This window comes from Halichoeres trimaculatus, unplaced genomic scaffold (assembly GCF_033239565.1).
Source record: "Halichoeres trimaculatus isolate MK-OKI-2021-1 unplaced genomic scaffold, fHalTri1.1 fHalTri1_scaffold_9, whole genome shotgun sequence".
Classification (NCBI taxonomy): Eukaryota; Metazoa; Chordata; class Actinopteri; order Labriformes; family Labridae; genus Halichoeres; species Halichoeres trimaculatus.
The window spans coordinates 2,643,610-2,905,602 of NW_027437188.1; the positions used below are offsets into that span (position 1 = coordinate 2,643,610).

Consider the following 261,993-nt stretch of genomic DNA (forward strand, 5'->3'; position numbering starts at 1 on the left):
TTACCCGAGATAACTCTCTTCTTCATTGGGGTAATGGAGTCCATAATACTTGAAATTTTACAACTGAAGTTGTCTACGAGTAAGAAATGGAAAAAGAGAATGTCGAAATGCTGAACGTGGCGAAAAAAACCCTTCAAATTCATTATGAGATTTACAGTGAAAAAACTCAAATTTATAATTCACTACCAACGGATGCCAGACAATCTTTTTTCTTTGACATTATCGCCAAAAATCATAACAACACACGTGCCTTGTTTACTACCGTTGAGAGGCTAACCAAGCACCCCGTGTCAGTAAGCCTTGAATTTCATTCCAGTAAGGCCTGTAATGATTTTGCCTCATTCTTTACAGAAAATTTCAAAAAAATTAGAAAAACAGTCAAATCCTCAATATCCGGTCTAGGGTTTGAGTTGTGCCTACCTGGAGCCAATCTAAACACCAACACACAATTCTTTCCCTGTTTCATTTTCTGAACCACTTATCCTGTGCAGGGTGGCTGGAGCCTACCCCAGCTGACCATGACACAATTCTATCTCATAAACCATAGAAACCTGGGGGGCATTATACATCACTTGAATTCTTCCTCCTGTTGTCTAGATATCCTGCCAACAGTTTTTTTTTCTTTTTTTTTTTTCAAAAAAGTCTCACAAATCATAGCATCAGATCTGGTACAGATTGTCAACATGCCCCTTCTCTCAGGCGTCTCTTTCCACAAGCCCTGAAAACTGCTGTGATCAAGTCTCTGTTAAAAAATAACAATTTGGACAAGACAGTGAAAAACAATTACAGGCCCATATCCAATTAACCATTTTCAAGGAAAATTATGGAGAGAGCAGTTTTTCAGCAATTACATTACTCTATGACACTGACCGACTGTTTGATGTCTTCCAGTCAGGTTTCCAGCCTCATCACAGCACTAAGACTGCTCTGGTTAAGGTGTTTATTGACATCCACCTAAACACAGACAGTGGCAGAAATTCAAGGCTTAAGGTTCAAGGTTATCTTTATTATCCTTACGAGAGGGCAAACTGTCAGCAGCAAAGAAAACACACATAGTGTACATCAGGGGTGGGCAATTAATTTTTACCAGGGGCCACATGAGAAACCTCAATTGTGTTAGAGGGCTACCAACTTTCTTCCATTGTAAAATGCTCTAAATTAGATTTTTGAATAGCTGGTACTGATAACAGGGCTCTACACTAACTTTATCACTGGTAGCACTGGTGCGACCAACTTTCTCGGTTGGTCGCACCAGCACAAATAAATAAAAAGTGCAAACACCATTTATTTATTTGTGTGTAGTAACTCATGGTATGATTTTGCTAAATATTTTACTGTAAATAAGAAGTTTGTCTGCAACAAGTTCTGGCTGACAAAACAGGTTATTTCTTTTATGTAACTTTAAAAGAAGACAATAAAAATGCTTCTTAAATAAAAGCAAATACAAACAACAGACATGCATGTGTGTACATATCAAGGTTATTATAGTTAACAAAAACATTTGCATTGAAAAAATAAAATAAAAAATAAAAACGAGGCTTTAGATAAAACAACGACTAAAATTCTTAAATTAGTTTACAAAACTTACTTAAATAACCTAAGATGACAGAGAAAAGTTTAGTTTTCGTCTTTGTCGATTTGTGTCGTATATGAACTCACTTTAGCTGCGTTTCCACCAAGCAGTACGGGTCGGTTCAGTACGGTTTGGGACGGTTTGGGACGGTTTGGGACAGTTAAGTCTCATCCAGTTTGTGTTTCCACAGCAAACTGTGCCCTCTCGTGGTGGGCGGCGTGTAAGCCGGATGCCGGAAGCCGCAGCTGGTAAACAATAGTGCGACGCCGTAGCAGCTTACCCCGCTATTAAATACAACAAAGAAGAAAACGCGACACAGTAAACAAAGAGCACAGATGGAAGACATGCAGCATTTCGTCCTCTCTGTGATTTTCATGTAACTCTCTGTTACAAAATGCAGTCAAGCTTCGTTTCAAAGAAGTCTGTGTGCCGCCAGGAGAAATGCAGCCGCTGTCGGGGTAAGTGACGATTCTTTTGACCAATCAACCGTCTGCAGTGTGTTGCTCCACCTCCCGAGAGCGGATCGGTCCAGTCTGGCACCCATACGAAAGGGTCCCAAAAAAGTAGGACGGCTCGTCTCGGTTTTTAGGGATCCGTCCCGGGATGAGTCAGTGGAAACGCCGCTAAAAGCGCACCGTACCGAGACGATCCGACCTGGACTGCTTGATGGAAACGCGGCTTTTTACTGATCGGGAGTGCTGGCAGGCTGCCAACACTCCTGAATATGGAGGGAGTTTCCCATTTTTTAAACCCTTTCTCCCGCTGTTCTCCTGGCTTGTGATTTCTCCCGATTGTGCCCCTACTTAATATATGCTTCTGTGAGCTCTAATATTTTTCAAAGTAAATCAAGTCCCGTTCTTGGGCATTATATCGAAAACTCAAAAACCATCCACCCTTCGCTGTCTTAGTTGGTTTGATCCAAAGACGCTACAGGACACCTCCGTGCAGAGACAATGGGTGCATCCGAATTGTCTTTTTTTGATAAGGAACCTTCCTAACTCAAGAAATGACCCGGAAGCATTTAAGTGTCGGCCATGATAAGTGCTGTTAGAATGCTCCAAAAGTTAAGGAAAGGAGGGTCGTTGCTTCCTTTAATATCTCCTTTAGCTTAGGAAACACTGGACCATCCTTTTGGAAGGAAAGGAGAAGAAAACGCCCTGTACTGCCTTGCGGCACTTGACATGTATGCCGAAAGTTTCTGGAAACTTACGATGGAAAAGAGACGGAAATTATGTGAGTACTGTTGCATTTCTAACATTTACCATCATGTGTCTGCCTGAATGTGTTTCTTGTGTTCATGATGTATGACTGTCAGAAAGATTTATAACCCGAAACGTTTGGTTGCAATTGAAACAATGAATCACTAGGAATAACGTATATTAACATCAATAAAAGAAGGACAAATGAGAACTTTTACAACGCTCCAAGTATAATAAATTCAAACAATGTTTATAATGATATATGTGAATGAAACAGGGGGTATAGTGTTTCTGACAGTCTGCTGTATTATCCAAGACAGTTCTCTTGTGTTATCAGGCTTCAGATTGTTAACATTTATAGATGCTCTCACAAACCTCACAGCTGTGAGCAGGAAACACACACTGTATGACCAAAGACAAAACACCATCACAGGTAAATCCTCTGATCATGGATTGTTAATGTTAACCGGTGAAGACACGAAACGACCCTGTGAGATAAGGCAGAGGACAAATGCGCTTCTTATAGTTCATTTTCGGAACATTGCAGTTCGTCGTGGCTTACCTACGTCACAAGTAATTGTCGCCACATAAATATGACACCAAAGTAAAAGTGCAGTCAATTTCCTCTTTGGTCGCAGTTCTTCTTTCCTCTCATCTTTTCCCCTCCTTCTTTGACCCTGTGACGTTTTTTTTTTATCAGGGTTAAGGTAAAGTGGATAGGAAAGGACTTAGGATCCACCCAGAGACAGATAACAGTGCTGCACTAGTTGATGAAGAGTTTGTCATAGCCTTAGCTGTTTTCTTTCTTTCTTTTTTGGCGTTGACATGTCGGAAGTTAAACTAACGCTCTGCTCTAACATAACACCCTGTCCAATAAGGAGAGTTTAGAGCAGCATGAATTTTATAGTGAGAAGGCTGACTCTAAAATAGTGAAACGCGTGTCGTTGTGAATATCTGTCTGTCTTCGGTGTGTGCTGCGCATACGCGCTGCGCGTGTACGCGACGGCACTCATTTCAGAACAGGAGAGAGTTCAGGTGGAGGAGATTGACAGAGCCAGTGAAAGAGAGGGAGAATTCAAACCGCAGTGTCTTGTACAGTGCCTGTAATAGATGAAGTATTAAAACATATGCACTCGCATGAGTTTTATGTTTATGATTGGCCTCACGTGGGCCGGACAGGGACGTACAAAGGGCTGGATGTTTTTGCCCAGGTCTGCGGCACATACATACAGACTGCTCTCGACGGACAGACAGACAGACGGAGAGAATATAATACAATTTGGTTAGTTGTTAAGGAAATTAAAAGCAGCAGGAACAAATTAGTTCCTTTAATCTCTTTGTCCCGCATGCTGGCAGGCTGAATCTGCCGGACGGTAGCAGTTCAAAGGCCCTGGACAAGGGATGACTCTGGTCTGCCCAGATAGACCGAGCCTTTTTGAGGCACTTGGCTCTGTATATGTATGAAAGGTCAGAGAGCGGGGATCCTAAAATCCTGGCACACAGTTTAATGAAACTATGCAATTTGTTGCGGTATTTTATGCTGAGTGACCCATACCAGGTCACCACGCAAAAGATCAAAACCGACTCAATAAAACAGGAATAAAATATTTTCATACAAGTGCAGTCAACATTAAAATTACAGAGCTTTCTTAAAAAGTGCACAAGCTGGTAGGCTTTCTTGCAGACAGCTTCTGCTTGGAGCTCGAAGGTAAGTTGATCATCAAGGATGGTTCTCAGGTTTTTGTAGTGATGCACCCTCTCAACCGCCTGGTTATTAATAAAAACAGGAGAAGTGGTGGACGGATTTTTCCTAAAAACTTGATCTCAGTGCTGCTTTTGATACAGTCGACAATGACATACCGTAAAACCGACTAGAGAAGTGGGTGGGACTTTCTGGCACAGTACTAACTTGGTTTAATCTTACCTGAAGGACAGAGAATGTTTTGTGTCTGTAGGTTACTGTAGCTACATCTAAGCGGACAAAAATATCATGTGGAGTCCCCCTAGGATCCATCCTGGGGCCTCTCCTGTTTAACATCTATATGCTCACACTGGCTCAGATTATAGAAAACAACAAAGTCAGTTACCATAACTTTGCTGACGACACAGTTATACATTTCAGTGTCACCGGGTGATCATGGCTGCAAACAGGCTCTGGGTGAATGTACTGAACAACTCAATGATTGGATGAGCCGAAACTTCCTCCAGCTAAACAAAGATAAAACTGAGTTCGTTGTTTTTGGAGCCAGACCAGAGAGATTTACAGTAAGTGAGCAACTCCAGATGTTAAAGTGAAAAACCACTGACCATGCCAGAAACCTGGGTTTGATCATGGACTCAGACCTGAATTTTAACAAACACATTAAGACAGTTACAAAGTCGGCCAACTATCACTTAAAGTATGTTTGAGGACTAAAGGACTAATGAGTCAGCAGGATTTGGAAAAACTGGTTCATGATGTAACAGCGTCTTGACAGGTCTTCCCAAAATATCAGTCAGACAGCTGCATCTGGTTCAGAACACTACTGCTCTAGTCCTCACTAAGACCATGAAAGTGGATTAGTCCAGATCTGGGGTCTTTACACTGGCTTCCTGTTTGTCCGGGGATAGACTTTAAAACACTCCTGTTGGTTTACAAAGCTCTGAGTGGATTAGAGCCATAATAAATATATGATCTTTTGATCCCATATGAATCATCAAGACCACTTAGGTCATCTGGATCAGGTCTACTTTCAGTCCCCAGAGTCAGAACTAAACATGGAGAGGCAGCAATCAAGCTTCTATGCTCCAAATATCTGGAACAAACTGCCAGAAAACATCAGGTCTGCTGAAACGCTCTGCTCCTTTAAATCCAGGTTGAAGACTCACCTTTTTACATCTGCCTTTTATAAGGGTAGTTTAACAATTCATTTTAATTACTTAAAAAAAAAAAAACAATTTTGCAACTTGTGCGACTTTTGTATTAAATCAGTTTTAACTTTTTTTCTTTTAACCTTATTTTGTTTTATTGTATCTTATTATTTTAAATCTGTCTTTTCAATTGAATTTTAATTGTTTTCTTTTAATATTTTCTGTCTGTAAAGCACTTTGAATTGTCTTGCTGAAATGTGCTATATAAATAACCTTGCCTTATCTTGCCTTGACTTGCCTAATGAAACTGTCAGTAAAACAGAGACAGGCAAATGTTAACTTAATTTATTATTGAACAATACTTTTTGCTCTCAGTGCCCAAACCCTGTGTGTAAGCAGTTGCTTATGTTGACAAATTATTAGTAGCTCTTTTTTTGTTGATGTGATTATAATCGCTGCATGTTGGTTGTTCGACATGTTGGACATTAACACAAAAAAACTTAACCCATGTTGTAGCCTCCAGACTGTGGTCTTTCACTCTCCTATCAAGTTTTGTTCTGCCCCAGCCTGAGCATCTGCCATTGCTTGAAAATAAGTCCTAGTAACTGTTTTTATCAGAGAAAGGGACAAATCATTCCTCACTCCCAAGGTGTAGTGTTGTCACAGGGACTTTTGCTTTACCTGCCAAAAATTAATTGGTTCGGTCATTCAGAGATGCTGAGAAAAAACATTTAGAAATATCCATATCTGGTGGAGATAATCTCATTTTAAAATATAGATTCTGAAGATACAGTTTCAGTGAGACTATTAGATTAATTCCTCTCAGGGCCTTTGAGTAAGTAATGTCTACCTGATTATTGTAGAAATGCTAAGCAGCAGCAGTTATTCTTCTATACCACATCATTTGTTCTTTTCTTGAAAAAGTCTCTTATCCCTTCAGTTAGCAAGGCTCTTCTGCACAAGTAGTGGTTTAAATAGTCACTTGTGTTGTTTTTTAATAGCTTCATGCTTTGTGCCAATCAAATAGTTTAAAAAAATAATTTGATGTGACTATGTGTTAAACTTTATCTTGTAATCTGGGCTGGCCAATATCAGAATCAGAAATATTTAATTGATCCTCAAGAAGAAATTACATTTCAGTGTCATTCCTTCCATGAAACATAAAAGGCTACAACATATAACAGGGAAGGACTGGTGCAGGAGAACTGTTGGGGCTGTCAGCGTGCGCAGCGCCCTGTTTCATTAGATGTGCAAAAGAGTGCAAGAGGGAGGAAAGGGGAAAAAAAGCAGATACCAGACTAGGCTCCTGATAGATGACAGAGGAATATGAACACATGCTTTATATTGATTATATGGAGTAGTTTGTGCTTTTTCATTAATTTTGTCAAAACAAAAACCCTCCACACATTTCATTCATTTTCTGTGTTTTTTCATTCATTTTTGTCAAAAAAAACAAAAAACAAAAACAAAAAACCCTCCACACATTTCCTGCATTTGGTTAAACTTTCATGCATTTCAGTGATTTTTTGCATAATTATCAAAATGAGAAAAAAGACATATAACAAGACTTAAAGAGTTCTCTGAAATAAAGACAAATAACAAATGGATGACACAAAATACAACATTTTATTTTAGAATAATTCCCAGTGGCACAGCACATAATCAAATATACATATACCTTTATAACATCTGTAAAGTATATATTTCTTTGATTCAGATTATTATTAATATTACTCACTTTACAAATGCATTTTTTTGCACGATATCAATGAAAAAGAACCAAAAAATATGTTTAATAAAAGTAAACAAAGTCTAATACAAGAGTGAAAGCTACAGGACATTTAGGCAACGCCTGCAACGAAACCTTAGTATCATATCAACATCCTGTCTTAGTATGATATATGTCAGTACTTTCCTTGCATGAGATAAGCATTCATGTTTGGTAAATCACAAATTTTTAATTCTAGCTGAAGAATGTTGGTTGCAAGAACCTAAACAGTTTCCTGGAGAATTCATGGCTACCTGGATTACATGGCACAGTTTGACTATTAGGATGGACTGAAGAACTTGTCTGTTCATAGTCATCCTCTTTGCAACAGGAATGGTTCTCATGACTGCAAAAGTACATATATATTCACACTAAGATCTATAGATTTGTGTGTGGGACAGGCAATCACTTGTGGTTCTTGCAGTTTTTTCTTGAGTAGCTCTGTCTTACTTTGACAATCCTGGTTAGTTTCTTTTCCTCTGCTTAGTCAAATGCTTAAATTCAGCGGGCCATCTCGTCTGAGCTGAGGTCATGGTCGAAAAACGGAAAAGGAGGAGTCGAGTACAAGCGCTGACTATTTGTCATGTGGTGCTTTTCAGAAACTAGTTTTGCAATATCCTTTCACAGACTTCTTTGATTAAACTACAAAAAGGCATAAAAAATACATTCAACTTTTCTTTTTATGTAATGGTAGGGTCTGCAGGAAGTTTTGTTACTTGCCAGTTGACACAACTTTCAAACTGGGCTCCTCCTCCTTGGCTCAGTGGCAGCAGCAGCGCACACCCACTGCCTCAGACTAAAGCGCTCAGGAATTTCCGTTACTAACAGGTAACGGAAATGTTGGGCTCCTCTCCCTCAGATCAGTGCCAGTGTCAGCACACATTCACTGGCTCCACTGACCGTGACTCTGTGAACACACTCACTAGCCCAGCAAACACCTGTAGCATCGTGTTTCTACATGGGAGAGACTTGGGAGTCATGCACCTGACTTGGCATGTTAGCACAAATCAGTCATGGGTATCTGACACATACCTGGTTAGCAGAAAGCTTTCTCACATCCCTCTTCGTCCCGTACTGCCCTCTAAGTGCAGGAAAGTGAGTGAAAGTCAAGCCAAGCTTCACCTTTGCTTGGGAAAAATCTTTATCTGTTTGCTGTTTCTTTCACTTTGGCTGTTTTTCTTGCTCCATGCTACGTCCACTATCGTAGCTGTTCAGAATAGCTTCCACTCACTGATTAGCATGCAAAGTCACTTGTGCACTGGGTGCTCTATGATTGGCTGAGGTAACCGCGCTTACTCTCCACCCAAAAACATCCCGACACAACCAAAACATCAACATACAGGCAGAGGAGGGGGTTGAGGCACACATAGACACTGACACACATTTATAGAGACCCAGAAGAGACGCTTGAGCAGGATTATTCCAGTAAAAGTTGACATTTTATTTTATTTAGGAAAATCCTTCAGATTCTAGCTTTAAGATGTTTTCAGAGGTTTTCTTTTTTTTAACCTGAATTAGTGTTAACTTGACTCCATGTTCAGCTCCCACTGCTGAGAAACTTTAAACCTAAGTTCCTGTTTAAAATTTTCTCTTGACATGAAAGCAGAGTTGGCTAGCTTCAGCAGAAGGCATCAGATGATAAAATGTTTGTGTTTTAATTAGACTATGTGGCTGCTGATAGGCTTAAAACATTTTGTGCTACAGCCAGATACAGAAGATGCTTACCTCATATCATGAGATCAACAAAAAGCCAGTGAGTCTTTGAAAAGGGCTAGGAAAGATTGTAAGGCCCAGCTTTCACTAAAATAATCTCATGGCAAATTGTTTTGGCAGTGTTTCCTATAAATTAATTCTCTCTATCCAAGCAGAGGGATTCATAAACTTTAAGTTTCCCTCAAAAAAAAAAAAAAAAATATGCCAAAGGTATCAAGTGATCAGGTACGACTGCATATTAGGGCCACTAAAGAAATTAAATAAATAAATATTAGAGAAAAAAAAATCAATTTTTTTGAGTTAGTCTTAAGTCCCAAATTTACGACTTCAGAAACTCAAAAATTTGCAAGTTCATTAAGTGGAAAATTTACGATTTTATAAACTAGTAAATTTGCAAGTTAATGAAGTCACAAATTTATGACCTTGTAAAGTCCTAAATGTACCATATGAAGTCACAAGTCCCAGATGTTAGTTGATGCACAGGGGATGCCACACTTGAGAGATGCAGATGTCATAAGCTGAAAAAAGCTAAGCTGAAAAAAAAAAATAGAATAAAAAATACAATTGTAAAATTGAAGGTTGTTTTGTGACAGATATTGGATATTTCAGATGTTTTTATGTGTCTTTCTCCGATCTATTTGTTCATTTGTTTATCTGTGATCTAGTTAGAAGTCTGAGTGGACTGTAAACTAATATTGATTGCTCTGGTCTCTGCTGCACAAGCACAATATCGCCTGTTTACTTGTCTTTTTATTCCTTCTCTTAAATGCTACTGATGAGGAAAGTTCAAAGACTCGCTCTTTTGTTTGTGTCCTGTTGAACCACACACCCCATCTGTACAGCTTGGAGATGTAACCATCTATGTCCCTGTATCTGCCCGCTGCGTCGAACTTCTTGTCATATAAACGCAAACACCTCATCAAGTTCTGTGTCCTGCTTTCTTTTGAACAGCCCCATGGCACGACAACGTCTTTTCAGAGTCTGACTAATTACAAGAAGGTGATGACTCTGGGCTAAAACCAGTAGTATATCCTTATGGCTGAGATCAACTTGAATGTACAACCTGATGAGCCTGTCAATTCGGTCCATCTTGCAGTAAAGTACATAAGAACCTACACCTTTGAAGCCATTCGAAATTGGAATTCATTGGTCTATAAAGTTGTAAAATTGCAACTTTATATACCAGTGAGTTTTTGAGTTAAACAAGTCGTAAACTTGTGACTTTACAAACTTGAAACTTCCTAGTTTTTATCTCGAAAATGTGGAGTTGAATTTTTCTTTTTTTTTTTTTCTTTAAGTGGCCCTAATACACAGTCGTAATCAGGTGAATTGCAGCAATGTTGTGTTTAAAGTGCAGCAGCAGCTAGCAAAATTACAAAAACATCTCCAAAACAAAATAAGTTCCTTAGAAAAGCTTCTTCATGCAAAAAACGAGCTCAGATCCAGTGATTACTGAGGCCTCTGTTTGCCACATTTCTGCTCATTTAAAAGCCTTTTTTCTTTTTGAAAAAGGGACCAGCGCCAGACAAAACATTCAAGGAAACAGGGATTATCCTGTCATTCGACAATTCCTCAGAATGTCCTTTGCAGTGAGTGTTCAGCACTTCGATAAAGACTAACAGTTCATAGTCTCACGAAAGCAGTCTGTGAGGCAGAGGCTGCATCGGCCCACTCTCACAGTATCACAACCATAGTGGCACTTCAATGAGTAAAAGTTGAAGCAGCTACTAGTACCGATGGGCAAATTTATGAAAGCCAAAGGTTTGTTAAAAACAATGCCAACATTTCTGCTTCTTCCTGTCACAATACAACCACTTCAGTTTTGTCGGTTAGTTTCTGGTGTGTAGGGGTAATCATGTCAGATTTACTTGATGTGGTCCACAGTCTTAGTGGAGTTAACAGTTTTTTCAGCTCCATCCATGTTAGTGCTGTCCTTCTCTTGTTAAAGCGCCTGAAATTACTCGGACTGAAAGAGATGGAAAAAAAAAAACATGAAGGACCAGTTACAACATGCATCTTTCAGTGTGGGCCAATAGCCGAAAACCAAACTCAATTCCAAATACATTACAGTGATCCAGGCATGATGTATGAGTGGCATGTAGCAAATGGATCTTAGACAAACTAAGGAGCTCCTCCTTTTTTTGAACCTGCTGTGTTAATTCTGTGAAACCGCCTCTGTTAGGTTTTTTCATCAAAGACCTTCACACGTGTGAAGAAGTCTTGATTTGTTTGAACGGTAAAAGATGGAACACAAAGTAAAAGTTAAAATACTGAAAACATTAAAAAAAGGATAAATAAACTTTATATTTATGTTTTTTTTTATGTAGAACTAATTAGTGTGGTGTAGTACAAATTTAGGTGGAGGTGGCCTTCAGGGTTTCCCGAATATTATGTCATAGCATAACATGCTAATATAATGGGCTGTACAGTACTTACAGCTGTGGATGAGTGGCTCATTTTCTCAAATCTGAACTTGAGGTTTGACCTTGGTGAAGTCTTGTTTCTACCATCTGCTGGATAAAGAGGACAATCATAAAGAAAATACATTTTACATGTTTATATATATTTAACACACCTACTCTCTTTCTCTTTCTCTCTCTTTTTCACACGCACACACACACACACACACACACAGACACACACACACACACACACACACACACACACACACACACACACACACACACACACACTTATATATAGGTAGTGTTGTGAATAATAATAAAAAACATAAAATAATAAAAATGTATAAAAACAATATATCTTTGAAATATGACTGAGGTGATGATGCTAAGATGAGGCTAATAAAAAGGTACCTGAGCCCTGGCTTTCCACGCTGAGAGCAGGACTTAAGGCAGAAGATGCTATAGACTGATGACTGGCCTGAGGGACAGAGGGAAGACAAGGAAATTTAAACACTACTGAACAGAACTGGGCATGATCTTTTCTGATTCAATCATCTATGAAAAAAGAAAAGATCAGGACACAGACATCACTGTCTCTCTTTCTCTGTATTCATCCTCTTTTAATCTTTCTCTCACAACACTCCACTTTCATCTACCTTCATCCGCCCTGCCCCCATCTGGGCACACCTGCTCCCTGATTCTTCCTTCCCACCTGTTTCCCATCACCCTCATTACCTCTTGTATTTAACCTCATGTCTCTGTCTTGTTGCCAGTTCATTGCATCTCACAGTCCACGTTCCAGCCTCCTTCACAGTAAGTACTATTCACCTAGGATCAGTTTTACGTGGGGACCTCTGATAATTTCAACTTATTCACTGATGTCACGGGGAACATATTGAGTCTCCCTTCCCTTCATCTTATGTCTATCCAAAGTGCTGTTAATACCTTTGTTTAGAATTACCAACGCTGCCTAAATCATATTTGAGCAGAAGATGATCAGAAAAAGCTGCAAAGACCTGAAATTACAGAGATGCCGATTCAAACTGGATCAGTATTATCAAAGGGCCAGTGTGTCTGAAATATGGTCAGTGATTTGCCCTGGGATTTTTACTTCACAAATTACAGACATGGTCGATACCACAGGACTTAGGCCATGCCCACATGTAGCCAGGTACCTGGGAAACCGAATGTATTTGTATAGGTTTGGGTATGTCATCCACAGGAAAATGCAGTTATACGTCACTAAAAAACAATATTTTGTGAATACTCTGGCCAAAGTGAAGATTTTGGAAAACTCCGGTTTCATGGCTTTATGTAGATGTTGGGAAACAGAGTTTTTGGTTCTCAAACGTCACAGCTGAATGACAGGGGCTTATGCTGATTGGCTGGCACTGGTTTCATGTGTGAAAAATACTGACAAATGTGGGTTTGAAATGCTTCAAACTACACTTTATTCACAGATATTTCCAGTGCACGTGGACTTAAGTATTTTTAAAAATAGATGAAGGGGGATATTCATTTTTGACCATAACCAGCTACGTGTGTACAAGGTCGAGATGATGCAGATGTCGTCTGTAATTATCAGAGGCCCTCAGGTGAAACTTATCCTGTAAGAAAACAGATCTTTAGTTTGAATCTTGGGTCCTTTCCTCAACCTTGCCTTGTGCCTCATGTCTGCCTGAATTTGATGGCCTTCCCTTGTACTTAACTCTGCCTGGATTCTGATACAACCCTTTGAACCCTGGTTTGGTGTCCTGTACTTTTGTTTGTGCTTCTGTGCTAAAGTTCATGACAAGAACCGTGCGATTTTGATATGATTTTATTAACATGTGGTAACCTTTGTATATAAAATGTGCTGAAAGAAGTATTATACTCCATGAGGTGGATATACATTCAGGAAGGTTACCACCATACCCCTGGCTTCCCTTCCACAATCATATAGAGGGATTATCAGTGTACGTCATCCTAAAGATGTGCACGCATCTTGACCGCAGAAGAAGCGTTTAACTTGATTCATTCAGACGAGTTAGCGGTTTTTAAACACTAAATTCAGCCTGTTATCAGCATAAAAATGTACGGTTGTTTTGTGTTCAGCTTTGAGAAATGATACTATACAACAGAGGCAACATCTATCAAGTTTGGACCGTCACAGAGCTACCAGTGCTTTGGAGTTAATAGCAACCATGCTAACTGGTGACTCTCAGCTAAAAGTATCAGTGATTAACTGCAGAGAGTCACCAGTTAACAGGGTCACACTTTACACTGAAACACCAGCGACGTCTGCGGGTGAATAATTAAATGTGCCATCTTTATCTGATTTGGTGCAGTTCTCTGGACGCAGTTTTCTGGTTCTTTTATAATGAACTGGGACTCAGACTTGGCAGTCTGTGTGCTCTTTTGGTTTGGGAGAGTTTCTGATTTTCCGACACGTTTACGTCCTGGTATGTCACAGTCTGGTAAGTGTCCACAGATAATGCAGTCATGAGCAGATGAGTGCTTAAATTGCTCTCTGGGTACACAATTTCTCTGGGATTTGTCCGCTAAAAACGTCTGTCCACGTAATATCTGTCCACTTGCTGATCTCTTCTGTCCACTCACTGCTATTTCACAAACCTGATAGCCGTTAACTATCCGTAAAAGTATTGATATTTAATTTAAAAATGTGTTTTTTTGGTGGTTAACTCCCCCACGTCTGTTGACAAACCATTATACTCAGCAGTGTTTCTGCACCCAAGTTGCTTGCGCATCCAGCGTTGTTGTTAAACAATAATCCCTCTATACCTTCCTTAATTTCTAACTGGTCCTCTCACATATTATCCACCCCCACAGTCGGTTTAACAATCATACTAACAGTGTAGTTATAGCCAATCAATCCTATGGATGTTTTATTTGGGAGCTGTAAAGTTAGGCTGTTGTCCTCATGGGCACTTAACTTCTGCTGAATATAAACTCTGGATGTAATTTTCCTTAACACTGATTTACTGGCTCTCCAACCTGCAAGTTGTACTTTAACATGAGAGTCCAGGCACCTCAGCTGTTCTTTTTGGCTCTGCACACTCATCCTGTCCTCAGCTGACAGCATTTCTGACATAATAAATGCCAGAAAACTGAGTCAATCCATGAACTGATAATCAGAGAAGATGTAAATAGACTTCTTTCATTCAACTAAGCTGTCACAACTTTATGCCCCTTATGCTCCCTAAGACTATCTTTACCTTTATGTTTGACTTATTCTATGCAATGTGGGAAAAAAAGATGACTTTTACTCACTGTCTCTAGCTCTTCCAGAGCTTCCACTTCTCCTGTGGTGCTACTGAAGCTGCTGGTGCTGGATGAAGAAAGGGAGATGTCTGGTTTCCCACTGCTATACTCTTTCAGCTTGAGAAATGGCCTGTTGGAAAAGTAGAGGAGACTGAAGGGGATTACAATGCTTCATAACAACTCTGAAAGAAAACAAACAGGATGAAAAGTGTCATCTCTCCATGCACATTCCCTGTCTTTTACAAACACATTGGTCACGCTTTGGCAGACTGTGGAGTATTACCCCTCTTTGATCTCAGGGGAGCTGGGATTAGAAGATGTCTCTGACCTCACTTCTTGGGTTAGTAGGTAGATATCTGATGCCTTTTGGTCACTGCAACAAAAGACTTCCATCAATGACAGCAGCAACATGATTACCACCTCAACCTAAGCAGTCTAAATGAAACTAAATCTAACATTTGAATTGTTGGTTTCTATGATGCAACATCTGTTGAAAACTGACTCGGACAGTGGTTCTCAAAAGGTGGCACATGTACTCCTGAGGGTATGTAACGTTCAAAAATGTATATTCAAAAAATATCAACCAAGTAAATTCCTTTAACAGTATTTATTCAATTATTTTTTTGAAGAAATGTCAGTTTCAATTCATAAAGTAAATATCATATCCTGTGGGTTATTCTTTTCGGTACACCCCCCCCAAAACTCAGTCTCCCTCAAACCAGGTTAACAACAAAAATAACAGCATCAGGGTTGAAGCATAGCAGCAATGCTGCTGAAAACATGGAGGAACATGCACAATAGAAGCAAAACCAGAGCCAGAAAAATTCTGTCAGTATTTGGAAAAAATGAGATGCTTTGATGGGATTCACGTCCACAAGTTGTAACCCACCCAAGAGAGTGTCATTTTTCTGAGGGGAGAAATTAACCAACAGTCGCATGAAGCCAGCACATCTGCAAAATGAAGTTTGTCCTTTTCTGTTAAGAAATGTTTATTTATCCATTGTTAAGTTTATAATTTTGTTATGAGAACAGCTCTTTATTTTGAGGGCACTGTACACCAACAATTATGTTGAAGTGTATATCCGGTCTCGGTTTTTAAGTTTACAACAACTTTATTGTTAATAAAGAATGTTTCATAAATCAGACACTTGTAGTCCAGTGCTGTGTTTTATGTCTTTATGTCTAACTAAAACTTCTTTGTGTCTGTCAGGGGGAACTTTGCACAAAAAAGATGTATTTCACTGGGGGTACATCGCTGAAAAAAGTTTGAGGACCACTGCACTAGGAGATATAGGAATATAAAAAAAGTGTGGAGCTTAGCACCCACCCGTGTGTGTGTTTGTCTGATGGGGTGTCTGTGCTGGAGTGAAGACGAGGGAAGAGGCCAGAGCGTCGTTTCACTGGACTCTTTAGAGGAGACTTTGCTAACACGACAGGAGGCTGGAAAATACAGGTTAGAGATATGAGTTCATTTTTTATCCTTTTCTTTTGCGTTGCTTGTCTTGAATCATTTTTTTAACCCTCATTAACACGCACAACTCTGGCACTACACTACTGCATTAAGGAAGGAGTCCAAGACAAGGACAGCTCAAAGCCCCTTTACACTGTGACCAACAACAGCTCCCAGCCCGGTCTATTAACAGGTAATAACTTTCTACTCACAATGAAAGTGCTCTTTGTGCAGTCACTGGTGCTCTGTGGCAGTCCTCCTCCACTCACACTAGCCGGTACCCCACCCCCCACCCCAAAGCTCCGATGGCGGTGGGACCCAACCATGGTCTCCATAGAGTGGCTCCTAACACGCATTGCTCTCTGGAGTAGAGGGAAAGAAGAGAATGAGTGGATGAGGAAGAGGCGATGAGACGGGGTTTAAAAGACAGGAAAGAAGAGGAGAGGGGTGGAAATGATAGTGACAGTAAGCAGCTTTGTTTTTCAGTTTAAATGCTGAATAACTTTGTGAGAGTTTATTATTATTTTTTTTAGATACTTTTGAAACAAAAAAACAAAGAAACGAACAAAAAAAAACAACCATGTAGAGGACACACATCTCCAAAAGAAGCCAGGTGAGCTGAAGTGGGTGAATGAACAAACTGCATATGGAAATACTCCTTATTAATGTATTTCTCTTGATGTGATATTAAAAAGGAGATCCATAATGCTTCTACCAATGAACTTTTTCAGTAACTTGAAACGTAACTGCTCAATATGATTTTTAAATGTTTGTTTCTCTCAATCTTTTAATTTTGTGCATATGCAACATAAAGAAATAAACTCTGTTAAAAATAGGAACACAAACAACAATACATGAAGAAACATTTCTTTTTTAATTCAGGAGAGTGATTGTCTGTAATCACATGCATCTCAAGCAATACACAGCGACTGATAAAACAGCAATGACAACAGTGCCACCCAGGGTCAACTGCAGAAAGTGCAAGGTCCATAAAACCTGTGGAAAGCAAGAAAGCAAATTTGTCACAACTTACACAGACAGCTAACACGAAGACACACACACACACACACACACACACACACACACACACACACACAGAAATGGTAAAAAAAATCTTAATGTAATATCACAACAGGAGTCATCTTGCAAACTGATGACCTGTGTCTGACCTGCGTGGCCTGTAATTAGTAAAACACTCTTTGAACCATTACCTCTTTATGCTGCTGCTTTAACAGTCATCTAAGAGCACAGAGGAGATGTTGTCAATTTTGTCCTGGCTAATGTTCACCTTGAAGGACTCCAGAAGACCCCCATGTCCTCCATTCTCCAGCTTGTCCTCTTCTCCTGCAGGGGCTAGACCCAGTGCCGCCTGGCTCTGCTTGTGAAGCTCATCATGAAGGTTGTCCAACAGAGCAGCTCGTGTTCGCCCCTTCAGCCATTTCACAAACACACAGTTCATGTAAGTAAACGTCTGCTATATGTTTCCTGTGGTGATGATGATGATGATGATGATGATGATGATGATGGAAAAACTAACAGTGAGTTAAGGTATACTCCGGGCCAGGCCACTGGTCCTGTTCAACTGGAAGCTGGCTCACATGCTTTTTGGGTTAAAGAAGCCCAGCCCCTTTACTTCTGCCCTACTTTTAGTTTAATTAATCAATTTATTTATGTATGTGAGTTCTGGTATCCTTTTATTAATGATTGCTCATTCCTTGACCCATGTCTTTTTTTTCAACCATTTCTATTCTTTTTTTTATTTTCATTTTGAGGATTGTCTGTCTCTAGTTGTACTTTTGTGTGTGTGCTTGTGTGTGTTGTCTGAATGTCTGCATGTTCATGTCATATGTCCCTGGTTGGTTTTGATTTGAGCCTGGGTTAGGTGGGAGGTAGGAGGGTGGTGGAAGGAAAGAGGGTCATGGTTATGCTGAGAAAACACTTCAGAGCTAAAGGGCTCTAATTTCATAGACCAGGCACAAGCGCAGGCGCACCTGCCCTCTGCGCTGGCCTTCGCCGCGCGGACAGGGTGTGACCCGTGTACTTTGCAAATTTCCTGAAGTGCCAAGAGAGGCACAGTCAAGGCGCAGAGAGGCGCAGAGGAGCGCGTCCCTGCAGCAAGAGAATGGACAGCGGGGCACATCGGAGGACACGAAGCGCGTCACTTTGTTGGCCAGCTCCCGGGACAGATGTAATCTGTTCCTTTGTCATTAGTAGGAGTACAAAATGAAGAGGCAGTTACACAGCTGGCTTATCCATTCAGAATACTTTTGATCTACCTGCTATCCTGGTTTGTCATCGCCAAATAGCAGAACCTTTGGTGATATACTGTATACTCTCCCAGTGTCTCCATCTCATCCTCCTTACAATAATGTACTCCATCTTTTTAGATCACGTTAAAAATAAAGGCTAAAACAGAGAAATATGGGAAATCACGGGTAAATCCTGAGTGACATACATTTATTTTGTCTTTTTTTTCTTCATCTTTTCTCTCCCTCTTTTCTTTTAATTAAAAGAAATGAGAGAAGCCAGATATATACTCAGTATCAGATGTTAGGGCTGTTTATTGTTTAATTGTAAGATGTGCATCAAACTTCCAGCTGCCGTCAGGTTAACTTTCCATTATGACAAACGGCTTTAATCTGACATCAGATGTAACGGGACAGTTAAAATAGATATAAATGTATATGCTGGTTCAGACGGTTATATTAAATAGTGATTGCTGTGATTGTTAATTGCATTAAAATGTGCCTGACACTCTGGAAACCTGCCTCTGAGGCTTTGTTGACATGTGCGCACATGTGCACCTGTCACCAAATTACAGCTGCGGAGGGTGCGCTCTGCTTTGCGCCAAGAATAGACCAGGTTGGAGCTGGCGGGCTTTTAGCGCACTTTCTGCACTGTTTTTGGCACGAAATTGTCACTGCGCCAACATGAATATGCCGACACCTCCCCCTGGTACGCCGTCACACCCATCTCTGCGCAGACGTATACCAAATTGTCAAATTGGCAGCGCACGGCGGTGCGCTGCACGAAATTAACACTGCGCAGGGTGTGCCAGGCTTGTGCCCCCTCGTGCGCCAGGAAATTAGAGCCCAAAGTGTTGCTATTTCCAAATGTTTGTCACTTACTAAAAAATGTGAATTAAAAAGCGCACACACACTGAGTATATCTGTACAAACCTCAAGTTTGGCAAATTTATCAGATTTGTAGCAGGCGTTTTCAGCATTGATGAGCTTTGTCAGGAGAAAGTCTCGAAACTCAGGCCCCTAACGAGGGAGACGAAAGGAGTCCATGTGTTAATTCAGAAAAGCAGGAAAGAGAACAAAAAGAACAATTACATGTATTATAAAAAATGCACTATTAAAGCAAACTACGTCTTATAAACATTTTCAGGTTGGTTTATTTTAACACTTATCTAATACAAGTTTTCCTTTTTTAACATTCAAAGAAACAGCTTTATTTATTTGTCTTCATATTGTTTGAAAAGTTAAAATTGTTGGTATGAACTCTACTTTAATATTTTGGTATGTGGAAGCTCTTAAATCAGATGCTAACCATGCTGCAGCAAAGACACGGAGCATTAATTATCAATCATACTTAAAGATGCTATGAGGAGGATCTATTTTGATTGGACTCCTTTGCCACCTTCTTTTTAGTGACCTGATCTGAAACAATTGTTGTATCATTAAAAACAGTATTTTCCATTTAAAACAATTGTTAATATATTTCCAGAGGCAACCTTTTCCACAGACAACCTTACACAGCCTGTTTGGCACTTTGATTCAAAGAACTTGCATTGTCAGGTCTCTCACCTTCCTAAAGACAGTTGGATTTGGGAGGGGGGGTCCAAAAGGAGGCACATCCTCTCTTGCTGCAACAGACACCTGTTGGAATAAACCAAATCACAGTCACTAAACTTTTTTTAGTGTGTCTATTCGGGGGTTTTGGGAATGGAACAATGACAAAGAAAAGCTGTATCACGATTTTTTTAAGTTCCTCTGATGCTTGTACTGATGCATTTATGTGCACAATCTAAATTCTTGCCAGTACCAACCAACAGGTAGTTTAAGCGGTGTTCAAGGCTCTTTATTGACATCATTGATCTGCGGCAGAGCATCCTGAGGTGGGCCCTCTTTGTACCTTGTAAGTTGTGTGCTCTGTGCAGGGGTTCTCGACCAGTATCAGCACATAAGCATGAAGGAAGTTAGAGGCAATCATGTCTGGAACAAAAGGCGTAGATTCTTCCTGGAAGACTGCGGCCACGATGTCATTTCCTATGTGCCTTTTGCGCTGGAGCTTAAAACGCACAGGAGAGATTCATGGGTTGGTTAATACAGATGGCTGTTTTAAACAAGGGCAGAGGTTACAGCTGACACAAAAACCATTGTGCAAAGCATGTTTTCATTAATTATAATTGTTAATTAACTTTTTGCCACAGTTAACATCTCAAATCAGCTGATAGACCTGTAAACACAGTGATGATGACCATGTTAGACCAGTTAAATCCTGAAGCTAACTAATGCTTACTATGCTTTTCAATCCATTATGCCCACAGTGTGGAAACAATCAAGACAGTGCTATACCTGCTGGACATCCCCCTCACTGAAGGGAAGCTTCGTTGACACGTGAAACATAATCTCCCTCTGTCTGAACACAGTGTAGACAGATTCAGACCCTGTCTGCCCATGGGACACATCCAGCCCTCCACGAAACCTGTCACATGATCAAATAGCACATGTTGTTTGAGCGCCCTCACATCAGATTACAGAAAGGGGTACATAGCATCCTGTTGTTTTTGTTTTGCACTCTGGCATCCTTTGTTTCCATTTACTAAGTTCCCTTGTTATGATGAACCTGTTTGATGTGATATTTGTATCTTTTTACTGCAATGAACTCCATCTTCCTCTGTTACTCAAACCCATCAAATAATCTGGAAAAGGACACCAAAAGGGAAAAAAGTATATCCTTAAAAATATCACTAAATCTAGTATGCTAAGGAAATATCGGGATAAGGGTTGAAATAAAAAAAATTGTGGAAATTAGGGAAGTCTTCAAACAGATCTTTTATGGATCTTTGTTTTTTATTTGTTGTTTTCTGTTTAATTTGGGAAAATAACAAATGAAGTGTAATATGGCATGTTGGCCTGCAGCTCTCTTTAATTTTTTTCAGTAAGTGATTTGTAAATAAAATTTTTTAAGGGAAGGGGAAGACTAAACAATAATTTTTCTTCTCCCTGCTTCCTTTCCATTCATATGTATAATTTTTATTTTTTCGTACAAAATGTTTTACTTTTTCTGAGAGAAAAATAATAAACAAAGTAGAATCAAATCAAAATTAAGTCAAATTTTGTTGAAGCTCTTACCCCTTAAAGTCTTGCAGTTTGATGTTGTCACCCAACAAACTGAGAAATTCCTTGAAAGCTGGGGTCTCGTCATTGTTCCCAAATAGCTCTTCCTCTGATGTCTGAAAGGAAGAAACCAATATTTGGTAAAGGATGAAATACAAATGAAATATACAATTGGGTGTATTTTGTTCTTTTTGTGAATTATTGTGAACTGGAAGTTTAGAAAAATACTTAAAATTATTATTATTATTATTGTTATCATTATTATTGTTATTATTACTATTGTGCATACCTGTCCAAACTTCTGGTAGATGACTCCAAATTTAAAGGTGTTGTTCACCTCATGTTCATCATAAGCGACTATCAGCTGGGATCCCTGCATATGAACAGAAACATAAACTTACTGATGAATCTCTCTCACACATTTAATGAACTGTTGTCTCTTGCTATGTTAGTTAGAAAACATGCTCATCAGTCATATGTTATATGATGTGAAAAATTCAAAAAGGCCCTCTGTGGGGCAGTGATCTTGTAGGTGGAGGCACAGATGGTTTTTCTTTTCTTTCCTAAGGCCCAGGTTTGAAGCATGCTATGTAAGACTGCTACACAGGACTCAGAAGCTAACCCCTTGTAGCCATTTTAGAAAGCTGCTTGTATGTTATGTAATCAACGTTTTTTTTTTTTCTAATTATTGGACTAAATGAAAAGGGCAGATTTAAGAGAGGTAGCAGGTTCAGGCACCATATAGTTTCAATTGTGTATGAATGCATAATATGTGTGTGTTTTGAGTACACTCACTCTTGGGTAAAGCACTGGGTTGAACTTCAGGCCTGTGACATCATCACACAGAAGCTGAAATAAACAGAACCAGATCTGAATTACATGCTTAGTTTGAGAAAAAAGTAGTTGCCCACAAATATTGACACTAAGTGCCTGGTCTACTGAGATCCCAAATAACCAGCGCTAAATTGCAAGATTTTGTGCTACTTCACTAATGGTAACAGCACTAAAAACTTGGTCTGCAAAGGAAAATCGTTACATCTGAGGAACACAAGAGGGCAGCAATGGATCAACAACATTATCAACATCAATTATCACTCCATATTTTCACACACACACACACACACACACACACACACACACACACACACACACACACACACACACACACACACACACACACACACACACACACACACAGGTACGTTTTGGCAGAGCAGTAATGGAGGTGTGTCTTCAAAATGCCACCGTTGGTTTTCTTATGTCTTGGAAGGGATGTAATTGGAAATTTCCCCCTCGAGGATCAATAAAGTCTTCTGATTCTGATTCTCTGTCTTAAGGAGCCTGAAGTGAATGCTACATGAACCTGTGTGCAGTTTGGTAAAGCTGCTGAGTTGACAAATGTGTTCATTTCTGACCGTAGGATAACATCTTTGGCCTCCTTGCGTCCATTGATGTGTGTACAAAGAAAATAACAGGAGGAAAAATTTAAATATTTGGGAAAATTTATTTGAAAATACAAAAAAATTTGCCAAACCAACCAAAACTGTCAAAGCCCCCTGTTGAAGACCTCTGAGATCGATGACATCTCTCTATTTTTATTTCGGACTGTCCAAATATTTGGCATGCCCACTGAAGGTTCTCTCTCTTCCCCATCTGTTATTACGTCTCTGCCTCCCTTTTGCCACAATAACCTGTGCTGTTTGTGCATAACACTGTCAGTTTGCACCTGACTTTCTGATGTACACACACACAGTAAGAGTGACCGCTAACAGTTGAAATACACCAGATGCGTCTGCAGTCCATTAATCCATCCACGGCAATCCGTCAACTCAAACTGTATCAGTTCTGTTGCAGTTCGTCTGCATAGCTGCTCCATCATGTCACAGGTAATACGCAGCCATCCTATTTTTGCCAGACACGGAGCTGTGACGCATAAATTAAATCTAGGAAGGATAGAGTGGGACAGAAGGTATGACCGGGAACTACCTAAAAACATTTATAGACTTTCAAAATACAACAAACCGTGTCAAAATCAGTTCGTATTTATCTTGATTACAACGAAAAATGGACACAATGAGCAGAGCCAGATCAGGAGTCCACAGGTTTGAGGTTTTATAGCCCAACATGAATGAAGAGAGACTTATCAATGTAGAGGGAAGCGCAGAACTTCCTTGGTCTGTGACTCCAGATGTCTGTCCGTCATACAGCTCGATGGATTGAACACGCAACCGGTGTGAGTTGACAAATTCAGTCAAGACGCAATGGAGCAGAGTCCAACTGCAGACATATCTGGTGTATTTCAGGCAAACATTTACCGGTTTGATAAATTTCTCTGCAGACGCTAAATGCATCTCCTCCTCCAAGAGTTTTGTGCGTTCTGGTGATCTGAGCATATTCTGCATATTCATTAAGACAAACACTAAATGAATTGAATGTGCTGTTTTGCTCATTTGACAGGTGTAATTCTTGGTGCTAGAAAATTAGTTTTGCACATGCTATCAAGTTTGCTCTTGTTTTTATACACACAGACCTTTTGCAGATCAGGCCCTAAGATACAGAACAACATCACAACATTTATGCTATGGTGAAAATGTGACAAATAAGGGTGATATGAATTGTGACTGTATTTGAAACTATGATAATGCGATGGGAGCACCTTGGAGATCTATCACACTTGGTTACATCTCTGTTTGGGTTGACTACTGTGAGGAAAAGTATAACAGTAAGGTGGTTATCACAATGTAACTTGCAAGTTCTTTTTTCAAGTAATTAATCAATATTAGCGTATTTAAGAATCCAATCATCAAAAATAACCCAACTGAAGCATCTCAAAAACTCTTCAGTCTGCATTAATTAATCAGGAGACAACCACTTTTGATGACATAATTTCTCCAATTGCTTAAAGTGAAGAAAAACATTGCTTGTTCATATCACAGATTTTATTTTTTTCTGATCTCAGATTAAATCTAGCCTCCATGTATCAAATCCTGCCCGCTTTATGTTGTTGTCTTGGGAATGTAGTATTACCTTGGCAATCTGTGGAACACTGGGCAGCTGGCTGATGCCTGCCATAGAGATCCTTTCATGAACTGTTTTGGTCCTTGACCTGCATTTGAACAAAAATACAGTTGTGTTGATTTGATAGTTGAAGTGAATCTTGACCTTTCATTTTCAGGGACCATGTTGTTTATATGTATTAAGGTGAAGTACAGACCATCTCAAAACAGACAAAAAAAATAAACAGCATAGAAACAATCAATGTGCTGAGTGAAATATGTGTTGTTGTTTTTTTGTGTCAATTATTATCAAAGTTATAATTAGCCATCCCCTGACAACTTTCCCTACTGCAGCACCTATGATGGCATATTGAAAACAGCATTGCTTTATTGTCTTCCTTGTCTGCTGGTAAGAATGTCACCAACTGTGATAACTGCAAAAGAGCTGTCACTTTGTTCAGAGTTAGAAATAACACATGAAACAGCTTCATATTATGAACACTCACGAGTTTAAGTATGTGGTTAATTTTTATCTGATAAAACGGAAATGAAACCTTCCCGCAGCCTTGTCATTACAAGCATGTACACACTATGTTAGCATTCGTTTCTATGACAGACCTACTCAAAGGCCCAAAAACATTTCCTCTGACGTCGTTTGCTGCTATCAGGAGAAAACATCAAAAAATGGACAAGTTAAAAAGGGAGTATGCCAGAATACCGTGGTTGAGGGCAGACTTTTATAGTTTGGACAAAAACAAAACAAATCACAACACAGAGGATTAAGACCTGCTGTGAGGAGGATCTGTTTTGACTAGACTGAATGGAGACCAGATCAGAACAAATAGTCTTTTAAGACAACTTTTTACCAGATACAACGCCAGATACAAGATATTTATCAACAGTTATATAGCGCTACGGTTTGAAACGTGACATCAAGCAGTCAGTTTGTACCGTAGTTTAGTAGCTGGCCACATGTAGCACAGCTGGCAGTCCGAGACTGATATGTGTCTGTAACATTTAATGTTTGTGAATCCTGGCTATGTCCTGCCAGTCATCTACAAAAAAACAGAGCTAATGTAACCTCATTCTTCATTTTATTGATAGACTCTCAGGTTTGAACAAACCACTTCAGAATAACTGCTGACTGTGGGTTGGAATGAACATTAGTACAAACAGTTTAGCATGTAGCTTGTGTTTTAGCCTTTATCTTCTGCTCAATCTCTCTCCTGTTTATCTTTCTTCTGCTCTTCTGTCCTTTTTCTGTCTGACAGGTAGGCTTCAGTGTCCACCATCACTACAAAATTAATCGCAGAAATCATTTTTAGCAGAGAAAAACACAGATCTCTCTTCTCTCTACTAAACTTCATCAGCTGTCGTGGTGTTGTCACAGAGACTTTGACGTGCTGTAAATCAATCCAGCCCTGCTCGACCCGATCAGGAAGCTAAGAAGAAGCATTTAGGAATAACACATATAGTGACGCTGATAATCTCATTTTAGAGTGTGGATTTGGATCAGGTAAATATCTAGAAGGGAGACTTTTTCAAAATCACTTGGACCCCTTTTCCACCAGTGCTTGTTCGGTGCTCGTGCTAGTGCTAGTGCTAAGTTGGTTCAAATCGCGTTCTTTCTAAGAACCGGTTTGGATTTCCATAGGCAAAGAGTCAAGTCGGTGCCACGTCATTGCATCAGCATAAAACGTCAGTACGTCACTCTACGTAACTCAGGGACGGGGCGACTGTTTTTCACACTGATCATTGGTCACTATAGCCCCGCCCCAGGCTCACCCTTGTAGTTGATGTTTAGTAGGTGCTCAGCTCTGGCCTGGCAAAGAGTTGGTGCTTGCCAAGCACCAGTTTTGAGCACCTGAAGCCAGTTCTTTGTTGGTGGAAACACAAAGAACCAATGCTTAGCCAGGCACTGCCCTGGAATTAGCACCAGCACCAGTGAGGTGGAAAAGGGGTATAAGAAAATCCTCACAGGGACTTTAAGAAGGATTTTTGAAAATGTTATGTTTGTTTTTTCAGAAATGTTACTGATCATTTTAAACATATTTTTCATTTTTGCAAAGGATTACAATGAAATAAGAGAAAATTTGTCCTCCACCTGAGCATGATGCGTAGGTACTCCTGTCCCCTAGCCTCCTCATGTTTCAGTGACATTATAAGGATGCCTATGCTGCTGCCAGTGCAGAAGAAGTTCATGTGCTCCTAGAGGGAAGACAAAGTGGTGTGTGAGGCAGAGAACCGAAGTAAAACACAATCTGAGGCTAAACCCATAGCTTAGCTGACATTAATGTATGCCCACAAACCTTGCCAAGAAAATGTTTGCGATAGGCTTGAGCTGTGCTGTTACACTCCAGGCGGTAGCTGTGCTCCCCACCAGGGGTCATGCCCTCTCCTTCATCTTCCTCTTCAGAGAAACTGGATTCTGAGGAGGACGGGGTTCCTGCTGGTGCCTCTACATCCTCAATCCAGTAACCCCCAAACTGAGGAAGGATTACCTGGGGGTATGGACCACCTTTCTCCAGAACCTTGAACATGAGGGCCCAAACAAGGAAGGATCAGAGATAAAAAAGAAAAATACTAATACAGCACAACTCTGGGAACACACATTTTTCATGTCTTCTGAAGCAAACTGGCTAAGCATGTAGTGAGCAGAAGTAAAAAATATATCATATTGATAATGTGTTATACATTGTTTTTAGAAGTAAACAGTCTCAGCAAGTGGTTACACTTTAGAAGGTTGTAGATACGAGTTAAGAAAAATGACTCACATCCTCTATTCGTGGGTAGGGGATGTAGTCATCCTGTAAAGTAAGAAATGTCAACAAAGTTAAAAAGACTAATCTCAATGAACATTTAACTCAGTGAATTCCTTTCACAATTGTAGGTGTAAGCACTGTCACAAAACAGATAGAGAAAGGTGACACAACTTATACAACATTTGGAGAGTAAGGCAATGATGCAACAGCAGAGTCATCAACAAACATTGACCATCACCTCACTCTAGAAGTTGTCATTACTGTTTGTCTCAGCAGCGGTTCCTGGGGTTCAGACATGTTAAGATTCTTTCATTTTAAAGTTTGCAACTGCAGCACAGTTCAAGTGTTCTCTAAATACTGCAGAGGCCTGTCTGCAGTGCCAAGAGCCCACTGCTATAGAAAAGACAGTCATTCATATTCTCTAACAGCAGGGGTCAGGGTTTTGGCAGCCCAGACTGGATCAATGCACAGATGTACTTCATTCTGCTTATAATCAGTCAGCTGAGCAGGCTATTGATTTGAACTTCTAAAACCCTGAAAATCAGAGAAGCATGTGTTCAGAACAGCTAGCAGCTGAGACAGTCTCAACCACAGAGTGAATCAGGATACACTTTATGGTATTGCTGAAGGAAGTCATACAGAGTAATAGACTTGACAACAGAGACTGATAAGATGTGTGTTGGCATGTCCAGTGTTTTGTCACACCTTCCATTTTTTGGTCTCCTCAGCTTTGGGAACCTTGTAAGTGTCCATATGCAGCATGGGGATGGAAAGGCACAAGGTCAAAAATGAAAACTCCACTTTCTTCATGACACGACATTCTTATTTTTCACTATAGACCACATTATCTCCCTTCAATAGCCTCCTTCATTTTTGTAAAGCCTTTTCTCTGACATGTCAGCCTGACAAAGACTGTGGTTTCCTATATGCTTAAGTAAAAATCAACCTAGATGACATAGAGAAAATGCTAACTATAGCTCAGGGCCAGTGAAGAAGTTTGTTGATATGACGGTGTGTATAATGAAGAAATAATGTGGGACTCATCTATTGGTGTCTCAGGCCCTGTTTCCACCAAGTGGTTCAGTTTGGTTCGTCTCAGTACGGCACACATTTTGTGGCGTTTACTTTGACTAAAACAGGGACATGCTCCCAAATTACCGACCCTTATTGCCCAGTTTTTGGTAGCCTTCTGTTGGGGTGCCAGGCACACACTGATGTGCTGTCTCAGAGTACATGGTTATATCAATGATAAGATTTAACTAAATTAAAATCTCGGATGGTTAATTTTACGTTTTGTTCAGTTTTGAAAAAATCTGTTATTTATTGACTTTGATATTGGCAATGCTGAAGACCGACACAATGGCCCTCATTCATCGAACGTGCGTACGCCTGAAAAATGGGTGTATGCTCCTTTCCACGCACAGATCGAAATTTTTCAATCTGAACGCGGGCATTGGGTACAGTCAAATCCCACGCCAGGTCTGAGTTCGTGTACGCTAGGGAAATCTGTCTATGGAGGAGAATTATTAGAATATAAGAGCAAAACATTTTCAGAAATAAAAACTTATGTTCTTGTTGTAATATATACCCTTGAAATAGGTATGTTAATGTTTCTAACATTTCACTCTTCTTCAGCCAAATTATACTTTGCTATGAAAGAGCAGCAGCGCGAGCTGTCAGCTGATTTCTCTGTTTAAAAATGTGTTTCCTCTCTCAGTTTACAATAAAAAAAAAAGAAAATAGAGAGGCTGTTATCAGTTTTTAATACACTCCCATGTTCATGATAAACGTAAACTGTTTGCAGAAAAGTGACTATTTCATAACAAAAGACATTCATTTACACGAGATTACAACCTATGTGTTCGTCTCATGGTACGACTAATCATAAACTCATGTGTACCGGTGCGTAATTGTGCACGATCGACACACTTCAGCTCCCCTCCCTCCTCAGTCTGTGACAGGTTCAGGCTGGAGTCTGCAGCTTCTTTCAGAGCTCAAACACATTTTTAAAAGCCAACTTTCCCCGTTTCTTGTCCTAAATGGGAACAATTAATAATATTGTGGCTTCTATCAGTCAGACATCACGGGTTAATTAATCAAGGCATAAACGAAGACTGTGTAAATTAAACGTTAAAACTCTGCTGTATTTTAGTTTGTCACATCCAGGCTGCTGAATCACTGCAGTGATTTCCTTGCTGGTGAGTTTTTTCTGATTCGTTCCCTTTTTCCCGTAATGTGTCCCTCCACGTTGTAAATTCTGTGGGTTCGGCCTGCTGAACCCTGAATATTTAGGGTCGTGTTGTGTAAATTACGATTGTTTTCAGCAGCTACATTTATCAACACCTGACCAGGCGTACGCCATGATTGGCTCTGATACGCACATTTCATAAATCACACATGAACGTTGCCGTAACCTGATGTTTACACCCAAATTTGCACCAATTCCTACGCAAGATTGATAAATGAGGGCCAATGAAACTGTCAGGAATTTAGTTTTGTTAGTTTTTCTTGAAAACAATAAACCCCCCAAAATGTATCATCTGTATTTGTTTACGTCTGTCAAATGCAGACACACCTTTTTAACATTTTTTTAAAGAATATTTCATGACAATATTTGAGGTTGGGTAAAGTTTAAGTGTCCCAAAAACTTTTTTTTATCCACTGTTCCTCAGTGTGTGGTAATACCAAGCGAAAAATATTGATTAAATGTAAACTGAGTAATTTTTGTAAAAGAACAACTCAAAACTAGAGGCTTTACATGAAGAGTGGAAGAAAAGGAAAGGGAATATTAATCAGGATGGGAAACTAGGTAAAAAGTAGAGAATGAATAAAAAGATTCACAGAGCTGATGATGTAAATTCATACCTGCATCCTTTCCAGCATGTCAAAGAACTCTGCAGACTGAAAGAGAGGGAGAAGGATAATCAGAAAACATGTTTTAAAAGTACAAAACACCATTTCTTGTGCTCCAAAACAACCAAAGGCATTATGTACAACAGTCATCACCCCCGAGCCGGTTTCAGTCATTACAGAGCCTAAGGCCTAAACAGAGCCAGACAGGTGCATTCTTCCTGACCAAACCCTGATCAAAGCAGAAATTTTACAACAACCCTAAAGCCCTTATTCACTTTCTCATCCTTCAGTGTATTTGTACATCCTGGCTCCCAGGGCTTCAGCCTGACAAAACAAAAGGGCTATTAGAGCATTTATGAGCTCCATGCTCTGCGGTTCTTGTGCCTCTCTGTACACACACAGACATAAGCGTACTTATTTGGAGTCAAATTGGCTTTGACTGGATTGTACTCAAAGCATTTATAAATAAGTAATAAATAAATATGTATCATTTGCCTGGTTCAAAATTCCTATTTCTGAACCCTTTTTATCACTCAGTACATTTACATGTAGCTTCAGAAATCAGACTATCAGCTAAGTCAGCAGAAGATCAGAATATTGAAAAGCATGTCAACAGCTTGGTCAGACCGAAGTGGGACAAAGCATAGCTCGATTGTCACAGACAGTGGTTGAATTCATCAGGACTTGGTATGCATTGGCGTTCAGCCAGAAGAAGAAGTAGATGATCATGATAAATAGGGTTGCTGTGCTCCTACTGTCTATGGCTCCAACACAACAAACACACACCATGGCTCATACACATATAAAAACACAAGAGCCACAGCTGCATCCATCTCCACCGTTGTTGTTAGAACGTTGTTTCCTCTTCAGGTGAACAGAAACTAGCTCTATACACACACAACTTCAGTTATCAAACAAACAACAAAAGGGACACAGCGCTGCCTATCAAAGTGGAGTGAGACAGTTTCAGCTAGCAGTCCAGATTTCTTTTCTGCATGTAGACTACTACTACTCTCTACTACTAGGAATATTTACAGAGTACTTTAGTACCTTTTTTTGTGCAAATGAAAATGGGAATTTGTGTAAAAGGACTGTTCAGAGATAAATGTAAGCACATCCTTAAAGAGTCAACAGGATTTTCCTAAAAACTAAAACGTCAACTTTTACAGGAATAATCTTGCTCAATCATCTCCTCTGAGCCTCTATACACGTGTGTCAGCATCTGTGTCTGTCTCAACCCCCTCCTCTTCCTGTATGGTGATGCTTTGGTTGCAACAGGACGTTTCTGGGCATAGAGTAGGTGTGGTTACATCAGCCAATCACAGCGCGCCCAGTGCACAAGTGACTTTGTGTGTTCATTAGCGAGTGGAAAAAGCTACCCTGAGCAGCTATGATAGTGGTTGTAACACTGAGAAAGGAAAACATAACCAAAGTGAAACAAAATTCCAAACAGATGAAGCGTTTTCCTAAACGAGGGTGAAGCTTGGGCCGATTGTCACTCGCTTTCCAGGGATATGGAGAGCAGCACGGAATAAAGAGCACCTCGAGTTAGCTTTCTGCTAACCAGGTATGTGTCAAATACCTGTGATTAGCTTGTGCTTACTAGCCAATTCTGGTGCACGGCTCGAGAGTTTGTCCAAAGTAGAAACCCGATGCTACAGGTGGTTGCTTGGCTAGTGAGTGTGTTCACGTAGTCACAGTTGGGGGCTGTGGGTGTGTGCTGCTGCTGGCACTGAGCCAAGGGAAAGGAACCCAGTTTGAATGTTGTGTTGACTAACAAGTAAAGAAAAATCCTGCCGACACTATCTTTAAACTTTCTGAGCGCATTAAAGTCCAGAAGAAAAACTACATTAAAATAAAAACAAACACAACTCTGATGTTGCTTTGAAATTAGCATGCTGACAAACAGTAAGGTCCCCCCCCCAAAGACCAAGATAGGTTTGGTCACATTTAATCAAGTTCATAGCAAAAATCACTTAGGACTTAAAGGTAGGGTAGGTCAGATTGAGCGAGCTGCAGCACTCAGGTAGATTTTCAAACAATACAACCAAAGCAACCCCACCACGCCTCCTGGACCGCATGAACGCACAGAGGCAGACGACAGCTGGAGGATAAGTACAGGTAGCAGTGGAGAGATAACTTGCTACATCTTTTGCGGTATTTTTTCATCAAAGAAAAGGAAGTATGTCTCATTGTCATGGAAGTCAATTCACTTTACCACATTAGGGGTAGATGGAAATGAGGACTTTTAGTGCACAAGCGATTATGCTAGCACGTACGTTTGTGTTTATCTGATTGGAAGTTGAGAAATGACAGATTAATTATTGCCTGGCTAACAATTCCTGCTAGCCAGAGAGCTGGAAACAACAGTCAGAAGTAAAAAGTAACGATTGATTTGAGTGTTTCTGTACGTTTAGCATTGTATCTCATTATGTGGAACTACTAAATGACTACGGAGCATACATATGTGTTTTGGTACAACGTTGTTTACAGTCGGATTTTTGCTTTGGGTTTATTACGTTTTTATTTATTTATTTTTTCCTGTTAGAGCTCTATTGATCAGAGTGCAGTTGGTTCTGGGGTTGACTGTAATCCAGCACTGCACACCTCATTGGGTCAGAGAAGGCCGCGGTCGAGGACATGGCAGAGGTAGACGTCATAGGGGGAGAGCAGTGGCCACAGACGGGGGCAGAGACAGAGGCAGGGGATGTACCGCTGTCAGAGGAGCAGAGCAAGACCTCCAGCCAGTCCAGAATCTGCAAGCCCAAAGGATTTCTGATGAACGGGTATAGCCTCAAATTATTTCTGGTATATTTCGTCTGTTATATCTTCAACAAATTTACCTCCACAAACCAGTGTATCTTAGTGTTTTAATTTTTCATTCATTCATTCATTCATTTTCTATACCGCCTATCCTGTTCAGGGTCGTGGGTGGCTGGAGCCTATCCCAGCTGTCATTGGGCGAGAGGCGGGGTACACCCTGGACTGGTTGCCAGTCAGTCACGGGGCTGTGTTTTAATTTTTGATCAAGCAAAAATAAAAACACTGTAAAGATGATGGTTGGTGATTTCTCTATAAATGCTGATATTGCATGTACCATACATACAACAATAAAGATTTTTCATTTGTATGTATTTTGTTGTTTTAGCTGACTGTTATTTACATTCTTTCAATAAATATCTAAAACTTACAATGGTCTTTCTTTTTATTTCAAAATGATCTAATCAGTTTGAAGTAGTAAATTACATTGAACATAAATAAATACATTATTAAATTATATTAAGACATGTTTTTATTAGAAAACAAACTTTGTTACAAAACAAAATATTCATGAAGTTCCACAATAAATTATATTCTTATGAAAGGGAGATAGGCGGGTCTGTTAGAGGTGTCTTGTTCATTGATTAACAATTTGAGGATGGCTGACATGATTGGAGAGCAGCGGTAAGTTCCCAGTATCCTCTAGTCCTTGGGCAGGGATTGTCCTGTAATAAAAAACACAATAACAATTTTAACTAAATGCCACATTTTGTAAACATCAAATTGGATCCAAGAGTGCCAACTGTGTTTAATTTCAGAGCAAAGCATTATTTTTGCTTTACCTGGACAGTGTACAACCTCTGCCTTAGATACTTATTGGCATTTACTCAATTTATCACAAGTCTTTATTTCACTTAATTTTTCTTTTGTCATTTACATTTTCTAGATTAAAAAAGTATGACAAAATCATCACTAGTTTGGAGTGTCAAAAATTGCTCCACCAGACAAATGCAAGCCAATAAAAAAGGACCATTGAAGCTGCATATTTTTCTGTCAATGTAACCATAACTCATTCAGTAGTGTCATGTGCTGACTCACCTAGCCCTCTGCTGAGTTGTGTTTGTAGAAGTGTTAGTGAGTACAACTGACAAGAAAGGTTATTTTTATAGACAAAAACAGAAAGTTATTAAAAAATGTATGATCTCCGCAGTTCACACAAAAACTCACACTGAAATACGGATATCATTGCAGTCATGTGCATTGATGTCCTCTTCATCCAGCCCCAGTAAGGACATACTGCAAAGAAAAACAAACAAAAGATGTATGATATGACACAAATGAAGAGCAAGAATAAAGAGTGTTTATATTTTCAACATGAGAAACATTTAAACACAGTGGGCTCTAATTTCATGGCACAGCGCAGGGGGCGCAAGCCTGGCGCAGCCCGCACAGTGCTAATTTCGTGTGGCGCACTGCCAATTTCATGTGGCGCACTACCGTGCGCTGCCAATTTGACAATTTGGTAGACTATCTGCGCAGAGATGGGTGTGACGGCGCGCCAGTAGGAGTTGACGGCAGATTCATGTTGGCGCAGCGACAATTTCGTGCCAAAAAAGTGCGCTGAAAGCTCGCCAGCTCCAACCTGGTCTATCCTCTGCGCAAAGCGGAGCGCACCCTGCGCAGTTGTAATTTGATGACAGGCGCACATGTGCGCACGTCATCAAAGCCTCAGAGGCAGGTTTCCAGAGTGTCAGGCACATTTTAATGCAATAAACAATAATAGCAACCACTATTTAATGTAACTGTCTGAACCAGCATATACATTTGTATCTATATCAACTGTCCCGTCACATCTGATGTCAGATTAAAGCCGTTTGTCATAATGGAAAGTTAACCTGACAGCAGCTGGAAGTTTGATGCACATCTTACAATTAAATAATAAACAGTCTTAACATCTGATACTGAGTATATATCTGGTTCTCTCATTTCATTTAATTCAAAGAAAAGAGGGAGAGAAAAGACAAAGAAAAAAGAGACAAAATAAATGTATGTCACTCAGGATTTACCCGTGATTTCCCATATTTCTCTGTTTTAGTCTTTATTTTTAACGTGATCTAAAAAGATGGAGTCATTATTGTGAGGAGGATGAGACGGAGACACTGGGAGAGTATACAGTATATCACCAAAGTTTCTGCTCTTTGGTGATGACAAACCAGGAGTGCAGGTGGATCAAAAGTATTCTGAATGGATAAGCCAGCTGTGTAACTGTCTCCTTTGTACTCCTATTAATGACAAAGGAACAGATTAAATCTGTCCCGGGAGCTGGCCCACTCTGTGATGTGCTTCGTGTCCTCCGATGCGCCCCGCTGTCTAATCTCCTGCTGCAGGGACAGCGGCTCTGACCGTCTCCACTACCAGCACCGTTTCCACGGTGTTGGGGTTCACTCAGACCAATCAGACGCTGTGCCTCAGCCGCAGCACATTTAAAGGCGAGGAGAGGCGCTCATCTGATTGGTGAAAACAGCACTCGGCTGTGTTAAACCCACTCATGGCTTTTCTCCTCCCTCTCTGCCATTTGTGCAGAAGGAGGCGTGGACGGCAGCTCTGCGCTCCTCTGCGCCTTGACTGTGGCTCTCTTGGCACTGCAGAAAACTTGCAAAGTGGTCACGCCCTGTCCGCACTGCGAAGGCGGGCGCGCCTGCGCTTCAGCTGGTCTACGAAATTAGAGCCCAGTAATCAATAAACTTTAAAAACCTTTCATCCAGCTGTTGAACAGCTGCCTCTGGAGCACTGCTGCTCTCCAACTCCACTATTCCAGCTGGAGAAAAAAATCATCATCTCTGTAAAAGAGACAAGAAGTATAAGACAAACTTTTTACATTTCTTTCATGACCACTCTGCAAACAACAGTTTTTTTGCAATACTTTATGCTGCTATCCCACACTTAAGTGTGGTTAATACCTACAGTAATGTGTACTGTACCCATATTGTGGGTTCATTATTATTAACTTTATCATTATTATTACATCTTCAGTACTATCTCATATTTTATTAGTTAAATGTGTAGTTGATGTCCTTTACTTGTACTTCTTATTTGTTCCCCACTGTGATTTGATGATATCTGCAATATTTACTGCAGTGGCAAACTGTGAGTACTACAGCTGGGCCTTCACCTCAGCCCTCACAGCCCAGAAAAGAAATCATCGCGGAAAAAAAAAGTATGATGATTTGAAAGCCTTTAACTTACTAAAATAACCTAAAATGATCTTATCTTAAAATATCTTTAGTTCTTGTCTTTGTCAATCTGTGTCATACATAAATTTGTTACTTTTACCAATTGAGAGTGCTGGCAGGCTACCAACACTCCGGAATGGAGGGAGTTTCCCATTTTTTAAACCCTTTCTCTGGCTCTTCTGCTGGCTTGTGATTTCTCCTGATTGTGCCCCAACTTTAAGTATGTTCCCGTGAGCGCTAATATTTTTCAAAGTCAATCAAGTCCCGTACTTGAGCGTTATCTCGAAAACTCAAAAGCCATCCACCCCCTCCCTCTTCGTTGGTTTGATCCAAAGACGCTGTAGGACACCTCGGTCAAATAGTCATTTTTGCTTAGGAAGGTTCCTAACGGAGTGAAATGTCCCGGAAGTATCTAAGTGACAGCCATGATAAGAGCTGTTTGAATTCACTAGACGCAAAGGAAAGGAGATTCAATACTTCCTCTCAAATCTCCTTTAGCATAGGGTACATCTGACCATCCTTTCCGAAAGGAAAAGAGACGTTGCCGTCCCACAATTCCTTGCAGCAACTATATTCACGCAACTAACCCTTAACACAAACACAAACACAAACGGATAAACCCGAAGAAGAAGATACCTAGAGGAAAACATGATGGAAAAGGACAGAGATCACCATGTAAATAACTGTTGATTATAAAGCATTGTCAATTAGAGACTGACATTTTTTGCTTTTCTACTTTTCATTTTTGCTTCCTTCCAAGATCACGGATATATATATATATATATATATATATATATATGTATATGTCCAGATTTTTTAAGGCCTTCTATGGAACATTTCTGGTTGAAACCAAACGAGATGAATACTAGGTGTTACTCTGTAGGTTAGGATATACAGAGGAAGAAAAAGATCTCTGTGTGAATGTGCTGTATCTCCCTTTTTTGAAGTTTGCCCACAGATTACCAACAATCTGATACAGTGTGTATGACTCAGTTTATACAGCATTACATTACCATACCTCTAGGCAAACAATGGTCAAGTGGTCAAGGTAATGTTCTTGTTCACTGGGTTCTTTCCGAGGCTCAAACTCACTGGTTTAAGGAGGAGACTAGGAACAATCGTTTGAAACAGCTGGGGGTAGTGGCCTTGTTTTTTACATGTGGCGGCCGATGTATCTTTCTCATAGCTATGAAAGACAACGTTGACAGACAACGTAAAGGCTTTGTAAGGAATCCCATTCTTGTTGATGAACAACAACTGATAAGTTATCTGCTAAGAGACGATGCAGAAGGTCTATGTAAACACGGTTACAGGCTATCAGATAGCCGCTAGCATTAGCCGTTTGTATCGCTGGCTACCTGATGTATGAATAAAACAAGACATTAAAGTCAGATCATATGATTACCTGTTCAGCAGAAACTCGGCAACACTGGCGTCGCTCTTGAATCCCTTCAAGTCCTTCAGCTCTTGCCATCGTGAAAATACAGTTCCAATGTTTACACTATTTTTGCTCTCTCGGCATCCAAACGCCTTTTATTTTTTGCCTTCTCAACAACTATCTTCCTCCTCTTGCTCTGCATAGCACAACTTGAAGGAAGAAGTGGCTCTGAAATCTAAATGCTTTTTCTCTTCCATCATTTACGAATACAGACTGAAAAACGTCCAGCTGTTGCGTTCAACTCTCCCAGAGAAGACTCACGGTCACGCGCAGGGCGCAGCGTCACACTTCATCCGGGTTCTCGTCCAATCATTCATTTCGGAACGAATAGGGCTTAGTCATTGCTGCCCAGATGCTGATACAGACCACGGACATTTCTCATTACAGTGTCAGTGCACTATGTGTATGATTTGCTACCAGTGTATAGATGACTTTTTTGACAGTTATTCAAAAAAATACTTAAAAAAATATGACCTACTATACCTTTAATAATCATCACTAAAGTGAACCAGGTCACTAACCTGCTGTTGCTCCGTGGGCTAAAATTCTGACTTACCTTTACATAGATGCTTCAACACCTGAGTCCTCTGAGCCCTCAGCCTCTGCCTCGCTCCTATTCTGAACTCTACCTGTAGCATTTAGCCTCCTATTAGCTAGCGCTCAAACAGGAAAGTCAAGTCAGGCTGCAAACTGATTCGTATGTAAAGACAAAACTTGTCATTCCAGTGTCACACACGCACACACGCACGCACACACACACACACACACACACACACACACACACACACACACACACACACACACACGCACACACACACACACACGGTTGTTATGTGTAAAGCAGGAAGGGAAAGTGGAAAGATAGAGTTACAAACAGGATTTAGATTGCTTTATTGGTTCAGTGTTTTACACACAGACAGACAAACAGACAGACGCACACACACGCGCGCGCACACACACACACACACACACACACACACACACACACACACACACACACACACACACACACACACACACACACACCTTGGCATGGCCATTGTTTTTGCCAGTAAGCTCTTTTTGTCTTCTTACACTGAGCCCACTTCATCTGTTTTTGTTTTTTTTTGCCCTCCAAGCAGCAAAAAAGAAAGAAAGTAGAGCTGTTGGAAAAGTGAACTTAAGTGTGACGAAGAAAAATATAGTATATTTCTCCTCAGCAGGCAATTATGTTTTCAGTTCTGGTGTAAACATGCGGTACACGGCTGAAATACAAAGGCACAAACTGGATCCTGTGGACATACACTTGATATCCTGAGGCACTGGCACTTGACAGCTCACTGCAGTTCCCAAAACAACTCTCTATAGACTGAGCTACTGCCATCCAAACAGCTTTACTGTTCATTATACACATATGGACACTTGAATGTTGTAGAGTCACACAAATTATATACCTCATTGCAAAATGTTCCTCCATATGTGAATTATTAGTAATTAATTGAGGTATATATATATAAAAAAAGCTGGTGCTGGACTTTATCTCCATATTGAGTTTAATGGCGCTCTGATGTTTTGTGATGCCAAAGTGTTTGTGCAACAACTGTGACTTAAGTTTTATGTTGTGGAAGTTTCTTCCAGGACAGTGTTAGACTTATATGCCCTTTCTATTTTTTCCTACAATAACTAGACATGACCACCATCTAATAATCCAGATACAGTTTTCCTCCATTATTGACAACAAGCTATGAGGCACTGCAGTTTTATAACAGCGACAAGTTCATCAATAACTTTCTCAAAAAGCACAATCTAGGCCTGGATTATTTTCTCTTTCCATGAAGTATGTTTAAGTGTGATATGTTTCAGTGACTCACCTTCATGCTGGGTGGTGCAGTACGCGGTGGTGAGGGGGGGCAGGGGCAGTCTCCCATAGGAACATTTGATATGGTGAGCAGCTCCTGCTTCCTGAAGAGGAAAAGACAAATGAATTATCAATCGCTGTAGTTAATTGATTTTGATGCCCATTAGCAAACATTAAGTTTTAAAAAAACTGTTCTCATCATTAAAAATTCACCTGAACAGAAATTAAATTGGGCTGATTTTGGTGATCTGTGTTCTGTTGCTGTGAAGTTTCCCTGGTCTCCCCTGCACCAACCACCTCTTCACCTGCACACCTGTGGCTGATCACGCTCCCTAGGAGGCAGCATTTAAGCTCTGTTGAGATAGTCTGAGGCCCGAGTGTTCCCACTGCTACCCATGGTACATCAGCTGGCTCTCCAGCACTTACATATTTGTAGGTTTCAAGTTTTTGTGTGATCTATCCCTGAGCTTATTACCTGTGTCTACCCTTCTTCTCCAGTGCCTCCCCAAGCTATCTCTGCCCAGCCTCAGTTACATTGCCTGCTCACTCACCAAATCTCACTTCCCCTCTGGTAAGGACCTTTACTTTCCTCCATAACTTGTGTTAGTAAAAACCCTTTAACTGCTTCCCTCTGACTGCTCTGGGGTCCCAGCTTAATAACTGGTTGTCATTTCTAAACACTATAGGTCCTACTCTGCCAGTTTCTTCTCAGTAATGAACATAAAATTCCAGCATGATTCTTCTGTCCCTTTTCCAAAACACATTTAATTTCTTCTTCTATACCTTTTGATAAAGGGAAGGGAACGCACAATTAAGTCGCGTGAAACGACAATAAACTAGTTTAAACATCAAAAACAGAACAAAGAAAAATGACTTAAGCTGAATCATAGATCTTGCCAAAGTAAGATCATCACAATGGTTCAATCATGTCCACAAAATGCTGCTAAAATTCTGGGAATTTTTGATTACAGTGATGTAACATTTTTCATGAAAACAGACTGTTGTAGAGCACGGTCACATTGGCAAATTATATCGTGCTTAAGTACACTTCAACCCTAAGAGAGGTGGGCTTCAGCACAATTCATTTCAAGCACGAGCACAAGCACGCAGACAAGGCGTATGATCCATGACGATGATACCCGCGAGCGCTCTTCTCCACAATCATTTCAAACAATAGGGTGGTTTGAGAGGGCTGTGTCAGACAAAAAAGACTTAACATAAGACAAAAAGTCTCTTAAGTTGTTGCAGGGCTCTCTGTGGCTATGTTTACATGCAGTCTGTCAGGCCCAGCTCCTAATCTGGGGATCAAAAGTCAGAAGGATCGTGAGGCTCCGCTTTCACGGTCTGTATTCATACTGAAAATCAAAATCAAGCAAGCTTTTGCCCTTCAGCTCCACAGGAGGTTTCCATCCTCCATGAGCTTGCCTTAGGACACCTTCATTATCCTTTGACAGGTGTACCCCTCCAGTCATACCAGACTGGGATAACCGTGAATCAAGACATGTCAGATACTAGACAGTCTACCCCTGATGCTGGAAAGTCAGTGGCTGAGTGGTTAGGGTGCAGGACACAGACTTGCAGTGATCCATGATTTACTTTTGGTGTGGGTTCGATGCCACCAGTGGTAATTATTTGAAAATATCTGATTTACTTTCTTCTGTCACCCTCAAAGTACAGTCAACATATAACAGAATAAAGTCACAAATTGTCTTGTGATATAAAAGGTGACAACAGCCACAATTTTCCATAGAAATACCTTCCTTTTACCAGCGGACCATTCTGATCATGATGATAATGTAAAGGTAATTCCAAATGGTGAGATTACTTTGTGTCTTCCCCCTTATTTTTATCTTTTATTTCACAACATCATTTTTCATCAAAATGACTTGGTCTGTCAATCAAAGCTAGAGGGTGGGACCCCTGTTTGATTCTTTAAGATCCATTTGCTTGAGAGGGGTCTAGCTGCAGACCTGCACTCTCAGCTGCTTGAAGAGCAACTCTGAAAATGACTTCTCTCCTGCAGCCATTCTGTCTGGACACATGTGTCTTTTCTCAGCTTTTTAGTCTTCTCAGTCTTAGTGCTAAGTTCCCACATTTGAATCAATACGGCAAGTGCAGCTGCCATGTCGGTGTAATGGATCAGCCAATCATTTAACTGGCTCCGCCTTATGTGCTTTGATTGACAGACCGAGTCATTATGCTGAAAAACAACATTTTGGAATAAAAAGGGCAGTGTGGAAACGATCATTGTGAAATAAAAATTGATTTCTGATATATATATATATATATATATATATATATATATATATATATATATATATATATATATATATATATATACATACATACATACATACATACATACACATATATATATGTGTCATATAAATATATATATATATATATATATATATATATATATATATATATATATATATATATATATATATATATTATAAAAGCTTAAAAAATAAATTTAAAAGTCATTATATTAAAAAGTATGACAATGTTAAATGATCATTGTAAAATATTTAATTATAATTATTTGATATTAAAGAATAATAAAACATATTTCACAATAACATATTTCATAATAACATTGCCTTATTTTTCACAATTTAAAGCCCATATTATATGTTTCTTAGTTAAAATGTTTTTTTTTTATTTCAAAATATTGTTTTTTTTCTTTAATTTGGAATCTTTTGGGTTCCATACTTACATTGACTTGTCAACGTAAGGTCCGGCTATGTTAGCTTATTCGATGAAAATAGTTTACCAAGAAAACTCTAATTCAGGATTTTCTGCTTAAATTTTTACTGAAAAGCTGATCACAAAGAAATGAACATTACTCTCTTATACATGAGGTTCCAATACAATACATTTAACACGGAATAAATCTCCTCCTGGACCAAAAACAATACAGAAAATAAAGCACTAGTTTGACGCTGTCATTAATGGAAAACTGCATTGATGTGCTAGCAGTTTGAATACATTGGTGCTACTTAAGTTTTACAACAGAGTTTCAAGTTTCATCAGAGAAACATATCACAACTACACTGCTAAAAAAAAATTAAGGGAACTCTTAAACAACACAGTGTCACTCCAAGTCAATCACACTTCTATCAAATCAAACTGCCCACTTAGGAAGCAACATTGACAATCAATTTCACATGTTGTGCAAATGGAATAGACTATAGGTGGAAATTAGAGGCAATTAGCAAGACACCCCCACTAAAGGAGTGGTTCTGCAGGTGGTGGTGGTGACCACTTCTCAGTTCCTGAGCTTTCTGGTTGATGTTTTGGTCACTTTTGAATGCTGGCGATGCTTTTACTCTAGTGGTAGCATAAGACGGAGTCTACAACCCACACAAGTGGCTCAGGTAGTGCAGCTCATCCAGGATGGCACATCAATGTGAGCTGTGGCAAGAAGGTTTGCTGTGTCTGTCAACGTAGTGCCCAGAGCAGGAGACAGGCCAGTACATCAGGAGACGTAGAGGGGCTGTAGGAGGGCAACAACCCAGCAGCGGGACCACAACCTCTTCCTTTGTGCAAGGAAGAACCGGGGGAGCACTACCAGGACCCTGCAAAATGAGCTCCAGCAAACCACAAATGTGAATGTGTCTGCTCAAGCGGTCAGAAACAGACTCCATGAGGGTGGTATGAGGGCCTGACGTCCACAGGTGGGGGATGTGGTTACAGTCCAGCACCATGCAGGACGTTTGGCATTTGCCAGAGAACACTAAGATTGGCAAATTCGCCACTGGTGTCCTGAGCTCTTCACAGATGAAAGCAGGTTCACACTGAGCACATGTGACAGATGTGACAGAGTCTGGAGACGCCTAGGAGAACGTTCTGCTGCCTGCAAAGTCCTCCAGCACGGGCAGGTTGGCAGTGGGTCAGTAATGCTGGGGGGTAGCATTTCTTTGGGGGCCTCACAGTCCTCCATATGCTCGCCAGTGGTAGCCCGACTGCTATTAGGTACCGAGATGAGATTGTAAGACCATATGCTGGTGCGGTTGGCCCTGGGTTCCTCCTAATGTAAGACAATGCTAGAGTTCATATAGCTGGAGTGTGTCAGCAGTTCCTGCAAGATGAAGGCTTTGATGCTATGGACTGGTCCGCCCGTTCCCTAGATCTGAATCCGACTGAGCAAATCTGGGACATCATGTCTTGCTCCGTCAACTATCTCCATGTTGCACCACAAGCTGTCCAGGAGTTGGTGGATGCTTTAGTCCAGGGCCCTGTTCTACGAAGCAGGATTACTGCCTAGCAAGGTAGCTTTGAGGATAGGTTTCGGATTCCCTGTTCTACGACACGGGATCACTCCTCAGCGAGGCGAGTCTCCATGGCAACATACACTGCACGGCTAACCTGCTCCGGGCAGGTTAGGTTCCAGATTGAACTCATGGACTACAAAAACCCCGCCCACTGACCAATGAGCCCTCATGAACAAATGGCTTGTCCGTTCTTAGAGGATCCCGTGGACATCGGAGCTCGCATTGCCCGAGGAGCACTCTGGCGCGCAAGAGTTTTCAGGGACCGCACCGACCCACTCTCTTTTTCTGAAGACCACCTTTATGAAAGTTACCGTTTTTTTCAGGGAGGGGTTGGTAGTACATGACACTTTCTACAGATAGTTAAAGGGAATGAAGAACTCTCATTGCCGTAATAAGATCGTCAATGCCAACACTTCTGTTCCATGACAATATTTTATTGCCCGTATTAAAATTGTGACAGGAATTCATGTAGGGCTCATGTGGGCTACATATCACACAAAAAATGTAAACACGATAGAAATGAACAAATGAATAAATTCATCTAAGATATAAATTAGGTATGTTGCATGTTACAGTAAAAGTGCATGTTGAACAGTGCTATTTCTGGATGATAATGGCACAAAAGATTTTTTTTGCACTACACTTGTGCATTTAGACTGTCAGCAATTTTCTGCCAGCACTCCTTCCGTGCTTTAGCAGCGGCGATGGTGTTGCTTTTAATGTTAATTACATGTTTCAGCTCGTCATACTTCCTCATGATCACCTCCTGCTCCTCCTGTGTGAAGTATGTGGTCCTTCTCTCTCCGGCCTGCTCTGACGCTCCAGACTGCTCCATGTTCGCGATTGGTCAGATGCAGCGGGCTCCGCCTTATATGCGTGCACGCGCTCATTGCCTAGCTGGATCCACTTATGAGATTGATAACCAGCGTCGTCAAACCATGTAGCGAGACCGCCGGCTATCGCACTCAGTTCAGCAAGGTAGCTCCAAGGCTATCTCGCTAGGCTGAACTTGCTTCGTAGAACAGGGCCCTGGTCTGAGAGGAGATCCCTCAGTAGACCATCTGCCACCTTATCAGGGGCATGCCCAGGCCTTGTAGGCAGGTCATACAGGCACGTGGAGGCCAGACACACTACTGAGCTTTATTTTGACTTGCTTTAAGGACATTACATCAGAGTTGGATCAGCCTATAGTGTGTTTTTCCACTTTAATTTTGAGTGTGACTCCAAATCCAGACCTCCATGGGTTAAAAAATTTGATTTCTGCAGATAATTTTTGTTTGATTTTGTTGTCAGCACATTCAGCTGAAAGCATTGCTGACAGTCTAAATGCGTAAGTGTAGTGGTGTAGTGCAAAAAAAATTTTTTGTGCCATATAAAGAACAAAGTATTTCATAAGAATATTTCATTCATTAAGATGTAGGATGTGTTATGTTAGTGTTTAGTGTAAGTGTTAATGTTAATATTTTGAACAGTGTACTTTTTGTAAACAATACCGAAAACTCTTGATGTCCAAATACTAACAGATAAGATAGAAAAAAAAAGGTACGTGCAGGCTCGTGGATGGTTTCAGGCAAGCTCTATGTTCCAAACAACTCAAAGCATTGCTATAACTACTCCCAGACACTAGATGGCTTACTTTAGTTAATAACATCACAAAACAGTACATCATAGAGACCATCGTAATGCAATGCGTGTCATTTCTGCTTCGTCTTTCTGTATCCAAAGCAACAGCAGCAACAACAACAGCAGAAGCAGCACAGTGGAAAATGAACAGCCTGGAGCAGGTAGCAGTGCCCTATACTTGCGATTTGGTGCTGGTACTGACCCACCACCAGAACATAACACTATTATTTTCCAATTTCCTCAAAACTCGAAGCACAGTCGGGAATGGTGGGAAGAGGTAGTAATAGTGGAGTTCATCGACGGCTAGGATAGAATATGTGCAGAACACAGATTTATGTTCCTTTGGATGGGGCTGCCCTGATAGGCATAAACATGACAAAATATTCAGGTTAGAAAAGTAATGTCCCAGGGGGGATTTTCAGGTTGTTAAAAAACAGAATATGAGCGTATTCTAGCTTTTAAAAAGGGTTATTGGCGTTAACATGGCCATGTGCAACCGGGTTATTGCTAATATTCTGAATATGAAATAGTTAATGATTGTATGTAAATGTAGCCTGAAACTGATGGGAGAATCTGAGTAGGGCTGGGGGACAAAAAATTATAATTATTATTATTTTTAAGAGTCTAACCTCTTCTTGGCTCTCCCTTCCAAGGTATTTGACCAATCCCACAAAACTACACAAGAATGTCAGCTGTCAGTCAACGATAAATGTGATGTGAATCCCCATTTTCAACCTCTTATAACTAATGAAAAAGAAACTTTTCACACAAAAAAAGAGGACTGGAACACAATACAGCCCAATAAATTCTTCATATCCCCACAGCATTGAGATGTGAGAAACATCTCTACCAGGTGTATTTTTTTTTTTTTTTTTAAGTTTGACCGCAGCCTATCTGGATTTGGCTGGGGAGACAGTTTTTTTTTTTTTAACCCATACTGCAGTCAGCCACAAGGGGGAGCAGTTTTTGTGGAGACCTCACTTCAAGCGGAGAAAGATGATGTCCATGTTATTTGAACAGTCCATTGTCAAAATGAGTAATACCTACGTTGGTCTAAAAAACATATAAGTTTCACAATAAGGGCTCTTAATACATGGACCTAATATCTGTAGACAACACCAAGATGTTGTGAAGTGGAGGATCAGTGTAATTTAGAATGATTTCTACCTTCTTCTGTGTCCAACTCTCCCTCACAGCCCCCAGTGGGTCCAACCCGGTGCCAATCACAGTGCCAGTTTTTTTCACCAGTTTGTCACCAATCATCTGGCAGCCTTGTGTTTTGTACTGCTACCCAGCAGGCTGCAGCATAGAATAACACACTTGCCACCAGACTGGCAATGAAGGTAAAAAAAAAAAAATGTATATACATTCATAAAAGGGGAGCTGCACGGTGGTGCAACGGTTAGCGCTGCAGTCTCACAGCAAGAAGGACACCAGTTCAAATCCCCACCTCGCCCAATGGGCCTTTCTGTGTGGAGTTTGCATGTTCTCCCTGTGCATGTGTAGGTTCTCTCTGGGTACTCCGGTTTCCTCCCACAGTCCAAAAACATGCTCACCAGGTGAGCATGATGGTCACTCGAAATTGTCCGTAGGTGTGAGTGAGTGTGTGTGTGAATGGTTGTCTGTCTTTATGTGTCAGCCCTGCGATTGACTGGCGACCAGTCCAGGGTGTACTCCGCCTCTCACCCAATGAAAGCTGGGATAGGCTCCAGCCACCTGCAACCCTGAACAGGACAAGCGGTATAGAAAATGGATGGATGCATGGACATTCATAAAAAAATAGATAAATTCATTTGGAAAAACAAATTCAGGGAGAGATTTCATGGCGCTGTTTTAAATGTTTTGAAAAAGGTAACTATTGGTTTGTATGGGCTTTAATGAGTTTGTAAACCTGAGTGCTGCTTGCATAGACACAGTGGCTGTTGTCCAACTACATGTGAATGTAGTATGTAGTAGGGTTGTCACGATACTAAAATTTTCAGCTCGATACCGATACTCAGGAAAATATTCGATACTCGATACTATTTTCAATACCACAAGGATGAAAAAGAAAGAACCTAATATTTAAAAGAAACATTTTTATTAACAAAAAATGCAAATATAACCTCTGTTGCAACATGTAACAATTAACAGTACCACACACACACAACAGTTGTGTAAAAAGAAAGTTTCAGGCCTGAGCACACACTGAAGACATTTTACCAAATTTTTGCCTGATTTATGCACTGTCCTCTAAAAACAGCCCTGAGACCCACTTATGGGCCTCCAGCCACAGGTTGAGAACCACTGCACTAGTGGATTGTATTTGAAGCTTGATCCTTCAAAGATTGCTCACATCATGAACAATATGTGACCCAGGGAACCTCAGGATGAATTTATCATTTAGAAAACAGTGAGTGAATGCAAACAGCAGCTCAGATGGACTGATGATCAATGCTGCATTTTGATTCATCAAAAGGTTGACTCGTCTTTTTTAAGTCTCTGTGTTCATTTAAAATGTGCTCATGAGCTATCAAGACACAGTTTGAAATGTAAAATCACACATAGTGACTGACGATCTCTCACTGTCTGCTGGGATGCGTGTCTATCTGCGCCTTTACGCACGCCTGCACAAAGAGGAGCGCGCATACACGGAAAGTGAAAGTATAAGTTACACAACCATCCTATAATTATGTTTCATCGTGGTTATATGGTATTTCTTGGGGGTTTCTAGTGGGTATAGGGTGCATACCTGCGTATATTGTATATTACACAACACAACTTCTGTGTCCTCTGTGCTCCTGTGCCTCTGACTTGAGCGTGAGAAATCGGAGATGTGGCATGAGTGCGGGTGAAACCATCCAAATGTGTGAGTCTCACGGCGAATGCGTGACAGTTGGCAGCCCTGTTCATCATCATTAACGTTACGTCAGCCTTTAATCGCTCGTTGCGGCTAATGGCTAACAATTATTTGTGTCCTTCGGTTTTCCTAGCTCGTTAGCCTCGAAGGCAAAATACCTCCAAACAAAACTTTTACCTTTTTCATTTTTGACCAAAACTGCTTGAAATGGCCCGCCTGCAACAGCACTAGCCATGCTGTTTTGTTATTGAGTGCATCATGGGGAGGGGGAGGGTGCCTGCTCTCATGTGTGTGTGAGGAGGCAGAGAGAGAGGGACGCAGCGTCAGCGGCTCGGCATCGGGGGTGGGGGGGTAGTATCGATACTTTTGAAAGTGAGTATTGTATCCGGATACAACATTTTAGTCTCGATACTTTTTTAAGTATCGATACTTTTGACAACCCTAGTATGTAGTAGGCACTGCATTCTGCCTACTGCTGTTGTGTGTCGTATGTAGTCTGACTGTTCTGTTGGGTCTGTTTTATTATATGCTACTTTTTAGTTTCAGAAAGCGAAGCTACAGCTAATGGAAAGTACTTCCAGTAACGCAAAGGAGATAGGACGGAGGAGGCATGAAATTATTGCTTTGAGGCACACCCCATGTACTACTACCACTTTGCTCATGCACACTCCGCCCCTCCTCCCAGCTGAGTGTTACCGGTGCAGCGTGAGCTTGAGTGTGAGAGCTCCATCGGATAAATGTCCTCTCTTTTAAAAAGTTAGGGAAGTTTTGACACTAGTTTTGTGACTCAGATCCTGAAAAACTGTTGAAAACAGAGAGCAAAGAAGACTCTCTACGTCACGTTATCAGTTGCTAAACACTGGGAGCTGTCAGGCTGTCCAAGCCAGAGATGCAGAGCCTCCGTAAGCGTGCAGTTCTGTCAGAGCCCAGAGATATTTTCCCATCAGTATCCCTTGTGTATGAATTTAGTGATCTTTTCCCACAAAAGTATCTGTTAACGTGGTGCCTTATGCAGTGAACGGAAGTTACAGGTGAGCATTACCCCCAGGTATCTCATATCCCGATATGACAACACCAAAAAAAAAATTAATAAAACGACGCGTTGCCTTTTAAAATTTGAGTCAATGAATTTTTTATTGTTGACGATTCAATTATGTTGACTAATTGTTGCAGCCCTACAAAGAAAAGTCGAGGAGGAGATGAACTGCTGAACTCAGACACTGAGCCTGTCTCCAAGGGGCTAACTACTCGAGCCTGTTTCCAGTTGTACTTCATGTTTATTATGAAACTAGATTAGGAACCTGATCCTCATGCCAATTAGCCAATTACACAACTGATGGTTTCTCTAATGGAGTTAATAGAAAAGTAATTGGAGATGGAGAAAGGAAGAAAGACGAGCCTTGTAAAGAGACTGAGAGCATTAGGGGCTGAGCACAGACGACAGCAGGATGAGAGCCAGTGGCCCTGATGTTACTAGAGTAGACAGAGATGGAAGAATTACAAACTCCAACAAAAACATTCATAATATAAGAATGGACATGACATTTGCAGCTCGGACATGTATTTTGGGCTGACATCCTTGCAGTTAAGTAGCACAGATGGAAACTAGCCTTTTGGCTAACTCTGGCATATTTACAGAAATATTAATTAAAGGTAGAGTAGGTCAGATTGACCAAGCCGCAGCACTTAGGTGGATTTTCAACTGAAGCAACCCCACCCTCTCCCTCCAGGCTACCTCCAAAACCCCGGCCCCTGAACCACATGAACCATGAACGACAGCTGAAGAATAAGTAGAGGTAGCAGTGGAGAGAAAACTTGCTACATTGTTTGCGGTAATTTTTTATCAAAAGGAAAGAAAGAGTGTCTCATTCTCATGTAAGTAAATTCACTTTATCACATTAGGAGTCCATGAAAACGAGGATTTTTAGTGCATGGGTGGTCAGCTAGCACATACGTTTGTGTTTATCTCATCAGTAGATAATAAATGACATATTTATTATTGCCTGGCCAACAATTCCAGCTAGCCAGAGAGTTTGAAACAACAGTCAGAAGTAAAAAGTAACAACTGATTTGAGTGTTTCTGTAAGTTTAGCATTGTATCTCATTATGTGAAGCTACCAAATGACTACAGAGCCTACATACGTACCTCAGTACACTGTTGTTTAGGGTCAAATTTTCGCATTGGGTTCATAATGTTTTTATTTTTCTTTTTTCTTTTTTTTTAATCTTTTTTGATGAGAGTGCAGTTGGTTCTGGGGATGAATATAATCCAGCACCAAGCACCTCATCAGGTCACAGAAGACAAGGCCGCGGTCGAGGACATGGCAGAGGTAGGCGTGTGGGAGGGAGAGCAGTGACCACAGGTGGAGGCAGGGACAGAGGCCTGGGACGTACCGCTGTTGGCAGAGCAGAGCAAGACCTCCAGCCAGTCCAGAATCTACAAGCCCAAAGGATTTCTGATGAACAGGTATAGCCTCAAATTACTTCTGATATACTTTGTCTGTTATATCTTCAACAAATTTACCTCCATTGGTAATATTCATAGTAAGTAATGTGTGTTTAGTGTTTTTATTTTTTACCAAGCAAATCAAAAACACTGTGAAGATGATAATTGTTGATTTCTCTATAAATGCTGATAGTGCATACACAGCCTTTTTTGTAGAAGGCTGTCAATGTCCTTATAGTCTGTGTCAACCTCCTTAGTCTCATCTTCCTCCAAAGAGGACAGATAGCGTTTACATGCCAGGTTGCCATGTTTCATAGTGCTGGACGAGTCTAGAGACAAATATTCACACTGAGTGAGTACAACTGGCTAGAAAGGTTAATTTTACAGACAAAAACAGAAAGTCATAAAAATTGTTATCTTCGCAGTTCACACATAAACTCACACTGGATTACTGATATCTTTGAAGCCATCTGCAGTGATGTCCTCTTCATCCAGCCTCAGTGAGGACATACTGCAAAGAAAAACAAAAGATGTATGACATGACACAAATGAAGAGCAAGAATAAAGAGTGTTTATATTTTTAACACGAGAAACATTGGAACACAGTATGTCAATTAACTTTAAAAACCTTCTACCCAGCTGTTGAACAGTAGTTCTGGAGCACTGCTGCAGTCCAACTCCACTATTCTGGCTGGAGAAAAATGATCATCTTTGTAAAATTGACAAGAAGTACAAGTTATTCCCTTATGACCACTCCGCAAACAACAGTTTACCAACAATACTGTATGCTGCTATCACACACTAAGGTGTGGTTAATACCTTCAGCTATGTATACTGTACCTAGGTCTATTATTATTGTTATTATTATTATCATTATTATTATTATTTTTATTATTATTATTATTATTATTACTAATATATCTTCATTACTATCCCATATTTTCTTAGTGAATATGTTGTTGTCCTTTACTTGTAGTTCTGCAATGTTTACTGTCATCTCCTCAAACGTTGATTTGACCAACATGAATAATATCACGGGGACAGGAAGCATGTCCAGTTGAAAAAAAAGAGAGACCTAGGGGGTATTCCACGAAGCTGGCTATAAAAGGCCAGGCTATCAGCAGTAAGCGTGACTTGAATAAGCTGCCACTTCAATCTTAGCTGCAACTCGTTCCACTAACAAGGCTCAGCTGATTTCAGAGACGCTTAGTCAAGCCAGGCTGATCCAAGCTGCGGCTAAGCGTGCATCCGGGTTAGATAAAAAGCCCAAACGTGTTGATTGTCGAAATGACGAAATCATGTCAAAAACCAAGAGTGGAGAGGTTTCCCTCAGTGGAGAAAAAGCTCCTCATGGAGTCATATGAATTAATTAAAGCTGTTCAACTATATCTATATCTATATATATATATCTATATATATCTATATATATATATCTATATATATATATATATATATATATATATATATATATATATATATATATATATATATATATATATATATATATATATATATATATACTTAATGTGGCAATGTTTCATCAAACACTGACGAAAACAGTAGAAAAACAACATGTGTAGATGAGATACCATTTTTTTTATAGAGATGATAGTGATACAGTGCTCTATATTTAAACAAGGGGGAAGACATGTTATCTCACCATTTTGAATCACTTTTACATTATCAAGATCAGAATGGTCCGCTGGTAAAAGGAAGGTATTTATATGGAAAATTGTGGCTGTTGTCACCTTTTATATCACAAGACGATTTGTGCCTTTGTTCTGTTATATGTTGACTGTACTTTGAGGGTGACAGAAGAAAGTAAATCAGATATTTTTAAATAGTCACCACTGGTTGGATCGAACCCATGCCAAAAGTAAAACACAGATAACTGTGAGTTAGCGTCTGGCACTCTAACCACTCAGCCACTGACTTCCCTGCCTATGGGAAAGACAGTTTAGTATCTCACATGTCTTGGTTTACGGTAATTCCAGTCTAGTGGGGGACTGGGGCTGTACACCTGTCAAAGGATAACGCAGGTGTCCTAAGGCGAGCTTAGGGGGGTCAGAAACCTCCCGTGGAGCTGAGGGGCAAAAGCTCGCTTGATCTTGATTTTCAGTATGAATACAGATCGCGAAAGTTGGGCCTTACAATCCCTCTGCCTTTTATGGTTTTAAGAAGGAGGTGTCAGAAAAGTTACCAAAAAGTCTCAATTTATATTTCCGAACTAAAACATCAATCATTACAGTTCTAGATTAATTTAATATGACACATGCGGTCCTCAAGGTGTCTTTCAGAAGCCTGTCGGACCTTCTCTGAGACGCAGCCAAGGTAATCCTGACTGTAAGCCTGCCTAAGGCTTGTTGTGCTGGCTAATTTATCATGGTTACCAAGCCACGTTAGCCCTAAGCCTCGTTTGCGAAACTGAACTCTCACTAAAGTTAGCCAAGCTAACCGAAATAAGCCAGGCTTTGAGCTAAGCCAGCTTCAGGGAATACCCCCCTGATTTCTTAGGTTCTACAGAGGAAGAAAAACATCTCTGTGTGAATGTGCTCTATCTCCCTTTTGTAAATTTTACCCAGAAATTACCAGCAACCTGATACTGTGTTTATGACTTAGTTTATACAGCATTACATTACTGTACCTCACTGCAAACAACGGTCAAGTGGTCAAGGTAATGTTCTTGTTCACTAAGCTCTGGCCGAGGCTAAAACTCACCGGTCAGGAGGAGACTCCGAACAAATGTTTGAAACAGCTGGGGGTGGCGGCCTCGCTTTTCCATGTTTCAGCAGTGTGGAGGTCGATGTATCTTTCTCATAGCTATGAAAACACGCAGACAACAACGTAAAGGCTTTGTAAAGAAGCCCATCCTTGTTGATGAACTACAAATGATGAGCTACCTGCCTACAGACGATGCAGAAGGTCTATGTAAACACAGTTACAGGCTATCAGATAGCCGCTAGCATTAGCCGTTTGTATCGCTGGCTACCTGATGTATGAATAAAACAAGACAATAAAGCCAGATCATATGATTACCTGCAGGGCGCAGTGTCACACCTCCTCCGGGTTCTCATCCAATCATTCATTACAGAACGAAATGTATGATTGATGTTACTTCTCGCTGCTCAGGTGCGGATACAGACCACGGACATTTCTCATTACAGTGTCAGTGCACTATGTGTATGACTTGTTACCAGTGTATAGATGACTTTTTGACAGTTATTTACAAAAATGCTTAAAAAATATGACCTACCCTACCTGTGACATGCACTGTTATTAAATAAATAATAATCATTATTTTCTTTCAAAATTGGCCAAATTTTTAAATGTAACTGTACCAGCATTCTTCACTGAAGAAACAAGTGGTCCTCAAAGCTGATGCTTTAGTTTAATCAAGATGAACCTCAGTGACCTTAAATTTTCATGTAGCACTATAAGAAACTTTTATTTAATCTAATATTTTTTGAATATCTTTATCAATCAAAATAATACCACAACATTTATAGGGGCTGTGAGGAGTTTCTAAGTGATCTTGAAAAGTCTCTCTGGATATATGACTGATCCGAATCCACAATCTAAAATGAGATAATCAGCACCAATATTGGTTATTTCTACATGCTACTCCATAGCTTCTTGAACGGGAATCAGATTGATTTGTGGCATGTTGAAGTCTCTATGACAACACCATGCTGCCTGACAAAGTTTAGTAGTCAGAAAAGACATCTGTGTTTTTCTCTGCTGAAAACAATTTCTGTAATTAATTTTGTAGTGATGGTGGACACTGGAGCCAAACTGTCAGACAGAAAAAGGACAGAAGAGCAGAAGAAAGATAAACTGGAGAAAGATAGAGCACAAGCTAAAGGCTACACAGCCTGGAGTTCGGGCTGTATCACTCTATAACACAGGGGCTAAACTGTAAGTGATAATGTTCATTCCAACCCACAGTCAGCAGTTATTCTGCAGTGCTCTGTTCAAACTTGAGAGTCTATCAATAAAATGAAGAGTGAGGTTACATTAGCTCTGCTTGGTAGATGACTGGCAGGACATAACCAGGATTTACTAAGATTACACATTATGGACATATCAGGTGTATGTCTACACAATGGCTTGGGTAAATTTGACATGGCTTCTTTCTTGGTGCAATTTTAACCAAAACAACAACAACAACAACAATAATAATAGTAATTATAATGAAAAAAAGAAAAAGAAGAATCTCTTACACACTTTTGGTGTCACATTATCTCATTCTGTTATTCTGCTGCAGTACAGGCTTAGGGTTGGTGGTTATGGTAAGGGACTATGAAACAAGAAAAGGTTTGCATCTGCGAGCACACACTGGTAATGTATCATCTGTAAATAAACAGCATACAAAATATCCATTTGAGCCAACTAAGATCAAAACAGCAACCAGCAGGAGTCATTGGGTTGTTGAGGTCATTGAGCTGTCAGTTTGATGAATAAAGTTATTAGCAGGAGAGGCCATAAGTCTGACCTTTCAAGATAAGGAAGCAGAATACGGTTTGTGGTAAAATATGTTTGATATATGTGTGATTCCAAGATATGTATGGTTTCATATCTGCTTTGAATACACAGACTGATGTGCAGTAAGTTTTTCCCTCATGTCTTGGGTGCTCTCTCTGAATTGATTAAACTGCATCTGTCTATTATTTATTTGCTACGGAGCAAATAAATACATTATCCCTGCTCTTTAAAACATTTAGTAAAAATGTAATTTTCTATTTACTGATAGAATATTTGTTTGATCTTAAAAACGTTTGTCATTATTAAGACACTCTTTACAAGGCTGATACAAGAACATGCTCAGAACTGCTGTGAAGAACTTGAAAGGAATTACTATAGAGCAGGTTGTTTGGATCCCACAGTGGCAGTACTTCTCTCCTTCTTTGATCAGTATTCAGTAAATGATTCAAGCTTCAGTGACCTTTGACCCCCAAATACCCAGATTTCCACCAGCAGTCTACTAGGATTTTCTCTTTCTTTATAAATGAAAAGTCTGCTTGGTGCTTTATGATGTTAGAGATGAGCACAGGTATTCAGGTGTGGAGAGGGCAAGAGTGCAATTGACAGTAGGCAACTCTGGTCACTGATGAGACACTGAGCCACAGTCTCAAGTAGAGTTCCTGTCAGCTTTGCCCCTTCTGTCTTTCTTTTCTCATCGACTGCCCTCTCCTCACACTGGAGGAATTGCACCATTCCCTCTGCCTCTGGAAGGCGGGAAAAATAACCCAGGACCCCTCTCACCCTGGACACCACATGTGTAATCTGTTACCGTCAGGCAGGTGGTACAGGTCTATCATTACAAGGTCAAACCGGTTCAGAGACAGTTTCTACCCAACAGCAGTAAGGGCCCTGAACAAAGGCTGAAATCACTACCTCATTTGTCGTCATATAGTTACAATATAACAATTACCTCATGTCATTAATTCACCTGAATGTGGCAGCTTTTTTACACTTTAAACTGTTTTGCACAGACTGAAGGGCTCTTGCAATTCCATTGCACGTGTTGCAATGACAAAGTTCTATTCTATTCTATTCCATTCTATTCTATTCCATTCTATTCTATTCTATTCTATTCTGAAATGACCCAGCTGACACTTCACTTTCAGTAAGAAGAACAGGTTGACAGTGAGGTGCTGAAGGATGATAAAGAGAAAAACAGGTTGTCTCTAAATGAGACTTCACTAAGTTGAAAACGGCCCTAAATTAACTTCCTTGATCACCAGCCTTTGTCCACATTTGGTGTTAGATTGCAATGAATCAGCCTATTTTCAAGATTTATTATTCTAAATAAGTCTAAATTGATGTTTCCTAATGTCAGCACTGCTGTTTTACTCAACTTCCTTGGCCAACACTAAATTTATCTCCCCACTGCATATCTCTCTGTGCACCAAACCAAACCTCAAGGCCCTGTGAAACTCCTGATGTCTGCTGATGATACCACCCTTATCAGTCTCATCTGAGATGGTAATGAGGCCTCAAACATAACAGGAGAAGACCCCCACCATTCTAAACAGCACCATGTCCACTGTGGTCACCTGCAGGTTCCTGGGATCCACCATCTTCTGGGACTCCAGAGGTTGTTCTTTCTCAGACAGCTCAGGAAGTTCAACCTGCCCCAGGACCTGCTCATCATCTACACCTCCATCATCCAGTGTGTCCTGTGCACCTCTATCTATGTTTGGTTTCCCTTTACTTCCAAACACAACAGGCACAGGCTACAGAGAACTGTCAGGGCTGCAGAAAAAATTACAAGAGCTAACCTGCCTCCATCCAGGACTCACACTGGTCCAGGACCTGGATGCGGGATTGTAAGATCTCTGCAGACCCTCACACCATGGACACAATCTTTTTAAACTGCCCCGTGTTACAGAGCTCTGTGCATCAGGACACCCATAGACAGGAACAGTGTCCGTCCCCAGGCCGTCACACTGAGGAACAGTTAACCCTGCCACAAACTATGATGCATTACCCCTGCTACAACTACCGGATGTCTGTTCCTTCTTTGCACATTCATTTTACATCACAAGTTGCACATTTTTTTCTTGATTTCCTTATTCAGCGCACTATTTAACCTAAATATGTTATATATATTTTATTCTCTTTTGTACAAAAGGTTTTATTATTGTTTACTAAAAAAGTACCCTACTTAAAGGTAGGGTCTGCATGAATTATAAATACTTGTTAGTAAACACAACTTTCAAACTGGGCTACTCCTCCTTGGCTCAGGGCCAGCAGCAGCACACACCCACAGCCTCCAACTATGACAATGTGAAAAGACTCTCTAGCTCGGGACCCACTTGTAGCATCACATCTCTTTGTAGGAGAGACTCGAGAGCTGTGCACCTGACTTGGCATGTTAGCACATACTAATCACTGGTATTTGACACATATCTGGATAGCAGAAAACTAACTTGGGGCACTCTTCATCCCTTGCAGCTCTCCAAGTTCCTGAAAGTAAGTGTCAGTCAAGCCAAGCTTCACCCTAATTTAAGGAAAAAGTTATATCTGTCTGGAGTTTCATTTTCACTTTGGTTGTTTTTCTTCCTCCGTGCCACGCCCACTATCATAGCTGCTCTGATTAGCTTCCACTTGCAAATCAATTCACACGCTTACTCTCCATCCAGAAATGTCCTGAAACAACCAAAACATCAACATAGAGAAGGTTTGAGGCAGACACTGACACTGACACATACATACAGAGGCCCAGATTAAGCAGGATTATTCCTGTAAAAGTTGACATTTAATTTTTTAGGAAAATCCTGCAGACTCTACTTTTAATCTTTGTTTTCTATTTGTAGGATTTAATGTTTATTCCTACATAATTATACAGAGAGAGTGCAGTGCAAAACTGAGTTAAATTCCTTGTATTCTTTTGAAGATACTTGGTGAATAAATGCAGTTCTGACTCTGCTGTTTGTAATGGATTAAAAGACCTCATCAAATGCAAGGAAAAAGGTCTCCCAGGGCATAAATTACCCTGCCATAAGCAGCACTCTCCTGCTGAGTGGTGGTAAATGTCTGAATAGATAAGCATTTCATCTACACTAAAGACTGTCAGCAATCGTGCCAGGATCATTACCTGACAGAGCAAAAGAGATGATAGCTATTAAATTTTGTTGTAGCTGGGTTTCAGGATGTGTCAGATATCCGGATGTGAATGGCTTGATGTCATTTTCCCAAGGCCCATAACATGCCAAATTCGATTAAAAAGAAAGTGAAAAAACATTTGAGGGCGTGTTGTACTTGACATCAGTGTGACACTACAGCAGGAGGCTGTTCACAGACAGTCAAAGCCTTCAAGCATTGCGACTGTCTATTTGTGCTCTTCCAAAAGCAATGGTAGTGAGATAACTCAATGCACAGGGAGCTAACGGTAAGGTCATGTTTTCTTCCTTATTTTGGCTGTTTTAGGAACATGCATAAATTCTGATTTACATAATCACACAGAGAAATGACTGTTATGCAATACACCTGCATTCTGCAAAGGCCATGTGTTTGCAGGTGCAAGATTTTAAGGGGTTATTTCACTCATTCTGAAACTAAATTATATTTCCAAATACATTCCAGATGCACACACACACACACACACACACACACACACACACACACACACACACACACACACACACACACACACACACACACACACACACACACACACACACACACACACACACACACACAAGCATGTCTGCTGTTTCACAGCCTGGCTTGGTCAGGGAAAGTTTTCGTGTTTCCAGCCCAACGCTTTGGCTCTTGTTTGCTGTATTATTTACAGTTCTTTATGATTGCATGAACACTAAAAACAAAAAGATTACAAAATCATTAGCACCTTACACTCAAGGAGCAAAACATTGAACCAGATTCTCACCACTATAAAGACAAAGTCAGCCTCAGACTTATTGCAGAACATTACACACAGTGATAAACTAGTTCTCATAAAGAATTTTAGTGGACTTGTTATTCAAACTGTTTTCTGCACTTACAATTTCAGGTTAAGTCAAAACAAGTTCTAATCCTTCCTTTCTTACTGTTTTTAAGGCAACCACTTTGCTTGATTCTTTCAAGTAGAGATAACTTATCCTGGCCTACAGGGTGCATAAAGTGCAAGTGCATCAGTATTACTAACATCAACAGGTGTTAACTGATGCTTATAGCAAAGCATTGAATGTCAAAATCTTCACACACAAAAAATGAAGAGTAACATTTTTTCCACCTTTTAAGCCACATCTCTCTTAGCACTGAAATTGTTCTCTCATATCACAGCTCTGACTTTGTCTCCTCAGTGCCAATCCACTGGCTCCAACAACTCAAGCATTTCCATCAGTTCAGTCCTTCTCTATCCACCTCTGCTTGTCATTCACAAGTGCACAATGACAAGCATATTTAGCAAAGGGGCCTTTTATTTGACTGGAGATGCAGACACAGTGAACCATCATATATCTCATCCATGTGAAGTTCCAACATTGGACTCTAATAAAAGGGATTTCCTCTTATTCCCAGCTCAACACTTTACTGTTGATTCCTCTTCTGCTCAAACAATCATCATTAGTGATTTAAAAAACTTCACTAACCCTTCACTCTCCTCCCTCTCCCTCTCCTTCTCTTTCTCCTTGGCTTTTCGAGACTTGTGCAGGAGTCCGATCAGGATCACAGCAGCCCGGATGCCAGCTTTTTTGTTGTGGAATCGCCTCCTGGTCTGAGACATGCTGGGTACTTCTTCTGGTGCCAGGAGGGGTTCAGTTGACAACTGGTCCAAGGTCAAGCCAATTCCAGGATCCTTTGGCTGAAGGACCTGCTTGATTGTGGGCCCGCGAGGTTCCAGTATGAGTGATTATAGACACAATCCTGCTTCTGGATGCTGTCTGGTTCGGAGACAGCTAGCTAGTTTCTGCCAAAGTACCTGTTTGATATTAGCTCCTTGATTGGCTGTTTGGAGTCTCTGACAGAGGCTGTGATAGAAATCTAACAGTAATTGAAAAGTTAAAACATTAATGAGACACTTATAGTTGTACAGGCTGTCAGATCCCAAAAAATTTCTGCTTGTCGATGAGATCAATAAGCATTTCTTGTAATCCTCAAGGTCCAGAGTTGCACAGCTGTAGTCCAGCTCAAGGTGAACTTCTATCAGCATTGTCTGCCTATGCAGGGAACCTGTGCACTGCAGCTCCACAACACATCCAGCTTCATGGCGACAGGAGAAAGTGCTGCGCTGCTGGCTGATTTGCAGAAACAAACACAGTGGTACTGCATCTCTATTCCTCTATGTACTTTCCCACCTCTCCCTGTTTCACTGTCATGCTCTGTTTTTCTCCCTCAGCGTCTGTTGCTGCTCTGCTGCCTCTATTCTCACTGCTGAGCCCCTCCCTGCTCTTTCTCACAGGCTGGAGTCTTTTCAAGGACCGCCTCTTCCTCCACCTCCTTCTCTGCTGAGCGCCCCCTTTATCTCTCCCTGCTCTTGTTTTTACCTTGTTAACAATATTAGATTAATCTCTATGACCCCGTTCTATCTGAGCTTATATTCATAATTTCACAGCCACACCTACCTGTTCTGTCTGACAAACACTGTGTCCCAGCGTGGGAAATCTCGGTTCAGACAGACTCACCAGCCTCTCGCCTGTGTACATTTCCAAAGACACCAGAACTGAAACGTCACCCTGAGAAATGAAAACTGATTATGAGAGACTGTATAAAAAAAAAGTAAAAAAAAAACCTTGCTGTGTGCACCAAGGAAAATAAATTACACATTTTTCCTCTCTGCATTTTTCTCACCACCTAAAATCTGCCGTCTGACTTTAGTTTACCTTGATCTGTTTTTCTTTTATTAGTAATCTGTCTGCAAGCTTCCTGTTATTTTCAAAGGTCCATATACAGTCTATCACATCTGAGCCAGAGCCAGTTTCTATTGAGTTACAGCTCAATGAATGGAGATAAGTCTTTTTGCCAGAACATTTTGGTTTAATATTTTGCTTCCATCTTGCTTCTCCCTCCTTTTCCCCTCTGCTTGTCGTTTAATCGACAGACTGAGAGAGTGGATGAAAAGAGTGGATCATTGAGAAGTTCTGATGAATAGCAACCTGAAGCATTATAACTTCAGCCAATAATTCCTTTAACATGCTTATTCAGTCCGTCTTCTGCAACATTTTTTTTTTCATGAATTGAATAAGAAAAGTAATGTTATCCTATTGTCTGTCCTGTTGCAGTGTGGTTATTGTCTGCTATAAAGTCTGAAATATGGAAGGTTTTTATTATCATTATTATTATTAAAAGCAGCTACTTCTGCTAGCCTTTATTTAAGTAAGTTCTTGAATGAATTAGAGTTTCTTGGTTAAAAGCATTTCTTTTATACTCAAAGACATTTTTCCCAGAATTTTTTTTGTGAGCTGCCATCAACCTGGCTTCATAACAGCCAGAAATGGCTTTATACTGTTGATCATAATGTCATGAAAGAAAAAATGGTTTCACACCCTAAGTTGGGACAAAAAAGCACAAGAAATATATATATCCAGGAAAAGGACAAGCTGCTGGAGGGCTTTATATCCATAGCCTCGGCTCAGGTGAAACACATTTCACTCATGCAGGCCTCCAGGATCTCAAAAAGGTGTTTAATTCGGTTGGACCCCGCATTTTATCTATTATTAATAGTTCTTTGTTAGAGGGAGTATTTCCCTCTGCTTTTAAACATTCTGTGGTCCAGCCCCTTTTAAAGAAACCAAACCTTGACCCCACTGATTTTAACAATTTTAGGCCAATCTCAAAACTTCCATTTTTATCCAAACTTTTAGAGAAGGTGGTTTCTACACAGCTTTTACATTTTATGTCTGAAGACAACCTCTTTGAGAAATTTCAGTCTGGTTTTAGAGCAGGTCACAGCACTGAGACAGCCCTCCTAAGAGTTACCAATGACCTTCTTTTAGCAGCAGACAGAGGGGAGGGCTCAATTTTAATCCTTTAAGATCTCAGTGCAGCTTTTGACATAGTTGACCACGCTATTTTAATTTAACGATGAAAAAACTGGGTGAGTATCAGGGACACTGCACTTAGCTGGTTTCAGTCATATCTTTAAGAGCGAACCTCTGTGGTCACCATAGGCAATCACAGCTCCTCTACTTCTGCCGTTGCCTGTGGTGTACCGCAAGGTTCAGTTTTAGGTCCAATTTATATGCTGCCCCTTGGCTATTTAATTCAGCGCCACCAGGTCTCCTTTCACTGCTACACAGACGACACACAGATATACCTTCCTCTGAGACCTGAGGACACACAGGGCCTAGCTGCTGTCATGAACTGTCTCAGTGATATCAACTGTTGGATGGCAGAAAATTTCCTTCAACTAAACAACTCAAAATCCGAAATAATTTTTTGTAACTTACTAAATTCCCCCCTGATACAGTCCTCTCTATGTCCACTCTCATTAAACATCAAACCATCAGCCAGAAATCTAGGAGTCATCTTTGACTCTAAACTCACCTTCTCCACCCACATCAATAAAATCACCCAGCCCTGTTTTTTCCATCTGCACTCCATTTCAAAAATTAAACAAATACTCACCCCTCCAGATCTTGAAAAAATAATTCATGCATTCCCTGGTTTAAATAAAAAAATCTCTCTCTCGCCTCCAACCAGTACAGAATGCAGCAGCCAAGGTTTTAACTGGTTTTAATAGACGGCATCACATCACCCCAGTTTTAGCCACCCTCCACTGGCTTCCTGTCAGTTTTAGAATTACCCAAAGTCACTTGATTTTACACTTGATTGAAACAAATTTTCATTTTAAAAATTACTGCTTTTCAACTAAACAAAAGTGTGTTTTATCTGATTAATTGATGGAATTTTCAGTAGAATAATCAAATACTAAAATATTTGATAGCTGCAGCCCTAGTTTGGATAAATAACCTCTTTAAACTTTCGTTGATGCTGTACTTCTGTTGTGTTGTGGCATTTGCATTTGTGTTGTCGCTTTTGCTTTCATAATAATAATAATAAATAATAATAATAATAATAATAATAATAATAATAATAATAATAATAGTAACTTAATTATTCTTCAACACACTTTATTTATTCCAACACTCCTGATTCAAATGATCAGCTCATCATCAAGCTCTGCTGGAGCCTGATAACGAGCTGATCATTTGAATCAGGTGTGCTGGAGTGAGGTAACATCTAAAACATGCAAGGCAGGGGTCCCCAGGACCAGGGTTGGGTAACACTGGCCTAAAGGGTATAAGTGAAAAGATTAAAAGTGAAACAAGGGTGAATCATAAATTAGGTAAAATTAGGATTAGAAGAAGGTAAAAACAATAATAAAATAAGATAAATAAATAAATTAGTACATATAAATAAAGAGGGTGGACTTAAAAAGTAACAAAAAAAAGAAAGACATAAAAGCCAGCCTGTAAAAGTGGGTTTTTTAAAGTGGTTTAAAAGAAGCAACAGACTCTGCATGCCTTATCTCCTCTGGTAGCTTGTTCCAAAGTCGAGGAGCTGTGGCAGAGAAAGCTCTGTCACCTTTAGTTTTGAGCCTCGACTTTGGAACAACCAGAAGACCTTCACCAGAGGATCTGAGCCTGTGAGCTGGCTCATATTTAATTAAAAGCTCAGAAATGTAGGTAGGGGCAAGCCCCGTGAGAGCTTTAAAAGTGATCAATAAAATCTTAAAATTGATAAATTTTAAGTTCCGTGCGATCTGAATAGGTATAAGACATTTTCAAGGAACTAGGAACAAGACATTCTTGAAAGCTTTTGAATCTTTGCAGTGTTCAGACTAAAATGATGATCCCTGCTGTATTGGAGCACATATGGCTCCATTACTACTTGATATTTTATCTTTCATTGACCTGTGATCTAAACTTGACAACTGCCCAGTTAGCTCTACTATGTTTTTTGTTTTCAGCTTCTTCACTCTTCAGTGCTGTGTTTTACAGAATATCTACAGCACTCAATGAGTAATCAACTAATTTTCATAACAAGTCCTTTGTATGTAAACTGTAAAAACTCTAAATATGGCGTTGGCTCTATTTGAAATACCACTCTTTGATCTTTTTTAAAATCAAACAATTCTTCGAGGCGGAAAAAATTGCTCAATCATTTTTTGTAATCGAGTACCTCAAATTATTGGAGGAATCATTTCAGCTCCAATCCAAACGGACACAGTAAAGTTGTAAAGCTAAGCTAAATAAAGCTTTGTCGGGGTGTCACCTTGTGATATCCTCCATGGTACTTCTATTTCTATTCACGTTGGCATTAGAGCTATATTTATCATAGCTTAAGTTATAAAAGAAAACAATCTTTAACTTTCTTTCACAATATCTGTCAGTTCGAAAAACTGTCCTCTTGACTTCCATTGAGGCTGTGCTTCTGTTGTGTTGTGGCTTTTGCATTTGCATATTTGCCTTTGCATTCTTGTTGTTGCTTTTTCACATTGGCCAAGACCGTATGTTAGAGATTATATCCTCCTTAATCTCACCAATTCATGATTTTAAATGTCTAAAAGAATGAGATAATAACCAAGATTACATTCATTAAATAAGCAACAACACAATTTCACCATTCTACCGTTTCATTTTGCAGACACTTTTGTCCAAAGCTATGTACAACAAAGGCAAGAATTTAAAATTATAAAATCAAACTATCTACAATAGCATCAGCTTGATGCTTTATAAAACCTGTAATTTATTTGTTTACACATCTACAAAAGGTAAACGGCAATAGATAAAACAGTGAAGGTCTCAGCAACAGCTGAAATAAGTGTCTCATCCTATATCTGAAGAAAAAAAACGTCTCAGTAGAGAAGATATTAGTGGATTGACTTTAACTAGAGAGGGGTTTAGGAAAGATAGGATATGCAAGGACACACCACAGCAATTAACTGAAAGGTCTTGTTTCTCTCCTCATGCATCCTGTGAGTGATCAGCACTATGGCAACTAGACAGCTGCTAGAGGATCTGCCTAGAGGACCCCAAGGCTGTATTCCCTTGACGTCCGCCTGAGAAAGGCTCAGTAGGTTTCTGTTTCCTGCCTTTGGTAGGTCTCTAACAAAAACCTGCTGTAATCTATGACTTTGGATCCGACAACATGAGGCATTATTCCCTCGCTCAACCTCCTGAGGATTTTTACAACACCTGGGTTGAAGCAAATAAGCTGAACTATGACATGCCCCCTGGAGATGGACTTTAAAAACAACTACAGACAGACAGACAGACAGACACACACACACAGACACACACACACACACACACACACACACACACACACACACACACACACACACACACACACACACACACACACACACACACACACAGAGTGCCATTTCACTAGGGTTCTGTCGTGCGTCATTGAGGGGAGGTGAGATGTAACACCTGTATATGTTCACTGTCAGACACACAAACTCTACTCATTGACTTTTCCACCCTCACCTCTCTCTCTAACTACCTTTAACACACCGCCACAGGTGTGAAATTTCCTTATGTGACAAATTAAGTTCAAAGTGACTGTGAGGAGTTTCTAAGTGATCTTTAAAGAATATCCCTTCTAGATATATGTCTGATCCTAATCCACACTTTAAAATTAGATTATCAGCACCAATATAGGTTACAGGTTATTTCAAAGCCCTAATTTTTGGCTTTCCGATGAGGTCGAGCAAGATCGGATTGATATAGGTCTAGGTCTCTGTTGCAACACCACACTGGCTGACAAAGTTTAGTAGAGGAAAGAGATCTGTGTTTTTCTCTGCTGAAAACGATTTCTGTGATTAATTTTTTAGTGATGGTGGACACTGGAGCCAAACTGTCAGACAAAAAAAGGAAGGAAGAGCAGAAGGAAGAAAAACAGGAAAGTGATACAGCCTGAGCCAAAGGTTAAAAAAGGGGGCTTAAAGCTAAAACACAGGCTAAAGGCCAAAACATGGGTTAAAGGTTAAATGAAGTGTGAGGTTATGTTAGCTCTGCCTGGCAGATGAATGGCAGGACATAACCAGGATTCACTAACATTACATGCTATAGACAAGTCTCACAGTGTTGGGTTGTCAGTGGCCCTAAATATGGACGTTCTCGCACCAACTGAACAAAATGACAGTTTGCTTGTTGCCACATTGGCCTACACGCCTTGGCACAAGGCTGCCTGTCGCACTATAGCTGACCTCTGAGTTGCATCTTCACAACAGTGTGTGTGAGACTCCAAGCCAGAGGGTGGCACTTAGTTTTAGTGTACCATTGGCATCAAATGAGATTTTACATCAAACACTTTTTAATTTACAGTTGATTTAAGAAAGGCTAACACTTATCCTCGAGAACCAATTTTTCTCTTACTCAACAGTTAGTAAAGCCTAATGTCATCAAGCAGTCTTTTGAAGTCACAGATTCACAGTTGCTCGTGAGAACATGCAGCTCATCCCTGTGACTCAGTAACTTTGTTGCTCTCAGTGATGTGCCTGAAAGATGAAACATTTATTACACTTTAAAATTATAGTGGTCTAGATAAAAGGCCTAGCCGTGACACAAAAGTACACACACACACACACACACACACACACACTGATGTTTACACTTAATGCTTGATCAAACAGTGGGCCCACTGGAGAAAATGACCTTCGCAACTGCAGCTGTTTAAGTACTCTGTCCCCGTCACATGCACGTTCACACTCCCCCTCCCTTTTCCCCCTCTTTTCTCTCAGTCTCTTTTTCAAACCCTCCATGTGCAATACTGGCATAAAAATAGAAAAACAGCTCATCATGACACTTGTGTGTGAAATCCCTTTTCAGCTATCCAGATCTCCTGCATGGATTTCAGTGACTGCCTGTGTCTTATCAAATATGTCAACCTGCAGCAGGGCCAGGCAAACTAACACACCTTACTTAAAAAAAAAAAAAAAAAAAAAAAAAAAAATTAAAATCCATGATGTTAAAATAAATCGAAGAAACTAAAGGAAATAAAAGGTAATCTGATCTCCCTCGATCACAGTAAACACTGTATATCCTGGTGTTTCAAGTGAAAGTAAGATTAATAGGATCCTAAACTCAGATGATATTATGGTCTTGATGGACAGAAACAAATACCTTTCTCATTCAACACTGAGACATACCTAACCTGCACTGTTGTATTTCATGATAAACTGAGTATTTGTGGTATCACCATCTTATGGACTCAGAATGAGCTGACAGGTTGTAGCCTCTTCTCCCCTTTTCAATAACAAACAAAGTGACTGAGAACTTTCCCAGACCTACCTGACAGCTGTTAGGTTTAACAGCTCCACAAATAACTGTTGTAGCTTCTCATCAGAGATGACGAGGTGGTACAACAGAGATGAATTATTGGTTTGAGAATTTTAGTGCGGCACCATGACATGGATTATTGACAGAAGAGTTTTACTGCCACATTCCTCCTTCTGTTCCTCTTACGCCAAGGTAACAAAAGTGAATTATTATGCTGTAGTAGGGCAGGAAAATTGCTGACAATCAAGTTATTGTCCACACATAGCATGTAACCCCAGTGTAAGACAGAGTATCATATTTATTGTGAGAACTACTGAGTAATGTGTCACTGGCATCACTGCAAAGACTAACAGGAGTGTCAATCAGGTTCTCTCTTTTCCTCCCACTTTCCAAAATCCATTTTAGGCTTATTAGTCTATTTAAATTAAACTGTAAGTGTGAGTTTGCATGCTGCCCTGTGATAAGCTGATGAGCTGTCCAGGGTTTATCCTGTCACTTGCCCAAAGACAGCTGGGCCCTGCTGTGACCCCTGACGGGAGGTGTTGATAAAGAAAGGGACAGAAACAACAATGCCTCAGTGGCTGGCCGCTCAGTCTTTATAGTTCAAATAATCAATCAATCAATCAATCAATCAATCAATCAATCAATCAATCAATCAATCAATCACTGAATTTAAAGATTCACATCTATACCACATGATAAAATCCAGTGCTGTCCAATGTATGCTAATCTAATCTAATCTAATCTAATCTAATCTAATCTAATCTAATCTAATCTAATCTAATCTAATCTAATCTAATACAATCTAATACAATCTAATACAATACAATACAATCCAAACCGATCAAATCTGATCGGAACCAATGCAATGAAACCCTTCGCAATCCAATCTTACCCAACACAACATTTGGTAGCACTTTAGATTACAGCCCGCGTCTTACAGTGTAGTTTCCCGTCTCTTACAGTGTAGTTTCCTCAACTGTAGGGGTAACTCTCACACATGTACCTTGACATTTTGCGGTACCTATCGGGTAGTTACGCTCTCGTCTTACAGTGTAAGTCCTGGAGTCTTACAGTGTAGTTTCATCAACTGTAGGGGTAACTCTCACACATGTACCATGACATTTTGCGGTACCTATCGGGTAGTTACGCTCTCGTCTTACAGTGTAGTTTCCCGTGTTTTACCATGAACTTGTCAAAACAGTGTAATTTTCCTGGGCATATGCTTTTGCTGTTAATGTGCCACTTCCTCTTAACAATTAGTATGGTGAATAAAGTAGACCAGTGATGAACCTAAACACTGTAATGTATTGATGAGTATGTGTTTCACACAATAATGATAAGACTTGCAGATGTAAAAAAAAACAAACTTTATTTTTCTAAACACACAGAGACCCCACATAGTAATTCACCTTTTAAGTAACCCGGCCATTAAGTTAACACTTGCCTCTGCTTACTGTCTAACTGTCCAGTACTTCCACTGCGACATCCCACTACTTTACCTGTAACTACTGGTCAACAACTGGAACGGGCTGGATTATAAAGTGCACACTTGTTGGCTTTACTTACTGTGTAACTACCCACTACTTTACCTGTAACTACAGGTCAACAACTGGAACCGGGCTGGATTATAAAGTGCACACTTGTTGGCTTTACTTACTGTGTAACTACCCACTACTTTACTGTAACTACTGGTCAACAACTGGAACCGGGCTGGATTTTAAAGTGCACACTTGTTCGCTGTACTTAATGTTTAACTACCCTCTACTAGTGTGCATTTTATAATCTAGTCCAGTTCCAGGTGTTGACCAGTAGTTACAGGTAAAGTGCTGGGTTGTTGCAGTGGAACTGTTGAAGCTACTGACATCTGTGTTTCTATGATGAATAATGCTTGGACACTTTATCCACACAGATACTCCGGTCTGAGAGTAAAGGCAGATACACAGTTCACAGTTCAGTCTTTTATGCATCCTTTTAGAAACAGCATTACAGCAACGGCCGGATGCATGGAGATTGAATGAACGAAGAGGATGAATAATGTGTGTGACATCAACGTCCAACAGCCACTTATCAGTAGTGCATCTCAACAGGGCTGGCAGTGTATGGTATCTGAAACAATAAATAACAGAAGGTGAATCAAAGACTTGGGCTGTTTTCGAATTCGCCTACTACATACTGCTTATTAAAGTAGTATGTAGTAGGCACTGCCTACTACATACTACTTTCATAAGCAGTATGTAGTATGACTGTTCAGTTGGGTTAATTTTTGTAGTATGCTATGCTGGTTTTCAGTTCGAAGAAAACGGAAGTTGGCTACGGCTGACTTTTTTTCCCAAAAAAAACTTTATTGAAAATGTAGAAAATAAACGAACCACGAGTAACTTATCTGCAAATATATTGCCAGAGAGAGCATTCTATATTAACTTTCAGTGGTGGAGATGATGAGGATTTAAAGATAAAAAAAGAAATGGCTCTCATATTTATATTCCTCTGCTACTCCGGTTGTTGTTGCTCCGCCCTCAGCCATTTTCACTTCTGATATGGGACCAGGCGCGTTGCATTGTGGGTAACAGTATGCGAAGCAGACTGGTCCGATGCATACTGTGGATTTTTCCCGATTCAGTACGTCATCAGGGTGTTTTTCTCATACTGCAACTCTGACATTTGTTCGCATACTGCATACTGCATACTGCATTTTGGTCGAAACAGTAGGCACTGCTAGTATAGTATGCGAATTCGAAAACAGCCCCAGTGTCTACCAGACGTTAATGATGCGCCCACTAGCTATTTAGCATTAGCAGTGCAACGTAAGGGAAATAAGAGCCAAAATTCCTGCCACATAAACAAACATAAACTAAATGTTTATTCCCCTCTCAACACTCCTTAAAGATAACGTGTAAGCTATTAAAGTACTTACTTCCTCAAGAATGCATCACTGATAACTTATAAGACGTTTTGAAGATGCTTTTAAACAATCGCGGAATCTCCGTTCGGGCTATACAACTTTTAGGACCCCAGGCTGCCCGCATAAAGGCATGAACGCAAATACGCAAAATCCTAAGGACCCCGGTCTGCCCTCTAAGTTGCCTGAATAAAATTATATACAAAATGCTTACAACACATCAACGAAGAACAGAGGCAATTTATAACAGAAAATACTGGATAGTTAGCCAGTAAGCAAAGACAAGTGTGATCTTAATGGATCAGTAACTTAAAAGGAGAATTACAATGTGGGGTCTCTGTGTGTATAAAAAAATAAAGATATTTTATACGTCTGAATATCATTATTATGTGAAACCCATACTCATCAATACATTACAGCTTTTAACTTTATCATTGGTCTACATAATCTTTATCCATGCTGATTCTTAAGAGGAAGTGATACATCAAGGTTTGCATAGTTAGAGCATATGTCGAGGAAAATTACACTGTCACTGTTTTGATAAGTTCATGGTAAGACACGGGAAACTACACTGTAAGACTCCAGGACTTACACTGTAAGACGCGAGCATAACTACCCGATAGGTACCGCAAAATGTCAAAGTACATGTGTGAGAGTTACCCCTACAGTTGAGGAAACTACACTGTAAGACGCGAGCATAACTACCCGATAGGTACCGCAAAATGTCAAGGTACATGAGTGAGAGTTACCCCTACAGTTGAGGAAACTACACTGTAAGAGACGGGAAACTACACTGTAAGACGCGGGCTGTAATCTAAAGTGCTACCCAATATTTTTAATCGAATGTAATGTAATTTAATATAATAGGACAGAATAGAAAAGAAAAGAATAGAATAATGTAGAATAGAATGTATCGATATTTATCCAGCCTTATCAGCCCAATCAGCTTTCTTTGTATTACACTCTGCCATTATTGGCCATTGTTTAGATGGATATTTGGGTCACCATAGAACACCATATGTCAAGTGAATGAACCATGTACTTTTTTTTTTCCATACGATCATTGGAAAAGTCATTTCACCTTTGATCCTCTGCTTTACCCTTTATAACCAGGGTCTGATTATGTCTGTTTCCCACTTTTTCTCTCTGAGCTGTTGTAAAACCTCCATGCCTTCTCAAGTAAAGACTCAAATTACACTGCAATGCATATTATATGAATATGCATGTGACCCACAGAGCCTGGGGCCTTGCTGAGTCAGCAAAACAGGACACCATGTGTTAGTGAAGAGGCGACAGATGGAGGAGAGATAGATAGACAGACAGAACAGAGGTTGAACAACAGTTATACACCTTCAGGCACACATTGGCCCAACCGTAAAAGGCAAGGAAAAGAATATTCAAGCTTATTACAGCTAGCCTGTTATATAGATGCTTTGGTTTTAGGCAGGAAGATGCTACAACAGCAGAGACTTATGTTTATAAGTCTGTAAGAGCCAGTGCTTTACGTAAGAGGCCAGTCAAGCTTCAAACTTCAAGCCAAAACAGGAAAGTGGGACGCAAACTCAACCAACATTTTTCTAAGGTGTCTTCCCTGGTTGCATAATGTAAAACTCTACAATATTCACATCAATGATAAATTATCAAACCACTATAAATATCATCAATTGTCTTAAAGTTATTATATTTTTGGCCTCAGTGTGCATCAGGTGATTGTTTAGTGTGTAGCAGAGAGACCTGAGCTCAAACTATAACAGTTCAGAATGGAAACATAATGTGTGTTTCATAATAGGTTAGACGAATCTAAAGTTATTAACAACTACAGCCTCCAAGTCAGTGATGTTTGGAACAACTTGGCAGAAACAAACAAAAAAAATCAAAGTAATAAAGGTAATCACAGTGCTGAAGTGTAATAAGCATGGACTGTATAAAACATGGACGCCTCCACAATGTCACCCATCTGTTCCTTAAACTGTGAAATGAAGCCAATCTGCAGATGCATCCACGTTTGCTTGGCTGGCTGTGAGTTAACCTTCGAACAGCTAGGGCGCCCGCCAGTTACTGAGCTGTGCCTGTGATTGGAAAATCAAACAATACTAATAACTTCTGAGCTGCCGAGTTAGAAAAAAAGTCTACTCACTGTACAGTGTGTGCCGATAGCAAAATCGGCGTTCTATTTCATCCCTACTGACCGCCAGAGGCGGTGCTTTAGCACTGGATATTCAGTCTTGTGCATGCACAGGTCAAGCCTTAATGCCAACAAAGTCACCCATGACCCCCTGATGACCTTGGTGAGGTTATATCAACCAGTGACGTCAGGCGCTCACTCCTTTTTCATCTTCTCGCATGCAGGTTTGCTATTAGCACTTGTGTGAGCATTTGGAGCTGTTGTGTGAATGTGTATGTGTCGCTTGTAGCCTTGTGACTCTGGCGGGAGCTGCAGGACTGTCTCGCCCTCCAGGGGCTGCAACTAAAGTACTCGCTGTTGATCCAGCTTTAAGGTAAGCTGATGGAGCTCAGTGAGTGTTTTTTGTTTCTTTTGAGAAACTTCTTCTTGCCCAGGTAGCTATTGGGAAGTGTCACGGTAGTTAGTGGGCCCTATTTACTTTAAAACGTTAGATTATTAGTTGGCGACGGTGTCGTTTTGCCCCTCTCCCAGCATATGTTTGTGTGCTAAAGTACAGTGGACGTAACGGAGATATTGCCTTATTTACATTTATTAGCTTGTGCTAATACTTGTTGGTTATTAGCGGTTTAGGTTGTTGTATCTTTTTCAGTAGTAGCGTTTCTGCTCAATCTGATTGTTTTGTTTTAGGAGGCATTTTGTTTTTCCTGCTGTTGCATCAGGAATGATAGTGATTTAATTTTAAACTGTGCTCTCAGCCCGATCGCTTCAAAATATAAATTAGCAGTGAAATTCCCTCCTGCTACCATTGTAACCGGTGCATCCTGCTATTCAGCAGTAGCAGCATTTTCTGCTCATCCTGTTGTTTAGGAGTGGTCTCTGGGATTATGTTGGCCTCACTAGCCTGTGGGTCCTGCAGGGTTTCCCTCTATCCCGATGATGGTCATGATTTGTGCCTCTCCTGTCTTGGCATTGACCATCTCAGGGAGGGTCTATCTGACCACCCCTGCATGAATTGTAGCATTTTGCCACAGGCGACCTGCGTTGCTCGCTTCTCTAGGGTGGTGGCGAGAGTGGAGGCGGCAGAGGGCCCCCAGTCAGACCGGCTGACACCAGGCCAGCCTGCTAGCAGCATACGGGGCCTGGTGGAGACTGTTTCAGTGGCTCCAGAGGCTGGCTCTCAAGTCTCTGGAGGCTCACTGGGAGGCTAAGATGAGTCTGTGTTGTTGGCAATTCGCACACCTCTGGCCCATCTACAGCTGGATGTGCCGCAGTCTCTGCCAGCCTCCACTAGCGCTTTCTTCAGGCGTAATTCCACTTCCTCAACATATGCTTTTCAATGCCCTAAAGTCTGTTTTTATGGCTGGGTGTATACGTGACTTCTGGTCTTTCTGCAGCCAGCCTCAAGCAGATTCTTGATGAATATCAACTATTAGCACTTCCACATAGGCTTTAGTCTTACTAACCTGATGTTACCCCTTTGCAATTAGGCAATTCCTATGCAGAAAAGTTAACCTCCAAATTCACACCTCTGTTTACTTTTCATAAATTTTGCTTCAATTGGACAGGCATTAAGAGACAGTCAGTGCAATATACCGGTGGTCTGCTCTACCATAAACAGCATGCGGCAGATTGAGGACATTTTAGCAATTTATAAGAAAATAATTTTAAAATTATTTTGAAAGAAATTCAAAAATGAATAAATCACAGTGTAGCACTTACTCCAAGTCATCTTTTATACTTCAGGTAATCAGAAGTTGGGCTAAAATCAGGGACTAGGAGTTTGCTCGTGGAGAGTTTAAGACCAGTATAATAAACACAAAATGAGTTTCAAACTGTATGCAGGGAAAATATATTGTACACACGAAATGATGATTATATACAAGACTAGACAGCAAAACCACCAAAAATCAGTAGAACCAAATCAATAAATAATCCCTCCCCAAAGTTAATGAGATTCAGAGTTGAGTTGCTATCGCGTTGTAGACGGGCAGGCACTCTTTCATCCTGGTTTATCCCCCCCTGACCTCCGGGGCTGTAATAAAAACGATGTCTTTAATTTTTCTCTTGTAGTCTAATGCTGTGTTTATATCGACTTATCTAAAATTTGAAATCAGATACAATAGCTTAAAAAATTAGTGGTAGGTGCTCATTGTAAACCATTCAGCTGTAAGGGATTGCCTTGTAAAAACGCCAAATCTGAACTGTTATACCAGTTGAGTGTGAGAAAAAGAGAGATGCAGGTGTGAATGCAACACTGGTCTTCTTGTCTTTTTCCTGACGCCCTGCAGGAATATTCCTGCTACTTCAAAATACAGTCCCATTCATTCTTAATGGTCCTGAGGAGCATTCATGGATCTCCTGTAAGCTTATTTTAGACAATACTTTGATCATTTTTAATTGGAACATCTGAGTAAGCCTGGTAAGACGCCTGGCGTCCATTGAGGAGGAGATACCGAGGTGATTGCTGCCTGTTGGAGTCTTTTTTCCTGTTTGGAGTTTCTCTTTTTCTTCAAAGAGATTGGGCAGTTTACTTCTGCACTGGCTCACTGCTGCACTGGCTCCTTCTCTACCTGCTCACCTGTTTCTTATCCAGGCAATCAGCACCTGCATTTAAGCTCTGCTCACAGACTGTCCAGTGCCAGAGTATTCCAGCTTGTGTTGCATGGTGGTATATGGTCGACTCTCTTCAGAGTTTTTTGAGCTTCTGTAGAATTGTTTCTACTTGGATTTGCCTGCTTTGCTAACTCTCCCTGTCTTCATTTTTTCCTCAGTGCCTCCATGAGCCCCTGCATAACTGCCCAATCTCTGCCACACTCTCTCTGGATTCACACCTGCACCCCTCCATGGATCTTCCCCTTTTCGACATTGGATTTCACCCCTTCTTCCCCTCCTCACAATAATTCTCTTTAACTGATTATCAGCTTCTGGAATCTGCTTTTGGGTCCAATTGAATCCAGTGGATTCAATTGGACCCAAATATATATATATATATATATATATATATATATATATAAATTTTATGTATACAACAGTCTTTTTGCTATCGTTCCTTTTTTTCTTGCACTCACACAGACCTGTAAATGTGTTTTTGCTGTAAGGCTGGGTCCTGTATCGTAGCTGCTCGGGATACCTTTATCCACTCGCTAATCAACATGCAAAGTCACTAACACACTGGACATGCTGCGAATGGCTGAAGGTAACCACTTGTCTCCACCCAGAAATGTCTGGATACAACCAAAACATCAACATCCAGACAGAGGAGGGGGTTGAGGTAGACACAGACATATATAGAGGCCCATAGGAGATGATTGAGCAGGATCATTCCTGTAAAAAATGGCACTCTTTTTTTTTTTTTTTTTCTTTTTTCTTAGGAACACCGTACAGTCTCTTCTTTTAGGTAAAGGATTCACGACACAAGAAAATAAAAGTGACAGGTACACAATGTCCAGTTAAACCAGAATCAGATGCTATGAAATAAAGCCCTGTTGTTGTGACCCTTTATTCCTCATCATCCACTTTTTTTATGCACTGACACTTCTTGAATGTAACTATCTTTACTATTAGGACTGACATTAGTGGTATTTTCATTCCTTGGACTATGAATATTTTCATCACAACTTTTGCACTCACTGCTTTGTCAAAATTGTCAGATGACTAACAGAACTGATGCATGTAAAACAGCAGGAATAGGATTGCAAGGAAAAAAAAAACCTTTCTGTATATATTTTTCCTTTAAGAAAGTAACTGAGGGCCAAAGAGATGTGACATTTGCAGAACAAGAACAGGTACATCCTCTTTGCCTTCAATCTGTCCCTCCTCCTACATCCATGGTACTTATGCATGCATGTGGGTGGGAGAATATGAAACTGGGTGAATGTATGTGTGATGTTTACCTACTCTTCAAAGCGTGCTGCTCATGGGCCCCTGCTTGTGAGGGTCTGTTTTATAAGCTCTTAACAGCCAGCAGTCAGTCCAGATGGTGCACTTATCAGCTAGTCCTCTGTGTGAGTGTGTGTAGCATCAGGCCGTCTGTAACAAGTAAATATTTGTTGAAAAGGTGGTAGTTGGTTGTCTGGGGGACTTCAGGCGAGCAAGAAACATGATTCACAAGCAGGGCACAGAGGGACGCTCATGGCTACAGAGATTTCAGAAATAACGGAAAAGAACAAAAAAAGCTGACTTTGTTTCAAGCAAAAAATACAGTATTTGACCTGCACTGTATTAGAGCAGCAAGGAATGTAAGGTGTTTGCTACCACTAACTTGAATCAGCAGTATATAGATGATTACCAAAACAGTTTTTATTTTTCTGTTGTGTTAATCCACCAGGACGTGCACGATCTTTAATCAAAAATATTTATGTAATGCGAAAATATAATTATTGTTATCAGTGAATTCTCAAATGTACTGTTTTACAAAAGCAGGAAAAAATGAAAGCACATTATCATCTTTTGACTGACAAAAGACAGATATTTACCGACGTTTCAGAACAGGAAAATGTTTTTTAATGGTTGTTTCTCTTTTTGTTAAATTTATAATTTCTCAGAGGATACCTGTCCTTGGCTTGTATGTAGGAATAAAAACATCAAATCACTCTGAAACTCCTCCCTCCTAATCAAAAAAGTGAAGCATTGAAAATCTCTTTAGAAAAGAGTCAGAGTTAAAGCCCATCACTTTGCTGCGTGGTTCTACTCATCACTTCTATTCAAATGGTGGAGAAACATATACACACCTATAAGAAATGTTATCTCCAATCAAAATAACTCCAGAATAAAAAAAATCAACATATTTAAAATCAATTAAAAGATTATGCTGAAGTTGACTTAAGTGATACGCGCACTTTAGTTACTCTGAAATTTCTTTTGCAGCCCACTTTTAGTTTTCACACCCACAGTACAATATCCCCGGGGGACTTCACTTTTTCCAGATACATCAAGCAGTTAACAGACAGTTACTATTCAACACCAAAAAACTGCCCAGTCCCAGTTAGTTACTATACAAGCTAACAGGCGGGCCAGATGTGTTTCGTCGGACTAGGACTCTGCTGTTTTTAAACTGAAACAGTTTTCTTGGTTGGCATCAGTTGATGAGCTACACTGAAAAAAATGTTTTGTTGAATTAACCAAATTTTATTAATTTTAGCAGTTGCACGCAATATCTTTATCCAGATCTAGATAATTTATTTAATCCTAATGTACATGTTATATTGAAGTTATTTCAAATTAAAAATGTTTGTTGTTGTAACTCAAATACACATAGTAGATTTTACTCAAATTTTCTAAGAGTTCACAACTAAACCCATGTTCATCGAACTAAATTGTATTGTGTTGCCTTGACTGCTATAAACCTTTTGCAATAAACCGTGAGTGAGGAGGGAGTGCAGTGGATATAAGACCCCGCTGTACATTAAGATGTTAACCTGCCAAGGGCACAAGCACGTTTAATATTTTATTTTATGTTAATAAATGAGATGTGTTGATGGGCTAAAATTATGATCAGAAATGACAAACTGGGTTTTGTCTTCAGTTATATTCAAATTACCATTACTGAGAGTATTTTAATTGGAGTCCTCACTGTAGTGGAGCACAGACGGCCAGGCAGCCAGGACAAGCAGCCTATGCCGTGGAGCAGAGCCAAGTAGCCAATGCCATGGGGCACAGCCAAGCAGCCTATGCTGTGTAGCACAGACAGCCAGCCAGCTATCACACTGTCCCACAGACAGGCAGCTGGTCCATGCCATGGGGCACAGACACACTGTCCCTGCGTGGTATCTTAATGTGCATCAGGGTCTCATATCCACAGTGTTCCCTCCTCACCCACGGTTTTTCCTTTTAGGTTTTGCAGATTATTGAGTTGAAACAACTTAAAATTTTGAGTTGGATCGATGCAAAATATTGATTTGAGAATAATTTAATTATTTAATTTATTTGACCTTTTAAGTTGGGTTGATAAAACTTGTTAATTTCAATTCAAAGAGCTTCATTTATTTAGGTGTGACCATTTGAAGCAATTTATTTAAGTTGGCCCAACTACTTCTTTTATTAGTTGTATCAACGCAGAATTTCAAATTGATATGATCCACAAAAATACATTGGAAACCTTAACTTAAATATTGAGATGGATTGATTAAAACAATTATATCACTTCAACTGATTGACAGATTTTTACAGAGCAGGTTATCCTCTGGCTCTGCTCTCTGATGAATAGGGCCTATTGCACATTACTGCCACCTCCTGCTCTGGAGAGGTGTTGCAGATGGGATTCCTACCTAAACCAATTAGGTTGAGTTAACATAAAGTGATCTTGTTGTTTTAATAATTTTGCACATCATGCTGAAACAACATGATTTAATCATGTTTAACCACTGAACATGAAATAATCTAGTGGAAGCTACATGTTTTATTTATGCTGATTGAACAAACACCAAAAGTTCCTTTTTTGAGTGTACTTCCCTGTGGTCAAAAGAGGAAAAACAAGCTGTTGGTTCTGATATTTAATGCTGTAATTCTATGTTTTGGGTTTTACTGAATCTGAAATAATTACTACTAGTACTGCTACTACTACAACTTCTTCTTCTTCTTCTTCTTCTTCTTCTTCTTCTTCTTCTTCTTCTTCTACTATTACTACTACTACAACTAATAACAATGATAATAATCATAATAATAATTATTATTATTATGATTATTACATTGCATTGAATTGAATTAAATTGAACTGAATTGATTTGAACTGCTGATAAACATCATTAGAGATCTTCAACATGGGTTCTGTGGATTTTTGGTTGATTAGGCAAATTTTTATATTTTTAAGTAATTATTCACAAATACTTCAGTTTGTCCTCATGTAGTTGTATCTGAGCACATACTGAGGACAAAGATGTTATCTTTCTGTCAGAAATGAACACATTCAGCAACACAGCAGCTCTTCACTCAGCATTCACTTCTCGCCCCTCAAGCGTAGACCAGGCGCAAGCGCAGGCGCACCTGCCCTGCGCCGGCCTTCGCCATGTGGACAGGGTGTGACCGGCGCACTTTGCAAGTTTCCTGCAGTGCCAAGAGAGGCGCAGTCAAGGCGCAGAGAGGTGCAGATGAGCGCAAAGGTGCGCGTCCACGCCTCCCTCCGCGCAAATGGCAGAGAGGGAGGAGAAAAGCCGTGAGTAGGTTTAACACAGCCGAGCGCTGTCTTAACCAATCAAATGAGCGCCTCTCCTCACCTTTAAATGTGCTGCGGCTGAGGCGCAGCGTCTGATTGGTCTGACTGATCCCCAGCACCGCGGAAACAGTGCTGGTAGCGGAGACGGTCAGAGCTGCTGTCCCTGCAGCAGGAGAATGGACAGCGGGGCGTATCGGAGGACACGAAGCGCGTCACCGTGTGGGCCAGCTCCCGAGAGAGATGTAATCTGTTCCTTTGTCATTAATAGGAGTACAAAATGAAGAGACAGTTACACAGCTGGCTTATCCATTCAGAATACTTTTGATCCACCTGCACTCCTGGTTTGTCATCGCCAAATAGCAGAGCCTTTGGTGGTATACTGTATACTCCCCCGGTGTCTCCGCCTCATCCTCCTTACAATAATGTACTCCATCTTTTTAGATCACGTTAAAAATAAAGACTAAAACAGAGAAATATGGGAAATCACGGGTAAATCCGGAGTGACATACATTTATTTTGTCTGTTTTTTCTTCGTCTTTTCTCTCCCTCTTTTCTTTGAATTAAATGAAATGACAGAAGCCAGATATTTACTCAGTATCAGATGTTAAGACTGTTTATTATTTAATTGTAAGATTTGCATCAAACTTCCAGCTGCCGTCAGGTTAACTTTCCATTATGACAAACAGCTTTAATCTGACATCAGATGTGACAGGACAGGAAACTTGCAAAGTGCGCCGGTCACACCCTGTCCACAAATGTATATGCTGGTTCATACGGTTACATTAACCGAGCAATTGCTGTGATTGTTTATTGCATTAAAATGTGCCTAACACTCTGGAAACCTGCCTCTGAGGCTTTGTTGACATGTGCGCACATGTGCGCCTGTCACCAAATTACAGCTGCTGAGGGTGCGCTCCTCTTTGCGCCGAGAATAGACCAGGTTGGAGCTGGCGAGCTTTCAGGGCACTTTCTGCGCTGTTTTTGGCACGAAATTGTCACTGCACCAACATGAATCTGGCGACACCTCCCCCTGGTGCGCTGTCAACTCCCCCTGGCACGCAGTCACACCTATCTCTGGGTAGACGGTCTATCAAATTGTCAAATTGGCAGCGCATAGGTGTGCACCGCACAGAATCAACACTGCGCGGGGTGCGCCAGGAAATTAGAGCCCATTATGTTTAATGGTATTAGACCCAGATGTATGTGTATAGGAGGGTCCCTGCTCCACCTCTCCTTCAGTTGGGGGGTCTGAAAACCATGGATGACCCTTGACCCCCACAAAAGTAATGGCATTAAAAAAGTCTAAATTTGCTTTGGGTTATACAATGTATAATGTGCCGTTTAAGTTTCAGCTTGTACACCCAGAGACACTTCATATGTCAGTGATAAACACAGTGGAAGCTATGATCCCAAGTACATCTGCTAACAACAAAACCAACAGAACCACAATCTTTTAGGTTCCTCCTAAAGTCTGCTGCTCACTGAAGTCTCCAACCCTCAGAAAGTGATTTCAGCTTTAACCTTTTTCTAGACAGGAGCACCTGTTCCTGTGCATCTTGACACGACAGCCATCTAATCGTTTTTGGTAAATCAATGCCTGCTATAGTGTGAGTAAATTTCACTTACATATTTAAAGCATTTGTGGAAATACTTGTAAGAATCTTGTTTCATCTAAATAAATTAAATAAAATGAATGAATTAAAAAAACAAAACCAAAAAAAACTTGCCTTCTTGACAGATGTTGTTGTGACTTTGGTTGTTACATAGACACATTGTAGATATCATGCTGCTATCCTTATCATCCTGACCCCTATGCATCTCCCACCTTTCCTTTTGTACACACACACACACACACACACACACACACACACACACACACACACACACACACACACACACACACACACACACACACACACACACACACACACACACAGGTTAAAGATCAGCTGGGGAAACACACTGAGGTTGCTGCAGGCAAGTCTGTTTTTTCCTCCAGTGGTTCTGTTAGATGCACTGACAATGAAGTCTGTCTGAGAGGCGAGACAACTGGGGCCTATCACCATGGTAATAAACTAAAGTGGACCATCCTAGTTTCTGTTGCCATGGCAACATCCTTGGCCCCCTATAGGATGCTACCTACAATGTGACGGGAAAAACACATCCCACTTTATGGTAACCTTTCCACGTCAACGAACCTGGCTTCAGGTAAACCACACAGTCATATCTGGACAGACCTTTAAATGATAATTCATAATTAATGACCAGAATAATGTTTAACATTTTTCTAAGTAATAATAATAATAATAATAATAATAATAAACATTTCATTACTTAAGACTGAAATGAAATTTTAACAATGTTTTTCATCATTTTGTTGTATTTATTATTTATTCATTTTATAGCACATTGTCAAGATTCACCAAACACCAGTTTCAGCAGACATGTTAAGAGGTGGCTCCTGGCTTGACAAAGATTCAGCATGCATCAAAAAGAAGAACTGTTCCCTCAAGTGACTGGTTTTCTGCTGCTCAGTTATTTTCTCTCCACTGATTTCTCTCTCTGTGTGCTGTGTGACACATGGTGCTGACTCCCTCTAATGGACAAATCAAAGAAAGAGGGACAATGTGTGCAGAGAGAAGACAGCATGGAGTGACTGACCAGGAACAGTTAGAAAACTATTAAAATTAACTAAACTTGGATGAGGTGATGATGAGATTTTTTGACCAAATGCAAATTTGTTTGCAAAGATAAAATCGACCCAATTTGCAAAATTTCCCATAAATCCAGCTACAGGTAAAAATACTCGTCTTACTCATCTTTAAATACTCATCTTTAAACATGAGCTTTTACTCTCACATAGAGGATGTTGCACTTCCCCTCTTGATGCCCTTGAGGATGGTGGAGTTTCTCACATCCTCAAGTCACACTGTTACTAACCTCTTGTCATCTTGATTTCTCTGCCGCTAATGTTTGACTATGTGAAGATATAAAAGGCAGGGCAGTCAACTTTTTAAAAAAATCCTTGAAGCGAAATTTGGACCAACCCAAATTTTGGTTTAAAAAAGGTAAAAGTACAGGGGTCCGTTTCACAAAGCAGGTTTGATGAAAACTCAGAGTCTGTTAACTCTGAAATAGGGGAAACTCTGGGTTTTTAGTTTAAGAAAGGGAGGTTAATCAAACCTGAGGAAGAGCGTTAACTCAAGCCTGTTTCACTAAGAGGTGTAACTAAAACTCTGTGTCTGTTACTCTGGCAACTGAGTCTCTGGATCTAACCTGGTCGGGAGCAGGTTTTTCTCACTGAACTTTGAGTTTTTCTCTGTCTTCGCCCTCTTCCAGAGCCACACGCTATTTCATTTCCTAATTCAATCAGTCAGCAGCGAGTGTTGGCATAGCCTTGTTTACCCATCTGTCATTATGGATATCATTAAAAAATCAGAGTTAGTAGTTCATCAGGCACAGTAGGTTTAAGTTAGCCAACTGTATGCAGAGCGGACAGTAAAGTGTGCCCCGCCCTGAAACGACTTTAACCAGTCTTTGTGGTTTACCCTTTCTTTCTGTTGGCTGAATAGATGTCTGTGCTAGTTTAACTGGGCATAGTTATTTAACAAAACATGATACTGATGAGAAAGACATTTATGTGTGTGAAAACAGCATTATTTTTGGAATAAAACCACTGCACAGTCAAACAGTCACTAAATTTTTACTCAACAATGTAAAGCATGTTAAAAATAGCAACTGAAGCTAACTGAGGGCTAAAGCAACCCAAACTAAAGGGGCAAAAAGAACCAACTCTTAATGGGGCTAAACTGATGGGGGTAAAAAGCAACAGGGGGAAAACAGCAGCAGATCTTGATCACCGTGAAGTCAGAAACAGGAGCAACAAAACCAGGGATCCTAACAGGGGACAGCACCAAACAGCAGAGCCAGCAGCAGCAAGAGGCCTACCAAAGGCCCAGCTGCCTGGGCAGCTAGATGAAGAGGCTGATTGGAGATGGGAGGGGTCAGAGAGGGAGAGAGAGCTGCATTCAGGGACAGCAGGGAATACTGCCTGCTACATTAGCATATCAAATACACAGGTAGAATAGCAGTCTAATAATTATGTAGGCTACATTAGAAATGGGCCACCTCCCTAAAACATGACTGAGCAGTTTGACAGTTCAGAAATGGTCAAAAGAGAGATACTCTGACAGATATTTCAAACTGTATTTTTCATTTGTTTTATTTATTTATCTATCTATCTATCTTAGATTTCTAAACTTTGGTTTACTTTTACTACTTATGGTCCATTTAGGGTCTACAACAATTTACAGTGAGATATGAACATAACCTTAACCATGAGATTGATTAGGTTTTTTTCTTTTTTTCTTTGGTTTTAAATAAACCAGAAATATTCACAAAAAAAAAAAAAAAAAAAAATTGAAGCGCCTTCACAGCGCAGTTTTTGTGCAGTCTGGATGGCTGGCTGGACACCTCCTGCTGTGTCACTGCAGCTGAGGGGCCAATAACAGTTAAGGGTGAAACGCAAATGTTTTGTTGCATATTGGCCTCATGTTTACACGGAAACAGCGTTTCAGCAGACCTAAAAAGCAAACTTCTGAAAATGGACTCCAGAGTTGGATTTTTTCTGAAACGCTGCCGCCGTTTTCAGTGAAGATGCTGATGTCACACTCCGCATGAGTGCATACAACAGTCCAACAGCACAGTTGTTACAATCGTCGCGGACTTCTGTGTTGTGCATGTACTGCTGAATCTGCTGATTGTCTTTATACAAAATGTGCATCTGTTGCTCCACTTCTGCACTTAGTTTTTACCAAAACACCAGATGATCAGCTCAACTCTACTTTGGTGGAGATCTCCCAAAAGGGGCGTCTGGACATGACAGTTATTGCACCACCTTTGTAGAAAAACACCAATACAACTCACCTCTGATTACTCCTCTTAGAGTGAGGTTGAACGCTGCTTTACCATTGACTCCCTTCCAGTTGATCTGTCTGGCAACTGCATTGGTCAGGAGGTAACCCATCACCCTCCATACCGTGTCCTTCACTGCTGTGCCATCTCTCAGCACCAAGGTAGCAATCTTTTAGACAATAGAAATCAAAGCAAGCACTAAGAAAGTGTAATGTGGAATCGTGGATCCAATTTTTTACCTTGGGTAAGAGAAATCTAGAATACAACAATATTACTGTTTAAGCTGTAGAAATAACACAATTAACAGTTTAGAGATCCAAACAGCATTTAACTTTTTTGTGTGATTTGGTAAATTAAAAAGCACTGGTGATAAAGTCACAAATCTTTCCAAAAATATTTGTAAAGAGATGGATTTGCAACAGAAATATCATCAAAAATGAGCCTAACGCCACAGGATGAGATAATTTATTCTTACAAAACATGATACAGTACAAGAGTTTTCTTGAATTCTTCTTCATGGAGCTGTCCCTCCAAAACCTGCCGATCATCCAGGGTATCAATTGTAAGAGCTTCTGTGGGCAGAGGGGAGCTCTCGTCTGCAGTCCCTTTCAATTCATGGACTAGCTTCACCAATATTCCCATCTGTTCTTTGATTTCTTCCTGATTGGTCAGGATCGTTTGTATCACAGCTAAGACAAAGAAAATCAGAAGATACAGTCTCCATTAAAATTTATATATGTGTTAAAAAGTAAAGATAAAATGTATCTCTATTTGCCTTATTGAAGTATTACACAGTCAACCGGCCTGGTTATTTCATTTTGCTTATCATAGTGTGGCAATGATCAGGGGGCATAACCTTGGTTTGTGGTGCTAAATGGTACAGATCCTATGACTTGCAATTTATAGGACTCAGATTTTCTTATACCTCAATCAGGACCTCGACTGCTTGCATTGACATTTGTTCCAACCTCCTTTATGATACTGTGTTATAAAGTGATGGCGGTAATGCGCTACTAAGTAACGCGTTACTCTGATTTCACCATCTTTTTCAGTAACGAGTAATCGAACGTATTACAATTACCAAACCAGTAATCAGATTAAAGTTACTTATTCAACTCACTGTGCGTTACTTTTCTTTTCATTTTTCATGTAAAAAAATCTAAATGCTTTTTTCTTGTGTCTCAGGGATTGACCGGAGTCGCGTGTTCATCACGTTTTCAGCATGAGGACAACTCACAAGTAATAGCAGCCGGCAACACAAAGGTAAACAGAGGGGGAGAGGAGAGACGTTTGTTTTCTAGCTGGAAACACAGTCACTGTTTTGAGTTTGTGTCAGCTAAAGATGATAATATTATGTTTTTTTGTTCACTCTGCACTGGCAGTTTGCTTAAGATACTCAAACATTTAGGAATCAATCAAAAAGAGATTCGTGCACTGCGGCCATAAATGCTTGCGAAGTTGTTTGATTTTTACCTGGGGAAAGGTGAGTCCCGTCTATGTATTAGGTATCTGTCTGAGTTTCCCTGTGTTTGGTTTGTGTCCCCCTCCTTGTTGATTGCTCCTCATGAGTTTTCACCTGTGTCACTGTTAATCACTCCCCTGTGAATATAGTCTCTGTGTTTCCTTTGTTCTGTGTTGGATCACTGTTGCTGTCACTCCGGCTTTCTCGTGTCACGTCTCTTGTGCTTCCTGTGCTTCTTGTTTCTTTTCTAAGTTTTTTCAGTACGTTTGATTTTGGTTCTTTTGTTTGAATTTTGAGTTTAGTTAAAATAAGGTTTTTTTGTTTCATCTGCTTTTGAGTCTTCCTCCTTTGTTTACCTGGGATTTATGACACTTGTCATTTGTGGACGAGATGGACAAGCAACTTATGCTTCTTAAATGATACTGACTGACAGTACACTAAATAACAGGTATCATGTCAAAAAAGCCAAAGCTTTCAGGAGACCAGAGGTGAAAGAAAAGGAGAGAGGAGGAGAAACACAAAAAATGACAGAGGTATGTGCGTAATGCTATTTAGAAGTTTTATTCACAGTTATGCCAGCTTCTTAACGGTTAGAGTCACGTTTGACTGTGTAAGTCCTAACTCCTAATAAAGTTAACATCAGTGATATTCACCACTTTAAAATCAGGTAAACAAACATTTTTTTATATGTGTGGATAATAAAAAAACAAGGTATGGAATTACAGTTTTTTTATTAGGGAAGGAATCGTTAGAGTCCTGCTTCTTATTAACATCATTGTGCACTTAGTAAGCTAACATTCGGCTGATTTGAAATACAAATATTGTAATAAAAAGTTTGAGGCACACTTGACCTGCTGCTCTGATGAAGAGAAAACATACCAAGGAACCTCTGGAATTAAGCTTTTTAAACATTTGCCTAGTTATCAATAAATATTCACTACTATTATCATGAAATACCACATTTTGAAGGTTCCATGTTATGCTCATTTTCTGCAATTTAATATGGATCATTGATGTCTTCATGAAATGGTAGAAACAAGTTTTGGTCCAAAAAGCCAATAAATCAAGCACAGAAGCATTGTTCCCTCTGTTTTGATTTAGTGCAGTGTTTCTGAGCCTGATAACGAGCCATTCATTTGAATCAGGTGTGCTGGAGTAGGGTAACATCTAAAACATGCAGGGCAGGGGGGCCCCAGGACAGGAATTGAGAAACACTGATTTAGTTTGACGCTCTTCCATGTCACTGAGAGAGGCACCACGAGCTCCAAGTGCACAATGTTTAGAAAACAGCGAAGGCTAACACAACAGGCTAACTGCAGCTAAAGTTAGCATCCTGAAGCTAACACAGAGACAGGGGGGACACTGAGGAAAAGCTCTTCCATCTGCTCCACAGCACACAACATTTAAAATACTCACATTTCCAGAGTCCAAGGTGTGTTGGTGGATGGTCAGTAATGCGCCTGGATTCAGGACCAGTCTATTCGCCAGCCCTCTGATGTACTGTCCAAAGTTGGAAAAGCCGTCGGCCGTGAAGTGACTAGCACACACATGCACAGTTTTACTGAGTGTAGCTAGCACATTTCCTTGATAAATGAACTCTAGCCACTTAGTCTTGTTTTCTTCCGATGGAAAGCTGTGCATGGAACTATGTGGCTGTTTACAGCCAAAATCAAAGCAGTGATGGCTCTTTAACTTTGGCATGCTCCCCCTTGCTACTGGACAGAAGTCACTCCAGCAGCGGGGAGATAAGTGGGCGGGGAGGGGGTTCGGGGGTATCTGCTCCGGTGGACCAACCAGGTCAGTCTTGCTCCTGGTTGGTCAAAAAAGGGAATCGCTGATGTCAGCAAATCCCCAAAATCCAAACATCTCGTTTAAGGTCAGGATCTTACATTCACAAGCACTACTAAATACAGGTTTTGTCATTAGATATCACATTTTTTGGGCTGGGAGAAAAAGCCAAAGACCCACAAATTTCACTACAAGACTTAATTAAGTGATTTATGCACAAAATGGGACCTTTAAGGTATTAACTTAAATTAATCAAGTTCAGTAATAAGTGCAGTCATAAAGAGGGTTGGTTTGTTGACTCTTAGCCAATTTATTGTTTTATGTTTGTTCATACAGCTTGCAGGGGTTTGTAATTGCATTAATTTTTTTCCCTTTTACTGAGAAATCATACTGGTCCAGACTTTTGTACAAAATATCAACAGTTTTACTTACAAATAATAAAAACCCTGTCATTGCATCAGTATCTAGAAAGACAAATACATTTTTTTTGTAGACAGAGGCTGTAATGAAGCGCAAATGCAATAATTAAGTGGGTTTCCAAGTAGGTATGTGTTGTTCACTATGACTTTATTGTCCAATATCAAAGTTTCAAAACTGTTCATCTTCGTTTGACAGATGCACTTCACAGGTTAATTTCCATACCCCCCCCCCTCCCCCCCCCCCCCCCCCCCCCCCCCCACACACACACACACACACACACATACACACACACACACACCCCTGCAAATCCTGAGCCATCTGTGGACAATTCTGCTTCCCTGCTCAATCTGTAGACAAGTGATGCACTATCAGGATCTTCTGCCTTCACATTTCACAGCTATCAGCCTCTGCTCTTTAGGTCTGCTCTGACTGAAGACAGGCGCCAGTGTATTCCTGCTCTCCAAGCGGTACGATGGTCTTACTGAGCTTGCTTTGAGTATCTTTTTCAAGCAGTGGACCAGGCAGAAGCGCGGTTGTCCCACAAGGAGCTTGTGGGATCTGTGGCGACTGGTAGAGCAGGTCTGGGATCTATACCAACAACTCACCCCAGCAGGCTAAAGGGCAAAGACAGGCGAGATCAGGTCCTACTCGAAGTGCGGGCTGGCGTTGAAGAGCAGCGTGCAAGCCAGTGGGTCGGGCTGAGGCAGCAAGGCGCATGGACCAGATGGGAGGAAGCCATGGACAGGAAGATCTCGTGGCCGGAGTTGTGGAGGGCTGAACCACTCCGCATAAAGTTCCTCATCCAGTCAGTCTACGACGTCCTGCCCAGCCCGTCAAACCTCTTCCGCTGGGGCAAGGGTGAAACGCCATCTTGCACCCTGTGCCAGGGAAGGGCAACTCTGGAGCATATCCTCAGCAGCTGCACGAAGGCACTTGGAGATGGTCGCTATCATTGGCGCCACGACCAGGTGCTGAAAGCAGTTGCTGATTCCATTCACTTCGCCATTGACCACAGCAAGCGCTTCCAACCGCGGAGGCAGGGAGTCACATTTATCAGAGCCGGGGAGAAACCTCCTTCTCAACCAAAGACCCAAACAGGACTTCTGGGGACTGCAAAGGACTGGCAGCTGAGGGTGGATCTCGGCAAACAGCTGAGGTTTCCTGACAACATCATGGAAACTCGCCTGAGACCAGACATTGTCCTGCACTCCGAGTCCTCCAGACAGGTTATCATGTTGGAGCTGACTGTCCCGTGGGAGGAGAGAATGGAGGAAGCCAGCGGAAGAAAGAAGGAGAAGTACGCTGAGCTGGTGGAAGAGTGCCGCAATAGGGGGTGGCGCGCAAAATGCCTGCCCATTGAAGTCGGGGGAAGGGGCTTTGCAGGGAGGTCTCTCTGCAGGGCCTACAGTCTCCTGGGCATTACAGGGGCATGCAAAAGGAGAGCTATCTGCTCAGCGTCAGAGGCCGCTGAGGAGGCATCAAGGTGGCTCTGGATTCAGAGGGACAAAGCGTGGATGAGCGCTTCTTGGACACAGGCCGGGAGCTGATCACTCCCGGCCGGGTCGCCTGGGTGAGGGGGTCTGAAGTTGAAAGACCCGAAACCCCCTGTGACCCCAGGTACTATCACTGATGATGTGTCCAAGAAACTGCATCACTAGATGTATTTTAAAACAGTTGAATTTCTTGTTGTGATTAGATTTACTGTGGACTTACCCTTGTCTCTTTTTCCTTCCATTCCAGTGCCTCCTCGATCCTCCTGCCAGCAGCCCAAACCTCCATTCACTGCCGCTCCCTGCACCTGGACTTACCTTTTCATGTTCAAACTACCTCTCAACTGCTTCCCTGCTTCCCTCTGCTTTTGGGTCCTATTCAGTGTTGCAACCTCACATGAGTTTGGCCATCAATTTTGGTCACTCAAGGAAAAGCTCATAAATTTTTAACATTTGAGAAACTTGGGAATACTCAGGCAATTTTAGCTTACTTTTCTTTTCTTCAAACCCCCCACCTGATGTCCATCTTTCTGTGATTGATCCTACTCAGCCAATATGCCTGCAGGGTGTGTCTGTGTGGTAGGAAATCAGGAAAATGCAGGGTTGAGTTCTTTTGATATTTGTATTTTCCAAATGATAAATTGTAACAGATTTTTGTGTGAAGTGGCTTTTTGTAGGAAACCAGTAAATCATAGAGTGGATTTCTGTTCATATGGGTATTTTTCACAACAAGAATGGAAAGGATTTGATAGTGAAGCAGTGGAAAGAACACTGGAGAAAATATGCACTCATACTTTTGGCGGCAAATGTGGGGGTCGAAACCGCTAATTTTTTAAGGGGAGGGGGACCTGACCCCTCCCCCCCGATTGCATTGTGGCGACGCCGATGGGTAGAAAACAGACAACAGAATGGATTCTTATTTTTTCTGAGACGAGACGGACACTTAGCATGTGAAGCTAATTAATTGCATGTGTCCCACGGCCAATGCATTAGAGTTGACAGCGGTAAGAAGGGTCAATGGATCCCATTAGTTTAGCAGTGGTTTTACCCCACGTGTTATTCAACACTCTGTAGGCAGTGGCTGCTGAGCCAAGTGTTGAGCTGCCCTCTAATACTAAACTCAACATCCCTGTAATTGTTTGCACAATCTGTGGGAGCACTTGAGGGCTCAGTGTCTTGCGTAAGGAAGCTAGGGATCAAATCAGCAACCCTTTAAGAGACAATCCACTCAGCCACTGAGTCATGGCCATGCAGCGTGGACAGTCAGTCCACCCAGAGAGCTTTGTGTGACTATGGTGGTGTTTGTAGAAACACTGGGCATGCTCTAAGTCAGGGATGGCCAACACAGTGCACATGGGCCCCTGGTTGCCCGCAGAGACCATGTGAGGTGCCTGTGAGGCATGTTCTAAAAATAGCATTATCACCATGGAGTTCCTTCAAAAACTTTTAGCTGCTGCTCTTTATGGGTCATTAAAACCTGCTTTAATGTCGGATTTTAAATGATGACAACTGATGTGATTTTTGTTAAAACAAAAACATTTTATCTGTAGATGAACTCTCACCTATTTTGTCAAGTCAAACCACCATGTCACTAAATGCTGAAGCACAGGAGTGGTTTGAACAAACACAATATGATTTAAGAGATAAATATACCCCCAAAACACATGTTAGAAGTGATCATTCTGTACAAAGTTTGACAGGTGGGATTTAAAATAATGCTGCAAATGTTCTTCTTCATACTAAACTGTCAGAAAGACATTTACAATAATCTTAGAGATGTGATAACTCTGCCTTTCAAATGTTGGAACAGGCTGGCAGAAATATATGATGTACACAAACACATTTATAAGACCACCTGTCATACAAATGAGAAAACAACTTCATGACCATTGTGAACAGGAGTTAGGAGTTTCAAGCTGATTTGATGTTTTATTTTTTCTTTTGAAAAATGAGCCAGAAAACCAGAATTCTCTGAGAAGTCCGACATGATCAAAATAAACTTATTCTCCTGTTCAGAACATCAGCAACTGTAATTGGAACTACTCAGTCCAAAAATAAAAATGTGCTTTACTAGTTTCCCCTTAGTTTTGTAAAACAGAACATTTGAAAATTAATGGACAACAACAATATTTATATTTTATAATTATATTGCTCATGGCATGGAACCTGTCAACTTTGCAGCTTCACTGCAGAATCCTCTTCTGTTGGATCATTTCTTCATTACTTTTGAATTCTTGCTGTCAGATTTTACACCTGCGAATGTAATCATCTTGACTTAGAACTTGTCTGACAGAGCCGTAGACATTTTCAAAGGGGCTATTCCTGCTGCCTTGAATTCTTGCTCTACCTTTGCAGAGAGCTCTCATGCTCCCTCTCAGCTTGATCAACTAGTTGCTGAAACCACGGGTTCTCTTCAAGCCGTCCTTGATTTGATTGCTCTGCTTAGACAGAGGACTCCTAGGGCTCTAATTTCGTAGACCAGGCGCAGGCGCAGGCTCACCTGCCCTGCTCCGGCCTTCGCTGTGCGCACAGGGCGGGACCGGCGCACTTTGCAAGTTTCCTGCAGTGCCAAGAGAGGCGCAGTAAAGGCGCAGATGAGCGCAGAGCTGCGCGTCCACGCCTCCCTCCTCGCAAATGGCAGAGAGGGAGGAGAAAAGCCGTGAGTGGGTTTAACACAGCCGAGCGCTGTTTTCACCAATCAAATGAGCGCCTCTCCTCGCCTTTAAATGCCCTGCGGCCGAGGCGTAGCGTCTGATTGGTCAGAGTGATCTCCAGCACCGTGGACAGCGTGCTGGTAGCGGAGACGGTCAGAGCCACTGTGCCTGCAGCAGGTCAATGGACAGCGGGGCGCATCGGAGGACACGACGTCACCGTGTGGGCCAGCTCCGGGGACAGATTCAATCTGTTCCTTTGTCATTAATAGGAGTAAAAAATTAAGAGACAGTAACACAGCTGGCTTATCCATTCAGAATACTTTTGTTCCACCTGCACTCCTGGTTTGTCATCGCCAAGCAGAGCCTTTGGTCATCCTCCTTACAATAATAATAATGTACTCCATCTTTTTAGATCATGTTAAAAATAAAGACTAAAACAGAGAAATATGGGATATCACGGGTAAATCCTGAGTGACATACATTTATTTTGTCTCTTTTTTCTTCATCTTTTCTCTCCCTCTTTTCTCTGAATTAAATGAAATGAGAGAACCAGATATATACTCAGTATCAGATGGAAGGCTGGAAACCTGCCTCTGAGGCTTTGTTGACATGTACGCACATGTGCGCCTGTCACCAAATTACAGCTGTGTGGGGTTTGTCCGGCTTGCGCCGAGGATAGACCAGGTTGGAGCTTGCAAGCTTTCAGTGCACTTTTTTGGCACGAAATTGTCACTGTGCCTACATGAATCTGCTGACACCTCCCCCTGGTGCGCCGTCAACTCCCCCTGGCGCGCCGTCACACCCATCTCTGCGCAGACAGTCTACCAAATTGTCAAATTGGCAGCGCACGGCGGTGCGCCGCACAAAATTAGCACTGCGCAGGCTGCGCCACAAAATTAGAGCCCCTAGACTTTGACTCCATGGTACAATGCTCAAACACGGGCGCAAACTAAAAATCAAGGAAATTTGAAAGAATATGGCACTCAACCAAAACAAACGAGTCCTGCTCGCATTGGAAAAAAAGTTTAGACAAATATAGGAAGGCTTTGCAGCTTGCACGTGCAACTTATTACTCAGCTCTGATAGAAGAGAACAGAAACAATCCTAGATTCCTTTTCAGCACTGTAGCCAGGCTGACAAACAGTCATAGCTTTACTGAGCCATGCATTCCTCTATCAAACACAACCCAACCCCAAAGGAAACAGTAACTTCTTTAAGATGATGCACAATCTGCACTTAGCTATCTGTCAGGGCTGTAAAGCCCACAGAGCGCTTTCAAGCGCAAAAGTGAGTGAAGGTGCTGCGTGGCCAGCCTGGGCCTCCGTAGAGACACAGGAGCAGCAGCGTCAAAGCTGCAGACAGTTCATACTTGCACAGTGAAGATAAAAGTCACAAACCAGAGGATTCGGATCTCAGCATCCCGTATCTAATCCCAAACCTCTCATTCGCCCCGCAGTCAGAACAACAGCATTGGTGCGATCCAAGGCTGAAGAAAGAGCCAGGCGAAGGCTCGCCGCTCCGTTTAACCAAGCAACTGGACATCAAACCCCACGAGAGCCACCAACACAGCAACCTGTCCACCTAGCAGCCACAGCCAGCCGCAACCGCTCTGGACGGGGGATAAGACGCGGAGACCAAGATCCTTAAAGCACTAGGATCCACAGGTACCCAAACACACGCTACCACATGCCACACCACCTCAAGGAGTGGAAGCAAGAGGGAGGAGGCCAAGTAAATACCCACAGCTGTATATATAGACCCGTGTGTGGCGTGGCCACACACTACACTGGCTAACCGGGCGCACCGTGCCAATAGCAGCCGGGAGGAAAAACAACCTCTAGCCACACGTGTGTGTGTGTGTGTGTGTGTTTCCCTCTCCCTCTGTCAGCCCCCTTCCCCTTTCTCTCTACTGTTCTCTTTCCCACTCTCTCTCCTCTGTCTGTCTCTCTCTTACCCCAACACAGTCAAGGCAGATGTCTGTCTAACATGAGTCTGGTTCTGTCCGAGGTTTCTGCCTGTTAAAGGGAAGTTTTTCCTTGCCATTGTAACTTGCTAAATGCTGCAAAGTCCTGTACTCATGGTGGGTTAAAATGAGAAAAAACTCCTTATCTTGTCTTGATGTTGGGTTTCTGTTAATAAAATTGTATTAACATTAACGGGTCTAGACCAGTTAATGTTTTTGTAAAGTGTCTTGAGATAATGTTTGTTATAATTTGGCGCTATACAAATAAATAAAGACTGATTGACAAAGCTAATCAGAGCAGCTACGATCACTTAGCACGGAGGAAGAAAAACACAACTTAAGTGGAAAAAAAAAAAGCCAAACAGATAAAGATTTTTTCAAAACAAGGGTGAAGCTTGGCTCACGAGTTAGCTTTCTGTCAACCAGGTATGTGCCAAATACCTGTGATTAGCTTGTGCTAACATGCCAGGTCAGGTGCACAAGTCTTGAACGCAATACTACAGGTAGCTGCTGGGCTAGTGAGTGTGTTCACGTAATCACGGTCGGAGGCTGTGCCTCCTGGCACTGAGCCAAGGAGGAGGCGCCAAGTTCAAGCAACTAGTTCCTCAATCCCTCCCTCTCTCTTTTATACACACACACACACACACACACACACACACACACACACACACACACACACACACACACACACACATCAAAATACACAAATGTTAATGACTGAGTGTACTGAAGGACGTCTGCCAGTCAACTGTTTGGTGACCAGTTATTTGTTTTTCATATTACTCTTTGGAAATGCACTGAGTTATAATCATGGGATACAAAGAGTTGTAACCAGGAGCTCTGCTAATATCACTCTGCACATGGTCTGAACTGTCTTTAACAAAACAAAGCTCATCTGTATCAGAGGCTGAAGGAACAATATTGACTGAAAAACGTAATGAATACAGCCACCAAATTTCCTGAGGCAGCTCATACAACAGCCTGCAAGAATAATTAAGCTCTTCCCTTATCCAGCCTGTTCAGCATTTATGACTTTACTCTTCAAATGTGTTTACAATCCTTCAATTTAACAGACCACTCAGCAGGAAGTATAACTTCTTTTCTTTCATGAATAAATGTAGCTTTCAATTATGCTACCACCACTTTATACAACCGTGTCATGACTAGTGTTGTCGTATCAGCAGTTAAGAAACTGTTAAACTCAGAATCACCACACATGAAGAGCTCTCCTCTTTCAGCTTTTCCAGTTTGAACAGGATACATCCTCCAGTTTAACAAAGGACAGGGAGGTATCCAAAAAGAAAAGGACCCGTTTTCCCAAACTGTGATAATGTCAAAGTGGTTATCTTGTCCTGCTGATTAATTTCAGAGAACAGGTATAGTGGGTTTCAGTGAACAGGTATAGTTGGCTTTGAAAAGACAAGTAAATGACAACTTGTGATCCAAGCATCCATGATGTGCACCTCATTTTGTAAAACACACGGATAGACTAAAGGTTAGGTAAATCATTAGAAGCTGATAAAAGACAAAGAAGACTAACTGTAAAATACATTAAAACCCAGTTGGAGACAGATTACTCACCACAGTTTGCGAGGCATTGTCAGGCCCTATGAAGAAGAGTGTGAGGCTCAACCACTAACTTCCAGTCCCCTTCTCCTTTCGTTTCATCCTTTCTCTCCTTTATTATGCCTGATTGTCCACTTTTAATATTCATTCAGCCTCAACACCACTTCAAGACAAACCCAATAAAACAGATGCATGTGTTTGCCTTTCTCTCTCTCTCTCTCTCTCTCTCTCTCTCTCTCTCTCTCACACACACACACACACACACACACACACACACACACACACACACACACACACACACACACACACACACACACACACACACACACTGCGAGCTTAAAGGACACACAAGGTTTGATTATGTAAGTGACATAAGAGTGGAGTAATAATGAGGAGATGTGTGTTCTGTGTTTTGGTGAAGGTGGCTCTTTGTGGTAACCATGGGAGAAGGAGAGACGACTGAACGCTGAGAATTAATGATGGTGAAGAGACAGATAGGCAGGGAAGGAACAAAGTGGGAGGAATTAAAATAAGACGGTGTGCTAAAGCTAGCCAGACCAAATGAAGCCCTTACACTGTAAACCTGCAAACACACCCATCTCATCTTTGTGTTCCTCTTTTCGTGACCCTCTCTGCTTTTGTGGCTATAATTTCCTTCTCTTCATCATCTTATCTTCGTTGCTATGGGTTCTGTTTTATCAATTTTTTTTCATTAATATGTGACAGTGACAACACAATCCAAAAGGCACAGTGTATGACTGATGAAATCAACCAGTGGTTCAGCTTTCAGTGAGTGTACTGTATTACACCATTACACCACAGTGGGGCCTCCAGTAGGACCATGGGACCACACGTGGCAATAAACAATCAAACAAAGAAATAAAAACAATAGCCAGAATCATGTGACATGGGAGTTCAGTATGTTGATAGTTTTGTGGGATTACAAACTTCAAACAATTAAAAAAATTCAGATATAAAATTGAAAAAAAAATCAACTTATAATCAATCACTATGCTCACAATGGGCCTCATTCACGAACAGTGCGTACGCACAAATTTGTGCTTAAATCATGTGTACCTTTGGTGATACACAGTATCCTCTCCCGGTGTCTCCTCCTCATCCTCCTTACAATAATGTACTCCATCTTTTTAGATCACGTTAAAAATAAAGACTAAAACAGAGAAATATGGGAAATAACAGGTACATCCAGAGTAACATACATTTATTTTCTCTCTTTTTTTTTCCATCTTTTTTCTCCTTTTTTTCTTTGAATTAAATGAAATTAGAGAAGCCAGATATATACTCGGTACCAGTTGTAAAGGCTGTTTATTGTTTAATTGTAAGATGTGCATCAAACTTCCAGCTGCCGTCAGGTTAACTTTCCATTATGACAAACGGCTTTAATCTGACATCAGATGTGACGGGACAGTTAATATAGATATAAATGTATATGCTGGTTCAGACGGTTACATTAAATAGTGATTGCTGTGATTGTTTATTGCATTAAAATGTGCCTGACACTTTGGAAACCTGCCTCTGAGGCGTGCGCACATGTGCGCCTGTCACCAAACTACAGCTGCGGAGGGTGCACTCCGCTTTGCGCCAAGGTTAGACCAGGTTGGAGCTGGCGAGCTTTCAGCGCAATTTCAAGCTTTTCTCGAAGACAGCCTTGAAAACGGAATTTCAAGTGATCCAGCCACCACACAGTCTTCTCCGTTACTTTCCGCTGTTTCTCTTCACGTTCTGCCGACTAGATCTTCTCTTTTCTCCTCACTCACTCACAGCTACCGTTAGGTGCTTATCCATTAAGTATTGGTGAATCCCCGGAAGATGACAGGAAATGATCCCGCCCACAACGTAACAAAATATGATTGGCTAAGACAGCTGTCATTGTCAAATTGTTTCCACATTCGCTTGAGGCATTTGTTGCAGTTACTGAAGGCCCTGCCTGCCAGAATGTTTCGCTGATTTACCCAGATACCATCAAAAGGAAAATTGTGATTGGTCCATTTTCCATTTAGTTATATTAAGCCACCGTTTTCCAGGACAAGTTATTATAAAAATAATATAAAACTCATTGCTATGATTTCAGTGAGTAAAATAAATAAATAAAAACGAAATAAAATAATTATTTAGGAGTAAAAAAAATGCTTTCAATAATTTTCATTAGGCCTTCACTGAATACCTTGAAGGCCCAGAGGGTTCCCCCCTGCACCACAGGCATGGGAATGAAAAAGAGCTCAGAACAGGGTCTCTTGTGCTGAAAACACAGTCACAGAAAAACCTGCAGCAGTGGGTTTGAGAATGTGTTTGTCTATGGCAGATTTTGGGTGACAAAAAGAGTGAAACACGATTGCAGTACTAATTTCTTTGTGCCATATAGTGACTGTCTGCCAGAAACTGATTAAACAGCTGGAGCACATGCAGCCTGCAGAAGTTGTATCACCTAGTTTCTCTCAGTGTCTCAAGTCTGCCGTTCCTTTGGACTTGAAACCAACATGCCATGCAAACAGACATGCTAGTATGTCCATATTAACAGATAAAGTAGGTGTATGTGACTTGTTAGGCAAGTAAATATGGTCAATATCTGGCATTTTTTCCACAATGACATGCACCAGAGTGGGGAAAAGCACCAGAAGGTCTATAATATATCTAATATTACTCACTCAAACAAAATGAGAGCACTGTAAAGTACTGTAAGCACAGCAGGGGCCTGGATCACTTTTGGCGAGCAAAATAATCAATATTTGGCAACCTGTGCGCACTCTCACGACCATTAAACCAGTTTCTGGCAGACAGTCACTTTATGGCACAACACCTGTCCTGATATCCACCTGGAAGGAGGGCTGAGGAGAAGGGATGGGGTGGTTTTTGTTTTTACAGTAGAAGAAGACAATGGTTGTTGATGTTGTTGAAGAAGAAGCAGAAGAAAAAGAAAAAGGAGAGTGTATTTTCATTACTTTGAAACAAAAGATTTGGCACTGAGATTATTTTCTGATGGAGAATCACAAACATGCATCACATGAGTGTACATTGTCAGATTTTGGTCCTAAAGGATGAGGAAGAAATGTAGAGAAACCGGGACAGACAACGACTAAAAGGAGAGTAAACATGGGTGAAGAGTTCCAAGCTGGGAGTCATCAATAAAAAAAAGTTGGGTCTAAAGGAGAACGCTGAAGTTGACAGTTTTCTTCTACACAGGTAAAGGTGCAATGTACCAGTGGAGAACGTTTCCATAGCAACGTTTATTGGTTGTAAAGGTCATTGTTTATTGTTTGTGGTATAGTCTAACAAACTTTAGGGTTATTCTGTCTGACAGTTTTCTTTTTTCACCAACAGTCAGAGGTGGATTGATGCTTCATTGTTGAAGGCTAGCTCTGTCAAAAAGAACATGAGACCCTAACCCTAGGTCATTAATGTTCAGCATTCTGCATTAGCAGTTCAGTGCAAGCTGCTTCAGCATTTTGCTTTCTCAGTGCAATTTCTTCAGAAATTGCTTTTCTTGTGATTCTTCTTCTTCCGCTGTGTTTTTTGGCCCGCTCCTCCTTCAACAAATTTAAACCAATTTTCACCATTTAATCTTCAAAACCTGTGTTTCATTCAGGACAAGGGGTCTAGACCTTTTCACAAATACTGTCAGAGATATTAAGGTTTCTCACAATTTTGGTCCCATAAGAATGAATGCAGAATTTTCTAAATGTTCTCCCTGTAGGACGTTTTTCAGCCTGCTTCAAACCCTTCTCATTCAGTCATATACATTCAGCTACAAACTTCATTCAAAAGTTAAAACATTAAGCTATCCTCCGGCTTTATTCGGTGGGTTTCAAATTTCCCTAGCATTTAAAGTTTTTACACAATGACCCTTCAAAGGTCATGATGATTTTCAGCTCTTTGAGACATTTAACACTGGTTTTTATTGGATGGGATGTTTCAGCCCAGAGTGGGAGATTCAAATGACAGAGTGGACAGAGGGGAGACAAAATCTGGAAACTGTTTGGAAAACTGTCTGGAAAACTGCTCTCTTGGCAACAATTTTTGAGCTATCACCACATATAAGGTATTAAAATGTAGGTACTCTTGTTTTGCTTCTGAAAAAGTGGTTTTTGGCAATCGTGCTTAAGCACGGCACAGTTTGGATGGCCAGTGTGACCACGCTCTAAGGCTCTAGTTCTCATCGTGTCGTAAAATGGCGCTACCTCCGCTGCAGAGCCACAGCTGGCTACGAGGCGCTGGCCGCTTAGTGTATCAGTCCGCGCGCGCGACGTGCCAGATATAAACAAACGCAGGTAGTCTGCCAGGACGAATTATCCAATAACAATGTAAAGATAAGTGATTTTTAGAGCGAGGATGACCTGCTGTTCACTTTGAATAAAGCGTGAATGCAGACCAATATCAGAGTTTTTCGGTGGGAGTCCGTTTATTTGTGTTTTTGGTCAAGTAAAATATGGCCCCGTCTGAGTGCAGAGGAAACCGGCAGAAGAGCAGGAAGGGGGTGTTTGCTGCGAGCACCCTGGGCTTCTGCTGCACAAAAACACTGCCAAAAATTTCTGCCCAAACCTTGTGATAGGACCCAACTTGTTCCATCCCGGAGTGTCACTTTAACAGCATTTTTAAGTTCAGACTTCCATATCCCCTGACTCAGCTCATTATTTTCAAAGATTTTTTTCTACTGTTTCAAATTCATACCTTAAATTCTGAAATTCATTCAGCCATTCAAACATCCAAATTCATTTATTCATTCCAATGACTCTTGCATTCATATATTTCCTTTCATCCAAAAGTTCTCTCAGATTTCTGCATTCAGCATTTCAGCGCAGGCTTTTCAGGACTTCATTTAATCCTTTTCAGACAAATCTTCATTCACTCATCTCCAGCATTCTGCATTCAGCAGGGTAGCACAAGCTTTTCAAAACTTCAAACTGTTTCAGACAAATCTTTAGTCATTCTTCTTCAACATTCTGTTTTAGCAATTCAGTGCAAGCTACTTCAGCATTCAGCAGTCACAGCACAATTTCTTCAGAAATTTATTTTCTAGTTACTTTGGATGGTTCATTTGTTGGTCATGTCACCAAACTGTTTTTGTCTTGAGTGATAATTTTACTATTTTTGCTCCTGTGTTTGTCTGGAGATCTTTAATGTAATCATGGCCACATTGTTTACATGTGAAAACAGATGTTAGCAGCCTGTAGCATGTCAATGCTAACTGGTGCAAGGCCTGATGATTTCCCCAAGTGAGAAGAAGGAGGTGAGGATGACATGCTGGTACTCAGGTGTAAGCTAAGAAGTGACAACATGGACCTGTCCTTCCATCTATTGTTATTGGGAACGCAAGTTCTATCTTCAATAAGATGGAAGAGCTAGCCGCCATTGTCATTCAGTACATCATTCTGTGACTTTGAAGTGTTCTGAACAGAGAAGGAGACAGTTACTACACAGAGCTTTTATAACAAACAGCAGGCACAATCAAAGAGCCTGATGACTGTAGTCCCCCTCCAAACAGAGACTTCACAGGGTACAACTACAGCATATAAACCGTTATACACACACGCAGGCGGACACACACACACACACACACACACGTGTTAAGCAGGACTAAGTGTTATAGGTGTGTCACTGATTCTCATCAGTCACCAAACTCTACCCATCCTTCCTGTGAAAAGGTTGACATCCCCCCCCCCCCCCCCCCCCCCCCACACACACACACACACACAAATACCTAGACAAGAAGACTTACAATAGTAACACAGTGCTGTGAACCAGACATAAATAAAATGATCTATCACATTAAACATCACAGCATGAGCACATTATAATCTACAAACGTTTTAGTTTTCATGAAAGGTGACATACCATCCACACTTCTCCTTCTCTTCAGCATTTTGTCAGAATAAACTTCTCAGCAGTCTCTCTTTTTCTCAGCCCCTGCCTTCTGGGAAACACTCTGCTGTCAGTCTGCCCTATCACCGTCCCTCTCTCCCTCTTTCCTCTTACTCCGTCCACTGATAGTTTTTTTTTTTGTTTGTTTTTTCTTCAATTTTTCTCTCTTTGTTTTGCCCTGTGCTCCTTGTCTCTGCGACCCCTCTCCCTGAGCTGTCACTCTCCAATGTGCAACTTGACCTGTCAATTTTTCTCCGTCCAGAGCCTGCACTGCTGACTTCAACTTCTTAACACACTGACCTGGCAATTTCATTTAAGGGGGAGGAGCAACTTGAGAGGGCATCGAAGGTTTATATTGATCTGTATGTGTTTGTTCCTAACACATCTAGACTTACACACATCTACTCTCTCTCTCTCTACTTCTCCCTCTCTCTCTCATACCACCCCCCCAAGACAGTCCAGCTGCAGACCTGCACTCTCAGCTGATTCTCTTTGGAGGCTCCACTCCTCCACGGTCAGAAGGAAGCGAGGTCAGGATATGAAACTTTAAAGATAAACGTTACCTTCAGAGTTGCGTTGAGTAGAAACTTCCTGCTGGTTGATGGCCTTTATTGGTCTGTTTTCTGACAATGTTACATTGAAAAAGAAAATTCATAAAAATCACATTATCAGTAACTCAACATGAACTGCTGGGCACCTTGGTTTGGTGTCATGATCTTGACCATTTTCATTTCTTCAATCGTGTCAAGGTCAGATTCATGATATATAACAGTGAATAGATTAATTGAAGGTCTATTTTTACTGGTAAATGCAGGGATGGGTATGGAGAGCCGGTTTGTGTTAAGAATTGACTAGAAATGGTTCAATCCATCAACATTGTTAGCCTTTATGCTTAACATTCCTCTTATCATTTTTTTTTACTTCATGCCAGAGCTACTGGACCTTTCATTGACTCTTATCTTAGAAGATGACAACAGTTTCCCAAGAAAACTCTGATTCAGGATTTTCAGCTTGAAGTTTTACTGAAGAACTGAACACACAAAGAAATGAACGTTACTCTTTCACACATGAGGTTCCAATGCAGTAAATTCAACATGTTGTACATCTTCTAATGGACCAAAAACCATAACGAAAATAGGCACTAGCTTGATGTGACGGCCCTCCCACTAGGGCTTGCTGTCGTCTGTGTTTGTCTTTCCCGGGTTCTGTCTTGTCTTATCTGTTGCAGGTTGCTGGTGGGCGGGGTTTCAGCGCACCTGGGAGTACCTGGCCAGTCTCCCAGGTGGATTCAAGCCGTGGCTGATCACCTGCTCTCCCTCTCTCTCTCTTATTCCCTCCAGGCGCTCTGAGCGGCAGCATATTTTTCGTTTGGTTGGCCTCTACCCTTTTTGTGTTTTCGTTTTGCACCTGGACAACATGCAACACATACATTCACTTCACCCACACCAGACATACTGATCTACTGACGCACACACCTCATCGTTCTGTGGATCATTTAAACGTTTGTACCTTCTTTAAATAAATATTTGTTAAAGTTAAGTTGATCATGTGCTCCCCCTTTATTTTTGTTGCGACCTCTGAGCTAGGTCGTGACACTTGATGCTAGCATATATGAAAAAATGCAATCATATGCACGTGATTAGGATTCATCAATATAACTTAGGTTTTAAACCAGAATTTTAAATTTCAACACAGAAACATGTCAAAATTATTCTCTTTTAACTGAAAACTCTAAATATCAAAGTACTAACACAAAAATGTTTTCCAACAGGGAGATAGTAGAAGTTAGGTGCCATACCTACTTTGAGACACTAGATGGCCTACTTGAGTCAATGTTGTTTCCCAATTCAGGGGCTGCAGCCTACGAAGGCTGAAACAGAAGATCGATTATGCCACAGGGCTTCTCCAAAATGCAGCAAATGAATCCAGCCTCCCTCCCAGGTGCTATGAAGGGCAGATTTGGTAGATCCTTCATAGCCCCACATATACCAAGATTCATTGCGTGTGAATGCTGAAGTTGATCAACATGGCTAACTCTTGGAAGAGTCCTGATATATCCAGCTCTGAAGGACTTCTGGCAACAACTGTATGATTTTATTTCTGAAAAGATTGATAAAGGTTTGGTTTTACTGTGGAAAAATGTTTGGGCTCTTTGTAGGTAAGGAGGAAGAGGAAAACTTTTTTTTTTTTTTTTTTTTATAATTGTCTAATCACAGCAAAATTACATGTTTATTAGTGTAAATTTCCTGGATAGTTTTTATATTTTATGCAGGGAATTTAAAGAATGCATTCAAACAATTCAGTACTCTGAAAAAACTGTAATTAATCACACATAAATCTACGCTGTGGTTTTATGCCCTATCAATAATAACAAAAATAAAAAAGACCTCCTTTTTTAATATAAGAGTTTGGTTTAGATGTATTTAAAGAGCTTGGCATACAGGGTTTTGTTGAGAAAAGGATAAACAAATTATAAACATTGAAATAGTTATGGGTTATGTAATGTTAGAAATGATAGGCAAGGGTGGTGCTAAGCTACGCTGAGAGTGATAAAAGGAAAACACTCCAAAGACCAAACTGTTTGAATCCAGCTCTGCAATCGTGGTCTATGCAGGCTACAAATGCTGGGTCCTCCAAAGGCTGCAGCCCCTGAATTGGACACGGCTAAAACAAAATACAATGATGTTTACGTGTGATTTTTGCTTATTTTTATTCAATTATGTCCAGAGATATCCAGATCCATTGAACAATTTCACATTTATTTACTTATAAACTTGTTGCAAATGCCCTGTTTGTTTTTGTTTGTTTGTTTTTTTTTTGGGGGGGGGGGGGGGCTTCACATCCTGATATCATATCACTTCCTTGGAGGAGTGGAGCTGGACCCCTCTATACCTCCCTCTAGTAGTTAAGATATGTGGAAAAAAACAACCTTTAAATCAGTTTACCACTCCAAGAGGGTCCAACAGGACTGTATGTGATTCCACAGAAGACAGGCTGTGACTTTATGCTCTGCCTTTGCCTCCCATATTTTCTTTAATGAGGGATGGGGGTGGGGGGATGCTAGTCCCTGTGCAGTTGGATTTTAGCGAGCCCACCCACACACCCACTCCTTGAGACAGCACACACACGGGGGCACAGATCCACACACACCACAGACAGCCAAAGATACATACAGCTCAGTACAGCACCTTATGCACATACTTGTGCACAGAGTATCACACACATACACACTGCACCTGTTTCAGCCTCAGAGCCTTCAGCCTCATTCTCTCTCCTGTTCAGTCTCATAGACAACAGTGGTCAGAGATAAAAAAAAAAAAAACCCATCCAATGCACATGCTTCCCCTTCACTGCAGCTTGGGCAGGTAACAAAGAGAAATACACGCACAGAACCAGGGAACATAAACATAAATACCCACAGGGGCAAATGCATAAGCTCAACCCACACAAGAGCAATTCAATCAGGTGCAATTTCCTCAAATACTTTCTTTTCCACTCTAGGAGAGAACATAAACAAAACTTGAACTTCAGAAAATAAACCCTGCCAGCTACTACTGTGGGTATGAGAAATCACAAAGGCAGATTAACCAAAGCAATAATAATTATTCTTATTATTTTATCATTATATGAAGGAAAGAGGAATCTAAAGGCCACTTTGATCAAAAACAGACTGAGGAGGGGTTCGTACCCTAAAGAGCACTTTCTCTTTTCTTGTTATAGTGTTTTAAATGATGATCACGAATGTAAGTTTGCATTGGCATCCACTTTTTGGACATCATTCTGTGTTAGGACACAGTCACACTGGCTATTCAAACAGCGCTGTACTCAAGAACGATTGCCCGCCCACCACAGCGCCGTTCCACCTGCTGACACTACTCCAGTATGAACCAGACCCACATTGTTGTGAAGCGTCTGTTTACATACCGTGTGCTTGTGCTCATGGCATGAAGCGTGCCAGAACAGAGAAGTGAACTGGCTTAAGCACGGCACACTTGTGGTCACACTGGCAAAGCAATCTGGACTGAAGGGTTGAAGCATGCTTAAGAATGGTACGGTTTACCAGTGCATCCTTAGACTTAAAGCCAATCCCAGTTCTACCCCTTAGCCCTTGTTATTTTTTATTTTATTTTATTTTTTTGGGTGCACGTCTCGTGAAGGGGTGTCCCAATTGTCCGTAAGGTTACAAGTAGAGTCTGCATTTCGTTAAAAAGTACAATGAATCGAATGTCATCTTTTACAGAATAATCCTGCTCACTCGCCTCCTATGGGCCCTCAACATAAGTGTGTCAGTGTCTGTGTCTGCCTCGACCCCCTTCTCTGCCTGTACGTTAATGGTTTGGTTGTTTTGGGACATTTCTGGGTTGAGAGTAGATGTGGTTAACTCTGCCAATCACAGAACGCCCAGTGCACAAGTGACTTTGCATGTTGGTGTTGATGAGTAGAAGAAGCTGTATCCAGCAGCTACAATAGTGGACGTAGCACAAAGGAAGAAAAACTCAACCAAGGTGAAAAAAAAAATCCCAAACAGATAAAGCTTTTTCTTAACAAGAGTGTCACTTGGCTCCACTTTCACTCATTTTCTGGCACTTGGAGAGCAGCATGGGAGGTAGAGCAATGTGAGTTAGCTTTCTGCTAACCAGGTATGCGTCAAATACCCATAATTAGCTTGTGCCAACATGCCAAGTCAGGTGCACAGCTCTCAAGTCTCTCTCACATAGAAACATGATGCAACAGGTGGTTGCTGGGCCAGTGAGTGTGTTCACGTTGTGGAGGCAGTGGGTGAATGTTGTGTTTACTAACAAGTAATGAAAAATCCCACAGACTCTACTTTTAAGAGGAAGGGCTAAGGAGAAGAGCTACACAGCCATTGAAATAAAGTCAAACCAGGACCTCACCTGTATGACAAATTTCCCATGAGATGGATAGTATTTATCAGATATCTAATCCTTCGCTACTCCAGGTGAATGTTATGAAGTGTTGGACGTTTTTTAACATCCCTTGTAAGAACAGTCTAACGCTGCTATAGTGACAGCTACAGCTTATGTAGATAATTAAGAAAATTAGCACCTGGTGCAGAATAAGCAGCAATAGCTGGAGCTGTCTGAGGCCACATTTGTATGACAATTTTTAATGCAAAAACGAACAAACGCAGTAAGAAAAAAAAAAATCTGCGTTTACATGGAAACATTGAGGGGCTGAAAACGCTATCGTATGCATGTCGGAGATATAAATTTGGAGACACAAACCTCCACAGACCAGAGGGAGTCCAGCTAGCTGCTAATAAACAAAACAAGAGAGGAGCAGAAGTGGAGCAACAGATGCACATTTCATCAAAAGGCAGTTTTAGCAGATTCAACAACACAAATACAAAATGGTAGTCTGCCATTTACTCTTACTGTTGTTGTCCGGTTTGTGCATGGCAATTCAAGCTGCCACAATGAAAGTGTAACGGTCAAAGCAGAGACTGACGTCTGCCACTGAAAACTCCAGCTTTCTGTCTACAACAAGTGCACCAGCGTTTCAGAAAACTTCCACTCTGGCGGCTGTTTTAAAAGTTTATGTTTGGGGTTGGCTGTTTTTCGTGTCAATGAGATGCTGAAACACAATAATACCCTAAAAATTGTTGTCATGTAAACAGCCTCATGTTGATCTGGTTCTTTTTAAAATTTCATCTAAGTTTTTCAAATTGTGTCTCAGAATTTGTTTAAACTCTCTATATATGCTCACAAAACTGCTCTGTCACTCCAGCTCGGACGATTTGAAATCAAACTGGATCCTGGAAATTTAGTATGCTGTAGGTTGCTCTCTCGTTTTGATCCCCTTTCACATGTCTATAATACAATTTGCTGTTGTGCATGCAGCGAAAAACAAACCTGAAAAACAACTCGTGAATCAAATTTCATTTCTCTGCATTATGCTGCACTAATGACAGTGAAGGCTGTTTTCCTGCAGGCAGAAATTTCCTTACACATTATATGCCAACCATGAACTACATTTGTCACTTAAATGAATAAAGCAACTGGAACACCCTTGCACACACACAGGATAGAAAATTAATGCCAACATAATTACATATACTGTCTCCTTTTTGTAACGACTCAGGCTCATTTTGTCCTTTTTTTTGTTTTCATCACTGGCACCTTTTCTATTGCTTGTGTGGAATAACCTCCTGTGATATAAATATACTGTGTTACGTCAAATTCATGAAACCAAATGTGACATACATTCTTATCCACCCACTCACATGTGCAGAATCGTAACTCTGTGCCCCCGCTTACCATCTTGTGCAAATCAACAACAATGAACGATGTAACACACATTACAGCTAAATAAAAAGCCATTACAGTAGTGCTGCATCTTTAAATGAAAGCATTAGAAACCCATAGACAGACGCTGTCAAAGTTTGTTAAACCCGAAAACCAGCCCTGGAAAGAAAATTGCGCTCTGTGCAGAGTGCACAAGAGTCAGAGCAAATCTGCAAATTAACACTGACTGTGCTCCAGCTGGAGAATTCTCACACACACACACAGAAAGCGAGAAAGCGAGAGAGAGAGAGAGAGGAAGAGACAGAGAGAGAAACCATACACACACACACACACACACACACACACACACACACACACACACACACACAAGCATGCACGTGTGTTATTCCAGATAGCTGTTGTCAGCAGCAGCAGCAGTGGTCGTACTGCTTCTGTCTCAGCCCCCGCAGAAACCCAGAGAGACCCCTTACCTCGCGTCTACCTTCCAAGCTGGGCTGAACATCTTGATTGGGCAGAGCAGCATTTGCAGAAGACCAGCTGCCAGAGCAGGAGAGGTTGAGTAAATGAGTGTGAGAGAAACCAGAGAGGAAGAGGGAACAGAGAGGGGAGAGGGAGAGAGCATATAGGGGGAGGGTACAGCGAGGGTACAGCGATACAGCATGTGGTGAGGCTGACTTATGAGATGAGAGACAGTGAGAAACTGTGTAGGAACGGCAGTTGGTGTTACCATGGAGAGGGCTACACCTAAAGTCCTTTAAAGCCTGGGCTAACTTGCAGAAAAGGAAGTTTTGGGAGTAAAAGGATTAAGGCATCCCAAAATGTCAAAAATTGAGGTGATGTGTTTTTTCCCGACCAATTAGAGCAAATTAGCCGCAGAAAAAGAGGAATAGCTATGGAACATCGTATTCAAATTTAGTATTCAATGTTACTATTTTAAAGGATCTGATGCTCAGGACAATTTAAAGAATCAAACTGACACACCATCCCAAATGTTTTCACCCCATATCTGTTATTTTCATCTTGTATAGATCACAGTTAATGAACAGACTATGTCCAAATAAAAATTCAAGTTTTATTTGCATGAAGTTTTCTTTTTTAAACATGTAAACACATATTAAAAACAAAAAATTAAAAACATCAATCAATAATAAATTACAAATAATAATAATAATAATAATAATTTAAAAAAAATAACTAACAATCAACTATATTTACATGGATATGGATGATGTTTGTTTCCTTATAACACCATAACACCTCCCTGTGTGGTTTAATGAATGGACTCTGTACAGGTAAGCATTGGCCAAGTCCACCATCACACATTTTTTTCATAAGGAAATCAAAAATCTTTCTGTCATTTCTCAGATGCAGAACAGTTTTGAAAAGTGTCAGAACTCAGTCTGAATCTGTAGATCTAAACCTTTTTGAATCAGGTTACCAACAAATAGCAGAGTTAGATATTCTAAAACAGGGGAAATGGTGCTGTAGGATCACCATAACATCTTTCTCATTATAAATCTTTAAGTTGGTGGATTCAAGAGTCTGCATGACAAGAAGTTAATTCGACTAAACATTTTTTTTCTTCCACTGATCCATTATTCCAGGGTGAAGATGAGGTACCAGGTGTCTCTTTTTTTTTTAAATTATTTTATTTTATTATTATGTTTTTTTTCCCCTTGTCCTGTTCGGCATCACGACAACAGAATTATGGTCTGGCTGCCGTATTGTGCAGAACACATTTGCTTTTCTAAAGGGTGCCGTTAGTGTATAAGGCTCCCCTTGAGTTTTAAAATTATACTCTTTATTAGTGTTTTTGATATATATTATATACATAAATACACATACATATATATACATACATATATATATGTAAATATATATACAAACGCATGCATGTATCCATAAAGTTTCCCTCCTGTATATTGCCAAGTTTGAAGATTATTGCTTAACCAGAACAAGGTGATATCAGGAAAGAAACAAGAGGCACCTATGGAGAGATGAACTGGAGAAATCATGAGTAGCAGTGAGCACATCAACGACAATTGTAAAAAGGTTCATACACGTATATAGAAATATACACAGAAGCATATACTCACCTACACATATAGGGCTACAGGTGACAGCACAGAATATTGGGTTTGATTTAGGTCAGGTGATCATGCCAAGGTGTGATCATGCAGATGTGGCCCCGCTGCTCGCGGCCAAACATGCACTGAGACGGCCCTCATCCCCGGGCATCCAGCAGCCACGACAAAGCACAGAGCCCAGACAGACCGCCTCGGAGACAGCGGCACGCCAAACTAGGAGGAGGCGAGGAGAGGGCGCCCCCGGGAAGACTAGAGGCAGGCCCCCGACACTGCGGGGGTCAGGAAGATCACAGTGAAGGGAGAAAAGGTAAGATAATAATAGTTCCACAGGCTCCTTAAACAGAGACTAGGCTTAGGAAAACAAGAAATGAAATCACCACTGCCAAGCAGCTGAACAGAAACTTAAACAGAAGACCCTCCTGAAACAGAAAACACTAAAGGTGGCCAGAAATGCCCAAGACACGAAGAAGATACTGCTTAAAACCCAAAACAAGCACAGGGGAGTGTAGGGTGTTTGACAAAAATACAGTTCACAGGAATCACTGAAACACATTGGTTAACACTGAAACTCTCTGAGAAAGAAGAGCAACTGCTCACTACCAAGCAGCAATGTCTGTCTGGGAATATGAGACAATGCGGAAGTGTTAAAACCTGCTGTTTCTTCAGTGTTCGCTTCAGGCTAGCTCTAGAAGTACCGGAGGTCACATACACACCAAGCCAAAAAAAGCCATTTTCAAAGCAGAAATTAACCTATTTACAGCCTGGTTCAAAAAACGTCTCCTGTCTGAGTCGCTAATAATACTACCGGCACCCACTGTACGGGGGGGTGAATCAGCCGTTCAGAGGATATTAAGATCGCAAGCTCCCCCAATAAGAGACACAGCTGAGGGTCATGTGACAGCTGGTGCCCTATGGCTGTAGGCGAAGCCCTTGCCACTACCAATATGGCTGCTATAGCCGATGTGTTCATTTTCCGTTTCAGAAACAGACGGGTGACATCGGCGAGACTACATCCATGTTTTACACAGTCTATGCTCACTATCTCTGAAGGTGAGACAATGAGCCAGTGCCAGAAGCTGGAGCCACTGCACATATAAAAGCTTCCCCCAGCTGCTCCAAATCAGGAGCAATCAGGCACACACACACACACACACACACACACACACCTGACCCTGCCCTGAGGTGATTGCCTCAGGCCATGTCCACACGTAGCCGGGTATTTTCAAAAACAAATATCCCCCCTTGTTCGTTTTAAAAATACTTCCGTCCGCACGCAGTGGACAAATTCGCCACTGAGTGCGGCTCGAAGGCATGCCAAACCCATAATGGGCGTAAAACTTGTGTCAACCTACCAGAATGGGCCCCCGTCATTTAGCTGTGATGTTTTAGGACTGAAAACTCTGTTTACCGGCGTCTACACGAAACAAAATCTTCACTTTGGCCAGAATTTTTGGAAAACATTGTTTTCAATGAAGTGGAACTGCTGTTTGGTGTGGACGACAGGCATAAACGTATAAAATATATGCGTTTTCCTGAATACTGGCTACGTGTGGAAATGGCCTCAGAGACTTAGAGAGGCCAAAGTGAGTATCCTTACACCAGGGGCTTTTGATGAGAATGATCCAGTTCAGAAAGTCCAGGGACATGCTTCGTCTGTGTAAAGTGTATTTATAATGGTCTATATTTCCCCCTTTGGTACATCATGGACAATAGTTTCTGTGGTGGCATGCAGATAAGTCTAGGTCAAGGTTTTTGTGTTTTTATTCTTCTCAGGGCATAAAAGGTCTTGGGACTGGATATGTTCTGAGTTGTTAAAGGATCTGGTGAAGATACAGTCACACAGAGTTGGTCTGAGATCTGAGGCACAGGAAACAGGTTGTTAGTATCCAGAGTTGCAATACACAAGAAAAGGCAGAGTACAAAGCTTAGTTTACTGACTGTGGTCTACAACAGTCCGGCTCTGAGATGTGGTTGCAGTCTGGCTTTTAAGGCAGAGGTGGGTGAGTTGCTGGTGGACCAGTCTGGTGATTTCCAATCCCCTGCACACAACCTGTGCCACAGAGCACACTGAGACGTGAATTCAAGAGGACTGCAGCTTAGTTCATTGTAGTAACTCCTGTCTTGTCTTGTCACCAATTATTTGTCCCCTTTTTCCCATTTGAAAGTAAGTTTTTTAAATGCATCATAGGAAATAATTTTATCCTCACTACATTTTTTAATTCACCTTTTTTTGTCTTGGCTTTGTAGATCAAAATGTTGCTATATGTTGATCAGTGTTAGATTAATAAACCTCAGGAACTATCTTTCAGGAGAAAACTCAAAGAAGAGTAAACTGACAACAACTGACATTACAATAGAATAGGATCAAGATAAAAACTTACACCACAGCTGAAATGGTGGATCACAAGCTGAGGTACAAAGGCTATGAGATCAATCAGTCTCAGACACAGTCAACCACACACACACACACACACACACACACACACACACACACACACAGCTTGTGATTGATGTGCAGTCAGAGGCAAGTGCTCCTGATAGGCTCTGAAAAGGGAGATAAAAAGAACACAAAACAAAAAACACCAAGCTCAGTGACTCATTTATTATTGATCTGGACTAAACCAGATCAGCCACTCCAATAAAATACAGATGGACCAACAACAGTCATCAAGACAAAAGAGAAAAGAGAATGTGGGTTTCATTTCATGACACTTCACTTCAAATTAGTAAACCTAAAAACAAAATGTAAAGGAGGAAAAAGACAGCAAAAACTCACACATACACACACCATGGGACCCATGTTGTTGAAAGGCTACTTATTTTGCATGTTACTCCATGGATTCAATCCTTCTACTGTGATCTGGGGCCTGTTCTACGAATTGGGAGTAACACATCCAGGATCTCTCTCTGTCTCTTTGGTTAAATTAACCAGACATTCTCAGTGCTGATAAGCTGTACAACAAAGCTGGACATCAACTCAGTAAGTAAACCCAGGGTTTTTGATCAGTACACACTCACATCAATCAATCAATCAAAACTTTTTTTACAAAGCGCTTTTCATACAAAAGATGTAAGTCCAAGTATGAAAGATCCACTGAATCTGTCTTTTTGTGGTACTTGAAAGGGAGGCCAGATTTGTTGGCCACATTTTGGAGGAGCCTTGAAAATGGGACAGTCTTCAATGTGCAATCCGTCCTTAAATCCAGCCCTCATAGGCTGCAGCCCCTTGAACTGGGATCAAGGGGCAACAGCTGGTTCAGAAAAATGAAGCCTATGCATAACTGCTAAAAGTTGCTGTCATCAAGAATCTGCATGAGGCTGGTCCCAGAAAGACCAGAAACCACAAACACTCCAGGCCAAAATAAAAAGACTAGCTAATTTCATTATAAGCACTCATATATATATACCAAACTGTTTCTTTGGAAGAACCAATCAAGTACTAACACCAGCACCAAAAGACCACTGGTGGAATTGATAAATCCTGTCCACCAATCCAGGCAACAGCAGCAGAGCTGGTGAGTGCATGTTGTTACTGATTGATGCGAAGACACTTAAACCATGGGTGGTAAGGAAAAAGACTTTCTTATTATTTGATAATCTATTTATCTTAACTATTTGATAAGATGAAAAGTAAATATAAAGTTTTTCTGCAACATTCACATTCTCTGCACTTTTCCATGTACATGATGAGGATTTACACAGCAGTCTCTACCATCAGCGTACCAATATTGGGATCTGCGACGTAAAAGCCCCTTAAACTGTCTTAAAACTAGCAAAAGATATAACACAGTCCATTTTCCATGGAAGTCCCTTCTATATCAAGTACCCAGCACGATCTTATCTTGCACTCAGTAACTTTTTCAGAATAGTTTCATACTGGATATAAGTTATCGAGCTAGCTACTCATTGAGCTTTATTAACTGGCTGTTACTTAGCAAAAGTGTATTTTAGCTGAGAGTTGTTGTTGTTTACCTTTCTGAACCATTGTTCATGGTTGTATATAAAGCATGATGCATTTTTGACTGATGTGACTTATACTCCAGAGAATGCCCAGTATAGGCTAGCAGTATTAAGTGTTGAATGCAACTCTGCTTTACACTTGAAGCTCAATAACAATGTCTGGGTCAGCTGATAACTAGCTTCATGTTGGTATTTAGCACTGTGTCAGTTTAAGTTTAAATTTAAGGATGCTGTCAAAGCTGCAAAGCATCTTGGACAATGTTCAGCATCCACTTCACAATGCACTGGTTGGACACAGCAGCATATTCAGTGTAAGACTGATTCCCTCAGAATGACAAGGCAAGGCAAGGTAAGTTTATTTGTAGAGCACAATTCATACTTAAGGCAATTCAAAGTGCTTTACAGCTAAAATAAAATAAAATCACAAAAGGCAGAATAAAACCACATCATAAAACATTAAAAATGATTAATTAAATTAAAGAGAGGAGTGCAGATAAAATACTTTCAGTTGTTGTATGCAATGCTGAACAGAACTGTTTTCAGCCGATTTGAACATTGTCAGAGTTGAGGCCTGTCTCATGTCTTCTGGCAGACTGTTCCAGATTTTGGGGGCATAAAACTGGACTGCAGCCTCACCTTGTTAAGTCCTGACTCTGGGCACCAGCAGGAGACCCCTCCCTGAGATTCTCAGAGACCAAGTTGGTTCATATGGTTTTAGCATGTCCGAGATGTACTTTGGTGCTAAACCATGAAGAGACTTGTAAACAAGCAGAACTGTTTTAAAGTCTAATCTCTGAGCCACAGGAAGCCAGTGCAGAGACCTGAGCACTGGACTGATATGGTCGTATTTCCTGGTTCTGGTCAGGACCCGAGCAGCAGCGTTCTGGATGTACTGCAGCTGTCTTACAGCTCGTTTTGAGAGTCCAGTGAGCAGTAATCTAACCTGCTGGAGACAAACACATGGATCAGTCTCTCTACGTCAGGTCTAGACAATTTTCCTTTAATCCTGGCTATGTTTTTAAGATGGTAAAAAGCCACTGATGTTATTGATTTGATGTGGCTGTTAAAGTTGAGGTCTGAGTCCAATATCACCCCTAGATTTCTAACCTGGTTCCTCACATTCAGAAAGAGAGTCTGAAGTTGACTGATAACTGCCACAGACAGAAACAGGAGCTCATTCCTGCCTGTGGCCATCAGGCTTTATAACTCCTCCCTTCAAACAAGACACTGGACTAATAACCTGGGTTCACTGATTTAACTGGTTTAACTGGTACTTCTTCGTTCAGATCAAAAACAGGGCAATCTGTCTGTACACTGGTTAATACACAGCAGCACCTGTTTTTAATGTGCAATACCTGTCTTCAAGTGCAATATCCATTAAATTTCAGTACAATCAGTGCAAAATCTGTTTGATACAGTTCATTAAGTCAAATATTCAGTTTAACATAGTTTATCTTACCTTGTCCAAGTCCTTAATGTAAACAGCTTGGATCTGGTTTTGTACTTACGGCTTATTTTATTACTTACTGCTTACTTTACTGCTTTTGTTGCATATCTATCACTTATTTATGACCCTATATCTTATTTTCAAACTGCTGTATGTGAAGAGCAACAGTAATACCAAATTTCACCCCTGGGATTATTAAACTATTTTTGATTCTGAAGTTAGGTAAGGAACAAACAGGCCCTGGGCATGATGATCTTCTGGTATAGCCCACAGCTCTCTTCGAAGTGTGGCTGATGTTTTGATCTGTGGCTGGTTTGACCTCCTAGGAATTCAGAAAGCAGAGCATTTCTCAGAATGGGAAGGAACTACAGGTGAGACACTGAATCTCTTGGAAGATAAATTGGATATGAAAAGCCCATCATGCAGAGGAGCACAGATATGATAGAGCAATGCAGATTAAGTAGAGGCTGTAGAAGTGGTTTGAAACCATGAATCTCAAAGCCGGTTATTAAATCCTCAAATCCCCAAGGCGTCTTTCTGTACTTTGCAGCCTAACAGTGCATTTCCAGCTGCCAAGCACTCATCCACACACGATGCTGAAAAACAACAATAACAAAAAAAAGGAGACAAAATATTGTGAAACACTTGATTTTAGCTGACACAAACACTAAATGGCAACCCTTTGAATTTAAGCTATTACCATTCTGTGCACAGAGCCAGGACACAGCCTTCACAGCCAGAAGCTCCCACTCTTCCTGGGTGTCCCTCTTGAAGCCATGAAGCCAGATCAGAGACAGGATGGTGGCCCATACTTCCTGGTTCACCTTAACCACCAAACCAGGATACGAACAAAGAGAAGACTTAGGAAACCAACTTATAAAATAGAGACAATTTCTTGTTCCATAATTTTGAGAAAAATCATTATCACAATACAGGTAAATACTTTAAAACAAACATTTTATTTATAAACTGAAAGTCATGGGAAAATGGGGCCTTTCCGGTCTAAATAGAGATTTATACAGCCAATAGTGCAGCCAAGTCGATAATAAATTGGCAGCATCGCAGCAAAAACCTGAACTTTGGTTCCTGATGTCTCTTCACTGTTGTTGTTTGATAATGTTATACATTATTTACCTCTATTTATTAAATAAATGTGTTCATGACATCTTTTTCATACTATTTGTTTTCATAATAACACACCAATGCAGGCCTTGACTTTTCAACCTCTCCTCTGGTTTTTCCAAGAGCTGTAGCAAGAGCTTGATCCAGGTCCCAGAAGCCAGACGCCTTTTGAAGAGAGACCAACTGAAGAAAAGGGTCCTTGGGGGGCTGAGAAGGCTCTCTGACTTCTGATAAGACAATTGGTATTCAAGGATTAAAAGGTCTTCATGGACACTGATAAGAATATGTTGCTTCATTTATTGGTTCATTCATTCATTCATTTATTCATTTGCCATCTTTCCTCCTGTTCGGAGTCCTGTGTGACTGGAGCCTATCTCTTAAGGCGAGAGGCAGGGTACATCCTTTTGGTGCATATAATTGTTGAACATTGTTTATGGAGCTAAAACAATCACTTCAATGTTTGGTATTGAAAAGAAATCCTGGAACTATACCAGATCTGTGCCAATTGAGTCTCCAAGTAATAGAATGTATTAATGCAAGCTAAAATGAACTAAAATATATGTTTGTATTACGACAAGTGTTCTGCACATTCATCAGATGCATATTTAATAAAAAAAAGAGTTTTAAAGATTAATATAATGTACCTTGAACACTGGAAAAATAGTATTTGTTGCCTGTATGTACTTCCTGTAATTAGACTTTACCATGAAATATGACTTGAATACTTAAGAAACCTAATATTTCTAACAAATTTGTGTTACTCCTTATTTCAACTGTACTTTAAGTTTATTTCTTAAAAAATAATTCAATAAAATTCAAATGATCACTTTCTTTAGGTCCCTGGGTTTTCATTAAGTCTTAAATGAAAAATTTGGAATATTCCACTGGTCACATGTTCTACAGGAAGTAGCACCATTCAGATCATCTGCAGGCATTGGGAGAGCCCAGAGTTAGTTCACTCGTTTATTTTTTATTTTTTTGTATATTCGATGATGTTTCAACTATGACAGAGGGGGTTAAACCTCATCTTAGTCCTGTTACCTTCATTTTTTGATGTTGTCCATTTTCTTAAACACATATTTTTTGAATCACTGTTATGGACCTAAAGGGCTACCCAAAATGCTATTGGCATTACAGAAGGGTACCAAATTAGGTGCTTTTATAGGTACTGACTAAATTCTTTCAGTAGAACTGAATACCAATTCATGTAAATTCAAATGATTATGTTTTGGTACCTAAATACATCCTTGTGACTGTGAGTGAGTGGAAGAGTAGGCATTTTTTTCCTGCTGGACATGAACATAGCATTGCAAGGTTAGCAAGGTTGCAAATTTGAGAAATAAATGTTAAATTGAAAAACTTCCAGATTTTATTATTAAACAAGTGAATATTTATTGCTGTATTGACCCCCACAAAAGTACCAGAATTAGTACCACTGATTACTAATATTGATCGCAAGGTCCCAGACATCAGCACAGTTTGGTTTCTAATGTGGAAGGTACCCATCCCTAATCGGCAGAAATGTCCTGTGGTTGTATTTCGTTCATATGCTGATTCTATGCTAATTTACATGCAAAGTATATGCTGAGTAATATTCCTGTTACTTTCAGTCCTGAGGAGTGACAGGACTGAGTAGCTATCAGTAACAGGAGTGAATGTGGATATAACACTTACAGGGAACCAAGCTCCCACAATGCTGCAAGACAACAATGGGAAATAAGTTGACAAACTCCTAAACATGCTTTTCATAGGTCACATGAGTTTTGGTACTGAGAAAAATGCAACCAACCCCTGGCTACCCAGAATTAGCTTCTGTGGCTGTGTAGTCTAGTTGAGAGTAGCGTCAGTACATAGAGATATCTTACCAGATTTAGACTTCGTTGTCTTCTTCTTGAAAAAAGAGAATGTTGGAAGCCCCAGAGATTTAGCTTTTTTCGACCTTGTATGAACAGCTGAGGGATCAGTTGATAAAGAAAAGATTATTATCTCAAAAACCAACACACGGGACAGTTTACTGAAATATTCCTTCAGTTACTCAGGACGCAGTCACACTGACCTACCGTGCCATGCCTAAGCACACTTCAGCCCTAAAGCACGTTTGGAAAGGCCAGTGTGACCCCAACTGTGCCGTGCTCAAGCACAATTTGCTTCCGTGCTTTGGCACGCTTCGGCGAGGTGGGCTTTGGCATGGTGGGCTTTGGCATGGTTTACTTCATGCACGAGCAAAAGCACGAGCACAAGAATGCCGACAGCGCGTGTGATCTTTGATGTATGATCATTGCAAGCGCATCCCTTGATAATCATTTTAAACGAAGCAGGGTGTTAGAGGGCTGTGTCGGGTGAAAACCACTTACCATAAGTCAAAAAGTCCCTAAAAGTTGTAGCAGTGCTCTCTGTGCCTCTTCGGGCTGACTGATGAGATCGCGCTTCATGTAAACAGACGCTTCACGATAACGTAGGCGGGCCATGCATGTGTGTGATACCCACTGAAGTCTGGTTTATATAGGGGTAGTGCTCTCCAGCGGGGGAACGGCGCTGCGGAGGGGCAATCGTTCCTAAGCACAGCATGGTTTGGATGGCCAGTGTGACTGCGCCCTTAATCACATTTTAACACTCAGCCCAGAGCAGAGACACTCTCCATGCTAGTGCAAAGTTACCCTTAAATTCCACCACACAGGCTGCGCAGCGCAGCGTCGCGCCCTTGCGAAGCACTTAGATTTCATTGTATTCTATCAGGCAAATTCCACTGCAAGGGCTGCTGAAGTACTGGTGCGCGCCCAGGCAGAAATACGCTTCAGGCCTTTTTTTTGCGCGGCTGCTTCCAAACCTCGTAAATTAACTGTAGATATGAAAGCACTAGACAGGAAGTCACTGTGTGAAGTACCTGGAAGATTCCAAATAAAACACAATGCACAAACTCTCAAACGTAAATTTCCCTCATATGTTATAACATATGCTACATCTGGAGGCATGTGCATCAGGTAAACAGTCAGTCAGAGGGTTCCCAGATGCAACACAAAGGCATGGATGAAGAGAAGCTGATCTTGGAAGTGGAGAAGCTCAACATTCTGTATGATCCCAAACATCCTTTTTTTAGATATGGGCAGAAAGGACAAGGTGTGGACTGACATATCAAAAGTTGTGGGAGTGGATGGTGATCGTGTGATATCGCTATTCATATGAGAGCCTGTGATTCTCCGAAGACCAGCCCTCCCGCTCCGGATTGAGCGGTGCAGCGCGCTGCTTCCAGTGGAGTTTGACATTCGGAGCAAGACCACAGCACTCCGCTGTGCTGCGCGGTCTGTGCGACGGAATTTAGGGGTTAGTTCACAATAAATCCACCTTCTCTGGTTTTTTTTTTTACATTTTATGTAACCTTGAATGTTTTTCACTTTGTTTTACCGCTTAAATGAGAAAAATGTGGTCTGTTTTGAGCTTGAACAAAGCACATTTTAATTGGGATGAAGTCCTGAGGTGGCTATGGACAGCTGAGAGGTGATCATCAGTGACAGAGGATCGGTGTTCAAAATAAAAGCAACACATATTTTTTTTGAGTGACAGGCATACATTTTTTAAAAACACTTTTTTATTTGTTTATTATTTTTCAACTTGTGATTGACCTTGTGCGGGCCATATAGGGATGCCCAAAGGGCCGGATGTGGCCAGGGGGCTGTAATTTGCTCAAGTAATTTTGCTCAGGAAGTCAAAAAACAACCTCTTGATGAAGGCTTGGTACTAAAATGTGTAGAAGTGTGTTCAAAGAGAGTGCCTTTGATTTTTTTCTTTGATTTCAAAAATGTTAAAGTCTTGTTGTTTAACTCACTGCTCTTTTGGACCATATCAATGCTCATGTCCGTCGCCATCTCCCATACATCTTTGAGTCACAGAAAAATGAAATTTTTAGAGATCAGTTCATAAAAGATAATTCATCCAACAAGAAATTAAGCTCTTTACTTACCATTGGAAAGTACACAACACTGAAGTGAGCGCGAGTAACAGGCCATTGACCCTGAAAGATAAAAAAGAATAAAGAAAAAGATTCCGTTTAAAACAAGTACCTCAACTAAAGGAAACCACATTTCCTCGTAGTAGCAGCAGTAGCCAGTGTACCAGTGTTTTGGAAATTAGCACTATGTCATCCATCCATTATCTTAATGGCTCCTCCCTTTCTCCCAGCCTATCACAGGGCTCACACAGAGAGACAGACAATCCTTCAGTCACACACTCACACCTACTGGCAATTCAGAGTTACCAATCAACCTGATGAGCATGTTTTTGTCCCATGGCAGAAGGTTGGAGAACCCAGAGAGAATCCTCCCATCTCCATATATTAACTCCACACAGATCAGCACCTGTCAGGCCGGGAGATTGAACCCACAACCTTCTTGCTATAAGGACAGCACTAACCAGTGCTCTGCACTTTGTCATGAAACTCTAAAATGCTAAATGCTTTTCCTTACTTTTCAATTCAATGCAACTATGATACTGATTTCCAGACTTGTAGTTAAATTTGTCTTGCTGTTAAAGCAGAAGTGCAGACATTATTCCTTGCATCAAGGCTTTCTGAAATACTTACCAGGCGTTGGAACAGGTCTGTGCACCAGTGGTCCCTGTATGGCCTCACCATTGCCTTTGTTGACAGCGATAAAGGCAGTGAAGGCACTGCTCACTCCAGACTGCACACTGAGCTCCACCACCTTCTTCTTCACACTATTATCCTGCTGTTCTCTGGGTTCTCTTTGCTCCATCTCCAGGCAGCGAATCAGAGCCCGAGCAGCCAATCTGTGGATGGTTAAACTAAACACAGGAGGGAAAGTTTCAAAAACTGCCAACATTTAAACTAACAATTTACCCCTTTTTTATCATTTATATTTAGAAAGCCAGGGCCTATATTATTACTGTGAATGGTGCACAGCTGGTTGTTTCATTAGTGTTCATGAGGAAAGTGATGATACAGAACATTTCTGGATCATTGATGATGTTTTATACTTTTATAACTAGGTGAACAGTATCAACTTTGTAAATGACCCAACAGCAGTGAAGGCATTACATTTTTTTCCAGGAGGAAAAGCTTGTGACACATCCACAAGTCTTTTCATGTGGTGCTTTTCGAATTTGCAGCAATGGAAATAAAGGGTCTGAAACAAAACGTGAGGTCAGTTTGTCTCTGTATGCTATTTGATTTTTCTCAACGTTCAAACCTGCGACCTGCATTGTGCTGCTGCTCTCACATACAAAGGCAGCAGAATTATCAACATATCTGGCTCTGCAGCCTCCTGATGGCAGCAGTGATCAAAGAATAATGTACAAGATACTCTTCTGTGCACATAAATCACTTTTTCAAATTATCTCAAGACTTGAGTTAAACACAGACAACCATACTGCAACACAAACTGCAGCGAAGGCTTTTTTTTTCAGAAACTTCAATAACTAAAGGTCCCATATTATGCAAAAATCACTTTAGAATGAACTTTTTTTAGAATGTAAAATCCTGATTCCCTTTTTTGATCAATCAGGAGCAAGTCTGACCTGATTGGTCCACTGGAGCAGATTGCACACCCCTCATCCTGAGTGACATACATTTATTTTGTCTCTTTTTTCTTTGTCTTTTCTCTCCCTCTTTACTTTGAATTAAATGAAATGAGAGAAGCCAGATATATACTCAGTATCAGATGTTAAGGCTGTTTATTGTTTAATTGTAAGATGTGGATCAAACTTCCAGCTGCCGTCAGGTTAACTTTCCATTATGACAAACGGCTTTAATCTGACATCAGATGTAACGGGACAGTTAAAATAGATACAAATGTTTATGCTGGTTCAGACGGTTACATTAAATAGTGATTGCTGTGTTTGCTTATTGCATTAAAATGTGCCTGACACTCTGGAAACCTGCCTCTGAGGCTTTGTTGACATGTGCGCACATGTGCGCCTGTCATCAAATTACAGCTGCGGAGGATCGATCCGTTTTGCGCCGAGAATAGACCAGGTTGGAGCTGGCAAGCTTTCAGCGCACTTTCTGCACTGTTTTTGGCATGAAATTGTATTGCGCCAATATTAATATGCCGACACCTCCCCCTGGTGCACCGTCAACTCCCCCTGGCGGGCCGTCACACCCATCTCTGCGCAGCCGGTCTACCAAATGTCAAATTGGCAGCACATGGCGGTGCGCCCCACGAAATTAACACTGCCGGGGTGCGCCAGGATTGCGCCCCCTGTGTTGCGCCATGAAATTAGAGCCCTTAGTGTTTCTGTGGTTACCTGTGTTAATCTTAGTTGTTCTTTCTGTGTTTTCCGTTGAATTTTCAGATTTCTTTGTTACTCCCTATGTTGGTTTTAGTTCTCCTTGTGTTTCCCTCCAGGATGATTGTTCCTCATGTGTTTCACCTATGCTTTGTTTCACACATGCGTTGATTACTCCCCTGTCTATTTGGTCTTTGTGTTTCTTGTGTTTCTTGTCAGTTCATTGATCACATCTGCAATCACCTGTTTGTGTTCCGCTTCCGTTGCTTTTCATTTTCAGTGTGGATTTTCCAGTGTTGGCATATGTTAGAGTTTTTTGTTTGGTACTTTTGGACTTTGGGTTAGTTCAATAAATTATTTTTGGTAATATCTGCAACTGGGTCCTCTTCCTACTTTTTTCCTGTGGATTCATGGCATAAACAAAACTTGGCCAAAAGATTTTGTTCCAGAGCATTAGCGATCAGGCCTGTCACTGTTGCAATTTGTTAGGATGGTCACACCTGAACTCATTTTCTACTTGGGTGTGTCAGACTTTTTCTTTCAAAAGTTGCAAGTCTCTCAACCAATAAGTTCCTCAATAATTAAACTGAATTCAACACATGAGGGCTGTCTGAAGAAAAAAAAGTTTTTACCCAGAATCCCCTGCAGGTTTCAGACTGAACTGAAGCTTGTTGTGTGAGGGATGACATCCCAGGCTGTATTTAATTGTAACACAGCCCTCTCCTTCCTCTGGAATCTAAGATTAAGAACAGGTTAATTACTAAGGAATAGAAGGAAAGAGACTAAGAACCAAATAGTTCCACATCTAGAAGTTTCCACACCGTACCTTCCCAGAGAGTCTAGCATAAAGGAGCGTCCTTCGACCCTGGAAAATCGATGTGATTGGTGGAGAGAGGACAGTGACGGACACATCCTTTGGCAAATCCCATGTGACTGAGATGTCCACCACAACTGGTTGCAGAGCATATCGCAATGATTGCATCACCTGGTGAAGAAAAGTTTGATTAAAAAATGTTTTACCTCTCCACCTGGAACCAAAACTTTAACTCAAGCCCTTTTTTTATGATCCCCTCTGTGGCCGCCACTTTATCGTGGTGGAGGGGTTTGAGTGCCTTGATGATCCTAGAAACTATGTTGTTGGGGGTAGAGTCTAACAAGGCAAACTGGTCCTAGGTAAGGGGCCAGAAAAAGTGCATCCTGGACCCACCACCTGCAGGAGGAGCTATAGGGGTCTGGTGAGATGCGGATATGGCGGCGGTCAAAGGCGGAAGCCGCTGGCCTCATCCCCAGTTACGGAAACTGGCTTTTGGGAAATAGAATGTCACTTCTCTGGTAGGGAAGCAGGTGTAAAAGGTAGAGAGATACCGGCTAGACATATTCGGGGTCACCTCAATGCACAGCTTGGGCTCTGGAACCAGCCTTCTCAAGAGGGGTTGGACACTCTTTTTTGCTGGCCTTGCTCCAGGTCAGAGGTGGAGAGCAGGTGTGGGCTTACTTATAGCTCCCCAGCTCTCTGCCAGTGTGTTGCAGTTCCCCCGTTGGATGTAAGGGTTGCTTCTCTGCGCCTTAATGTTGGAGAACGGGTCCTGACTGTTGTTTGTTCTTACGCACCAAACAGCAGCTCAGAGTACCCACCCTTTTTGGAGTCCTTGGGACAGGTGCTGGAAAACACCCCAACTTGGGACTGCATTGTCCTACTGGAGGACTTCAGCGCTCACTTGGGTAATGACAGCGTGACTTGGAGGGGCATGATTGGGAGGAACGGCTTGCCTGATCTGAACCAGAGCAGTGTTCAGATATTGGGCTTCTGTGCTAGTCACAGTCTGTCTAAAACTAACACCATGTTCCAAAATGAGGGTGTTCATAAGTGCACCTGGCACCAGGACACCTTAGAACGCAGGTCAATGATCGACTTTATAGTCGTATCAGCTGATCTGCAGCCGTACGTTCTGGACACTCAGGTAAAGAGAGGAGATAGACGAGAGCTGTCCTGAGTTCCTCAAGGCTTCAGATGTTGTAGGGCTGTCTTGGCTGATGTTACATTGCATGGACACCAGGGACGGTGCCTCTAGATTGGCAGACTGGGGTGGTGGTTCCCCTTTTTAGGAGGGGGGGACCAAAAGTTGTGTTCCAACTGAAGGGGGATCACACTCCTCAGCCTCCCCTGGTACGGGTGCTGGAGAGGAGAGTTCAACGGTTGGTCGAACCTCAGATTCAAGAGGAACAATGTGGTTTTCGTTCTGGCCGTGGAACACTGGACGAGCTCTATACAGTTGCAATGGCTAGAGGGGGCATGAGAGTTTGCCCAACCAGGAAGTGACCAAAAAGCCTTTGACCGTGTCCCCCGAGGTATCTTGTGGGGTGTGCTCTGTGAATATGAAGTCGATGGCCCTGTGTAAAAGGCTGTTTAGTCTCTGTATTTCCAGAGTGAGAGTTTGGTCTGTATTGCCAACAGTAAGTCAAGCTTGTTTCCAGTCAGGGTCGGACTCCACCAGGGCTGCCCTTTGTCACAGATTCTGTTCACTACTTTTATGGACAGAATTTCTAGGCGCAGTCAAGTGGCGGAGAGAGTCAGGTTCAGGGTCTTAGCATCCCATCTCTGCTTTTTGCGAAAAATGTGGTCTTATTGGCCTCATTGAACACTGACCTCCAGCTCGCACTGGGGCTGTTTGCAGCCAGTTAAGCAGCCAGGATGAAGATCAGCACCTCTAAGTCCGAGGTCATGGTAGGAAAAGGGTGGACTGTCCACTTCAGGTTGGGAGAGGGGCTTTGCCTCAAGTGGAGGAGTTCAAGTATCTCAGAGGAGCTAATGGACGTGGCCAGGAACAGGGGCCACAGGTCTTTGCTGATGGCACATGAACATGACAGTTGTTTATACTGATGTCTAACTTACCTTGGGTTGCAATCTGTTGGTCCCTGTAATAAACTGAGCATGACCTCCTCCCTCCTTTGCTAACCCATTGATGAGAGCCGAGCTGGCCCCTTCTCCAATCCCAAAAGAAAAACATCTGCAATACAATTTGGTTTAGTTAGTTCTGCGTTTTGGATAAACACTGGAATGGGGAATGTTCTGTAAACGCTTATGGGTGTTAAAGCTTTGACAGTTCACCTGTGGGTATCTGAATTCTTCTTCACCAGGTCAATGACTTCTTTTGTGTTCCCTACTTCTCCATCAGTGAAGACAAATACCTGGAGAGGAGGGATTTCCTCACATGTCATAACAGTCACAGCAGTGATTTTCAAGGTTACGTGTCAAACAAAGAGGGTTAAGAAACCTGTCGGCTCAGATTTGTCAAAAGTTAAAATCCAGACCAACCAGATTCTCTGTGATGAAAGCCAAGTAGCCTGTACCATTAAAGTAGAGAGATGTGTTGTGTGTGAATATGTCTGAAAAAATTACTTGTCTGGGTTGATTGGGAATGCAGGGTTGGCTGTAAACATGTTTCAGTGGCTCAAGGATCTCTGTTCCTCCCAAATCGGCCTCCATCTCCCCAACTTTCTTCAAAGCTTCTTCTATGGCTGTCTGGCTGTACTCCACACTCTTACTGTGATTATATCAATACATGCACAGGTCACAACACACAAAAACAGGAAGCTAAATCATTTGTTGGACTGGGGGAGTGACTCACGGGAAAATGTGTTCATAGGTGGATCCAAAACTATAAATGTTGAAATAGCAGCCCATTGGTAAGCTCTTCAACAGGAGAAGTAGAGTATCCTAAAGTGAAAGGGATGAAAGGTAAAAGGCAATGAAAGCCATTATATGAGAGGGACATTCCAATTGGGTTTATGATAAATGATACACATTAATACCCTGGCACTGCTAATGCGGGTCTGTTTATTCTTTTTGTTGTTCATAGGATCATCCATACTGCCAGATCGATCCAGTAAGCACACAAACTCTCCACGTGAGTCTATTGAAGACATCACTGACTGGGGGAACTCTGGGTACAGACTCAGCATCACAACTGGATCACTCATCAGAGTGCCTGAGCCAGAAAGAAGGACGTCAAATTTTGGGTTTGAGAATTCTTTGAACATTTGAAACATATCTGCTGAAGCATAAAAGACTGTTAAATGAGGAAAGGAGCTTCACTCACCAGGCTCGTCAGAGACTTTTCCCGGCTCCACTACAGCGGTGGGCTGGTGGGCATCTTTATAGTAAATCAGAAGTTCAACATCTCTGTCAAACTTGTGTCCTGCAGCCAATGTTATCTACCAAAAACATTTATCAAAATTTAAATGAATGATATATCTATATCTATATCTATCTCTAGGAAACATTAGCAGACACATCAGCACTTTACCAACCGTGGCTTTGGTTTGCTCTGAATTGAGGTACTGTAGAGGATCAAGGGAACAGTTGGACTCAATTCTGGACACAGAATGAGGAGATGACACTTGGGCAGAAAAAGACAGAGTATATGGCACCAAAGAAGCTGGACACGAGGTCACTTGGACACTGCCACTTCCACTACCTCCACTTCCTTTGAGACAAGTATAAATGCTGTGGTTAAAGAGATTAAATGACATTTGAGATGCATGGAAAAAAATATACAAGTTTAAACCTCATTAGCAAGGTTAAAAGAAGAGGAAGATAAACACTTTACAGGCAGACTATAGTCAAAATTTACTCATGCCCATGATGCACCTGCTCATAATGGTAACAGCTGACTAATAAACACTCAGCTGATGTGGTTTTATAGATGCTGTGAGGAGGATCTGTTTTAACTGGACTCCAGTGCCGCCTTCTGGCCTGAAGTCTCACACACATTGTAGTAAAAATGTGACTTTGAACTAGGCATGTTTGTTTTGAAACTAATTTTCTTTTGTCAAGACAACTTCACACCAGATGGGTGTGGGTATAAATATTGATTAATCATGCATCGCAATATTTCCTTGCCCAATTCAATATTGATTATTCAAATCCTCTGACTTAACTCAACCCCTTAAGTGGTGGGGGCTGTGCATGTTATTTGTGTTATATGGACGAGGGTCGCATGAGACCAAACAACAACAAAAAGGCAGCCAAAGCAGCAGCGCAAAGCCAGCTCCTTCAGATTTGAAGTCTGACGTTTGGGTTGTTTCATTGCTTCAAAACATGAGGGGGCATATCACATATGTTCACATGGTCATGAAAATCGGAGCATTTAAATCAATATCAAGAATCAATATAGAATCAGATTGAAGGTTCTTAGCAATACCCAGCCCTAGAACGAATAGAATACAACACAACAAGGTAAGTAAATTATTAGTACAGTTATGTAGCGCTGTTGTTTAAAATGTGACAACAAGCAAACATTGTAAGTTTGTATTGTACGTCAGTAGCCAGCTATATGTAATGCTGTTAGCAGCCCGGTAATACCATGTATCTGTAGGCTAATGTGACAACAAGCAAACTGTCAGTGTGTATGTCGTTTAGAAGCTGTCCATATTTAGTGCTACTCTCGGCCTGGTGCTGTGAGATGATCTGTAATGTGTAACAATAGTGGATCCTGGTTATGTCCTGCCAGTCATCTGAGCTAACGTAACCTCACTCTACATTTTATTGATGGACTCTAAAGCTTGAACAGGTAGGGAATGGGAGGGAAGGAAGGGAGATTTTTTCTAGATCACTAACAAACTCTTCACCACCTCTTTAAATCACAGAATTAATCCAGTGATAGAAGAATGTGTCGATGTGCTAACAACTGCTCAAAGCAAATCATGACCATGTGAGAGTTTTTTAGTCTATATCATTGGTTGTATATAACTAAATGTAACCTCCATGATGTCACCCATTAGTTTCTGCAGTCATCTATAAAGAGCCTCATTTAGCTGGATTAAAAAGTTTTACAGTCAAAGGAAACTGTTTCATAATCACATATGTAAGATAAGAAGAGAGAAAACTAGCCATAGTTATTTATTACCCAGCTTTCTCTATCATCCCCCTGCTGTGTAAAGAACCAGTGCTCAATCCCTTTGATAACAGTAATATACACTAACACAAGCAAAGCCATAGACAAACCAGATCCCACACATCATGTCAAGTCAGGAAATCAGGAAGCTTTTTTCCACATCCATCCACTAACAAATTATGTCATACTGAACTGATTACATCTCCTGATTCCACATATTATTAAGAAAAAGAGATTGGGAACGGCATTTAATCAATTTCTATCATAGACTCTACACATAGCAACTATGTATTGTCACAGCATCATTAAACTAGAAAACATGAGCTCTAAAGAACCTACAAAGAAAGAAAACTACATCAAAATGGCATATTGACACTCAATAACACTTAAAATGCTGAGTATAACACTTCAAAACTGCTGTTTACTTTATTGTATTTGATTTTATGCATAGGAAGAAAGACCCAAAGCTTTGCAATGCTTATAATGTAGACAGAGTTAAAAGTCCATGAAAAATGTTCATGTTGGTTCTCATACCTTGAGGTTGGTAGCGAGGGTTGAGCACAGCAGGAAGACAAAATCTCAGCCCACCATCAGCCTGCACATTTAGCTCAGTGACATACTCCAACCTGATTACGGCGTTCTCTCCTGGAGGAAGACAGCCTATGCTCAGAGTGAATATATCTGGACTTTGCTCACTCTCCTCCAACAGAAAAGCTTGTTGACCAGAGCTAATAGCATCATCATAGTCTTCGCGTGCCTGCAGTACAGATTTCTCATGTAAGTAACATGTGTACAGTGTTAAACACTAAGTTTCATGTTATGTGCAGTATCTGGACTTTGTTGCTCACCTTCTGCTTCTCTTTGACCTCAGCAATAATCTGTGTCTGTCCAAGTATAGCACTGAAATGACAGACTGCAGCATCATCAGACACAGGGAAGACAAAAACAGCCTCTAGGGGTTTTTCTTCCTTGTTCTCATAGTTTAGAGTGGAGACCACTGTAGCCACATGGTCCTTCACCTCCAGCTCCACATCCACGCTCTTTAAAGGAACTAAGCCAGTAACAGAGAGACAAAGACAGTGAGCATGGACTGGACTGTGAGGGCAGCGGCTCACGCTGGAGTTGTGTTAGTAAATAGCTGATGCAAAGTCATGGTTCCTATTGATGCACAGAATACACAAACCATTGAATCCACACACACCAGGTGAACCAAAATAACATTTTGATGTAGGAGAGACCGGGTATGGTTGTAACATTTTTTGCTTCAGCACCTCTAACTCACTGAATTTTTAAGTCAGAGTTCTCAAACTTTGATGCAAAGTACCCACATTTGTTAACTACAAATGGCACCAATACCAACCTTTGCAAGAAGATCACAGACCTCACCAGGTGATGTCAAATACATGGTGGTCCTTTGTTACAACCATCCCCACTACCGGGTTAGGTTGTAACAAATGCTGGGGTAAGTTGTAACAGTTAGACAAAAGAAGCAAAAACATAGGTCAGCCCCTAAAAAAGAGGTTTATTGAAAGGGAGCAATCCAGAACAATGTATCTCTCTGTGACTGACCATAACTCACTTCCTGTTTGACTCATGAGTTCATCCTTGATAGTATGCATGCTCAAACACTACGGTTTAGCTGTGTGAAGAACAAATAGGTCTGACAAAAGCAGTGTGCGTGTGTGTGTGTGTGTGAGAGAGAGAGAGAGAGAGAGAGAGAGTCTCAAATGGTGAAAAATGGTTGTTTGTAGCCCTGGAGTGGTGCCCTTTTTACTTTTTTGAGGAGCAACTTTTCCTCCTGGAAAATAAAATTGCATCACATTTTTCCTGAGAAACTGCAATCTATTTTGATATAAGTCTAATGGTTTTATCTGGAATAGTATAAGTACTAAACAAAATATAGTCCCAGTCAAAAAGATTTACTTTCTTACCTCAAAATTTGTTTCTTCTCTATGAATCTGCACGCACCTGTTTCCAGACCGACAATCACCATGTGTGATCAGGGTGGAAGTGGGTAAATACCAAAATAATCATATGACTCCTATCATCCCTGATTGGTGGAATTGGTGGTGTTCCAACTCTCCCCATGTCACAACCATACCCGGTCCCCCCTGTTTAAGAAATGCATTCCAAATGCTCTACCTGGTTCCTTTTGTGCTGTGAGCAGACCACAGAGGGTTACCATGATGCTTGTTAACAGGTTACACTGTTAAAGGAAGTAAACTGCTGTTGAAAGAGAAAAAGATTTCAATCATGTTCCACAGTAAACTGAGAAATCAGGGTAAAGCCACCACCAACAGATCCACTTTACACAACTTCTCCTGTTCACACTTTTCTTTATTTACCGAAAACAAACCTTCTTACAATATATTATATATCTTACAGTGTAATTTAAAAACTGTCACTGCCTTAGTTTCCGTTAAAACCCTTTTTTTTCATAGCCTTAAATCATGTTAATACGTCGAGTCTGCTCTAAACAACGAACTGGGCAGGTAAACTAAGGATTAAACTGAAGCAAAATGTCCAAAGCAGAATCCAGATAAACTCTTCATGTTCGGGTCTTCCTCCTGGTCAAACGGCTCAGCCTCCCAAAGCCTCACGGTGGCGTTTTTCCTCTCCGTCTCTGTCTCCTCTACATGATGGGCTGTTTCTGTTTACTTTCACTATCTTTTTCACGCGTGTATGGGAGCCATCGTGGAATCCATACTCTGTAGCTTTACGTGGGAGGGGGTCTATTTCTCCCCACTTATCTCTTTTCATCGTTAAAATCATGGTTTGGGTTTGTTATTCTTGACACGATGAGACTGCACAACTAAAAGATGACTCGATATTACAAGCCAATGGCTGACCGGAGCAGTGATACACTCATCCAAGTATCTGACAAAGAGGAACGATCCTGTAAACAATGCCTGAAAAACCTACCTGTCTGTTGACAATCCGGGACTCCACAGTGGTCAGAGAAAGAACTGTCATGTGCTGTTTGCATTAAGTTACTTACTTCCAGTAAACCTGGCGCCGCGCCTTCAATGCGCAACAGTCATAGGCACGCTTTAGTGGGAGGTTCCCTGTCATTTGACAAGGAAGTACGGACCTTTCCACAAACTGTGGAAGCCCGTTTCCGCCAGTAAAAGTATACTGAATTAAAAAAACACGTTATAATTATGAGAAAAAATAACAATTATAATATATATATATATATATATATATATATATATATATATATATATATATATATATATATATATATATATATATATATATATATATATATATATACACACTAACTCATGACTTAATAATTACGACTTTTTTTCAACTCTTACATTTTCTTCTAACAGGAAGAAAAGAAACAGGCTTCAATATAAACTGCTTTGTTTCTTCCTCTAGAATTTTTCTCCTGATTGAGAGAAGGGCATGCCTGAACTCAAAAGCGTTTGTCTGTAATTATGACTAGAATGTACCTGATTTTGGTCAAGCATCATATGATTACTCTATACATTAACAGGGACAGTGTAGATGGAAGAAGTTACTCCAAGTTCATTGAATTCATAGCAAATTATTGGTTAATTCCACTGACAGGGTCTCAGATATAAAAGTATCAGTGGTACAGGGACTGCCTTGCAGCTTTATTTGTTAGCATGGCCTACTTGATAATGAGCCATCACTTGTCCAAAGATTTGGAGTAGACGTCACCTGAATTAAGCTACAGCACAGACATGTTAAACAAAATAAATAAATTATCTGTCACGTATGGTGGACTGAATAACTAGGTCACCTCTACAGTCCAACAGGAAACAACATTTTCTGTTGTGTCCTTACCTCAAACTATGTGGTTTAGCAAGATAGTTCCCACACCCTTGAGCTGACGATCCTCTTACAGGCATGAAAGTCATGTGCTATTTAAATGTTTGTTGTTTACACAAACCTTTCTCTGACTCACACTGTGATTATGAATGACCAAGCTTACAATCTATTAACACTGCCAGCCTTCCTATCTGTAGAATAACATTTATTCAACATTTATTTATTCATTGTATTTTATTTTTTATTTTTTTGTAAAATTTCAAGAAATGAGTCATTCACTGGTTTTCTTAAACACAAGGGTATACTTCTGTTCGGACTCAGACAGAAGTAATGTTTATGGACTTGCAGGTCTCTGTAAACAATAGAGAGCCAGCATTCATTGAAATCTGTTTGTTGTTTTCCACCATCTTTTTTTCAATGTTCTATAAAGGATTAAGTTCAAAGCCGTTCTTTGTGTTAACAAGCAACCGATGGCATTCTGTTCATCCATTAAACATCCAAACATAATGGTTACTATGAGCCAAAGAATTTGCAGCTCTGAACAGCAATGTTTTTTTTCTCTCTCCCTTTTTTTTTTTTTTTTTTTTGGGGGAGGGGGGGGTCTTGTAAGGAAAAGAAAAAGTGATGGGTGGAGGGGCAGGGGGTTGGCAAAGGCCTGATTTGAAGACCCTGGCTGGTAATATATGCAGCCTATTGTGATGAACTAATGCACCATGCTATAATGGCGGCTAAGGAGGTGCAATAGGCTGAAGGGAGGGGCGCCATGACAAGTCTTGGGCCTCATGGTGCGCCTCATCTCTTACAAACACACTTCGAAGCACACAGTATTAACCAGACTCTGAAGCTCAGCACCTCTGCATTCAAATCTCAAGTGTTACTTTTTACCAAGGAGCTGAGACAAGAACCCAAGGACAGCCAAAAGAGAAGACATAATAACTAAATAAATAATTTTTTTCTCTGGTGGGTAAGTCGTGATAATGGGCCCAGTCTACCCTGCTGACAGGTTATGAAGAAAGCCCATGTGCCTGGAAGAACTTACAGTCATGGTGTTTCCTTGAACCTACTGGACTGAGATATCCTTGCTACACAAGGAGGTAAGAACTTTTATTTTTGTATTATTCCTTAAAGAAATGACATTACAACCACAGCTTTGAAGCAGTGAGTGTTAACTGGCAAAATTCTAACTCTCATTCCAGAAAACTTGTTGCTACAGTGAATCGCTCATTATAACGAATTTATCTTTAAAGAAAAAAAAAAACTGACATTATTACTGTCACAAAGAAGGAAGTGTGAGAAAATAAGATAAACATATGCTATTTTTTTGCATATAAGAAAGCTACTGAAAGTAAACTGAAGTAAGAATGGTAGAACCTGATGAGAAATTATAGGCTGGCTGAGAGCTAAAGTTTATAGGTTTATAGGCTTTGCCCCTCCGCCACCTGACAGTTCATAACAAACAGAGGCTGGCGAGCAGAAAACACTTTTAGGTGACAAAATCTACTATTGTAACAAAGTCTTTAGGCAACTATAAAGATTTTCTTAACAACAGCTTTGTTTCTAATAACGCTGTTCTCATGGCATGACCAGTTGTCTGTGCTGCACATAGCACAGCTGTCACTGTCTGTTTTTAATGTATAAAATTCTTAATCCCAATTAGTTAACTTTATGTTATTTCTAATTTTTAATAACATTGTTTCAGTGTTCAATGGAATGCATATATCTGGTTGAATCAATGTTGATTTAATTCTACATTCTTTCAGTGTTGATCATATCATGGTTTAATTAATGTTGGTTCAGTGTCAGAACTGATTGAAAATCCAAAGTAATCTCCATGTTGATCATAACCAGCACTTTAATGCCTCTTTTAATAACCCACATCAGTTTTAATCTCAATCTTCAGCCTGACAACTGAGCTCATTGTACTTCCTACTCGTCCCTCGGTTCAGCCACAGATCAATGTCCTGCTTGATTCCAATCAATTTGTGCCCACGAACTCTGCCAGAAATCTGGGTGTCATGATTGATGACCAGCTGACCTTTAAGCTACATGTGGCCTCAATTTCACGGTCTTGTTGATATGCCCTCTATAACATCAGAAGAATCAGACCCTACCTGACATAACAGGCCACGCAGCTTCTGGTACAGGCCCTTGTGACATCACGCATCGACTACTGCAGCAGCACGCCTGGTCTTTAACCAGCCCAAAACAGCACACGTCACCCAGCTGTTAATCTCTCTTCACTGGCTTCCAGTAGCAGCTGGAATCAAATTCAAAGCTCTTCTCCTGGTTTACAAAACATTAACAAGAATGGCTCCTGCCTACCTGAGGTCCCTTATCCAGGCATACACTCCCTCTCGCCCCCTTCGCTCTGCTTGTGAAAGAGGCCTGGTGCTCCCAGACCAGTGTGGCTCCAAATCACTAGCCAGACTCTTCTCCTCTGTTGTGCCCAAATGGTGGAATGAATTACCTAACTCTATATGATCCACAGAGACCCTTTCTACTTTAAGAGAAGTCTGAAGACTTCTCTGTTCAGGGAACACTTGTGCACTTAAGCTGACCCCTCTCCTGTTTGCCCTCAGGGGTAGAATGATTCAGTAGGTCTAAGACTCAGCTCTTGTGATTTTTTAGCACTATTACTGAATTTTTTGAAGATTGAGGTATACTGTTGCAGCATTGCATGCAGTTAGCTTGTTGATTATTGTACCCCCCCCCCCAAAAAAAATAAATAAATAGATAAATAAATAAATAAATAAATAAATAAAATCAAATAAAAAATAAAATCAAATAAAAAAATAATAATAATAAAATCAAATAAATAAATAAATAAATAAACTTGCACTTAATGGCAGCACCTGCAGCTGAATAACAGCACTGTTGTTGCACTAACTAGGTTTTCCTTGTATTTAAATTCTTGCTTGTGTTGTACGTCGCTTTGTACAAAAGCGTCTGCTAAATGAAATTGTAAACTGTAATAATGTGGATTTAGTCACTTTTTGCTTTCTGGTAATGGTGATGTTACAGATGGTATTAGTAAAAGCACATATCAATAACTGTCACAGAACTCTGTAGTTTTATGGTGCCTTTTGCAGTTTTTTCTTTTTTTTTTTTACAAAAAGTTTCGAATTCACAGGCTACATCAACTGTACAGAAAAGGAAGACAGTAAGAGACAGTTATAAAAGGTGCTGGAGTCTAAAAAATGGCTGAGTTTAAAATGAGGAAAAACAAGTGACTATATATATATATATATATATATATATATATATATATATATATATATATATATATATATATATATATATATATATATATATATATATATATATATATATATATATATATATATATATATATATATATTCATCTTCTAGAGCCAACTGTGGTGAAGAACAGCATTTAAAATAACATTACATTCTATTTTTGAGGTGTAACAAAATTAAAAGTGACAATGTTTCCTTTCTGTCTGCTTGATGAATAAATGTGTCAAGCGTTCTCCTTTTTTTTAATCACAGGTGGGATGTGTACCACAAATTATATCTCCTGGACACAATGACACTGGGGAAAGAAGGAGTTTGGGCAGGTACTGGGAGAAAGATGCATTGTTTTTTTCTCACCTACCTTTTCCTACTAGTTTTACCATGCACTGGCTTCCTCCCCAACTTCTGGTCTCGAGTATTAACTTTGTCCTGGGATTCAAAAACACACCAGTACATCACTGAGCAGGCCATTCTCAATGTCACCATAGAGACTTTGATGGACAAAAATCAGGATAACCAGGCAGAGGGGCAGGTGAGTTGACTTCTGAAGCATGAAATATAAGATGTAGAGAAAGACATTCTGTGACCGACTTATTCATAAGATCAAACTATGGGCTGAGATTTGTGCAACTAGAAACTGGATTCAAATTGTGATATTGAATCCAAGAAGGATGATCTGAAGGTAAATTAAATGTTTGAAATTGGATTTATTTGCTTCCAATTTTTTGTTTTACCTGTTTGAAAATTCAATTCTTTTTATTTCTTAAAGGTAGGGTCTGCAGGAATTTTCATTACTTGTTAGTAAACACAACATTCAAACTGTGCTCCTTCTCCTTGGCTCAGTGGTAGCACACACCCACTGCCTCTGACCGTGACTGCGCGAACATACTCACTAGCCCAGCAACCACCTGTAGCATCATGTTTCTACATGGGAGAGACTTGAGAGCTGTGTCCCTGACTTGGCATGTTGGCACAAGCTAATCATAGGGTTATTTGACACATACCTAGTGAGCAGAAAGTCGACTAGTGCTGCTCTTCATCCTGTGCTGCTCTCCAAGTTACTGAAAGTGGGTGAAAAATGAGCCAAGCTTCATCCTCATCAAGGAAAAAGTGTTATTTGTTAGGCGTTTTGTTTCACTTTGGTTGTTTTTCTTCCTCCCTGCTACTTCTTCTATCGCAGCTGCTCTGATTAGCTGCTTCCACTGACCACTCAACATGCAAATCACTTGTGCACTAGGTGGGCTGTGATTGGCTGATGTAACCACACTTACTCTGCCCAGAAACATCCTGATCCAACCGAAACATCAACATACAGGCAGGGGGGTTGAGGCAGACACAGACACTAACACACATATAGAGGGCCATAGGAGACAATTGAGCAGGGTTATTCCTGTTATTTATTCATTTATTTATTTATTTATTTTTATTATATATATATATATATATATATATATATATATATATATATATATATATATATATATATATATATATATATATATATATATATATATTTTTTTGGGGGGGGGGTATTTGTGCAAACTACCTGTAAATAAAAAATATATATAAAATTCTTTGTCAGTTTAGAGTGTTAGAGTGGCTAGTGCATAGTCTTCTTCCAAGACAAAGAGTAATTCTTTTCAAATTCAATTCTAGTTTTCTAGTGGCACAAATCTCAGTCCATAGAAGTACATTGATTTCCTGTGGTGATCCAGATCAACCTGTACCCCTTACAGACCAGACTGGGCCGTAGCTTCTGGAGAGCTGTTGGAGAGGTGGTAAAATCCAATGCAGCTATGGACTTTCTGAGCTCCACCAGAGCTGACCCAGTGTACCACTTTGATTCAGAGCGAGTGAACAGTTCTATCCTGATGTTGCGAAAGTTCTGGGCTCAGACCCTGCTCTCAGTATGGTCCAAAGAGTACCAGAGTGCCCGCCACAGCTTGGGCCAACTTTTTCACTCTCTTCAGGTACATGGCACTTTAAACAGATGCAAACTGCTAAATAATAGAATAGATGCATTGCTTTAGGGAAGTAGAGATATGAAACACATCTTTTGACAAATGATTGAAATCATAGTGGTGCAGTGGAGGAAGAGGGTTTTGGTTGTAGCTCTGTTGTAGGGGCATTAGTTACTATAATGACCTGACAAACACCAAATGAATGCTTTGCTTTTAATTTGCTTTGATGTCAGGACTTCTACAGCCACAGTAACTGGGTTGAGATGGGTCAGCATTCCATCTACCTTCACCTGATGCAGCCAGAGGAGTCAGCCATCCCTGTGGCAAAAGGTATCAACTATCATCACATCTGAACAACAACCAACATTCTTAAATCATGGGTAGCCATGGAATGGTAGTCATAATGATCTGAATCCCCAGTCTGTTCTTGGGTACTACAATGCCTAGAGCAGAGGTCACAGTAGTGAGGGTTGACACGACAGTAAGTGGGTGCAGCCTGTACAGGAAGTTCATCCCATTTATGTAGGCCTTTACTACACTTGATACTCTGTTGCTTTTGTGATATTTTTTTCTGTCGGACAGAATTTGGACTAAAATGCAGACATACGGGCAGGGCAGGTGGACTTAAGACTAAGCTGACTGAAGGAGAGGTCTCTCATTTGTATGCAGAGAGACAGCTTGTACAAAGCTAAATATGCATGTCACCAGGGAGGTGATGTGTGGTTTATTCACGCCTAGAAACGTGAGTCAAGCAAATAATCACGACACACTACATACAATGTGGATGATAAATGGAAAGCATCTGGCCAGTTTATAGAAAAACATGGAGAACAATTTAACAATTGAAGTGATTTGAAATTTAATGCCCAGGTCCACACTGTGCTATAAAAGTTGACAGATCGATTTTTATCATTTATTAACTCAACTGACCAATTAATAAATAAACAAACAATGAACATGTTTTATCAATATAAAAGTTAAACCACTTTTCTAAAGTGTACAACCAGGCTCAACAGTCATGACATTTTTGTTGCTTTTACAGAATTATCAGTTGGGTATCTGAAGGTTTAATAAGTTACTCAGATGTTCCTGTACCCACAAACAAATTTTGGATGTTGTTGTTGTTGTTGTTGTTGTTGTTGTTGTTGTTGTTGTTGTTGTCTGTCAGTTCAAGACTAACTCTGGATATTGACACAACGTTAAGTTTAGGTCTACTATTTGGATATCTAACCATGACCCCACTTGGACGTCAGCGTCCAGTTCAACATTTGAACGTCAGCTTTTTGGACTTTAAATGGACGTCTGAGCAGGAGTGAGAGAGTGAGCCCACTGTGCAAACAGACGTTCACAGGACACCCTTTCAACGTCTGTTTGGGAAGCCCAATTTTAAGCATTAGTTTTGATTCAAAGTGATATTCTGTTTGTTTCTATTTGCTGTTTTCATTTTAAAATGGTGATTTGTTTTCCTGTAGAGGTTAATTTAACCTCATTTGGCTCAGCAGCAGGTTTGAAGTGACAATGTGTAACGGCTGTCTGTATTTACAGTTACCATCTGCTGCTGAGAGATAACATGAAGCTAAAGGAAAATGAACAATAACAAGATGTTAAATGGCCTCAGTGGCAGCAGCAGCAAAAGTAACTCAGGTCATGGGGACTTGGCTTTGGAACTGGAAGGATGCTGGATTAAGGTTCGGCATGTAGAAAGATTTTTTTCTTTTTTTTGGTAGCCCTATTGAGGTACTGTGGACGTCATAAATGGACGTTCAGTAAATGTCAAAAGAGACGTTGTCTGAAGGAACAGTCTGCACCTTCAGGAGACCAAAGTCAGGCAGTGACAGGACGTCCTTTGAACGCCTCTTTGCTCAGTGGGATTGTACCAAATATCATCAAAAGAAATCACTTCATCTAACTGTCATACCATGACGGAATTACTGTTAATACTATGTCAAAATTCAGTCTGGGCCTTTTTACATTGTAAAATGACTTTAATTTACTCAGATACACATATCTAAAGCTCTTCTCTAACAGAGGTGTCATGCTAATAATATACAGAAGCAGATTAGATCTGTCATTGATGGAAGACAAAAATTTGGGGCAGGACAAAAATAAAGTCGAAATGACCAAAATAAAATCGATATGATCTGCTATTTGTATCTCCCTGGGGCACACCTGGACCAGACAGCTGCAGCTCTTGTAGACTGAAATCAGGACAGATACATTAACCAGCGCAATCAGAACATCTTTCTGTTACATCAAGATAAGGAAATAAATAATTAATTATCACAAGAAAAAGATCTTTGTTACACTGAGATAACATCATCATAAGTCGTTGGCATAAGATAACAGCAAACAAAAAGCAAAATCCATGACCACTCTCGTGTTCTGTATATAACAATAAAAGGGTTCAAGGTTCAGGCAATTTGTCGTAAAGCCAGCAGCAATCACACACAGAAAAAGACCTTTTATACCAAACATTACAATAATCTTAGAATTAATTAAACTTTAAACCCTCTCTCTTTGACACAGATGACACCCCTACCTGTATGGAGTGTTTTAGCATGACCTGTCGTGATAACCTCCTGCCAAGACTGACAGGTCCACAGGGAGACTCCCAGCTGCTCACCACTGGTTACTTCAGCACTTTCCCTCTGAAGCCTCAGGGTGTGTCACTGCCACAAACAGCTCCCTCCCACACAACAACATGATGAAATCAAACACTTCAATGGATCTGAGCTTTTTTCTGGTGTGAAGTTTGAATGACTGTTTTCTATCAAACTTCCTCTCTCCAGGCAAATGTAGTCATGGAGGTATTTTGGACAGTAGTCGCTTCATGGGGGCAAAAGGGGGCATCAACAAGGACAGCACCTCACCTATCTTCTCCCCTCACCATTACCTCCATGTACAAGCAGCCACACTGGCTACGGAGGCTACCATCAGTGTGCTGAGAGACCTGAGAGAAACTGTGGGTCATAAAACCTTTCTGAGGTAAGTCTGACAACTGTTTTACAAGCCACAGCTGTATTTCCCATAAAAGGAAGGAAGCAGGCCCAAAGTGCCTCCAGCTTCCCAGTGAACATCATCAGCTTTAAAGAGAATTAAAAATGTTTTTAATTCTTTATCTGTTGGCAGGCTTTTTAGTGTGGAGCAAGTTCCAGCATTGGTTTTTGTCATGGACACCACAGGAAGCATGTTTGAGGAGATCACTGCAGCTCGCCTCCAGGCCCACTCCATCATCCAGAATCGAGCCCATGGCCAGCGAAAGCCTGGCACCTTTCTACTAGTGCCTTTCCATGATCCAGGTGATGGTCTAAGTCTCAAATCTAAAAACTTATGCATTTAACTTTTCCGCATGACACTAACATATTTTTATTGTGTGTTTTCTTATAGTTATTTCTTTATATTTCATCTCTCGAATAGTTTTTGGGTTTGTTTTTTTTAAATAATGTTGACTGGCATCATGAATTACACTTTTGATTGATTGGTAGGAGACAAACAACTAAAGGTCATCAGGACGAAACTTAGTGTACCAAGCTATGACTTTGTTTTTTCCAAAGACACCCAATAGAGGAACAATCACACAAGATGCAATGCTCCTTTTCACAAAGCCTAGACAATATAAAACATAGAAAAACAAAGAAAGGACAGGACAAAATAAGACAAACAAAAAAAATAAATAAATAAATAAAAAAAATAAAGCCCTTCCTGCCTCCATCAGTGATCAAACCATTTCCTGCCTTCCCCCATCCCACCTTGATCTTCATAAATTGAAGACAAAAAAAGATAATAAACAGAAGAAAGTGTCAGCCACTTAATGTATGTGCAAAAATTTGTAAATAGATTTTAAACAATAAACTTTAAACTACTTCAAACTGTAACAAGGACGTCAAAACCCAAAAATGATTAGAAACAAACATGAAAGAAGAGGATCACTTACCAGATAAAAAGATAGACATTTCACAGATGCCAAGAAGGACCTGAGTGAACATATACATTTGTATAGGCAAACAAACACACACACACACACACACACACACACACGCGCACACACACACACACACACACACACACACACACACACACACACACACACACACACACACACACACACACACATATATACAGTGCCTATCATAAGTATTCACCCCCTTGGATGTTTAACACATGTGTCTGAAGGATCCAGACTGGTGGATCAGTAATCCTGGCCACCATTACACCATGAAGACAGAAGAACACTCTAACCTCTTAAGACCCGAGCTCTTTTTTGGCATGCATTTTTGACGTCTCTTTGCTTTTTGGGCTTATTGGAACCTAAGAAGTATAAATTTAAAGCATCATCTTTACACATGATGTAGCTTTAGAGAAATGTTATGCCCACATATGTGGATACTCGGTCTGGATTTCCATAAACACGCTAATGTCACCACTGTGCAATAATGTGCAAAACTTTAATTAAACCTTGAACCCAGCAGTATTTTTCCAGATTGCTTTTATATTTAGTAATAAAACATACAGATGTGCTATCTAAAACTTCTGGAACATCACAGGGCAAACTGCACTCAAGTTCTCACAGCGCAGCCTGCTGCTCTGCAGCGGGCTGCATTCTTCAGGCTAACCATCTCTGAAAGATGAGCATCTGCCCTCCTGCAGACTGAGACATGTGGCACAGCCACCACTGAACACTTTCCCCCACCTATGGAAAGGTCTTTGTTGTCTGTCGATTCTCAAGAGTCTGTGTTGTCTTCTTGACTGTCATGCTGGGCCAAGAAGATCTTCTCCACTTCCATGCAGAACTCCAGGAACTGCATGATGCTATTCTTTGGTGTACCACAAACAGCAAGATCTTTGGGACAGAGTAGCCAGCTGTTGGCTAAAGCCAGATCTGTGAGGTGCATTAGCATCCGCATTGTCCACCTCTTAGTACAGATGCTGATGTGAGAGTAACTAATCATCCTGTCAACCAAGTCAACTCCACCCATCTTGAAGTTGTACTCACGGACAATGCTTGGTCGCAAGATGGTTACATATTGTTTCAGTTTCTTGTCCCATCGCTGGCAGGAATCTTCAGGCTGTGTACCATGAACAACAGACATCATCAGTACTGGTTTGTTGTCATACCACTTCACAATACACATCTTTCCATCTTCCGTGGCAACTTTGGCTGAGGTACCTCTTCCATCCTTCTTCATGTTTTTGTTGCTAGGTAACTTCTGCACTGCTGCAGCAACCCAGCTCTTCATTACTGTACCAGCCATATACAGCTTCTTCTTCATAATTCGTTCCATACCTTAGATGGTTGTGAAGAACTCAATACACCTTTGTGCCACGATGCAGCGTTTGACACAGACATTCGATGACCAAGGTTCCTAACCCAAGACCCTCTAGTTCTTTGACCTGCTGCCTGGTGCACATCAAAGTCCAGCACAATACCATCTGATGTAGCACAAACAAAGTTCTTTATGCCAACTGGGTTTCGCTTCATTGCCAGATACTGTCAACAAGGACAGGCTCCTGTGAAGGGGATCATCTGCTCATCCTCACTGCTCCTTGCTGCTGTGGTGGGGATTGATAATAAGCATCCTCGATGGCATCATCATTGTCTAACAAATGTTCCAAGTCTGAGTTTTCTCTGTCAATTAAGCCCAGTAGCTCTGGTACTTGTGTCAAAGAATAAAAAAATCAAGTACAAGTCCATGAAGATTTATTTATTTTCTATCTACTTATTTAATATTTATTCAATAAAACAATCAGTTAGTTGATTATTTATTTGACTGGGACAATGTACAACTTCTTAGCTGCACCAGAGTTAGATCTAAGGTGATTTACTAACCATGCTAACATGAATAATTTTGCTGACATGCGAACATTTTTAACAAAACTAAGTCCTGTTGTCCACATAAGTGTACATCAAGTGTAGCAGCACAGTAGATCATTACTGTTGCTAACTCTTGACAAATTTGCATGTAATTGCAAACTAACAATTCTTTTAAGTTTATCTAAACAAGATTTAGCCATTAAATTTCTTTAGACTTCTTACCTTGACAATTTTTAGATTAGGGGTGGCCACTCGAACTTTGTCTTGTGCATTCTGCCATGCTGACTTTTACCGGTAATGTGCTGTACTCTAACAACACCAGATGGCAGTGTAATCATCCTCGTATGTGTACATCAGGCCCCAGTTAAGTAGAATTAGGCATTATGTTTATACAACCCAAAACGTCATGTCCACGCATGTGGACGCCAGGTCCTAAGAGGCTAAGCAACTCAGGGAAAGGGTTATTGAGAAGTACAATTCAGGGGATGGATAAAAAAAATATTCCAATGCATTAAACATCCTCAGAGTTCAGTGAAAACAGTTATCAAGAAATGGAAGGAATATGGCACTTGTGTGAATCTGCCTAGACCAGGCCGCCCTCAGAAACTGAGAGACTGTGCAAGTAGGGGACTAGTGAGAGAAGCAACCAAGATCCCTACGACTACCCTGAAGGAGTTGCAAGCTTCAGCTGCTGAGATGGGTGAGACTGTGCATATAGCAACTGCTGCCTGGGTTCCTCACCGGTCAAAGCTTTATGGGAGGTGGCAATGGAAAAGCCACTGTTGAAGAAAATTCATACTAGATCTCGACTAGAGTTTACCAAAAAGCACACGGAAGAGTCCATGGTCTAGTGGAAGAAGATTCTTTGGCCTTATGAGACCAAAATGGACCAAGTGATGTCCCAGTGTAGGTTACTGGACCCAGTGATGTCCCAGTGTAGGTTACTGGACCCAGTGACGTCCCAGTGTAGGTTACTGGACCCAGTGATGTCCCAGTGTAGGTTACTGGACCCAGTGATGTCCCAGTGTAGGTTACTGGACCCAGTGATGTCCCAGTGTAGATTGCTAGACCCAGTGATGTCCCAGTGTAGGTTACTGGAGCAGCAGCAAGGTTTTCTCTGAGGTACAGGGGGAAATGTTGCACCTCAAAAAGTAAAAAATGCCACCACTCCAGGGTTACAAACAACCATTTGTGACTTTGATTACAAATACATGCCTACACACACATGCACACACACACACACACACACACACACACACACACACACACACACACACACACACTCATGAAGTCAAGCCTTTGCATTCTAGTTAACGTCTCTCCGTACTGTCTAAAGAGGTTGGACCAGTGTTGGAGACCGATGACCCAGACCAGTTTATGATGCACATGGAGAACCTTACAGCACTGGGAGGAGGGGATGAGCCAGAGATGTGCCTGTCTGCTGTTCTGGTAAATCTATGAACAGTTTCTTCTGATCACATGTGACTGTATAGATACAGTATGAGAACCAGGAACCATTTTACAACTGAAACATTAACCTGTGTGTCCTGTGTTGTGTTTTCAGTTAGCGCTCACTCACAGTCCACCGCTGTCAGATATATTTGTGTTCACCGACGCTTCCCCTAAGGATGCCAACCTCTTTGATGCAGTGAAAGCTCTTGCACTTGACAAACAAAGCAAGGTAGGTTAAAAAAACACAAAAGGTTCCCACACTCTCTAGGGTTACACATCTATCTGCCTAAAGACAGCAGAGATGGTGAACAAAACAGACTCGATGAACACCTGTCTATTGTTTTATTTTACAGTACGGTGGACATTTTCCTAAGCCTAACCCTTTGGTCATGTTATGGGCTGGTTTTCCCACAGGTTACTTTTCTGCTCACTGAAGACCAAAACTACTTAAGAGAGAGAAGAAGGAAGAGAAGGAGAAGGGGCAGGGAACCTCTACCATCTGATCGTTTTTCTCTTTATTATTCCCTGTCAGCCCTGTCAGGAGGGCTGACCATATTCACCACCAACTCTGACATCCACAAGGTCTCCGCTGTTGTAGAAGATAACACAGCTGCCAACAAGGTACAGTATCAGATCCCCTGAGGGTCAAATCAAACCAGCTCTGAGGGGAAAATACAAAGCTAAAATACACTTTCATAAACAGAGTTCTTCTATATCCTGTCAACAAGCTGTAATTCAAGTTGTTTATTTCCTCAATTTTTCCCTCTGCTTTTGGTCTCCTCCAGCAAACAGAGCCATTAGTTGCTCAATTACACAGAGGCGATTCCAGAGTCCCTCAAGGTTCTGGGCCAAAATTCACAGGGGCCCCCACAACTAGTCTTCATCAGCCCCATATAATAAATAATCTGACACTGACAATAATGTGAAAGGAAAAAATAATAATAACATGTTAAAAGTGCTTTCTTTAAGTGATTTGCAGTGACAACATTTAATTCTTCACAGGCAACTTTTGGATGTTCTTAGACTCTGTCCTTATACTTCCTTATATTTCATTAATTAGTCAAATCACAGTCAATATGATTTAACATGGTTCTAGAGAGATTAAACTGTAAGCTGAAGCCTTTTTAGTTGTCTTTTTGATAATTTCATGTATGAAAAAAAAAAGAATTTTCCTCTTGATCTGTTCAAAGACAATGTGTGCACACCTCTTCTCACCCCCAGGTTTCCCTCCTCCATGCGAATAGTGACCATGAGCTGATGACTTCTCATTCCTTTAGAGTTGACAGCTCAGTAAAAAACATCACCCTGCACATCACTGGTGTTCTGACTGAATGTATCCTCACCAACCCATCAGGTGAACAGGGCAGTCACAAACTGTTTGTGCATTTGCTGCCGATGAAAACTCTTTTCTGGAATCTTTTTTTTTTTTTTTTTTTTTGCTGAAATAGTCCACATGTCCCTGTCTGGCCACTTTACTTTGTTTTAGTTAAATAACTGAGCACATCATCTCTCTGCCAGGCCAAAGCCAGTTTTTACTGAGGGAAAGAAGACCTCTGGCAGAACTGCAGCATTTTGAGGGTCTCTACCGTATCATCCTGCTCTCTCCTATGGAACCAGGCCAGTGGACACTTCAAGCTAAAAGTGATGGGAACCTCACATTCAGCGTAATAGGTAGGTATGGTCAAACTGTCATATTTAGTAATTCCAGTAACAATGAATGGAATATGAAGTCAGTGTGACTGCATCTGCAATCATTATGAACAGAAGACCTGCTTTTTGTCAGGAGACAGCAGTGTGGACTTCCTGTATCACTTTGCCACTGTGACCAATGAGACACACCCAGGTCTGGCAAGAGTGGAGGGTAGTCCAGTGGCTGGTAAGGGATGTTTTTATACATTAATAACATTCAGGATATTGGATAACTGGGTTCTTGACTCTCATTTCCCAACAAACCAACTCTTTCCTTGAATTCCTAGGTGTCCCTGCTTTTTTGGTGCTGGCTGTGACAGGCCTCGTTCCAGATGGGGGGATGGTTTTTAGTCATGCGGTGCTGTTGGGGGCTGATGGGGAGACCATTCAGCAGGTGAAGCTGAACTGCTCCTCCTCACCTTCATCATCCCACTCTGTGGAGGAGCTGGTGGGCTGGGTGGAGTCTGTCCCCAAAGTCCCCTTTAGCATTGGACTGCAAGGCCAGGACAGCAGAGGAAACACGCTGAAGCGGGTGTCCACAGAGAGGATTCAGCCCTCTCACGTTCAGATACAGGTAATCCAATCCTGTTAAACTAAACTAAGAGTGACTGATTTGACCTGAAAATTACTGAACTTTGGTTGGTCTGTTGTGTACATGCCTGGGTTTACGATACATTTTGTTTAATGATCAATCATTTTGGACTGGAAGAAGTCCATGTAATGTCATGGGTTCTGCCTGTAAGCATAAAATACCTACCTTATTGCAGTGCTTTACAAAGTGTGAGGTGCACCTCCCCTGGGGGGTGCCAAATAGGTCCAGGGAGGCATGAAAAAAGACACGAAAGCAAAGAACAGCAAAAGATAAAGGCTGAACTCAGCAGTAAGCGCAGAAAGTATGACGACCAGTGCGATGTGGTTTTGACATTATTTTTCCTGACTCTCTATCCGCTGTGTGTGTGTGTGTGTGTGTGTGTGTGTGTGTGTGTGTGTGTGTGTGTGTGTGTGTGTGTGTGTGTGAGTGTGTGAGTGAGTGAGTGTGTGTGTGTGTGTGTGTGTGTGTGTGTGTGTGTGTGTGTGTGTGTGTGTGTGTGTGTGTGTGAGTACATTTGTGTGGGCTTACGTTTGTGTGTCTGGTTATGCATCCTGAATGTTCAAAATGAATATTCCACTGTTTTGTGGTAGAACCACAAAGTGGATTATTCATTTATTATTTTTTGTAGTATTCCTTTTAAAATAGGGGTCGCCCCAGTGACTTCATGTGCCCTGAAGGGAGGCCCACTGTCTAACCCCTGCCTTAGGGGTCCTTTAAAAAGCAAAAACAGACAGCCATCATCATTACAATACTGAAGGTACAAATACAGAAATCAGGAGCAAAAGACAAAACTTTATTTGTTTGAAAAAAGTCACTTAAGTTTTTTTTTAAATAAATATTTCTGCTGCTTTATTAGTAGCAATGTATCACTAGCTGGTCTATGCTCTAGCCTCATCATGACGATCTTCCTCTTCCTCTCGTAGGACCATGACATTTACCCACCAGTAGCAATGTATCACTAGCTGGTCTATGCTCTAGTCTCATCATGAGGTGTAATCATAAAACTTTTGCATTGTGCTAATTCATTGTTTGAAGAATCCACCAGATAATATTTGGTACTGTGTATGTTTCTATACCCCCAGGTGCTGTCCCACCCCCATCTGGTACCAGGGCACAGTACAATGGTGGACTTTGAAATCCTGAACCATGGCCCAGCCCGTCTCTTCAGTCTAAGTGGTCACGACAGCGATGGGTATTTTCAAAATAAAGGTCATCACAGGTATGGCAGATTGAACGGGGGGGTTATCAAGCCTCAAAGTTATTTCTTAAAACTCTACAGTAATCTGTGGCAGATATGACATTACTTACCCATGTAAGAATGTAAGATCAGGTTCCTTTCTCTCAGGTTCCATGTTTCAGAGCAGGGGATTTTCCGTGGTCAGGTGGAGCTCCATACTCCTGCCACAGCCCCGGCAGGAGCAACTGTCACTCTCACACTCACTGTCCGTGCTCATGACTTTCCAGACTCAAACTATGCAGTGGCTTACCTGAGTGCCGTCCCACCAGTGAGTCATAACTGATGACTGTTATTTTACGCAGAAGTCCTTATGTCTTTTTCTTTTGACGCTGACGATCTTCCTCTTCCTCTCGTAGGACCATGATATTTACCCACCATCCTGCTCCACAGCTCAGACACTATCCGCCTGTTCCTCCATCTGCAGTCAGTCTAACTGGAGTGTGTCTATAGTGCTATCTGACATGGGCCGCTCTGGTCTTGCTGCCCTCAAGTTACAAAAGGGTGAAGGGGTCCTAACCTTAGTTCCTCCATCAAGAAAGAACAGCAGCCCTAACAAGCAACAAGCAGACAGCAATGAAACAACAACTGGAGGTCAGCATCACCCTGAGGCCAGGCTGGAGATGGGTGACCCACCTTTGAACATATCTGAATGGACCCTGGACCCTTCTCAGCCTCTGTGGGTGAGCTACAGTTCCAGCTGCTGCTCTGCGCAGGCAGAGGTTCTGGTTTGGGACACAGCTGGAAACATGAAGCGCTGCCATTTAACATCTGCCAAACAGAGGCAGCTCAAAGACATGAGCACAGACTTCAACAGAGCTAGACAAAAACACACCTTCAGTCCTTTGCTGTTGGGTCTGCTGTGGCTAGCCTGGCTTAGGCTAATGAAATAAGAAATGTTTCACAGTTAATATTTGTAGTGGATCACTGGAATCCAGTGGCCACGCAGTTCACTGACCATAAATTCATCTTGTGCTTTTGAGTATTTTTTAAAGCACTATATATTCCGTGTTTATGTCACAGTGCTGACTCTAAAGTCGAATGTTAACATCCAAAGCACACAGAAAATAAAATGAATTATCCAAACCTCACGTAAAGATTTACTCTTGTCCTCTTGTTTTTCTTTTTTCTCACACAGCTAAACTGCACCAGAAATGTCTGCAGTCTGTGTCCCCTCTGTTGCGGCAATAGATAGGTTTCCATTCAAATTAATCCGTCAATTTACACTGGATCTGTTCTGTTGCAGTAGTTCTGCTCTGTCATGTTGCAGGTAATACATAGCCATCCTATTTTTGACGGACACGTAGCTGTAACGTATAAATTCAGCATAGGGAAGATAAAGTGGAACAGAAAGTTGTGACCGGAAACTACCCAAAAACACCAAGTGACTTTCAAAATAAAACAGACTCCAAAATTAGATCATATTAAGCTTTGTATTTGACTACAAAGAGACAGTGTGTTTATGGTTCCAAGCAGATGACCACTGACCAAGTATCATATCATTGACGTGTCGTAGAGCTCTTGTTGTGTCTAAAAATTCAGGTTGAGGCCATCTGACGTCCCTTTTTCTTCAAGTCCAATAAAAGTCAAAAATCTAGAGAAAGAGCCGTCAAAAGTGCATCCAAAAATCCCTTATTCAGCAAAAAGCTGAACAGTTCGCGAGCGTGGGTTCAGCTGAATCTAGACTGGTCTGAATAGAAAAGAATAGCTCCTTATATACAGTTTTCTTAGGGGGCGGCCTTACGCCCCCCTTTCTAATTCTACCATTGGTGTTTGTTTTAATTTCAATGGCGTTCTTGCCAACTTGCGGGGCCCACCCCTTAACCTTCTCACGTACCACAGAATCTATTGGTGTCCTAGAGTTCAATAATTTTCCACATTTCAATGTTATCAATTCTATTGGTGTCCAGATGACTTAATTCTCTAAATAAAAAAATTGGACATGTTCAGGCCCCAGTTCATTTAATGATTAAACTTTCAAGGTACAAAGAGTTTGCACAAATGAAATAAGTGGTGCCTTGTACGTTTACGCAAGCAGATAAGTGAAACCTTATACAGGTGACTCATTTCAGTAGCAGGGTGTGGAATACACAGTGGAAAGCACCTAACTTTTCAGTGTCTTATTTAGGTCATACAGTACACAGCTTTTAGAAAGTACCTATCACCCCAGAGTTTATCAAGGTTACATATTACACGAGTTTTCGACAAATGGTACGATTCCCTTGGGTCGGCGGTCTTAGCTTGTTTACATGAGCTTGTGGAGTTTGCACACGGGGGAGTCAGGCCACCGAAGCAACCTGTAGTAGAATCATTTCAGTATTCTGGAATCCTCGTTATAGAGGTTCCTCAAAAATATTCGACACTCTCAGCTGATCATACTTTAATGCATTTTTGCAAATGTATCAATTTGATAACTGAACTGACTTCAGTTCTGTCCATCCATCCATCCATCCATCCATCCATTTTCTATACCGCGTGGCCCATTTAGGGTCGCTGGTGACTGGAGCCTATCCCAGCTGTCATTGGGCGAGAGGTGGGGTACACCCTAGAGTGGTCGCCAATCAATCGCAGGGCTGACACATAGGTTGTATCCAGACCAGAAAAGTCCTTTGGTCCACTTGTTTGGTCCTGACCAAAAGCGGACTATTTTTTTCATTTGGTGCTGTTCGTATTCAGATTGTACTTTTTGCAGGTGCCCTATATTCTGTAAACACATCCACATGTGTGACAATCAGTGCTCTCATTGGACAGCACTGATAAAGGGCGGCACACAAAATACAGACCTGGAAATGGAGGTAAACATGGAAGTCCTATATGCCGCTCTCCTGGTCTGTGTGTTTGAGCTCTTATTAGAGCTGCAAAATCATTTTCAGTTTCACGAGCAGTTCCTTCAAAGAAGGCTTAACAACACCGTTTCAAATTTTGGAACAGCGAAGACGAATGCGCGCAGCAAGGAGACGCTATGCTCTGCGTGTCCTGACCCACAACATGCCAGCAACAGCGTGGCTAAACAGAAGACAGAGGATCAGGTATGAACCAAAGAACAACATTCACTCCGGGCACAATGCTTGGCTACAGTGGCTTTAAAGGCCCAAACGGCGCATGTATCCTGTAGTTAGTTCGGATGGACCTTGGTTTATATTCAGACCTGCACTGGAGAACGACAAACTGCACTAGAGTTCGTTTGAAGCTGATCGAGACCACCTCAAAAAGTGGGTCCCGTTCCAGTTGTTTGGTCTGCACCAGGGTTCGTTTGTGTCTATTCACACCTGCATGGAAAGTCCGGACCAGCGTGGGAAACGAATCCTGGTCCATTTAAAGTGGACCAAACAGTCCAGGTCTGAATACCACCATAGAGACAGACAACAATTCACTCACACCTACAGACAAGACACACAAAGTGACCAATCAACCTGGTGAGCATGTTTTTGGACTGTGGGAGGAAGTCGGAGAACCCGGAGAGAAACTACGCATGTACGGGGAGAACATGCAAACTCCACACAGAAGGGCCCACCGGCCGAGGTGGGGATTTGAAACGGCAACCTTCTTGCTGTGAGGCTGCAGGGCTAACCGTTGTGCCACTGTGCAGCCCCAGTTCTGTCCAAGCAGAAATAAGTTTTGTTCCTACTTACAAAGTAATTTTTAGTGCTGTTATTACTAAAATTTTTAGGTGCTTTCTGGAACATCTATGTTCGATGGCAGACAAGGGCCAAACGTGCTGCAATGGCTGAAACGACATGTACAATGATGAACACTCATCATATTCAGATATTCTGCACATCCAAAGCAGACAATACAATACGAGAACAAACGCGCTGCAAAAAGAAAAACAACTGCATTAACATTAAACCCACAGCATGCACCAAAACCTACCTTGAGACAAACACAAAAAATCAGTAAACAACTGCAAACACAGAAACAATGGGATATTAGAGGAACACCTTATTTCACAAAAGCAACTTCAGAAAAGCTATTTCCTCTTTGCAGACTTTTTTTGTGATTGTTGCAGCTAAAATGTCCGATTTCACTGCAGTTTTTTATAAAAATTGCAATGCAAGTTGCAACGTTTGTAATTTTTTTTTGCTTTGTGAAAAAAATGTGGCAATGAGCAAAAATTACAAAAGCAGTTTTGATTTTTTTTTTTTTATAAATTGAAAAATTTGAATAAAAGGCAACATGATCCAGTATATCCAGAGAATAAAACAGAATTAAATGTATTAAGTTAATTGTCACACAGTGATGTCTCATGTCTGTCTCCCACTTTTTCCCTTGCACAATCACACACACACACACACACACACACACACACACACACACACACACACATGCACACACACACACTGCTTGTGTCAGGCATGCTCCATGCAGCCTCTGTCACTGTGATCTGTCTCGTGTGTTGTTTGCGCACTTAAGTCATTCTCTTCCTGTGTTTTGTGGTAGAAAAGTGTTTGTCAATAGATGAGTTTTGTTTGTGTTTCACCCCCATGTTGTACGAGGTGCTAAACTGTTTTGTGCAGAACATTAGGAAATTGCTTTGTTTTTCTTTCTGCTATGTCTGCAACTTCAGAAACTAGGAAGTGAGTTTGGCAGGGGACTTACTGCTATGACTGATGAAATTTGAGAGGGCAGGTGAAACTATTCTGATTGGTCAAATTTGCAAATATGTTGAGGTGACTGGACAAAATTTCCCTGAATTCATGGGGTTTGGTTGCATTTGTGTTGATTGTTGCAATCGTGACATTACAACTTCTTGGAAGGGTTGCCACCAGATTAAAAAAAAAAAAAAAAGGTTGCCAGATATAACTTACAGAAGACTTACTGAACCACAGTTTATAAAAAACAAACAAACAAACAAACAAATAAATAAATAAATGAAAATGTGAAAGTTAACCAACATTTTGTTTCTCTAACAAAAATTGAACATTCATCGACATAGCAAACATTTAAAATTCCCATTCAGTGATTTGTGTGGAGAGTTCTATTGTAAAGCTGGAGATTATTAACATTTACACTGAGAACTCATTTACTGATTGGGAGTGACTCAGTTCACCGCTCAGAGTAAGAGGTGAATATAAAGTGAAAACTTGAACACAGAGCAGCTTTTGGATATGCTGAAAATAAAAAGTGCAGACAAAGACAAGCAGGGGAAGGTGGAGGAGAGAGGCCACTGGGGAAATAAGGTGGAGTTCCTCTTGGCTGTGGCGGGTAATGTTGTCGGTCTGGGCAACGTCTGGAGATTTCCTTACCTGTGCTACAAAAATGGAGGAGGTAAGCAAAGTTTGTGCTAATTGATGGATACTTGGACACAGTGTTTGATCTGCAGTGTTCATTACTTTTTAAATTTAGGTGCGTTCCTGGTGCCTTATCTTGTATTTGTTGTGACCTGTGGGGTACCCCTCTTCCTTCTGGAGACAACCATGGGTCAGTACACTCAGGAGGGAGGCATCACCTGCTGGAGAAAGCTGTGCCCACTGGCAGAAGGTACACACCTCGGGGAATTGCTTTGGTGAAGCAATAGAAAGATAAATGCACCAACCAGACAAAGGAAAAAAATAAGCCTTCACTGCTGGTGATTAAACTCAGAGGGAAAGTTTATTTATTTGTTTGTTTAAAGGAGCACACGTGCTAGTTACCTATTAGCACTAACACTGGCCAGGGTGAAAAAACACAAGACACATTTTTCCATCTCTATCAGTCATCTCAGGAAAAAATTAACAAAAGTAACAACTACATGCCCTCTATGATCCTAACAAAGGTCACAGGAACTTTTGGTTATTAACACTAGGATTACAAAGCATGAGGATTACTGCTTTGAAAACAAGTTGCTTTGAGTCTTTCCCTGGGAAACTGCATATTACCTAATGTCCTGTCAGTTCAAGGTTAAGACTGACAGACTGAATTTTCACAAGAAAGGAAATAAACCTAGGGTACTAAGAGAGCTCTCACCATGCGTGTGTTTTACTGGGGCTCCTGTAAAGAAATTGAAGCAGTCATCCGAAAAGTTGAAGTCTGTGTTGTGTTGTTTTCGTGCTGTTAAGTAATTGATGACACATATCTTTCACCACAGGTATTGGCTATGGTGGGCAGCTGATTCTCCTTTACAGCTGTATGACCTACATCATCATTCTAGCATGGGCTTTACTGTTCCTGGTTTTCTCCTTCAGCGCAGAGCTCCCCTGGGCCAGCTGCAACAACTACTGGAACACAGGTGAAATAAGCCTCAGTACATACAAGACTGTGTGGCTTGTTTAACAACTATCTCTATTTTCTGTATGTATATATATATATATATATATATATATATATATATATATATATATATATATATATATATATATATATATATATATATATATATATAAAGTAAAAATGGGGTTATTTGTGAGGTTCAGATTTTAAGAAATGATAATGGTTGAATAAAACTAACAGAATCCGAGGTATCCTGCATTTTAGGGCCAATCCCAACTGTCACTGTTACTCTTTCCCGTTTGTCTTATCCCTCTGTCTACCTCTTTACCTTGGTCCCCTGTTTTGAGATGCTAGACATCATCTTGCTCCACTCAGTGAGGTAGCCACAAAAACTGCTCACCCTGGTGTCTGGCTGCAGTATAGGTCACATACTCTCCAGTCATTCCAGATTGGCTGTGGTCAAACTTCAAAAAAATCAACACACCCGGTGGAAATGTTTCTCCCATCCGATTGTTGTGGTAATTTGTAGATATTATTGGGCTGTGTTGTATACAAGTTCTCTTTCTTTGGAAAAGTTTTATTTTTATCAGTTATCAGAGGTTGAAAAAAGTGTTTTACGTCACATTTAACGATGATTGAGAGCTGCTGCTCTAATGTTATTTTTTGGATTGTACAATATGTCCAGAGGGAGAGCTAAAAAGAGATTAGAATCATGAAAAAAATATATATCATTTTTGCCACCCAGTTCCACTCAGGTTCTCTCTGTCAGTCTCTCATAGCCTCCACTGCACAGACTCTGGCTGCACACTGTAACATAAGGAGGACAAACAAATGTCCGACTCACAGTTCTTCATACCTAAAGCGTCTCCAGATACAGGAATCTTACTAAGAAAACCTGATTAATTTGGAAAAATTAATCCTACCAAAAAAAACCAACAGAATGAGATTTTAAAAAGGTATAAATTATTTATAAGATGCGTGTTTACTGTGTGTTAGTGTTTTACTGACTATATTTTCTCAGATTGGTTATTTCTTATCAATCCATCAAAATACAGACATTTCATTAGAACAACATGAAAAAATTCAGTACAATATAGCATTCATGATTTTAAAAAAAAGTGTTTGAAAGTTCCTAAGTATTGACTTGAAACTTTAACTAATACGTTACCACAACTGGTGCCATTGGTCACTGCCGATACTAACTTTTGCATGCTTCATTTCACTGGCACCAATTTATTTAAACGTGCTGTGAGGGGGATCTGTTTTAATTACACTGCAGCACCACCCTCTGGCCCGGAGTCTCACGCTCACTGTCGCGAAGACATGACTTTGAACAAAGCATGTGTTTGTTTTGAAAATGAATGGAGATCAGATTGAAACAAATGTTCTTTGTTCAAGAAACCATTTTACCATTTACAACGCTACAAGGTAGGGTATTTATCGACAGCAGTACCTAGAGCTTGAAACTTGACAACAAGATAACTTTGAACCATATTTTAGTATATATTTAGCACTATATTAAGTGCTACTGACAGCCAGGTTCTCTAAGACATGTCGTTAATGTGTAACATTAGTAAATCCTGGTTATGTCCTGCCAGTCATCTACTTATAAGAGCTAACGTAACCTCACTCTTCATTTTATAGATAGACTCTCAAGTATGAACAGACCACTGCAGAACAACTGCTGACTGTGGGTTGGAGTCAACATTATCACAAACAGTTTAGCTTATGTTTTAGCCTTCAGGTCATGCTTTATCTCTCTCCCGTTTATCTTTCTTCTGCTCTTCTGTCCTTTTTCTGTGTGACAGTTAGGCTTCAGTGTCCACCATCACTACAAAATTAATCGCAGAAATCATTTTCAGCAGAACAAAAAACGGATGTCGCTTCTTACTGCTACACTCCATCAGCCGGAGTGGTATTGTCACAGAGGCTTTGATGTGCCATAAATCAATCCGGTCCTGCCCAACCTGATCAGGAAGCAAAGAAGTAGCAAATAGGAATAACCTTTGTTGGTGCTGATAATCTCATTTTTAAGTGTGGATTAGGATTAGGCATATATCTAAAAGGGAGACTTGTTCAGGATTACTTAGAAACTCCTCACAGAGACTTTGACATTTTTATAAAGTGTCGTTTAAAATAGTCTACAATTAATGTTGTAAACAACTTTTTTTTTTTCTCACTGTACTTTCAGATTACTGTGTAGACTTTTCAACACATAATAATACCAATGAATGGACCAACCGGACAAACCTAACATCTGCTGCTACAGAGTTCTGGGAGTATGCTGTTTTCAGACCAAGCCTTGAAGCTTTTTATCCAAGTTTTGATGAAAACGACTTCACCTTTTTATTTTTTTCTTCTTCTTCTTTATTTCATAGACGACGGGTTCTTGCTATTTCAGGAGGAATTGAGGAGATAGGCACCGTCAGGTTGGAGGTGCTACTGTGCCTAATTGCCATGTGGATCACGTGTTACTTTTGTATCTGGAAAGGGGTCAAGTCTACCGGAAAAGTACTTTTTTGTTCCTAACTATTATGTAATGACCAAGTTTCTTTGTAAATCCTGATCAGTGTTTTTATTTCCAGGTGGTATATTTTACAGCTACATTCCCCTACCTGATGTTGTTGATCCTCTTGATCCGTGGACTGTCGCTCCCAGGGGCTCTACAGGGTGTCTCATTTTATCTGCTGCCTGAGTTGTCACGGCTGGCAGATCCTCAGGTAGGGTGTGAAAGGCTCACAGAGACAGTGTAGATCTGAGATGAAAAACACACACTGACTGTTTGAAACAGGTTTGGATGGAGGCTGGGGCTCAGATCTTCTTCTCATACAGCGTTGGTGTGGGTTCCCTGACTGTCCTGGGAAGTTACAACAAATACAATAACAACTGTTACAAGTGAGTGTCTGTCGTTGGATTTCTTTTTCTGGCAGAACTGTGAAACGAACGTCATGTGTGGCAGATAAGGTAAAGAGGTTTTTACCGTATGCTGAAAACAATGACTGGAGACCGTGAATACATTAAACAGCCTTTTGTTTTTGATTTTTTGCAGAGACTGCTTGTGGCTGTGTTTACTGAACAGTGGCACCAGTATGGTAGCAGGGTTTGCAGTCTTCTCTGTGCTGGGGTTCATGGCTCATGAACAGGGCGTTCCAATAAGTGAAGTGGCTGAGTCAGGTAAACTGTCTCAAAATGGCCTTGAGGCATCTCAGTATCTTGAAATGCCGTACTGTGCACAAATCTGCTGTACACGTTGGAAAGTAAGAGTTTGCCAAAGACGGCAATGTTTGAGCAAATAGAATAGGTATACCCAACTTTATGTGTGTGCCCTTTGTTACTCGTCTCCTGTCACATTTATAATGGCATAAAAAAAGCCCAGAATTTAGTATCATTTCATAGAGAAGAGTTAATAGAATTGGAATACAATATCTTTAAGTATGTATAGATTAGGGTATAATCATATAACTTCAAATACTGTTACCTTTTCAACTTAGGAAGAGCCCTTCATATGGGAAAAAAGTCCATTTCCACTAAGAAACACGAAACGGACACACAGAAGGAGAGATGCAAAGGGGTCAGCTGCTTGAGAGGGGTGAAATCCACAGCAGTTGTTTGCTCAGTCCACAGAGCAATGGCAGTAAGAACCAAACAGCAGCCGTCTATCGGTCAGGGTCTCCGACACACATAGAGACACACAGACGTCCAGGGGCGATGTGGGGCCTGTACTACAAAGCTGGATTAAAGCATCCAGGATAACTTCGCTGAACTTCACCAGATCTCCGTCATCCAGATCTGCTGTACTACAAGGCTCGTTATCAACTCGATAAGTGAATCCGGCTGGGATCTGTGCGCGCACACATAAAATGGTCGTGGTTAGCGGCCCTGGAGCATTTTCCACAATGGAGAAGAGAGCAGCCTACTTTACAGCGGAGGAGCAGCAAATAATCCTGCAAAAATACGAGGAGTACCAAAGTATAATCCAGGCTGGAGGGATTGTTGCAAAAAATGGCCGACTCTGTGAATGTGTAAATTTCCAAAATGCTGATATAAATAGACCTATCTCATCATGCGACGACACAGCAGTTAGGGCCTTATTCATTCATGTTGTCAGTCAGTGTGTGTGTGATCAGCATCATATCCAACCTCATAATTAGAAAGAGTCCACTCTCCTACAAATCCCAAGGAAAACACAGGCAGTAAACAATGTCCAAGTCCGAGTAATGCTTGTGGCACACACTTACAGCTTCTCTGATGACTCCTCGGGGTTTTGCGTTGAAGCCATTGACTATATTAAACATGGACGTAGTCTTCTGACGCCACCTGTCTGTTTCTGATATAGAAAATGAAGCACATCGGCTACAACCATATTGGTAGTGGCAAGGGTTTCGCGTACAGCTACAGGGCAACTGTCGGTCACGTGGCCCTGAGCTGTGCCTCTGATTGGGCGAACTTGCAATCTTAATATCCTCTGAACATCTGAGTTAGAAAAAAATTCACCCCTGTACAGTGTGTGCAGTAAAGTTAGTAAAATTAGCGACTCAGTCAGGAGACGTTTTTTGAACCAGGCTGGCTTGTTGTGCATGTGACTTCCAGTACTTCCGGAGCCAGCCTCAGGAAGACTTGAGAAACAGCTAACTCTAGCACTTCTGCATTGTCTCATATTCTTAGACCAGAGGTTTCTGCTTGGTTGAAACAATGATGAAGAGCTGATAGCTTCAGGTGGGTTAGCTGGGGGGTGGCTAAAAGTCTGTTCGTTTTCGCTAACGAAAGCTACAAACACACTGAATTAGCGCGTGAGCTAACTACACACATGGGCAACTGTAAAGGTAACTTCACTCAGAAATGCCCTTTGCTGCTCACAAACTGGATACAAAACAGGTTTAAAATCTTAGAATGTCCAGCTGACAGTCTCATGAAATAAAACAACACACTTTTCTACATCTTTAAGCGCGCTTGTTTCCATGTGGCTCAGATGTCACTCACTCAAAAAAACGATGCACACACCTGATACACACTGTGCCTGTCCGACCCGCAGGTCACAACCCTTCAACAAATCAATGAACAGTATTTTTCTGAGTCTCAATGAACTCTTCAAAATAAATTAAACATTTATCGAGGTACATTGACATTTTTTAACATTTTTAAACATATGTATTACACTTATCTATAACAAATTTTTAACTCTTTATAAAATGTTTTAAAACCATATTCACTCATATTTAAACAAGGAAATCAACCTATTTACAAATACTTTCTTTTTAACATCTAAACTCCTTTTAACAAGCAACTATTTTAACAGGGTTACATCTACACTCGGTTTAAAAAGAGCTCTTTTGCTGCCATTTGAGGTCAAATAGACAAGAGGAGTGAAGGAAGTTCTGGCCTGCAGTGAAAACTTGTCCTGAGCAGCACCATACAACACAGTTATCTGTTGCCTCTGGTTCTTAGGCATGTTTCTGCAGGAGTTTAGGGTTCGTCTATATATATATATATATATATATATATATATATATATATATATATATATATATATATATATATATATATATATATATATATATTCCTAATATTTCCCTCTTTTACATTCATGTTGTTGTGTTTACATATCAGTTGACACCTACCGGCCACCATAGAAGGGTCCTATTTTTATAATATTGGAGGAAAAAAGAAAAATCCAGACAGGCAATTCTAAATATCTCAACTTTCAGTTTTGTCCTATTTTGTTTTACACTCTTACCTCACCCAAGGAAATTTTTGGTAATGTTGTCAAGCTGTTTTATAGTAACATTGGCTTGCCTTATGATAAAAAATAAATTTCCTACAATTGTTTTGTTTAACAAAGATACTTACCTTTGAGGTACACTGCAAAAAAATCCCTGAAATTTCTACAAGTGCTTTTTGTCCTATTTTTGGTTAAAAAAAATTACTCGTTAGACTTAACCAACCTTTCACCTGACCAGTCCAGGATAAATGTTTTATCTTGAGTTATTTAAAGACAAAAATGAGGTCTGAATTGCTTGTAACAAGTAAAAAAAAATGCCAGTGGGGAAAGATTAGAATAATGTCTTAATACAAGAAACTTTTCCCTTACCCCAAATTTTTTACTTGTTACTCTAAAAAGACACTTTGTACTAAAAGTTAGAAAAAAAAACACTTGATAAGATTTTTTTCTGTTTTACATTGTGCATTTTAGTCCCATTTCAGGTTTCCAGTTTGTTTTTTTTACTTCCTTCTAAAGAGACAGGGACATCCTTCATGCTAATATACCTTCACCTTACTCTGATTTAAGGTCCAGGCTTGGCATTTATTGCATACCCCCAGGCTGTGGCCATGATGCCTGTGCCACAACTGTGGTCCATCTGTTTCTTCATCATGCTCATTCTACTGGGTCTTGACACACAGGTAAGATGTATATGAACCATTTTTTTTGAAGAATTTTTCTCTGGATAAAAATGTAATCCACCTACTAATTTGTCTTTTCAGTTTGTTGCTATGGAGGTGGTGATGACATCGATCATGGACATGTTTCCCACTGTAATGCGAAGGCCAGGCAGACGTGAGCTCCTCCTCTTCTTCTTCTGCCTCATCTGTTTCTTCTCTCAGCTGGTCATGGTCACTGAGGTCAGTGTCTGATGTCAAAGCCAAATGTGGCTGTTATTCACCAATCCACTAATATTCATTCATATTGCACTGATCTGAACAGAAAGTCACATGAAAGTTTGATGCTGCTGAGACATAATATACATCTCTGTTTGTCTCTCCAGGGAGGAATGTATGTGTTCCAGTTAATGGACTACTACGCCTGTAATGGAGCCTGCATCCTCTTCCTCTGTGTGTTTGAAACCCTGGCTCTGGGATGGTTATTTGGTTAGTATTTCTGTTTGGTTTTAAAATGGAAATTCCTGAATTTCAAGCACAAGAGAATATGTTTGGAAACTAAGAAAGGTACCCTGACATTTAAGGGAATATCTAACACTGGACAGTGTAGAGTGGAAAATGGTTGACACTCATGTCTGCCTAAATCCAGCGTTCAGCACTTGCTTAGTGCTTTATTTGGAACCCATCATTTAAATGTAAATTTTAATGTGTTAAGATCCCAATGGTGACATCATCAGGGTTTTTTTCCACCTTTGTTGAGGACAAAATATAAGTAACTTTGTGTTTCCTCACAGATTTTAAACTAAGTTTTATTAATTCTATAAAAAAGTGAGATTTGTTTTCTTCTAAATTCTCAAACCGCTTCATGATGTTCTAGCCTGAGGCTGCCATTAGAATCTGAAGCTTTCTCTTGTAAAGGGGCTGAGCGGTTGTACAGCATCATAAAGGACATGACAGATGTGAACGCCAACCCATTCTTCAAAATCTGCTGGCTTTACCTCACGCCTCTGGTCTCGCTGGTGAGTGTTGTGAATTGTTTTGGTTTTTCATCATTTGGTTTCTTTTTCATTTGGCCGTTTCATGGTAAAGTTACTGAAGCAAAGAGGGCTATCTCTCTTCACCCAGTCTCAAATTTCATCAGACAGACACTGATATGAATGTTTCTCTGATACTGTACATGGTGTGTCAGTGCTGGACAGATATTGATCACTAGTTCCCTCTGATTTACAGAGAAATAGTCTCTTCACTCAGAAACTGTCTCAGCTCCCAGAGAACAAGGGCTGGTCCAAAACGGGAGGGGGATTTGCCAAACTTTTTTTTTGGAGCACAGGGGGGGCATAAGGTTTTTATTTTGGCTTCGGGGGGGTCATGCAACTTTAATTTGTTAAGTTTGTATGCTTTTTTGTTTGTTTTCCATTCGTATTTTACTCAGAGGTTTTGGTTTATACTCACCTATATAAAGTCACCCTGCATGGTCCTCAATGGTATTTCCCCATAGACTGTATTTCCCACTTGTGCACACGTCACTTTCATAGTGGCACGTTTATCCTCGCGTCACCAGGCTTGAATGAAAACAGTGGCCAATGGACATGCTCTCTCACCCAGCACCCCTGGTTTAATGCAATGATTTAATCCAGGGTGATTTGATTGGTGGTAAAGTACAGTGTGGGTTGTACCAAAGTATGACAAGATGGCACGAGCCGGTAGAAACAAGTTTGGAGGAGCAGAACTGCATTTTGTTGCTCATATGACATTGCAGCTATTACCGGTATGTTAAATGCTGAATGGCTCTTTAAAAGACTGCTTTGGAATACTACAAGAAGACACAAAATGGATTTTAGCGGCTGCTACAGGTCCATTTGGTTTAAAACACAACACTGTTCTACAGCTGGGAAGGCAGGAGAGAAAAAAACTCACACCTGACAGTTGATAATGACAGCATTTATACTCACAGCTTTTAAAAAAAATAGAAAAATATAGCTCCCAGTCTGTCTTTATTTTGCAGTGTCAGAATCAAATGGAAGACGTTTCCAGATTTAGTTTCACAGTAGCTTCGTGAACTCAATAGTGACCCCACCTGGCAGAGTAAGGTTTTATACAGAAACAATGGCAAAGTCAAATATGGTGCTATTTATTGATGGAAATCATCATCATCATTATTGCCCTCTTGGGGGCAATAATGATTAATAATGAACAATGATGAACAATAATGAATAATGGGTTTGGGGGGGGTCATACATGTTTCTCCAATCCCTCAGGGGGGGCCATCATGTTTTTTTTTTGGACGCTTGGAGGGAGGGGTAAGAAAAAAATAAAATCTTAATCACGTCCCAACTATACCCCGGTCCTATTTAAATAACGATCAGCCCCTAACCTGCTGTCCTTTGGTGTATTAAAAATACCTTTCTTTTCACCTTGGGAAGGAGCCATTAAGACACTCTAAGGGGTGGGCAATTAATTTTTACCAGGGGCCACATGAGAGACCTGACAGTGTCACTGGACCGGTGCTGAAGGACTGCGCTGACCGGCTGGCTGGAATGTTCACTAGAATCTTCAACTGGCCCCTGTCCCAATCCATCGTCCCACCGTGTCTGAAGTCCTCAAACATCGTGAGGAGAAATTGGTATGGGGTCACATCACCTCACTCCTCCCTGAGAGTCTTGACCCTCACCAGTTCGTCTACAGGTCCAACAGATCAACAGAGGATGCAGTAGCCACAGCGCTCCACGTGTCACTGTCCAACCTGGAGCAGCAGGGGACCTACACGCGGATGCTCTTTGTGTACTGCAGCTCCGCGTTTGACACCATCCTTCCTCTAAAACTGGTGGGTAAACTGGGAGACCTTGGACTTCCACACTCTATCTGTGTGTGGATCTACAGCTTTCTGTCGGACCACAGGCAGATGGTGAGGGTGGGAGACCACACATCCGGGTTCGTCAGCCTCAGAATCGACTTCCCCCAGGGCTGTGTGCTGAGCCCTCTGCTCTATACCCTCTACACATTGGACTGAACCTCTGCACACCCCAGTAACAGCATCATAAAGTTTGCCGATGACACCACAGTAGTGGGGCTTATCTCTGGGGGGTGAGTCTGCATACAGGGCTGAGGTGGAGCAATCTGCTCCTCAACACAGCTAAGACCAAGGAGCTGATCATCAACTTTCGGAGGACTAAAACAGACATTCCACCCCTACACATCAATGGGGAATGTGTGGAGAGGGTAGAGGACTTCTGCTTTCTGGGAGTCCACTTGGAGAAGGACCTGACCTGGACTGTGAACACCTCTGAGCTACTGAGGAAGGCCCTGCAGAGACTGCACTTCCTGAAGGTGCTCAAGAAGAACTACATCCCTAAGGCCCCGTTTACACGGAGACTCCCGCAACAATTCTTCCTTTGCGTTTTCAAAAGCCACCGGCGTTTACATGAGGACCGCGTGAAAACGATTCGCGTTCATAAGACTCCAGGAGGACAAGTCGCATCATCTGTTCTTTCTTTTTCTGCCGTTTTGTTGTGTGAGACGGTCGGCAATCCAACCATAACGCGCATTACCGCCACCTACTGGCTCAACTGGAAATGTGGCTGAGCGCAGAGCCTTCACCTGAAACTGTGAGTGCGCATGCGGTGACGTCAGCGTTTCACCCTGAGACGCTCCGCTCTGTGTTTACACGGAGCTGGATGGAGGAGCGGATTCAGATCTTTCCACTCTGGGGAGCGTTTTCAAAAGTTTGCGTTTTCACTGAAAACGCAACGTGGTCTCATCTAAACGGAAGGCCAAAACGCAACGAAATGTTTGTGGAATCGACCATTTTCTGCGTCATGTAAACGGGGCCTAAGAGACTGCTTGTGTCTTACTCATAGACTGTATAAAACATGGACGTAGTCTCGCCAACCTCACCCGTCTGTTTCTGAAACGGAAAATGAAGCACATCGGCCACAGCGGCCATATTGGTAGTGGCAAGAGCTTCACCTGTAGCCATAGGGCGCCAGTCGTCACGTGACCCTCAGCTGTGCCTCTTATTGGGGGAGCTCGCGATCTTAATATCCTCTGAAGGGCCGCATTAGAAAAAAATTCACCCCCTGTGCAGTGGGTGCCGGTAGAAAAACTAGCGACTCAGACAGGAGACGATTTTTAAACTAGGCTGTAAATAAGTTAATTTATGAAAAAGGCTTTTTTTGGCTTGGTGTGTATGTGACTTCCGCTACTTCCGGAGCCAGCCTCAAGCAAACACTCCACAAACAGCAGGTTTTAGCATTGTCTCATATCCTCAGACCGGAGGTTGCCGCTTCGTCTTACTACAGGTGCACCATCGAGGTGCACCTGTAGTAAGGTGTACTGTCTGTGCGTGAAGCACACCAGCTGCACAGTGACTCAAATAACGTCACTGCAAAGGATCACAAACACGGCCAAAAACATCACCGACTGCCCTCTCCAACTGGAAAAACTGCACCATTCCCGCTGCCTCTGAAAGGCCAGAATACTAACCCAGGACCCCTCTCAGCCTGGACACCACATGTTTAATCTGTTACCGTCAGGCAGGCGGTACAGGTCTATCACTACAAGGACAAACCGGTTCAGAGACAGTTTCTACCCAACAGCAGTAAGGGTCCTGAACAAAGGCTAAAACTACTACCTCATTTGTCGTCATATAATTACAATGTAACAATTACCTCTATCTTATCAATGCACCTGGTGGCAGCTATTTTGCACTTAACGCTGTTTTGTACTGATTAAAGGGCTTTTGAAATTTCGTTGTACTTGTTGGAATTACAAATAAAGTTCTATTCTTTTCTATTCTATTTTTGTCCTGACCAATGCTGATCCTCCGTCTTGTTGTCAGAGATGCTGATGATAACCAGAGGCTGTTTATCAGCTTTGCTCTGGGACCTATAAATTTAGTCTGACTGCAGCTTTTAATCCACCCTCTCAACAATGAAATAAGATAAGATAAGATAAGATAAGACATACTTTATTAATCCCCGGAGGGAAATTCAAGTTGTTTGGGCACTCTTCCAAGCAAAAATTGTACACCCTGATGGCTGCAGGGAGGAATGATCTTCGGTACCTCTCGGTCCTGCAGTGCACAGAGGTAAGACGTCCAAATCTGCTGATCCTCTGGACTATGATGTTGTGAAGTGGGTGATCAGAGTGACGAATGACGACCTCCACTTTCTTCTGTGTATACCTTTCCACCACAGCCTCCAGTGAGTCCAAACTGGATCCAACCACGGAGCTAGCTCTCTTCACCAGTTTTTCCAGTCGCCTCTTGTCCTTCTGCTTTAAACTATTTCCCCAGCAGACTGCACCATAAAACAAAGCACTGGCTACCACGGACTGATAAAACATCTGCAGCAGCTTTCCACAGACATCAATTGATCTGAGCTTCCTTAAGAAAAAGAGATGGCTCTGCTGAAATGATTCATATATCCCTCCAATGTGGACTTTGGAGCCTTCTGGTGACTTCTACATGATCTGTGATCTTTCTGTCTCCAGAAATCATCAACAGCATCCTGTGAAATGTCTCCTACTGTGACACCTGCCATAGCTCCAATGTTCACTGTTTGTCTGAGTGAGTGGAGGGGGTGTGGCCTAGCCATGGGTCAATTGGCAACTTACAACTGGTGCAGCAGTCTACTGTTCATGGTTGCATGCCATTAACAAGTGGAAACTAATGGATATATGAGTTTTTGCATACATAGGCTTTTAATACCAACACACGAGTATTAAAGGCCTAAGAGCCATGTAGCAGTGTGTCGTAGAGAAACATGTATTGTATGTCAGGTGCCACGTAAGGGTCACACCTCGTACAAACTGGGAGAGAGAGTCCTGATGAAATTAAAAACTTAATATTTATTTTCACATTTTTTTCATGCCAGATGAATCTTACTAAGTGTAAAATTAAGACTGTATATGCTTTCACAGGATCTCCTTCTTGTTGTATCCTCAGGGCACTTTTATAGCTTCAATAATTTGGTACCAACCCCTGACCTTTAACCGCTGGTACGTGTATCCATCCTGGGCGTATGTGTTAGGCTGGATAATGGCCCTCTCCTCTATTCTGCTGGTGCCAGGGTGTGCTCTCTACAAACTGGGAACTGGTACTGGGAACTTATACAAGGTTTGTAATTTAAAAAAGGGCAAGACACGAAAAACCAGTAAAACTGAAACTGAATGTGAATGATAAAAACTTTGATTTTTTATTGGAATAATGGCAACTGACAGTGAACACAACAGAAGGTTCACTTTTTGCATTGGACACATTTCTTATGTCAGTATCATTTAACATGAGATAGAGGTTGTCTCTCGCAGAGTTTCCCAAAAGAAGCTTAAAAGTGATTCTTTACTTAGGGGTACATTTCATTTCCATGGGATATACTTATCAATTGTGCTTAATATTAATTTCAAGCAATGACCAATTTTATAGTGGGTCATTTGGTTTATATTCCACTTTTATTTAATACAGAAAGTTAACAGGTTCTATCATTTATTTAGCTAAAAATGAAAATCATATATTGGAATTTTTTTATGTTTTTGGGCTGTCGGATTTTTCAAGTGTCAAGTTTGCTCTTCAAATTTAACTTTAAAAAAAATGTTTGTGTTTATTATTTTTGGTATTTTTGCTTGAAATAATCATTAAAACATAAAAAAGATGTTTTAAAAACTATTTACATAACTTATATGGATAAAATAATTCACTTTGTGTGTGTCCCAGAAATCTACATCAACTCTGTTACCCATTTAAAAAACACCCTATAAACCAGCAATGGTTTGTTACAAAGTCCCATGACCCAAATCAATTGAGGTCCCATCCTTTTTGGTGGGAACCTTGAAGAGAGTGATGCATGTTTCAGCTCCTCCTCATCAGTATTTCTTTAGAAAAATTGTCTGTACATGGGGCGCATTAATTGTTCATCAACTGTGCTATCAGCATTTTCTGGTGTTCTTACTATAGATGCTATAAAGACCAAATTGTGAAGAAAATGTGCATAAATATGAGGTGATGGAGGTCAGGTGGTGCCATGTTCAAGGTCTGCAGTTAGCACAAGGACCAAAAAATGGAGGAAATTTCAACTGTGTTAGCATCACTGAATGTAGTGTTGTAGACACAGATTTCTCTCTTTTCGTCCTGTCGGTTGTGTTACTATGATTTTTGTGCCATAATTCTTTGAGATTTTGTCTAAACTGTGGTATAAATGACGAGGGACATTTCTAGAAATAATGAGACATTTCTCTTCTGTTGAAGCGTCTCCTTCACCTGTGTCAACCAACCCCTGACTGCTCTCAGATCAGAAAGTACAAATCTGAGCTTCAGCACAGTGGAGGGGAAGATCTGCAGGAGTTCAGAGTCAGCTGGAATCAAACGACTTGAGCCCAAGGTTTTCTGCGTTTCATGTTCATGATGAGTGGATATTAAACTGATTCACTTTCTGTTTGTACCTTTTCTTTGCCTTTAATGTGACATGTATGTCACAAATTAACAGTTGGGGGCAACAGTTGCTAGTGTCCTTAAATCAAATTTTTTCACATTAATGAAGGACATAAGACCACAAATGAAGTCATGTGTGTCCGGTGGCCATTCCAAAAAGAGAAAGAATGTGATGTCTTAGAATACACTTTATTCCCATCTTTGATCAGACATAGAACAAAAAATTGTCAAATCAAAAGTAAAAGCTGAAAAATGTTTCATTGTATATTTTTTAATCACTGATCCATGTTTCCTGTCTTTGCCTGATGTAGATTTCAGCTGCATAACAATTCAGGGTCTGAAACAGTCTGTAAAATAATTAGTATAAAATGTGTTGTGTGTAGCAATGATATTTACTTGCACTATATAGCATTAATAGTGTTTTCGGGAATGCAGAAGTTACCAATACCATGAGCATAACTGCACCCTAATGCCCTCATGGGTACTTGCTTTTCAACTGTTCATTAATTTCAAGTTGAATCGTCGGTGTCCTTTTCGGCTATGAGGAGGAAGCATCTATGATTTCTGAACAGGTTGTTAACACCTCGGTCAGAATCAGATTGATGGCCATTGTGAGGAATTTGTCTTTGTCTGTTGGTGCAATAGTTAAACATAAAAACATAAGTAGCACAAGTTAAATAGTATTAGGAATATGAAAAACAAAAGTGTTTGCATGCAAAGGTGAAAAAACAAAATGAAGAATTTGCTTGAGCAATGTGCAAAGAAAGAGTGGGAGAAAATACCAGCTGAGCAGTGCATGAAGCTTATAGATGGCTACGAGAAACGTTTGGAAGCTGTCATTGCTGCCAAAGGGTGTGCAACCAAGTATTAAAGAGGGGTGCCATTTTTGCTGTATATGCTGTTTTTTTCTTTTCTTTTTTCTTTGAAATGACAATATGTAAGCTGAAAAACAATTTCCTTTATTAAATTACTTTGGACCTCCAGTTGAAAGATCCTGATGACATAACTTTGGTAAGTTTCTATTTCTGAAAATCTTGTAGAGGTTATGCAAAAAAAAATAAGGGGTGTCAATAATGGTGAGCAGGATTGTATGTGTTCACCTTGATTCACTGTTAGATGTTCAGATTTTGTTTAATATATATAGTCCCCAAAATAAACTTCTATGTTTATTTCCAATATCTAGTAAAATTTCTACTAAACCTAGATAGATAGATAGACAGACAGATATCACTGAGCAATAGCTGATCTGTATGAAAGCCCTGTTAACCCAACCCAAAAATGTAATCATTAAGAAATGTGATCACTTTTTAAAGTGTCCTTGAGTGACTGAACCCCAACTGAACCCCAAATCAGTCAGTGTGAATGAATTGGATTAGATATAGCAGCCTATGCAATCAGTGTGTGAATTTGTACTTGATAGAATATTGGAAGAGCTGAGTGAAAAAGCCCTTTGGATAGAACAACAGTAGAAGTATACAATAACAATATCAGGCAAGTCGATCCACCTGAAGGTGCAGAAAAAAGCTGATACTTGAATAAAACTGCAATTTTTTTTTACAATACTTTACTACAAAAACAAATTCTCCCTGCAACTGCTTACAGGAAAAGGAGCCAATCATTATCCTCAGTTACATTTTACAATCGCACTTTCTGTATGTCTACACAATACATCCAGAGAGGATCTCTCCTGCCATGCAGATCCAAAATGCCAACCTACTGGTCTGGTAGAAAACATGACAATGTATAAAAGAAGAGCTTAAACCAACATTTTGCAGCAGACACTTTATTTTACATTAAAATTTAATAACTCTGTAGACAGCCCACATCCTCTCCAAAACCATCCAGACAAAGACATCAATAGAATTCCAATATTTTCAAAATCAGCTGCAAGATAAGACCATAAAACATGTTTACCACTGAGTAAACCACTGATGCATAATCCAGACACACCTCTGTCTGTGTTTGCACCCATTCCACCATTCCTCACCCATTCCTTCACAGAAAGTCTTTGGGATCTTCAGCATCTACATTCATTGTCAAGACTGAAGGGAGTCCAAAAGAAAACTGGTCTTGTGTATAAACCTTGGAGTTTGTATAAAGAAGTTCATGGCAGTTATCGAGGTCACGTGCATAAACCTGACAGACCTGGAGTATTATTTAACCCTGGGTGTTGACTGACATGCATGGTGTCTGGGGAGGAAAACTTGATAAAAGTAGCACAGGTTTCTTGGTGCTGAGCCTTTGCTGCAACACTGGACAAAATGTGCATGATCCTTAGCAGAGTGCTCTCACTGAAAAACATGAACAAAAATCAATTAGACAAGAAGGCTAAATGTTGAAAAGAGCTTCTTTAAAATGTTAGGACCACTGAGCTTGTAAACACTTCTCTCTAGGGGCTGTGGATAACAGTAATTCATCTTCAGAGCCCAACATACCTGCCAACATTGACGCTAGCTGCCACACACCAGGCGGCTTCCCCCTCTGGTGTTGGGGGCTCCTGTAAAACTTGGCGGGACAAGCAGAGAGCTGCTCCAGCCAACTGCACAGGGAGAAACACCACACATTGGCCTTCAAGCAGAGATAGCTCCAGCAGGTAACGGGCCATCCACACCACCTGGTGGCATACACTACACTTAAGATCCAAAAACAATGGAAAACTGTCTCATTCACGGTTGTGCTGAGTTAAAGACAAGAAACAACAACAACAACAACAACAACGTATATCTCCAAGACCTTAGCACTGCAGCGAGCAACAGAGGCCAGCAGGATGAGGAAATGCAGAGGGGAACAGTAGGACAGGTCAAACTTCAGCCCACAGAGGATTTTGCGCTCCATTCGCAGCAGCTGGTGCTTTGTGTAGGTGTGGTCCATCAAATAGCACAGTGCAGACACCTGCAGAACATGCACAACAATGGCACACCTTTCTTTGTAAAACATCAGAAAGGGGTTAATGGGGTCACTCAATAGTTGGAGCTTTAAGGTTAAAAACAAGACGCATGATACATTTCTAATCTCCAATGTGACTTAAATGGGCCTTAAAGATCAAATTTTTTCCATCTCAGGTTTTAGTGCTGAACTTATAAATCTCTAGACATGCGCCCAATTAAGCAGCTCCAGTACAACTTGCATTTAAGTGTGCGCAGTGAGGCCTGAGCCTGTGTACCTCAGGGAGAAGGCACTCCTCCTTTTTTGCAGCAATGAAGAGGCAGACCATGCCCAGGAGCTGCAGGTTGGCCGTGGTCACTTTGATGGCGCGCAGAGAGCGGTTAATGAGGTGAATGGTCAGGTAAAGGGTCTCTTCCTGGAAGTGCATTATCTCCTAGTTGGGAATAAATGTAGCATATGTGGATTGGAAACATCTTAGGGTACTTCACTATGGTGGCTGAGAAGTGCAAACCAAAGCTACAAAGTTTGAAACACCTTAACAATTTTTTTTTTTAAATCACACAATATTTTATAATAAAAAATAGATTTAATCAGCAAAACACTTTTACAAGCATTGAGAGAAATTTACAAAGTCTGAATTCTGATGAAAAGGGAATGCACTAAGTGCCGAACATGACCCAAAAGTGATTACCTGAGGAGTCAATCAGTTTGTGTTGATGGAAGGTGTTGAGGAAAGACAAGGATTGAAAGAGTTTATAAGAGTCCATAAAAAAAGTTAATGCACAGTGGATTATGTTTTGTCTGTTTTATGGAACCCACTTTTGCCAAAAAAAAGACAACAGAGTTTTGCTTTTCATGTGGATGGTCTCTGGGATTTTTATATAACAAAGTAAACGGACGGACCAAGTGCCGAGGGGACGTTGTAAAATGTGCAACAGTTTGGGCAACAATCTACAGATCTGGCCCTTCTGTTTCCGTCACTTCTTTTTATAATCCCAGAGACCGTTCAAACAAAGAGCAAAACTGCAATTTTTGGCAAAAGTGGGTTCCACAAAACAGAAAAAAGATAATCCACTGTAGCTTTTTAAAAACTTGTATAAACTCTGTAAATGTCATGCCACCCTGTCTATTCTTCTCACCTTCCATCAACTCAAACTGGCAGACCCCTCAGGTGATCAATGGGTACATAACCCTTCTGTTTAAATTTTGACATTTGCAAATTTGTCTCAATGCTTGTAAAAGTGTTTGCTAAAGAAATTTAGGGCCAATCCCAGTTCTACCCTTTAGCCCTCATTTTTGTGCTTGCACATCTAGTGAAGTGACTCCCAATTCTTCATACTATCAAGGGAAAGGCCGACACAGCCTTTGAAATGACGACAAACTGAGACCTCACTTGAAACCAAGAAGTATGACAAATTTCTCGTAATATCAACATTTTTTATCTAATATCCGATCCTTTGCTACGCCATATAAATATTAGCCATGTTTTGAATTGTTGGTTGTATTTTTAAATTGCTCGTAATAACAATCTAGCTAAAGCTGCTATAGTGGTAGCTACAGCTAAAAATAGCTAAACCAATGTCAGACTGGGGAGACAGGTTTTCAGTGGACAGACTTCACTTTGATGGGCTGCGTTTCATGAGTGATTGGACAGATAAGCTGCATTCAGGAGCAGCATCAGCCACACAATCTATGAAAGGTGATGTTGTGGTATCTAAAAGCAACATAAGATAGCTCCTGAACCCAGAAACATTTGCTTAATGTTTGCTTTTCATGTCTTAGAAGCAGTCACGGTAGTGATGCAGTGCATCGTGGTGGTGTCTGTTTGCTGTGAGTTTATCACCCCAATCTGACATCAGTTTATTATCACTTAAGAGGGGTAAGGGGTAAGAAAGACAATTGGGATTGGCCCTTAGTTTTTCTTAAATTGCAAAAATGTTTTGTAAAACGTTAGTTTAAGCTTTGTAAAAGTGTTTCAAACTCGGTTATTTTTGGTTTGCACTTCTCAGCCTCCATAAATAACCTTGTGTGAAGCCTCAATAAACATCCAGTTTTAATCTTTTAGCTTTAGGGGTGCATGTTTATTAGAAAGCTTCTTTATATGCTGTAAAAATTGTTATAATTTAATATGCAAATATGGCCACTAATACTGTGAGATGCACCCGTATTTAAACACCACACAACGCTCTGTGCTAATCCTGTCTCTCTCTGCCAGATAACTACTTTCCATCCTTTGACCTCTCTAATTCAAACATTTCTATTATTTCTGTTCTGCATCTTTCTCTAAAACCAGAGATGTCTCTAATTTACAGCCTCCACCTCACACCATCTGAAATATATAATTCTTTTTTTAAGCAGAAACCAATATTTACATAGAGACTTACATGAACTTGAATGAGCCAGTCTACCAGAACGGCACGGGTGGCATTAGTGAAATGCCGAGGTAAGTCGGCATTAGGGAATGAGTTTTCAGTTTGAGTTCTCTGTGTCAAAACAAGAGCACAAAGGAGACGTGTACTTATCATTTAAAGAGCTACAGTCAGAAGGGTTTGGGTCAATGAAAATAAGCTCACCATCATTTCTAAGAAAGTGTCCCAGGCTAATGTACGATCCCATATGAGGTTCAACTTCTCCAGCGCCACCTCCACCTCGTGGCGCAGCAGGCTGGGCACCAGCGCCTGCAGGCTGTGAAAACTCTGTAGACCAAGAGGATGAAGAAGCACAGGCTCCTCTATGCAGCCTGCTGCAGGTGATGGTACGGTGGAAATCAGAGCAAAGACATGTTACAATACACACATTGGCCCTCATTTATCAAACGTGTACGCCTGAAAAATGGGTGTACGCTCCTTTCCTCGCACAGATCGGCATTTATCAATCTGAACGTGGGCGTCAGGTACAGTCAAATCCCACGCCAGGTCTGAGTTTGTGTACGCAAGTTTCATGTCAGAGGGCAGCGGGGTGTGGTGAGGGAAAACCGTCTGTGGATGTTTTTTATGGAAGCGTATTGCTGCCAAAACTAAAATGACATTGCAATCATGAAAATGAAAATGCAATACACTAAATGTATTTTCAATTCAAGATTAAAGGTGCAAAATGAGAATTAAATGTCAAATATACCATTATCATTTTCATTTTCATCTTCAAGACTGCAAACTGTGTGACATAATTCAAATTAAAATGAAAAAGGGTGTTTGCATTTTAATTTTCATGAAATAGTCCAGTTTATTCATGACATAATTCAAATGCAAATGCAAACATGAAAATGAAAATTTAATACTGACTTTACTTTTACATTTCAGGATCAAAGGTGCGCTAAGTGTGACAAAACTCAAATGAAAATTCAAATGACTCCGTGGTTGTAAATTTTGCTGCTGGCTTGCCATCTCTCTGCCTGTCCTCTTTCCGCTCGCGGTAGAACTTGGCGCTTCCATTTCTCCTCTTTTGGTAGGCTACTTGATGACAGTGCCATTTGTACACACTGCCCCCTAGTGTTGAATATGATGTACAACCACGGTGACATTTGAATTTTCATTTGAGTTTTGTCACACTAAATGCACCCTTGATCCTGAAATGTAAATGTAAAGTCAGTATTGCATTTGAATTTTCATGTTTGCATTTGCATTTGAATTATGTCATGAATATACTGGACCATTTCATGAAAATTAAAATGCAAACACCCTTTTTCATTTTAATTTGAATTATGTCACACAGTTTGCAGTCTTGAAGATGAAAAAGAAAATGGTATATTTGACATTTCATTTTCATTTTGATGCAAATAATACACCTTTGATCCTGAAATGTAAATGTAAAGTCAGTATTAAATTTTAATTTTCATGCTTGCATTTGAATTATGTCATTAATATACTGGACCATTTCATGAAAATTAAAATGCAAACACCCTTTTTCATTTTAATTTGAATTATGTCACACAGTTTGCAGTCTTGAAGATGAAAATGAAAATGATAATGGTATATTTGACATTTAATTCTCATTTTGACGCAAATAATGCACCTTTAATCTTGAATTGAAAATGCATTTAGTGTATTGCATTTTCATTTTCATGATTGCAATGTCATTTTAGTTTTGGCAGCAATACGCTTCCATAGTTTTTAACAGTTCACTCTTCTTCCGCCAAAGCGCGAGCAGTTGATATCTCCCCATAAAAATCTATTTCCTCTATCAGTTTACTTAATAAAATGAAAATAGAGAGGCTGTTTTCAGTTTTGTAATACACTAAAATGTCCACGATAAAGTATCCACAGAGAACATTCAGAGGACGCTGAATGAAACTTTTAGCACAGATTTTTTAAGGAAGCTGCATTACAGGATTTACTGTAAAGATAATTATTTCACCCCTCACAATATTATCATGTAAACGTGAACTGTGTGTGCGAAAAAGTGACTATTTCATAACAAAAGATGTTCAATTACTTGAGATCACAACCTATGTGCTCGTCTCATGGAAGGAATAATCATAAACTCTACCGGTGCATAATTGCGCACGATGGACACACTTCAGCTCCACTCCCTCCTCAGTCTGTCACAGGTTCAGGCTGGAGTCTGTAGCTTCTTTCAGAGCTCAAACACATTTTTAAAAGCTAACCTTCCACGTTTCTTGACCTAAATGGAAACAATTAATAATATTGTGGCTTCTAACAGTCAGACATCACGGATTAATTAATCAAGGCATAAATTAAGATGTGTAAATTAAATGTTCAAAACTCTGCTGTATTTTAGTTTGTAACATCCAGGCTGCTGAATCACTCCGGTGATTTCCTTGCAGGTGAGTTTTTCCTGATTCGTTCTACTTTTCTGACTGCCAAACAATGCGGTTTTGCCCTCTCTCTACCTCTGTTGCAATGGGGTTGTCGATTACAAGCATTCCTTTTTCCCCGTAATGCGTCCCTTCGTGTCGTAAATTCCGTGGGTTCTGCCAGCTGAACCTTGAATATTTAGGGGCGTGTTATGTAAATTATGATTGTTTTCAGCCGCTACATTTATCAACAGCTGATCAGGCGTAAGCCGTGATTGGCCCCGGTACGCACGTTTTATAAATCAGACGTGAACGTTGCCGTAAATTGTTTTTTACACCCAGATCTGCGCCATTTCCCACGCAAGATTGATAAATGAGGGTCTTTATCTCCACATGAAGTCCATTTATTTGAGTCTAGTGACAAAGGAAATGTGAAAATCACTAGAATGACATGGAAACAGATTGTATAAGATGTTGATGTTTTAGCTTTAGTTTGAATAACTGATTCCCAGAATGACCCAGAGTTTTGTTATCTTGTGTTTTGTTGACTGGGCTTTGTCTCTCTTTGTGTTTTTTTTGTGTGTGTGTGTGTGTGTGTGTGTGTGTGTGTGTGTGTGTGTGTGTGTGTGTGTGTGTGTGTGTGTGTGTGTGTGTGTGTCTGTAGCTTGATGTTTCTACGGCTGCTCCCTGTCTAAGCAAAGTCTCACTTGATAAAGAGGTTTTTAATCTCAATGGGACCAGCCTGGTTAAATAAAATCAATTGGAAATGGTGACTTTACCAGATGAACATGTCTGACCATCGTCGTGGAACCTCAGGAGAATGGCTTTGTCTATCTGGGTTGATAAACACCTTTCCTTTAAGCAGACAATGAACAATTCAATGTTAGTGCAACAGCCGATGCTTTAACCCAATAAGTCTGCAGAGTAGAACAAGACTGCTGACAGAAAGCTTCAGTCCTGCTCTCATCGTGGCCTCTCAGCACAAGTTGCCACCAAGTTGTCATACATGATTAATAATTAGGGCTGGAAGAATTAACGCATTAACGGTTAATCCCATTATTAGGATAAATCTGAACCAAAATTGTCTAAAGTTCTACAGTTTTATTCAGCAGAAACTTTTGTCCAACACAATAAAGAACTTAGACAGAAGGGAAAACCTTAGTCAGTGCGAAAAAGTGCTATCAGTTATTTGGCTGCAGATGCTGCTATTAAATGCAAGAAGATTTTTTCCTATGTAAAATAATGTAGCTGTAACTAACCACAATTAATCACTGCAACAATATAGTTCAGCTTTCAACAACATTCAATAATCAGTGCTGAAAATTCACTAAGAACCAAGGTTATAATAGTTTTGGATTTGTCATTATAGTTTAGTTTTAGTTAGTTTTGACATTTTATTTTCCATTACAGTTTAGTTTTAATTAGTGTTAGAGCGGGCATTCTAGTTTTTATGTAGTTTTGATTTTTGCAACAAGGTTTAGTTTTAATTTAGTTTTAGTTTTTTCATACCTTATTAACCAGGAGCAGGATTCAAAAAGGTCAGAGTAAATATTTTGTCATACTGTTTATTTTCAAGTCCAACATAGTGCTCACTGCTCAGTCAATGCTGATACCGAAATGTTGGCTGCTGCCTTAAACACATGAAAATAATATAAACTTAGTATAAAAAATATAAGCATAAATTATATTAAAAAAAATTGACATAAATTACATAAAAATAATATTAACATAGATTATTAAAAAAAACAATATAATATGATCTTCAATAAATAAAAACTTGGACTCTGTAACAATTAAACTATTACAGATGCTCTGATTCATTGCTCCACTACGTTTGGTCACAGCACAGCACACAGCCAGTCAGTGCAGTAAACAAGCTTGTCCCTGTACGCCGCTATGATAGTGCTGTGCGGCACTGCCTTAAACTGTCGTAAATTGGTTGGGCAAATGTGTCGGATTAATTTAAAACCCTAAAGTCTATTAATATTGTCAGAAACTATAACTGATGGAATTTTGTCTATCATTTTAGTTAGTTTCATTTAGTTTTGTGAACACAATATACAGTTTTAGTTTACTTATCGTTTTTGTTTTCTTTTCTAGTTTTTATTAGTTTGAGTTTTAACTGCAATGTTTTTTAAATTTTAGTTTTTGTTTTTAGTTTTGTTTTAGTGAACTATTACAACCTTGCTAAGAACTTCTGACTCATTCTACCCCTGAGGACAAAGAGAAGAAGGGTCAGTTTAAGGGCCTAAGTTTTCTCTGAACAGATGAGCCAGATAGAGTTAGGTAATTCATTCTACCATTTGGGCACAACAGAGGAGAAGAGTCTAGCTAGAGATTTAGAGCTGGGCTGGGAGCACCAGGCGTCGTTCACAAGCAGAGCGTAGGGGGCGAGAAGGAGTGTAGACCTGGATGAGGGACCCCAGGTAGGCAGGAGCCATTCTTGTTAATGTTTTGTAAGCCAGAAGAAGAGCTCTGATTTGATTGGAGCTTCCACTGGAAGCCGTGGAAGAGAGATGAACAGTGAGGTGACGTGCTGTATTGGGCTGGTTAAAAACCAGACGTGCTGCTGCATTTTGGGTAATCTGCAGAGGTTTGAATTTACATGCAGGGAGGCCTGTGAGAAGAGAGCTACAGGAGTCAATGCATGAAATCCCAAGGGCCTGTACCAGAAGCTGTGTGGCCTGTTGTGTCAGGTAGGGTCTGATCCTCCTGATGGTATAGAAGGAATATCCACAAGATCGAGCAATCAAGGCCACATGAACCTTAAAGGTCAGCTGGTCATCAATCAGGACACCCAATTTTAACACAATTAACTCATCTGCTGCACAGAATGACTCAAAATCACTGAAATGTCTCTGGCAACACATTTTGGGCTGTTAGTGCATGTAGATTTGAGTACAGAAGACAAAATTGTTGACCAACATAAAGCATCATGCACACTCAGCAAGAAGGAACTTTTTTTCTGCTAGCTCTTTGGCTAATGAGTCACTCAGCTTCTGAAAAAACACCCTCAGACAAGTTGATTCAATTGTCAAGTGGATAACAACAAAGATCCATTAATATCATCAAGGACACAAGCTTTACAAAGGTATAGCAAGTTCCTTCTCAGGATGCATTGAAGAAGGCTCCATTAAGAAGCACAAAGGTTTTTCTTAACACGAACTGTTAAAGGTGTTAAAAAAAACATGTTGGGTGCAATAATATTTCCTTCTTTGTTGCATCTGTTTGCTCATGCTAAATGAAACATGATTACTATAGATTAAAATGAATGATATTAAATCATGGTTCATCGGAATTGACCCACAGCTACCCTGTGATTTAGTCAATAATTTAATCTCTGACAGCTCTATTAAAAGTTTGAATAATTTGAAAGATTTGAAAAAGGACAGAGGGCATACCCATCTGCAGTCTGTCTCCATTTTGACAGAAGTCATCCTGGATTCCTCCACTTCTGTGGCCTGCCAGCGATCTATTGGTCCACAGGCATTAGCCAAAGTTCTCAAGGGAACTCGTCTCTCATCCGCCTGTAAGACAAAAAAGGTTCTTTCAACTACAGAAGTGACATTCAAAACATAAACAAAGCATTTTTTAACTGAGGCTGCTTGGCCTCGGTTTATACTCTGCAGAGTGCTGCAACATTTATCAACTCAAACAACTGTTCACTTGTCATCAAAGCACCAAGCCTCAGACTAATCAGGGACTCCCTGACACCTGGAGCCACACCAGGTGAATGCACGTCTCTAAATACACAACACTAAAGCAGAACATTACTTACACAAAAAATAATTCATCCAATATCAGTAACAAGAGACACATAAAAATTTCACCAGGATCCAACAAAGAGTTAGTTTTAAAAGAAGAAAAAAGGCGGAATTTAAAATATTTTCTGACATTCCCTGAAAGAAATAAGAGCTCTAACAAAACAAAAGAGGGGCACTCCGTATCTAAATCTCTATATGAGCTGCAGTTCACCTTCTTGTGTAAGTCCAGCAGTGGCTTGGAGTCGCAGAAACCAGTCCCGGCCATGGTCACAGTCGGAGGTTGAGTTTCCGTGATGAGCCGCTGCAGCTACTTATCCACAGGTGTCGGCGGACGCCTGGAGCACAGGGAAACCATGCTGCCTGGGCCCCGGGTGGTCTTTAAAGACAGGAAAGCCTCACTGATGGGGCGGGGCGGAGGTAGGACTTAGGACTGAGACTTCCTGTTGGCAATGGAAAATATATACATCCATACAAACTACGATAAATTAGAAAACAAAATAAAAAGAAATTAAAAAAAAAAATTAAAAGATTTTTTTTTGTTGTTTCTTTAGGGGGATTTCTTTTACCAACACGGAGGATGCGAGCGTATTTTGACTGCAGAAGCGCTGCGGTGTATTGGTTTACGTCAGTGACTGCATTACACAGAGACCGCAGAGCATGAGATCCGGTTCAGAATGAATTGGAGCCAGAAAACTACGTCCAGACAGAGAACTGCGCCAAATCTATCAGAATACTATTAGTTATGACTAATTTTTAAGACTGGATAATAGGTGAAGACTAGTTAAATAATATACCGTGGGGTTTTTTTTAACAGAAATCTTTATCATAATTTATGTGACGGTACGTCATGCCGCTGTGCATCGTGGGATCGTGGGTGCCATCTTTGGAGGATCGCGCGCGTAAACAATTCTCGCTTTCTGCTGAAATATCAAGGTGAAGCAACTGACAAAAAGCCATGGTCGGACAGTATTGTTGTGTTAAAAGTTGTCACAGCCGATCGCATGACAGATCCGGTAACAGGACGGATAAAGGCCTCCGCTTTTTCTCCTTTCCCAAATGGAAAAAAAACGAAGGACCGCAAGTTGAGGACATAACAAAAAGACGAAGAATGGCGTGGGTAACAGCAGTGCGAAGGAAAGACATCACATTTAATCGGATTCCTGGACATATGAGAGTGTGCTCTCTTCATTTTCAATCAGGTGAGTTATTTGTTGTTTTCTTTTTACAACTTTGGCTAGTTTTGTCCTTGTCGATGAGCGTGTATTTGATTGAGAAAGATACTTGGTGCCAGAACGTTACTCGGTTTGTCCAGGCCTTTTTGGAGTCCATGGTTTTTCTGGAATCGTCAAGAAATCTCAATAGCTGTGTCCCAATTCAGGGGCTGCAGCCTACGGAGGCTGTAGCCTTCGGAGGACCCAGCCTTGGTAGCCTGTGTAGACCGCAAAGGCCGAACTGAATTGAGACGGTCTGGTCTATGAAGCATTTCCTGTTTGTCACCCTCGACGTCACACAGCGCCGCCCTCACCTGTCAGGCTTACATTACCTTTAAACACACGTAAACAAAAACCTCACATTTAAACAGGATGATTTTCACTATCTTTTTATTACTTTGCATTATTATTATTATTATTATTATTATTATTATTATTATTATCCCTATTGCTAGGCGCTGCCCAAGTAGCTGCCTGTTGCAGCAGCTCTCTCTTCTTTGTCTGTTTCTTGTAATTTTTTCGTCTCTTTTTCGTCATCTTTGTATTTTGAGTGGATCATTACTTTGTATGGTTCATTGTTGGTCATGGACACCAAACTTTTTGTGTCTTCAGTGATATTTTTACTACTTTTCTCCTGTGTTTGTCTGGAGATCCTACATGTATCCATGGCTGCATTGTTTACATGTGAAATTAGCTGTTAGCAGCCTGTAGCATGTCAATGCTAACTAGTGTAGGGCTTGATGATTTCCCTCGAGCTGAGGAGGAGGAGGTGAGGACGACGTTCTGGTTCTCTGATGTAAGCTGGGAGGTGACGACGTGGACCTGTCCTTCCATCCATCGTTGTTGGGAACGTGGGATCTATCTCCGGTGGGATGGACGAGCTAGCCAATAGACTCCAACAGACTGCTGAAGAAGCTCAGTCCTGGACCCTGTGGAGGTGGAGGCTGGCTGGGCTGGAGAGTGGTGGACGAGTGGTGGACGAGTGGTGGACGGGCTGTCCTCATCTATTTTCTTGTGGACCTTTTTGCACTTTTTATACACTTTCTTACCTTTGTTTTCTTAAATGCTACTGTGACTCCTGAATTTCCCCTCGGGGATAAATAAAGTATTTTCTATTCTTTTCTATTCTATTCTATTCTATTCTATTGATAGAGTATAGAACCACCATTTACATGAGAGTACGGCACTAACGTACATTTTCAACATTTGATCGAGTGCTGGGGGGATGATAAATAAAAAACGTATAAAATACAAGCTGCTAAAATGATTTAATGTCTTTTTTTGAATTCCCTGTAAAAAATAAAAATAAATAAACACCAAGTAAGTTTTTTTCCCAAAAGAATTTACATTTATGAACATATTTTTATATAGCAATGAGAAGATTCATAAGGAACTGTTTTTCCTCAGTATATTACTTGAAAAGAGCCCAAACAAAGCATTTTCACACACAAAAAAATATTCTTTCACGTTTTAGAAATACAATCACATAGTTGTTGCCAGAAATCCTTCATATCTGAATAAAACAGGACTCCTTTTGGAGTTCGGCCGTGTCCATCATGTTCGGCGTTTATGCGCAATGAATCTTGGGATATGTGAGGCTATGAAGGATTCACCGAACCTGTCCTTCGCGGCCCCCGAAACGGAGGACGGATTCGTCGGCTGCATTTGGAGGAGCCTCCGTATTGGGACAGCCTCCGTATTGGGACAGCCTCCGACGCACCGCTGTGACGTAATCGGTCTACAAATCCAGCCTCCGTAGGCTGCAGCCCCTGAATTGGGACACAGCTAATGATTTCATGTTTAATGTTAGAACCTGCATTAATTGATCAAATCCCTCGGTTTCTGTAACTGCAGGGCAACCCTCCTATGAAATGCAGGAGACACATCCTGACTGGACGCCTTCTCTGCTTCTGGGACATAGTGAGGTGAAGGCACACAACAAAGACAGATTCGAACGGCAGCTGAGGAGGAACAAAAGGCAAAAAGAGAGGCCAGATGAACTCAGAAAGGACAGTTTGGTGGACAGAGAGGAGAAAAGCACACAATACGAGAGAGGGCTGCTACAACATCAGGTGGGAGATGGAGCTCTGCAAATGGAGAAAGGTTCTCATCAGAAACAAAACGACTCGGTACAGGAGGAGAACAGGACACCACAAGAAGTTAGTGCTATGGCACATCCTGATGACCATTGTGAGATATATCAGGGCAGGTGTGATGAAATCAACCGTCTCCTAGAAGAAAACAGGATTTTGAAGCATAAGGTAATCCAAAGAGAAATGACAGCAGCGTTTCTGAGGTGTGATGATAATAGAGTAAAATTTTACACAGGACTTGTGAATTACGACACATTAAATGTTTTGTTGTGCCATGTAGTGCCTTTTCTGCCACAGGGAAAGAGGAAGCTCTCTCCATTTCAGATGATACTGATTACTTTAATGCATCTTAGGTTGGATCTTCCATTGCAGCACATTGCTCATTTATTTGGTGTGCACAGAGGAACAGTAAGTGCTGTAGTTCAGGAGACCATCAGTGTTCTCCATGCACGCCTGGCTCCCTTGGTGCATTGGCCAGACAGAGAGAGTTTACAAGTTAGCATGCCACATCAGTTTGTTGAGACATTTGGGAAACAGGTAGCAGCTATTATTGACTGTTTCAAGGTTTTCATTAAAAGACCATCCAACCTGCTAGCTAGGGCACAAACATTTTCACACTACAAGCACAGCCACACAATTAAATATCTGATTGGCATAACTCCTCAAGGAGTTATTTCATTCATTTCAAAAGGGTGGGGTGGACGCACCAGTGACAAAAAAATAACTGAGAACTGTGGGTTTCTGGATCAACTTCTGCCAGGTGACTTAGTCCTAGCAGATCGAGGTTTTGACATTAAGGAGAGTGTTTGTATGATGTGTGCGGAAGTTAAGACTCCAGCATTCACAAGGGGTCAGCGACAGTTGGATGCAAAGGACATAGAACAGACAAGATCCCTTGCAAGTCTGAGAATCCACGTGGAAAGGGTCGTCGGTGCTGTCAGGGACAAATACAAAATACTGTCCTCAAAAATCCCAATTGAAATGGTTTTGCCCTGTGAAGGAGAAGAAATCACATTCCTGGACAAAATTGTTGTCGTTTGCTGTGCTCTCACTAACATGTGTCCAAGTGTTGTGCTGTGAATTTGATTCTCATAGCCACTTATCTTAACAATGTATATGTTGTGTAAATATTTCAGAAGTCATGTAGCTGGGGCTTTTTTTCTAACTTGTTTTGTAATGTCTCATTTAATATGTATTACGGTAGGAAAAAAAACAAGTCTTCCAATTCTGATATGAATTTTTATTGTTGATACCATGAAATCCTTAAATAAAGACTAAGCAAATTCATTACAGTGTGTCATTAAATTTTTTTGGTAAACAAACAGAATGTCATTCCATAGCTAGGGATGGGTACCGAATTAGGTACTTTTTTAGGTACCGACCGAATTCTGTCAAAAGTACCGGGTATCGATTCATGTAAAATCAAAAGGTACCATGTTTAGGTACCTAAATGCATCCTTGTGACTGTGGGGGAGTGGAAGAGTAGGTGATTTTCCATAGTGGACATGAACACAGCATTTCAAGGTTATATATTGAAGAATATATTTGTTAAATTGTAAAAAATATATATTTTATCATTGAACAAACTGATATTTTTTACCACATAAACACAAAAAAGTACCGAAAATTGGTACCGTGGAGTACCAGTACCGATTGCCGGGTACCGGGCATCGGTACCGTATCGTTTCAAATGTGAAAGGTACCCATCCCTATCCATAGCCAATGCTTATCAAACAACATTTCAATTTGACAGAAATGGATTGCTAACAGTAGCATAACAGGAACAAATTAATAATTCTGAATAGTTGTGCAAACAGTGTTTACAAAGTTGTAGAGTTACATTGTCATTCCAAAGACTGTAACTGTACCAGTTACAATAAGTTAAGTTGAAAACAGTTCACTTTGAGCAAGTGCCACAAAACCACACATCATCTTTTGCAGGTGCATCTTCAAGTCCAACACAAGCTAAGCTAAGTGGAACAGTTTTCATTGTCACATGCTACCATGTCATGTCTCTGTTCCATGCAAGGTTATAATAGTTTTGGATTTGTCATTATAGCTTAGTTTTAGTTAGTTTGACATTTTATTTTCCATTGTAGTTTAGTTTTAATTAGTTTTAGAGCAGGCATTCTAGTTTTTATTTAGTTTAGATTTTTGCAACAAGGCTTAGTATTAGTTTAGTTTTAGTTTTTTCATACCTTATTAACCAGGTGCAGGATCCAAAAAGGTCAGAGTAAATATTTTGTCATACTGTTTATTTTCAAGTCCAACATAGTGCTCACTGCTCAGTCAATGCTGATACCGAAATGTTGGCTGCTGCCTTAAACCCAAGAAAATAATATAAACTTAGTTTGAAAAATATAAACATAAATTATATTAAAAAATGTTGACATAAATTACATAAAAATAATATTAACATAAATTAAAAAAAACAATATAATATGAGCTTCAATAATTAAAAACTTGGACTCTGTAACAATTAAACTATTACAGATGCTCTAATTCATTGCTCCACTACATGTCGTCGCAGCACAGAGCACAGCCAGTCAGTGCAGTAAACAAGCATGTCCCTGTACACCGCTATGATAGTGCTGTGCGGCACTGACAACTGCCTTAAACTGTCGTAAAATTGGTTGGGAAAATGTGTCGGATTAATTTAAATCCTAAAGTCTATTAATATTGTCAAAAACTATAACTGATGGAATTTTGTCTATCATTTTAGTTAGTTTCAGTTAGTTTTGTGAACACAATATACAGTTTTAGTTTACTTATCGTTTTTGTTTTCTTTTCTAGTTTTTATTAGTTTGAGTTTTAACTGCAATGTATTTTAAATTTTAGTTTTCGTTTTTAGTTTTGTTTTAGTGAACTATTACAACCTTGGTTCCATGACAGAGACACCACTGTTTGCTCTTTGCAAAGACACAGATCTGAAAAATTCTTGTGCCTTTTTTAACCGGGCCCCCCAAAACTCAGGGTTTGGTTGTGTGCACAGAATAGCACAGTCTTTAAGTTTCCAGACAATAAAATCACAATACTTGCTGTCTGTAACAAATATTTGTGTTTGTACCTGTGTGAAGTAGGGATGTCCTTGTTTGAGTTGTAATTCCCCATCAACAACATAAAGGCAGAAATTACTGTCTCTGGACAAACAAGCATCATGGATGGTGCTTTTTCAATGTATGCCTCCATTGCATTTTCTTCATTTTTGATGCCCCAAAGTATGTCAGATGTAGTACAAGAGTTCTTTGGATAACAAACATTTTTGACTGTGGATAGAGCTGGTGATTTCAAATTGGTTGAATAAACGGCATGCATATTTGAGGCTGTAACCAGGATTGGGAAACACTGGGTTAAACAAGCACGTAACACGGAAATTGAAGAAAGAGAGACAGCAAATAAAAACAGCAGAAATTAGACCAGTGTTGATGCTTCATAAATAAAAGTCTATCTGTCTTTAAGAATAAACATATAAAACTGCCGTAATCTCCCCAAATATTGATCTATTTATACATTTATTTATCTTTACTCATAAGGTACAGTATAATGAATTAATTCAGATTTTGTACATTCATATTTCAGTTTGGTGTACAAACTGTTTTGACTTATGGGAGCATACAGGTAAAATGTCATGTATTTCAATCTAAAGCTTGTTCAATAACAGTTCAGAGTGCCAGCTCAGGTGAGCTACACTATCACATGCAGGTTGTGTGAGAAGTGTCAAAGTACTGTCCCAATCCAAGTTAAAGCATTTGGAGCCCTTGCAGACTCGTGCACTCAGACACTCTACAAGTGATCTTAATTAAGTCTGTAAGGGCTCAAGGTGTAGGGGGGACATTGAGATTCAGCCAGAGACTGAGGGAGAAGGCGATGCACAGCACAAGGAGCCGAGACCAAGCAGGGACGCAACAGCTAGCCACCACCTGTGGAGGAGCAGCAGAGTGAGGAGTTCTGCCGGCAGTGTGAGTATCCCTTTGGGAAAATAGTGACATTCTGGGTGACACTCAGAGAATTGTTAGCGGCTGCTTTCCAGGGTTTTAAGAGCCACATACAGGGTGCGTCTCAATGTGTTAACTTCGTGCTTCCTCCGTCCTATCTCCTCCACGACACCGGAAGTACTTTCCCAGTTGCCACTTTGAAGACTGTCCCAAAGCGACAATTGCACTCAGAGGAGAGAGGGGAGAGGATGGAGGAGACTGATCGGAGGAGCGATGATCGAGGAAACACGAGAGCTGGCTTTGCGGAAGTCTTTTCACTGACAGACACCCCCCCATATGGAATATCACTCTCTGATTGGACACTGCAGCGGCTCAGACTTTACATGAAACTTCAAAAAAACACAACGGAGTTTAATGAGAGAAAAGAGGAGCTGAAAACAGGCACAGAGGATCGTTCAGAAACTGATGATAAATCTGGTAATAAAGTGTTTGTTGTGAGTTTAAAGCACAAAACACTGAACACAACCATCATCAAATCAATATAACAGAGGATCGTTCAGAAACTGACTGATAAATATTATCTTCCTGAGACACAATAAGGTGGGTTAAATTAATAAGCTTGAGAGTTCACGATCAGATGTGCTCTAGATAAAGGCTAAATAATTCATAAATAATCTCACAATTACGCATTTTACCGGAAAAGTGATGGCTGCTAAACAGCAAACAGAATAGACAGAGAGCAGGTTTTCTTCATGGTAACGTGTTTGTTAAACAGGTTAAAAGAACAGACAAATCTCTGTTACTGTTTATGTTTGATCAGAGTTACTACAGCGCACATGCCCAGACTTGCAAACAGCTGTTAGCTGACTGACAGATGATCCAGAGGTGATCAGCTGATGCCGTCATCGCTGGAACACGTCGCTTCTCAGGAGGAGGGTATGTCCCATTGCTCTAAAAACGAATCTCCTCCATCCTCTCTCCTCTCTTCATTTCCTCGCGTCTCTCCCATGCATCTCTGGTAGGAGGGACTAAAACGCCAGTGAACGACGCATGGAGGAAGGAGGGATAGAACTTTGGAGCTTTGAGACCATGACGCACCCACTGTCAGCCTTCTCATGTCTTGGCAGTACCGGCGCGGCACTGCGGTCACGTCATCCGTCTCTTGATTTCGCGTGATCAAGCCAGCCGCTCCAAAATTTTATGTGCGCTATTATTACAGACTTTATGGCAAGCGCACAGAAACAAGTGGGAAAGTCGGCTCTAGCTAACCAGAGCGTGCCTGAATTTTCGGTTTACAAAATAAATGGTGGTTGTGAAATACAATAAGGTGTTATTGAAAAAATATGACAACTACATTAAAATATAATTCAGATTTATAGTATAGAAAAAAAACAAAAAAAATAATTAAAAATGATTAAAAAAAATGGTATCCAAATGCAATAAAAAGTGGTGTGGGTCATAGAGCTGGCTTACATCTACCATTCTGTGTTGATTTTGAGCCACTAGGTCACATGACCTGGTAGTTATTGAGCTGTAATGCTCATATATACATTATAAAATACATTGAAAATTCATTAATAATATCAAATGTATCCATATGTAATAAAAAGAGGTGTGTCTCATAGAGCAGTCTTGATCTACCATTCTGTGTTGATTTCAATAACGCCTTATTGTAATTCACAACCACTCTGCATCAGTTATCTATCACAGTGTACTGTTATGCTGATAACTTGCTTCTGAGCCATTACCCTCAGTATGTTAAGTAAATAATAAAGCTGCATCACATTTCAGCAGCATGGAGGTCTCTTTACAGTTATGGATCATTTTTAAAGATTAGCCCCATTCAGTATCTGTTTACATTGGCCTAATCTGAACTATATTATTTCTCTTATTTACTGCAGGCTAGTTAACGTTTTTCCTGCTTTCAACAGCCAACAAGAATTCTATACCCCTGTCACCTCATTATATTTCAAATTTCAACTCTCATTGTGTTACAGTTCCTGCCGTCTGAAACCTGTTAAATTATCCATACTTTAAATCAGTTCTCATTAACAAATGTAAAAATGTAAATGTAAAATTGGTACTCCACAACGAAGCATTCCCACATCACTTTTTAACTGCAGTTTATTTATTTTATTTAACCAGATAAAAGACCCATTGAGATTAAGATATCTTCTTCAAGGGTGGCCTGGCCAAGAGGTCAGCAATGCACAGCAACAAACTGAGTGGTGGTAGTATAAAGTAAATTAAGATATACCAATTAATGAGTACAAGGTGTTTTGCAATAATGTGCATTAAAAAAAACCCATTCAGAAACATATAACATAGAAACAATGCTATTCAGTTTCTCAGTCTTCAAGACTGTTGCTGTGTAGATCAATTTGACACAAAATATTTAAAAAAATCCACACACACGGTTTCATTTTTTTAAAAAGAGTTTACTGGCACATTAGAGTTGCTAATGTTATAAGCTACCATTTTGTAGCAGGTTTCACCCGTTACATTGTAAAGTCTTGCAAAAGAGGTCCAACACTTTCAGTCCCCCTCTCTAAAGATTGCTTTTTATGGCCCTCTGAGCCTCAACTAACAGCAACAAGCAAAACAAATTTCATTACACCAGCATCAGGTGTGACATTCGTGACAGTTGATCACATTCAAATATACATAGAAGCAAGGTAACCATAGTAAAGCTGCAAATCAAACACTACAAAGCTGCTGACCTTCCCTTCCACTAATGCTGCATTTATCAACCTTTTTTTTTTAGTATTTACACAATAGTGGAGACCGAGGCACTTCTTGTGCCTTCGTTTGCCTACAAGAGAGGTAAGGGGTATTAACTTGCATGTTTAACTGTGAAGCATTGGTTAAAGCGTGGCCAGCAGTGAGGTCTAGAGTATGGCTTCACAACCAATATCTTTAAAAAGTTCAGCAGCACCCCCTAATGGCCATGGTGTCAATGAAGGCAAATCCACAGTGAAGTCCATCAGTACAGTGGCTCCGATATCTGCGCCCTCAGGCTAGAGTATGAAGACTGTGCCAGAGCCAGTGATAAAAGCTGTGAACAGTAAATCAATACCATCTGATCACAATATTATTTGAAGAAAAGGGGCTATCTGTTGCCTTGTGAGACGCAAACCTGCTGCTTGTCAGCATCCTAATAACCACTATAACCCAAGTTTCGCTGTCACCCGAGCACTTGGTCACTCACACCAAACATAAATAGTATAAAATAAAAGCATGAAATATGGGGTGTTCACAGAGAATAGCTGGAAGTGCTGCTCTGAAGATTACAGCAGAAAAAAAATTTCACACAAAGTCTTGACAGAGCGGAAGGAATCAAAGGAGGCTCGTCTTTAGGAATTTTCTAGAAAAAAAAAATCTTAAAGAAATGCTCAGCTTTGTGATGTTTGGAGAAATTAGTCCAACCTTCTCTCATCTCAAACATTAATATCCTCAATCATACAATGTTTTATCAAATTCCTTTTTGTGTGTCTACACAATGAAGACATTACAGATCTTTACTATTCATTCAAAAAAAAAAAAAAACCTCTGAGCCTCTGAATTACAATAAGCAAACAACAGGGAAACCTCTGGAAAGGAAAAAATAGGACAATTTAAAAAAATTTAATATATATACTTTATATACTTAAAAATGTGTCTTTAAAATTTGAGAAATTGTTAGACAATGGAAAGGGGGAGTAAAATCAAAAACAGATGAAACAGAATAACCCTAATGTTCCTTTAGAGTAGTTTCGAGAGAAACCAACACCTATTTCCACCAGTACGAAACACACGAAATGCTTGTGTCAATACAAGCATGCTGACATAACAGATTTTCATCTAAACTAGAGGATTCAAAGATGTTTAGTTAGTTTAGGCGGAAAGTTAAAGGCTGGATGTTCAGTATGAGTATGATCAGCAGAGTTCAGTATGATGCAGACAGTTACTAAAGACAGTAAAAAAAAACAAAGAAAAAGAAAAAAAGTTAAGTGCTTCGACAGAATGTTAAAAGACAACACAAACTGAAAAGTCTCAGTGAAATGTGGAATCATTTGAAGTGTCTGCCATGTCAGCCAATTTTCAACCTCATTAAACCCCACAAAAAGTTGATGCTTATTAGAAAACAGGAAAAATGTGTGAAAAATATTTTTAAACTTGCATTATCAATGGGAAAAAGACAAAAATTAGTGCCTACTTCATCAGCTATGAGGGAAGGACTGAAATCCCTGCATGGAAGAAAGCAAATGGCTGTGATTGGTCTCTTTACAAGGTTTGGGAAGAGCTGGGGCAAGCATCTAGCCTTTACACTTTAATCTTCTCCTTCACACAGAAAGAACAACCACCAGATCAGTCTGAACACAGTGTAAGTGGCTCTTCACAGCCTCATAACTTAGCATACGTAGCTTTAAAAGCAAAGGTTAGTCATGCAGTAAGTAGGTCCCGGTTTGTTTTGCTGACCAAGTGAATTTAGCGCCAAGCTGGTTCCAGCAAACAATAACAACATGCTTGTTCCCTATGAACAAGGCCATCAAGTGTGCTGTGTAAGGTCCTCATGTTGATTTCCCAGCAATAGTTTAAAGACATGCATCAAACAGACAGAGATGGATGGATGGGGTTCAGAATGGTTCTCCATACACTTTCTCACACTCATGCACACACACACACATTTACACGTGCTCTCATCCATTCATTTTTAAACATGTGCAGTTACACAGAAATGCCCCCCCCCCAATTCCCCCTTACTGTAGGAACAGTCCCACACTTGATTTGTAACAGCAAGTTTCAGAAAGAGCACTTGTTGAAAAGAAAAAGGAAAATAATCAGAAAATGAAGAAATATGGCTTAACATTTAAAACATTGAAAAATGATGAAACAAAAATTTATCTTTTCCCAAAAGCATGTTCATTTTCCTAGTTTCTTGATTATGCTATCAAAATTCTATCAAGTACATTTTGTGTGTTTATATTGATGCAGTCTATGCATGAACTAGTGACTACGTCAGTGTTTGAAGCATGGGCGCAGCTGGTAGAGAGATGGTACTTTCTGGCATAACCTGGTTTTCAAAGTGTCAAGGCTTTGATGTGGTACCCAGTGTAGTGCAGCAGAGGTCCCGCAGGGAAGCCTAAAGCAAGCCCTGAGAGGATGTACACAGACAAAGCTGCCAGTCGATCCACAGAAACCTGCTGAGGTCGGCCATTCTCAGCCTGGGTTTGTTTCACACTTTATGATCCACGTCTTGTTTTATTCCCCTGTGTGTGTGTGTGTGTGTGTGTGTGTGTGTGTGTGTGTGTGTGTGTGTGCATCAAAGATCAAATGAAAATGTGTCTTGTGCCAGTTTTAGTTGGTGTTATTTGAAATTCCCCTGCAGTGCAAGTGTGTGTGGCACTGTGATAGTGTGTAGGTCTGACTGCTTGAGTCTGATTGATCATTCCCGAATGCTTGCAGAGTAGGAAAACTGAGGGAAGTGTGTACGCTGATCTGAATCCTCTGCATCTAAACTGTCATCTGTAATATGCAAAAAGGAGGGAGGGGGGAATAAATGCACAAGTTATAATCAAACACTGTGTTTAAACAAGTCAATGCAGTCTTCAGGCGCACTATACAGATGGAGATGTACTTACACTTGTCGGGGGGAGTTATTGTTATGGTTTGTGCTGTGAACTCGTCATCAAAGTAACGTGTGTCTGTCTCAGATGTAACCTGGGGCTTGAAAGGTGGAATAAGCTGGAAAAATAGAAATCAGTCACCAAACATGTTACACACATGACTGTACAAAACAAACATGGTTTCAACCAGCACCTCACCTTCTTTTCCAGCACATCTTGCCAGTTAATGGAGATGAAAAACTTGTGGCTCATCACATCTTTGGCATCATCAGGTCCTCCACCGAGCCTGTGGGGATTGATGACGTATAGACATGATTATCAGCACCCACCAATCCGCAGCGTTCTTTTCTCTTTTGCAGAAAAGTACAGATCATTGGATAAACAGCGCAACAAAACATACAAATAACACTTAATGTCAGGTCCAGCACAAATAGCATATACCATCCTTTGGAAAAGTGTTCTCAATGTTCTGACTGCTTCTAGGTGCTTGTGTAAAAAGTCTGCAGGCAGTGCTCAGTGTGCTAAAATTAGCAGTTCTTGGACTATTCTCAGACACAGAGGAAGCAGCTTGACCAAAACAACAATCGATTAAGCCTCTGTTTATGACCGTTGCAAGGAACCAAATCTGATCAAGGAGGAACACAAGCTTAATAAAAGTCTGCTCATTTTAAAGGTGGAGTGGTGCCCTCAGGCAGACAGGCACAACCCCCCCCCCCCCTTCTATCAAACCTGGGTTTGATTGAACCAAAATTATTTTATTAAAGGTAGAGTCTGAAGGATTTTCCTGAAAAATAAAATATATTAACTTTTACAGGAATAATCCTGCTCAGTCATCTCCTTTAGGCCTCTTTAGATGTGTGTCTGTGTCTGCCTTAACCCCCTCCTCAGCCTGTATGTTGGTCATTTGGTTGTATCGGGACATTTTTGGGTGGGGAGTAGGCGCGGTTACATCAGCTAATCACAGCACAGCCAGTGCACAAGTGACTTTGTGTGTTGATGATAATGAGTTGAAGAACTCAGAGCAGCTACTAAAGTGGACGTAGCACAGAGGAAGAAAAAAACAAAGTGAAACGAAATGTCAAACAAATAAAGCTTTTACCTAAACAAGAGTGAAGCCTGGCTCAACTTTCACTACTTTCAGGCTCTTGAAGAGCAGCACAGGATGAAGAGCAATGTAAGTTAGCTTTCTGCTAACTCGATATGTGTCAAACACCTGTAATAAGCTTGTGCTAATATGCAGAGGCAGATGCGGGGCTCTCGAGTCTTTCCCACGTAGAAACGTGATGCTGCAGGTAGTTGCTGGGCTAGTGTTCACCTGGTCATGGTTTAAGGCTGTGGGTGTGAGCTGCTGCTGGCACTGATCCAAGAAGGAAGAGCCCAGTTTGAATGTTGTGTTTACTAACAAGTAACAAGAATTCCTGCAGACCCTGCCTTAAAATAATAATCTTGTCATTAGTTAACAGATACTGATCAAGAAGAAAACCGATGGTTTTTGACTGATAAACCGCACAGTGAGAGAATATCAGAAGCAAACTGCAAACCTTTGCTTGGGATCCTTCTTTAGCAGACCAGCGAGTAAGGCCTTGGCTTCAGGAGCCAGGTTCTTGGGGAAACGGATCTCCTCCATGAGGATTAGCTCAAAGAGGCGCTCATGGTCCTGGTTGTAGAATGGTAACCGACCACACATCATCTCATACATGACCACACCTAGACCCCACCAGTCCACTGCCCGTCCATAGTCATTGTCCTCTAGCACCTGGAGGTATAAAAGGTTTAAAGGGAGAAAAGCTGAGTGAGGAAAAAAAAATATTTAGCTTATTGCATAGCAGTTCATATTAGATAACTCCATTAGCATATTGTCACTATTAGAGCCTCAATTTACAAATGAAACCTAATGAATCTAAATGTTTGCTGATTTGTATTCTTTGTTTTTGAATCTCACTGTTGTTGTTGCTTGAACATGTCAAGACCTGAAAAAAAAAGCTTTCTGGTCCTGAGAAATGTTATGTGTAATTATGTGTGACATTTTTGTATGGTGCATGCAATTTTACCAGACTAAGTTTCATTTCATCTTAAACTGAACATTTTTGGAATCCATCTATGTCCATCCAACAACTCTATGCCCTGTGAGTGCCAAAGGAGATTTTTTGAGGATTTGATTGTAGCTGGCAGTTAGCCAGACACGTGATGGTTTCCTTTTTCATAGATTTGTCACGGTTTACAGATTGACAACACAAGACATTCTAATGGATTTGAACTTTTGAAAGAGTCTCATCAAAAAGGTTTTTTGGCAGAACATTTTTGAAGATGTCTGTTTAATCAAAGACCTTATTACTGTCAGGTTACAGGAGACAGGTTTTTATGCATATTGGCAGATTAGTCACATCATTTTGTTTTATTCATTGTTTTGCTTTCATAAAGCTAACTGAAATACAGACCCTACTATTCAGAAAACAAAAAAAACCCACAATGCTCCTGACACACTCTCAACTTCAAAAGTCTAGGTTTAAAAATAAACCAAATCTCATAGCATATGCACTTTATGCCTGCGCAAAAGAAAAAAATACAAAAAAAGTTACTTTAACCCCCCCCCCCACAACATTCTTTCCTCACAATATAATAAACAACATCATAAAGCATAATTTCTGGTGCACTGTTGTAGAATTAAGTTTATATCAGAGACAAACTGTCAGAAGTAGCACTTGTGTGCATTTGAAGGGAACATCTTAGGTGTGTCACTCTCAGAAATTTGGTGGCATATCTGAAGACCAAGAAAACTTTGTGCGAGCTCTTTTTACCCAAAGCAAGACAAATATTTTCATGGTCTCAATGAAGGCTTGATGGTCTACATAAGTCACACAGCCTAGCAGAGGCATCATTAAATGATGTGCACTTCACCAGCTGAAGATGTACAAAAGAGGACAGGGCCCCGCCCTGAACAATAATAGTAGTACATTTTATTTAAAAGCGCCTCTCTGAACACTTAGTGTCACTTCACAGTTACCGGTAGTTAAGAGAAGCACATTTAAAAGGAGAGAGTCACAACTACACCCAACACAGAACAATTCTTCTGTCTCTCCTTCTGGACTTTGTTGGTCTGTGAGAGCTCAATGCTAATGACAGTAGCCAACACAACTGGAAAACCAGCTTACCTAGCTTAGCATATACTTTGTTTCCACACAGTCCTTTGATAATATAAATAATATGAAAATCATTCAGTCCTTTAGCTGGTGCTAATTCACATGATCCTGGTTATACAACATTCTGATGCCACTGTGGTGTTACCTCTGGTGCCAGGTACTCTGGGGTCCCGCAGAAGGTTTTCATAGTGGCACCGTCAGTGATGCCTTCTTTACACAGCCCAAAGTCTGTTATCTTTATATGGCCATCCTTGTCTAACATAAGGTTCTCCAACTGTGTATAAAAAGATTTGAATTAGGTTCAAACTGAATGGCAGTTAAAGTGATAAAAAGTGATTAGAAAAATAAAAATGGCAACAGGATGGGCAGCACCCTGATGTAAAATCAATGCAATGCAAAATATAAACAAAAAAATGTTTGTATATCACTTCCCAATGAAATTGCAATACTTGTTGTGTTACTTTCAGACTGCTTGATGAATTGAAGTGCCAATTAAAGAAGATATCCCAAAAACTGTAGTTTTTCATTTCTTTAATGCTACATTGAAAGAAACAGCTAGCACCTTACCTTTAAATCCCTGTAAACTACATTGCGTGAGTGTAGGTATTCCAGTGCTGAAACTATTTCTGCACCATAGAATCTTGCTCTGTCTTCTGTGAACACCCTGTCCCGTGATAAGTGAAAGAAGAGCTGAAAGGAGAATCAGATCGTGGAGAGATTAAAGGACGGTAGCGCTTCATGCTTCTTGATACAAGTCTCAATATTCTTTCTGGTCTTAGTCAGCTTTAACTCAGTTTGTCCCCCCCTAATGATCAGAGTGATGCCTTCCACATTAAAAAACACCAGGAACCCTTTACTCAGCAATGCTGTATTGACCCAAATATAAGACAAGTTGTTTTTCATTGAAAATAATGTGAAAAGGGGTGGTGGTGGGGGGTCTTATAATCAGGGTCTAACCATTGACACATGCTGATAGTTGTCCAGGAACGTTAGACGTTAGAGGGTGTCAGTACAGCTTTTTGTGAAGCCAGTGACCTAACAGTGGCTGCGGTCACCTGCCAGTCACAGCAGAGACACAGTGACAGGAGATGAGATGTAGAGAGGCATGCTGATTGTTTAGAGCAAAGCGGACTAAAAGTTGGGAGACTTAACAAGATAAGGAGATATGACTCAGAAGTTAAGATAATGACGGTCAATGCAGCAGAGACGTTTAACAACTGTCAGGTAGACAAAAATATGGAGCTACGGAGAGTAATGTCTGAAGATCGCACGTCCATAAAGACTGTCTGAGAAATCCAAACTGTAAAAGAAAAGTTTATCCTGGTGTTTCCAAGAGACTGACTGTAGGGTGTATGAGTTAGTCACTGAGAAATGTAATGAAGGCATACCCATCGAAAATTACATTTTAAAACACAGATCTCAGTGATTGGATTGAAAGCCAAAAATGAAAGCAGTCCTTATTATTTCAATGATTCTCAGAGTTTCATAAAAAATAGTTGCAAAGTAAATTTTGGTTACCCTTCTTTTTCTGGACAGTGGACTTGAAAAGGGGAGGGTTGTAGGGTCGTATGGGTTGAAACAGTACTTCATCAACCTGATGATGATGATGGGTGAACCATTTAGGTTCAGGGGAAAAAAAAGGTAATGTGGCCAAGAGAAATGTTTCACTCTTAAGATAAATAAAAATGCAAAATGGGATTGATTAAAACGCTTAAATAAGATACAAGATACAGTCATAGACTGTAAGAAATGGACATAGTCTCTGTGATGACACTTGTCTGTTTTGGACATGAAGTTTTGAAGCAAATCATGGGTGGGGGCATATTAGAAATGGAGCAGGCTTTGAGTCTCCACACCAACAGCCGTAGGGCGCCGGCCCGTCAGTCCGCTGAGCTGTGCCTCTGATTGGGCAAACCTATGATCATAGCAACATTTCTAACTCTGATTTACTTTAGTTCTTTCCATATCAGTTATACAGGGGCCCAATTTCAAACCAAACAGGTTTTTAAAGTTAGGAATCAATAATATAAAGCACAGACCAGAGCGCATTAATTAGCTGTTATTCAGAAAAATTGTGGGTTAATTAAAACACAGCTTACAATTTCAGGTCAGCAAAAAAGACAAACCTACCTCTCCTCCATTTGCATACTCCATCACAAAGCATAGCCGATCATGAGTTTGAAATGCATATTTTAGTGTCTGTAGGGAAGAGGTCAAAAATAGATCTTGCTTGATATGTTGCCAAAAATATATAATAATATAAAAAGATGAAATGTATTGGTGACTCACTGTTAGAAAGGGATGCCGTGTATTTTGAAGTACTCTGCTCTCTGTTACTGTGTGCGCAACCTCATCCTGGACATAAACACACATCAATTTATACAATTAGGGCAGGAACTCTCACTCTTTGACTTGACCTTCAAAACCAATAATTCAAAGACCAGTTTTAGCCTGATAGGGTCAAACTAACCTTGGCAATGATGACTTCCTTGCGGAGGATTTTCATGGCATAGTACATCCCTGTTGCCTTCTCCTTCACCAGGATCACCTTGCCAAATGTCCCTTTCCCCAGAAGCTTTAGGTAGTCAAAATCACTCATGGTCTGTAAGAACAGAGGTAAGAGGCTTCACACTTAGAATAAAAAAAACCCTTACATTGTAACACTTAGAAGTTTCTAAAAAATGAAAAGTGTCGTATAAATAAAATGTATTGTTGTTGTTATTATTATTATTACTTTATGGTTTTAAAGTTAAGTAACTGTAAGCTTTGTTCTGTTTCATCAAAAATGAGATCTTCACAGGAGTAGACAGCGTTTTACAATTTAACAGTTGCGTTTGGCAGATACTTTTAATGAATAGCTGTTCACTGTTTGGTTATTATTCTAATTTTCCAGGAAAAATTCATAATTGTGAAAAAGTTGGACTTATTTAAGGGCAAGAAAGCTTTGACTAACAAAATCCAACAGACAGTAATTTGTTCGATTAGCATTAGCATATGGAAACCTCGTCATACTTTTTAGTTGACTTCACAAGGTCATTATACTTCACCTTTAGTCAATGCTGCCCCACTAAAAAGGAATTTGAAAAAGGGGCTTCAAATTTGAACTTTTTGTTGAATAAAAAAGGAGCTTAACAGTTCAAAAACAGCAACCCTGAACACAAGCACTGCTTGTACAGATACTGACCACTTTAGAGCGAGATTTGGACACAGCAATCTCCATCTCTTCTGTGCCACTGCTGTCACTTGGTGAGCCAAATTTAATCTCCATTGGCTCCTCATCCTGCTGCTGGCTCTTCAGGCTATTAGCAACTGCCTGGATTGATCGCATCCATTCCTCCCTGACCCAGAAGATAACACGCATTACCTTCATGAAGTCTGGGAAAAAGCATGTCATTTACTCTGGATCTATTCCTCCAATAAATGCCACTGCCATGATTTGGTTACATCTTTGGATTCAGAGACAAGGTATAGATTTAAGCCAAAACGATGCAGACAGTAGTGCAGTGAGCTTTTTGGAGAAGGTGGAGTATAATCTGGGGGCTGCTGGGATTTGGTGCTTGGCAGAGCCAATGTTAAAAAAGATTAAATGATTATTACTTTGGTTAGCAGAGGATAAATCAGGTTTTATCTGCCAATGAATTCAATTTCTAGAACTATGGTCTTTATATCGTTCCCAAAATCAATTAGCTGTCACTGCCAGAAAAGATGGAATGTAGCCAGATCAGGAGATTTGTTGAAAACGTTGGATACATTTCATAATGGGTCTGATCACATATTCCATGTCATAAAGAAAAAGTAAAAATGGATCAGTTTAGATTGTCCCTGTGATACAATTTACCAAAACATATTCCCAAACTATGATTATTTTTCTAGCATTTCCTCGCTCATCTAAAATATAAACCTTCGTTGTCTGTAAAACCCTTTCCATGTCAATCAGAAACTGTTAAAATATTTTGATATTAGTTTGTTTTGGTGTTGACAAAAAGACTTAGAGACATCTTGTGTTTGGAAGGAACAAAGAAAAGGAAGACTGTTACCTTTCTTCATTGCTGTCTACGTGGAAGGTGCGCTCAATGACAGATGTCCATTGCAGGCAACGTATGACAAACGTATTTTGCCTTGGTCGCTCCGTCTTCATTAGCTGGCATTCTACAATGCAGAACCACATTCACTCATATTATAAAAAACAACATCTTTTGCTGCCTTCAAAAACAAAGCCAACTTCATATAACTTGTTTTTAGCATACAGAACAGACAGCTCACCTGCGACAGAGAAGTTGTTTAATGGTGGAAGGTTGTGGTCACTGGACACCTCTGGCTTTTCTTTATATCCAATGAAAGAGCCGTCGCTCTTTAAAATGAAATAACGAGGCCGCCATGTTTTGATGTATTCACCTAAAACACAGACAGGTTGGACATTTTAGATTTCCTTAGAGCATTATTTTTTGTGAAGCCATAGTTGGATGGGACTATGATGTTTAGCTTGTCAAGATACTTTGTAAGTCTGTTAAACACTACTCTTTCTAAGACCTTGGAAAGAGTAGGCAGGATGGAAATGGGCCGGTAGTTACTCAAGTCGTTCTTATCACCAGTTTTGAATACTGGTGTGGCTCGTGCCGTTTTTGCCGCTTGTGGCACTACTCCAGAGGCTATGGACAGATTAATACAGAAACTTAAGGGTTCAAAAATTTCAGTGATAATGTTTTTCAAGAAATTTACTTGAGATTTCGTCAGTTCCGGCTGAGTTTGAACTATTCATGTTCATAACAGTATTATGAACTTCATTACAACCAGTTGGCTTCAGAAAAAGAGAGTTAGTCTGAGAGATAGTGCTGAAACCCTGAGGTTGACTGATTTTACTGGCTAGGTTTTCCCCTATGGAGGAAATATAGTCATTAAATTTATTGGCAAGATTTATATTTCTGATGGTGTCAGTTATTGTGTCTCCATCAGGGAGTATAGGGGTTTTTGACCCCTATTTAGGAAATCGTTTCGTACTATCCAAGATGTCTTGGAGTTACCCTGGCAAGCATTTATAAGTTCTGCGTATAATATCCATCCATTTTCTTAACCGCTTATTCTGTTCAGGGTCGCCTGTGGCTGGAGCCTATTCCAGCTGTCATTCGGCGAGAGGCAGGGTACACTTTCGACTGGTCGCCAGCCAATAGCAGGGCTGACACAGAGACAGACAACCATTCACGCACACACTCACACCTAGAAACAATTTAGAGTGTTCAATTAACCTGATGAGCATGTTTTTGGACTGTGGGAGGAAGCAGGAGAACCCGGAGAGAACCTACGCATGCACGGGGAGAACATGCAAACTCCACACAGAAAAACCTACCAGTGAAGTTGGGGTTCGAACCAGTGACCTTCTTGCTGTGAGGCTGCAGCGCTACCCGCGGCGCCATTGTGCAGCCCATCAACTACATATTCACTAAGAGGATATGAGTCGGTAATGAAGATATAATAATAATAATAATAATAATGATAATAATAATCCTACAATATGGGTACAGTACAAATCACTGTAGGTATTAACCACACCTTAGTATGGGGCGCTGTTTGTACAGCAGCACATGCTAAAAAAAACAGCAACATTTTGTCACATTTAGCTTCAAACAATGTGCAAAAAAACGGGCGTGATTTTTCCTAGTGACCTTTTATGACATTTAGAACAATATTTGTCATCTTAGAAATATCTTAAATAGCTAAATGTAAATATTAAATGTCACAGGTAAATGCTAAATATAAATATAAATGTTAAGTATAAATATAAATGTTAAATATAAATGATAAATATAAATGTTAAATCTAAATCTCTCAGACACAACTAAATATTTAGCTAATATGCAAAATGAAACTCCCGGTAACAGGAAGTACCAAAATAAAAGCTCACAGAACTACCATTGTGGTGTTTAACATGTTATCATGCAGTGTCAGAAATAAACGGCTGCTAGCACAGCTGATAGAGAGAATCTGATCTATTTAATTGAGTTGTTTTAGCGGAATGAATTAAAAAGATATATATCGCAAAATGTCGAGGGAGACTGGTATGGCTGAGAGCATAGGAAGGGCTGTTCTAGCAGCCATAAGACAAAAAGCCCATTTGCTAAAGTGCCCTTGCTTCTTCTTTTTTTGCTAAGCATGTAAACGTAAAAAAAAACAGTACAGAAAATGTAGTTAATGTGTTGTTTATGTCACTACAGGCTGCCAGGAACTCTCTTATTCCACCTGGACCAGCCACACCGTCGGTGTTGTGCCTCCTGAGGCAATGGACTCGAGTGAAGCGAATAGCTCCAGCTTCCCCTGCCTTCATTTTAAGCTCTTCTAATAGGAATGACTTCAGAAGTTCTTCAGATTTCTGGTGAGTTTCATCGTTTACTTCTGTAATCCCGTGTATGATGACATTATCTCTTATACTTCGGCATTGCAAATCAAGAAATTGTTTTAGCCATGCTAATTTTGATCTTCCGAAGTTCAGCTGTCTAACATTTGAGGTTGTTGATTTCAGTCCTGAGTGACGCATTGTCATTCTTTAGCTCCTTGACCAGTGAGTTGTTGAATTTCACAGAGTGCTTCAGTTCGTTTATCTCAGATGTCAATTGCTTGAGTAAATTAAGCTTCTGGAGTCAGCGTTTTATGCATATTAGAGACTCACTGATGTCACGCGTTGTGGTATCTTCCATTTCTTTTGAGCTTGGCTGAGCCCAGGCGTGTTTGGTCCCAGGCTTGCTGTTTAGCATAGCACTTTTTCCACAAATGCATCAAAGTGGACTTTCAAATCCTCTTTTATCTCAATGACAGACTAATCAGCTATCGTTGAGGTTCTGACAATCACTTCACAAGCAAGATTTAATAGCATAACTGGGAAGTGGCAGGAGTGTCCCTAAACCCTTCATGCTGTCCGCAAACATAACCTACCGTATTTTCCACACCATAAGGCGCACCTAAAAGCCTTCAGTTTTCTCAAAAGCCGACAGTGTGCCTTATAATCCGATGTGCCTTATATATGGATCGATATTGATTAATCATGGCTACTGTAGTCAGGGGGCGTCGCCGGAGTAACAGCCGTAAGCAGTAAGAACCTGTAAAGAGGAATTCTGTTAAGTGCTAACGTTAGCTTGCAGGCTGGCCCGGGCTTCTTCTCTTGTTTATTGTTAGAGCAATATAGCGCCCCCCAAAGGTCTGGCATGTGAACTGATCTCTGAAAACAGCTTTTGTGAATGGCAGAAACGGCTTCGTCTTTACAGCGAACTTTTTTTGAAAACGGCACAGAAAATAGTTGGATAGGAAAATGTGCGGCTCCATGTGGATGTAGCCTGAGTTTGACTGACTTATTGACTGTTTTGTTGACATTCCCTTTAGCGCAGCTCCATCTAGTGGATGCACAACGCAACCCCAGCCACTACTGTAGCTTCTATTCTATGCGCCTTATAATGCGGTGCGCCCTAAATATGAAAACAGATTTCAAATAGGCCATTCATTGCAGGTGCGCCTTGTACTCCGAAGCGCCTTATAGTGCGGAAAATACGGTAGATACTAGATTTAGACATAGATTAAGATTTAGATACTTCTGCCTATGACAGAAGTATCTAAATCTTAGATAAAGTTTTAGACTCAGTCTAAGAGATGATGGACAATAATCATAAAGAGCGTTCTTACCTCTCTTGTGGAGCCATCCTTCTCTCACAACACTGACTTCATTCATGCTGGGGCAGAATGCTCAGAGATGAAGAGGGGCTGCAGACAAGCTGGTAAATATTGTGTTGAGTGTTTCCACTGATATCGTGCCCAGTGGTACCTTGAATAGTAAAAACCTTTGTAATGAAAAACCTGAAGAAAAGAAAAGGAAAAACACTGTAAGTAAGGCTTCAGACCATCTAAAGAGCATCAAGACAAAACTCAATGCAGCATGCTGCAGCTTTAACATGATGTTACAACTTTTACACAGTTAAAAGGGCAAAAAATCAGGCAGTGTTGTGCTTTCTGACAGTTAATGATTCTAAATTAATGTATCATACACAGCCGCCTATAATTTATTAATGAAAATAATGAAAAGTTCATTTGCCTTGAAGGTTGTACAAGTCATATAAGTGAGTGGTAGGGATGGGTACCTTTCACACGTGAAACCATACGGTAACAATGCCCAGCGCCTGGCAATCTGTGTCAGTACTCAACGGTACCAACTTTCTGTACTTTTTTGTGTTTATGTGGTAAAAAAAATATCAATTTGTTTAATAATTAAATATAACATTTTATCAATTTAACATATTTATTCTTCAATAGATAACCTTGTAATGCTGTGTTCATGTCCATCATGGAAAATCACCTACTCTTCACAAGGATGCATTTAGGAACCTAAAAATGGTACCTTTTGGTTTTACATGAATCGATGCCCTGTAGTTTTGGCAGAATTCGGTCGGTACCTATAAAAGTATCTAATTTGGTCCCCATCCCTGGTGAGTGGTATGACAAAGTAAAGAAAATTTCTGCAGTAAGAGATCCTTTCTGTCTGATGTCTTTTGCGGTACCATTACTATTGAGCTGTGCTGTGTGAATACTTCACTTTCTGAGGCTTTTCTGTTTCCTTGAAACACAACTCCACAGTGAAAACTGCTGAAACTTTCATTTCTGCTCACCACTTCATATCTGACCGTCTAACACTTGAGACTGTCCCAGTTGAAGTGGAACAGCTATAAGGGCAGTCATGAACTCAAACAAGCCGCTGAGGTACAGCTTAGGCCAGCTTTACACAGCTCCCATGAAATGTTCAAAAACTGTTTCATAGTTAACTATTTACAGTTTAGTTTTAAAGAGATCACACTAGGGTTGCAAAATATATCAATACTGAGAAAGTATCGATACTCCCCATTTTCACAAAGTAAACAATACAACGCTTTAAGTACTGATACTCCAAGGCAATTTTTTGTCTGAATCAGAGACATTTTGACTTAGGCAACTTGTGAGTCTACAGCCACCGAGCTGGGTCCACTCCTCTATAAGGGGTGGGCGGAGACTTGCTCTCTTTCTAAAGTGTGTGTGTTGCTGTGAAGTTAGACAGTGAGCCAGTTTTATCTCCGTACGTTGATGCATGGCCGTTTTTTAGTCTGACCAAGTTGTTAACATGCATCTTAATTATCCGATCTCGTACTGACTAGCTCACAGTTTGATTTTTTACTGAGTTACAGACATGGCTAAAACTTCCAACGCTACTGTGAACCGGCCACAGCTTGTCGAAAAAGCCAGTGCATGGGGCAAAATTCGGCATTACTTTACTTACAAAGCCGACAGTCAGGGGACTTCGTAAGCCAATAGACCTATCAAAGCCCGTCTACAAAGCTTACTACTGACACACACACATGGAGGAAACACTACAAACATGATGAAGCACCTCACCGTTCAGCATCCTCACCTCCTTAAAGGGCAAGAGTGACAGATTCAAACAATGTGCCCAAACACAAAGGTCAAACAAGTGTCAATTACTTTGTGATAAGCAAACCAGTTCACCACTGTTTGTATTTGATACTACAAAAAATCAGCGTTGTAAACACGTGAGCTGCAGGGAGCACACGCAGCCCTGAGTCACAGAGCTGTGTGGCGTTGACACAGTTCAAATAAGTGACAAGTAGTTTTCTAACTTTAATGATGATAGAAACCTTTAGGAGACACTCAAGTGTTGCATCTGTGAAAGAGCTTAAATAACACCGGTACATTTTTTGTAAGGTATTCATGTTAAAAGTGTGCTTTTTAGTGTCTCAACACACACAGCGTGAGCTAAACTACAGTGTACCAAGCATGAAAACAACTGATGGCTGTTAAAGTCTGGCAGTGTTATTTTACCTGCCCATTACTGTACAACAATGACTATTTTCTGGTTTTATATTTAGTTGAATTATACTTGAGAATTATAAATGAGTTCAGGTTCCCTCCAGGACTTGATTCCACATGTAATCGCACAATTTACAAATCTCCCTTAGCCCCACAGACACACAAACAGATGTCAGAAAACTCACTTGAGGCAGCCTTCCCTTCAAACTGTTTATTCTATTCATTTTCTGATGATTTAGGTTTCGCCATGATATTATTAAGTATCCGTATCGCAATTTTTTAGGCAGGTATCGTATCAAATCATAATTTTGGTATCGTGACAACACTGGATCACACATCAGGTGTGCACCCAAATAATCCAACACTGTTTCAAACTTCTGCTCTTCTGTGTGAGATTTCCTCCAACTCTTGCTGAATGTTTGTGGAGGATCCTTGGGGATTCCGGGTCAGCATTGAATCAACAGCTTGTATCGGATAATAGTTTGAACCAAATTTCATAGTATTGCAGTGAAAACGGTGGGTTTGGATAATGCAGTGCACACGGTCTCCATAACATACAGCGTGTTTGAACTGCTTTGTTTACAAAGTTAAAAACAGATAAGGCTTCCCACGTCCGAGGACTACTGAAGCTACATCTACGGCTGATCAATTATTTGAAATAACCGTGGTTTCATTGTCAGCTTACAACTGACTTAAGATGAAGTGCGAAATGTCACAGTAACCGTCCGCTAGTTAAAGGTTAAATCATGTGGCTAAGCATTAAAGCACTTGGTTGACTTGCAGGGGTTAATAATTAAGATGAAATAAAGAAATGCTTTTCTAGGCCAACCAATCAAATCAGTTTAATACATATAAACTATGATGAACTGTAGTAACTACCATGCATGACCATGGGCAGCCAAATATAAACAGTAACATAAGAGACCCTGATGCTGTCACAGTGGTACTAGCTAGCGTCAATAAACTTACCTTTCAATTCCAGCGCAGGTTTTTGGCTTTATTATTCAAGAAAAACAGTTTGAACATCAATATTATCCCAAAACTACAGCTGCTCAATGCTTTGGCAAAGCAACAAGTCAGAGAGCAGAAAGGACAATGATAACCGCAATACCACCAAACAAGGCAGCTAGCAGTAATAGCTTTGGGGCTAACAGCTAGTTAGCATGTCTGTTAGCCACTTGCGCCAATTCCCCTCGTTTCACCGGCTGTTCTTACCTCGACTCCAGAGAAAAATATTCCCAGCCGTTGGTTTTTGAGGAGAAACGGAAACAGCACATAAATGCTCCAGCACTTATCTCTCAATGCTCGTGTGTACTGAACTCTGTCAATGATCACACAGCTTAGCTGACTGCTCACTGAGCTTGTTTTCTTCTCTTTCGACAACAGCGGCGGCGTGCTGCACTGTTGCTGCTGCAGCAGTTCGCTCAAGCGTATGCGGGTCAGCGGGAAAACACTCCACCAAGTATAAACACATAGAATATTAGTGTTTTGGGTCTCAACTCACTTTCAACCCCTACCGAGAATAAAAACGCCCTTTCTGTAGGTTTTATGCTCCAAGTCGCCTGCTGAGCTTGGAAGCCCACCTTCCTAGACAGACAGTACAGCAGCCCCGCAAACGCACACAAAAGGAAATGACGTACAAAACTACAGAGGGTCCACTGCACCTGAACAGTGTGAAAGTACACCAAGTACTATACAGTAACCTTAAACCTCACGGTTACTACGCAGAGCCACTTTACAGATCATCAGAGAGACACAGAGTCAAATACTCATGATGTCAAATACTTTTTGCTAGTTTCCCCACCTCCTTTTCATCCTTCTTTAATCTCAACATGTAAGGCAAACGCTCTGTTTAAGTAAATATTGTATAATAAAACCCGTTTGAAACTCCCATAGCATTTCTGTGCTTAAAGTGGAAGGTAAGACATATAGGACACAGAGAGAGGAAGCTGTGATTGGGAAACCTGTTTATTTATCATGTTTTTTTTTTTGTTTTGTTTTTTCAAAAAGTTAAAATATAGTTGAAATTCACTTTTTACAAAACTTTCTATCAAAGGGCTTTACTTTTTTCCCTTTGTTGCTTTCTTTGCAGATAGCGAGCACGGGCATCATTGACAGTGGTTTCATTGTTTCTCTTATCCAGTTTCTTCATAGCATCCACAGCTGGAACTTCTAAAAAAAAAAGATCAAATAATCTGAAAGTTAGTCACAATGAAACAGCCAACACTTCTTTCTTTGTTCATATAAAAAACACTTCTATGACCTGTAATTTTACGTTTTGCCAAATATATACATGTATATACACACACATATATATATATATATATATATATATATATATATATATATATATATATATATATATATATATATATATATATATATATAGAGAGAGAGAGAGAGAGAGAGAGAGAGAGAGAGAGAGCTAAATATTCAGACTACCTGATTTCCTTTTGGCTGCTTCTCTGGTCTCCCACTTTTTCACCTCTTCATCAGTCACTTCTTCTCTTGCTACACTGCTCAGTTCATATGCATCCACCTCATGGAGTTTGGGTAGCAGGTCCTTCACCCACTCGTACTGAATGGGACACACTGTCCTGATGTAAACTCGAGAAGTCACCAGCACATCATGGAAGAGAATCCAGTTGAGCTTAGTCTCTTGGTCTAACAGCTTTGAGCAATCAAAACAGAAAAGTTAATAATAAAAAAAATATATAATTTAATTAATGATCCTTTTTCATTATTTCATTGTTCATTCAACAGTTAGCTTACAGATGATGATGGATGAATGTGGACCATGGATCCATGGCCATCCATCGTGCAAAACACCTTTCCAACAGACCTATGTGGGATGGAGGAATATTCCAGAAAAGGTTTTGTGGAGTCCCCCTAAAGCTACAAATGATTTTGATAAACTATATTAAACTTGGTGATACCTTCTGGCAACATTGGTGAAGTATCCTGTGCACAGACATCTTCTGAAAAGCTCACTCTTCTTTCCATCAAATGTTTCAACAGGGAGACCTCGCGTCTGTAAAGACAACAGAGAGCATATGTTTGCATCTACCAATGTCAATATGAGCTTTATTTGTTTATAGCACATTTAAAACAGCCAGTGGCCAACAAAGTGCTTTAACAGTAAAAATATGCAGAAACAAACAAAAAACTATTAAAAAAATAAATCTTTTAATACATTGAAAGCTAAAACATAAAAAATAGAATAATAATATAGACCACACTAATGAGAATCAGTGTTCCATAAATCAATACAGAAGTGTGTTTTCTAAAAGATATCTTGATGAATGAACGGCCAAGTCTAACTGTACCTGCTGGAGGCGATGAAGGATTTCTCGTAGTTGAGTCTCTACACTGAATGCTGACTTCAGCGCCCTCCAGTGGATCCAGTTTTCCTTACACCACACTGAGGGTCTGTCACTGACAAACAGGAAAAAGCTCAAATGCCAGCTGGAACAACAGCACTTTACACTGGGTTGAATTCTATAGATAGACAGAGATATACTTCCAACATTTTTTTTACTCACAAAAATATTGTCAAGCATTTTGCACAGTTTATGAGTGAAGCTGTTTACCTGGATTTACACGCCTGAAATACAGTGAGGAGAGTAGCAAAGTCATTCATGCCACCACTCCTATCAGCCAGCGCTCTGTGCTTTTGATCTGCCTCTTTCTGCCTGTCAGGGTGGCCTTAAAGTTGAAACAGATCATTCAAAGCTATGTGTCGACAGGTCAGCACTTCTCTGCACATATCAATTTCTGACACTATTTATTACTCAATAAATGCACAAACTTATGAGCATATCATACATTACATCTAACGTTTTATGATTTTCTTTTTTATATGTTTATTTTCTTAATGCATGCTTTTTTGTGAGGCGTATGTTTTTGTTCTGCTTCAAAGACAAACTGCTGACCTGGTCTGATGAAAATGTTCTCCACAGACAGCATGGCTGCCACAGGGAGAAGCAGGTCCTGACAGCCAAGTGAGGCTGCTTTGAGCAATGCCCTGGCAAGGCCTGGTTGCAGGGGGAACTCCACCATCAGTTTCCCAAACTGGGTCACTCTGCCTCTCCTGGAGTATAGACACAAGAGATTGGAGAATAACAATACAAATACTTTGTTTGGAAACCAAATACCTTGACTCATCTTAGTGGACATCAACTGCTCACCTGTCAATGGCATCAAATTGATAAAGCTGTTTTAATGCCTCAAGAATGAACCTCTCCTCTGGACAGTCCAGATAAGGGAACCTTAGATAAAAAAAAAAAAATCAACCCTTTATTGCAGAAAAGAACTTGTGTATCATTAGGGAAACTATAAGAGCTGAAACACTCCAATAGGGTTTAAGGTACCTAATGACATCATGAATGTCCAGACACTTGAGTGTAAGTACTACAGCAGTCAAACTTGTCCTTTGGATTTCTGGGACTGTAAACTCAGGCATGTTCTTCTCCCAGAATTCCTTGTTGTAGATTCGAAAGCATTTGCCAGCTGAGGTTCTTCCTGCTCGCCCTGCTCTCTGCTGAGCCTCACTTCTAGAAACAGAAAATCCCACACCAAAAAGTCAAGTCCCATTTACTGACAGAAAGCTTCACAACAGCATGTGTGATGGCCAAAAAGTCTGCTCCAAAAATAAAACAGATTTATTAAAGGGTTTGAAATGGCAAATTTGTTTTAAAAACTTACTTTGAAATTGGCACCACCTCCAGGATATCCATACCAACCCTTGAGTTGTGATTGAGCTGCTTCACAAACCCGCTGTCCACGATGTACCTTTACGAAATTAAGTATTAAATACTTTTCACTGTCATTTTTTTGGGGGGGTAATTAAAGAAGCAAGTGATCACACGCTTTGCTTACTTTATGCCATTGATTGTAAGAGATGTTGCTGCAATGTTAGTTGCTATGACGCATTTCCTTATCCTTGGTGGTGGAGGCTGGAAGATCTGCCTCTGCTGATCTGTGATGATGACATTATGACATTTTTTCTTTCACAGCAGCTTTTTTTCTTATGCCTTGTCATAAAAAAAAGAATTCGGAAAAAAACAAAAAAACTTTTATCAACTATACAAAGACTGTTTTGACATTAGTGTTGTACATATTCACCAGTGGGCATGGATCCATAAAGGGGCAGAATGAGGAGTCCCTCCACTGTTTGGTCAAGCACATCATAGCGATAGTTGACACACTCAGCTTTTTCAAACAGCAAGTCACAAGCTCGCTCAATCTCTGACTGACCTGTGGCACAGAGAAAAAAACAACGAATGAATGAGAAATTTTCAGGTTAAACATGTTTTGTTATGTGAGTGTTTGATAATGGTAAATGGACTTGAGCTTATATAGCACTTTTCTAGTCATTGACTACTCAAAGCTGCTTTACACCACATCCACACCCATTCACTCACTGATGGATCCAATTTTTGCTATGTTAGCTATCCATCAGTTTGTCTAACACAGTCATGCCCTTTCATGCCCATTCACACACCACTGACGCAGCAGTGGGAGCAACTTGGGGTTAAGTGTCTTGCCCAAGGACACATCGCCATGTGTCGCCCAGGGGTGGGCGAGAACCTGCAACCTTCCGATCACCGACCAAGCGCATTCTCCAACACCCCGACCCGCGACCGACAACCCCCAATAATAAGGACTTACCTGTCAAAAATACAAGGATATCCCCAGCCCTTTCGTTTGTGTGCACATCAAGGGCTACTCTGACTACCTGAGCAGGAAAAGAATGCTTCATGTTACACAAAAAATTCCAAAATTGATTTATCTGACTGCACTGTAAAGTTGCAGAGCCAAGTGTAAGAATATTTTCTTCATGTGAACAGACTAACAAACTAACTCATGGATTAAAGTACCTCTTTTACGTAATTTGTGCTCTCTATGTCTTTAGGGCCAACAGCAGAGCCAAACATGCAGGTTACAGGGAAAGTCCTCCCAGGAATGGCAAAAACAGGACAGTCACCAAGAAAGGCTGACAGCTTATCAGTTTCCAATGTGGCAGACATTACCACCACCTTCAAAGGGAAAGAGCGGCCCCTGGTGGCCTTGGCAGGGTCAGAGAAGACTTTCTTCAGTAAACCTAAGAGAATATCCTGTGAAACATGCAGAAAATTAACACGTTTGCATTGGAAGAGCAAGAGAAGCAAAAACAGTGGTGCCATCTTATCATACATAATATAAAGATAAAAATAAGTATTTTTGGGTAAATGTCATATATTTACTGACTGTACTGAGACTGCGCTCATGGACTTCATCCAGGATAACAACACTGTACTGAGAAAGACAGGGATCTGCAAGGACTTCTCGTAGCAAACAGCCATCCGTCATGTATTTCAGCGCCGTGTCCTGGTTCATATAAAGGTATGACTTAAGAAAATCAGGGTCAAAAAAATTAAGTTGTACTTCTAATAGATGACCTGATCTGAGCCACTCACCTGTGATGTACAGTCATCGAAGCGTACTTGGTAACCAACCTCTCTGCCCAGAGTACACTGCATCTCATGGGCTACTCTCTGGGCCACTGTAATGGCTGCCACTCGGCGAGGCTGAGTAATCCCAATTTTGCCATGTTTCCAAAAACCTTGTTTGCACAGCCAAGAAAAAGGAGTAACTGGCATAAAAATTGAGGAAAGTTATACATGAAAGTGTTGTACAGTGGTGGAAAAATGTTTTTTGGACACCATTAAACTTTTACACAATCTCAAACATTACCATGAAATAATTCAAACAATTTTTTTTACAAGAAAAACTATAAAAAAAAAAAATCTTGACAGTTTAAATGAAACATTTTCTTGAATCAAAGTCAACAAATAACAGAGAATGAGTTCAAGTCTAATGAAAAAATAAATGAACCACCATATCACCAAATGAATATTAAGCTGTCCTGCCATTAGCAGGTGTACAGCTCTGACCCTGGCTGGCATGTTTCCCACGAGCCTTTCACACTGCTGAGGGGAAATCTTTTCCCATTTTTCTTGAATTACTGCTTTTAATTATTCTTAATTCTTTGGTTTGCCTGTTAAAACAGACTTTTTTACAATCCACTTTAGATTTTTTTTTTACTGTGGTTCATGTCCAGGGATAATCCAGAACCCTCTAGAACTGTGCTCCTACAGTCACGTTTTGTTGGTCCTTCACTTGGAAAGAACAGAGCACATACAGAAGATAGCATACGTGTTTGAGAATGGGAAATACTTGTGTACAGTTCAATGTGCCATCACAGACAGTGAGATGAACAACACCAGCAGCACTCATGGATCCACAGACCATGATCCTGCCTCCACCATGCTGACATGTCCTGTACCTGCTGAAAATAATGCTTGGCCTGGTCTTCTGCGTCACCTCACATGAGCACAGGAGGAAGATAAATCTGGAAACTGGACTCATCTGACCACAGAATCTTCTTCCAGTTCCTGTGTTCTTGAACCCAAAGACGCTGAGCTAACCTCTGTTTTTCATTTATCTGGGGCTTCTTAACAGCCTTATAAGACTTTAAGCCATGGTCTAAAAGTCGGCCACATACAGAGCAGGTGGGAAACTGGACACCAGTTTGGTTTGACCTCTGCTGCTGAAGCACCTGTGATGTCATCCACCAGTTTTCCCTGCACATGTGAGTAAGGATGCGGTCATTTCTTGCTAAGGAGACCTTTGGACGCCCAGATCATGGTTTGTTCTCCAAAGTGTGGGTCCATCTCATTTCTGCAAAGTGGATCCACCTGTTGAAGGACTGTATCTGCACTTCCTGGCTATCTGGTAGCAGCTGTACCCTTCCTGGCTGAAAATCTGTATCTTCAGGTTTGAGATTTGTTTCTTGCATCAGGTTCCATATTTCAGACATTTTTGTCTCAAATGAACTTTCAAATGTGTTGGCTTTATAAAGATACACAGCACAGTTAAAGAAAAAAAGTGTCTTTTAATAAAGAGCACAACCTTCATCAGTGGGTCACTGGTACCAAAATTATCCAAAACTCAAAATTTCTAATTCATTTTTTATAGAACCAAAAAAGCACAAGTTTTTTTTTTTGTAGGACTTTTTTAGTAGTAGTAGTAGTACAAAAAGTATCACATGAAGACCAAAGAGTGCCTCTACTGAAATATTTCACAAATGCACTGGGTTCCCCAAAACTTTTTTCCACCTCTGTTTGTTTGAATGGTGTAACTGAATTTCTCTGTGTGTTTAATTGTAACCTTGCAACCCTATAATGTTAACTGTAGCACAGCAGCTTCATATCAGCCTACCTGCTTTATGTAGATACTGTGGAAGTTGTGTAGTTTTTCCACTGCCAGTCTCTCCGGTAACAATCAGAAAATGACTCTCTCCCACAGCCTGGATCAGCTTAGCTTTATGCTGATGTATCGGCAGATGTTTTGACTCCGACATAACTGACAACTTCAAGTATCCTTCCCATCAGGTTCGTGGGAGACGCCCAAAAGTAACAAATAATATGTTAATCACGCAAATCAGAATTCGCCTGTGCCTTCTGGTATTACTTTACACTATTTTATTAAAGAAATTATTTCCCCTTGTCCTGTAGCAACATACCACACGGTAACTCAATGACTTCCGCAAACTCACTCGATGTTAGTTTCTATTGGCTGAGCTATGAACACATGACCGACGTTCGTCTTGTACGTCAGCGTCTTTTATTACGCAGACGTGGGCTGTTTTCCAAACCACCTGCTATATAGTACTATGGCAAGCCCTTTTAACATTTAATAGTCTGGATATGTAATACAGATATCCGCAATTCAATTCTTCTTAGTCAAATAGAACATTTCAGATATCCACAATGACATTATTCCTATCCACAATGGTAGTTTCAGATATCCACAACTTAATTCCTCCTTGGACAAATCACGCCCCTTTCCCCAATTGTGTGTGGGGTTTCTCATTACAGATATCTTAAATTCAGTTATGGATAGCCACAATGTGAGATGTGGATATCTGCAACTAAATTATGACTATCCATAAATCTAGCTGCAGATATCTCCAATTTCATTCTGGCTAGTCACAATTCCAAATCAAGATATCTTCAACCCCCTTCCATTAAAGATATCTATAATAGCATTTATAGATATCTTTAATCACATTTTGACTAGTCAAAATGCCGTTATAGATATCTTGAACTGGAATTACGCCTGTAAGAATGAAATTGTAGAAATCTGCAACTAGATTTATGGATAGCCATAATTTAGTTGCAGATATCTATAATCAAGTTACAGATATCTTTAAATTAATTGTGGTTAGAGATATCTCAAATTCGAGATATCTTGAACTTTTATTTTGTCTAGTCAAAATATTATTACAGATATCTTGAAACAGAGTTTTGACTAGGCAATTTGTTGTTGTTAAAAGGGCTTGCCATATACTACCTCTATGCATACTACATGTGAATGTAGAACGTAACAGGTACTAGAGTACCCGGAGAGAGTGGCGACTACTCCGTTCACTGCAACGGTTCAGTTTTTTCACCGCAATGACCGGCAATGACGGAACATGGAGCCCCTCAAAAGTTCCCGGAAGTTAGCACAAGCTGACTGCTGCTCAATATATTTCAATGGAGAGCATGTACGGAGCAACACTTGTTCCAGGTACAACGTTTAAATAATGACATTTTCATACCAGAAAGACTTTGGAATTAAATTGGCACGCTTTATTAACTACATTAGGGTATTTTCCCCCGTCTAGATTATAGCATTTAGAGAATATTAAAAGATAAAAGTTTAGGCTAGCACACTGGATAACAATAACAACCCGTGTAACAGGCAGATAACTGTAAATTCTGCTCTGTAGCCTTAACTTTATCCAGGCCTGTTGATTTCTAGTAGCAAGATAAATGTGTAGGGTTGTGAGTGTAGCTGTTCACAGCTGTTTTTGAGGATTGGAAGAGAGCAGAACCTAAGTGACACAACACAAACCAAGTTTAACTGCATAGTTATATTTTTCATACATATGTAACGTGTGTCATGTAGCAAGTTCTATTCTTGACATTATTCCCTTAGTGGGATTTAGATAGTACATTATACACTATAAATTTCTAATTTCCTTGTGGTCTGGTATTTGAAAATGTGTCCATGTGCAGATGCATTGTTTGAATGTGAATACCTCACATTTTTTTGTTGTTATTAAAATCTTTGTCTGTCACAACTAAATTGCTCCTTCCAACTTTAGTTACCTGTGTCTGTCTTCTGTCCCTGTCTTTGGGAAAACCATACATGCGGACACCTTTTTCTGAGCAGCTGGAGCCTATGCAGTGCAGTACACCATGGTGAAGACTGTATCAAGGACATCATAGTGGAAATGACACAAAACGGCTTGCCATGCTGATCTGTTTGACTTCTGTCGATAAAGTTTTTAAGGAATTCATTGTGGTCTTCAGTTCATTGGGAAGAAATCTGTTGTGCGAGTTACTTTGCCCACAGAAGCAGCGTTTAGCTCCAATCAATAGGACAAGCTAGCCTTTTTAAAACACTTAATTCAACCTGTTATCTGCATAAAAATGTACGGTTGTTCTGGGGTCAGTTTTTAGAAACAATACTATACAACAGAGGCAACATCAAGTTTGGGCCATCATGGAACAATCGGTGTTTTGGAGTTAATAGCGACCATGCTAACTGTTGACTCTCAGCCGACAGTATTAGTGATAAACCATAGACTGTATATACAGTGGACAGCGCAATTGTGAGGTTTTGAAGCCAAAATACCCCCGTCACAGGTGGCATCATTGTAGCAGTTTGCAGCCAGAGTCTGCGCAGTAGAGACGATGAGGGATTCTGGGAGAATCTGAATGGAGCTGGGTGACAAAAATAACACTTTTTTTTTTCTTTTGAGAGTCTAATCACTTCTTGACATACCTCTGGACATATTTTACAATCCCCGATAAAACTAAACGAGAACGGCATCTGTCAATCATTGTTAAATGTTACGTAAAACCTTGCTTTTAACCTCATATAACTAATGAAAACAAAACTTTTCAGAAAAGAAGAGGACTTGAATACAAGACAGCCAAATTATATCTTCAAATCACCACAACAATCTGACGTGAGAAACATTTCTACGAGGTGTAATTTTTTAAAGTTTGACCACAGCCCATCTGGAATGGCTGGAAAGCCGGATTTTTAAACCTATACTGCAGTCAGCCACCAGAGGGAGCAGTTTTTTTTTTATGAGACCTTACCTGGAGCCCAGCAAGCGGACGTCCATTTTTTTACAGTCTATGGGTGCGTCTCAAAGCTCCAAAGTTCCATCCTTCCTTCCTCCACTTGTGTCGTTCTCTTGCGTCTTAGTCCCTCCCACCAGAGATGATGGAGAGACGCGAGGAAATGAAGAGAGGAGAGAGAACGGAGGAGATTGGTTTTGAGAGCAATGGGACATCCTCTCCTTCGGGGCGTCACATGAAGCGACGTGTTTCATTGATGACGGCACCAGCTGATCACCTCTGGATCATCTGTCAGTCAGCTAACAGCTGTTTGTGCATCTGGGCATGTGCGCTGTAATAACTGATCAAACAGAAACAGTAACAGAGCTTTGTCTGTTCCTTTAACCAGTTAAACACACATGTTACCATGAAGAAAACCTGCTCTCTGTTTATTCTGTGTGCTGTTTAGAAGCTCACGGATCACTTTTCCGGTAAAATGCGTAATTGTGAGGTTATTTATGAATTATTTAGCCTTTATCTTGAGCCCATCTGATCGTGAACTCTGAAGCTTCAGAGTTCACGATCAGATAAGGTGGGCTATACTAATATATTAATATAACCCAGTTTATTGTGTCTCAGGAAGATATTAGTTATCAGTCAGTTTTCTGTATTAATCCTCTGTTATATTGATTTGATGATGGTTGTGTTCCGTGTTTTGTGCTTTTAACTCACAGTGAACACTTAATGATCAGTCTCTGAAGGATCCTCTGTGCCTGTCCTCAGCTCGTCCTTTCTCTCATTAAACTCTGTTGTGTGTTTGTGAAGTTTCATGTGAAGTCTGGGCCGCAGCAGCGTCCAATCAGAGAATGATATTCTACATGGAGGGGTGTCTGTAAGTGAAAAGACTTCCGCAGAGCCGGCTCTCGTGTCTCCTTGATCATAGCTCCTCCGATCAGTCTCCTCTCTCCTCTCTCCTCTGAGCGCAATTATCGCTTTGGGACAGTCTTCAAAATGGCAACTGGGAAAGTACTTCCGGTGTTGTGGAGGAGATAGGACGGAGGAAGCACGAAGTTAACGCATTGAGACGCACCCCATGTGATAAACGGCCAAGAGTCACCAGTTAACAGGGTCACACTGAACACTGAAATACCAGCAACGTCTGTGAGTAAATAATTAACTCTGGACGTAATTTTCTGGTTCATTCATTATGAACTGGGTCTCAGACTCAGCACTCCGTGTGCTCTTTTTGGTTTGGGAGGGTTTCTGATTTATTGACACATGTTTACGTCCTGCCCTGTCATGGTCTGGTAAGTGTCTGTGGATAATGCAGTCATGAGCATCGAGTGACAGTTGTGTCTTTAAATTTCTCTCTAGGTACACACCGGATGTCTCCACTAGAAACGTCTTGTCCACCTAATATCGGTCCACTTGCTGATCTCTTCTGTCCACTCACTGCTATTTCACAAACCTGGGGGCCGTTTAACATCCATAAAAGTGATGATATTAAGTTTGAAAATGTGTTTTTTGGTGGCTAACACCCAAACATCAGTTGACAAACCATTATACTCTGCAGTGCTTCTCCACCTAAGTTGCGCACACATCCAGCGCTGTTGATAAACAAATATTCCCTCTATAGTTTTACAAAAAGCTCACATGAATTCATGTTAACTTTGGAGGGCACATGCAGACTGACTACATAATGTTATCATGTTACCTGCATTTGTGAAATAATGCAGCTTTTATTACCTAAACTAAGACAAACAAAACAACTTGAAGCAGGGTTTATTAGTCTGTAGTCTGTATCTAAGCAGAAAACTTGACTCAAAGTATTACTCTTGATGTTAATATGAAATATGGTCAGACAATGGAAGTGATCATTGACTGAGGCTTTGGGACACTTCAGCTTGTATTGAATCAAACCCCTCTGTTCTTTTAAGTGTCTTACTGACCGAAAGAGCAAAGAACAAAGGAACTAGCTAAGATAGGGTGAAATCTATGCATCAGTCAGAAGTAGAAGAAACGTGGTTGGAAACAGGAAATCAGTGGTTTACAACCCTACTGAACTTTAGAGTCTTGGTATGTGTGTTTTAGTTTTTTTTTTTTCTTATGCTGTAAACATCTTTCCTGTTGTACACCTCCTTACACAAAAGCTTTCTGTCATTTTACCACCTACAACTGTCAAACACATCCCCACACAACACTTTTGCCATTCAATTCTTGACCAATGATAATTGAACAGTTGGTCAGCTAAGGTTTTTTTTTTTTTTTTTAAAGATCATCTTATGTTTGTTCAGTTGTTTTCACATTGCACTTTACATGAGATACAGAAGGGGTCCAGCAGATACAACATGATAGAGAATCCTCTGCCCAAACCGTTGTGTGATCCATCTTGTTTTGCGCCTTTCTGCACAAAGAAAAAAATACACAATCATTATCAGGCTTATTTATTGTCTACAGCATTATTTGGATCAAAATTAAAAAAAGTATTTTGCCTGCAGTTGGCCTTACCATTGTTACAGGACTGTGAACATTTGGTTCCTTTGCAGATCTTTATTGCACAGTGGAGATAAACCTGCAATGTAAATCCTACTCTTTGAAAATCAACAAGGCTCAAAAATCCCAAAAGAGCATGCACATTTTTTTGCCTTTATTATTACATCAATGCACATCATTGTTTTCAATTTCTCTTACATACCAGGTTTTCCTCTGATTTGGACTTCAGAAATGAGAACAGCTTAATGGCCATCCACTTATGGAGAGAGGGATGCTTCATCTCTTCACTTGAGACAACTGGCAACAAAACAGCCTTTTGGCTATCACTTCTGAAAGGACAGCTGTTTAAAAAAAAGTCTTAATGACCAGAGATTCCAGCTGGGCTCATCACAAAGTAATGTAAATGTTAATTCTGTGTGAACTCACCCTTGAACAAGTATATTCCATCTCAGTGTGTCATGTGGGTTTTTAGTGGGAGTAGCCCAGCAGTCCTCCAGTAAAAGCACCAAGTCTTGGTTTTCATGTTTGAGCACATAGACCTCTACATACACTGGCAGGCCAAGCTTAACCACTGGAGGGTCACGCGCGGAATAAAAAAACCTGTAGGTTGAATCTGCAGATTTACAAGTAGTCAAGTTAGAGTAGAAGAGGGAGTCGAGAGTGCAGTAAAATACATATAAAGTGAGAAATTTACAAAAATAAATTCATAAACGTAAAAAGCATATACACCTTTTTTCTCATAAATTTATAAAAATAATGTCATAAATTCATTACTTTACCATCATAAATTTGACATTTATCTTATAAATGTACTTTTTTTTACTTGGCCCCAATCTTCTGTTGAACTAAAGGCAGGTACACACTACAGGATAATCTGGCTGGTTTTTGTCCCGATCCCCCCCTTACGATCAAAGTCAGCAAATGCCTGATTGGCTGATGACATTATGTGTGATTTTCCTGTGGTGTGGGGTGTGTTAAGAGTGATTTCTTCTGGTCGGAGCCGCTCGGGAGGGCCTTTCGGTTCGTAGATAGTAGATAATGAGCATGTTAAATATTTGCACTAAAAATCTTGTAGTATGTGGGGCCCTCTCATGGTACGGCCACACCAAACGCAAATTTGCAGCGCGATTACATACAAAGTCAATGCAAAGACGCGTTTAGCCGCCAATTCGCCTCGGGCGGCGCGTTTGGGGCGTTTGGCGCGTTTGGGCGGTAGACGCGAATTTGCTCGAGTTCAAAATATTGAACTATTGAAGTGAATTCGCGTGAGGCTGTGCCGTGGCCGCCAATCAGCGATGACATTCCCCCACAACGTCATTGATTTGACGACGTTGGGGGGGAACCGCTGCCTGCTCCGGCTCCAACTCCACCAGAGTATGGAGGAGAAAACAATCTGAGCGGTGTGTCATCATCCAGAGTTATACGATACGACGTGTGCCACTGAATCACTTTAGTATTAACCATCTTTACCATACTCGCATAAAGCCCACAGCTGAGAATTGTTTTGTGCCTGTGAAAAGGTGGTCAAATTCCTCGTGTAGTTTAATAAATTGAAAAGTTTGCTCATCTCTCCCTGCAAAAAAGATAAAAAATCCCATTTATAGGCTTTTTTGAGAGTGAACAAATCAACACTTATACACATAGACTATACACATCCAAAAACAAAAATGTTTATTTCCAGAACCAGACTAATATTAATTAATTTGGGTATTACTTACATCGGGAGACTTGCCTTCGTCCTTTTCCACCATTATTTTTCTCAGCTCATGATTTCAGCTTCAGACTGCACAGCTTTTATAGGCCAGACGCAATAAAAAAAATCGAAAGATTAAAACTTCAAGTCCATATTGCAATGAATTGTGGGTAATCAAACAAGTGAAGTATGCAGAAGTCTGCATCCCAAGCAGACTCTCCAGAAGTCTGCAGAAAGTCTGCTTGAGGCCCCTTGTGGACTGAATGAATCGTGGATTAGGACAGCCCTCAGCACTCCCGGACTTCCTGTGAACCTGCCTGCAAAGTCCGCAAGTTCACAAATGCAGTGAAGAGCAGAGATTTGGATTCAGCCTTAGTGTGTGGTGTCCTCGGAGTGCACACCACACACACTGTAAGATCAGGAGAGAGAAATCTTCTGCCATCCGTCTTTTGTTATCATCAAGTGTGTGGTCTCTAAATGTGTGATGTTTTTGAAAATCCTGTAATGTGTACTAGCCTTCAACATCCATTTTCATGTGCAGTAAAATTAAAAACAAAATATCAAAAATAAAAAGTGAAAACCTGACCTTTGGCAAACCTCATCTCAGTCCTCAGTATTCCCTCCCCCTTCAACGTGAGGAGGTCCTGGGGTTTTTCCTGTTGAACACCAAAGCCCAGCAAAGAAACTGGGGCCAGCATAAAGCTACAATACACTGTAAGACTACAAAAATAGAAAAGAATAAATAATTAAATAAAAAGTGAGTTCCATCACCCACAAAAAGCAAGAAAAAGAACAGTTTGATTTTCTTACTTGAAGGGAGTGTCACGAAATATAGAGCCTTTCTGTGCTTTCACCTCAACACTGACCCAGTATGTTATCACTCCATCCTCTACCTGTGAAAACACAACAAAGGCAGCCAAAATCAGTTTCATGTCAGTTCAAAAACTCCTGAGCAGATGAAGACCGCCCATGGAGACATCATGTGTTAACTAATTACCGTACCATGAACTGAGTACCACATTCAGTAAATGAGAAGCTGAAGGTGACAGCCTCTCCGGAGCGATTATGAGGTTGACAATTTGCACTTTGGCCGGAGGGGACCCAGACTGCATCCAGGTCCAAAGGGGGGACTGCTGCATTCTTAAGAATGGTAATTTCAAATCCGTTTTTGTTGCAGAAAAGGTTTCTTGAAACCAGTGAATACTTATACTTGTTCATCTCTATAGAAAACATAGAAATAGCAGCTGTTAAATGACAGTCTTAAGAGTGTGGTATTTTATCAAGTCTGTTCAGTTACCTTTGGGTTTTCTCTCACAGATGGCATGTATTGTCTTTACAATTTCAAGCCGTCCCTTTTCTGCATGTCTCATTATAACAATAGACAGGTTGGAGATATATTTCTAAAAAAAAAAAAAAGTAATGAAAGAAGATTAGATGACATCATGTTTGGGGAAAACAACCGACCTGCTCAGTTGAGCTGTTAAAAAAGTAGAACGCTCACTTGTCTTCTCACGAAACAGCCATGAGAGGGAACTGTCAAGTTAATGAAGGTTTTCGTTTCTCTTAGCATGTAATTGCATTGATTCGCCACGGCAACAGCTTGATGATATCCTCCATGTCCATCTAAGTAAAGGCACACAAATCAACCAACCAAACACTGCACAACAAAATGTCAAAAGTACCACGTGTTGTTTGACTTACCTTGAATATACAAGGTGAAAGGAAGATCAGCAAAATGCCTCTTTGGTATGTAAACAGACATGAACCCATCATGACACGCTGATGAATAACGACTGTTGGAGTGATCATCTGTTGATTCAGGCTGTTTTGAAATGCCACCGGCTCCACATTTCATAGAAAGGAGTGACACTAAAATGATTGTCACCAGAATTGCACCATATGGCACCATCTTTAAGTCTTGAGCTGGAGACAGGTGGAGCAGCTGCTTCTCATTTGACTTAATTGGCACAACGTTGTAGAGAAGAGTTCCTGTCTTTAAGGCCATGTCCACATGTGGCAGGGTATCTGGGAATCAGCATATTTTTTTTTACATTCAGGCCTGTCAGCCTCATAAAACTACAGTTTTACATCACTAAAATGATGTTTTCTGACATCTCTGGCTTAAGTGAAGATTTTGGACGACTCTGGTTTCATAAAAGCGCAGGGAAACAGTTTTTGGTTCTCAAACTTCACAGCTGAATGGCGAGGGAACAAGTCTAAAACACACTGCCACGTATGGGTGTAACATGCTTCAAGCTGCACTTATCAGAGGATTTGCTCAGTTTTTTATTTGAATAAAGGTTTTTTGAAAAACAAATGAGGGGGGATAATCGTTTATGAAAATACCCAGCTACATGTATCCAAGGCCTAAATCAACCATTCCTGTATGTATTAACACAGAGGACTTTTTTTTGTATCATCTTTATTCACTTTAACCAAACTATAATCAGACATGATCTAATACATTGGACAATAGTGACAAAAATAAAATGACAAAAAATAAAGCAACACTAAATGTGTCAAACTTAAGCTATCTACGTCAAACTAACAATCAGAACTAGGAAACCAAACATTAAGTTGTTTTAGCAGAGCCCTCTGCTCTCTACATTTGGTCCAGGCGGTCTGTGCTCCTGTTGTAAATTGGGTTTTTGTAGTCACAGTCTGAAAAGGAAACAGCAGAGGTGTGAGCATGTCATTGCATAGTTTATCAGTCTGATTATTTCTCCATCTTTGAGACTCACTTTCTTTGGCTCTCCCTCTCCCCACACCTGCAGAGAAACCAGATTTTCAGCGAGTCCGTTCAGCTCTCTTTTCTCATAAAACTGTTCAAACAGGCTCACAAATCAATCTATATCATCTAATATGGAAGGCAGATTAAATTTACATACCTTTTTTAAAGTGCGCAGCCACCGTTGCATCCTGGTTGTTGATTTCACCATGATTAACTGTGCATCAAAACATGTGTGTTATCAAACAGCAGTGAAATGATGCAGAAACATAAGACAGGTGAGATTACCATAGTAATGGCGGCTGAAGCTTGCTTGTCGTAATCTGTCGAAGAGTTCTAGAAACAGAGGAGATTTTTTTTCAAGTTTTCTTATTGCTCTTGATAGCGAGAGAATTCAACAGAGCTGTAAAAATATCCCGTTAATATTTTGCACCTCTGTGAAACCTCAGTTTTGTGCTCTGACGCTCCATCCTCACAAACTTAAACTGACTGGAGTTCGGATGACTCCCACTGGGCTGAGTCCTGGCAGCTTCCTGCAGATGTGCTGGTGGAGCGCACTGACTTCTGCTGCTATCACCTTGCTGGTTAGCTGGGTCGTGGTCATCATTTTCTGATGTTAAGAAAATGACAATTAATCCAGTATGTTAAATAGAATATTTTAACTTAATTTCTGCACAACAATCAACAAACTGAATGGAAAATTAAGAATTATGGGAAGAAGATCTTCATAAACACACCATAAACAAGGTCATTGATGTATACCCCTGTAAAAAAGTAAAACAAATTATGTGCATTAACTCAAGATTTAAGCAAAACCATGATGATGGACCACATTCTTATCTTTTGATCTGTATTTCACATGTGCTGGGACAGCGAGTCTGCTTTGTTGATTACCTCTTTGCTGCTGAAAATGTACTCTGCCTTGTCCTGCAGGTGGTGCAGTGGCACCTGTTGTGTAACATTTTATAACCAAATGGTGTCAGTCTTTTAACAACATCAATAGGCAGCTCTAATACAAATAGTAGATTCTCAAATGATTGCTTACCATCAGCCTCAGCTGAGTTGAAAGCATTATCTCTGGATGTTTTATCACGGCTACCTGAAATAAAAAAGTGTCACCTGGAGAACCAATCCATTCACCCATCCATCCACTTATTCAGCAAATGAAGAGCTAAACAAATTTATGTCTTCATAGATATTAGAGCACCAGGCCTTACAGATACTCACGTGTGTGTTTCATGCAGAAATAACCTCCCACACACCCCTGTATGAGAACACCCACGCCAACACAGGCATAAATCAGAAGCCTCACGTTCTCGCTCAGTGTACCTGAACAGAAAGTTGTGGTTCAACAAAGATGAGGGTCACAGGAAACACTTGCTCATGTATCTTTCTGCTCTAATGTGTGTTGTGGAAAGGGGCCACGTCTGCAGGGGGCTGCTGGTCTGAATTTCGCAAACATGACCTTCCACATTTTTTAAATAAATAGTCCTACCTTTTTCAGCATCCAAGTCAACTTGACAGCAGTCCTTTTCCCACTTGCAAAAGTAACACCCCAGGTCCGAGTCTTTAAGCTCATCAATACGGATTGAGAAGTTCCCCTTTGAGCCCTGGTTTGGAAATGCTTTCACACGGCCATATCTGGGGTCTGTGAACTGAACATGACCATCAGATGTAAGGGAGACAAGGTCCCTCTTAGAAGTTTGGGTCCATGTCACACTGGTGTTGTTGCTTGTGCTCAGGTTGCAAGGGAGGAGTACAGAAGAACCAAGTGAAGCACTGAGTTTGGAGATCTTACAAACTCCTGAGTTCTCACAACCAGTCTGATCTAAAGAGTAAGACAGGAATACAGGAAGTTCAAGGCTTGGGTCACTTTCTTAAATAGAAAAAGGCCACAACAGTAAAGATTAATAAGGTACAGCAATTTTGTCTGGATATCTGACCTAAAGAAAATAACAATAGAATAAATAAGTAAACAAAAATAAAGCTCATGATACTGCAACTGATAAAATGATAATAAAAATGTTGCTTGAGGGAATCTGCAAACATATTTTTTTCTTTCTTTCTTTCTTTTTTTTTTTTTTTTTTTTTTTACAAAAACTGAGCATTTTATAACTGGTGTGTTTGAGAGTGGAAAATATCTAGAGTAAGAAAAAAAACCCTTTAAATAAATAACACAATAGTTATTGATAGGGATGGGTGAATACCAATACCAGGTATTGGTATTGGGCCGATACCAGCCTTTATTCAAGGTATCGGTACTCGTGAAGGGTGCAGATACCAGCAACAGATACTATAGGCAAAAAAATAGTACGTCAAGCAAGCCCTATTTGCTTCTGGTATCGGTTTGCATAAAAAGTGGTATCGAACATCCCTAATTGTTGATATAATAACATGACAGCACACCAGATCAAATTTCTGAAAATGCAAGCTCTCCTAAAGAGAGGTTAAACCGACAAAGGGGTATAAGTAAAAGTCAAACTTAATATTTAGCAAGAAATAATAAACACTGTTTTATCTAATGATAAAATCTAAGTAGTCTTACTTATAATTTTTTTGAAAGTAGGCTACTTACCATTTGAAGACACACATTTTAAGCACAAGGCTAAAAGGAAAGCCAGCCTGCTGCCGTGCATTGTCAAACCCTTGTCCCTTACAGCAGTGTGGTGATACTGTTTTTAATGTAAGCGTCATGGGTCAAAACCGCACGCGCTGCGGTTCATCTCGGTATTGTAGGAAATGCTTTGTCTTCTTTTCATCTTACACATCAACAGCTCGTTTTTTTTTTTAATCAAAAAAGAAACTATCAAACTCAACGCCAAATCTTATCTTATCTGGTATTAGTGTAGGTCTTCTTTAAAAATTGTAGGAACTACTTCCTACTCTTGACCACTTCCTGTTAAAAAATAAGAGCCGATGCAAACGTTTTTTGTCGCAATGTCTCAACTACATCAAAAGAGGCTCACGTTAAACCAAACATTTTATCTCAAGTACGAGAAAGTATATATAAAAAAGTAGTAGCTCGATCAACGACATTCAATACCTACGTTTTAGACCGAGTGTTGTAATGACAGAGAGACTATGGCGGGAGGGGCTGCAGGTGTAGACAGACACACAGAGAGCAAAACGTATCAAGAGGGAGAAATATATATAAAGAGACATTGTAGTGTGTGTGAATGCCACTGATCGAGTTATCACTTTTTAAAACTTTTTTTTAACATATATATATATATATATATATATATATATATATATATATATATATATATATATATATATATATATATATATATATATATAGTTGAGATGCACCGAAAATTCCGAACATTGAAAAAAAAGCCACATTCGGTCTTTGGTGAAGTGAGTTTGAAGCAAGGCCAATCGCACTGTGTAGGCCTAATGCAATTTACCCTAACAACTCACTGGATGCGTCGTCGCCGACACAAAGCACTTCAAAGGACCTTAACGGTTTCCTAATCGTAAGACTAGGCAACGGTTTGTGAAAGCTGAGACTGAGCTGTTTCAGTCGATTTGTGCTTTTTACGGTAACTTCACTCCAGCGTTTAAGGAAGCCCGCGATTATAAGAGTGCGGAGCAGATGCATGGCTGGAGCGCGCAGAGATAACAGAGTAAAAGTCTCCTTAAAACGCAGAAAAAGAAGAACCTTCCGGCTTATAAAACCTCCACTGAGGTTTCTGTATGATTCTGGGACTGAGGAGCATCTGAAGGAGAAACTCCATATGTAAAAGGTAACGTTAGATGGGCTAAACTTCGGGATGAATGAAGCTCTCTCTATCTAGTTTTTACTGCGTATGACTAAACGCGTTGATTGAGGCTTGTATTGTGTGGTGACATTTTTCAGAACAGTGTACCAGGTTGTAACCTCCATAAATGTTAATAATATGAAACTCCAGATGTTACTTCCTGTTGATGTGTGCTGACTTGACGCTGCTGGATAGCGGTGGGTGTTGATGCGTCTGGAGTGGAAGAGGGCCGAGCATCTTGAGGAGCGAGTGTCCGCCTACCGTGAACTGTTTGGGGTGAGCTCCTGTCCTAAACATTTCCATACTTAGTGTAGTCGGTGGTACATCCTATCACCCTTTTTCCGCGCTGACACTGTCTGCAGGCGGGATGGCCGGGAACTGTTTCCTCTCCTTATTTGACTACAAAACGGAAAAATACATCGTTGCTAAAAATAAGAGAGTGGGAGTTTTATACAGACTAATACAGTTATCTATTATCGGTTACATCATTGGGTGAGTTTATTATTGGTCAATTGCATATTTAACTCTTTATTGCGTTAAGTGAGCAAAAAGCCTATTAGATAAATGTATGTTTGAGGACTTCATTGAAGTTCATTGACTTTATTTGATGAACCTGAATGCAGCATTACATTATAGCATTGTTGGTTGATTGGTAATACCACGGACATTTTTGAGGGGCAAACCCTGCTGAAAAACTGTGACTTTCCGTCAGTTACATGAGGATCTTGTAATGAAAGCAACAGGAATTCATTCAGAAGTGAGAATAATGAAGATGATTTTAAAAACAAAAACACCCACACACATGCACACAAACACACATTTTTCAGGAATAACTGAATACAATACAATGAACACAAAGTAAAACTTCATGGGAAGTGACATTTCATCTTTCTTTTTCTCTTTTTTTTTCCTTTAGAAACACACCTGACACTTTTTGCTTTTACCCACAGGTGGGTTTTCCTAAAGAAGAAAGGCTACCAAGAGACAGATGAGGCCATCCAGAGCTCAGTCATAACAAAGTTAAAAGGAGTCTCAGTGACAAACACCTCTGAGTCTGGTCTGCTGGTGTGGGGTCCAGAGGACTATGTCATCCCACCACAGGTTGGAACATTTATATCAAAGCAGTGATAGTCTGATCATTTCTTGCACGATGCCACTTAAAATGATGAGCATGCACATAACAGAGGATTGATTATGGTGATAAATTATGTGTAACACTTGTTGTTCATCTCCACTCGAGCTGAAGGCTAAGTCAGAGCAGAGGGGGCCCCAAACAGATGACCCAAGGCTAGGGACAGTTTGACAATGTGAAAAGTTGCATGACAAGGTTTACAAAAGCCGACACTTTCTCTTGTACATACGAGTGTGTAAAGCAACTCTACTCTACTTTTGTAAACAAATGAATTGTTTACAAAAGTAGAGGTTATGAGGGATGGAGGGTCAGATTATCATCCTCACAATGGCAAACTCTGGAGACTATTAATTTTGTGTGTATTTTCTTTCATACAGGGTGAAGCTGTTTTGTTTGTTGTCACCAATTTTTTAGAGACCCCGAACCAGAAGCTGGGATACTGTGCTGAGGTGAGAAAGTTTTCAGAGCATTAGTGTAAACTTATTCTTGTATGTTAGGTGGAAACGTAAAGATATAGACCCGTCCTGACATACAAAATGTATTTACTACAAAGCAATTCCACAGACAGTCACCCTCAAATCCATTTTTGATTTCAGTTAATAATAGAACAAACTCAGGTCACTCTTCATGTGAGTTTACTCAGATAATATCCTCTATCTGCTGGTGACCATTTTTCCACCTAGCAATTCATCTGTCCAGTATTTCGTCACGAGGTCACCCCAGCGTTGTCCACACTGGACATAAAGACAAACCAGTTTTTTGTTTACCTTTTGGAAACTCGTGTTTTCTTTGTCGTATCGACTTGCTCAAAGGCACAATGTGTTGTATCTGCGCCATGTTTACCTTGACATGAGTTTGTTTCAAGGATAACTTTATTTACTTTTCCCTGTTTGAGGGTTGACATGTGTGACTATGCAAAAAGGGTAGACTAGTAAAACCTCTGAGCAATACTAGAGTTGGGTGGAAAACAGAGTTAAGGTATTTCTTGACTAAGAAATAATTTTCATATGATATTCTTTTTAGAAAAATACAGATCTAAGTTTGTTAACTATGTTATCAATTGAGCCAACAGACCAGTGGAACCAGATATCTAAGCAGTTTTAAAAAATGGGGGAAAATATTAAATACAACACAACAGGGCAGTCATGCATTGCACTAATCTCCGTACATCAGAGGTGTGCACAGGAGGGGGGCAGCTATTAAAATGATGAAAAACACATGCTAAAGCACCCACTCTGGGGCAAAAACATGGGTAAACCTGCTCAGAAAAACCTACCTAACTTCTCTCTTGGGTGGCAGAAACATGTGCTATTGTGCCCTCTAAAACCTGTTTAGTATAGTCCCTTCTTGAGTGGTGAGGACTGTATGTGCCTTTTTTTCTCTTTGCCCCTGCCCTTCAAAGAATCTGTGCCCACTCCTGCCTCAAAGCTGATTCATGCTTTCCGTGTGTCATGTTCACACAAAAAGCATCAAAATAACCAATCAAAATATTTAAATATACTGTAATTTATTATTTTATCCCTTAAATGACCATTTGATTACATAATGTCACCATTTTTTGTTTATTTATTTTTTAGCAAAAACATAAGTTGGGAGGCTGAGGATTTTTATTTGAGATCAAGCTGAGAAATACATAATACTTGTAATAAAATTCAATTTGATGCATTATTGAATTATTTATTTGTATATTTTTGTTTGCAGTTTCAGATTCTCAATTCACTACCGTTAGAAGACATAAGGACTAAAATGTCCTCTTCTCTCTTGTTGCTAGGCGCCGCCCTGTTGGATGTGGCTGCCTATTGCAGCAGCTCTGTCTTCTTTGTCTGTTTCTTTTAACTTTTTCGTCTTTCTTTCATCATCTTTGTATTTAGAATGGGTCATTACTTTGTATGGCTCCTTTGTTGGTCGTGGAAACCAAACTAATTGTGTCTTCAGTGATATTTGTACTACTTTTCTCCTGTGTTTGTCTGGAGATCCTACATGTAACCATGGCTTTGTGGTATACTCGTGAAATTAGCTGTTAGCAGCCTTTAGTGTGTCAATGCTAAGTGGTGCAAGGCCTGATGTCTTCCCACAAGGTGAGGAGAAGGAGGTGAGGACGACGTGCTCATTCTCAGGTGTGAGCTAAGAAGTGACGACATGGACCTGTCCCTCCCTCCGTAGTTATTGGAAACGTAAGATCTAACTCCAATAAGATGGACGAGCTAGCCGTGCTAACCCAGCAACAGAGGGAATACCAGAAGGCAGAGTAGCATTATGCTATCCACTGACATGGCTGACAGAGCTAACACCAGACACCAACGCCACATTGGGAGATCTGCACCTGCGGTGAACAGACAGAATACAGGAGACAGAGACTGAGCAGACTGCTGAAGAAGCTCAGTCCTGGACCCTGTGGAGGTGAAGACTGGCTGACTGGAGAACAATGGACAAGCTGACGTCATCTGTTTTCTTATAGAATAAAGTATAACTTTATTTGTTATTCCAACAAGTACAACAAAATTGCAAAAGCCCTTTAATCAGTACAAAACAGTGTAAAGTGCAAAATAGCTGCCACCAGGTGCATTAATGACATGTGGTAATTGTTATATTGTAATTATATGACGACAAATGAGGTAGTAGTTTTAGCCTTTGTTCAGGACCCTTACTGCTGTTGGTTAGAAACTGTCTCTGAACCGGTTTGACCTTGTAGTGATAGACCTGTACCGCCTGCCTGACGGTAACAGATTAAACATGTGGTGTCTGGGCTGAGAGGGGTCCTGGGTTAGTATTCTCGCCCTCCAGAGGCAGCGCGAATGGTGCAGTTTTTCCAGTTGGAGAGGGCAGTCGGTGATGTTTTTGGCCGTGTTGGTGATCCTTTGCAGTGACGTCCTCTGAGCCACTGTGCAGCTGGTGTACCACACGCACAGACAGTTCACCAGGATGCTCTTGATGGTGCACCTGTAGTAAGACACAAGCAGTCTCTGTGGGATGTTGTTCTTCCTGAGCACCTTCAGGAAGTGCAGTCTCTGCTGGGCCTTCTTCAGTAGCTCAGAGGTGTTCACTGTCCAGGTCTGGTCCTTCTCTAAGTGGACTCTCAGAAAGTGGAAGTCCTCTACCCTCTCCACACATCCCTCGTTGATGTGTAGGGGTGGAATGTCTGTTTTAGTCCTCCAAAAGTCAATGAGACCTTTATGGATCTTTTTGCGCTTTCTATACGCTTTCTTGCTTTTGTTTTCTTGATTGCTGCTGTGACTCCTCCTGAGTTTCCCCTTGGAGATAGAGTATTTTCTATTCTATTCTATTCTATTCTATTCTATTCTATTCTATTCTATTTTGTTAAAAAAACACTTTAAAAACAGAACAGATTAATATTTTATTTTCTGATCCCCAAAAATCCCCAGCCCTCCAATATTTGTTGTATAAAAACAACTCATTTTGTGTGTTTTTTTTTTCTGTAAAATAGTGACATCATGTGGGAAGTTGAAGGGTTGAAATAATGAGAAGAATTAAATATTTGGTACATTCAATTAGGACTGAAGCTGGAGAAAAAATATCTATCAGTTAATAGCAGTTTTTGATAGAGGACATTTTTGTCCTCTGTGTAACTCACGGGATTGTAAATTTCACCCCAGTATATCGCTGAACTTTGAATTTTAAAATTTTGAATGAAAAAAAAAAAACCTTTTTACAAAATACCATTCAATGTTGAGGACCAAGAAAATATTAAGGCCAAAAATTGAGCAAAAAACAGTCTTGGGTCATATTCGAGTCTCACTGTTCCCAAAGCTCAAGATCATCTTTTTTACCAACAAATCTTAAGTGTACAGCACTGGATACTCTGCTCTTTATTTATTTATTTATTTATTTTAGGTCAAGCTATAGACTATGTTATAATATTCTTGTTGTGTCTGTCTTTTTTCTCTTTTTTCTTTTAATTGACTTCGAGTCTTATCAACAAAGATGATGATGATGATGATATACAGATCATACAGACTATATATGATTAAGTTTGGCTTGTGATGGTCTGTCTCTCTTCGCCTAATTTTTGCTGTTTCTTTTTTGTAAAAGTAACACACTCTTTTCTGCAGTACAACACTGTTCAAATAACGCTCACAGGGGTAGGGCTACCAAAATGTCTCCATGCACTGATTTTATGTATTATGTTTGTATATCACATTTTTATATATCACATTTGCTCTGAGAACCACGCACGCACGCACGCACGCACGCACGCACGCACGCATGCACACACACAAAGCACAAAGTGAAAATACAATAGTGCCCTAAGCCTTCGGCTGCTGCCAAGGACCCTTTCAAAGAAAAAGAGAGATAAAGGAATGCTGTTATTAAATTCTTCTAAAAGTAAATCGTATGTCTGTGGTTTTTGCTTTTAGAGTCCTAAAGTTTTGGACGGCCACTGCAGACATGATGAGGACTGTGAAAAGGGAAAGATAGTGGTGGCTGGAAATGGTAAGAGAAATAAAACTGTTTTTTGAATAATTGTTAGGGGGTCAGGCTTGTGACATTTGCCGATTTCAGTTAATCAATCTGAATGTTTATTGATGAGGTGATAGTTGATGTGCTGTGATCATTGTAACTGAAACAGAAAAGTAATTTTTATTTTTTATAATAAAAGTATGTCTTACCATCTTGAATGAGAAGCTTGACTGGAGGTTTTCTCTTTTTTAGGGGTTATGAGTGGAAGATGCTTGAGAAAGAATCAAAGTTCATCTGGGACCTGTGAAATCTACGCCTGGTGTCCTGTTGAAAGAAAATTCAAACCACAGTAAAAATAACTGTTGATTACAGTATTTCCCTGTTTTTATCAATTCATCAGTAAAACTCAGATGGAAACAGTTAAGTGTGGAGAATGTCATCAACAGGAGTCAGACACTGAGACAAACCTTCTCTTTTTCAGGCGCCCTCTGCTGGCAAATGCTGAAAACTTCACCATCTACATCAAGAATTTTATTCTCTTTCCAAAATTTGAGTTTACAAAGTGAGTTAGTCTTCTCCATAACCTCCCCACTCACTGACTTAAATAAAACAGATGTGAAAAGTGAATAGGGCACACTTACAGTGTGTAAAGTTCTGCTCTGTTGCATGTTTGTAGGTCAAATGTTCTTGAAACAACTGATGAGTCCTACTTGAAGAAATGCCGGTACGATGAAGTGCTCCATCCCTACTGCCCCATCTTTCGCCTGGGAGACATCACTAGGCGGTCTGGATACAGCTTTCAGGATATGGCCACATTTGTCAGTATATCTTTATCTTAATTCTTGCTGTTTAATGAATTGGTGAATAGATGCAGATATTTCAATCAAAACATGAGCTTTATTTAAATCACCTGAAAGTTAAAACATGCAAAGAGAAACATTTGAGCTGCTAACAGAGTCAATAACTCTGAAATATTAAACTTTGTCCACATAGATGAATTAGTGTCAGAATTTGTTGTTTGTCTTTTTCCAAAGAAGCTTTTTCTCTGGCATTAAAAAGGAAATCCTATGAGTCCTTCACAATCTGACCAAACCACTTTCTTTAGTACAGCCAACATGAAACACACCCATCTCATTCAGGGACCTTTGACTGTGTTCTTCTGAGAACAGCACCAAACTGAAAGGGTCAACGCCAAACCTGTTCACTACTCATGCACGTGCTTTAAAATTTGAGTATTTAAGACAATGAGCTGCCCACCATGTCTCTCTGAACTGTTTGTTAGAAACCTACAATTGAATCTGTTTTGTTTTCCAGGGTGGCTCTATTGGCATCATGATAGAGTGGAACTGTGATCTTGATAAAGGCTACTCTAACTGCAATCCAGTTTATCACTTCACCCGTCTTGACATCAGCGCCTCTAACACTACGGTTGCAGTAGGATTCAACTTCAGGTCACACTCACCACAGACACTGTTCAGTTCCAAGTGCTCTGATTCAGAAACACTATTTCAGTGATACAATATTAATTGCCTCTTTCTTTCTTTCTTTCTTTCTTTCTTTCTTTCTTTCTTTCTTTCTTTCTTTCTTTCTTTCTTTCTTTCTTTCTTTCTTTCTTTCTTTTGTTCTTTTTTTCTCTACATTTTCACCTTAATTACTTTATTTTTCCAACAGACACACACGATATTTCAAAAATGATGCTGGTGAGAGTTATCGATCTCTTTTCAAAGTCTATGGTGTCAGATTTAACATCATGGTGCATGGACAGGTATGTGTAGACTAGTGGTAAGTAATGTCTTAATTTGACAGCTGGATTTTACATGAAAAAGAAATACCTTGTTTAGTTTATGTTAACAAGTTTTCTTAAGGCAGTAATCTGTTTAGAAGGACATAACCCATATTTGATTCTCACTCAGTGAGAGACATGGCACAGGGTTTTGTATTATAACTTTTTGCTCTGCCATTGGCTCTGTGATTTGATTTCTACAAGCATGGAAAAGACTTAGAATGGCAAGTTTTGTAGAGTTTTGTAGAGTCAATAGAACCAACAGGGAAAGCCATTTATTCAAGGTTGGTTATCATTTCTTATTTAATTAATAAATTCCTAGTGATCTTTTATTCCCACTGTATTTCAAAGGCTGGGAGGTTCAGCATCGTCCCAACAGCCATCAACGTTGCAGCAGGCCTGGCTCTGATGGGTGCTGTAAGTACCAACTCTAAAATGGGCCCAGATATGTTCAGTTATATCCTGCAGTACATGTCAGTAACATCATTTAAAGGTACATCTTTCTACATCTACAGGGAGCTTTCTTCTGTGACATGGTTCTCCTTTATCTGATGAAGAAGGGTGACTCATACAGAGAAAGGAAGTTCGAAGGATTCAGGTAAGAGAAGCAGAACACCAATAGAGCAGCTGAACTTAGAGATGATGTAGGAAACATCTGACCACATGTCATTTCACTGAAAAGAGGGATGAGACCTCACAATGATCCAGGAATAGAGCTGTCAAAGAGTAGTGATGTCAAATTAGGAGAAAATACATAATAAATGCTCACCTGTGATATCACAGACAGAGAGTGTCACTCTGTCTGTGTCTTCTGATGTATAAGTGAAAGAAAGCTCAACCCACCCGTGACCCTGAACAGGATAAGCGGTTTAGAAAATGGATGGATGGATGGGCTGTTAGCCAAGCTAGCTCATCACTAGCACACTCGGGGACAGTTGTAACAAACTTGCTTGGGGTAAGTTGTAACATTAAAAAATGGGTTCAGTACACGGCATGTCCTAATCCTGGACCCATGAAGACTAACCTTCAGACTCCAGGAGTGCCATACACCTGTCACCTGTCCGTCTGACAATGACACCAACTAACAAGCTAGGCACACTTGAGATCATTTTTGAAAATCCAGAGCAGTGTGAAATTCAGCTCAATTTCTTGATAATGTTAACAAGATCATACTGTGGCTTCTTTATGTTAAGTGTTTAAATAAAAACACACATTGATTGCTGCAATCTGTTTGTGTTCCACAGAGATAAGAAATCATCATCTGAAGAAAGCAACACTGACAGAAAGGATGAATTGGAGCAGGAGAATCTGAAGTTGCCCAGTTAAGCAATAAATAACAGAGTAGCTCAGAACATTGTATACTGTTGAACGGATTTCTGAACACTACTTCAGTTACAGATGTGTACATTTTAAAGTTTAGGAGGCTTTTCTTTTCTTTTTTTTCAATACAAAAAGATTTTTAGGATCTTAAATGTATTTGGTTGAACACATTGTTAAAATCAGTCAGCTATCAGGAGTAAAACATGGGACCTGATATTACTCTTATGTTTCTTTATCAAAGAATTTCAATGCACACATTTCAAAAGAGACACTGTATATTCTGTTTTTTTTTTTTTTGTATTTGTCAAGGTCTGTGATAATAATTATAAAAATAATAATCATTGCAAGGCGCTGCCCAAGTAGCTTCCTGTTGCAGCAGCTCTCTTCTTTGTCCGTTTCTTGTAATTTTTTTTCGTCTCTTTTTCGTCATCTTTGTATTTGGAGTGGATCATCACTTTGTTTGGTTCATTGTTGGTCATGGACACCAAACTTTTTGTGGCTTCAGTGATATTTTTTTACAACTCTTCTCCTGTGTTTGTTTGGAGATCCTACATGTAACCATGGATGCATTGTTTACATGTGAAATTAGCTGTTAGCAGCCTGTAGCATGTCAATGCTAACTAGTGTAGGGCTTGATGATTTCCCTCGAGGTGAGGAGGAGGAGGTGAGGACGACGTGCTGGTTCTCAGGTGTGAGCCTGGAGGTGACGACGTGGACCTGTCCTTCCATCCATCGTTGTTGGGAACGTGGGATCTATCTCCAGTGGGATGGACGAGCTAGCCGTGCTAGCCCAGCGGCAGAGGGTCTGCTGGAGGGCAGAGCGGCATTGTGCTGTTCACAGACATGGCTGACGGAGCTGACAACGGACGCCGGCACCACATTGGAGGAGCTTTGCCTGCTGTGGGCAGACAGGATCCAGGAGACAGAGACTGAACAGACTGCTGGGGAGGCTCAGTCCTGGACCCTGTGGAGGTGGAGGCTGGCTGGGCTGGAGAGTGGTGGACGGGATGTCGTCATCTATTTTCTTGTGGACCTTTTTGCACTTTCTATACTCTTTCTTACTTTTGTTTTCTTGATTGCTGCTGTAACTCCTGAATTTCCCCTCGGGGATAAATAAAGTATTTTCTATTTTATTTCTATTCTATAACATTCTAAATTTACTGAGATGATAACACCTATGTGTTCCTTTAAATTGTATGTGTTATTTAATGTAAACACCTTCCTCTTTAAGGAGACCCCCTATAGCGGTATATTGACCAGTACCTCTTTTTTATATATGGTCCTAAAACTGATTTGTTTCTGTTGTGTTTGTAGACAGCATCACTTTGAGGCTGCATATTAACACAAAGGAGGTGAAGTTTGTGCAAAGGGCCGTAAAAAGTCCTGTTTCTATGTTGGCTTAGGGGCACGGCCTGCATGTAGTGACAACCAGCAGAGCCACCAGCAGGTGGTGTTATTCAGGCCAATCGACTTCAACAAGGTTTTCAACAATCAGATAAAATTAGTTGAAAACACATCAGAATTCTGATTAAAAACATTTTTACAAGGGGCCTGTTCATTTAGAGACTATAACTCAGAGTTGAGACAACATCTCTCCTCTTCAAGAAAACAGTATAATCTTGTTCTTCATTTAGTCCAGGATATTTTGTGGCTTGTAGTTTGTCAATCCAGAATGCCTCCTTTTGGTTCAGTTTCCTTTGTGCCGCCTTTTCTGACGGTCAGTGGGATGTGGTCATATATAGGGGTTTGTAATGAAGTTTGGTTGCTGTTGTGAAATTCCAGGTAGTGTTTGGCCATGGGGTAGTCAATGTTATCAGTTTGTATTGCATATTTGTGTTCTGCTAGTTTGTCCTGTAGCCGTTTTGTTCTGCCAATGTAAAAAATAACTTTGCAAATGGGACATTCCAGCCTGTAGATGACATAAGTGGTCTTGCAGTTGATAAAGTGTTTGATTTTGTACTCCTTTTGTGATGTTGAGTCCAGAAGTGTCTTTGTTTCACATTTGCACACTGGTTACAGTTATTACATTTGAAAGACCCTTTTGGTTTTTGTTCCAGCTATGAAGTAGGGTTGTTGGGTTTGAGGTGACTGTCAGTTTATCATGTAGAGTTGGGCATCTCCTGAAACTAACAAGTGGAGGCTCTAGAAAAATGTTGTTGAGTTGAACATCACTCTGAATTATGCCCCAGTTTTTATTTATTATCTTTTTGACGTTTTCTGCTTCAGTACTAAATATGGTGGCAAGTACTGGTCTATCTCTTGTTTGTTCGGGGGGATTTCTTCCCGACAGAGTGTGTCTGTCCAGGTTTTTTGCTTTGTTGTATGCCTTTTGTAGTGTGGCATGTTCATTTGTATGGTGCTGTGGGGTTAGGCACCATGTGAGCCACCCGCCTTCCTCTAACCAGACGCTGCACTGACATACTTTCATTGCCACGATGGGTATTCAAAGGTTAGTTACACCTACACCCATTTCCAGCTGGCCTAAAAAGAGGCAAACATGATGACCTTACATGACAAACAGGAAGGCGGCTTGTGACATATACAGACTCTTTTTTTCAGATACACACTCTGTGCCATTTCTGTAAAAAAAATTGATCTGATCTCAGAATTAGCCAGAGAGGAATGTTCAAACAGAGCATGTAGCCAAGTGGCTTCTGGTGGATCTCAGGTGGCTCATCATTAGGTCTTCTTAAACCTCCTCTGTACACCAGTCTTTCACCAAATTTTACTCAAAAATCATGCAAGACTTTTCAGCGTTCAGTGGTGTGTTCTGATCCTCTGCCTGTTTTTGGCCTGTCTTTTTGGACTTTTTGCTATTTTGGACTGACTCCTGGTTTTGATCCTGTTGCCTTCCTGACCATGTCCTACTCACATTGTTGGCATTTTCTGTTTTTGGCCCAAACACCACCTGTAACAGCCCCTGTGGTCTGCACAGGTTTTTCAATAAAACTTTGCAGAAATGAACTGTGGGTTTAGCTGTAATTGGTGACTGAAACACGAAGACTTTAGGAGGGGCAGGTGCTCAAAGTTAAAAAGGAGGTACATGGAGCACAAAGTTAAAATGCCATACAGAAAGTACTTACCTTAAAATATATACGGCTGAATCACAACATAGCATATCATTGTCCAACACCTCATAGATTTCTTAGATGCCAGTGGAAAGCAAATGTAGTGTATGTTTCAGCTGATGGCCTGAGGACACTGAGCAGCCTATGTTGAGGGGTTGGTGAGGAGGGAGCTGGTGCTGATTTTGTTGAAAGTGGGCTGTATTCATTATATATATATATATATATATATATATATATATATATATATATATATATACACACACACACACACACACACACACACACACACACACACACACACACACACTAAAACAGTAAAAAAAAAATAAAACAGGTATAGATGAGATGTCATTTTTTATTTGAGGTGATAGTGATGCAGTGCCCTATATGTAAATAAGGGGGAAGACACAAAGTAATCTCACCATGTGGAATCACCTTTATATTATCATGATCAGAATGGACCACTGGTAAAAGGAAGGTATTTCTATGGAAAATTGTGGCTGTTGTCACCTTTTATAAGTCTTTATTCTGTTATATGTTGACTGTACTTTGAGGGTGACAGAAGAAGGAAAATGAGATATTTTCAAATAGTTACCACTGGTGGGATCAAACCCACACCAAAAGTAAAACATGGATCACTGTATGTCTGCATCGAGCACTATAACCACTTAGCCACTGACTTTTCTGTGTCAAGAACGGACAGTCTAGCATCTGAAATGCCTTGATTCACAGTTATTCCAGTCTAGTATGACTGAGGCGGTACACCTGTCAAAGGATAACGCAGGTGTCTCAAACTTTTTTCTTTTTCTTCGTCTCACTCTCATTTCTTCTATTTGCATTTTGAAACTCTACTCAGAACCTTCTTAAGATCCAACAGTACAAAATGTAAATTCTTTCAATTTTTCCACTGGTCTTAAAATTTTGATCCGATATTCATGGTTCCCATTTCTGTCCACGTTGTCTTGCAATTCCCAGTTGTTGACAACAGATGTCAGAAAAGTACAACTCCATCTTTTGTCCAGTTGTCGGAGGATGGGGAAAGCTGCAGAAGCTGATGATCATGATATTTCAGGTGTTTCTGTTTTACTGTCCGAGATAAGATAACCAGGCCTCTAGGATTGTTAAAGTATAAGATCTGTAATGATTTCTTATCAAAAGCTAATTTTGAATGTTGGACGTGTTAAGGAGGTTGATAAGAAGTTATTTAAAATATTCATCTGCTAACTATGAAGTTAAAAAATCTTTGAAGAAAGTAAAGTCCCTAAATGTGCGCTGTATGTGAGGTTTGTAGGTTTTGGTAAACTCCTAGGTCCTTTAAGTTTTTTGAGGCCGTAGATTAACTTCATCCTGGATGATGTGTTGCTAAAGGCAAAACTAAACATGTGCAGTTAAGCAGCAGTAAATTGCTGATCATACTGATTTTGAAGGTGTTCAAATTATTCAGACATGTATGATGGCTATTTATGAACTTTTATACGTATTTTAAAAAAAAAATAACAATAAGCATACAAGGTTGATAGTGTCTGTATGAACAAAGAATCTTGTGGAACAACTGAATTTAGAGCAACTGAGTTGGAATTATACCAGCTTAATGCGTCTCCTGTTATTTATTCATTTATTTATGTATTTATCTATTTTTAATTTATTCATTTTGTTGAACAAAAGAGTTAGTAACAAGAAGCCTGAAAGACCAATTTAAAAAATCCAGAAAGTGATCTGGTTCTTTGGGCTAATTACTAGAAATAGAATAGAATGGGATAGAATAGAATAAAATGGAATAAAATAGAATAGAAAGTGCTTCATTAACCTCTGAAGGAAAATCTAGAGTCAGAGCAGCAATACAAGAAATTATATTGTGCAAAAAATTCAAGAATATATGAGGAAAAAAAAAGTCAACAGCATGCCATCATTGTCCAGTCAGTCAGTCTCCACCTCCACAGGGTCCAGGACTGAGCTTCTTCAGCAGTCTGTTCAGTTTCCGTCTCCTGGATCCTGTCTGCTCACAGCAGGTGAAGCTCTTCCAATGTGGTGTTTGTGTCTGGTGTTAGCTCTTCTAGCCATATCTGTGTATAGCATGATGCTACTCTGTCCCCTGGTATTCCCTCTGTTGTAGGTTAGCACAGCTAGCTTGTCCATCAAATTGGAGATAGATCTTATAATTCCCAAAACAATGAATGGAAGGACATTGGGTTAGGGTTAGGGTTAGGGTTGGTTAGGGTTAGCATTGACATGCTACAGGCTGCTAACAGGTGAAATCTTGTTTATAAATAACAAGGGTCGCACGTTGGATCTCCACACACACACACACAGAAATAAACAAAAGTAAAAACACCACTGCAAACACAACCAGTTTGGTGTCAGTGGCCAACAGAGGGACAAAAAAAGTAAGGACAGACTTCAAACGCAGAGATAAAGAAAAAGAAGAAATAAAGGCAGCCACTCTGGAGGTGCCTAGGAACAACAATTTAAAAACAATTTAGGATGATTATTTACAAGAATCAACAACTGAATTTTACTCAAACGGTCACCAGAAAGAGAGAAAAAAATTGTAAGGTGTTCACCCCTTTTTTTCCAGGAAATTTCTTAGTCTGTTTTATAATTAACACTCTTTGTTTTGGAGTGTAATCCCTAAACACTGAAAAACAACTTATTAAGCCCCAGGATGTCAGAAAATATGGATCGGCACAGCTGCTTCTCTCCTTCAGATTGTCTGTTTCACTGAAAAGAAACTTGATTTTCTACAGTTAGAAAAAAGTTTTCGTTTATCTTCCATGAACCTTTCAGTCGTGGCTTAATGTATTGACCTCACAAATAAGAAGCTTTTATTCAGAGGTATCTCTGATTGACAAGATAACTTTAATGGGCCTTTTGTTAATTTTGTGCAAAAGAATCACAATGTTTCATCAATTCTCAGGCTGCTGATGAACCTGAGAGAGCAGAACTGGCAAGGACAATCTTGTTTTTCCATTGAATTGGAAAGTTATTCAGCACAGAAAGCCGAGAGAAGCAGGTCAAACTAAACTTGGCCTGTTGTGATAGCTCTGTTTTTTTTCCGGTTTCACCTCAAGCTCAGCTTTGTTTACTTATTCAAGTAACAGTTTTAACACCCTCAGCGAATCCTTTCAGACTTTTTTTTCCCTTTTTTCTTCATCCTGAATATTTTATATACAGACTTTTTTTTAAATTTACAAAGAGCATGCTGGTAATAGAATACCCAGGAACACATTTTAGACCAAATCCACAAATACACACAAGTTCAATTAAACAGGACACACACACACACACACACACACACACACACACACACACACACACACACACACACACACACACACACACACACACACACACACACACACACACACACACACAAAACAAGAACAAAACCAAAACATTCAACATGGCTGTTAGTTCATGGTTATATACATTGAGTTTCAAACATAGTGAAATAAAGTTCTGTTCATACATCAGGCATCAAGATTATCTCACATTTCAGGGTGCATATAAAACCATTCTCTACCAACAGAGGGTTAATTATCCACCAATCTACTTTGAACACAACATCCTTCTAATGGCAAAAGGTAAGAACCAGTTTAAGTTGTTTGTGAGGCGTCGTCTTTCTGGAAAGGACAATGGATTTACAGGAACACCTGTGTACAAGGAAGTGCACGGCTCAGCTATGTAGAATGGTATGTTGGCCATCCCTGACCAGCCTGTGTATAAAAGTTCAAGAGTGAAGAGCTCAACAACACACACACCATCCACAATCATGAAGATCCTGCTGCTCGTGCTGCTTCTCCTGCTGTGTAGCACTCAAGGTAAGAGGACTTTGGCTCAAACTACATTTTGTATTGTCTTTGAGAAAAAAGAGTAAAGAAGAGTTTAATTATATTTTCAAAGATACATTTTTTAAAACATATTAAAATGTAGCTTTTAATAGATCACTGGTGTTTGAAAAAACAAACAATAAATAATAAAATAAAATAATAATAATAGGATTGTGTGTTTATTGTGTCTTCTTGGCTGCTGAAGGTTTTTTTAGTTATTATTTTGTAATGTAACTCATTGTTAGGTTAAAAACTGAACAGAAAAATTGATGTTGCTTCATTACAATGTGTTGAGTGAAACTTATTTAAATGTTGTTTTTTTTTATTTTCTTTCATCCTTTCACCAGTGCTCACTCTCGAATGCTATGTCTGCCCTGGTGGAACTGATGATACCTGTGACACAGTGAAAGACTGCAACAAAAAGTTTTGCACAACTGTGTACAACAATGGTAAATTTGAGGCTTTGTTGTTTTCTTTTTCATGATTTCTTTTTCTTTCTTTTTTTTTATTTATTTTTTTTGTAAAAGTAGAGTCATTGCATATGTTTCTGTTTCTTACAGGTGTAACTACACATGGCTGTGAAGACACTTGTGTGGACAGTGATACTACATCCTGCTGCCAAGAAAATAGATGTAATTAGCCATCGGCAGAATTCACTCCTCTGTGATGTCTCACATGTCGTGTTAACTATGATCCTGTCTTTGATTTGCCTCTCTGTTGTGCAGATTTTTCATTAAATCTACGAATGTTCATTTGTCGAGTGTCATGTCTCATTGGTTACTCGGCTCTAAGAGCTACTGCTGTGAATTTTTGTAACACACTAGAGCTGGAAGCAAGGCAGCCACACACAGACACATTTAATCCCATCCTGATGTGGGCCACTGCTCCAGCCTCTGATATGTGGGTCAATTCTGTCTGTGCTGTAACATAAAGCTGGAGCTCTTCTGATCAGAATCACTGAATAAATCTTTGAAATGATCGGAGCAGTTTGTCTTGGCTGTCTTTTGTTGCTGATAAAACAGAACTAATCTCTTGTTATAGTGTTTTTCACCTCTGCAGATTAACATAATGTAACCAGCACAGCTAACAGTACAGATCTGTAAAGGGTTTCTTTTGGGAAAGATCTAACAAAGACAGTTATTGTCTTTGAATTTCAGCATGTTGAGTGGTACCACTGTCTAACATCCAGATCCATCTTTTGTTTTTACTCTTTGCTTTAAAAAACAGCCACACACTAAAGTAATAAAATGAAAAATCTGCCTATGTTTTCGTAAGACTCCACAGATGAAACATAGCCATCCTTCAATTAAAGGTCCCATATAAAAAAATCACTTTGTTAAGTCTTTTAGTGAAATTTGTGGGTCTTTGGCTTTCCTCCCAGCCCACAAAATGTGACATTTAATGACAAAACCTGTTCTTAGTAGAGCTTGTGAATGTAAAATCTTGACCTAAAATGAGCTGTTTGGATTTGGGGGATTTGCCGACATCAGCGATTTCCTTTTCTAACCAATCAGGAGCAAGATTGACCTGATTGGTCCACTGGAGCAGATACCCCTGAACCCCCTCCCCGCACACTCCTCTCCCCGCTGCTGGAGGGAAAGCTCTGTAATTAGCGACATAGTTCCATGCACAAGCTTCCCATCAGGGAAGAAGACAAGACTAAGAAGTGGCTAGAGTTCATTTATGGGGGAAATGTGCCAGCTACACTCAGTAAAACTGTGTATGTGTGTGCTAGTCACTTCACGGCTGACTGCTTTTCCAACTTTGGACAGTCCAACAGAGGGCTGGCGAATAGACTGGTCCTGAATCCAGGCGCATTACCGACCATCCACCAACGAACCTGGGACCCTGGAAATGTGAGTATTTAAAATGCTGTGAGCTGTGGAGCAGATGTAAGAGCTTTTCCTCCGTGTCTCCCCTGTCTCAGTGTTAGCTTCAGGATGCTAACATTAGCTGCGGTTAGCCTGTTTTAGTCTGTAATGTTACAGTAAACGAGCTTCGCTGTTTTCTTAACATTGTGCACTCGGAGCTCGTGGCTCCGCTCTCAGTGACGCAGAAAAGCGGGGCGGTATCAGCGGTGGCTCATTTACATATGAAGGTCATGCCACTAAACAGAGCGTTCCAAACAGAGGGGCTATGAGAGCCTGGAAACAATGCTGCTGTGCTTGATTTATTGGCTTTTTGAACCAAACATGTTACTACCATTTCATGAAGACATCAGTGATCCATATTTGACTGCAGAAAAGGAGCACAATATGGGAGTGGTGATAATTGGTTGATAATTTACAGCAATTTAATTTTTTTTTTGCAAACCTATAAAGGTAGAGGACTGAATGTAGAACAGGGTAGATTAGCTTTCATAAACTCTGGCACCATGGGTGTGGGTTTTATAAGTTTTGATTAGGAATATGAAAAAAGCTCCTGTTTTACTTTCTGATAAAGGGATGGCAAATTTGTAACCATCCACCTGAATTTACACGGGGTTATTTTTAACCAATTATAGCAAACAATTAATCAAATACTTCACTGATAGATTAAACTAACCTTGCATTGTTGTTCACAGAGGAACGCATCTTGCCCAGCAGCATTCATTCACATAAAGAGGAGGGACTCTATCACACCCTGTTACTGTCAGAAAGGTGCTGTAACTGGCAGTCTGAGCTTAATTCTGTCTTCAAAACATGATCGGGGCCCAGCATTGGAAATGGTGTAAATGACTTGACTTACTTAAAATATTAAGTCACTTCGCAGTGCCTTTCGCACACTGTAAAAATAAACAAGTAGAAATTAGATTTAAAAAAATAAAAAACAGTCAATGACTGGCCGCTACTTCTTTCTTTCTTTCAAAAACTGTGAAATCAAAGTAAAATATCCTTATTAAAATGAAGTGCAAATACAATACATTAATAGAAGTTATCAAAAAGAGTTCCACATAAAAATACCTTTTATAGATTTTTCCTAATTTTTTACAATTGAACCCTTTAATGAAGTGACAATGCAAAGAGTTCTGAAGAAAAATACTTCAAAATTTTGCAGACTTCTGCTGTACACTGAGATGTTGCACTCAGGGCATAAACATCTTGTTTATTAGTACATATAATACCAAACACAAGGTAAATTATTGGGTACAATAATGCAGAGCACAGACAGCCAGTTCATGCTCCCTGCAAAACGTCCTAATGTCCAGCAGGGTCTCACATCCACTGTGTTCCCTTCTCACTCACAGTTACAAAACGCCAAAACAAAAACAAAAATGACTTAGGACACAAACTGATGGAGGACAAAGTGCCCAGTGACGTATGGGAAGAAAGTGTTTTTTCGTAAAGACATGGTGTGTTCTGTTTAGAACTTTCATGATTTTAAAAAATCTGACATAGATTGAAAAAGAGTTAATCAAAGCAACAGAACAATTATTGCAACCATGAGTGAGGGGGGGGGGTGGCCCAGCTGCATGAATGAAAAAAAAACCCAGATAATACCCCTGTAAAAAGGTCGAACAGAACAATCTGTGATTTGATTGCTGTATATATTGGACCCTATTTGTACTGACTTTCTTTAAAGTGTATGTAAAACTAAAAAGATTCACGTTTAGTTTACAGTATAAAAAAACATGAAATAGTATGAACATAGACCTGTATACAACAAGCAACATATGAAGTTACAGATTATTATTGCAATTTTAAACAAATTTAACTGTAATTTAAGAGAGTACATGAGATAATAGAGTAGTTCTTCCATTAAAATCCGAAAAATGAGCAAACAACAACAACAACAACAACAACAACAAACATCCAGGTTGTTAATTCACAGATAATATCTGTTCTTTTACAGTTTTTTCTTAAAACTACTGTTAAAAAAAAAGAGAAAAAGTACTGCATAAATTCAGGGTTATAAATCATAAAATTATGATTTTTTTTTTCAGGCATTCAGAACAAAAACCAACAGTACTCGCAATTAAAATTACAACAATAAACTAACTTAGCTATAAAGCAGATGAAAGAAGGATCATCCCAAACCAATCCACTTCTACTGAATCATTCAGTTACATCAGCATGAAAATATAGGTCATAAGTGTTAATCTCTCCATCTGTTTCTTCCTTACATCTGAGCAGCTCAGACATGAGAGGTGGGAGATTGGGGGATTAAAGGATCATAACCTTCTACATTTTATTTGTTGTTTGTTGGGAACTTCCTTTCCACATAACTTTTGATGAAAAACTAAATTCATACATACAGAATCGTTTTTGTATGTTTTAAAATCACCTCTTGATGATGCTTCAACACATTTAAAAGGACTGTGATCTACTCTTTTCTGTACCAAATAGAAAGAGTCGTGGCTGTGGAATGGAAAAAACAAGCTCATTCCATGTTTGTTGACTTTGTCTGATTTATTGTTGAGTTGACTTCATGGAGGTTATGTTGTTATTTCTTAGCTGAGCATTCTTTCATCTTATTAAATTCCTCCTTTCAAGCATTTTATATGAGCCTGCTCATCTTTTCAGGTTGTAATTTTTTATCTTAAATTCAGCAAATTTACAAACCTTTGTTTCCAGAAAACTGATGAAGAATGAAATGATCTTTGTGTGAAAAAAAATATTGCCTTGAGCAAATGGTGTGTTGTTTTTAACTTCTTCTGTTGTATATAAAAAAACACAACAATTTACCTTTGAACATCAGGCGAACTCTCTTTTTGAAAATCCTCCCTTAAAGCACAACTGTTCTATGGCTTTTAACTCAGTTTAAGGTGTTGGCTTTTGTTGCTTTTTTTGTCTTTCTTTTTTATTTATTTACTTATTCATTTATTTATTACAGTTTTATTGTCGTTCATTGTTTTTCTTTACTGTTAGTTATTCATAGTTTAGGATTGTGTAAAGCACTTTGACCACCATTTTTGTATTTTAATGTGCTTTATGAATAAAGTTGAAGTTGAATTTAAATGATTTGAAAACTATTATTTTCATTCTTTGTTAACATTCAACAGCACCTTAACCTTTTGAAAGAGGTAAATATTGCTGACAGGAACATGTTTTGCTTCACTGAAGAATTTCTATCAGTAATTTTATAACCCTCATTGTGAAATGTCCTTTGAGGTAACATTTGAATGATGGACCTCTCACTGAGTATATCTGATGAAGCTCTGACTGAGTGGAGGTTTGCAGAGAGCAGCACTGCCAGGCTTTGCTGCCCTGTGGGAATAAAAAAAGGGAACAATTTAAAACAAAGAGTCATCCTGCTGCTCCACCAATGATGGGCTTGTTGTGAGTTCTGATTTAGCTGGTAGAGTAATGGTGGTCCATCTATTGGATTAGTGCAGGGATTTCACTGTGGTATTAATCTGAGAAGACAGCAGGCGACCCAGGCTGGGCTCACACTCAGCTGTTGTGTCTCTTGGTCTCTGGCTGTCCGTCCGTTTGCTCCATCAGACACACAAACACATCGGGGACACCTCTCAGCCAAAATGAACCTTTTCTGCTTTTCCCTGGTAAGACTGGCTTTCATTCCTACCTTTGACTCATTGCTTTGTGCTCTTACAGAGAAGCAGATTCAGCCATATGTTGTTTGTGAACTTGGTCTCAGGCAGAACATTTATGCAAACCAAAGGAGCTTTTAAATAGTGTGAGGCGTAAGCCTTTGTATAACAGGAAGTGTTAGGAGTATGTATAAACTAAGTAAAGCAGTATTTCAGTTTGTGGCTGGTTACATTAATCCTTCAATAATGGGTGGCTAAACCTTTAAGTAACACACTGCTGTTGTTGTCAGCTATATGAACCATCTGTGAGATGACTCTGTTGATCAGTCTGTGTCTAAAAATGCAAGAAAACTTCACACAGCTCTCAGGCAGAGGCATGGTCAGAGCAGTAAAAGGAGAAGTCTTGATTGTTAAGGTGAGCTGGAAAAGGCACAGGCACATGCACTACCCTCTCCATCCTCAGACTCTGCAGCAGCTGTTGTGCTACACGTGGGTACGAAGGGCACGAATACAAAAACTTGTTTTTGGACAGATGTCGACCAGTAATCAGGATTATTACCTAGCATCCCGCTGCAGCTGAGGCTTGAAAAGTGATTGCACTAATTGTCCTCCCTGATCTCCTCCGACTCATTTCACATGCATGACAGAATCTTTTACCAGCGTTCACCCATGAGAGGTTTTAGAAAACACTACAGGCTGCTTTCTTTGAGTGCTAATAAATGAACCACAGAACTGGTTTAACCCATGATCAGCGTGACCAAAGCGACCCTGCATAGCAGCGACTCAAACAGCTGTCAGCCCAGAGATGAAAGATCACACAGCAAGAAGAGATGAATGAAGAAAGATAAGGCAGTGCTATGCTGACAAACACGTTCTGATCCACACTGAAATCTCATCTGAATTTGTGCATCAGCAGTTGATAAACAAACTTTAAAGAGTGTAAGAGTAGCAGTAGTGTCGTAACTCTTTATTCAGACCAGATCCTCAAAACTCTTCTGTGGATGTCTGATTATGTTGTGTTGGGTTAAACGCTGATTGCCTTGTTCTCTTAGGTTAGAATGGACTACCTAATTTTATAGAATCAAACTGAATAAAACAGAAAGTACTTCATTAATCCCCAAAGATATATTCAGGCCTGAACCACACGTATATGGATACATTCCTAAACACAAATTTTTCTGTCCAATTGGGCCTCTCGACCACACAAACACGGTGATTTCACCCACAAAAACGGAGATTTTTAAAAACAGACAAAAAAGTGAAGAAATAAAAAAAATATCCGGTTGAGTGGATCTGTGTAGCGTTTTCAGTTTGGCCTCTTCGTATGGACAGAGATATTTCTGTGGTGTGGACGGAGATTTTTTTTTAAAGGAGGACAAAGATATCCAATCCAAAAAACCTCCATATACGTGTGGTTCAGGCCTCAGAGTCATAGCAGCAACACAAGAAAATATTAAGTGTTTAATATACAAGAATATTTGACTAGAATAATACGATAAGCGAAAACTAGAAAAAAGTCTATCAGAGACGACAGATTGGCCATTCATATCTGTGAATAGCATGATGCTACTCTGCCCTCTGGTATTCCCACTGGTGCTGGTTTAGCATTGCTAGGCTGTCCATGTAATGGGAGATAGATCTTACATTTTCGATGACAATTGATGAAAGTCAGGTGGATGTCATCTCTTCTTGGCTCATACTAAAGCACCAGCACGTCGTCCTCACCTTCTCCTCAGCTCACACCAGCTCCAGCAAACGGTTGGCATCAACATGCAACAGGCTGTTAGCAGGTGAAATCCCATGTGTGAACAATGTAACCAGAGTTACCTGTAGTGTCTCTGGACATACACAGGAGCAAAACAAGTAAGCAACCCTAACCCTAACCCTAAACTGAGACAAACCAGAGAAATCAAGGGGTAGAGTGAACCAGTTGGGGGTAAACTGCTCTACTTACTTTTCCACTCTGAAACAACGATAACAACACGTTGTAACAAGTAGAATCCTGACAGTTAGCTTGGCAATCACACATTCTAAAACTAATATCGGACCAGTACCAGAATCATGGGATTTAGTCAATAAAGTACTTTTTTTTGCTCAATACTTAGAAGCAACTCTGAACAAAATTAAATACAACGTACTATAATTCAAAATGTTTTACAGTTTTTCACAGTTGCTTTGGTTCATTTCGCAGATCAGAATTGAAATTCTCAAAACTACTCGTTAAATCTTCACATCATTCTGTCACTTGTGCTCATCAAATAAGCAGTTTCTTATTTCTTTGAACAAATTGCAGATGGTTCGGGACATCTATGCAAACGATTATGTACAATTCACTGCTGATTCCTACATTATCAATTGCTTTTGTCATGTGATCAAAATGGATTATCATGGGTCTCTGTTGAATAGTCTCACCCCTACAACATTTAGTCATTAGTTCATCTCATAAGTCTTTACATACAAAAAGGTTGAAGAAGTTATCACAATATGTCAAACATCTTTCCACACAATTCCAGTAGAATTTTTTCTAAATCTGTCTGGATTGGTAAATTGCTCTCTGGTCAGTCTTGACTTTGTTTAACAAATAGGAATGTGTGGAGCATCAGATCAACCAACAAACCAGTTTTCTGAAATAGATCAAGGGTCCTTATCTTGTCTTGATGTTGGGTTTCTGCTAATAAAATTTTATTAACATTTACGGGTCTAGACCTGTAAATGTTTTTGTAAAGTGAAATAACATTTGTTATGATTTGGCGCTATATAAATAAAGATTGATTGATTGATTCATCTCATGAACCATCAAATGGCAAATATGTATGTTTACTTTCCTTTGTACAGACAGCGGCAACAAATTTCCTGTAGAGGACAATAAAGATGTATCACATTTGTGGACCATGTTCTCAATCATAAGCTTTCAATGGCCCAAAGAACTCCCCAACTGTCGTTTTATTGAAGGCTGTAGCCTTTTCATTGGATGTTGCCTCTGGAGTTGGGACAGAGAAATGGAGATGTGCTAGGAAGCTACCAAACCAATCTCTACCTACAGTAGGCAATTTATTACTATAAGATTTAGGTTTGTGGCAACATCAGTTGGCTTTATTTAATTTAACCTTAAGTGTTTTGTGATCACTGTCTCACTTTACCACACACCATTTGTCTCACTTTACCCCACCACCACATTTTTTGAAAAAACAAACAAACAAACAAACAAACAAACAAACAAACAAACAAACCAAAAAAATAAAAACCCAACCTCTCTTAGCAATTCAGACTGATCTTCAGCTTGCATCATCACATGGTTTTATATGTTGATAGTTCATCAACATATATGATACATATATGCTATGGAACAACAGTTGATTAAGTTGACAGCAAGAAAATTAACTTTTACATGCTATATATATATATATATATATATATATATATATATATATATATATATATATATATATATATATATATTCACAGATCAGAATTGAAATTCTCAAAACTACTTGTTAAATCTTCACATCAGTCTGTAACTTGTGCTCATCAAAAAAGCATGCGCCATGAGGTCCTTTACTTCATGGTCAAGGGGAAATTGAAGGGGCTTGAAAACCTAATGGTCAGATGACCACAAATATGATCCATTGCCAGGATACAGGGGGTGTCTCACATTGCCCCGTTCTCCCCAAAGCACTTCAAAGTCCACCTGATGTGTTTCACAAGTCAGTGGCTTGACGTGCGTTTTCCAGTGTGTACTTCGAGTAGACTCAGTCCGGCAGACAGATTAAGTCCATTGACAGAGATCATCATGTGTTTGCAGGAGGGGTCTATGGACAGTCTGTATGAGGCAGTGCAGAACTCCAGTGATGGCCCACCACCACCAATTCCCAGCCGCTCCTCCAGTCGCTCATGTAGCCGTTCGTGTAGCCCAGCCATTCTGTTAGATGATGGCACCAAGTGGAGAGGATCTGGTAGATCTATTTCTATGGTAAGGGAAGTAAAACCTGAGACTTAACTGGGATCAAGAAAGATGTTTTTTCTTCTTCTCATGTCTGACTTGAAATGCTCTGACTTCATTCAGGAGATGCCCCAGCTGCAGGGGACTGGCTCTAAAAAAAAGAAAAGGAGGTAGGTGAGGAGTCAGAGTATTGGATGTGGCCCTTTTCACCAGATGATCTATAGAAGGACAAAGAGAAAATGATTTAATCCTGCCAGGAATTCAAGCTTGAACTGTGTAACCTTCTTTCTGATTCTTTTATTGGATGTGCGTGCAGCAAAAATCTCCCATGCAAGTGAAAAGGCTTTCCCATATATGGCCAGAAAGGCTTCCTGTTCATTTTCACAGAGGGTTAATACCTTAAATCCCTCATGCAGCAGGGCAGACAGGCTTTTTAGCAGCATGCCCTTGCTCCACCTTAGCTTTTCTTTTCTTTGTTATACAATGCAATTAGAGGAGGGATCAAGCAGCCATTGAAAAAGTGATGAAAACAGACACATTAATGAAACAAAGACATTGATGAGTTTGATTGATCGAGAGTTTTTCTCCAGAGAAGACAGGCACTGCAGACTCTTCAGCCGGCAGAAGGCAGCTTATAGCTCTGGGCTTGTTGAACAAAGCTGATTTGAGGCCCACCTACTTAAAGCTCACAGTCCTGTCCACACCTTTACTTCCCTGACTTTACTTTGAAAGAAACTGATTGTCCATCATAAAATAGATATAACTTTGAGGTTTTTGTGTTTTGTTGTTTGACTAAAAGGTTTGAATACCCTCTCACATTAAAAGCACTTTCTAATTTATTTTGTTTTCTTTTACTTTCAGAACACATCTACCCAAGTCTGCATCAGATAATGTGACGCTCGGTGAGTAGAAGGAATTCTCCTGTTGTGGTGATGCTGTTACCTCCACCTGAATCATAAACCAGCAAGAGGATTAAAATAAAATCATTCAACTTCATAAAAAAATCCTTTTGTCTATAATTTAGATTTAAACCTTCAGTAATCTACCAGCTGCATGTCCGTGAGTTAGAAAACAATTTCTGTGACCTCTTCTCTCTCCGACTTTTCATTTGAAATCCTCAATGTTTGTGATTGGTCTCCCTTTATGGCAGATAACCCTGGCTGTAATGCTGCAGTTTGGCAGTCCGCCAAGAGCCCAGAAGATTTAATCCACATCACCAACAATCACAATGAAGGTAAATGGGAAATAAGTGGGTCAAGCTCATCTATATGCCGGTGTTCATTAATGCTCCCACAGGACATCTGAGGTCATGATCAAGCAGTACAATATTTGTTGATGTAAAACAAATTACTGTTAATTGACTAGGAAATGTCTACGGTGAAATCCTGCTATGTATAAATACTGCACTGTAAAAATAACACACTGTACAAATATCTGTAAAATACAGGCAACCCTGCTGCCAGTATTTTACTGTAAAGTAATTTTTGTTGTGATGGTGTTTTATGTATATGCATGTGTATACATTTTATGTATATGTTACACTGAGTTGTGAACCGACTATCTGTGCTCCATATGGCATGTATCAGCTGTCTGTGCTCCACATGCCACATTTCAACTGTTTGTACTTCACATGGCATGAAGCGGCTGTCTGTGCTTTGCATGGCACATATCGGCTGTGTGAGCTCTACATGGCACATATCAGCTTTCTGTGCTCCACATGGCATGGACCGTTTTACAGTGTGTTGGCCAATTTAAAAATGGAGAAAAAATAAATTGAGTTTTGCTTTTTTTACAGTTAACTTAAAGTGCAAACACTGGGGCAGTATTTTAATTTAAGCATAGACTGTCTGTGCCCTTCATGCCGCGTCTCAATCTACAGCAGGGTCCTCACACATGGTTACAAAATGCAATCACAACAAAAATTTCTTTGCTGTAAAATAATAATAAAATACTGGCAGCAGGGTTGTCAGTATTTTACAGTACAAACACTGTAAAAAACTGGAAATGACTGGCCATTTCTACAGCCAGTATTTTACGGTTATTTCACAGTGTATTTATTAAACCATTGTTCACTTCACATAAATAGAAGAACAAACAAGCTTCTTTATGTTTGGTGTTTCTTGGTTTTGCTTTGACTTTCGGTTTAGCAGTTGGACTCACCTGATCAGGTACATGTTTTAAATTCCTGTGTCTTCCTAGAGACGAGGAGAGCGAAACACAGGACAGAAATCAAAGAGAGGAAAGGGCCTCATCACTGTGGCACAAAGAAAAAAGAGAAGCCAGCTTCAAGTCAGGTCAGAAAACAGGGATTTACTCCACTCTCAGTCAACAGATGTTTTCTGTATCTTTGTCTCTGTGGTATTTAGTGTGTGCCATTTCAGAGGTACTGTGGTAAGCACTTAGTAATTCAGTGCATGGGTGTGTGTAATAAAATAAAAGCCAAACAAAACACATCAAAGTTTATTAACAGTAAACTCAAAAAGGAATGAGGAGGAGCATGTTTTGATCCTTTGTGTGTTATACACAAAGAGAGCGGGAAATAACCTGTCCTGTACATTCCAAATTTCTCACTGAGTCATTTGGGTCACCTTGAAGTTGGACCCAATTAGTTTTGACTACCTGGAAGTGCAGACTCAGAGTCACATGGCATGCAGGGCCTTTTTGTTTTCATTTGTGTTTCAAGCAGACAAAGCTGTCACCTTTTTTTCTCCCTAAGTATCATCTTTCATTCCACTGATCACATCAGATTCCAGTTTCTTTATTAACTGGGATTTAACTAACTTTTTAAATTTTTGATCTGACACACTACCATGTACTGGAAGTTGTTCTGTAATAGTTTTCTGATATAGTTTAAACCCTGAGAAAAAGTGAGGAGTGAGCCACAAAGATCTGATAGGTTGATTTCTTTTCTCTGTATGTTTGTTTTGTGAGATGAAATGATTTGATCAACCAGTGACAATCTGCCCCCTGCTCGTCACATGTTGAAACCCACTGTAGCCATAATGGTGCAGTTATTTAACACAAATGCTGATTGGGTTTTAATACTGGGCAGATGTTCCAAGGAGGGTGACTATTCTCTGTGTAATCCTAGAACCAAATGGCAGGATGTGATGTGAAAGCAAAATACTGTGAGGACCAGTGGTGCGCACAGGGGGGGTTGGAGGAGATTTGGCCATAAGGAGAGGGGGGGGTCACCTCTCCTCATGGCCAAATCGTGGAAAAACGCATGCTAAAGGGCCTTTTTGGGAGTCAAATGCTCACTAAAATTTCCTTTTGGGATGCAAAATATGTGCACTGAGATTCTCTTTTTGGAGCCAAAACGCAGATAGCGCGCCCTCTTAGGAGCGAAATGTACTCCGTGATACTCCAGGATGGAACAAGTTGGGTTCTATCACAAGGTTTAGGGCAGAAATTACCCCTACAGCAGTGATTTTGTGCAGCAGAAGCCCAGAGCGCTCGCACCAAACACCCCCTCCCTGCTCCTCTGCCTGTTTCCTATGCACTCAGAAGGGGCCATATTTTACTTGACCAAAAACACAAATAAACAGACTCCCACAGAAAAAATTTTCAGCGCGTTACTTTCACACAAAAACACAGCTAAATAAGGCTCTAGTTCTCATCGTGTCGTAAAACGGCGCTACCTCCGCTGCAGAGCCACAGTTGGCTACAAGGCACTCGCCACTTAGTGTATAAGACCACGCACGCGGCATGCCAGATAAACCAACGCAGGTAGTCTGCCTGGACGAAGAGACACGATGAGAACTAGAGCCTTATTTAACTGTGTTTTTGTGTGAAAGTAACGTGCTGAAAATTCTCTAAATAAAGCGTGAATGCAGACCCATATCAGATTTTTTTGGTGGGAGTCCGTTTATTTGTGTTTTTGGTCAAGTAAAATATGGTCCCATCTGAGTGCAGAGGAAACCGGCAGAGGAGCAGGGAGGGGGTGTTTGGTGCGAGCGCTCTGGGCTTCTGCTGCACAAAATCACTGCTGTAGGGGTAATTTCTGCCCTAAACCTTGTGATAGGACCCGACTTGTTCCATCCCGGAAATCACTTTAAGTGCCTCCTGGTTGTTTGAAACGTGCTAAAATTGTCTAAAACATGTGAAACGTGGTGCCCCCTTTTCCCCCCTGCCCTTCAAAATGTCTTTGCACACCACTGGTGAGGACAATTGATTTGTATTGGTGGCTGATTAAAAAAAATAAATATTTTTTAAATGACAAAGAAAGGAAGAAGAAAGAGTCAGCAGTGATTTTTTGCAGCTCTGAAACAAACCATTGTCTGAGCTAGCCTCATTATGGGATTCTTCCCAAACAGACATATTAGCCATGTTAGCCTGCCTCTACAACTGAAGCAGATGGAATTTTAAAAGGATTTTCAGGAATTTGATCATATTAAGAGCTGGACTGAAGTTAGTTTTGACTAAATGACTACACTGATGGCATTGCCTAAGATACCAACATCACAAACATGTAAACAAGGAGCTGGGCTCCACACCTCATGGGGCTCCATCTAAAAACTGTTGACCCATTTCATGAAGTCAGGAAAACCAAGATCAGGATGTGACTTAACATAACATTTTGTGTTAAACATTTTCAGAGTGCTCACCACATCGGTATTACCGCAGAGCCTAAACCAGCTGTCACAAGAGGCCAGAAGCCTGTGAAGAAACCAGCTGTAAAGAGTGGAAAAGAAGCACCAAAGAAATCCCAGAATCCCACAGGTGAGGACATCTTTCAGGACTTCAGGACTACCGCACATGGCTCATTTCCCCTTCTATTCTGTTTTGTGTTCACTGACCTTTTTGTGACCTGGATGATTCAGAGACGAGGTTTGCGCTTGACTGTTCTGTACTTCTTGTTTTATGTGTTGCAACATTAATTTTCTATGGTGTCACAGCAGTATGGGTTAAAGGCTATGTTGGTATTTTATTCTACAACTTCAGACTGCAGTTTCCTTTAGGAGAACAATAAAAGGTTCCTGAAATCTCACCATGGAACCCTTAACATTGTGTAGCCAAAATTCAATGCAAAACAAACTCTTCAATTTATTATTTTTTTAACAAGTTAATGTTGTATGCAGCCTCATAGCAAGAAGGTGACCGGTTCAAATCCCCACCTGAGCCGGGGGGTCTTTCTGTGTGGTGTTTGTCTATGTGTCAGCCCTGCGATTGACTGGCGACCGGTCTAGGGTGTACCTCACCTCTCGCCCAATGACAGCTGGGATAGGCTCTAGCCACCCGCGACCCTGAACAGGATAAGCAGTATAGAAAATGAATGAATGAATGAATGAAGTTAATGTTGTTTTATGGCCACCTTAAAGAACTTTTAAAATTTAATTTATAAATCATTTTAGTATACTAGAAAAAAATCATAAATACAAAAGATTAATCTCATGAATATTAAAAGTCATGAATTTAAGAGAATAGAGTCATAACTTTATGGGAACAACTCGTTATTTTGGTTTATAGCTAAAGACTATCAAAAGATCGAAGAAATGTAGTTTAAAATATGTGAGATAAACGGATTTTGATAACCTACACCTCTCCTGGGTGAAAATATCTTCAATATTTCTGTGTCATATTTTGTCAGGGCTGAAATTTGCAGCATTTGCATTTTTATTCAAACAATGCCGCTCTGCATAGAGGACAATACACGTTCCCTAGCGCTGAGAACGACTCATTTAGAGGAAAATACGTTTGTAGCTCTCAGTCTACCTTGCTGCATGTTCCTCTGACGAGTTATCGATCAGGGAAAGACAAATCTGTGAATATTTTCTTAACTTTATCAAAGTTCTTGACAAAGCCCCAGTTTCTGGGCTCTCATTACAGGGTCTTTATACTTATTGCTCTGCTGTTGTGGCAAAAGTTGAAATAATTCCTTATTAGTGAAACCTATAATAAAGGATAACTTCACAAGATTCTCCACGCTCATTCTCATCAATTAACTTTCTTTTTCAAAGTGACTCTAATCCTCCAACATTATGTTCAGAGACTGAGCATTTAAAATGACTTAATCTGCATTTCACCTGTATATGTGCTGTAGATTTGTTTGTAGTGACTGTGCTCAGAGGCAGGGGTGTATTTAGTCATTTGGGGCCCAAGGCAAACCCAGTCAATGGGGCCCTCCATGTCCTGGCCTTCCCTGGGTCCACTGTCTCTTCCCCAGAATCAAGTCATGAGACAGTGCTAATCTTGTACATGGTAACTTAACGCAACTAAATGCATTTCCTCAAGTTCTGTACTTTAGTTTGATTTTGAAAAAAGTGAATACATCATTTAGTCCACTTTGTCCTGGATTTGAAATCTATTATGGTCAATTGACAGCTTATTTGTCCCACAGTGGGGAATTTACAGAGTAACAGTAACAAACAAGAAAGTATGAAGTGAAAAACATTACAATAGGTAAACATTGAAAAAAAATAATTTAATAAGGAAAAAATATGTAAATATCAAGCACAACAAAAAACTGGAAAAAAAATCTACTGAAAGAGGTGATATTTACAGTTACCATACTTTTGGTACTATTATTTTAAAGTTAATGTATTTTTATTTGACCCCCTGTCCAGTGAGTTATGTTTCCAAAAAAGAGATTTTGTTCAATAATGTTTATCACCAACTCAAAAAGTTTGATTTTGAGAAAGTTATCCTGTTTCCTGGGCTAGATAAAGTCCTTAAAATCCTAAAAGTCTTCTATGTTTATCTCAGATCTCAGAGCAACATTTTTTTTTTATTTCCGATTTGGTTGAAAATAAGAAAAAAATGGGACAAAAAGTGTTTTTTACCACTTTCTTCCTGAATCAAATTCTCAGATGTGTTGTAACATGGAATAGCCCACTGAATAAGAAGAGAGGGGGAGTGCCCAAAACCATCATTAAAGATTAAGCCTTTTGATGGATTTTGAAGCATGTGAAGTAAGATTTAGAAAAAAGAAATGCTTTCAATTGAAGAGAACTTCATAAATCAGTTTTTAAGAGATGCTTTGGGGGCCCCTGGGAATCTTGGGGCCCCAGGCAACTGCCTGTGTTTGCCTAATTTCAGCTACGCCCCTGCTCAGAGGGAGAGGGAACTGCGCTGTCAGAATCTACCCTTCTTTGTGTGATGGCTGCAGGGGACAGCTCTGCTCCTGTCAAACGATCATCAATTGAAGGTTTTTGGTCTCTTCTCTCTCAGTGCATACTCCATCATGTGTGATGAGTCAACAAACCGGACAACAGTATTTGGATGTGCTGTACAAATCAGACAAGAGGCCCCACCAAAGCAAGTCCTCCACCCTCCCTGCTCAGGAGAACACCACCCCGGCCAAATGGAGAGAACCGTCCAACCTCCCTGGTGGAGCGACACCCACCCACACCAACCACCAGCGCTGGAGCAACCCAGGCGACAGCACGTCTGCATGGGGGACCATCCAGCACACATGCCGCAGGCCGCTCACAGAGTACCGTGTGTACTCCCATGACTTCTCCGCCTCCAGTGAGATGGAATGGGAGGGAAGACCAGTCACAGCCCAGGACCTCAGTCTGAAACAGAGCTGTAAACCCCAGATCCCCCCAAAGGTGTCCCGATCCATCACAGACCTGGCTCTGTCAACACAAAATGTAAGTTTTTGATGGTGATCATTTCCTACTCTGATATTTACATTCTATTATAGAGGAAAATTACTCATTTACAGTCAGATTTTTTTTTTCAACCCCATGGGTCGCTTTGATTTACAACCCTCTGAGGACGAAATGGTCCTCTACCAAAAACTGCTGTAACAACATTACAGATGATTATTTTACTACTACTTTCTTTTTTCTTTCTCTCAGATTGTTCAATCAAACTCAGCTTGTTTTTATTTCTCCAAAATAAAACCCTTAAATCAGAGAATGCATGATTCTATTGTGTAGTGACTGTACTTTTAAAAATTGCTTTATATATCATAAATAATGGGACCAGATGGGACATGTTTATTCTCTGGTGTCCTGAAAGGGCAGGAAATTAAGAATGTGACAATGAAAAAAAATTAGATTAATACATAAATACACAAATGAATAAATACCAATGCATCACATCAATTTTATTACTGTTTTTTTTTTTGTATATTTAAGCCTATTTCCCCAGCCCCCAACATTTCTTATATGAAAAATAACTAATTTCATGTGGGTTTTTTTTTCTTTAAAACAGTGACATTATGTAATTAATGGGCATTGAAAGGGTTAAAATAAAATAAAATAAAATAAAATAAAATAAAATAAAATAAAATAAATAAAACAAAATAAATAATAATGAATATTTGGCATATTCAATTAGGACTAAATTTGGTTGAAAGATCTGTGCAAAAAACCAAGACAAATTTAAAGGTGTTTAGTTTTATAGCATTTTTTTGGTAGAGGACATTTACATTAACACATATGTGAATCCAACTCCCCACAGCTGTGTACATTTAGTTTTCCTCAAAGGGTGGTAAATTGGCCCCTAGTGTACCGTTGACCTTAGAAAAAAGTGCAACTTGAATTTTAAGATCTTCGATTTATAAAAACAACAACAAAAACAAAATCCTTACAATATATCATTCCATGTAGAGTAACACAAATCAAACTTGCGGCTAAAAATCGAGCAGAAAATGAACTGAAAGGAGAAAAATATCCCTGATTGCCCCTGAGGGTGAATGAATCTCACCCTGTAACTGTCCTGCTTGGTGTCCAGGTAAGTGTCTTTGCGTGCTTCTCTTAAAGCGAGAGACCTCTGCTGATTCTCAGGAAACACGTGCAACATTTGACATGTGTGACACAAAGCTGTTTGTAAGCTTAGCATGCCTTGGAGGAAAATTGACCAGGATGGAGAGGATGATCTGGGGGACAGATTACAAGCTGGGTATGGATCTACAGTATAGAGTCACTGGTTCTCAGGGGCAAAATGTCACTTCATGAAACATCAAGCCTCTTAGGAATACGGGACAGGCCATGCAGGGGTTAGGACCCTTCCTTCTCCTTAAGCAGGAGATGAAACAGATAATCAATGTCTGTTTGCTCCTCTCTTTTTAAATGGAGAACTGTGGCTTTACCCCTCAGGGGTTTTTCTGAAGAATCACATTTAAAATTCACTGGATTTACTGAATGTGACGCTGTATCTGTGATAATCTTCCCATCTGAGAAACAGTTCCATCCATATCTAAAGAAACCCTCCCTCACAGTTGTGTCCAGTGTTTCAGCAAAGGCAGGTAAATGACATTAACTCTAGATTTCTCATTTCAACCTCTGTAGATGAACAGCAGCTCCTCCTGGGAGCCTCTGAAGTCATAGATTAGAAGCCTTAATCTGGATGGACATGAGTTTACAGCTGATTGGAAGCAGCAGGATTAGGCGATGGCTTTGTCTTTACAATTCCTTTTTCCACAACAGGCCCACTGACACCCACTGATGTAAACACTGGGACAAATCCCCACACCGCAACTTCAGAGCAATGATGAGCAACACCACAGGCGTCAGACTGTGTGCAGACCTCAGGCTCCACCAG

At 40.3% G+C, this 261,993-nt stretch overlaps 12 protein-coding genes across 24 annotated transcripts; 5 read left to right on the top strand and 7 right to left on the bottom strand.

Annotated features, from left to right (window-relative positions):
* Window positions 1–7,270: 7,270 nt before the first annotated feature.
* On the bottom strand, window positions 7,271–108,490 carry rap1gap2a (RAP1 GTPase activating protein 2a). Of its 7 annotated transcripts, none has more exons than XM_074679296.1 (24): window positions 95,814–96,007; window positions 51,074–51,142; window positions 39,460–39,550; window positions 30,191–30,226; window positions 28,031–28,063; window positions 27,338–27,370; window positions 26,873–27,094; window positions 26,668–26,771; window positions 24,595–24,673; window positions 22,363–22,416; window positions 21,857–21,940; window positions 21,583–21,683; window positions 20,803–20,932; window positions 20,360–20,515; window positions 20,032–20,103; window positions 19,399–19,485; window positions 17,508–17,648; window positions 16,432–16,581; window positions 16,097–16,209; window positions 15,053–15,142; window positions 14,779–14,899; window positions 11,920–11,986; window positions 11,540–11,616; window positions 7,271–11,069 (listed from the first exon to the last, which is right to left on the bottom strand). In XM_074679296.1, the coding sequence occupies exons 1-24, from the start codon at window positions 95,828–95,830 to the stop codon at window positions 11,061–11,063; spliced, it is 2,136 nt and encodes a 711-aa protein (XP_074535397.1). In that variant the 5' UTR covers window positions 95,831–96,007; the 3' UTR covers window positions 7,271–11,060. The 7 variants fall into 7 exon arrangements, with proteins under 7 accessions (XP_074535397.1, XP_074535400.1, XP_074535398.1 ...); XM_074679299.1 differs by lacking the exon at window positions 51,074–51,142 and adding an exon at window positions 84,468–84,624; XM_074679297.1 differs by lacking the exons at window positions 51,074–51,142; window positions 95,814–96,007 and adding an exon at window positions 108,412–108,490.
* A 4,175-nt stretch (window positions 108,491–112,665) lies between these two features.
* LOC141798391 (von Willebrand factor A domain-containing protein 5A-like) lies at window positions 112,666–131,735 on the bottom strand. Its single transcript, XM_074680307.1, has 20 exons — window positions 131,617–131,735; window positions 130,837–130,920; window positions 129,543–129,745; window positions 129,229–129,451; window positions 127,109–127,284; window positions 126,898–127,012; window positions 126,611–126,786; window positions 126,427–126,515; window positions 126,198–126,342; window positions 125,907–125,986; window positions 125,691–125,805; window positions 123,624–123,782; window positions 123,430–123,533; window positions 121,134–121,354; window positions 120,516–120,566; window positions 120,381–120,431; window positions 118,423–118,509; window positions 116,636–116,784; window positions 116,136–116,259; window positions 112,666–116,031 (listed from the first exon to the last, which is right to left on the bottom strand). The coding sequence occupies exons 2-20, from the start codon at window positions 130,877–130,879 to the stop codon at window positions 115,952–115,954; spliced, it is 2,391 nt and encodes a 796-aa protein (XP_074536408.1). The 5' UTR covers window positions 130,880–130,920; window positions 131,617–131,735; the 3' UTR covers window positions 112,666–115,951.
* A 1,605-nt stretch (window positions 131,736–133,340) lies between these two features.
* vwa7 (von Willebrand factor A domain containing 7) lies at window positions 133,341–149,503 on the top strand. The gene is made up of 17 exons (XM_074679948.1): window positions 133,341–133,592; window positions 136,009–136,285; window positions 137,490–137,723; window positions 137,948–138,044; window positions 140,241–140,375; window positions 140,504–140,699; window positions 140,844–141,013; window positions 144,863–144,975; window positions 145,091–145,207; window positions 145,393–145,599; window positions 146,200–146,332; window positions 146,497–146,649; window positions 146,762–146,854; window positions 146,955–147,241; window positions 148,342–148,478; window positions 148,605–148,764; window positions 148,853–149,503. Exons 2-17 carry the CDS (start codon window positions 136,046–136,048, stop codon window positions 149,384–149,386), a joined length of 3,006 nt encoding a protein of 1,001 aa, XP_074536049.1. The 5' UTR covers window positions 133,341–133,592; window positions 136,009–136,045; the 3' UTR covers window positions 149,387–149,503.
* A 4,128-nt stretch (window positions 149,504–153,631) lies between these two features.
* On the top strand, window positions 153,632–168,423 carry LOC141797792 (sodium- and chloride-dependent GABA transporter 2-like). The gene is made up of 14 exons (XM_074679475.1): window positions 153,632–153,761; window positions 153,840–153,974; window positions 154,561–154,701; window positions 156,874–156,961; window positions 157,061–157,193; window positions 157,268–157,402; window positions 157,474–157,577; window positions 157,732–157,856; window positions 160,969–161,081; window positions 161,163–161,300; window positions 161,444–161,546; window positions 161,976–162,076; window positions 167,002–167,172; window positions 168,298–168,423. The coding sequence occupies exons 2-14, from the start codon at window positions 153,911–153,913 to the stop codon at window positions 168,421–168,423; spliced, it is 1,542 nt and encodes a 513-aa protein (XP_074535576.1). The 5' UTR covers window positions 153,632–153,761; window positions 153,840–153,910.
* A 1,769-nt stretch (window positions 168,424–170,192) lies between these two features.
* ccnp (cyclin P) lies at window positions 170,193–180,275 on the bottom strand. Of its 2 annotated transcripts, none has more exons than XM_074678762.1 (9): window positions 180,095–180,275; window positions 179,521–179,646; window positions 176,899–176,974; window positions 173,940–174,106; window positions 173,751–173,849; window positions 171,644–171,799; window positions 171,214–171,372; window positions 170,916–171,094; window positions 170,193–170,771 (listed from the first exon to the last, which is right to left on the bottom strand). In XM_074678762.1, the coding sequence occupies exons 1-9, from the start codon at window positions 180,146–180,148 to the stop codon at window positions 170,603–170,605; spliced, it is 1,185 nt and encodes a 394-aa protein (XP_074534863.1). In that variant the 5' UTR covers window positions 180,149–180,275; the 3' UTR covers window positions 170,193–170,602. The 2 variants fall into 2 exon arrangements, with proteins under 2 accessions (XP_074534863.1, XP_074534862.1); XM_074678761.1 differs by having other exon boundaries at window positions 170,198–170,771; window positions 173,940–174,109; window positions 180,095–180,274.
* A 181-nt stretch (window positions 180,276–180,456) lies between these two features.
* On the top strand, window positions 180,457–184,461 carry LOC141797427 (uncharacterized). Of its 2 annotated transcripts, XM_074678760.1 has the most exons (3): window positions 180,457–180,816; window positions 180,957–181,082; window positions 182,949–184,461. In XM_074678760.1, exons 2-3 carry the CDS (start codon window positions 180,992–180,994, stop codon window positions 184,265–184,267), a joined length of 1,410 nt encoding a protein of 469 aa, XP_074534861.1. In that variant the 5' UTR covers window positions 180,457–180,816; window positions 180,957–180,991; the 3' UTR covers window positions 184,268–184,461. The 2 variants fall into 2 exon arrangements, with proteins under 2 accessions (XP_074534861.1, XP_074534860.1); XM_074678759.1 differs by having other exon boundaries at window positions 180,457–181,082.
* A 6,192-nt stretch (window positions 184,462–190,653) lies between these two features.
* On the bottom strand, window positions 190,654–207,323 carry akt2 (v-akt murine thymoma viral oncogene homolog 2). 2 transcript variants are annotated; one of them, XM_074679180.1, is made up of 14 exons: window positions 206,915–207,323; window positions 203,534–203,704; window positions 200,132–200,263; window positions 199,906–200,017; window positions 199,053–199,206; window positions 198,339–198,470; window positions 198,158–198,223; window positions 197,999–198,067; window positions 196,436–196,558; window positions 196,014–196,142; window positions 194,270–194,484; window positions 192,927–193,014; window positions 192,744–192,846; window positions 190,654–192,627 (listed from the first exon to the last, which is right to left on the bottom strand). In XM_074679180.1, the coding sequence occupies exons 2-14, from the start codon at window positions 203,577–203,579 to the stop codon at window positions 192,548–192,550; spliced, it is 1,449 nt and encodes a 482-aa protein (XP_074535281.1). In that variant the 5' UTR covers window positions 203,580–203,704; window positions 206,915–207,323; the 3' UTR covers window positions 190,654–192,547. The 2 variants fall into 2 exon arrangements, with proteins under 2 accessions (XP_074535281.1, XP_074535283.1); XM_074679182.1 differs by having other exon boundaries at window positions 207,204–207,320.
* Window positions 207,324–207,656: 333 nt separating this feature from the next.
* Window positions 207,657–214,346, bottom strand: dhx40 (DEAH (Asp-Glu-Ala-His) box polypeptide 40). Its single transcript, XM_074680479.1, has 17 exons — window positions 213,962–214,346; window positions 212,158–212,303; window positions 211,949–212,068; window positions 211,579–211,815; window positions 211,370–211,436; window positions 210,824–210,955; window positions 210,578–210,677; window positions 210,404–210,490; window positions 210,070–210,252; window positions 209,887–209,967; window positions 209,632–209,789; window positions 209,290–209,404; window positions 209,026–209,134; window positions 208,636–208,730; window positions 208,472–208,541; window positions 208,142–208,370; window positions 207,657–207,871 (listed from the first exon to the last, which is right to left on the bottom strand). Exons 1-17 carry the CDS (start codon window positions 214,101–214,103, stop codon window positions 207,750–207,752), a joined length of 2,193 nt encoding a protein of 730 aa, XP_074536580.1. The 5' UTR covers window positions 214,104–214,346; the 3' UTR covers window positions 207,657–207,749.
* A 4,178-nt stretch (window positions 214,347–218,524) lies between these two features.
* Window positions 218,525–223,004, bottom strand: LOC141798157 (zona pellucida sperm-binding protein 4-like). Its single transcript, XM_074679974.1, has 10 exons — window positions 222,749–223,004; window positions 222,549–222,670; window positions 222,345–222,447; window positions 222,050–222,267; window positions 221,858–221,940; window positions 221,634–221,767; window positions 219,781–219,967; window positions 219,557–219,695; window positions 219,370–219,433; window positions 218,525–219,265 (listed from the first exon to the last, which is right to left on the bottom strand). Exons 1-10 carry the CDS (start codon window positions 222,954–222,956, stop codon window positions 219,174–219,176), a joined length of 1,350 nt encoding a protein of 449 aa, XP_074536075.1. The 5' UTR covers window positions 222,957–223,004; the 3' UTR covers window positions 218,525–219,173.
* A 513-nt stretch (window positions 223,005–223,517) lies between these two features.
* On the bottom strand, window positions 223,518–226,781 carry LOC141798057 (uncharacterized). Of its 3 annotated transcripts, none has more exons than XM_074679835.1 (11): window positions 226,351–226,781; window positions 225,271–225,430; window positions 225,003–225,104; window positions 224,821–224,874; window positions 224,670–224,723; window positions 224,513–224,539; window positions 224,209–224,385; window positions 224,064–224,111; window positions 223,936–223,992; window positions 223,789–223,815; window positions 223,518–223,708 (listed from the first exon to the last, which is right to left on the bottom strand). In XM_074679835.1, the coding sequence occupies exons 1-11, from the start codon at window positions 226,351–226,353 to the stop codon at window positions 223,650–223,652; spliced, it is 768 nt and encodes a 255-aa protein (XP_074535936.1). In that variant the 5' UTR covers window positions 226,354–226,781; the 3' UTR covers window positions 223,518–223,649. The 3 variants fall into 3 exon arrangements, with proteins under 3 accessions (XP_074535936.1, XP_074535934.1, XP_074535935.1); XM_074679833.1 differs by having other exon boundaries at window positions 225,271–225,603; window positions 226,351–226,776; XM_074679834.1 differs by lacking the exon at window positions 224,513–224,539 and having other exon boundaries at window positions 225,271–225,603; window positions 226,351–226,778.
* Window positions 226,782–227,849: 1,068 nt separating this feature from the next.
* On the top strand, window positions 227,850–237,432 carry LOC141797829 (P2X purinoceptor 5-like). 2 transcript variants are annotated; one of them, XR_012599111.1, is made up of 12 exons: window positions 227,850–228,031; window positions 228,490–228,640; window positions 229,049–229,120; window positions 233,048–233,123; window positions 233,343–233,439; window positions 233,572–233,652; window positions 233,767–233,908; window positions 234,405–234,541; window positions 234,762–234,855; window positions 235,225–235,290; window positions 235,367–235,471; window positions 236,118–237,432. XR_012599111.1 is itself a non-coding variant. In XM_074679513.1 (12 exons), the coding sequence occupies exons 1-12, from the start codon at window positions 227,907–227,909 to the stop codon at window positions 236,197–236,199; spliced, it is 1,206 nt and encodes a 401-aa protein (XP_074535614.1). In that variant the 5' UTR covers window positions 227,850–227,906; the 3' UTR covers window positions 236,200–237,432. The 2 variants fall into 2 exon arrangements, 1 of the variants encoding a protein (XP_074535614.1); XM_074679513.1 differs by having other exon boundaries at window positions 235,389–235,471.
* Window positions 237,433–248,472: 11,040 nt separating this feature from the next.
* On the top strand, window positions 248,473–260,105 carry LOC141797794 (uncharacterized). The gene is made up of 8 exons (XM_074679477.1): window positions 248,473–248,570; window positions 252,361–252,528; window positions 252,622–252,668; window positions 253,360–253,400; window positions 253,649–253,732; window positions 254,698–254,792; window positions 257,097–257,220; window positions 259,669–260,105. The coding sequence occupies exons 1-8, from the start codon at window positions 248,547–248,549 to the stop codon at window positions 260,103–260,105; spliced, it is 1,020 nt and encodes a 339-aa protein (XP_074535578.1). The 5' UTR covers window positions 248,473–248,546.
* The last annotated feature ends 1,888 nt before the right edge of the window (window positions 260,106–261,993 follow it).

What these genes read in the sequence shown, in the direction of transcription:
- LOC141797792 (XM_074679475.1), top strand. Translation starts at nt 153,911, where the DNA reads ATGGGTCAGTACACTCAGGAGGGAGGCATCACCTGCTGGAGAAAGCTG. An exon ending in GGGTCAAGTCTACCGGAAAA is followed by an intron (nt 157,194 to 157,267) that starts GTACTTTTTTGT and finishes TTTTATTTCCAG; the next exon opens with GTGGTATATTTTACAGCTAC. An exon ending in GGCTCTGGGATGGTTATTTG is followed by an intron (nt 161,547 to 161,975) that starts GTTAGTATTTCT and finishes TCTCTTGTAAAG; the next exon opens with GGGCTGAGCGGTTGTACAGC.
- rap1gap2a (XM_074679293.1), bottom strand. Translation starts at nt 59,860, where the DNA reads ATGTCTCAGACCAGGAGGCGATTCCACAACAAAAAAGCTGGCATCCGG. An exon ending in GCAAACATTTTCTTGGCAAG is followed by an intron (nt 26,772 to 26,872) that starts GTTTGTGGGCAT and finishes TCTTCCCTCTAG; the next exon opens with GAGCACATGAACTTCTTCTG. An exon ending in GTGAGGGGGATGTCCAGCAG is followed by an intron (nt 20,516 to 20,802) that starts GTATAGCACTGT and finishes GTGCGTTTTAAG; the next exon opens with CTCCAGCGCAAAAGGCACAT.
- LOC141798157 (XM_074679974.1), bottom strand. Translation starts at nt 222,956, where the DNA reads ATGGTGCCATATGGTGCAATTCTGGTGACAATCATTTTAGTGTCACTC. An exon ending in CTGTGAGAGAAAACCCAAAG is followed by an intron (nt 222,268 to 222,344) that starts GTAACTGAACAG and finishes TGTTTTCTATAG; the next exon opens with AGATGAACAAGTATAAGTAT. An exon ending in TTCACAGTCCTGTAACAATG is followed by an intron (nt 219,266 to 219,369) that starts GTAAGGCCAACT and finishes TTCTTTGTGCAG; the next exon opens with AAAGGCGCAAAACAAGATGG.
- vwa7 (XM_074679948.1), top strand. Translation starts at nt 136,046, where the DNA reads ATGACACTGGGGAAAGAAGGAGTTTGGGCAGGTACTGGGAGAAAGATG. An exon ending in TTTCCCTCTGAAGCCTCAGG is followed by an intron (nt 140,376 to 140,503) that starts GTGTGTCACTGC and finishes TCCTCTCTCCAG; the next exon opens with GCAAATGTAGTCATGGAGGT. An exon ending in CCTCTCACGTTCAGATACAG is followed by an intron (nt 147,242 to 148,341) that starts GTAATCCAATCC and finishes CTATACCCCCAG; the next exon opens with GTGCTGTCCCACCCCCATCT.
- ccnp (XM_074678761.1), bottom strand. Translation starts at nt 180,148, where the DNA reads ATGGCCGGGACTGGTTTCTGCGACTCCAAGCCACTGCTGGACTTACAC. An exon ending in ACTGGCTCATTCAAGTTCAT is followed by an intron (nt 171,800 to 173,750) that starts GTAAGTCTCTAT and finishes ATTCCCAACTAG; the next exon opens with GAGATAATGCACTTCCAGGA. An exon ending in TTGCTCGCTGCAGTGCTAAG is followed by an intron (nt 171,095 to 171,213) that starts GTCTTGGAGATA and finishes GTATGCCACCAG; the next exon opens with GTGGTGTGGATGGCCCGTTA.
- LOC141797794 (XM_074679477.1), top strand. Translation starts at nt 248,547, where the DNA reads ATGAACCTTTTCTGCTTTTCCCTG. An exon ending in TCTAAAAAAAAGAAAAGGAG is followed by an intron (nt 252,669 to 253,359) that starts GTAGGTGAGGAG and finishes TTTTACTTTCAG; the next exon opens with AACACATCTACCCAAGTCTG. An exon ending in GAAATCCCAGAATCCCACAG is followed by an intron (nt 257,221 to 259,668) that starts GTGAGGACATCT and finishes CTTCTCTCTCAG; the next exon opens with TGCATACTCCATCATGTGTG.
- akt2 (XM_074679180.1), bottom strand. Translation starts at nt 203,579, where the DNA reads ATGAATGAAGTCAGTGTTGTGAGAGAAGGATGGCTCCACAAGAGAG. An exon ending in AAACAACTTCTCTGTCGCAG is followed by an intron (nt 200,018 to 200,131) that starts GTGAGCTGTCTG and finishes TCTGCATTGTAG; the next exon opens with AATGCCAGCTAATGAAGACG. An exon ending in AATAACTCCCCCCGACAAGT is followed by an intron (nt 192,628 to 192,743) that starts GTAAGTACATCT and finishes TGCATATTACAG; the next exon opens with ATGACAGTTTAGATGCAGAG.
- LOC141797427 (XM_074678759.1), top strand. Translation starts at nt 180,839, where the DNA reads ATGGTCGGACAGTATTGTTGTGTTAAAAGTTGTCACAGCCGATCGCAT. An exon ending in CTCTCTTCATTTTCAATCAG is followed by an intron (nt 181,083 to 182,948) that starts GTGAGTTATTTG and finishes CTGTAACTGCAG; the next exon opens with GGCAACCCTCCTATGAAATG.
- LOC141798391 (XM_074680307.1), bottom strand. Translation starts at nt 130,879, where the DNA reads ATGGTAACCCTCTGTGGTCTGCTCACAGCACAAAAGGAACCAG. An exon ending in CCCTCGCTACCAACCTCAAG is followed by an intron (nt 127,285 to 129,228) that starts GTATGAGAACCA and finishes CTTGTCTCAAAG; the next exon opens with GAAGTGGAGGTAGTGGAAGT. An exon ending in CAGAGCAAACCAAAGCCACG is followed by an intron (nt 127,013 to 127,108) that starts GTTGGTAAAGTG and finishes TGTTTTTGGTAG; the next exon opens with ATAACATTGGCTGCAGGACA.
- LOC141797829 (XM_074679513.1), top strand. Translation starts at nt 227,907, where the DNA reads ATGGCCGGGAACTGTTTCCTCTCCTTATTTGACTACAAAACGGAAAAA. An exon ending in ATTATCGGTTACATCATTGG is followed by an intron (nt 228,032 to 228,489) that starts GTGAGTTTATTA and finishes TTTTACCCACAG; the next exon opens with GTGGGTTTTCCTAAAGAAGA. An exon ending in ACTATGTCATCCCACCACAG is followed by an intron (nt 228,641 to 229,048) that starts GTTGGAACATTT and finishes TCTTTCATACAG; the next exon opens with GGTGAAGCTGTTTTGTTTGT.
- LOC141798057 (XM_074679833.1), bottom strand. Translation starts at nt 226,411, where the DNA reads ATGCACGGCAGCAGGCTGGCTTTCCTTTTAGCCTTGTGCTTAAAATGT. An exon ending in AAAACTGAGGTTTCACAGAG is followed by an intron (nt 224,112 to 224,208) that starts GTGCAAAATATT and finishes CTCTGTTTCTAG; the next exon opens with AACTCTTCGACAGATTACGA. An exon ending in GGCTGCGCACTTTAAAAAAG is followed by an intron (nt 223,816 to 223,935) that starts GTATGTAAATTT and finishes GTTTCTCTGCAG; the next exon opens with GTGTGGGGAGAGGGAGAGCC.
- dhx40 (XM_074680479.1), bottom strand. Translation starts at nt 214,103, where the DNA reads ATGTCGGAGTCAAAACATCTGCCGATACATCAGCATAAAGCTAAGCTG. An exon ending in GACATTCATGATGTCATTAG is followed by an intron (nt 209,968 to 210,069) that starts GTACCTTAAACC and finishes TTTTTATCTAAG; the next exon opens with GTTCCCTTATCTGGACTGTC. An exon ending in TTTCAGGCGTGTAAATCCAG is followed by an intron (nt 209,135 to 209,289) that starts GTAAACAGCTTC and finishes CCTGTTTGTCAG; the next exon opens with TGACAGACCCTCAGTGTGGT.